The sequence below is a fragment of the Trichosurus vulpecula genome, chromosome 3 (assembly GCF_011100635.1).
Source record: "Trichosurus vulpecula isolate mTriVul1 chromosome 3, mTriVul1.pri, whole genome shotgun sequence".
In the NCBI taxonomy this organism is placed as follows: Eukaryota; Metazoa; Chordata; class Mammalia; order Diprotodontia; family Phalangeridae; genus Trichosurus; species Trichosurus vulpecula.
The window spans coordinates 102,794,810-103,055,122 of NC_050575.1; the positions used below are offsets into that span (position 1 = coordinate 102,794,810).

The following is a 260,313-nucleotide window of genomic DNA, read 5'->3' on the forward strand; positions in this document are numbered from 1 at the left end:
TAGGAGAGCTGGAGAAGTGGGGACTCATTCAGCCAAGGCAGGATGAACCCTCTGCTTCATGTGTCTATAGAAATCAAGACTCCAAGGGAATGTTTTTGTAGTCTGAAGGTTTAATTAGTGGAGGGATAGGAGTTGGTGACCTTTAAATTCTTCATGAGTAATTGTTCTATTCTTTAATAATAATTCTAATGATTGTGTATATGTGTACATACTTACTATGTGGAGTATGCACAGATACTTGAAGCATACAACTATTTCTAGGTTTATTATGCTAGAACAGGGGTAGGGAACCTGCGGCCTTGAGGCCCTTTGACTGATCCAAACTTCACAGAACAAATCCCCTTACTAACACCTCTGTGTTAGAAGGTACTATGTACGTTTGGTGAGTTTGCTGGAATGTGGCATATCTGCTGTGGGTCAAGTTCCTGAGTACATACTTTGTGTACGACTGTTCATATCCACATTCTGTGTGAGATAAGTATATAGGACAAGTCTACTGGGGGGAGTGGTATTGTCATGTGCAGGCAAAAGGGTTCCATGCTAACATGTTAGCTGGATAGATGGTTGGGTTGGGATTAGGGAAGGTTGAATTGAGGTGAGGTGGCGGGGGGAGGAGATATAGGATGAATGTATAACAGGTAAAAGTAGTGAGGTTGGGACTGACAATATGCACTTGTTAAACAGTTGGTTTGGGCTACATGCAGAGAAAAGTGGGACAGAAATAAAGGAAGTTTGGACACTTCAGTTGGATGAATGGTGTGATGCAAAAAGCAAGCATATGTGTATGGTGATGGAATACATATACATATTATGTTGGCTGTATGCGCAAGGTTCCTGTACAGTGGTACAGGATGTATTTACTTTGTGTAAAGAAATAGGGTAATGATATCACTACTTAAAGTAGCCTTTCTAAATATTACTCTGTTGACATAGAGTCTTCTATACAGTAGATGTTTGATGAATGTTTGTTATAGGGAGCTGAATTGCATCCTATCAACCTTTGTGTAGAAAGGAAAGGGATTATCATCTCCATTTTGCAGATTGGGAAATTGACATACAGAGGAATCACATGACTTGAGTGCTTATGGCCACACTAAGTTAGGGGTCTAACCGAACCTCAGGACTATAGGTGCTTTTGTGTCTGGGGTAGGGAATACGCACTGTGGTTTAGGGCCTCTGCACAGAAAAAGGTTCCTACTACGAGTATACAAAGGTGCAGCAGTGGATAAAAAGTAGGTACAGTTGTGTGGATGGATTGATTTGGTGAAATGAGAAAGCAGTATAGTGTAGAGGAAGTTAGGAGACTTGGGCATGAATCCCAGCTCCCATATTCACTTGCTGTGTGACTGTGAATAAGTCATTTAATTACTCTGAGTCTCAGTTTCTTCATCTGTAAAATGGAAATAGTCATATTTACTTATAGAATTGTTACGAGGAAAACACTTTGTAAGAGCTTAAAACACTATTTAAATGTGAACTATTATTATTAACAGAGGAGAGGGATTCTGGAGAATTGGGACTAAGTGGGACAGAATTAGTTAAGTCAGGAGAAGAAGAAAATGGTGTACAAGCCATAAGAAGTGAGGACATTTGGGGCAAGGATAAGGAAACTGAAGACAAAGAGGTAGGAAGAAAATGAACAGGCTTTTTGCCCTGTCAAAAATTATGATGATAGGACAGTAAGGGGAGGCCAATGTCTTAAACAGATATCAAGAATACATCAATGAATTGGCACACTCTAGGGATGGTTTCTCACTGGAAAAGGAAGACCTGCTAGGAGAAATGTCTGAAAATGGTCAGCCACCAATGGGATGCTCATCAAAGAGGAGATTAAAACTTTAGAAGAGAGGGCCCTGGTAAAAATGGAGTCAGTTTATAGGTGCTTTTGTGGCCTAACTGGGTAGGGAGTGATAATGATAGAAATTAGTGCTAAAATCTGAGTGACAATAGGAGGTATGACAGACACGGGAAATGAATGCCACCATATTGGTTCATATTTAGTTTCAAGTATGTAAATTATTTTCTCATTTTCCCAGTCTTCTTGGTAGTGTCTACGATCTGTCTTTAGAAACAGGCAAGGAAAGATGAGAAAACCACATGCTGACAGACAGGACTTCACAAAGGGGCTCCCAGCTTCATTCCTAATTTTTCCAGAAGCTACATCGAATTGAAAACCCAGTACTATACAGGCATGGCTTGGTAAAACCAAGCAGGCAGAGGGCAAACAGGTACTTCAAAATGAGGGAATTTGGAAGGAGAAGTTAGGATGAGGGATAGGGGAGAGGAGAATAAAAGCTCTTGGTTCTGTGGTTCAACAATCCCTCTGGGTACACCCACCCACAATTTAGGCAGTTTCTCTGCCTTGGGAATGTTAACACTTAAAGGCATTTGGAAAAAAAAAGAGAGAGAAACAACATTCCAAAATAGTAGATTCTTTAAAATAAAAAACCCCAAACAAAAAAACCCTAGTTACAAATTAAAATGCTAAAAACCAAACCAAGTCAATATTTACATGTAATATTTTTAACCCCTTTAAAAACCCGCTGTCCGGAGGTTTCCATCAGAGCAATAAATGATCATGTACAACTGCATGCAAGAAATAGAAAAGAGCGTTACACTAAAAATCGGATTTCAAAGCCTCTCTCGTGGAGGAGGAAGGAGTTGTTTACTTGGAGCTGGGCTGGCAGAGGAGAGGGGCCACGGCTTCTCTCTTCCCATGCTCCTTTGGATGGTAAGGCAAATTGGCTGGGGTTGGTAATCCTTTATTCTCAGGTCTCCATCTCTTCATGGAGTTGGTGGGGGTTTCTTGGTGACATGTTTGAGAGCAGTGGAGCCACGCACCCCACTCCCACCAAGGGCTAAGTAGTCCCAAATGGTATCTGGATACCCTGGGGTCCTGTGCCACCTGAGGGGGGTAGTATAGAAGGCATCTGGTGTCTTTCCACCTGCAGTGCTTCACCCCCAAATTAATAGTCAACCCAGCAACAGTGCAATGGAATGGTAAAAACCCCTCACTTGATCCAGGCCTCATCCCATGAAGACTGTCTATTGCATTTTCCTATTCTGTGTGTTAGGATTTGGATTTTGCCCCAAAGGATCCTGATCCCTTTTGATTTTTCAGGATAAGAGTCCTCTCTGAGATGGCAGTATTTCTCCATACCACATGCCCTCCCTGCCACTTAATGTGGAACACTGAACCTTTCCAACATCATTTCCGACCACAGCATGAAGAACAAGTTAAATTAATAGCATCAACATCACCAACATTGAGCCAAAAGGGAATGGAGACTAATGACTTTAGATAACTTACTAGAAAGCACTCAGTAGGGTTGAGCAGGATTACCTGGGGTTCAGAGGAACATTTTCAAGTCTATTTAGATGCTCAGGTGGAATGAAACAAGTTGTGGCTCCAAAATGGAAATCTTGTCAGATCTGAGTTTACTGCTTTCTTAGTTCTTTCTTTGAAGTTTAAGTCAGGTGGAAAATTTCACAACCACTCTGGGTCACAATCAGGAAGAGCAGAGCTCTCCGTGTATGCGTGTGTGCGCTCGCTCACCAGAACTAAGGTGAACAGGGTACATTGGCACCAGATGCTCCCCAGGGAGGGATCACATTGGAGACTGACTCCTTTCAGCTATCCCAGGCAGTCTATCTAACCACTGAGCTGGAGAGAAGTCAATGTTGCGTCCTGCCCTCTGTCAGGTCTTGAAGGATGACAGAAGGGCTTGGCCTGTTGCTGGATGTGAGCAATAGAACACATTTCCAAGCTGGCCTCATAACCAGCAGGGGCAAATGAAAGTAAACAAGGCTGCTCTCCTAATCAAGAGTCTGGTTAGGGTGGCCAGTTAAGGCTGCCAGAAATCCCCTGAAAAGTGGCCCCCCAAATGAGACTCAGTAGCTCCTAGAAGCCTATTTTGCACAGATAGAATGGCACTGAGCCACTTCCCACCATCGTGGGGATTTCCAACCCATTGGTTAAGGAAACTTGGGACTGATCATACAGATAGATACGTGAGCTGTAGGGGAAGATGGCTTGAAAGGAGTGAAATGACTAAGGTGTGTGGGGAGGTAGAAAAAATGGTCATTATGTGACTAGGGGAAGATTCTTAGGAGGCAGTGAATGTGCTACTAGACATTAAGGCTAAGTATGGACAGGCTGGTGAAAATTTAGGGAGATTAGTAGACATTTTAAAATCTATGTGCAAAGCTGCATTAAACACTCTCTGGGTTCAGTCTAGTTTTCCACTGAGTACACTGGCTGGGAATCTCAGGGATCACCAAGCTTGGCTGAGGCTCGAGGACCTATGTTTGGCTCATAAAAAAGTGTGAGGGGAAATTGAAAATTGAAATGGGAAATGTATGGGAAATGGTGGAATCAGCCCAATCATCACATCCCTGTCAATAGGAACTTGGGCAGGGGACACTGGGATGTAAGATCCAGTACAACTGTTGCCTGTGAATAAGAATCTGGGTTCTGAATCCAAAGCAATTAATTAATATCGTTTGGAAATTAAGCATTCTGGGATTCCAGCTGTGCGAAGTGGGCATCTGGATATGGATAAGGAAACCAATGTTCAATTGCTGAACTGCCTTGTATCTCCCTCAACTTCCCTAACATTTCAACATTTCAATGGGAACACCATGTTGCCCTGTGTCCTGAGGAACGGGATACCTCTCAATCCTCAATAAATTACTCTAGGGATCTGGGGATGAATTAAATTATTAAAATAATATAAACTACCTTAAATATTTATAGTCAAGAAAATTCAACAGTATCATGTGTCAGGGCCTCAGGCGGAGGCTCTGGAGTCTTTCTGCCCCATAGTCCAGGAAATAGCAGGTTTGCTAACTCCTCTCTGGCTAGGTCAACTAAACTGTCCACCAAGGTTGTTTAACAAGAATGTCTTTGCTTTTGACTGCTCAACATAAACAGTATTGAGGCTGCTACTGCTCTAGGATGTCTGAGGAAAGAGCAAGGATGCAAGCCAGTGATGTTCAAATGCTTCAAAGACAACTAAAATCTCTGCTAGATTGGTGGTTCCCTGGCTTCTCTTAAGTGTACCCAGATCCTGAGGCCTGCGTTGCCTAACCCTAGCTCCCACAAGTCTGGTATTGGTTTTTCCACATCATTGTTGGACATGAGCTGCCAAAGATGGGGGGGTACAAGACCCTTTACTTCTAAGACATGAGGATCCAGACTCTTCGAGGTGGCTGGCTACCCTATCATACTCCATGGAGAGTCATAGAAATCCAGGGCAGCAAGAGCCAGGGATAAGAAATGTAAGAGAAGAAGGAAGGGCTTATTCCAGGCCTTAGAGTAGAAGCCCAAGTCTAGTTTATCGCTTTGTGGTATTGCCAGAGCCTATCTATTATCTATTACAAAGACTTCATTGGGTTGTCCTGAGGGATGGATCACATCTTCTCAACGCTGGGCGTTTGAACTGCAATGCATGGTAATGGAGATATACAATGTCATCCATTTGGTACAACCAGATTTCTTGTTAAAGCTCCTGGCCTTTTACCCCACATGTAGCCAGGCACTGCCAATGCCTCCTGGCTTGGCTGTTGTCTAAAAGGAAATCTTGATGCTGTGGAAGATTACAGGGGAAAAGCATCCCTCTGAAGAGTTTAAGGTTTAAGACTTAGGCTATTGAAATCTCAAAACCACATCAGGTATAGCTGTAATGTGGCTGCCTGTTTGGGGTGTCTGTTGTCCCCAAAGGATACCTCCTCATTGGGTATCCTAAGAAAAACATTTAAGTTGAGCAAAAAGTTCCTGCTATTCCCTTAGCACCTAAGAAGAGGCCCCCACAGAAGATCCCTGGTAGCACTGCTCTAACACTTAACTCTGATCTCTCCCATTCCCTGTCTTCTCATCTGAAGGTTGGACGTCTCTATGCAGATCAGCAGATGATCTCCCTGCTGTGTAATGCCAAAGGGATCTCTTGCGTTGCTTTCCCTTGAAACCTATTCCATAGGCTTCCAGGCTTTGATGCAACATCTGCTTCTTAAATCCTCCTTTCAAGGTAAGGTGGTATTTAGGAGACAGATGTACAGGCTGCTGGACCCCCTCTGGGCCCTGTTGCCTCTTATCAGCTGATCCAGATCTGCTCAATGGGTCACTGGAGATTTGGCTTCTCACAATGACTGTTGGCTGAGGGGTGGGATGGGACAAGGGGGAGTGCTGCTGTTCTGTCCCTTGGCAGCATGATTATTCGCTGGAAGAAGCTGTCCTGTCTTCCCCTCCCCGGATGGTTTCGGGGGGATGTAGTCTGCATTTAGAGGGAGAGTGCCTGGTGATGGATCGGGAAGGCCGAGCAAAGCAGGAGGTCAGAGATTGGGCACTGCAGTCACACATGGCATCCTGTGGAAGGGGAGGAAGAAAGTTATCTGTAAAGAAGAGATGAGCCTGAGTGTACTGATGACAGGAAGATAGGCAGACTGGCAACTGGCCTCAACCTGTGACCAGGAGCGCTAATAGAATCTAATGGTAGTCTGGAGTCTGACTGTACTAACTTTTAAAATAATATTCAAGGAAAGTTAAATGTAGCTGTTAAGACTTTCAATTGGAATTAAGGAAAATAGCACAAGTGTGTGTTTTACTTAATGTTTGTTGAATAGAGGAGACATGGTATATGAGCAATATCTATAAAATTATAAATAATATGTTACAAGCATGAAAATGGACTTGTTCACCAAATCCAAGATATTAGAATTAGGTCCCTATTAAAATTTGAAGGAGGTAAGTTTAGGAGAGTACAGAGAAAAACTTATGAAACTCATTACTCCAGATATTGGTACAAGCTAAAAATATAAATATATTTTACAAAAAAATTTAGCTAAACTACTCCTGAATGACAAATATGCCAGACCTGAAATAAGCCATTAAGGAAATGAGAATTTTGGCAGGGGGCTAGGGAAGAAAGTTTGTCTCTAATCTTTCAGGTTAACATCGAGGAAGAAAATTGCACATTTCCGCAAAATATCCCTTAGGATCCTGGTTGGAGAAAGCCCATCTTAGGCTGGATGGATCATGGAATTAGACCAGTGTGATAATTTCTGTGTTCCCACATTCTATGAACATCTGTTGTCACTGCATAGCGACAGCTTTTTAAAAAGCCTCCAATTCATCTAGAATGTCAGAAATTGCTGATGCTGTTTATTGCCTTCTCCTGTGTGCGCTAAATCTTGGGGTATATCCTTCCATCCAGAGTGACCTGCTAGGAGCCTTTGGGAAGTGGCACAGTTGCTCCTTGTGCATTTCAGATATTATTAATGTAAAAATCAAATCAGCCCTCACAAAAAGGAATGATGGGGTAAAGGTTATGGATCTGGCTTGTAAGGCAATTAGAAATAGGACTCTTAAGAGACTATATAGAATCTAGAGATGAGTGGAGAATTTGAGGGAGATTGTGAAGGGAAAAATATATATTGAGTTTATGAGATTGACACATTGCCTACTATCTAGCAAGAAGGCACCTGTATGCCACACCAACGTTAGTGGAGTTTTGGATTGGTCTAGCTCTTCTTCGAGATTCTTGAACTTTTTGCCTTCCAGATGAATTTCATTACAATTTTTTCTACCTCTATAAAGTAATCATTTGGTAGTTTAGTATTGCACTAAACAAGTAAATTAATTTAGGGAGTATTGTCATTTTTAATGTAATGCCAGAACATACTCATGAGAAAATATTTCTCTAATTTTTTAGATCTGTATTTAAGGTAAGAATGATTTATAGTTGTATTCCTAGAGTTCCTGTGTGTCTTGGAAGGTAGACTCTCAAGTACATCCTTTTTAGTTATTTAATATTCTACAGCTTTGCTAAAGTCAGTTTCATTTAACTTTCGGGTCACTCTCTAGTATATTCTTTAAGTACACCATCATATCTGCAAAAAGCAATAATTTCTTCCTTTTTTGCCCACGCTCATCTCCTCAATTTCTTTTTCTTATTGCCATGGAGTATATTTCTTGCACGATATCAAATAGTAGCAGTGACAATAAACATTTTTGCTTTACCCTGTTCTTATCAGAAAGGCCACAAGTTTATCCCCATTATATGTACTTGCTGGCTCTTGATTTTTAGATAGATTTTACTATGTTAAGGAAGGTCCATGTATGCTTACTATATTTTCTGGTGTGGGTTTTTTTTTTAAAAATAACAGCAAAGGGTATTATTAGTTTATTTTAAAAAACTTTTTCTGTATTTCTTGATATAATCACGTTTTTGTTTGTTTTGCTTATATATTGTTCTAGTAATTTGGAACTATTGCTAAAAAGTTACTAAATTGTGAATACAAAGTGATAACTGCTCATTGTATATCCCAAAGACATCAAAAAGGGATAGGACCCAAATGTACAAAAATATAGCAGCTCTTTTTGTTGCAGAAAAGAATTGGAAACGAAGAAATGCCCATCAGTTGGGGAATGACTGAAAAAATTATGGTATATGAATGTAATATAATGTATTGTGCTTTAAGAAATGCCAAAAAAAGGACAGTTTGAGAGAAACCTGGGAAAACATATATAAACTCATGCAAAGTGAAGTGAGCAGAGCCAGCAGAACAACTTATAAAAACAATATGGTTTAAAAAAACTTGAAAAGACATAAGAATTTTGATGAAAGCAATGACCAATTATAATTTCAGGGGACAGATGATGATATATGCTACTCACCTGAGCATATATCACCTGACTGAGAGGTGATAGACTCGAGATGCAGAATGAAACTTTTTTTTTGGACATGAACAACATAGGAATTTGTTTTGCTTGCCTAAATATATTTGTTACAAGGCTTTTTTTCTTTTTCCTCCTATATGAGATAGGAGAGAAAATAAATGCTTTCTGACTGATAAGAAGAAAAAAAAGTCCTGTATTTCCACGATAGAGAAGGATCACAGAGTCACAAAATGATAAAACCAGAAGGAAACGTATAGAACCTTATTTCACCAGAATGGATGCTGTGGTCCAGAGAGAGAAAAGAATTTGATCAAGGTTATCCAGCAGGTTGATAGGGTGAGCTCTGTTTATTACTAGTAATTCACGTGGGCACAGACAATATGGCCAGAAAGAACCTATAGAGTATTGCTAAAGAGTACAAAAACTTGAGTAAATGATATTTTCATCACAGATACCCACTAAAAGCAAGGTATTTGGAAGAGAAAAGCATATTTAGGAAGTGACTAGTTAGTTAAGAAATCATGTCAGAAAATAAGGATGTGGATTTCTGGACCACAGCTTAAAATATAGGAATGACAGGTTCCTGTCTAGTCTTGCAGCTAGTAAAAGGCTAATAAAAGTAAAGACTAGATGTTTGCAGATTTACTAGAAAGGGCCTTAAGCTGGAGTGAAAGCAGGAGAGAGAAAATTTTGCCCTTATTTTCACTAAGCTAGATACCATTGAGTGGCTATGATGTAGGAACACTAGCACTGGAGACACTCAGAAGTAGATAGTAAGAGACTACCTAGGTTTCCTTAATAATTTAAAGTCAACAAGTCTGAACAATTAATCAACAAGCATTTGATAATCTGCCTTGCATCAGACACTGGGCTAGGCACTGGGGATACAAATGCAATGAAATGATAAACTGCATCCTCAGTTACATAAAGAATTGGCAGATGATTGTCAAGACACATACAATGATCTTTGAAGGGGAAAGGTAGGGATTTGAGATGGAAAAAATAACAGCTTTTTCAAAATGGAAAAGAAGATAATCTGTGAATTTAAGGCTGATAAGTTTGATTCTGATTACTGGAGAAATTCTAGGACAAGGGTTCCTAATCTAGGGTCCATGAACTTGTTTCTAAAAATATTTTGACAACTGTATTTCAGTATAATTGGTTTCCTTTGTTATTTCATTATTTAAAAATAGTATTCTGAGAAAGGGTCCTTAGGCTTCACGAAACTTCCAATGGGATAAATTATACAAAAATTTTTAAAAAAACAGACATTCAGTAAACATCTATAAAAGGAATGGGTAATCACAAAGAACTAGAGTGGTTTCAGCAAGAATAGGCCTTATCACAATAACTTTATTTTTTTTGGACTAGTAGAGATCAGGGGAATACTATAGTACAGTTAGTAGAATTTGGAAATGATTCAATGGTCAGATGCAAATTTTATTCTAGACTGAAGGGAAATCTCCTATTGGAGTACCTCAGGATATATGTTTAGGTCTATATTATTTTAGTAAACTTTTCGATGAATGACTTGGAAATTTCAATTCACTTCAGTGAACATTTTTGTAGCAAGGAACTGTGCAAAGTACTGGACATACAAAGAAAAAAAATGAAACAGTTCCTCAAGGAGCTTAAATTCTTTTGGGGGACAAAACACATGCACAAATTATGGGGTGTGGGGAAGGTGTAGTTAGAGGACTCAGGAAAGGCCTTAAGTAGGAGGTAGTACCTGAGCCAAACCTTGAAGGAAGGAAGATATTTTAAGAGAGAGAGGTGAGGCTAGAAATGGAGACAGTACAAAAGCATAGGGCAAGATAATGGAATGTTGTGTACATGGAACAGAAAGCAGGACATTTGGTTAGAAAAGTACATCAGTGAGGAGGGAATAAAATGAAATAAGTCTGAGAAGGGATTGTAAAGGACATTTAAATGCCAAACAAGAATATTCCTATTTTATCTTAGAGACAATAGGGGTGACATAGTCAAACTTATACCTTAAGAATGTCAAATTGGCAGCGATGTGAAGAATAGATCAGAGAGGAGAGATGATGGAAAAAAGTGAGGATTCAAAAAGATATTGACAGACTAGAAAATTGGGCCAGATTTGATAGAATGGACATTAATAAAGATAATTGCAAAGTTTGACACTTGGGTTCAAAAAATCAATTCCACTAGTACAAGATACCAGAGATGTGGCAGGAGAGCAGTTTGACTTGAAGAGAGTCTCAAGTGATGTTAAAAGAGGCATAGTATCTAGCATTGTGTAGGTTATGATACTGTTGTATTGTACTCTAGTTATAGCAAATCTAGAGTGTTGCGTTAGTTTCAGGTACCATATTTTAGGGAGCACATTGATAAGCTGGGGAATATCCAAAGCAGGGCAGTCACGAAGGTAAAGGGCATTAAGACCATGTCATATGTGTACCTGTGAATGTTCAGCCTTGAAAAAAAATATGATGAGGGGGCAGGGAATAATAACCATATTAGAAGGATTGTCATGAGGAAAAAGGATTAGAATTGTTCTCTTTGTCCTCCAGAAGATGGAACTAGGAGTGATGGGTAAAAGCTGCGAAGAAACAAATTTAGGCTTGAGGAAAGGAAAAATTTTCTAATAATCAGTTACTCAAAAGTGGAATGGGCTGCCTTGAGAGACAGCAGGATTCCCAAGTCCCCTTTTACTCTCAATCAACATTGTATGAGGCTCCTTACCCACAAAGAGCTTCCCTTTCTGAGTACCTCTTAAATGGGTGTTTAGTGACATTTCCCTCCAGGAATGAGAATAAGAGTATATTGGTCTTTGGGAAGAGATGGGGGTAAAGCACCAAAAGGAAGGAAATGGAAATAGAGGAGTAAGACATACAATCTCAAATTTAAAACAAAGAAGGACTCCTAGGATGGCAACACTCCATCCTACCCTGCCTTAGCTCTCACAGGAAGAGAAAGCACCTATATACCTACCTCAGCCACAGTGAAATTGCCATCTGGATCTCGAGTGGTTCCATCCTTACCCCCCTGGGAGAGTAAAGCTGGCCTGACCTCCTCACAAGTGCTTAGCTTTGGAGTTTTCTTGCTCAAAATCCTGGCAATGCCCTCAGACTGGTGGTAACTTGCTGGGGAAAGAGGCTCTGGCCTTTTGGTGCACTCATCTCCCACTACTTCTTTCCGGTCTGTCCCAGAAGTGGGACTCTGTGAGCGGCCACACACGTTACGAAAGAACTCCTGTACGATACCATACTTGTGAGTCTCCGGTTTGGTGCGGGTCTCCTGGCTCCCTGGCTTCCAGATAGACTCAGTGCTCCCAGAGTGCTCCACTACATTGAACAAACTAGATAGTCCATCATTAATGTTGCTTAAGACTGGGCTGTCTCGGGTCGTGGTAGATCTGGCCCAAGCTGACCCATTTTGCTTACTCTGGTGAAGATTCCACAGACTTCGGTCCTTAGAGCTATCCAGTTTGGAGACGGATCTCCTTTGAAGCTTTGGTGACCCATATTTAGGAGAACAACAAGGTCTTTCAATCCGAGAGTGGACCTTCTCCAGTGAAGAGGATATCTGTTTGCTTCGGACAGATACCAGAGAAGAGCTACGGGGTGACCAACTCTTGCCATGCAGGCTTCCCCGAGGCAGGTCAGTCTGAAGACCAATACTCACTGTCTGGATGGTCTGGGTGCCTACACTTGTCAGCCCTACAGTCTGGCTTGACATACTTTTCACCTTCCTCTCCAGAGAGCCAGAGCGGATGGCCTGGCGGACACAGTTGGTAATTTCTTTCATGTCATCACTCATGTTGCCTGACATCTCAAAGTCATGTAGGGCAGAGGGGAAGTTGGGCACAGGAGCTGCAGAACTGCTGACTGGGCTGCTGTCCAAAAGTTCCCGGTGTTTGGAGAAGTTACACAGCCACCGGCCATATGTACTCTCAGCCAAGCCTTCTGACTCTGCTGATTCTTTGGGCTTGGCCATGGTAAAGAGGAAGCCGGGCTCAATGAGAATTTTTCCTTCTTTATTCTGGACCAGAGGGACCCCTAGCCTACGGGCCACGGGTGGGCTATAGTAAATCCGGATGCCTGTTTTATCAGGAGCAGTGTAGCTCCTCTGCATCTGCTTCTGGGCACAATCCTGGTAGGCCAGGCTGCCTCTCCTGTTGCAGTCTCTAGGGGAGAGCCCCAGCTTCTCCTTGGTCCCCTTTTCGGGGCTGGCCTGCTCATTGTCCACAAAGGCAATTCTGGCAGGGTTCACTGTGGCAGTATCCATCAGGGTATTGGGCAGCAGGGAGGCAGCTGGAGAGGTCTTTTTGCCTCGGGAAGTTTCGTTGACTATGTTGGCTGATTTGCCCGGAAGGTAAGGAGAACAGTCAAGTAAACTTTCAAACTCAGACATGGAAGAAACAGATTTGGTCCTGGTGGGAGAAGAAGATATGATGGATTGGAGACTGTTTTACAGGTGGGAAGAGGAACCTTGAGGACATAGGATCATAAAACCACGATAAGAAGAGGAGCACCCCTAGTACATGATGACATTTGTATAGAGTTTTACATACGTGATCTCATTTAAGCCGCTTAACAACTGTGTGAATTAAGTTCTATAGGTGCTATTATTGTTGTTTTATAGGTGAAGAAACTGAGGCACAGAGTACATGTTCACACAGCTAGTAGGTTATGGAGGTAAGATTTAAATCCAGTTCTTACTGACTTCAAGTCTGGTACTCTATCCACTCTGCCACACTGATTCTTATCCTCTTTAGTGACCTCTACTCATGCCAGGCTCATTTCCTCCTCCATGCCTTTGCTTATGTTCTTGTCCCTGTAGGGACTTCCCTCCCTGCTTCCATCTGTCTATTCAAAGACTATTTGTTTTCAAGGCCTATCTCAAGGTTCAGTCTCCTTGCAGGAAGCTTTTTGCTACCTCTCCAGCTCACATAAAGGTTTCTGTCTCTCCCTACTGTCCATAAAACTATTTATGCCAAGACCTCAAAGAGCCATTTGGGACTGCTTAAGACATATTATGCAGCTCTACAGTCATACAAATATAGAATCAAATTAACAAATGTTTATGAAGAAAAAAACCAGGATAGTTTTAGTACAGAAGGATGAATGTGAGGTCACTAAGCTATATACCATACATTTTGGTATCTGATGATTTTTGACTTGGCACTTATAGCATTCTGTTAGCTGTGAGCAAATGAGACTGTAAATGTCTTAGGCACGGGGACAAACAAGTCATGGTAGGTGGTTATATGGCTGAAGGAATGAGTTCCAAGACCTGCTTGCTGCTTCCTTTGACCCCCAAATGGGATGAAAGAGCATGGCAGGAAATAAAGAGGAACCTAGTTTCTCTTGCTATCAAAGGCCCCTCTCATTTAAAAAATAAATAAAATTTTAAAAAAACACAAAGATTTCTGACTGCCCTAGGTTCCTGGATGACTCTTGGCTAAGGGGACACCATAACATGTATAGCATATGAAGCATTAAAAGGAAGGTGTGGTTTGGTGCTGGGGGTAGGTGGTCAGAGCACAGCAAGCCCCAGGAGCCCAGGCCACCTAACCTTTTTAAGTTGGTTCCATTGGCATCAGCTTCAGAAATGGTCTCTTTGTCATGTATCTTCTCACTGAGGGTCTGGAGGAGGAGAGGAACACTATGGGTTAGTCACCATGGCAGAAGGGAGAAGTGAATTGATAAACACAATATGAATGAACACAGTGCTTTCCTCCATGACCTCAAAGCACTTTCATAACTTTAGAGATGAAGGGACCTCATGTTCACACAGAGGGCATCTAGTTCAATCTCCTCGTTTTACAGATGAGGAAACTGAGGCCCTGTGAGGTTAAATGATTTGTCCAGGTCACACAGGAAACAAACATTAGAAATCTTATTAGAGATCTGAACCTAGGTCCTCTGACTCCATTGCCTCAAAATACCAAAATCTGAGATTGGCTTGGTGCAAAAATGTCTTTCATTTCTATAGCAACTTCATACTTTTCACTTGCTTTCATACATGATAGAACATTTTATCCTTATCACAACACTGGAGGGTGAAGTGTTGGGATTATTATCCCTATTTTGGCATGTGGGGAAATTGTGGCTTAGATTAGAGAGATTAAGTAACTTGCCTAAGGTTAACACATAATTTGACTATCCCCACTTGACAGAAAAGTAAACTGATGCCTAGAACAGGTTAGATATATAAGAACATGCAAAAAGAAGGCATAAGAAATCAGGTCTTCTGGCTTCCAGCTTTTTCCACTTGTCTACCCAGATTTACTGTGGCTAATAAAGGCATTATAACAAAGCCTAAACATTGTTTAAGCTGAAAGACTTCCCCACATTAACAATTAATGGGAGAGGTGTGGAAGTTTATCTCAACTATGGTGGCTGGATATCTTCACATGTAATCATAGAACATTAGAACTGGAAGGACTCCAACTCCCTCATATTCCAGATGAGGCCGCTGAGGCTGAGAGTTGAATGACTTGCCCAAGGGATGTGAACTCAGATCCTGCACCACATCCTTACTGTAAGAATCAATGTGAAACCTCGACTGTCTCCAAGATAGTGGGATGTGCTTGGGCAGCTAAATAAAGTTTGACAGTAGTGGGTTGGCATACCCATTGCTGTGCAGAGCGTGTTCATTATGGAGGGCAGCAAATATCCCGGGAAACAGATTTTCCTCTGTCTCCTCCCTGCTTTTTTATGAGTTGTTGCTCCAGCCAATTCCCTGACAAGTCAGCAGCTTGTCTTCTTTACCCCCTGCTGGTAAGCTAGGAGACCCGGGGTCATCACCTTGGCAAGTTGACTGGCCCAGCTGTTGAGGAAGCTCACTCACCTCTTTCCAGCTGCTGTCATGCTTTTCCATTTCAATGTGTTTCAGAGCCCAGGAATCAGCTCCCTTCTGCAGCTAGGTAGTAGCATGGAATGCAAAATTAGTCCTTTGCCAAAGCTCAAGGACGGTCACCCGCTTGTCCTCAAAATGATACTTGCTCCTCCCTGCCAGAAACTGACCATGAGAGAAGTCCTTCCCATTGACTTAGAGGACAAGGGAGTGTGTGAGTGTGCGTGTGTGTGCGTGTGTGTGTGTGTGAATGATGCTTCCCATTTGTGCGGCACTGTTGGGTTTTACAGTTTCATGATTCTCATTGTCCTGTGAGGAGTGGTAGTATAGGTATTATTTCTATTTGATAATTAAGAAAAGTGTCTTTGCTAAGGGAAGTGATTGCCCTGGGCTTCGGGCTCCAAGTGCTGCACCACCCTCACTTCTCAACAAGGCTGACTTGGAGCCAGAGGATATCGTGGCCTCAGGTATTACAGAGTCTCAGTGTAGGAAAGGTCCTCAGAGACCCCCCTCCTGATTAAGAAGTATCACTGATCTAAGCGTCCTCTAGTAAGCAGTCATCAGACCTTTTCTGGTAAGTTGCTTCATTGAACTTCAGCTTCCTCACCTGTAAAGCGGGGATATTAACAGCAACTTAAGCTACCTCCTCACAGGAATACTGTGAGGATCAAATGAGATAATGTATGGAACGATATTTTGCAAGAAGTGAAGTGAGCAGAACCAGAAGAACGTTGTCCAGAGTAACAGCAATATTGTAAACTAATCGACTGTGAATGACTTAGCTATTCTCAACAATACAATGATCTAAGACAGTTCTGAAGGATTTATGATGAAAAATGCTATCCAGCTCCAGATAAAGACCTGTTGGAGTCTGAACGCAGATCAAAGCATACTATGTTTTACTTTATTTTTTTCATGGTTTTCTTTTTGGTCTGTATTGTCTTTCATAACACGACTAATATAGAAATGTTTTTTAATGCCTATACATGTATAACGTATCAAATTGATTGTCTTCTCAATGGTGGGGGGAGGAAGGACGGAGAAATTTGGGACTCAAAATTTTCAAAAATGAATGTTAAAAATTGTTTTTACATGTAATTGGAAAAAATTTTAAAATATTTTTTACAAAATATAAAGCACTATATAAATGTAAGCTATTATTACTATAAAGTCCTACAACGAGAAGTGGGGGAGGGTTAGACTGTTACTATTACAAAAAACCAATTTCTGTCACACTCAGCATGAAATATTTTTATCACTTTCAAAGCACTTTAATATCTGTTATTTTATTTGATTCCCAAACTAGTCCTATGAAGTAGATATAGTCAGTATTACTATCACTATTAAAAGATGAGGAAATTGAGGAGTGGGTGCAAAAGTCAAGTGATCCGCCTATGGTCACAGAACAAGTGACTGGCAGAGCCAGGGCTAGAACTCAGATCTCCTGACTCTTAAGTCTGGTGATGTGTGGCCTCCTCATGTACCTCTGCTTTATAATAAACATGGGAGGACACCTTATAGCTGATGTGGACTTTAAATAGCTTCTAGGGGAAAATGTCTCTCTCTGTTGAGTTTTAAGGGAAGACTGTGTAGGGTAGAGAGCAAATACTCTATGTACAATTAGGACCCATCAGAAGTCCTAATACCAAATTAAACAAGTCCCTGGCTCTCTCAAAATCCTTTCCAATTGGATCACAAGAAGAGAATCTCCCTAAGCAGAAGGAAGGAAAAGTGTAGAACCAAGCTCACAAGTGCCCTGTTTTCTATGAAGCTTTCCCTCATACATCTTGTATCACCAGACAGAAGGAAAAGGTTTAATATGTCTTCAAACTATAAAAAAATCTCGGCATAACATAGTGGGGGGAAAATCCCAGAGAAGTAGCCATTTCCATTCACTAAGTGGTAGTGTGGTGTTGAGGATAGATCAGTGGTGTTAAGAGTTAGCAAAACCTGGGTTCAAATATTGCCTCAAATAGTTACTGAAAGAAGCTGAGAGCTTAGTGAGGGTGAACCAGTGAAGATGGATACACAGGTAGCAGCAACTTCAAGTGAATAAAATGCACCTAGATTCAGGTCACCCTGAGTCTGGAAATTATTTGGATGCCATGGGTTAGCTGATACTATTTTTTACTTAAAACCTTGGCTTTTGGTTCATAGAAACCCCCACCAAAAAAAAAAAAAACCAAACCAACCCAGACTGGTATGACTTCCCAGCGGAGGAGATTGGACTCAATATGCGGAAAGACACATTTTAATGCATGGTCAATGCAGGAATTTGTTTAGATTGCATATTAAGGCTTTTTCCTTCTTTCAGTGGGGACTAAGAAAAATGCTTTGTTAATTTAAAATAAAATTTTAAAACAAGAAAACTAGGGTGGTTTGCTCTTTCATTCATGCTTGAGTTCATTTTGGTTTATTAGCATTTATAATGACCATGTGCACTTACTTATCTGTAGGTCTGCATGTGTATGTTCTGTGTGTGTCTTTGCATGTGGGGAGCAGTGCATGTGTCAGTGTATGTTACGTGAGGCTCTGTGCATAAGTAGGAATATTTATGAAAGTGTGTGTAGATGGGTACTGAATGTACCACTCCACATTCTAGTGTCAGAATGTATACGTGAGTGCATGTAGGCATACTCTTAGGGACAAGGAAGGCCTCCTTACCTGGCTTATTTTATTCTGTAGCTCCTTCACCTGCTGCTCAGCCTGCTGCTTCTCATCTTTGAACCTATCCAGCAGCTCTATCTTCTGCTGGTCCCAGTTCTTCTCACTGATCTGCAACTGTTTGGTGAGGTCCATGACTGCACTGTAGGACTCAGCCAGGAGGTGCTGGTGTTCCTCCCTTTCTCTTTTCAGGATGGCCTTCCAGTCAGGCAGGGCCCGCTCACCCACTCCTTTCCCAGGTTTTAGGTCCAACTGGCAAAACATAAGGCCTGACAGTTTAGGAAGAAGAACTGCAGCTGACCTAGCTCCCTTCCCAATCCCTGGTCTCCCCATGAATCGAGAAATGTCACACCTCTAAGGGCTCCTAAAGACCACTCAGTCCAATCCCCTCATTTTACAGCAGGCGGGAGGGTGGGGTGGGGAAGGCAACTGAAAATGACTTGACACAATGCCTGTTAATGGCATAGCAAAAATAAAATTTTGAACAGAATAAGGCTGGTTTTTTCACCTAAGAAGTGATAAATCTGAAAAGGGAATTTCTCTGCCTGTAATGGAAACAGATAGGCAATGGCTTTCTCCTGTCTATAGCCATGAACAACTGGGACAGGGTGGAGTAGGAAGGGAGGGAATAAGTCACTATACTTCAAATCTACTTTCATCACTATATTTTATCACACAAAAAGTGGGGAGAGCCTAGACATAAGTTAGTTGAGATACTATTACCTTCAGTCATTTAAATCTTGTCACTTAATCCAATCTATTTGAAGCCGTTCTTTATGCCCACTACCAAATTCTTACATCCTTTCGCCTGAAACATTGGAATAATTTCCTAATTGGACACCCTCTAGGGACCCTCCAGTCTATTCTTCATAGGCAAAAAGAATTTTCCATATAAGCAACTCTGATCACAACATTCCACTACTCAAAATCCTTCAATAGCTCTCCATTGCCTATAAAATAAAGTCCAAATGTTTTTGCCTGGCATTCAAAGCCCTCCAGTATGAGGCTTCCCTGTTTTTTCAGGATTATCTCATTTTATTCCCTTTCCCACTAATCAGACTGAATGGATCATCATACTCTATCGATGATCCTACTTTTTGACCTCTGTACTTTTGCTCACATGGAAAAATTCTCCCATTGGAATCTTACCCATCTTTCAAGACCTAACTCAAATGCTCCTTTTCTATGAAGCTTCCTCTGATTTCTCTCATATCACCAGGTACAGGGAAAGACTTTGATATATCTATAAACTACGAAGGGTCTCAGCATAGCACAGTGGGGGCATAGCAGTTATTTTCTTTCCCTATTTAAGTGGTAGTGTGGTATCAAAAACAGACCACTGGAGTTAGAATTAGGAAAACTCAGATTCCAATCTTGCCTCTCATGTTTGCTACCCGAGTGACCCTGGGCAAGTTACTGAACTCATCTGGGGCTCAGTTTCTTCTTCTTTTTCTGTATAAAGTGAGGTGATTGGACTTGACCTTTAGTGTCTTGTTATCATCAATTTAGCAATGATATTTTGATTTAGAGGCAGTTTGGAGTAGTGGTAGAGTACTGGATTTGGGGTTAGAAGACCTGGGTTCAAACCCTAATTCAGAAACTTAATGCCTCTGAGCCTCACTCCTCATTTATAAATTAAGGATGTTGGACTGGGCCACTAAGTTCTCTTTTAGCTCTAAATCTATCATCCTATGATTCTTTAGCTGTTACATTTTCTTTCCTACCTGTTATAATATTAACTCACAGATAGTGCCCTAATATTTATAAAGCATTTTCCTATATACTTTAAATATTCTTAATTTATAGTTATTTGTGTCAGGGTCATTTCCTCTCTATTAGACTATGAGTTTCATGAGGGCAGAGACTGTTTTATTTAAACTGTTGGACTCCTGGCTCCTTTGGCTTCACAGGCCTTCCTCCCAACTGGTGGTCTGAGCCTGGCTCTACCCAGTTTCAACCTATGAGCCTGAACTCAATCTCTGTTTTCCTGGCCTCTGGTCTTCTTGACATTCAATTGATAATTTGACTGTCTCCCTATGATCCTGACCCTGTTCCTACCTGCTACCCAAGTGTACTCATATAACCTAAAAAATCCTAATCTTGGTATTTCTGACTGCAGCCTAATGATCTGACACCTCCCTCCCTCCCTCTCTTGCTTACCTCTCTGCCTCCTGCTGGTCCCTTCACAGAAGGGTTTAGTTTTGACATTTCTGACCTTGGAACCCTAGCTGCAATGAATGAACCCAGTCGTAGCAGCTCAGCAGGAAGGGTGAAGGAAGTTTCCCTATTCAGGATTCACTCTGTTTGGTAGGTTTGGCTATGACATAGAGGAGAGCTAAATTAGCCGCTAGTAGGGAGAGTTGGTCCATTTTCTCAGGGAAGTAGGTGGAGTTCCAGACTGAGTATAACTCCTTAGGCAGCCCAGGATGGGGCAATTCATTTCCACAGGTATCTACTGTGTTACCATGCGTAGCAGAACACTGCAATAGGTGCTTGGGAAGACAGAAAGTTTAAATAAGACATAGTCTTTCCCTTCATGGGGCTCTAGTAACAGTACTTGAAACATGCACAGATAATAACCAGAGATAATACATGATAAGTGCATAAGTGTCTCTCAGATTAAAGTGAGGAATCACCTAGAGAGAAATGGGAAAGCTTTCTGGATGAAGAGACATGTAAGTTGGGCTTTAAAGGATGAACAAGAATTAGGTAGGAAGAGCCTGGCAGCTAAAGGCCTCACCTGTGCCAGGTGGCACTTGAGCTCAGTCTTCTCCGTTTCCCAGGCCGACTTAGCCTTAGCAAACTGCTGCTGGAGTTCATTCATGCCCCGCCGCTCTTCCCGAAGCTCTCGGCACAGCTCTTTCAAGATAATCTTCATATCTGCAAGAGTCTTCACATATTCATTGGGCTGTAGGGTTATAAGACCAAAGATTTAGAGGCGTGGGGAACCTTAGAGGCCAGCTAGTTCCACCCCCTCATTTTAGAAATGAGAAAACTGAGCTGTAGGGAAGTTCAGTGATTTGCCCAAGGTCACAGAGGTAATAAATAGTAGAGCCAGAGTCTGAACCCACGTCCTCTGATTTTAAATCAAGTACTGTTTGAAATAAGTACTTTCCACCATAACATGGCAGAGGCAGAGCTGGAAATCTGGTACTTTCACCCACCCTTGAGTCTTATGTTAGACATGCTGAACTGGACCAGTGATGTGCCAATCATCCCTTTGCCCAATCCCGGCCTGATAGCAACCTAGAAGCCAGCCGTTTTCTATAATACCAAAGAGAATGTGAGAATCAGTCTCAGGCCTGGAAGAGGCCCCAGAGGGCACCTGGTCAAACCAGTCTATGAGCAGGAATCTCTTCTACAACATTCTTCCAAATTGTTCTCTGCTTGAAGACCCCCATCCTATCATATACCTGGAAGGGGATGTATATGAAACTGCAAAGCTCCACTATGTAGAGCTTTTCTTTTAATTATAGAAATTCTTTTTATAATTCTCTTTAATTACATGATTGTAAATTCATGTAACTTTCACTTTTGTCCTATTTGTCTGATTCCTTCTGACCTGTTCCTTCAGCCTTCTTTTCAACAGGCTTAAGAATACAGTTGCTTCAATACTAGCAGGGCATGGTCACCAGTTCTCTGACTGTCTTGGTCACCCTTATGACTCCTAGCCTTCCATTAATGTATCCAGTATCTTCAGTGTAGTTATTAGAAGCATCATAACAACATCAGGACATTATACCTAAGCTGAAGGACTTCTCCATGTTAGAGTGGATGTTCTAACACTTATTCTTGGAATGTTGAAGCTGCCCCTAAACATTCCATTTTGTCAATGTCCTTCCTATAATGTGACACCTAGAAGTGAAAACAGCACTCCAACTCTGCCGTGATTACAGTGGAACTATCACCTCTGGATACTATTCTTTTCTTCTGGATATTACCCTTTTTGTATGTGGACATTTTGGTTGCTGAATGGGGCAGAAAAAGACCATTTCCATAAGGAACACTGATAAGATCAGATTCAAAAGATATGCAACCTCTCAGTAAAAATGAGGAGGGACAGACTGAGAGACATGCTCTCTGAGCATCAGATATCCCCCTCAAATAAACACTGAATTCAAGTGGGCTAACAAATGGTCAATCAGCAAGTTTGCTTGCTACTGTTTTTAGAATTTTAAAGATTGTAACTAAGAAACTGTAAATCAAATAGACTAGGGGAAGATTATATAAGGACTGTTGGGGTCACAGCTGATAAAAAGAGGAATTTTTGAGTCTTAAAGACTAGACATGGGTTCTGCTTATAAGGAAGCTTTGATTTGAGGTATCAAAATAGGGATAGGGGATGACCAGATGGAGACAGAAGCAGGAAAGAAAACTGAGCATAGGAGTAAGGAAGGACAGAAGACATGGGAGGCAATGAGGGGAGTTACATAGAAAATACAGAACCTGATAGGCTGTGCAGCTATTTTGCTAGTATCCATGTTGATTGGAAGAAAGGGGTTGATTTGCTAAGAATTGAGTGGCTAGAGTATGACAGTATTGGCCAGATAATTTCCCAGGTCACTATTAGCTCTAAAATCTATAAGCCTATGAACCAAGTACACAAGAATTGGCTGAAGGCACTAAGTATGTTTAGCCCAAAGAAGAGAAAGCATGATTACTATCTTAAGGTATTTGGATTGTCATGTGGAAAAAAGAATTAGATACCAAGCTTGGCACCAAAGAGGAGATGAAAAAATATACCTTCTTCCTTTCTTGGGATAAGTGAGGGACTATGGGTGTGAAATATTATGTATATTGTCAGTCATTTGATGTATTGGTTAGTTTTTTGGAGCTGTCTTTTTTTTTTCTCCTCTTTCACTTTCATTTTTTGTTATGAGATTCTCTGGCTAGGGGAGAGGTGAGAGATATTTGAAAAGGAGGATAATGAAAAAACAACATTTTTAAAAGTTAAATTTGTTCTGTTTGGCATAAGGCAGAACTGAGAGCAATGGGAGGAAGCTGAAGAATCATATTTCAACTCAGAAGTCAAATTTTTCTACTGACTATAGTATACCAAAAGTGGAATGGGCTATCTTTCTTAGTGACGACAGCTAGCATTGATATAGTGCTTTAAAGATTACAAAGGACTATAAAAATATTATTTCATTTTATCCCCACAACAACCGTGAGAGGTGGTGGGTACTCCTATTATTTCCATTTTATAGATAAGGAAACTGAGGCAGACAGAAGTTAAGAGATGTGTCCAAGGTTAAACAGCTAGTAAGTGCCTGAGGCTAGATTTGAACTCAAGTCTTCATGACTTTGTCCTGTGCTATATCCACTAGCTGCCTCAAGGTAGTGAGTTCCCTATGACTAGAGGTCTTAAACAGAGGATATAGAAGAGATTTCTCTACAGAACCAGAGGCCTTTTAGAGAATCCAGTTGTAAGGTTTTGTTTTTCTGTGACTCACCTAGGTTCATACAGGCCATTATTGTCAGAGCAAATACTAGAATGCAAATCTCTTAGAATCCCCTTTCTCACAGGCCACATTCAGTATGGCCCCTATGAATAACACTCTAGTTTACCCAAAGTTGATCTTGTTGGTCTTTTGGATGCTTCATTTCACCTACATTTGCCAACAGACAATTGTGTGGTCAGCACAAATACAGAAACAGTTTGGGTTCCTCTTCTGGACCTCTCATGTGATCTTTAATTATTTTTTCCATGGTTCAGTCCTTCTTGAAGACCTCACTTCTCTGGGGGCAAGGTAGTGTGAAACATTGGAATAAGCAACATTGAAAGGCCAGACCATCTTATGTCTTTTCTTTTCTCCCTTAAAGAACTCTCTTTACAGAGCCAAGATGGCAGTTGGAAAGCAGGCACTTGCTTAAGCTCTCCCTAAGGTCACTCCAAACACCTATAAAAATTGCTCTGAACAAATTCTAGAACTGTAGAACCCACGAAATAGCAGAGGGAAGCAGGGCTGCAGCCCAGGACAACCTGGATGGTCATTAGAAAGGGTCTATCACATGGAGCTGGGAGCAGAGCAGAGCCCAGCATGGGCCACTCCAGGACCAGCCAGACCAGGAGCCAGGCGGAACAGGCCGTAGGGCCCTGAATCATTGAGCTGTGACAGTTACGACACTTCTCAACCCACAAACACCAAAGATAGCAGAGAAGGTTAGTGGGAAAAGCTGCTGGGACAGAATGAAAGGAGTTCTCCATTGGCCACCACCCTGGAGGCGGCGGAGGTGATACAGCTCTGAGGCTGCTTCCAGACCTACAGCTGCAGTTGCTTCCTGCCCCAGGCCCACCTGGTGGGAGGAATTAAGCAGCAGATTAGAACAGGAGTGAAAAGCCTGCTTTACCCTGCCTAGATCTGGGCCACAATCCTGATTGGCGGTTCCTGGGGGAGAAGGAGTGCTGGTGTGGCAGAGCTTGCGGTGTAGAAGTAGCTCTAAAAACAGGAGTGCAGCCTCTCAAGCTTGGGACAAAGTACTCTCTACTCTACAAGCAGTCATACCCTGACAAAAAGCTCAAGGGCCAAGTAATTAATTGACTGGGAACATGAACAGGCAGCGAAAACAGTCTCAGATTCAGACTCAGACTTTGGAATCTTACTTTGGTGACAAAGAAGACCAAAACATACAGCCAGAAGAAGTCAACAAAGTCAAAGAGCCTACGTCAAAAGCCTCCAAGAAAAATATGAATTGGTCTCAGGACATAGAAGAGCTCAAAAAGGATTTGGAAAAGCAAGTAAGAGAAGTAGAGGAAAAATTGGAAAAAGAAATGAGAGTGATGCAAGAAAACCATGAAAAACAAGTAAATGACTTGCTAAAGGAGACCCAAAAAATACTGAAGAAAGTAACACCTTAAAAAATAGACTAACTTAAATGGCAAAAGAGCTCCAAAAAGCCAATGAGGAGAAGAATGCCTTGAAAGGCAGAATTAGCCAAATGGAAAAGGAGGTCCAAAAGACCACTGAAGAAAATACTACCTTAAAAATTAGATTGGAGCAAGTGGAAGCTAGTGATTTGATGAGAAATCAAGATATTATAAAACAGAAACAAAGGAATGAAAAAATGGAAGACAATGTGAAATATCTCATTGGAAAAGCCACTGACCTGGAAAACAGATCCAGGAGAGATAATTTAAAAATTACTGGACTACCTGAAAGGCATGATCAAAAAAAGAGCTTAGATATCATCTTTCAAGAAATTATCAAGGAAAACTGCCCTGATATGCTAGAGCCAGAGGGTAAAATAGAAATTGAAGGAATCTACTGATCGCCTCCTGAAGAAGATCCCAAAAAGAAAACTCCTAGGAATATTGTTGCCAAATTCCAAAGCTCCCAGATCAAGGAGAAAATATTGTGAGCAGCCAAAAAGACACAGTTTGAGTATTGTGGAAACACAATCAGGATAACACAAGATCTAGCAGCTTCCACATTAAGGGATCGAAGGGCTTGGAATATGATATTCCAGAGGTCAATGGAGCTAGGATTAAAACCAAGAATCACCTACCCAGCAAAACTGAGTATCATGCTCCAAGGCAAAATATGGATTATCAATAAAATAGAGGACTTTCAAGCTTTCTCAGTGGAAAGACCAGAGCTGAATAGAAAATTTGACTTTCAAACACAAGAATCAAGAAAAGCATGAAAAGGTAAACAAGAAAGAGAAATCATAAGGGACTTACTAAAGTTGAACTGTTTTGTTTATATTCCTAGATGGAAAGATGATGTGTGTAATTCATGTGACCTTAGTATTAAGGTAACTGAAGGGGATAGATAGATAGATAGATGGAGGGCATAGGGTGAGTTGAATATGAAGGGATGATATCTAAAAAAAATCAAATTAAGGGATGAGAAAGGAATATATTGAGAGAGGGAGAAAGGGAGAGATAGAATGGGATAAATTATCTCACGTAAAAGTGGCAAGAAAAAGCAGTTTGTTGGAAGGGAAGAGATGGCAGGTGAGGGGGAATGAGTGAATGTTGCTCTTATCGGATTTGACTTGAGGAGGGAATAACATACACACTCAATTGGGTATCTTACCCCACAGGAAAGAAGAGGGAAGGAGATAAAAAAGGGGGAACAATAGAAGGGAGGGCAGATAGGGGGAAGAGGTAATCAAAAGGAAACACTTTTGAAAAGGGACAGGGTCAAGGGATTTGAATAAAGGGGGACAGGATAGGATGGAGCAAAATATAGTTAGTCTTTCACAACATGAGTATTGTGGAAGGGTTTTGCATCATGATACATGTGTGACCTATGCTGTGAATTGCTTGTCTTCTTAGGGAGGGTGGGTGGGGAGGGAAGAGGGGTGAGAATTTGGAACTCAAAGTTTTGAAAGCAGATGTTCAAAAAAAAAAAAGTTGTTTTTTGCATGCAACTGGGAAATAAGATGTACAGGCAATGGGGCATAGAAATCTATCTTGCCCTACAAGAAAGTAAGGGAAAAGTGGATTGGGGGGAGTGGGGTGACAGAAGGGAGGGCTGACTGGGGAACGGGGCAATCAGAATATATGCCATCTTGGAGTGGGGGGAGGGTAGAAATGGGGAGAAAATTTGTAATTCAAAATCTTGTGGAAATCAATGCTGAAAACAAAGATTATTAAATAAATAATAAAATAGAAAAAAAAAAGAACTCTCTTTACTAAGAAATGGTAGCAGATACTGAGGGTCAGGACCTATCAGGGACACAAGAAATCTATTCATTCATTGTGTGGTGACAAGCATCTGACTAAGAATCAGGACACCAGAGTTCTGGTTCTTGTTTTCTTGTGAACTTTATATGTCATCTTGGACAAGACATAGGCAGCTAGGGTGGAGTCATGTGGATAGCATGTTTGATTCAGAGTAAGGAAGACCAGAATTCAAGTCCTTCCTTAGACACTTTGCTATGTGACCATGGGCAAGTCATTTAACCGCTTGAGGCCTCAGTTTCCTCAACTGTACATAATAATAGCTAACATTTAGCTGGCACTTACTATGTATCAGACACTGCGCAAAGCACTTTACAAATATTATCTCATTTGATCCTTACTTGATCTGTATTTACAGATGAAGAAATTGAGGCACAGAGAGGTTAAATATCTGCCTAGATAGAGCCAGCAAGTGTCTGAGGCAGAATTCAAAGCTAGGTCTTCCTAACTCTAGGTCCAGTGTTCTGTCCACTACACTACTCACTCACCTTGAGTCAGACCTCTTTCTTTAGGAACATCCATGTATGAATTTCATGTGCTCCTGATTCTGTTCTTCCTGTTTGCGTCACTACCATGTGCTCTCCTCCTAGACTCCCATCTCTGAATTTTGGAATGGGGGCTGATAAGGTGACCCTTATTGTTTTCCTCTGAAGCCTGGTTTGGTTTTGATATTATGGCTCCAGACTGCATTTAGACTCTGATTAATGGTAGCTACACAAGAAGGATTTGATTTCCTTCCTCAGGAACTGACAACTCACTGTGTTCTGTGTCCAAATGTCCCCCACACAGGACTTATTGTCAGAATGCTGGGGGCTTAGCTCTTCCTCTTCCATTAGCAGGTAAAGTTCCTTCATGCTGTTCACCTATTAAGGAAACACAACAGGTAAAACTGAAAACTTTTTGAATCTTTTTGGAGAGCAGTATGGCAGGAGGCAACAAAATTTGTAAATATAATCATACTATTTCACTCAATATTTCTAATATGCCTTGAGAATTCTTTCAAGAATCAAAAAAGAGCTATCTGTTCCATGATGCTCATAGTATATAACTGCAAAAAATGGAAAGATCTCAAAATATTCAACATTAGAGGGAATGGTTAAATTGTGAAACATTAATGCAATCAAACACTACAATGCAGTTAAGACCACAGATATGAAGAATACAAAGAAGTCTGGAAAGACTTTTATAAAACAATGCAAAGCAAAAAAAAGCAAAATCAGAACAGAGAATACACTATGACCATGTAAGAGGGGGGAAAATGAAAATAAATAGACAAAGGATCATTATGGAGATGTAGAAAAAGTGACTGAAAAGTTGTTGTGCAAAAAATATGAGAAGACCTTTATAAAATAATGAAAAGTGAAAATGGCCAAACCAGAACAGAAAACATACTATCTATGACCACGCAAAAGGGAAAATGAATGAGAATAAATGGACAAAGAATCCCCATGGAGACGGAAGGAATGACTGAAAAGCTATTATGAGACTTTATGAATTGAAATTAATTTACTTACCCTTTTTTGGTCAACTTTGCCAATTTGATTCAGAGCTGGTTTAATCAGCCATTCTCTATTAGTGGTTTGGAGCATTTTTTTCATGTTGTTATGGATAGCTTGTATTTCTTCCTTTAAAAATTGGCTATTTACATCCTTTGACCATTTATCAAATGTCAAAAATCACTAAAATTGTCCATTATATCTTTTGTGATCCTCTCTGTACCTTGTTTGGACACAATCATCTGAAAGAATTTATTCCTTGCCACTCTAATCTGTTTATGATGTGACCTTTTAAATATAAGTCTTGTATCAGTTTGGAGCACACCTTGGTATGAGGTATTGGTCTAAACCCAATTTCTGGATGATTTTGATTACATAAGATGTAAACGTTTTTTATGTATAAACAAAACCAATACAGTTAAGATTAGGAAACAGTTAACTGGGGAAAATACTCTTTGCAGCAAGTTTCTCTGATAAAGGTCTCATTTCCAAGATATAAGGAACTGATTCAAATTTATATAATTAAGACCATTTGATAAATGGCCAAAGAATATGAAGTCAGTTTTCAGAAATCCAAGCTACTAACATCCACATGAAAAAGATGCTCTAAATCACTAATAATCAAAGAAATTCAAATTAAAACAACTCTGAGATTCCACCTCATACCCATCAAAATGGGAGAGATGACAAAAAAAGGAAGATAACACGTTAGAAGGGCTGTGGAAAAGCAGGAACATTGATGTAATGTTGGTGAAGCTGTCAGTTGATAGTTATTTTGGAAAGCAATTTGGAACTATGCCCCCAAAGTTAATACATTGTGCATGTCTTTTGACCCTGTGATATCACTACTATGCCTATACTCCAAAGAAACCAAAGAAAGCAAAAAAGAAAAAAGACCCATATGTATGAAAATATTTATAGAAGCTCTTTTGTAGTGTCAAAAAACTGGAAATGAAATGAGTTCCCATCAATTAAGGAACAACTAAACAAATGATGGTACATGAATGCTATTATCTCATAAGAAATGGTAAAAAGGATAGTTTCAGTGAAACCTTGGATGACTTGTATGAACTGATGCAGTGAAGTGAACAGAACTAGGAGAACAGTTTACGTAAGTACAATATTTTAAAATACCTAAGAATCTTGATTAATGCAATGACCTGTCAAGACTTTAGAAGATCAATGATGATATCTATACACCTCCTGACAAGTGATGTACTCAAGGTATAAAATAAAACATACTAACATAAGAATTAGCCAGTATAACAATTTGTTTTGCTTGACCCTGCATATGTTACAAGGGTTTTGTTTTTCTTTCTTTTCAATGGGGGACGGGAGTAGCAGGGAGAGAACAATAATTATTCACTGGAAAAATAAAAAAATTAGAAATTAATTTACTTACCTGTAAATAGTTACTAAGCAAGTTTTTTTTGGTTGTAGTGATGTTAATATTAAGTTCATAAAACATTTACTTAATAAAACCCCAAAATGCCACCAGTTGACAGGGACAATATTCTTACCTAGGTCATAAAGACCCCCTCCATAATGAGGCCACCATTCATGTACAGCCTAGGCCTGCTTGAAAAGACCAGCTGCAAGGGCTATAGTCTTATATCATTGTTTCTTTTCTTTAGTTGTATAATAGGGAACGGTGCTTTGTATTTTCATTAATATGCTGGCATTTCATGGTAGTCTATCTAAATAGCATCCTGAATCAATTATCTAGTTAAAAACTAAATGATGCTTTTTTGCAAAAAAAGGTAAACTCCCTTAGTCCCCCAATTCATTAGATCTTATCTGTACAAGTACTCCCTCCATCAGCCAATGGTTGTTCAGTCATTTTTCATTTGTGTCCAACTCTTCATAACCCCATTTGGGGTTTTCTTGGCAGAAATATTGGAATGATTCGCCACCAAGCAGGGCATATCACAATCTACCCCTCTAATTTCTGAACATAAGATTCATCCTCCTAATGTGGCAAAGGCCTTCCTGTGTGTCTTTTCATATTAGGACTGTTGTCTTAGGATCTGTTATCCTTCATTAGGCCCATTAAGCAATGACAGACCCATGTCCTCTTCTGAACACACATATCTTTGATAGTTTATACATTTTATGCCATGTTTCTCAAACAAGTCATTGTTGATAACATATTGCATCTTGCTTACAGCACAGTCATCTAGTAAAGTAACTTAAGTAAATGTCACTGTTCAAAGCACTGAACTTCATTAAGGGATATTTCTTTCCCAGGTTCTTTGGAAAGAAACAATGATATAGACTATAAGCCTCAAGGAACTATATTTCTGTCTTAAGTGATCATTCAAGGGGGTCTTGATTCTATATCAATGGTATCCTCATTAGAGATGGAGTCTTTGAGTAGAAAGATACTGTAAGATACTGTCCTTTTTGCCTGCATTAAGAACTGAGCAGAAAGAAATTCAGAAAGAGATTCAGATAATCAGAGTACTATCACCACATTAAAGTTAATATGTACTTTAAAAAAACATGTAAGAGGTTCATGATTTCATATATAATATGCTTTTTCTGTTCTTTATATAAGGATATGTTCACATATAAGTTCATAATTTTTTGAAAATTAAAAAAAAAAAGGGACTGGGTGAAGGGCTGTTAGGGGTCAGGGCCCTGGGCAAATCAGACCAAAGGAACTTTGCATCACTGTTTAAAGATGTTCACTACATTGTTACATTGCTGGTGGAGTTGTGAACTGATCCAGCCATTTTGGAGAGCAATTTGGAACTATGCCCAAAGGGCTATAAAAATGTTCATGCCCTTTGACCCAGCAATACCACTTCTAGGGTTGTATCCCAAAAAGATCACACAAGCAGGAAAAGGACCTATATGTACAAAAATATTTATAGCAGCTCTTTTTGTGGTAGCTAAGAATTGGAAATCAAAAGGATGCCCATCAATTGGGGAATGGCTGAACCAGCTGTGGTATATGAAGGTGATGGAATACTATCGTGCTATAAGAAATGGGGATGATACGGACTTCATAACAACCTGGAAAAACCTACACGACATAATGCTGAGTGAGCGGAGCAGAGCCAGGAGAACATTGTACACAACCACAGATATATGGATTCTGTGAGGACCAACCCTGACAGACTTCGCTCTTCTCAGCAACACAAGGTACAAAGACAACTCCAAAGGACGCACGATGGAGAATGCTATCTACATCCAGAGAAAGAACTGTGAAGTATGAATGCAGATTGAGGCGCACTTCATGCTAGCCTTTTTTTCCCCCCTTTCTCCCCCCCTTTTTTTTCTTTTTCTCTCTTTTGTTTTTGTTTTTGGGTTGGGGTTTTTTTTTGGTCCTGTTCCTTCTTTCTCATGATTCATTTCATTGATCACAATTCTTCTCCATAAAAAAAATTGACCTACAAATTAGGTCAAAAAACTAGCCATCAATTTTCTGGTAAGCAGGGGTGCCCTCAATGTTAGGGCAAAACACATCCTCATCTCAACCCAATCAAATTATTTGCAAAATTACAAACTGCCCAGACAAAGAAAATAAATAGAAAAGCAATAGCTTTATGTACAGACCCGATCATGTCACTTCTCTGTTCAGAAATCTTTAATTCAATCTCTCCTGCCTGAATAAAGTTCAGGATCCTTTTCCTACCATTCATTGCCCTCTGCAGTCTGGTGCCTGCCCTTATCTCACAACATCCTCCTCTTCCTTCATCTCCCCCGCCCCACTCCCCATCCACATGGCAAAGTGGATGACAACGAAAACACTCTACATTCTCTCACTTGTAAAACTTTGTTTATACCATGATCCTGTGAAGTAAGAACTATAGCTATTACCCCTGTTTTTTTAGGTGAAGAAACTGAGCCTTAGGCTAATTCGCTCATGAGCAGACAGTATCAGATGCAAAATTTGAACCCAGGTTTTCTATTATACCATACTGTTCCTAACTGTATAGATAATGGTGGAGGTGGAGGACAAGGACAGAGGAAGAAAGAGAAAGAATAATAGCTAGCATTTTTATAGTGCCTATTATGTGTCAGACACTATGCTGAGAGAGAGAGAGACAGGAGGAGAAAGAGGGAAAAAAGGGACAAAAAATAGGGGGGAGAGAAAGAGAGACAGCCAGAGAGAGAGAGAGAATAAAAAGAAGAGAGAGAGTGAATATGCATGGATCTCTGCAGCACCCCTCCAACCACTGAGTCCCATGAGCTCCAGGTCCTCCCTACCTCTAGAAAGTCGCCTCCCTCACTGGGTAAGATCTTGCCCTGTCTCCAGCGTTTGAGGAACCACTTAAGCTTCATGAAAAGCAGCAGGAAGTTCTGCTTGAACTGTTGGGATTCTTGTACCAGGAGGTTCTTCTCCTGGCTCCAAAACTTCTGCTCCAGCCTTCTCTGGAGGTTCACACTCTGCAGCTCAAACTCCCTCCGAAGGAGAGTCTTCTGTTGATCTTCCTTCAGCTGCAGAAACAGAAACAGAAAGATGATCAGCCCTGATGGTGCCTTTTTGATCCTCCTAGGCCCTGCCTCATGTCCAGCAGGTACACATGTACATGGGGTGATGTGAGGGACACTTTATGCCCACCAGTCCGTTGTTGCTGGTGCCTGCCTGAAATCTCATCATCAGCAGTTCATTCCCACCGAGCTTGGAGTAGTTATGAGAAAATGAACCTCCCTCCTTTTTTTGGTAGAGGTTGCAGACTATGATTATGTGATATTGTATATGCAGTCAGACTCATTTCAAGTGTTGGTTACTTTTCCCCCTTGCTTTCTTTTTTATTTTTTGTTACAAAGGATAGGTAGGAGGGGAAGGAATCTAATGAAGGTAATGTTAAAAACAAAAGATAGCAATGAAAGTCAAAATTGAAAAGGGACAAATCTTAGAATGGCAGAGCAGGAAAGCACCCTAGAAAGTAGAATTCAAAATGCTAGCAATAAAAGGGACTTTGCAGAACATCTAGTCCCACTTCCTCATTTGACAGAGGAAGAAACTGAGATATAGAGCAGGGAAGTGACTGACTCAAGACAAATTAACTCCAGTTTTCTTCTTGACTTGAGAACTCATGAGTCAGCAGTAATACTAAAAGAAGAAAAAAGCACTAATAAAACACTTTTTAAAATACACAGAAGAAAATTCAGAAGGGACACAGACAGGTAGGGCAATGTATACATACACACATACATACATACATATATATGTGTATATATATATATATAATATAGAGGGAGAGAGAGAGAGAGAATATACAACGTACATACTTTTAAAAAAGGAAGAAGAAAAGGAAAAGAGAGAAGGTATAGTTACATGAAACAAACTGACACACTGACCAAGACTAACATAGATGCCTCATTCTACATTTGGAGTCCACCACGACTCTACAGATAGGAAAATATGTTTCATCAGTCCTCTGGAACTGGCCATTGCATTGATCTGAGTTGTGATATCTTTCAGTGCCACCTCACTTTTTTTCCACAGCATTTCCCCCGGACCTCTTCTTTGTAGCTTTCTTACTCTGTCTTTTATTAGATTTATATATGAATGAAAAAGCATTCATTAAGTGTTTATTATGTGCAAAGCTCTGTGTTCTTTCTTTATATCTGTCTGTCCATCTATCTATCTATCTGTCTACATATTTACATATTTTTCCCCCATTACAATAGAAGCACAGAATGTCAGAACCAGAAGAAGCCTTGGAAATCATTTAGTTCACCTTTCTCATTTTACAGATGAGGAAATTGAGGCCTAGGGAAGTGAAGTGATTTGTTTAAAGTCATAGCTAATAAGTGGAAGAATATAACTCAAATCCAGGATTGTTTTTATTCCAAGTGAAAACACAGGCAGCTAGGTGGCATAGTGGATAGAGCACTGGGCCTGGAGTCAGGAAGATTCTGAGTTCAAATTCGGCTTCAAACACTAGTCTAGCTTCGTGACCCTGGGCAAGTCACTTGACCCTGTTTGCCTCAGTTTCCTCATCCATAAAATGAGCTGGAGAAGGAAAAACAACCCAAAAGCCAAATGGAGTCATAAACTGAAACAAATTAACAACAACAAATATCAGTGTAGTGATAAACTGCACCATAGCCATCTTCTTGAGATTTGGATCTGTGTTATAACTGTCTTTGCAGAAGGCGCTGTCCAGAAAGCTCTGCTCCTTGCTCCCTGGGACACTGAAGCTGTTGTCCTTAGATTGTGGCAAAGGGACTGGGAGCTGGCTAGGGTGGAGCACAAAACAGCACTGGCACTGACCTGAAAGATTTTTTGATTGAAATTCTCTGCATCTTCTTTACGCAGCTGCCTCTCTTGGGAGAGCTGTTCTTGCAGGCCCCGAAGGCTCTCGTGGGCTTCTGAGAGCACCAGCTGTAGTTCTTTGATCTGGGGAGTGATGATGATGATGATGTCATTTTGTATAGCACTTTAAAGTGTACCAAGCACTTTCCCAACAACTCTGCAGAGCAGGTATTGTAAATACTCCAGTCTTTCAGTGGAAGAAACTGGGGCCCAGACATAACCACAATGTTTAACTGGGGTCAAGCCTGAGCCCCTAAATGCTAATGTTCTCTTAGAACCAAAGCATGCTGCTTACTACAACACTCTTGCCACGAGGGATAGACTCAAAAGCCTGTTGAAGTCTTCCTTCCCTGGGAGATCCAGGAAAGTCAAGAAGGAGTAAAGTCAGAAATCCCCTTCTTTTATCCTTAAACATTCCCCAGAAAATTGTCCTGGGAGTAAAGTGGTACCTCTGACCCCTTCTGTACAAAGCTCATGGTCATTCCACCTTTACTCTTTTCCCATTAATCTATGCTTCATAACGCAGCTAGCCCTAAGCCCACTTTCAGTTTTCTCCAGCCTGAAGTAACGTCTCCCTTTGAACCTCCTGCAACATTTGCTGCCCACTTTACTCACTTGGCAACTAATCACGAATGGCTTTGTGTCATCTCTCATATTATGGTTTCATACCTCATAGGCTTGTCTGGTCTCCCCAATTAGATTGTAAACCTCTTGAGAGTCAGGATCTCTGGGTTAAATCTCTTCCGTATTACCACATACACATACACACAATACCTAGTACAGAGCCTGAGCTCAACAAATATTGGTTGACTGAGCAATCAATATTTATTAAGCACCTACTATGCGCCAAGTACTATGCTAAGTGCTGGGGATACAAAAAGACGAAAAAGACCTGCCCCCAAGGAGCTTATAATTGAATGGAGGAGACAACATGCAAACAAATACATACAGAGCAAGCTATGTACAGGATAAATAAGAGATAAGTAACAGAGAGAAGGCAGTGGAATTAAGAGGGGATGGAAACGGCTTCCTGTAGAAGGTGGGATTTCAGTTAGGGCTTAAAGGAAGCCAGGGAAGTCAGTAGTTGGAGTTGAGGAAGTATTGAGGAGAAGAGTGGCATGGTCAGACCTGGGCTTTAGGAAAATCACTTTGGTGGCTGAATGCCAGATGGATTGGAGTGGGGAGAGATTTGAGGCAGGCTGACCCACCAGCAGCTACCCCAACAATCCAGGCATGAAGTGATGAGGGCCTGCATTAGTGTGGTGGCAGTGTCAAAGGAGAGAAGGGGGCTCTTCAGGAGATGTTGCAAAGGTAAAATCAGCAGGCAAATGACTACAAACATGACATTCATGTTGTCCTCTCTTTCAGCCTATTGACCCCCTTAGGTATTCAGGTGCTATCAGTTCCAGTCTTGTTTTCTGTCCACTACACCATGCTGGAGCCCCATTAACATACACAAACTGCCATCCTCAATATATGCCTATATTCTTAGCAGAGTACTGTTAAAATATATGCCTGTTTGGATATGCACCTGGGGAGCCTGAATTGGCCTTGTGGGCCACCCTAGGAAATTATTACAGGCCTGAGGGCAGGACCCACAGGGGGCACAGTGATTCTAGGACAGGTCCTGGGCAGCTTCAAGGCACAAGCCCAAGTGGCAATCAAACCAACCCTGTGGTCATAAGACCACAGACCTAAAGTTGGAAGAGACTTCCAAAGCGATTTAGTCTAATCCCTTCATTTTACTGATAAAGAAATAAAGGCCAGGGAGGTAAATGGACAAAGTAACAAGTAATCAGTGTCAAAGGTAAGGATTTTACCCAACCTTCTCAGAGCAATACCAGACACTTGAAAGCCAGCTTGAGTCCAGAGAGACCCCTTAGGCTAGCTGTGGATTTTCCAGATCTAAACTTGTCTACTATCCAAGGAAACCTCAAGGAGGCCTGCTAAGATTCATGATAAATTTGGGAAAGACAGCATAATTTGTAATATGTTGGGGGAAAATGGCACAACCTAACACTCCTTCCTCACAGAATCCCTTCCTTCAAGATGCAACTCAAGTACCACCTCCATGAAGCCTTTCTTGATCCCCCAACCGCTAGTGACTTCCCTTCCAAACTACCTTTTATTTTAACTACTTTTAATTTATTTTGTATGTAGTTATCTATGTTCTTGTCTCCTTTCAGTAGAGTGATGGCAGGAATTGTTTCATCCTTACACAGTGCTTATACATTTGAAGCACTTGACAAATGCTTGTTGATTGACTGACTTTTGGGGACTGCTCCAGAATCCCCTCTTATGAGGCCTAGCCTGCTTGTCTGGGCATACCCTGCTCTAACCATTCCCAGGACCCCCTGGCCCAGGCGCACCTCAGTAGCATAGGATTCATTGTCTTCAGCTTGGTAAGTCTTGTAGCTCCGGGTGAGTTCGGGTTTGGGGTCCGGGTCGCTGCTAGTGCTGCAGAAGGCCTCCCTGGCCCGGGGCTCCCAGTCTGGCAGGTCTCTAAAGTCAGGCTGCATGCATGGGCAAACCAATGAGAACAAACGAAAAGAGCTGGGAGATCAAAGGGGTGAGGAGAATAACCCAGAAAAACAGAACAATGGGTATCCGAGAACAATAAAAGCTACAAGGTGAGGAAAAGAAGGAGCAGAAGGTTCCCCAATATGGCACAGGAAAGTAAAGGAAACAAGGTTAAAAAAATGAGCAGGAAATAAGGGGACTGAGTTGTACAGGGGGAGGGGAGTAGGAAGAGGAGAAAAGAGAGGATGGAGAAGGGAGGTGGGGGAAATGTACAGACACTAATATGATATCATGCAGAAGCAGGGGAAGGGGAACCAGGGCACAAGGAGGCAGAACTCTCAAAAAATGACCCTGTACTCGATCCCTCAGCCCATCTTTGTCCAGGACATGTTGAAAGGGAAACCCCACTCCCTGTACCTTTGGCTTCCTTGATCTCTTTTGAGCTGCAGGGACTATATTCCATTTTTAACTGATCCAACTGTTTGTTTGGTTTAGCTGAGTTAAAACCTGTCTCTCAGAGAAAGAGATGAGAAAATAGGAAATCTCTGTTCTCCTATTTATAATAACAATAATAATTAAATCTGACATTTACATATCACTTGAATCCTTGTAATGCACTTTACATATATTTTCTCCTTTAGAGCCTATTAACAACCCTGTAAAGTAGGTGCTGTCTGACTATGTATGCTGTTTGGGGGCAGGAAGAAAAACACTTTCCTTCTCTATAGATGTAAGAAGCTTTTTGAACAGGGGCACTTTGGACAAAGGAAAGAGCAGGGGTAGGGAACCTGTGGCCTTGAGGCCACATATGGCCCTCTAGGTCCTTGGGTGCGGCCTTCTGACTTAGTCCAAGTTTTACAGAACAAATCCTTTTATGAAGGGGAGTTGTTCTGTGAAGTTTGGGTTCAGTCAAAGGGCTACACTCGAGGACCTAGAGGGCCACATGTGGCCTTGAGGTCGCAGGTTTCCCACCCCTGGATAGACCAACTGTTAACTTTAAGCTTTCATAAGGCTGGTGTATCTATCTGTGGTCTAAGTGTTGGTGTCTGTGACTGTGTATCTCAGACAATAAATAGGGAAGTTGTGTTTCACTGTGAATCTCACAGTTCTGTGGTTCAGATGTGTGGAGTCAGGAAGCAGGGAGTGTGGGTGGTATATGTTATAATATGGTATGTCCTGTGTGTGTGTGTCTTAGGGAATCTTTAGGGATAAAGACTGTGTCTTGGATCATCAGAACAGCACACAGGAAGGAAACAGCATCAGAAAGGACGTTAAGGGTCATCTAGTCCCTTTGAGAGATGAGAAAACTAAGGCCCAGAGAGAAGTAGCTTGCCAAAGCAGGAAATAGCATTGCTGGCATTCAAACCCAAGTGCTCTAACTCCAATCTAGTGTTCTTTCACTATACTGTATCCGTCTGTCTGTAAATCCCCCGCAATCCTATCGAGTACGTAGCGGTACTCATACATGTTTGCTGATTGAATGAATAAATTCACTCAGTTATTCAATAGGCATTTATTAAGTATCAGTGATGTGCCAGGAACTTTGATGGGCCCTGGGAATTCAGAGACAAAAATAAAACTGCCCATGCCCTCTACTGAGGACAAACATGTACACATTAAGTAAATGCAAAGTAATTGGGGTGAGGGAGGGCAGAAGGGCAGTAGCAACTGGCCTCATGTAGGAGGTGGCTCAGGAGCTGAGTTTCAAAGGAAGCTAGGGATTGAAGAGGCAGATGAGGAGGAAGTGAATTGCAGGTGTGGAGGACAGCCTGTACAAAGGCAAGAAGGAGACAAAATGTTGTGTTTGGGAAACAAGTAGGCCAGTTTGGTTAGAACAGAGAGTTCATGGAGAGGAAAAATAGGTAATAAGCCTGGAAAGGTGGGGCTACAGTCAGATTTAGAGAATTTAAGAGCCAAGCAGAAGAGTTTGTCATATACCTTAGTGGCAACAAGGAGCCACTGGAACTTCTTGAGTAGAATTCTGGTTGACATGGTCAGACCTGAGCTTTAGGAAAATCTATTTGGCAGCTTTATAGAGAATGGATTGGAGATGAAAGAGGCTTGTAACAGGGAGACCAATCAGGAGGCTATTACAATTGCCCAAGCAAGAGATGATGAGAGTCTGGACTAAGGTGGTAGCCCAGCGAGGTGAGAGAAGGAATATGTGCCTGATTCTCAGCCATAGATGATTTGCACCTTTTAATACCTAACAGTATTACCAGTAGTTATTATCATATTACCAGTAATAATTACCATATTAACAGTATAGTCATGAGCTGTTAGGTATTGTCTCAAATCTCCAAACTGGATTGTAAACTCTATGAGGATAGAATGTGAGCTTCTTGAAGGCAAAAATCATTCAATTTTTGTCTCTGTGTCTTCAGCTACCTAGCACATATTAGGTGTTTAATAAATGGTTGTTGATTATCTGTTGAGTGAATGCATGTAATGAGCTAGATGTTCTCTGCTACTTAGAAAAGCTACATGAATTCCTTCATACCACTACAGAAGGGGTTCTTAATCCAGGGTCAGTGAACTTTTTTTTAAAGCTTCACAACTAACTTTATTTTAACATAATTGTTTTTTTTATGATTCTATGCATTTTATTTTATCCATTTAAAAACATTATTCTGAGAAGTCTATAGGCTTCACTAGTTTGCCCAAGGAATCTATGACACAAAAAAGTTCAAGAAACCCTGCCTCAGGGCATTCATGGCATAATGTTCCCATCCTGCCTCCTTCTTTCTTGTCATTGCTTGTCCAATCTTCGAGGCCCAGTTTCTTCCTGAAGTCTACTGCTACACTCTAGCCCCCATTAACCTCTCTCAGATCTGAACTTCAGCAACATTTAGGGACTCATACCTTAACCCTGGACCTTACCTTGTCTTCTACTTCTCTCTGAGTGGCCCTTTGTTATTCCCATCTTGCTAAAAAGTTTACAAGATCCCTGAGGGCACAGGTTTTGTGTTTTATAAATATTCCAACAGTCTGCGGAACACTGCTAGGCAGAGAGTAAGGGCTCCATAAATGCCCATTGAATGATTCACCCTGTAACCAGTTAGCTCAGCAGGTCAAGATGATAGGATTCAGCTCCTTACAGGCCTGAGAGCTTTGTTCTGCTCCTCAAAGTTACCATCTGCACATTGGCCCTTGGCCAGCTCTCTCACAAATCCATGCCATGATCACCAGAAGAATAATCAGGGGCCAGCTCAGTATTATCCAACATGGCTAGTGCTAAGCGTGGTGCTCTTCTCTCTGAAGTGTTTTACAAATGTCTGCTTAATGAAACGGAATGCCAGGGCACTGTTCTGGAACGAGAGGTTTACCTCTTCCCTAAAATGAGTTTTTTCAAATGCTTCGAATGTTCAGTGGTACAGAGTCCTCCTAAGACACCAGACATTGATTTGCCAGAGAAACTTTGGGTCCCCAGCTACAGAGCCTCAGTGAAAAGGTTTCAGAAATCCAGACACTGAGGAGGGTCTGCTGCCCCTGATCACTCTAAGGAAAAGCAAGGCTTCTCCAGCTTCATAAGGGCCTTGACCTAGCCCCTTCATTTCACTTCCTGAAACTTACCTCATTTCAAGCAGGTGTGTCTTTCCTAAACGTGCCGTCCTTTCTGCTTTTCTGCCCTTGGGAATGCTGCCCTGATGCCACCTGGAATGCATTGGCCTCCCCTTACCTGCTATTCATATGCCTTCAAGGCCCAGCTCAAGCCTAACCTTTTTGCTAAAGTCTTCCTTCCACAATTTTGCTGGCTTTCTATAACTCTCTGAACTGCCCTTTAGTATGAAGCAGGTATAGAAACCAATTATATGCTCCCTTGTCCCATTTCCAAATTATAACCAGCATCTTAGTAACTAAACTGTTAGTTCTTCTAGGTGAAGACCTACCACAGGGCAAGACACAAAAGAGGTGCTCAGTGAACTGGACAATAAGATCACACAATTTGCACTTGAAGCGCCCTAAGATTAGCCCAAATCCTGTCATTTTACAAAGGATGTAACTGAGGCCCAGAGAGAGGAATGGACTCGCTCAAGGACACACCAGTGATAAGTCACAGAGCCAGATTTTGAACCCAGGTATTCCCACTCCCAATCCAGTGTTCTTTCCATTATATTCCATGGACACTCATTGATTACTTGAATGCCCACTTCATTCACTTGCAGCTTGGACAATATCCATACTATCAAATCATTGGTGGTACCACAGTATAGTGCATATATTATGTCCCATTTCCCTGTAAAAGGACAGGAGGGTGAAAGAGGGAGGTATAAGTTGGTTTGGGTTTCATTAAAAAGCAGAAAAGGTTAGCATGGCAAAGAAACCTGTAATTGTAGTGAGGAATACACTCCACCTGATGCGAAGAATGACTTTAGTCTTACCTGGAAGTCAGAGCCATGCTCTTTGCCCAGAACTTCCTTGGAGGAGTCCTGGTCCCCTGGGGTTGGCAGAGAGGAGGTTTCTGTAGACTCTTTCAGAGAGTCCCCAATACTATCCACTTTCCTCATGAAGGTGTTCAGCTCCTGTTGCAGTAGTCCAAGCCTCATGAAGATAACATTGATAAGTTTAGAATCACTGGGGCTCTCACTGTTATCCAGGGACTCATTCAACATGAGGTCTGCACAGTCATTGTCCAGGCATAGCTTGAGGCTGGATATGAAGCCATTGGCATCTGAAATTAATACATCGATAGCTTTGCTGACCAGGGCAGCCTGGTCCCTGATGCCAGGCAAAGCCTCAAGGTCTCTGGCTTTAAAGAACTTGGTGAGGTGGGTGTCAGGCAGCTTTGTGACGCCATTGTCCACTGTCCGCTCAGGGTGGCCTAGACTATCGTTCTCTCCCCCGATGGGCACTTCTCTCCAGAGGGTGGTGGGGATGCACTGGGCAGAATCCCCAGCCTCAGCATCTGTCTCAAGCATGGGCCGCATAGTCTGACAGGAGGCCAGGTCGCAACGCTGCAGGTTGGAGAGCAGGACCCGGTTCTCATACTGCAACTTCTTTACTTTCCCGCTGAGCTCACTGATCTGGATCTTGGCGGTGGCCAGCTCCTCCTGAGATGGCTCACTGATCACGGAGCAGCTGTCCTCAGACAAGGTGACGTCCAAGTCGTGTTCTGACTTGTACTTGTTCAGCTCGTTCATAAGAAGCTTGTTCTGGTCTTCCAGCTCAGCAGAAGACCTCCTCAGAAGCTCGGCTTCCTCCTCCACAAACTGAAGATGTCTCCTCAGCTCAGCCAGATTCTCCCCAGACTCCCCACCACAGTTTGTGGAAGAAAAAGCAAACCGTATGTCAGGGCCAATGTAGTCCTTGTCACCCTGACCTTTTGTGTCTTCCATCTCTGCTCTCAGTCCCCGATTTTCAACCTCAAGTTCAACGATCCGGCGGCTCAAGATGTTGGCCTCTTCCTCAACAAGCTTTAGATGTACCTTCAGCTCGGCTTCCCTCGAATGAGGGGAGTCAGCCAGCTCCTCCACAGACAAGGAGCTGTCCAAGTCCCCGTACAGAGACCGGTATTTGACCAGCTCCTCCTTCATGCTGTCATTTTCCTTAGCTAATTTGGTGAGCTTCTTGCACATCAGGGCTGACTCTTCCTTGGCAAAGTGTAACTGACACTTCAGGTCTGCGTTGTCCTCCTAAGAGCCAGAAACAGACATAGAATTAAAAAAGGCCAAGAATGTTATCAGCAGAACTACATTCAGCTTGGTGGCACATCATCTCATGTCCTGAGCTGCCTGAGTTATGGGACCTAGGACAAGTCACTTCCTCTCGGTATCCTCATCTGCAAAATGATGATAATAACATTCTCTGCCTTCCTTTACAGGGTAGTTGGGGCAATTAAAAAAAACCAGACAATTTGTTTACTACTTTTCTAATGCTCCTTTGGGTTTATTTTATCAAATGCACAAGTTATCTCCCATAGCTAGAATGTTCCCTATCCACCTTTGCCTCTTGGAACTCCTCGATCCCTCTGAGGCTTGACTTGTACAACCTCCACCAAGAGCACTTTCCTGATTTCCCCAGGTGTTGGTTCCCCTGACCGCATCACCTTACATTGATCTTGTCCATACTGTGTATTTATTTACCTGTGAAGATGGTGCATCTCCTACTCTCACTCCCAGTAGAATGTAGTCTTGGAGGGCAAGGACCAGATTGTTTTTGTACAGTCAGTTCTGTTGTAATGCATATTTCGAAAATGCCAACTGGTTCCAATGTGATAGATATATTTGGGAACATTTCAAGCATAATTTGAAACGATGGGAATGAAGAAAACTACAGCACTTTACAACAACTCACAAGCTGTAACCCTTTTGAGGCCTGCTTCCATATACAAAGTTCAGGTTTTTATCAAAATAATTGACCATATTGTTGTATATCTTCTGGGGCGGTAGGAGCTGGTCTGAACCCCCCCACCACTCACCCCTGCCACCATGCCCAGAGTTTTGGTCTGTCCAACTTGCTTGTGTAGCCCAAGGCCACAGAAATGGCCATTATTTATTGGAACATTTATGTATTTCATAACCTTTTAACATGTATATAAAATTATGCTATTGGTTTGCTATTGGTTTCCCAACTTCATTTTCCCCACAAATGCTGTGGTTTTTACTGCTGGGTTTTGCATTGCTCAGAGCTTTCTAGGAACATATATGTTGAATTATAGCAGAACTGACTGTATTTGTATCCTGAATACATAGAACTTAGTAAACACTTGATAAATTATTAAATTATTAGCATTACTGAAATTCAAATGACTCCCAGTCTACATCTCTAGTCCTAAATCTCTCCTGAAATCCACTCTGTTATCACTATTTATTATAGATATCTTGACAGATCTTTTACATTTTTTCATTTCTTTGTTGTCCTTCCAGTTTCTTCCTTAAATGCTCTCACGGGATAACCTGATTTAGTTGGGTCTCTCAAGGATGATCTGATTTAACTGAATGATTTAACATGATGAGATCCTCATGCTTTGTATGAGTTGTTTTTTTCCCTCAATCACATTTCACTATTTTATGAGGCAATACTCATACTCATGATCTTCCATAATTCTTCTCTAAGATTTTATAAACAAACTTATACTCTAAATTGATGGCCTTAGCTGCCATAGTTCTATGCCTGGTAAGATGACTGTTGACTGTTTGTTTTTGCCGTTTGCTGACTGAGTAGCTGATAGGCTTTTATGACCTCTTTATGACTTTAATGGGAAGGGGTAAGGAAAAATCTGTAATTTCATTAGTATTTCCAATGAGGAAACTCCCCTATAAAAGTAGATTGCTTCGTATTCTCTAACTTACAGCGTTAGAAAGTTGCCTGGGCCATTGAGAGTTAGGTTAAGTGCTCGGAGTCATACAACCTGCATGTCTCAGATGAGGAACTTAAAACCCAAGTCTTCCTGACTTGGTTGCCATCTCTTTATCTACACAAAATGATCTTATGCCCAAAATCACATGGAGCCCCTGGGCCTTGAACCCATTTATATAACTGAAATGGTCACTATAGAGGTAAGGCTGAAAAAGGAGCAAAATGAGGCAAGAGCATGGAAAATGGGAGAAAAGGGAGAGGTAGAAGGACTAGAGGTCTGAATGAGTAGGAAGAATGAGACAGAAGGAGAGATCAAAAGGCAAGAGGGGGACTTCAGAACTCAAGAGCAAGGAGAGAGCACAGTTTTGGATGTGGGCTAAGATCTATCCTCTCTTCTGGCTGATTAGGGTGTAGCGAAGGTCAAAGTCTTGGGAATCAAGGAGGAAGATGGGAGGCCAGGGTGTTGAAGGCAACATCACACTTTGCATTTCCTGGCACTTACGTAATCCTGGTTCCCTCTGGTAGACGGCTCATCGGTCTCCATTTTGGGGAGCTCCTACTCTCATGTCCCTTGACAAACCAAGCCAGTAACAGGGATCACTTGGCGACATCTGACAGTGCTGGTTTTGACATGATCCTCATTGCTGTAATCTACCGGCCTCCAGATCACACATCCGCTTTTCTCAAGGAGTTTAGTATCTGGCTTAGTCCTCTTTTCCAATCCAACCCCTTGCCTGTATATTTGGGAACTTCAGTATATAAGTACCAGAAAGCAGAAAGTATGAGGAAGGACTTGGTTAAATGGGAGTTCTCTAGTGATAGTGCAGGGGTTCCAGAAGATACGATGGAAGGCAGAAAATGGCAGGACTGGGCTGGATAGTGAATGGGAAGTAGAAGGAGAGGAAGGGGGTGAGTGAATTCTGCACCTTTGCCCCTGTGGCCTCCATTACATGAGGACAGTTTAGAGTGTTTGTCAAACCTTCAAGACCGTATATGTTAGCAAAGACTGTGGGGAAACTCTCTGTAGGCTCTGAAGTGCCAGCCCTGGAAGCGCTTAGGACTCACTTCCTTCAGGAAGCTTTCCCACGAACCTTCACCTCACAATGTTAACTTCTCAGTTTTGCATTCATAAGCCCTCAGCCACAGTGCAAACTGTGGCTATTTCTCTGCATTCTTAGTTATTCCATCTAAGTTTGTCCTCTTATTAAAAGGTAAACTTTTTGAGGTCAAGGCCCAAGTCTTAATCAAACGTGAATTTTTCAGGGACCGAGGGAAAATAGAGTAAGCTAGGCAGTCATTCTATGCCTGGATTCTCTGGGCACCTCTGAACTTCCCTAATTCCAGACACTGCACCACTAATGACTTTGCTCATGGTTGAATTTAATTTAGTGAGCATTTATTTAGCAACTATTCTACATAAGCCCAGGCCCTTGATGCTAAATCTTTGGAACATAGAAAGCTTAGGTTCTAGTACCCACTCTTTCACTACCTTACTAACCTTGGGTAAGGCTTCAGTTTCCTGAAGTTTCCTGGCTTGTAATCTCTCAGATTCGTCTCAATTCATCCTCTCTAGGAGTCAACATCTTTACATAACAAGTCCAAGCATCTTACCTGACAGACACCTCATCCCATCCTTAGCATTAAATCCATAGAATCAGAGATGAAGGTTGAAAGGGTCCTTAGAAGTCATCCAACCCAAACCTTTCTTTGAGGAATCCCCTACAGGGGACAAGGAAACCAAAGTCCAAAGAGGCTAGGTGAGTTGTTCCAGGTCATACAGGTAGTAAGTGACAAGAGCCTGAATTTGAACTCAGGTCCTCTTATTCAACTGCATGGGAATCTGAAGGTGTTAAGGAGTGGTAGGGGGCTCATCTCCCCAGCAGGGAGGATAGTGGAGGGGAAAAGACACTTTCTGACTTGGGGAAAACTTAAGTGGAAAAGGCTATTAAACTTATTTGAGGAGGAGCTAGCTAAGAAGCAAAATTAGCAGAGGGCCATAGAGTAAATATTAGGGAAAGAGAAGATAAGTGAAAGTAATCTCAGAGAAGCATGTTTGAGGTGATGCTTCTAGACCTTAGAAGGTACCAAGATTGTTATAATAGGACAAAATCCAAATGTGAACAGAAGCCTCAAAAGAAAACCTGGTTGGAAGGTGTCAGGCCTGGCCTGCTGTCAGCTCTGGAAGTCAGAAACGAGTGAGTCAAAGCCTCAGTCACATCCCTGACAATTAATTCAGGGCCCCCATGTGCCAGTCACAACATGAAGCAGCCTGATAAAAATGAAAAACCTGTTAATGCCTGAGAGCACAGCCTTACCGCTCCCTTTCACTGGTCAGCTTCCATTAAACATTTTTACTTTATATTTTATTCACGGCACCAGCATCTATTGCATTTAAAAAATAGTAGTGAATTGAGAAATTTGGTATGCCTACAGGAGCTATATCTGCTTATTTATTATATCGAGTCATGCTGCATATTTTGTTAATAGAAAAAACAAAAACAAAAATGGCAAATCATTCATATACACTGGGCTCCTGGGGCTTCCTAAGGATCCTCAACACACAGGATGGGAACCACTAGACTGCATAATGCCCAAGGTCCCTTCCATCTCAAGATCCTATTAGTTACCACACAGACAATTGTGTCTAGCCAGAGAGATCATAGAACAATGGTATTTTATGAGATCATGGGATTAGAGCTAAAAGGGCCACAAGTGATCAAGTGTACCTCCTTCATTTGACTGATAAGAAAAACAAGGCCCACAGGGAAATCAAGTGACTTGAAGAATATAATGCATATACATGTATAATAACAACAACAATCCATTTCTGTAGTGCTTTATCTCCATCTGATAGATAATTAACTGAGGCTCAGAGAGTTTGAATGACTCGTCCATGATCATACAGTTAATAATTATCAGAGCTGAGGTCTCCTTTCACCAAGTCTGGGACTCTTTCCAATACAGCACAGTTTATATATTATTAACACGTATATGATGTGCATGTTAATAATTTACAGTAATTTGTATTATCTAATTTGAACAACACCATTTAATATTTCCATATGCCTTTAGCTTTTCAAAGGGCTTTCGTGTCCCTGATATCATTTAATCCTCACAATAGCCCTGCGAGATAGACAGGACAGGGATTTTTGTTGTTGTTCAGTCATTTCAGTCATCTGACTCTTCGTGACCCCATTTGGGTTTCCTTGGCAAAGATAGTTGAGAGGTTTGCCATTTCCTTCTCTTGCTCATTTGACAGATGAGGAAACTGAGGCAAAGAGCATTAAGTCACTTGCTCAGGGTCACACAGCTAGGAAGTGTCTGAGGCTGGATTTGAACTCAGGTCTTCCTGACTCCAGGCCCAATGCTCTATCCACTGAGCCATTTAGCTCCCCCAGGATAAAGATTATTACCCCCATTTCATCTATGAAGAAACAGGCACCAAGGTGTCAGTCATACAGTTCAGTGTTATACATAGATTCAGTGACAGATCTAGAAACCAGATCTCTTGACAAATCAACAATTACATATATTTATTTATTCATTCAATGAGTTATAGGAGATAACAGTATCCTGTTCATCTTTTTTTTTCTTACATCTCCTCTCCTCTCTGAAAACTTCTTCTATTCAGCTGCCTGTGGCCTAGGACCAGAAATCCCAAGGCTTCCTCCCCTCCCCACCAAACATGACAGTGCTGTCTGTTCACTCTCCTTTTGTTTCCAAATTGAACAGCTGGCCAGGGATTATCCTGTCATTAAGGGACCACCATGAAGGGGAAAGGCCACTGTCTGTATCTAGTTTGTCTCTCTTGTATGGTACTTACCCAGCCAAGCTGACAGCAGAGCTAATCTAAAACCACTCTTAGTTCCCTTAAATAGAGTTCGAGCTCCTTGAGGGCCAAGCCATCCAAATCTTCTACTTCCTTGTGGGTCCCATGATACCTAGCACATAACTTAGCATGTGGCAGAGCTCAAAAAAATACATGTTGGATGGCTCCTAAGAATGTAGGAGCAGGAGCTTTAGAATTGGATGATCCCCAGAGTTTATTTAGAGCAGGACTTCTTTACCTGGGGTCTATGGGGTCCATGGATACATTTCAGAGGGTCTGTGAACTTAGTTGGGAAAAAAATTCCATCTTTATTTTCACTAACCTTTGGCTTCTTTTGTAATCCTATCTATTTATTCCATGCATTTAAGTACAGTATTCTGAGAAAGGGTTCCTAAGCTTTTACCAGACTGTTCAAGACGTTCACCCGTGACACACAAAAAGCCTAAGAATCCCTGGGTTAGAGCAACCTCCTTTTATAGATGAGGGGACTGAAGCAGAGAGGATGATCCACCCAAGGTCATGTGGATAGTAATATGGCCGAGCTAGAAAATGAACCTAGGTCCTCTGCTTCCAAATCCAGTTATCTTTACATAACAGAATTAGAATTATTTTTTACAAATGAAAGCTGCAAAGCTCAAGGTCCTTACTTTACAAAAGAGGCTTAGTTTCTGAGAGGGACTGATCCCAAATCACAGAGCTTTTAATGACAGAGATAGACAACCCAAAACACCTGACTCTTGGTTTAGTACTTATTACTGGACTGTGGGTGAATAAATGAATGCATGAACAAACAAATTAATATTGAACACCCATTGCATCTAGAACACTATGATGATTGTTAAGGGAAAATACCAAAAAAAAAGGAAAGAAAAGGAAAAAAATGCAAACAAAACCCCCCAAATGCAATCCACTGTACTCCTAACAAAAAACCCCACTCTCAAATGAGTTTAGACTAATGGACCCACAACCAACTGTCCAGCATTTCTATGCAGCTGTGTGAATACAAGGGGAATACTGAATGCATTATTAGAAGGGATGCAGACAGGTCTGCCTGCAGCTCAGGTTCAACCCCTTCATTGGTTTCTTCATGATGGTACCCATGAAGAAGGGAAGAAAGGGAATAAGCATTTATGCAGCACCTATGTATGTAGCCAGCCACTGTGCGAAGCTCTTTCACTTTATTATCTCATGACCCTCACAACAACCCTGAGAGATCAATGCTTTTATTATTTACAGTTAAGGAAACTGAGGCAAATAGAAGACAAGTGACTTGCCCAGGGTCACATAACTGGTAAGTATCTGAGGCTGGATTTTATCTCAAGTCTTCCTGACTCCAGGACTAACTTAGCTGCCTCTAACCACACTGAGAGAAGGGGTGAAGTCTATTATTTCTGTGGCATCTCCGCTACCCTTCCACAATGACCCTCATACAGTGGGTATTCAACAAATCTTAAATATATTCCTTTTAAAAGTGAGTCTTAGGGGCAGCTAGGTAGCACAGTAGATATAGAGTACTGGCCCTGGAGTCAGGAGAACCTGGGTTCAAATCTGGCCTCAGACACCATCCAGCTATGTGACCCTGGGCAAGTCACTTAACCCTCCTTGCCTTAAAAAAAAGGGGGAGAGGTCTTAATGGGAAAGAGTCACCTTCCTAGGACTTAGTTTCCTAAGCCTCTTTAGGGAATGGGACAGATAAAAGGAATGCATTGCAGCTAAGGAAAAACTGACACAAAGAAGGAAAAAAGAAAAAGAAGGAAGCTGACAGTGGACAGAATTTCACAATCACACCTCTGCCATCAGATTTTTAAATCATGCTTTCTTGGACTCTAGATAAATACCTGGACTGATGCCTTTTTTTCTGTTTTTCCAAGTGAACGAGTTCCTCTTTTCTTCAAGGAATGCTGGAAGGAGATAAAGAGGGAACATTGATAAAGCTCTCAGATTTCAAAGTAGTATTTATAAAACACCCACAGACAGCCAGTTCTGGGCCAAACATATACAACAATCACCTCCACCCTCCCACAACCCTTGCCTTAAAAATCAGATCATGTCAGAGCTAGAATATTTAATGTCACGGCTGGGAAGAGCCTTAGAACACTGAATGTCGTGGCAGGAAGAGTCCTTAGAGATGAGTTCAGCATCCTCATTTTACAGAGGAGAAGGATCTGCTCAAAGCCATATAACCAGTGACTGGCAGAACCAGGAAGAGAACCTGCGTGTCTATCATACCACACCACCTCTATCCCAGCCAAATTACAGACACACTAATACACCAAAAGGGACTTGTTCTTTGTGAAGGATTCTTGTTTTTGGGTAGGAGGGGAGGCTTGCAGGCTGATCCAAATCTCAGTCTGAAGGTAAAGTGTTGGCAACCCTCCAGAAAGTGGAAGGGCTAGAAAAGTGGAAGTAAGAATTTTTATACTGCTTAGCCAGAGGTGACTGGAAGTTGTAAAGTCTCAATGGAGAGTCTCTTAGTCAAGTCTTTTCTTCTCTCATCTTTCCTCTTCTGTCCCCTCTACTCTTTTTGTTGTAAAATAAATTCTTAGCTTTTTATTCCTTTGTTTTTCATTATAATCATAATATTATTCTGTAGCACTTTAGAGTTTACAAAGCACTTTCCTCATGAAGAATCTTTGGAAGTTGGTAGTGTATCATCACCTTTTACAGGCTGCAGAAACTAGGACTCAGAAAACTCAAATGACCAGTCGATGGAGACATAGCTAGTAAGTAGCTGAGACAATCCATGTCTTTGGACTTCCATCTCAGCACCTTCCCAGGCACATCCAGGACTGTAATATATACATTATTTTTCTTCAAATCTATTTCAAAAACCAGTTACTGGTGTTTGGTGATTAAGGTCTAAAATTCAAAGTTGGAATTGGTGTGGTACAAAATGAAATAGTTTCTATAAAGCACTTTGCAAATTTGAATCCATTATCTCCACCCCTGCTCCCATAGTGTAGGTGGCTTATCCTCTAATCATGTTTAAAAATAAAAACTCTGTCCTCACTCAGCCTCTCCAGATTGACATAGTACCCTATACCTCCTCACATTCAATGAATCCCCCTTTGAGCTTTACTAGGACTCTACCATGTTTGTAGACCATTCCATTAAGCATGGAGAAATCCCATGAATGGAAATAGAAGGTGCTTTCAGACCTTTGAGAGGCAGTCATGAATCTCACCTGAATGGACTTTAGATGTAGGAGGAGGTTTGGAAGGAGAAAAGTTGTTGAAAGAGTAGGGGTTCAAGACCATTTGAATGAAACGGGATCAGTATCAGAGAAACAGTATGGAAGGCACGCTTGGCCAGGAATCAGAAAAGCCCTGGACTCAGACCTTGACCCCAACACTTATTAGCTGTATACCCATGGACAAATCACCTAATTTCTATAAGACTCGGTTTCTTCTTCTGTAAAATGAAGATAATAATAGAATTTATATAAGCAAGATTTACAAAACACGTTACTAGTACTATCTCATTTGATCCTCTCAACAACCCTGGGAGATAGGAGTTATCGTTCTCCCCCATTTTATAGATAAAGTAACTGAGACATAAAGAAATTAAGTGACTTGTCCAAGGTCACACAGCTAGGGTCCAAGGCTTGGATTGAAGTCAGGTCTTTCTGCCTCAAGGCCCAGTGATTTATTTCCATCCTCCAGAAGCCCCAGTAATTCTTCTAGCACTTTTTTCATAGTTTATGGGGGTGACCAAATGAGAAAATGCATGTAAAACACAGGCATACCTCAAAGCAATACGGAAATGTCAGTTATTATTATAAAATCACCCTGTTCCCTCACCCCTTTAGCTGCCCCCTGGGGCGTGGTGGTTCAGCCACAAGAATGGGATGAGGTAATGAAGAGAACCTAGGCCTGGGGAGGCAGGAGGCTTGGGTTTCAGCCCCAATCTGACACTTCCCAGCTGTGTGGCATTAAGCAAGTCGTTTAACCTTGAGAAAGCGTGACTTGAGTACTCTTGGAGTCATCCAGAGCACAGAAAAGTGATTTCCCCAGGTCACACAGCCAACACTGGCTTAACCCCAGGGGACCGTGGCTGAAGACAGCTCTCAACCTGTGACACCATGCTACCTGTCACATGCTACTTTACGACTACTATTTAATCTCTCTGGGTCTTGGTTTCCACCTCTAAAAAAATAAAGGGGCGGGGATAGCTGATCTCTAAAGTCCTTGCAAATCTGAATCCTATGGTTCTGAGGGCCTTGGTTTCCTTACTGAAACGACATCTTCTGTTTGGCATTCAAAGCCCCTCATACTCTGGCCCCTTCCTACCTTTTGCGTACACCTTACCCTCCTTTCCCCTCCCCCACCAATAGTCTGCAATGCAGGGACAATGGCCTACCTGCTGTTCCTTGAACTAAATGCCTCATCTCCTGCCTTCATACATTTTCACTGGCTGTTCTCGATGCCTAGAGTGTTCTCCTTCCTCATCTCCCAGCCTCCTGGCTTCTCTGGCTTCCTTCGAGTCTCAGCTAAAGTCCCATTTTCTGTAAGAAAACTTTTCTAGTCCTTCTTAATCTTAGCACCCTCCCTCTAAGAGTACCCCCAATTTATCATCCCCGTCTATCTAGGTGGTGGTGTGGATAGAGCACTGGCCCTGTAGTCAGGAAGACTCATCTTCCTGAGTTCAAATCTGGCTCAGACACTTACTATGTGGGTGACCTTGGGCAAGTTACTTCACCCTGTTCACCTGTTTCCTCATCTGCAAAATGAGCTTGAGAAGGAAATGGCAAGCCCCTCTAGTATCTCTGCCATGAAACAAGTGAACGACAAAATCTGTGTCTTTTTTGTACTTAGTTATTTGTGCCTTGTCTCTGCTGTTGGACTGTGGGCTCCTTTAGAGCAAGGAATGGGTTTTTTGGTGTTCTTTTTGGGTTTTGTTTGTTCATTTGTTTGTTTTTGCCCAGTGCTCACCACTGTGCCTGGCACACGGAGGTTCATTTTATTGATTGACTGACAATAGAGATATTAACGCTTGAACCATGTAGTCAAAGGGTTGTAGTGAGGGTCACAAATGAGATAATGACAGTATGGAAAATGCTTTGCAAATTCTTGAAATCCTATCTGCATATAATCCATTGTTCTTCTTATTAATAATAAATAGTTTAGGGTAGATTCAAGAAAAGGCTCACTTCAAGCAATGTGACTTAAGTCAGAAGAAACATGAGTTCAAATCTTGCCTCTAATACTTACTAGCTGTGAAACACAGGCAACTTAACCTCTCTGAGCCTCAGTTTCCTCATCTATAAAATGGGGATAATAATGCTTGTAGTACCTAAGGTGAGGCTGCAGTGAGATAATGTATGTAAGATTAAGTTTGTGGTAAAGCTTAGGGAGCTATATAAACATCAGTTATTTTTCTGGAGTACAAAGAGCTTTCTCTTTATGGAGGCTGCATTAATGTTTGCTGTCTGTTTTTAGGGCTGGCTCCAGACCTTATTAAAGGACTGGTCCAGTTTCCTTTGTTTTTGCTTCAGGGAAGGGAACAGGAACTCATGGGAAGAGGTGGGGAGGAGGAAGAGGCCTGCCTCTTTCCAGGCTGGCAGACATTGTGGCAGTGCAATTCCTAATCCATCTGTAATTGCTGCCATCAGATGCTAAATGGTCCTTTGGAGACTGTGGAAGAGTCAGAAATAAAAGCTGTACCAGCCTGGATTTTTGCCTAGCTCCTTACCCTAACCAGAGCTCACAGAAAAGACCAAGGAGGCTGGGCACCCTGAAGGAGATTCTTCACCCACCACCTTTTTCAGAGACTCATTTCCACAAGGTTGGTTTTGTTCTTTGTAAACAGGAGCCCTACAGGGAAGAATGCTGGTTCTTGGTAATTCCTGGGCTCTGTGGCCAGGATAACAGCAGGTAGCCAGCCCTCAAAGGCAAGAACTACTTCCTGATGGCCTGCTGGGAGCAGGCCCTGGGCTAAGCACTCAGGAGATTGTTGAGAAATAATTTCTAAAAAATTGAAACAACCACAATAGTCGCCAATTCTGTGGAACATTCAGGTTTCAAAGTGTTTTTGTCACAAATGTCTTATGAGGGAGAGAATGCAAATATCATCAATCTAGTTTTATAGATAAAGACATCAAGGCTCAGAGAGATTATTACATGAATTACCAAAGGTCACTGTATCTCAGTTAGAAAAGAACACTGAGGCTATCTAGGTCAGCCCACACCTGAACAAGCCCTTCTTGAAACAACACAGCCAGCCTGTACTGCAAGACAGCCAGCCGGAGTGGAAACGGTTACTTCCCAATACAGCCCGTTTGACTTTTGCACAGCCCTAAATGTTACAAAGTTTTTCCTTCAGATGAGGCTAAATCTGTCTCTTTCAGCAGTTTCCACTCATTGTGCCTAGTTTTGCCTTTTTGGGGCCAGGAAACTAAGTTCCACTATTTCAAATGATAGCTCTTCAGACACTTGAAGACTACCATCATATCCTCCCAACATTTTTCTTCATCAGGCTACCCCTTCCTCAAATTCTTCATCATCGTCACCATCATCATCATCATCATCGCTAACATTTATACAGTACTTTAAAAGTGTGCAAAGCACTTTACAAATATCTTATTCTCCCAAAACCTTGGGAGGTAATTGCTATTACTACCTCAGAGGAAACTGAGGCACTCAAGAGTTAAGTGACATGGGCAGCTAGGTGGCTCAGTGAATAGAACACCAGCCCTGGAGTCAGGAGGACCTGAGTTCAAATCTGACCTCAGACACTTGATACACTTATTAGCTATGTGACCTTAGGCAAGTCACTTAACCCCAATTGCCCTGCCTTCACCCCTCAAAAAAAAGAGTTAAGTGACTTGTTTAAGGTCACTCAGCTAGTAAGTATCTCAAGCTGGATTTGAATTCAGATCTTCCTGACTCCAGGCCAAGTGTTCAATCCACTGCACCGTATGGTTGCCCTCCCCAGCTTATGAATATGCTTCTTTCTATATAGCACTAAGAACTGAACATAATATCGCAGACACGGTCTCACTATGGCATACTGCAAAGGGACTATCTGCCTAAGCTACCTTGGTCAGGAAACTATGCCTCTCTCAATGCAGTCTGAGGGCCCTCTGGCTTAGCTTTCTTGGCTATTACATCCCACTTTGGACACACACTGAGCTTTGCAACCCACTAAAACCTCCAGAGTCTTTTCAGCTGTTTTGCTATCAAGCCATAGTTTCTATATCTTGAGAAACAGATTTTTTCAACCCAAATGTAAGGGCTTATAGTTACTCCTACTAAAATTCATTAATTAAAATTCATCTTAGTAGAACTGGCCCAAGGTGTCCAGATCTTTTTGCATCCTGACTCTGCTGAACAGTATGTTAGCTATCCCTCCTACCTTTCTATCTGAATGTTTAATTAGAATGCCATCTCTACCTTTATTTAAGTCATTGATAAAAATGTTAAATAGCACAAATCCCTGGACTGCTTCACTGGAGACTCCCTTCCTAGTTAACATGGAACCATTAATAACTACTAAACTATTCAAGCACTTCTGGATGTCCCTAATTACTATCACTTAGCCCATATTCATCTTTTCTATAAAAATAGGATGACTTTCTCAAATGCTTAGTTAAAATCTAAGTAAATTCCATCTCCAACATTCGTCTCATTTACCACTCCAGTAATACTGTCTAAAAAAGGAACTAGCAGTAGTCTGATGTGACCTGTTCTTGATGAAGTCATGCTGGCTTTCTGTGATTGTTGTTTCCTTTTCTCATTGATCACTGACTAACCCTCTAGTAATACGTTTTAGAGTTTTGTCAGCAATAAAGATCAAGCTCACTATACCTTCTTCCCTTTTTTGGAAAATTCGTATATTTTCCGTCTCCCATTCTCCATGTTTTTTTCAAGATCATTAATCAGCAATTGCAGCTGCCAGTCCTTTCAGTTTTTAGCTTCAGATGGCCAGGTTCTTCTAGGTCAGGTGACTTGAACTCATCAAAGACAGCTTTCCTAGTTCTTATAATCACCTTACTTATTTTGGTTATCAAGTCCCTATTAGACACTGCTTTCTGTCTTTTTTCAGTCTCAAAATAATTCTTTCTTTGACAGAGAAAAGCAAATAAATGCTGGAGGTAGGATTTGAATCCAGGTGTCTCACCTCCAGGTCCAAAAATTGCATGTTTTATTAAAAAACTTAACACTGAGCATCAATATATCCTATTAAGCTTTCTTAGTAACTAATGAATTTAATTAATCCCAATGTATGTTGTTGTTGTTCAGTCGTTTCAGTCATGTTTGACTTTTAGTGACCCCATTTGGAGTTTTCTTGGCAAAAATATTGGAATGGTTTGCCATTTCCTTCTTGGCCTTTTTTTACAGATGAAGAAACTGAGGCAAACAAGATTAAATGACTTACCCAGGTTCACAAAGGTAGTAAATGTCTGAGGCAGGATTTGAACTCAGGTCTTCCTGATTTCAGGCCCAGTGCTCTGTCCACTGCACCACCTAGCTGCCAATTTTAATACATAAAGGAGCCTAATAATTTTTTGAGTCACTTCTAAGTCTCACCAGAATTCTTTGTCCATTCATTCTCAATGACTTTTCTTCTTACATAATCACAGATATACGTACGCTGTTCCTTTGCTGGGAAGCTAGTGGATAGAGTGTAGGGTGTTGAAGCAAGAAGACTTGAGTTCAGATCTAACCACAGACACTCGTTAGCTGTGTGACCTTGGGCAAGTCACTTAACCTCTTTTTACCTCAGTTTTCCCATCTGTAAAACGGAAATGATAATTGCACTGACCTACTTAACCAAAGCTGTGAGGATGAAATAAGGTGGCAATTGTAAAGCGCTTTCTACGGTGCTCAGCACATAGTAAGCGCCTTAATGCTAAGCTACTATTGTTGTTTTTATTGACTTCTGGCTGTTTTGTTTTGCATTGTTTCATAAAGGTCTTTCCAAATTTCTTTGTATTCCTTGTGGCTGTCCCTCTTAAATGTATCCAGGTATTCCATCATTTTTGCTTTTGGTCCAGGCTTGTGATTTTACTAATGTGTGACACTCCTGGTATGGAAGGTCTTCACTCATGTGGAATGGCCATTGTAATTTAAGAATTTTAGGGGGTGGCCTGGGCTACTGAGAAGTTAGTGATTCACCCATTAACTCACAGACAGCATATTTCAGCCTTAGTTTCCTCATCTCTTTAGTGAATAAAATTACTTTTAGAATCAGAAGATCCTTAGTGAGTGGTTAGTTTAATTCTCTCATTTTAGAGTCAGGGAATCAGTCCCTTAAAGTGAAGTGATTTGCCCAAGGTTACACAGCAAGGTTTTGGCATAGTCAGGACTAGAACCTTAGTCAGTGGAGTACCTGACTCATTGGTCTCCTATTTACATCATGCAGGACAACAGATCACACTTTCATTGTCTGTCTCAGGGATGTGAGGAAAGCTCTGCAAAATCTTAAAATGTTATAGATATGATATTAAAATTTTTACTATTACTATGAAAAAAAGCAGGGTTTTATAAGAAAGATGAATCATTTCTCAGACCCTGGTAAGGAAAGACCAAGACAAGTCCATTAGAAGGCATCGAATGCTTTCAATAAATGAAAGGAGTGAGTCCTAATTCTGACCTGAGTTCTAAGGGGCAAGTGTCCATTGGAGGTTGGGTGACTTGTAATCCTATTAGTAGGAATGATAATGGTTTTCCAGTAGAGTTCATGGGAGTGAGGTCACAGTTGGTTTTAAAGACAAGATTTTAAAGACAAAGCTAAAAGAAGTAGGTGAAAGATTATGTTTGTTGGGTTTCTGGAGATTCCAAATTTTAATCAGTGAAACAAACACTAGAGCAGAGGTTCCCAAACTTATTTAGCCTACTGCCCCCTTTTCAAAAAAAAAAAAATTATTCAGCACCCTCCTGGAAATCTACTTTCTTTCTTTAATGGTTTTTTTTTTTTAATTTGCATCATTTTAAAAATAAATAATTTTTTTTTCTGATGCATCTTAAATTTAATAATTTATTGTAAATTTGTGGGGTTTTCTCCTGCAATGAAATTCTGATGACACAATATTGCATCATCTAACCATATAGTATCGTATTGTAAACGAGTCATTACACACACATTCCTGCCGATGCATGCTGGACTTCCTGACCATGTGCAAGATGTTCGCCTACCAACATTTGCTTGTTGCCAACATTTACCTGTCTCAGGACTTGACCACTGATCAGTTATAACTTGCATTTTGTGTGTTTACTTGGAAAATAATGTAATCACTATGACTTTAACTCTGTTACATAACAGATGAAACATGTACGAATAGTTTTTCAAAATTTTCTTTATCTTCTTTCCTTTGCTTTTATGGCCCCCTTATTTTTATTCAATGCCCCCCAATTGCACCTGAGGCTACTCCCACCCCTCACACTCCATGGTCCAGGGGTCAGTATTGTCTACTTCGGGAACGTCTTCAAGGAAACTGAGGGAGACCAGAGGTGCATTTTATGTAAGCCTGATGGTGTTGCATGATTCTAGGGCAGTTAAGTGACTATTAACTCCACCATTAAAGTCTTTACGACCAAAATTTAAAGTAGCCCCTTGACAGAAGACTCAGACAGGTTTTCAGGGCAGGACACTTACTGAAGGTATAAGCATACCCAACTCAAGATGAAGTAGACAGACAAGCATGTCTAGACAGTAATCTAATGTATGGGATATGTGGAACCTGACCTCATGGCCAGGCACTGTGGCATAATGGGAAGAGCTGGATCTGGCATCTGAAGACTTATCTTACTAATAGCTTAAGTGGCTATAAGGAGATGGATTTAAGGCTCATCAGCTAGGTGGGTGGTGGCGCAGTGGATAGAGTGTCAGGAAGACCTGAGTTAAAATCCAGCCTCAGACACTTACAGTTGTATGACTAGGCAAGTCACTTAACCCTGTTTGCCTTGGTTTCCTCATCTGTAAAATGAGCTGGAGAAGGAAATGGCAAACCACTCCAGTATCTTTGCCAAGAAAACCCCACCTGGGGTCATGAAAAGTCAGACATGACTAAAAGGACAGAACAACAAAACAACAACTGAAAGTCTCCCCTCTCCTTACATAAAGATCACACACACTCAGGCTGTCCTGCCCACCCCCACTTCCAGTAAGACTAGAAATTTCTACTACATTTAAAACAGTAAAATTACTAGAGCTAAGGCTTTGTGAAATCCTGCATTAAAATGCTTAGAAGGGCCACTCTATTAGCATCTTACTGTGAATTAGTTTATCCAGTAAATTTTGTAAAGAAAATGCAAAGGCCTACCACCCCCAGGGAGGATGTTCTCCAGTGGTCCCTGGGACCTTATGTGGGGTGTAGGAAGAGAACCCCTAGAGTAGCTCATCTCAGTAGAGGTGGAAACTGGGTGGAGAGGAGCTAAGCAAGGAGAAGGGGAAGGGTTTGAGCATCTGTTCAGGATTCTTCCTTGAGTGGCACTTTACTGCAAGTGGCCAATATCATATTTAGTTTGCAAAAATTTGGAAAGAACCATGAATTTGAATCTAGAGGACCTTGGTTGGAATCCCAGTTCTACTACTTGACTACATGGATGACCTTGGATAACCCATTTACCCTCAATGGGCCTCAGTTTCTCCCCTCTATAAATGGAGCTGTTGAAAGAAGATGACCTCTAAGGTCCTTTCCAGCACTAAATCCTCGTATGAGTACATAAAAGAGAAAGATTTTTTTTGGAAGGACAACGATTGTTCTTTTTTGTTACAACTTACACACATATTTTATTACCTTTAGCAAACTGTAATTAGCTTGAAGGTTATAGTTTTAGAGTGATTTTATTCCTTTTATTTGACTGTTGGTAAGGATTTAATAAAAACTTTATTTAAAATGAAAAAAAGATGTGCTGCCCTCAGCCAACATGATCATTGCACTGCTGCCCCAAACAGGGAGGTATCAGTCACCCCATCCTTCTAGTACACACAGAGAGCTCAGCAAAACCTTCAAAGGGCTCTTTCCTGACTACTTCAAACTTTTTCATTTAGGGCTAGAAAACACTCATACAAACACACAACACACAGCCGGCAAATAGGCCCGGACTTGGTTGGTCCCCTTTTCTCTCCCTTCACCAATCTTCTTCCCTGTCACCTGACCCTGGAGCACAGCCAGCTCTTCCCTCCTGGGGTGAGATGGAAGAACCACTTCAAAACTAATAAAACTGGAGGATTGATTCTGTGTGAGGAGGAGGAGGAAGATATTGGAGAGATCAGGAAAGTTGGGGGTAAGCTTATATTTAGAGTGCAGAGGGCAGGGGAGTTGAAAGTGATAGAGATGCAAGGGAGGGGGGCATAAAACATTTAAAAAACTACACAGAAGAGAAAACGTTCTAGAGGACACAAACTGGTGGGGCATTTTTTTTACACTGTTTTGTTAAATTTAATATACACTTTAAACAAATTGTACTGGCTTAACATACAATGCTCTTTTTTGTTCTTCATTGTGTATTGAAATATTTGTATTTGTTTATAATTAAGTTTACACTAAAGATTTTTTTTAAATAAAAGGTTAGCTGGAGATGCATTTTTTTAAATACTTTTTTTTAATTGATAGATCACAGTCATTTCTGGATATTCCCCACCAACTCCTAACTGAAAAGCTCCTTGTAACAAAAACTGTGAAGCAAAAACAAGACCATGTCTGAGAAGGTATGCAACTGCTCTGTCCTCAACTTCACCAATCCTCGGCTGAGAGGAATGAGATATGTTTTATTATAGACCTCGGTGTTTTCTGCAGGGGCTGAAGAGGACATTTAGATTATTGGGAAAATAGTGTTTACATAGAGAGATGAGGCCTTCTGGGCTCTCTGGCAAAATTCTTACCCTAATTCCATCTCCTCATTTTACTTTTTGCTAAGTTAGACCAGCAAATCTATTAGTCCTGCTAAATCCTGGGATTCCATATAGCTCACTAAGTAATTCTTGAGGTTATAGATATGTGGTCTTTCTTGAAAAATCTTAACAGGCCAGCCTCCTCTCAGCATGTAAAACTGAATCAATATAGACAATGACTGAAAGACCTGTATCAATGAGACAGCATCTTTCCTTATTGCCACATACTCCCAAATAATAAAGAATTCAGCCTTAGAACATTAAAAGTTCCCCAGCCTACCTTCCTCCAACATCAATAGTATTCATTCTTTAAGCATTTATTAAGCATCTACTATGTGCCAGGTATTGTGGTAGGTGTTGGAGTCACAAATAGCCCCTACCCTCAAAGAACTTACATCCTATTGGAGAATATATTCTCTACCATCCAATCAAGCAACATCCTTTCTGGTTTCCAAATGAGAAAGGCCATTGGTATCCGATTACTTGCAGAGGCATGGAGCTTGGTAGGCCTTAAAAAAATTTTTTTCAGTGGTCATAAAAATCAAATCTTGCCCTTCAAAATGGTCAAGGAGAGCTGTACAGACCCCAGCAAAGGGAGGGCTGCTATTAGAGGAACCTCTTCAGGGAGTGATTGTGGTGATAGGCTGGACATAATGATCACCTACAAGAGCTGCTTCTGAAGATGCCAAACGGGTGATGACCAGGTAGTGCAGTGGGGAAAGCACTGGAGGTAAGGACCTGGACCTAATCCTTGCCACTGCCACTTAAGACTTGTGTGGTCATGGAAAAGTCACACTCCCTATCTTTGCCTCAATTTCCTCCTCTGAAAAATGAGGAAGTAGGATTTATTAAATCATCTTTAAGTTTACTTCCAGATGTCACATCCTTTTAGACCAAGGGTTTGGAACCTCTTTTGTGTCATAGATCCTTAAGGCAGGCTGGTGAAGCCTCTGGACCCCTTCTCAGAAAAATGTTTAAATGTACAGGATTACAAAGGGAAAACTATATTGAAATGTAATTATACACTAAATACATATGTGTATATACATATAATGTGTATTGCATATGTGCATACATATACACATGTGCATATAGTCACAGGTCTCCAAGTTAAGAGCCCATTTTAGAGGAATAGAAACAAATGTCCTTTGCTAGTTGATGCCCATGTCTGAACCTTTGAGTATGCCTGTAGTCAGAAGGATAGCAGGGTAATAGGGCAGGTCACATATAAGAGGGCCTCTGATATAGGGTGGAAAATAGCATCTTCTAAGAGCTTTACAGATGTTAAATAAGGATTTCCCATCAAACCACCAGGAGGTGAGGACAGTCATTCAGTACCATTATCCTCCTTTTACAAATGACAGAAGGGAAGGTTAAATGATTTACCCTGGATCAGAGACAGAGCTGGTATTTGAAAATCAATGGCTTTCTGTCTCCTGATCCCTAGGCTGGGTTCTATGGCCATCTCCAAGAAAGAGCGAGGGACCTCCCTCATTTTCTCAGTCGAAGAGACATCTCCATGGTAACCAAATCAGCCAGGGTCCTGGAGCCTCACCTTCTGTTCCACTCTTAGTGACAATATCTCCGTAGCAACCTAATATGATGTCAAAAGGCAGATGATGATAAACCCATATGGGGAATGAGTAGCCTAAGCAAATGAATTGCCAGGGGACCCTTTGTTTCTATAGAAACTGTCTCAAAAAAATAGAAGAGAAAGGCAACATAAATATTGCCATAATAAGTCTGATATACGAATCCATTAAGCCTGAGATTTTAACAGTGGAAATCAAGGATTACCTGTGGGAGAAGGGGCAGGGCTGTCCTTAGAATCCGTGTGTTCAATGGTTGGAAAGGAGTTCAGAGGTCACCTAATCCAACCCTCACCCAAAATATGAATCCTTGTGAATTTGGATAAGTTGGTCATTCATCTGAAGGAAAAATTTCAGTGACTGGGGAACTCACCAAGTCAACCCAGTCTATTTGGGGGCAGCTCTGGTTGTTACAAAGTTGATTAAACTAAAATTCACAACAGGATTTCCTGACAATAGGATTTGCTATGATTTTCTAAAACTTTTCTAGGCTTTCAAATCTAAAGAAGAACCTGCTACGTAGGACTTAAGTAATCACTCCTACTCCTTTAGCCTAGCATTCAAAGCCTTCCAAAATCTGACTCTCCTGTAGCCACCTCAAACTTAACATGTCTTAGATTGATTTCCATATCCCCATGCCCTCCTCCAAACTTCCTTGTATCCCAGCACCCACATTCATAACCAAATGTATTATCAACTCCTCAGTCTCCCACTCCACCTACTTTTTTTTTAACATAATACTACTTTTTTAATACTACTTTTCACATAATTTACAGACTGAATGTTAAACTCAACTACTCGCTGTTGCATATCCGTACCCTTTCCTACCTTCTTGTCTTTGTTCATACAGTATCCCAGGCCTGGAATGATCTTTCTTCATCTCTGCCTTCTGAGATCTTATCCCTGCTTCCATACTTAGCTCCAGAGCTACTTCTTCCATGAAGTTTTCTTTCATATCCTTCTTAGACAAATATGATCTCTCCCTCCTCTGATTTCAAATTCGAATAGTATATAAGGATCCTGCATTGTAACCATTTCTCCCATTCATTCCCTTTGTTATATTTGAATGTAAAGAGCTGCTACTCTCAAAGGTATCAGACTCATGTTTTTCTCAAGGAAGAGAAAGGACAAATAAGGTCACCATGCTGCTGTAGCAAAGTGACTAGCAGAGAAGTGGTATAATGGTAGATGAAATTTTATGAGAATGATCTACACATTCATTGAAGGTATCCTTGAGGAAAATAGGAAAAAGGAGCAGGTAGGCTATAACAATACTTTTTTTAATAGCAGACCACCTCTCCATGATCACACAACTGACTGAAAAGTAAAGAAGAATATAAAATCCCGCCGTCTTTATTGCTTATTGATTTTTTTAAAGCATGAAACTCAGAGGTTTTCATTCAATGATTTGTTCTAAATATCCAATCAAATTCAACAAGCATTTATTAAATGGCTATAAGCAAAGCTCTGTTCTAGGCACTGGGAACAGAAAGACAAAACAAAAACAGGAACTGTCCTTAGGGACTTTACATTCTACTAAAATAAATTTGCTTTATTTGAACTTAAGGAAGGCATCATCTACCTGTCATTCATTACCATTCAGAAATGATCAGTCTCACAATCCACATGGATAAAACTAAATGGATGGAAAATATCTGTTGTTTAGATGACAATATGCAGTTGGATAGGCAGAGTTAGTTAAGTACATCAGTACTTATTTCTTGGACAGGTACTTTGTTTTTTGTTGTTTTTTTTTTTGGAGGGGGGGAAGGCAGGGCAATTGGGGTTAAGTGATTTGCCCAAGGTCACACAGCTAGTAAGTGTGTTAAGTATCAGAGGCCAGATTTGAACTCAGGTCCTCCTGACTCCAGGGCCAGTGCTCTAGCCACTGTGCCACCTAGATGCTCCATGGACAGGTACTCTGGATGGACAATGAGCTGGGCCTAGAATTAAATAGAGAAAGCAGCCTGGATTGCATTTGGGAAATTGTACAGTATTTTAAAATAATCCCAAGCTGCTCCCTACTAACTTGTGTCAGTGTTCTCATAGATACTATATGACTGCAAATCAGGGAGCAATCTCTGAAGAATAAAGACTGCAAATCACTCAAAGGTCCATGGAGAGATAGGAGATAGTGGGTCTCTAATCATGATTTGCATGCAAGAAATGGCATAAAAGTACCAGAAAATATATGATTGGAAAGGAAGGTGGGTCAGTCAGGTATCTGAAATGAGTAATAACCAATGGGTAGCCCAAGTTCTGTATTGGTACCCACGAGGAAGCAGCTTCCAGGGCATTGGGTGTATCCTCTATGAATGATTTGGGATGAGAATAACAAAGGATGAGAAAACTTGGCTGGGTTATGATGTGGACTGTTGGAGGGAGCATCTACATTGATGAGATCATGGAACTCTGGAAATATTGAATGAATGAGCGATTACTTCCTGTTTTCCCACCACTCTAAAGCCACAGCCCTTTCAGTCCAGGATTTTGTCATTAGAGGGATCGCTGAGGGACATGTGATGGGAGATCATGGTCTTCCTTCTTGATGTCATGTCCCAAACATCCTAGTTTTCCTCAGGGACCTATAGTTCTGTGCTCTGTAAATTTATATAAATCCCTACTGAGCCCCTCTAAAACACCCTTCATATGTTAAAAAAACAAAACAAAACAAAACCTTCGTAATGTACATACTCTGTCTCTATCATGTAACCCTTCCTAATGTACATAGTACATGCACATGTAACATGTCTGACCATGTTACAACCCTACACAAAAACTTCCCTATAAAATGTTAGATGAATTTGGATTTTATCCCAGAGACACTAGGCAGCCACTGAAGCTTCTTGAACAGAATTGCAGGGTAAGACCTTGGCTTTGTGATTATATGGATAATCAGGGGGGAGGGGAAGGGCAGCCTTGCCAACTGCCCAGGGGAGCTGTTTTCATCCTCCCAGACTGAAGAGTCCTAGGGTTCTCAGGATAATGACAGAATAAACTAATTATGTGTCTCCCTACCAAGTCAGTTTTTCAGGAAGTGGTCTTAGTACGCAGAACAAAGAATAGCGGAGCTGGTAGGAACCTTAGAATACAGAATGTTACAACTGCAAGGGACCTCAGAACACAGAACACACAATCTCAGGGCTGGAAGGAACCTTAGAATATGGAATGTGAGAGCTGGAAGGGGACTTTAGGACACTGAATGTTAAATGCCTGAGCTAGAAAAGATCTTACTTAGAAAACCGAACACAGACTACTGTCTCAATGAGACTTTAGAGACTATCTGGTACAACTTCCTCTCTTTGCAAGTGAAGTAAGGCACCCGAGACTGAGAGAAGGGAAATAGCTTGACCAAGGTCCCATAGAGAGCTACTGGTAAAACTTGGGCTAAACCAAATTTGCTGATTCCCAGCATTATAGTAGAGTAGAAATGGCACTGAATTTGAAACCAGAGACATTGGTGTGAATTGCACTCTTGCTGCTTATGAACCATCCTATCTTGGTCAAATCCCTTTGTCTCTCTAGGCCACTTCTACATCTTGGAAATGAAGAGGCTGGATTACATGATTTATAAATTTCCTTCTAATTTTAAATCCTGGGACCCTAATTCAAAGTTTGAACATGATTGGAGAAGAGGTGAGATACTGCTACTATAGCTCAAACCTGGATAACACCCATCACTGTCTCTGCATCCAATTCATTGTTCCTTAGTGGGTAAGTGTAAGGACTCTGGCCCATAGCAGTTGTGTTGAGGGTATCTGTTATTACAGGAATGCAGAAAAAGCATCTTCAAAATAGTGCCCATTCCTCTCAACATAACTCTGGCCCTCCAGCATGCCACAACTGCGGGAGAGAAAGGAGGCAGCTCATGTCCTCCTTGTATCCTCCAAAGGGGGGGTTGTGCCAGTCTGGGTGACCTTGCAGCATTGTCAGTCAATGCCAGCTGCCCCCCTGGGCAGCTGGCAGGGCTGTTCTTCCCCTCCCCACTGACTATATCTAGCTGAGATCATCTCAAGGCAGCAGGAGCTTTTGGGCTCTGGGAACCCCAAGTTCAAGTCAGATGCCAGGGACAGAGGCTTGCTCTGCATCAAATTTCTACTTCTCAAGACCCATACAGAAACTGGCAACAACGAACATGAGGGTACAGAAGTGAGACTGAGGATTCTGCTCTGTGAACCATTTCCCTGTCTTCAGTCTACCCTCAGATGGACCCTTAGGGATCAGTGCTCCCACAATAAGGAAGCAGAGGGGATGTCTAAATAGGGCAGCCCTTTGGACTTGTTCCTGTCCCATACTTGGCACTCAGGTCCCTACCACTGCCCTGAAGATTCCAATCCAAAAGCCTGTGCTTCTTGGTGACAGCTACAAAATTCAACAAATCCAACAACCATTTATTAAGCTCCCACTAGATGTCAGGCCCTGTATTCCACGCTGTAGTTATACCAATAAACAGAGACCATTTCTGCCCTGCCTTCCAGGAGATTACAACTCAGCGTGTGAGTGTGTGTGTGTGTGTGTGTGTGTGTGTGTGTGTGTGTGTGTGTGTGTTTGGGGACTGGAAAGTGGGTGGGGGGAGTTCACTGATGATGCAGATAGAAGAGAATGTGATATTTGCACAAAGAAATAAATAGCGCACAAGGTAAGATGTGATGGGAGTCAAGGAAAGATCTGATCTATACAAAAAGTGCTCTAAGCAATTCTGAGGAGGGCAACAGTCACTTCAGCAGGGGGAATCAGGGAAGGCTTCATGGAAGAGGTGTCACCTGAGCTAGGTCTTGTGGACCCTGGGACAGCTGTCTAGAGGAAGTCCTGAAGTTCAAGTAGCTTCCTCCTAGGGAACAACAGGGGACAGACCATATCTAGGCAAGGCTCAAGTAACAGCTTATATCATCGTAAAGCAATAAGGAAAGCTGTTACAACTGACCTGGAGTCAAGACAGACTAGTTTTGAATCCTTGATTTGATACTTACTGGCCGTTTTATCTTGGACAAGTCACTTAAACTTAAGGATCCTCAGTTATCTGATTTGTAAAATGGGAATATCAATGCTTGCACTACATTTTTCACAGGCTTATTGTTAGCAAAATATTTTTCAAATCTTAAAGGTTCTGGAATCACTCAATCAACAAGTGTTTATTAAATGATGACTTCTGAACTCTGCTAAGTGTGGCGAATACAAAGTCTAAAAGCGAAATGGTTCTTGTGCTTAGATTCTCTCAGGAAAAACCTACACACACACACACATACATACATACACACATAGGTAAATAGACATAAAATAAATATAAGGTAATTATTTGATGGGGAGGAGGCCCTAGCTGGTATTTTTATTATTATAAAGTCCCTTCTGTTTCTAGCATTTAATCAAGCTATCAATAAGCATTTATTTATTATGTGTATCAGGTGCTGTTGCTAGGCACTAGAGATACAAGACAAAAGTGAACACAGTCCTGCTCATGTAAAGCTCCTAGGTGGGGTCTCCCTCAGGGAGCTTACAGTCTATACATACAGTCTATATCCTAATGTTCCTTCCAGGTCAGACAGTTTCATGTTCTAAGCCCTAAGATCCCTCCCGGCTTTGATCTCTTTTCATTTTAAATCCCTGGATGGCTCACCCAGAGGAAAAATCTAATCTAAAACCAGAGCTTCCTGGGGGCTGATGTGATTGCAAGGCAATGAGCTCTGGACTCTGATCTGAAGCTTGTTGACCTGATCAGAATCCAATCCTACCCAGTGGAACATGCCCATTGTCCTGGAGTACATGAGCCAATATGCATTTTATAAAGTAACTATCTGTCCATCAGAGAAGAGAGTTGCCAGTTGCTACTGAGTGTCTTCATACTATCCACTAGCCACTCCTCTGTTGCTGAGACCACACCAATCCCCTCACCCTTTAGAGCTGGGTTATCCTGGTTGTGAGAGCACAGCCTGGAACTTGAGTGATCCCAACCCTCTTAGGAAGCTGGGGAGGGGACTCCAGGAACTCAGAACATCAACTCAGATGTCTGAAGTGCCTCAGAATTGTCATGGGAGGAATGAATTACACTTTCTACCACTGCTCAGTTGGCAGGATTCATCATATATTGCTGGGTGATGGGTTTCCACAGCTGTGACCAGGAACTTTATTAGGGGCTGTGCTGGACTTCTCTTAAATTCTGTTCTCACAAGGTCATTCCCCCATCCAAGAATTTCCAATGTTAGGTAATCCATCCCTTCATTGAGGCTAAATATGCCTCTCTGTAACTTCCAAGGAGAGTCAATAAGCATTTATTAAGAGTGTACTGAATCAACTATGTGCTTAAGCTCTGGGGACGTAAAGAAAGGGAAAAATGGTCCCTTCCCTCAAGCAACTCATATTCTCATGGGAGAGTCAACCTGTAAATGACTATATCTAAACATGGTACCCAGAGTGAGTTGGAGTTGGAGGGAAGGCATTGGGTAGGCTGGGAGGGGAGTGGAGGAGGGGGGTTGGGAGGATAGAGAAAGGCTTCAGGAAGAAGGTGGAAATTTACCTGAATCTTGAAGGAAGCTAGGAGAGCTATGAGGTAGAGAAAAGGAGGGAGAACAATTTGTAATGGAGGAACAACTAAAGAAAATACAAAGTCAGGAGATATAGTATATTGTGCAAGGAATAATCTGTTGCTTTTCATTCTATCCTCTGTGGCCAAGCAGAACAAATTTCTTCTCTCTTCTACATGAAAGCTCATCTGTTTGAAGACAGCTATCCTTTCCCATCTTATTTTTGCATTTCCTCAGGTTGAACAAACCATTTTCTTCAACTGTGCCTCTTATGGCATAATATCCAGTCTCTTCTCCATCCTGGTTGCCCTTCTTGGATATTAAATATCTGTCCTAAAATGTGGCCCCACAATTGAACACAGAGGGCATTGAGGTGGCTCAGTGGATAGAGTACCAGGCCTGGAGTCAGGAAGACTCATCTTCTGGGTTCAGTCTGGCCTCAGACACTTACTAGCTATGTGACCCTGGGCAAGTCACTTAACCCTGTTTGCCCTCAGCTTCCTCATCTGTAAAATGAGCTGGAGAAGAAAATGGCAAACTATTCTGTATCTTTGCCAAAAAAACCCCAAATGGGGTCATGAAGAGTCAGACACTACTGAAAAATGAACAACAACTATCAAGATGTGGTCTGATCAGGGCAGAGAACAAGGAGATCATTCCTCATTAAGGATATTGTACCTATAGTAGTATAATCTAAAATTTTATGGGTTTTTTGTTTGTTTTTCAGTTCCCCTGCCACATCAAACTCCCTGGGCTTGTAATCTACAAGAACATCCAGGTCACCTGTTAAAGCCCCCAACCAAATTTCCAAGCTTGGTATTCAAAGACATTCTATTATTTGGTTTTAACCTATTAATTCAATGTTACATTCCACTTCTCTCTAGAACATATCTTCCACCATAGCTAGACAGCTCTACTTCCAAGTCATGCAGCCCATGCTAATCCCTGGCGCCCACCCCCCCAATTTTACTAAATGCTCTTCTCTCTTCCCCTCCAAATCCTATCCATCCTTCAAGGCCCATGTTGACCTCCTCCATGCTGACTTCTCTCAAAGAAAATGTATTAATACTGTCCTCTGAATTTTAGGCACAAGCCTGCCAGGAACAATTTTAACTAATTTATCATTGTTCTGAATTTGAGCAATTCTAGCTTAGTCTAAGAGAGAAAAAGTCCAAACTGATAGTCTCCATATGCCCTCAGACTTGTAACACAAGACATTGTAAAGTAACATTTATAGGAACCTAGAAGTAGGAAAATTTCCAATAAAAATAAAACATAATTATGTAGTTCAAGATTAACTGACTGCATTATCTAAAAGAACAATAGTCACTTAATCTTTGGGGTCACACCTGGAGAATAATTCTCCTAAAATCACTCAGTCCCTCTGACCACTCCCTTCAAGGGCTTCTTCTGCCTCCCTAAAAGCAGAGCGGAGATAACCAATACCAGTAATCCCTTCAGAAATGGAAAAAGAAGGTCCAGCTCTTCCACAGGTCAGTACTACAATCCCTTCAGGGATTCAGGGATTCAAAGATCTTAACTGGATTGGAGCTATTTCACCTACAAAATTTGGTTACCACCCTTAATCCATATTTTATGCAGGGCTTTAGTTTTTAAATACTTTCCTAAAACAAAAGGGTTAGGCGGAAGGAAGGGGGGAAAGGATTTTAATGGAGGGCATTGTTTCCTGAGAAGTTTGATTAAGTACTGATAGTTTCCTTCCTTCAGGTAAGTCTAGGAAAGACTTTACACTAAAGAAATAAATATTTCTTAATAACTTCAATTATAATATGCTTCTACACTTCCCAACCCAAAACTGGGAGTGTCAGAGTGGAAGGAACTTGCAAGATCAATCTTCTCAGTCTTCATCCTAGACTTCTCTGAGGCCTCTGCCACTGTCAATCTCCTTCTCCTTAATTCCTCTCTTTACTCTTCAGGGGTGGGGAACCTAGGGCTTCTAGGCCACATGTAGCCTTCTAGGTCCTTGGGTGCAGCCTTTTGACTGAGTCCAAGTTTTACAGAACAAATCCTTTTATTAAGGGGATTTATTCTGTGAAGTTTGGATTCAGTCAAAGGGCGGCACTTGAGAACCTAGAGGGCCACATGTGGCTTCAAGGCTACAGGTTGTCCACCCCAACTCTAGGGTTTTTGACACTTTTTTCTCCTGGTTCTCCTCCTACCTTGGGGACCAGTGCTCAGTTTCCTTTGCTGGATCTTCATCCAGGCAGCTCCTGACTATCATCCACTGCAATCATCATTTGTGGTAGAGGGAATGTGCACATCATTGAAACCATAGATACTTGAAATATTAAAGCAATAACCATAGTTCATATTATGGAATGCTTTTGTACTCCAAAAGTGCTTCCCATCAATGATTCTAGACTCTCAGGGTTGGAAGGGAGGGCTTAGAAGTGTAGTATAAGCTCCTACATGATGTAAGGACTCCTTCCTCCTGCCTTTTCTTGAAGGCCATCAGTAAGGGTGAACTCCCGGCTAGAACAGGTGGTATTCTCATTTTATAAATGGGTTCTAGTATAGCTTTACAGAAGTAAGTAAGTGAGTGATTTGTCTTAGTTCATATAGGTTGTGATAAAGCCAGACCTCCCAGTTCCTAGCCGAAGTCTCTTCCCACTAGACCCCAAATCCTACTTCAAAATACTTACAGAGATTTCAGGGAATATCAAAACTACAAACTACTAAAGTTCACAGCAAAGGCCTAGTTATGGCAGTTCAGGGATTTGTCAAAACATGCTGAAAAACTGTAAGAATACTAGCCACCACCTTTAGTCAATAAAGCATTTGTATCCAAAGGACCTCAGAGCACAGTAGATTCTAAATATCCCAATGAAGGTAATGACTTCATTTCTAGGAAAACCAAGACACTGAGTCGTTAAGTGATTCACCCCCAAGCAGACATATCCAGTGGTTTTGCTGTCCTACAGCACAAGAATTGAAAGCAGGGATCAGAAGTAGGTAGAGGAGAAGATTCAGGAAGGAAGGGTAAAGCATTCTGGTCATACTAGAGAGAGGAGTGGGGAGATCCTTAGACAGAAGCAGGCAAAGGGATGGATGAGGCCAGAGTCTAATCCACAAGAATTGCAAAAACCCCTGGGTGCATCCTTAACTAACCTATACGTTACTGTTGCATTATTTACTATAGACTGGTGCATTTATAAGGGGCCTTTGTTTATACACAAGCATAAAATAGTTTGAGCCCTGATGTTCTGGTAGCTGCTCAGGCCAGTCCAGAGACTATGCAATCAATCCACAAACATTTACTAAGCATTTACTATGTGCTAGGCAGTGTGGTGGCACTGGAGATACAAAGAAAGGCAAAAACAAGCCCTCAGGGAGCTTACAATCAAATGGGGGAGACAACCTGTAATTAAATAGCACATAGAAGATTCATACAGAATAAGTGGAACACAGCCATTAAGGGGAATTCCCTAGCAGCTCGGGGGACTGGGGAAGGCCTCCTCAAAGAGGTGGCATTTGAGTCCGAGATTCTAAGGAGCATTCTAGGTATGGGGGCAGCCAGCACAAAGCACAGAAATAAGAGGTGGGGTGTCATGTTTGAAAAACAGCAATTAGGCCAGAGAGCATGGAGGGGAGTCAAGTGTAAAAAAGACAGAAAAGGTAAGATGGAGCCAGGTTGTGAAAAGCTTTAAATGCCCAACAAAGAACTTTGTATTTGATCCTGGAGGAGAGCTGGACAGCTCCTGATTGGCCCTCTCCTTTACTGTGGGCATACTAAATCTGCATGAAAGGGACCCAGAAACCTACATCATAGGCTAACATGTTATTCCTTTATCCTTTGTTTCATTATCAATATATTATAACTAGGTAAGTTCCCTGGAAGCTTAAATTATATCTTTCTTCATTAAATCCAAACAGAGCATTACAGTAGGTACAGTAGATATGATAAATATCCTCTGTGCTAAGCATTAGAGATACAAATAAAACTAAAAAAGACAGTCCCTGCCCTCAAGGAGCTTACAATCTAATGGGGGAAGACATGAAAGAAGGAGGTGGGGGAGGTCACCTATTGTTTTTTAAAGTAAGACACCAAGAACATTTCCCTTTATTAACAAGAAAAACATCTCCTGCTTGCTTAAGACAAACTTTCAGTTGTTCAAATGCCCAAACAAGTAGATAGGTATTCACTAGAAATACTTCAGCCAAATCCTGAGCTTTGCATTTACTGATCCATCTCCAAGCCCTTCCCCTTGACCCTCCCTCCTCCAGGTTTCCTTTCCCAGCCTTCCTTTGGACTTGTTCTTTCCATACTGGGGGTCGTCCTTGCCTTGAGACTTGCTCAGGGTCACACAGCTCGTAAGTGCCAGAACAGGAAGTTCCCTGGGGAGTTTCTGTGACTCTGAAGGCCTTGGGCAGAGCTCTTCCAAAGTCAGTGAGCTGTCTCAAAGCTCGCTTTCCCTCTCCTACAGCACTGTCTATACTCTACATTAGGCAAGTTAATACTTGATCTACTGTCTCATTTCCTTCCCGATGACTGTTTCTTCTGTACGTCTTTAACGTCCAACTTCATTTTAAGACCCTTGCAGGCAGGGGCTGTACTAAGCATTTTGTATCTCCCCTTTTTCCTCCTTCCTTCCCCAAGATTGGCATGGTTTGGCACATAGCAAATATTCAACAGAATGGACTGTATTAAATTCAATTTGCTTCTCAGTGTTATTTCCTGGTTTCCCACTCTGTAGGCAGCCACTAGTCAATATCATTTTATTAGAGAAAAAACAGCCCGAAGGGAAACCTACCCCATGGAAGCCTGCCCTTAGAAGACTTGAATGAACTGATGTAGAGCAAAAAAAAAAAAAAAAAAAGCAAAACCAAGAGAATAATAGAAATAACTGTAATAAAACAAGTAAAAAGCAATCCTAAAAAGGAGCCAAATTCAATTAATTGCAATGAATAATCTTGCTTCCAAAGAACAGAGCCTTCTTTCCCACCAACCCTTACTCCTTTCAGGAGAGTGACTTGCTCCAAGTTATAGAGAAGCCGCAAGAGAAAGAACAAAGCTTGGACACCAAAGGACGTGTGTTCAAATCCTGCCCCTAATATTTATCACTTGTGAGACCTGCAGCAAGTCACTTAACTTCCCCTAGGGTTGTGATTTCCTCATGAATAAAATGACAAAGTTTGGAGAAATGGGTCCTGAGATCCCTTCCTGGTCTATATCTCTGAACCATAGCTAGGGGGAGGGGAACAGGTGTGAAATTTTACATATATTATCAAACAGGGTAATTTTTAAATTTGGTTTTGCTTAATTTTTTTTAAATAAAAGGAAAGTTTCAAGGTGGGAGGAAGTTTATAGGGAAATGATGTGATGTTAAAAGGGTTTCAATGAAATAAAAGTCTGCCCTCGCTGCCTGTCCTTTTCAAAGTATTGTGCTAGACTGAGGTCTCTGAAGAGAATTCCATAGTATTACATTGTTCTGAGTACTTTTAACTTCATTCAAGCCTGGTAACAAGAGGCCTCAACTCACCACAGTAAATACATTAACAGGCCACCTTGACCTTGATATCTGACCTTGAAAACCTATGTTAGCTGAAAAGCAACTAATCTGGGGAGTGGTATTTATTGTCTGTGGAGTCATCGGAACCAAGTCCAGGAGGAAAAGCATAGCATCAGACTGTACAAGCCAGAAGGTTGTTTTCCAGGGGGGGAAACTATCTCTGGGAGTCCTCCAGGGAAGGAAACAGGACTCAGCAGATTTTGCTGAGGAAGATGTTGGAGAGGTATTTAATTTAACACACATTTATACAGTGTCTTAAGGCTCCTGGTATGCTTTCCTCATAAACACCTGGTGAGGTAAGCAATTCAAGTTCATATTCTTACCCCCATTTTATAGATGCAGGTCATCACTCAGAGAAGAGAGGAAGCTTACCTAACCTCATACAGAGAATTCCAGAGGACTAATGATGATCATGCTGCCTGTGTCCTGACAGAGGTAATTGACTCAGGGTACCAAAATGAGATATGCATTTTTGGACACAGACAATGTAGAAACTGGCTTTGCTTGACTATGTATATTTCCTCCTAGGGTTTTGTTTTCCTTCCCTTTGTCTCTTTTTCTCCAATAGGGAGGAAGTAAGAGGGAGAGAAAAAAATGCATGTTAATTGGGGAAAAAAGGGAAGAAAACAGAATTTGAAGCCAGGTTTCTAGACTATAAAAGTCCTATGCTCTTACATAGAGCCATAGGTTCAGAGAGTTCAATCTGGAAGGGATCCCCAGGGATGTTCAGTGACTTGACCAAAGTCATGTGGCATAGGCAATATTTGAATCCAGGTCTTCAGTCTCTAATTCCAGTGCTCTTTCCACAGCACCACAATTTAATCCCTACACCATACGGACTTTCTAAATTAAACTGAACAGAGCCTGGAGACTCTAGCTAATATGGAGAGGAAGTGAAAGAGGGCTAAAAAGGCCCTTTTTACTTCCCCGTACTCTTGTGTGCCCCAATTCCTTTCCTGAATCTATCAGCTTTATGTGGACCACCTAGCACTTCTTCCCATCTCCCCCGATCAGGCTCACCTCTCGAGGTTTGTCCATCTCGTGCTGTAGCACTTGCTTGGCCAGCTCTGCCTCGATCAGCCTCTGTCGCAGATCTTCATTCTCCTCCTCCAGTCGGATTCTCTTCTTTTCCACAGCCTCCAGCTCATTATGCAAACGCACAGAGATGTCTTTGGAAACCTGCACACCCAGAGAAGAGACTAGGGTTGAGTGATCTGGGGTGGTTAAAGCCTAGGGCCACCCTCTAGGCCCCAGAGATATAGATGAGGCCTGGCTGCCTCTTTCATATCAATGATCTCATTGTATTTTCTTAGGTCAGAGGCTCACAGATTTTAAAGAAGGAAGGATATTTGAAATCACTTACTGTGACTGCCTCAAATGATCGATGAGGAAATTGAAACTGAAGCCCAGAAACAAGAATTATTTATCTAGGGTCACACAGGTTGTAAGTAGCAGCCCTGTAAAGGAAGCATCTTAAGAATCATTGCGCCCTGTACTCCAAGGAGGTCAATGATCAAAAGAAAGGTCCTGTATACACCAAAATATTAATGGCAGCATTTTGGGGGTAGCAAAGAGCTAGAAACAAAGCAGATGCTCATCAATTGGAGAATGACTAAACAAAATATGATATGTGAATATAATGGACTTTTACTATGCCATAATAAATGATGAATATGAAAAATATTCAGAAGCAGGGGAAGACTTATATGAACTGATACAAAGTGGAGAAAGCAGGATCAGGAAGACAACTCAATACAATGACCTCAGCAATGTTAATGTAAAGAAAAACCACAATTTGTTATCAAATAATCAAAATGAAATTCTGTGTAATCAAATAACCAAGTCCAGCCTTGAAGAAGAAATGAGTACACTCCTCTTCTTTGCAAGGGGAGGAGAGAGTGTTATGAAGGGGGGAATAGAGCACATATTTTCAGACTTGATTGTTATGTTGATTGAACTCTTTTTTTCCTCTTTCTTTTTCCTTTGTTTCAAGGCATAATGCTCTAGGTGGGAAGGGATGCATTGGGAAATGAGGTAGTATAAAGACAAAAGGGAAACAATTTTTAAGTTAAAAAGAAAGATTATACTCCCTTGATAGATGAGGAGACTTTAGTTCAGAGAAGTAAAGAGATCTGATATGCTAAATACACACAAGTAATCAGTGGCAGGGCTGGGACTAATCTTCTTCTGGGCCTGAAGAGTGACTCCTCTTGCAACAGCAAGATCTGTCACACTCCCCCAAGGTCTGCCTCAGTGAGCCCCAAAGAGGATGGAGGACAGGAATGGACTCAGGCTGCATCCATGCTCTACAACAAGGACCTGGAGCTGGTCCTTAATAGACATGAAAGGTGCCGTTCAGCTGGAAAGGAGGGGACAAATCTGACTGTTAAGTTCTTCTGAAGCCAGGAGAGGCTTCATGGTTGAAAATATTTTCATTTTGATATTTTCAATGGAAAACAAAAGCCTTCCTGTAAGCGCAGCCTCCCCTCCCCACCAACTCTGACCAGTTTCATGGTGATAATACTAACAGCTCCTATTTCTATATCACACATAATTCTGCATTAATGATGGTTTACGAAGCACCGTCTCCACATTATCTCATGAAGCAGGCAATGGAAGCGCACCCTTTACAGATAGACCCTGTAAGCGCCTTACCTGGTGTCATACAGCACGGGCAACATCAGGCCTGGAGTCAGGAAGACCCAAGTTTAAATGTGGCCTCAAACGCTATTAGCTGTGTGACACTTAATCTCTGTTTGTCTCTGTTTCCTCATCTGTAAAATAGGGAAAGTAGGAGCACCTACCTCCCAGGGCTGTGATGAAGATCAAGTGAGATAATAATTGTAGTGTTTAGCCCCGTGCCTGGCACATAGTAAGCACTTAATGAATGTTGACTGACTGACTGACTGTGAGCCAGATCTGATTCCAAACCCACCGTATCAAAATCAGAAAAAGCCTGATCTCATACCCTCTGCCAAGTAAGTGAATGTTTGGAAGTGAAACCTACTCAGTCCCTCCCTTGATTTAAAAGAGAGCCCTTTCAGAGACCACCTGAGGTTGAGTCTTTAACGTAAACTTTAAAATCCGATCAAGATCCGGCTGCAGAGCACCAGCAAAGTTCCTGATGAATGGCTTTAGGCTTGGGAGGAAGGGCGCTGGCCCTGCTCCAAACCATCTCCCTTGCTTCCCAATTTGGTTCTCTTTCCTAAGGTTCCTCCCCCTGCCCATAGCTCCCCTGTGCTCCTAAATTCTGCACAAAGAAGAAATCAAACTACATCACACCTCTTAAACCTGTTTCCCTGGGCCCCTCAATGCCAACATTTCCCCTCTGAGATTATCTCCAGTTTATCCCGGAGATATCTGGTTTGTACAAAGCTGTTTGAATGTTGTTTCTCCCATTAGATTCTGAGCTCCCCAAGAGCAGGGGTGGTTTTTGCCTTTCTTTGTATCTTTGGCATTTAGTGCCTGGCACCTAGTAGGCCCATAATATATCCTTTTTCTCTTAACTTAACTGAGACAGCACAGATTCCGTAGAACAACAAAAAGTCTTTGGACTGGAGAGGCAAGAGAGTCAGGTTTTAGTCCTAGCTCATTGTACGACCTTGGGCTAGTCACTTCCCCTTTATAGACCTCCCTTTGCACATTTGTAAAAAGAGGGGGTTGGATTAGATGCTTACAGGAGTCCCTCTAGCAATAAAACTAGATGGTTCCGTGATAGAGGAGGCCTTCTTTTACTCCCCTTCACAAATTCTGTGGACCTGCTAGCCTGGCCTTCTTGTTGTTCCTCATACATGACATTCCATCTCCTGTTTCCATGCTTGGCACAAGCTGTTCCCCACCACTGGAATAAGTTACATCTTCACCCCGCCCCCGGAATCTCCGGCTTCTTTCAAAGCTCAACTCAGGTATCACCTCCTGCAAGAGGCCTTTGCTGGATATCCCACTTGCTAGTTCTCCCCCCCTGAAATTACCTTGTATTTATTTTGTCAACATTTTCTGTTTAGTTATATATGTACCCATTGTTCATCCTACCAGATTGTAAGCTCCATGAGGGTTTTATTTCTTTGTGTCTCTAGTGCCCCCACACAGTGCCCAGTACATAGCAGATGCTTATTGAGTGAGCAATTAATGACTGACTATAAAGCAACAACCCTGACTGCTGTGGATGGCTTGTGAAAGCAACCTCATGATTTTTAGAAGGGTGTGGTCTGGCAATGCAGTGGAAAGAGCCCTGGCCTTGGGGCTCAAGCTGTGTGACACAGTCATTTCACCTCTGAACCTCAGCTTCACCATCAAGAAGATGGAGCTTAAAACACCTCCCCTACCTAACTCCCAGTGTTGTGTGGAAAATGTACTCTGAAAGATCATAAAGACCTACAGAAATGGAAACTATTTTCATGATTAGTCACGCAGAGCCGATGCTTTGAGCTCAGGGCTAATTCTAGATACACAGATAAATATATTCAATTATTGTCACACTTTCTTTTAGAAGTAGCTAGGTGGTACAGTGCATAGAATGCTGGGCCCGTAGTCAAGAAGTCCTGAATTCAAATCCAGCCTCAGATGCTACCAGCTGTGTGACCTTGGGCAAGTCACTTAAACTTGCCTCAGTTTCCTTAATCTTAAAAAGGGGGTCATAATAGCACCTACCTAATAAGGCTGTTGTGAGGATCAAATTAAATAGTAATTATAAAGTGCTTAGCACAGTGCCTCATACGTAAGTAGACATTTAGTAAATGCTTGATGATTCGCATGTAATATTGTGAATTGTAGCTTTCTGTGTATGTGTCTTATACCTCTATTAGACTGTGAGCTCCATGAAGGCAAGAACTGGGTCTGATCTAAAGTTCATCTAAACTTTGTATTTCCCCCAGCACCTATCATAGCATTTTGCATGCAGCGGGCCCTTAACAGATGTGCATTGAGCTAAACCAAACAAAAATGTTTTTATTCATCATGAGCCCTGCTGGGGATGTGGGGTAGCCTTGACTGCTGTGGGTGGGTGGTGAATGGCAGAGGCCTGAGGGCCTGTAAGGATAAGCTGGCAAGATAAGTCAGCCTAAATCTCACTAGTAGCCCCCTTAAAAACCAGTGCAGAGTCACCCTGATAAATCACGTCCCTCTCTATGGAAATTCATACTCTAACGACTCTCCAAGCCAACCCCCAGATTTCCCTTGAAATAAGGACCACATGGACATTTCATCAAAGCTTCATTCCTGGATAGTGATGATTCTCCCACGCCCTATACAGGGATGAGGGCTGCTAGAAGACATGTAGCAAGAATGTGAATGAGATCATGGTTTTCTAAGCCCTGATGGAGGAGGAGGGAAGCAGCTGCCACCAACTAGGGGATTAGCCAATTAAAATCCAAATATGCAGGGCAAGTCTCTGGATTAGAGACTATTCTGACTTCCTGAGCCCCCAACCACTGTTCATGCCCTACACATACCAAAGCTTTCTCCCTGTGTGACCCAAGCCTCAACTCTTCCATATACTTCACTTACCAGATTATCCTCTGGGAAATATGGCTCCTGGGAAACAAAACTAGAGACTTAGTAAGGAGGCATTTTATTTCATATGGAGCCTGAAGAATTGCCTGCAGGACTTTGGGAAAGAATTTCTTAAAAGATCTTCCTATTTCCACTATCTCAACTCCAGTTCAACCATTACACAATGCCTGAAGCATCTTTCTTACTCAGAGATTTGGTCATTTTGCTGCTCTGCTCAAAAATCTTCAATGGCTCCGTATTACCTTGAGTCAAATTCCAATTCCTCCACCATGGTACCACCCAATCTCTCCAGCCTTATTTTTACCACCATCATTCCTCCATTCAGTCTAGAGTCTGGTTAAGCTGGGTAACTCTGACCCATAAGCATACACTGTGCACCCTGCCTTTGCTTACACTGCCCCCTCTCCATGGAAAGTGCTTCCTCTCAATTTCACCTCTTCATTGTGAAATTTAACATACTTGTTTTTTTGAGGGGGGAAGGCAAAGCAGTTGGGGTTAAGTGACTTGCCCAAGGTCACACAGCTAGTAAGTGTCAAAGGTTGGATTTGAACTCAGGTCCTCCTGACTCCAGGGCCAGTGCTCTATTCACTGCGCCACCTAGCTGCCCCTACATTTCTTTCCCCCAAAACAAACCGCACATAAAAGAATGTCATGGTTTCATGTCAGAACTTCTTTTTTTTTTATTCTTTCTATATTGAAATGTTTGTGTTTGGGGATAATGTTAAGTTCATATTTTTAAGTGTTTTTTGTTTTTAAAGAGAAAGGGCTCCCTCTTTCTCTTTCCTTGCAGTATTCCTGCGTATCCTTAAAGTACAACTCAAATACAATCTTTTCCAGAAAGCCTAACCCCTTGACCCTCATAATGCTCTTTTCCTCTGCACAAAGCAAGGGGAGGATGGCAGATACTATGCCTAGGTCTAGAGAGACGTACTTTGGCCCCTCCCTCCTCCATCTCAATAGTCCACATTTAGAGGAAAACAGGCAAGAAGTGCCTGGATGGAGAGAAATGCTCCAATCTAAGATTCAGCTGCCTCTTTAGCAATAAATGCTATTCCCAAGCATAAGTAATGCTGATTGAGTTCACCAACTGGGCAAAATGGGAATGGGAGGAGAGAGGAGAAAAGGCAGGGGGAAGAGAGGAGAGCAGATAGAGAGAGGACAGGATAGGAGAGGAGAAGAGAGCAGAGAATGTAACAAAACATTTTAAAATATTTCCTGTGTGAGGAGTACTGAATACAGACAAGACAGAGGTGTCAAAGGTTGAAAGGAATACCCCTGTGGTACCGATTCTGCCATTATAGGTGCCCACCCTTACAGGAATCTAGTGTGAATAGATATAACCAGATCCTAACATACTAGTAGGTTAGTATGTCTATTATATCTCAAATGTGCCATGTTCTACTTTATCACTAACAGCAAAACCCCTCTCTACCTAGAGAGATCTTCCCCACCTTGAAAACTTGTCCTAACCCCCATCTTCTCCTCAAAGTCTTCCCTGCCCATCCTATTCCTCAGCAATCTCTCTCTCTCTCCTCTGAAGTCCTAAACATCTTTTTTTGTCATTTGCTACATATCTTGTACTGTTAGCTAACTTTTCATGAGTGGAGGTCTAATCTCCCCAAATAGGTTTTAAACCCTCTAAATGCAAAGACTAGGTCTTAAAACTTGCTCAGTATCCCTCACAGCACCTAGCATGGGGAGGCATCCTCTCCTAAAGAACAGGCTCAACACAAAATGGTCAATTAATGGATTGCTTAATAATATCTGAAACTCCTAGCATATCAGGTGTGCTACCTAGGACAGCGCACTCAAAGGCATACAGTAAAGAGGGGGGCATGGAAGGACAGAGATGATTGGGGGGGACACTCTGGAAATACTAAGCAAAACTCAGTCTGGGCTCAATGGAAACTAGGCAAAGGAGCCAATACCCAGCCCAAATGTGATCCCCCAGGCCAGAATCCTCAACGTGCTCTCAAACTCAGAGTAAATGGCATTGTCAGGAGCAAGGGTGAGAGGGGAATGCCCTTCCCAAAACAAGGATGGGCATATTTCCAATGGGCCAAGACACTAGGCAGTGTCCTGGGCTGTAGCCACTGTGGCAACTTTCTTACTTGATCCTCAAGGAGAACAGGTTGTATCACACACCACCTAGAGAACGCATGATTATTCTTTAGCTGGTCACATCCTGCATCCCAGGAGGGATTCTCAGAGTGCCTGAGCTCCAGAAGTCTAATGAACAGGCACCCTGAAGTCTGGGATCTGGCCACTCTCTTGGCCTACTGAATTTCTTTCAACCTTTTAAAGCTCAGCTCAAATGTCATTTCCTCTAGGAATCTTCAGAAGTCTTACTGGCTCTGGATCCAGAAGATCTGGGCTCAAAACTCACTTTTGGCAGGTACATTTACTACCTGTGTAACCTTGGGCAAATAACTTAACCTCTTTGGGTAACAGTTTGCCCACCTATAAAGTGGGCTAGGTGATTCCTTCCAGCCCTAAATCTATGAACTTTCCCATCCCTGATTCCCCAAGAGTAAGGAAGTTCCCCTTCAGATCTACTATAGCAGTCTATACCTCTCAAAGAATTTACTAAATATGTCATGTATTACTATTATATAAATTTGTCTTGGTCCACTAGAATGTAAGGTTCATGAGGGCAGGGACTGTATCTTATCTAAATTTTCTATCCCCTGGTTCCTAATATAAGGAGGCATTTAATAAATGTTTGATGAGTAAATGAATGAAGTGAATGGGTAAGAGCTCTCTTCCTGATGACTCACTTTGACATCCTGCTCCAGGCTATGAATGAGCTCCCCATCCACCTGGCCTGTCTGGGCCACTCGGAGGCTGCGCCTTTCTGCCTTGCGTAGACGGTACTGCAGGATGCGGCAGGTCTTGCTGGCTTGGTCTAGTTGCTGTCGGAGCTCCTGGAGCTGGTAGACATCCTCCTCCATGTAGACATCCCGCATCTCCAGCATCTCAGCCCTCAGCTCCTCGATCTCATCCTAGAGAGAATAAAGGTCAAAGCCTTAGTCCTGAAGTGTTCCCCATGTCCTTGTCACCATTTCTTAACTGGCCTCTCTCCTGTCTCCCTGCCCCCACACAGCTGGGTCTTCTCCACAACCAGAGTTACTGAGCCTTGGTGGTATGTTGTGCCCAGAACTATAATGGAGCGCAGGGTGGAAGGGCCTAAAAAATGGAAAAGCAAGAGGCCAGGACACAAAGAGACTTTCAATCTAATTGGGAAAGAAGTTCAGAAGCACAAAACAGAGGAAGCATGTTGTGGTCTAAATAGCTCTGAACTTGTGTACCAAGCTGTGTTGCCTTGGGCTACTTAATCAATCTCTCTGAGTCCATTTCTTCATCCATAAAAGGATGTAATGATATTTGTACAATTGACTTCATAAGGTTTCAGTGAGGAAAGTGCATTATAAACTCAAGGGACACTAGAAATTACAAATTATTCATAAGAAGAAAGTATATAATCAAAGTTAGCATCACAGGACTTGGAGCTTGAAGGGCCCTTAGAGACCATCTAAGCAAATCCTCCTTATTTTATGGAGAAGGAAACTGAGGTATAGAGAGGGGGAAATAACCTGCCCAAAGTAATACAGATAATGGCAGTCAAGAACTGAACCCAGATCTTTTGAGTTTTCAGGGGTTTTTATAATACCCTATGTCCCTCTTCAATCCTGCAAAGATCCACAATTTCATCTGTCAGGATTCCCTCAGGCAGTCTGGGGAAGTCAAAACCTGCACTCAGAATCATATTCTTAAATGCATAAAGTAAAAATAGATAGGATTACAACGGAAACCAATTCTATAGCAATATAGTTAGAAGAGATTTACAAAAAAACAGAAGTTTGCAGATCTCAGGTTAGGCACCCCTGATCTAGGTAAATTTCATAGCTCTTTCAATGCCATTCACAGCTCATTCCCAAGAACAGCAGCTCAGTTTGCAGACATATGCCAACTGTCCTCCACCGCTTCTGGTTACCCAAGCTTATCTCTCACTCCCTCTCTGACTCTAAAATTCTCTTTGTATCATTCTGGTCAGAATCCTATTTGACACAAACCAGTGTGAGGAGTGAGGAACCAAAGCTGGAAAAGAGAAGAGGAAGTGAGATACTTTATATCATTGCAAGTTGGGGAAGTGAGGAAAAAGAAATAATACATAGTATCCCAGTATAGAGATACATAGTTACTTGCCTAGGACAACCTTGATGGAGAAGATGGATGGGTTGAAACAGTTACCAGGTCTGAGGGCTACTAGATTTGGAGGGTGGGGGAGAAGACCGACTAGACACCTCATATTAAGTATTTGAAGTTATCTTGGAGAAGAGAGATCAGATTCGTTTGGCTTGACCCCAAAAGTAGAACTAAAAGCAACATTGAAAGTTATAGGGAATTAGACTTCAGCATAATAATATTAATAATGACTTCCAGCAGTTATGGCAGTCAGGAAAAGGAATGGACTTCCTCTCAAAAAAGTGAATCTCATCATCCTTGGAGGTGCCTGTTCAAGCAGAAACTGGATGACCACCTGCACTGGAATTGAGGTTAGACTCGACATCCTCCGAACTCCCTTCGACCTTTGAGACCTCTGTGATTGTCTCTACTCCTTAGCAGGAGAGAAAAGAGCTGGGGTCCAGAGAAGAGAAAATACCCAGGAAGTAGGAGTGTGTGTATGTCTGTCTGGCGGTGGGGGGGGGGGGGGGGGGGACCGGCGCAAGTGGCGGGGGGGCGGGGGGGGGCAGGTTGGTGGGGAGCCAAGAGCATCAAAAGCTACAGGCAGGTCAAGAAGGAGGAATGAGAAAAGGTCTTTGGCATTTATGGATTGGCAATTACGAAATCAATAGTAGCCTTGGAGAGAGCTGTTTTGGTTGAGCAGTAGAGTTGGAAGCCAGACTACAAAGGGCCTGAAAAGTGAGTGGGAGGTGAGGAAATGGGTGTAGATTCTTTCTAGGAATTTGGCTGTGAGGAGGGATGTAGGATGATGAAGGAGTAGCAGGGTCAAGTAATGATTTTTTTTTTAGAAGAATGGGGGAGGCCTGGATATGTTTATATAGAGTTAGCTCTTTTTTTTAGCAGCCGCATCACATTGTTGAGAACATTGTCATGAACCCAAACCCCCACATCTTTTTTCACGACTGTTTCTAAGCTAAGTCTCTCCCATTCTGTATTTATATGATTGATTTTTTTTCTGATCTAAAGTGGAGGACTTCCATATTAAGTCACTTCTAGTTCTTGCTTGTTAAATTTCTTATTGGTTCTGATCTAGCCATTCTCCTGAACTTCACTCCCTGGGGCCCCAGCAATGGGTGGGCTCTTGGCTCTGCAGGGAGAAGCTAGCCAGCTGCAGTCAAAATCTAGGTCAGCAGAGCCTGGCACAGCTCACCACGTGAGGGGACTGAATCGACAATATGGGGCTTGTGGCTGTCACAGGCTATGTCTCTGCCAGACAATCCTAGGGTCTGTGCTGGATGGGCTCCCCCCAGTCTCCAGGTGATGGAGCAGACAGACAGAGAAGCTCACACTAAGGAGGAGAGGGGAGCTGGGGAGCCCCATAAAGAGTTCTTAGCATTCAGTGGGGGCTCTCAGGGAGGGGAAGACCAGCCAGCTGAAAGCTGATCTGATCAGTGGCAGCTAATGCTCATCTGAGCCCCTATTTCTGAATTGTAAAGTGACAACCTTTTGGTAAATGACTACAATGTCCTAAGGGTGTCACCACTTCTGGGTTACCTTGATGCCCTTTGCCAAACTGTGGCCAGTGCTGGAGGGAGTGACAGCTACTGTGAAGAAAGGAGTAGGTCTGGCTCTAGGGAATTCTCATAAGGCCTGTTCTTTGGATCCACACTTCCATTTAATGAACCCTGAAATACCTACTAGGTTAAAAAAGGTTCTTCAAATGCTAGGGGTACATAGATAAGACACAGGTCTTCACCTCAAGGAACTTATCATCTAACAGTGAAGATGAAATGAAATACATAATTTTCATACAAAGGAGAATGAGGTAAGCAAAAAGAAGAATGCAAGACAAAGTGTTTATGAAACATCTGAGGAAGAGAACACTTTCAGCTTGGTGAATGGGGAGGGTAGGAAGAATCAGGCAAGGTTTCCTGGAGAAGGTAGCATCTGAGCTGGGCCTTGAGGAAAGGGAGGAACTTCACCAAATTAATCAGTCAAGCATTTATTAAGGGGCAGCTAGGTGCTGAAGTGGTTAGAGTGCCAGGCCTGAAGTCAAGAAGTCTCATCTTCCTGAGTTCAAATCCCACTTCAGACACTTGCTAGCTGTGTGACCCTGGGGAAGTCACTTAACCCTATTTGCCTCAGTTTCCTCATCTGTCAAGCTGGAGAAGGAAATAGCAAACCACTCCAATATCCTTACCAAGAAAACCCCAAATAGAGTCTTGAAAAGTTGGACACAACTGAACAACAATAATGGTGTTAGGTACAGTGCTAGGCACTCAGAACACACATACTTTAAAGGCAAGACAGTTCCTGCCCTCAAGAAGATTACATCCTACTGCATAGAGATGGGGGAAGAGGAGTATATTTTAAAGATAGTGGACAAGGAGAAGAAGCAGGCAGAGGAGGGTGGGGAAGGAGAAGGAGAGTATTTCAATTTGGCTAGAACAGAGAATACGTGAAATATGAGATAAGGCTGGCCAGTAGATTGGAGCTAGGCTATGGAAGGTCTTGAATGACAGAGTCAGTACTATAATTCTGCTACCTTTTATTCTCTACACTCTATGAGCCAGTCCAACTGGCCCTCTTGCTAGTCCTCACACATGACATCCTTTCATTTCCTCTCTCCATGTGTTTCTGCTGGCAGGCTCTCCCTTCCCCCCACCCTTTTCCCCCGGGGCCCCACTCCTGGAATGAACTCCCTCCTCCCCTCTGCCTCTTCTAATTCTCTCATTTCCCTCAGGGACCAGCACAAGCACCATCTTCTACATGAAAGCCTTATCCAATTCTTTTGAGCTCATACTTCCCCCCCCCTGTAAAAAATGACCTTATATTGATTTTTATATACTTATAAGTGTACATGTCATCTTCTTTTTCAGAAGAATATAAGCTTCTTGAGGGCAGGATGATGTTTCATCTTTATCTTTGTATCCTCAGCACCTGGCACATAGTTAAGTGCTGAATAAATCCATGTTGGTTTCAGTTTTGTGAAATTTAGGAAATCACATAAGTTTCTGAGTCTTACTGTTCTCATCTTTAAAATGGGGAATCACGATACTTTCACAACCTAATTCCCTCACAAGTTATGAGGGAAATGCTTTGTCGATCCTCAAGTCCTACTGAAACGTGATCTCTATTTTTATAGTGCATAGTATTAAATTGCAAAACACAGTGCTATGTGAAGCCCAAGAAGGAAGGTAATTACTAATCAGAAGAACCAGGAAGATAACATAAAGGAGACGCCACCAGGGTTACAGAGTACAGCCCCACAAGGGACTTAAAGAACATTTGCTCTCCCTGTGAGGCTAAGCATGTCACCCAACCTCAAGGCCTTAGTTCTCTACTGTCTGGAGGTGTTTGAGTTAAATGATTTCGAAGGGTCCACCCGTCCAACTCTTTACAATCTATGATACTGATCCGAGGCAGCTAGGTGGCACGGTGGATAGAGCAGCTGGCCTCAGGTCAGGAAGACCTAGGTTCAAATCCAGCCTCAAACACTTACTAGCTGTGTGACCCTGGACAAGTCACTTAATCCTGTTTGCCTCAGTTTCTTCATCTCTCAAATGAGCTAGACAAGGAAATGGCAAACCGCTCCAGTATGTCTGCCAAGAAGAGCCCAAATGGGGTCATGCAGAGTTGGAAACAACTGAACAACAACAAGATGATGATTCTTTTCCAAGCTAATGATACCAATGGAATCCAAAACAGCAGAATCTGATAAAACAGGGTGGGGGAGACCTAAGCAGGTAAGCACCCCGGAGAGGTAAAGTGGGGCCTTCCACATCTCATCTCTGCTTGCAGGATGGGATCTCAGGCAGGAAATGAGATAAACAGTCTGGAAACAAATGAGGAGGACCCAAGAGTTCTTGCCTTTTTTTTTTAACAGGAGTTTGATTTAATTCTGCTCAACCCTTCTTAGAAGACATATAAGTATAAAAAGTATGAACTGCTTCAAAGAACCCCTTCTGTCTTCCTCTGCAGCAAGTCCTTCTTTTTTCCCCTTCCTATCTCTTTATGTAAACCCCATAGTCTTTTCTCTGCTTCCTTTCCCCAAAAGTACAAAGAGGGGGCCCAGGCTGCCAAGGGAACTGCTGCCTGGTGAAGAGAGGGGCAGGAGGGTCTGCCCTGCCTGGGGAATGGGGCTCAGCTGTTGACAGGAAGGTAAGTACTGTTCACAGCCTGCCAGACACCTCAGGGGGCACCTAGTGCAATTGGCACCTAATAGGAATCACCTGTTCAGATCATCTCCCTAAAAACTGGCCATTAAACCCTGCGCTCTTGGAAGACAGAGATCGTCTTTTGCCTCTTTTTGTGTCCCTAGTGCTTAGTACAGTGCCTGGCACATAGCAGGCATTTAATAAATGTTTAATGCCTGGCCATCCAGCCTCAGCTTGAATACTTACAGCACAGAAGGGAATCCCCCCTCCCCTAAGGCAACCCATGTCACTCTGGGACAGCTGTTCCTGCTGGGACGTTTCTCCTTACAAGGAGCTAAAAGCTGCTCCTCTGCAGAGTCTCCACAATGAGGTCTAGTTCTGTGGTCTGGCACCAGGCAAAACAAATTGGATGCTGCCGCTTCCACATGAAGCGTCTTCCATTCAAATTCAACCAACATTCATGAAACACCTACTATGTGTGCGGCACTGTACTAGGCAGTGATTCTGTCAAAATCAAAAATAGTACCTGTCAGCAAGGAGCTTATCTTCTACGTTCAGACCCTCAAAGACAGTAATTCAGCTCAATTAGTTGATCTTTACTAAGCACCCACTGTGTGTTAGGTACTAGGGAAGATACAATGTTTTTAAAAAAAGTCGCAGTCTGTGTCTTCACAGAGCATACAGTCTAAAGAGGATAAAGAAAAAAACTCACAGGGATAATTATAATACACAATATTGCATGGTGACTGCATTACAGAGAAGTAAGACAAAGGACAATTTGAAGGGGGACAGAGAAGGGAGAAATGAGGAAAGGCTTCCTGCAGAAGGTGGCATTTCAGTTAGAATGTAAAAGATGGTTATGAATTCAACAAGTGAAGAAGGGGAAGGAGGAAACAGTGTAAGTACTACAGTGGAAATAGTATTGGCTTTGGAATAAGAGCAAATGGCTCTGCCACTTACTACCTCTGTGACCTTGGACAGGTCATTTAACTTCCTAGGGCTTCAATTGCTCATCTACAAAGTGAGAGGGTTGAACTAAATGACAACTAACATCCTTTCTAGCTCTAGATATGTGAGCCTACAAGGTCATCCTAGGGATGGAGAGTAGCATGATCAGAGGCACAGATGAAGGACTATACATAGACCCTTTCCAGTTCAGGGACAGACCAGCTTGGTTAGAGCGTGCCCAAGAGCCTTCTGTTTCTTCCATCACTAATTCAGTTTTGTTCATCTCCCTTGATTCCTCACTGCAAATGTTTTCTACAGCCCTTTGGCAATTCCTCCATTCCACTATGGCAGACAGATTTCCACTACTTAAAATCCCGGGTATCCTGTACAGATGGGACTGGGGGTGGGGAGGGGGAACTGTCCCTCTAGCAGATCTCTTGCTGCCATAGCAAGATAAGATCCTGCCCCAGACCCACCCAGGCTGAAGCACTAAACTCACTCCCATCCCATGGTATAGCCAACATTTCAGAGAAAGGGAAAGCCCCTGGCATGAAGGTATAGCAACAAAGCCAATGAATGGAGTAACCCAGTAAAGGAAATGGGATTCCTCACCATGTTCAACACCTGTGTGAACTGAGGGGCCTGTGGAATAGCTATGGAATTGGAATAGATATCTTCTGAGATACCACCGAACTCTGAGATTCAGGGATTATTTCTCTCAAGCGAGTGGCTTCCCCTCCCTGATTTTTCCAGTATGCACTTGACCAATCAGGGGCGAATGGAGCCAGCAGGCAGTTTCCATGGCAACAACGGTAGGGACAGACATGCCTGAGATCTTGATGTGACTCAGAGCAGTATTAGTTTGTTTTCCCAACAGAGCAGGAGGGTGTGAACGTGGGACTTGATTCTCTGAGCTCCCTTGAGCAGCCTAGCCTGGGTTAGCCTAGCCAAAGAGTTAGCAAGGAAAGGTTAGAGGACCTTCCCATTCACCTCCAGACATATGAAGCACATTACCTCTTCTTTGATGCTCCATCTGGAGTACTCACCTTGCTCCTCTCTCCATATCCCAATCCTATCCTTCCTGCAAAATCCACCTTAGTTTTGTCTCCTCCAAGAAGCCCTTCCCCCACCTGCCATTTTAATATATTCTTCTACTACCTTTGATCTTGGGCAAATCACCTACCTTCTTTCTTCCAACTGGTGAGTCTTTACTTTTTCTGGCCCTGCTCGGACCCACCGTCCACATTCAAGTAGTGCTGTGCCACCCCCTCCTACATCTTGCTCTAGGAACAGTAATCAAATCGACACTGCCATTCTGGAAAAGGGCGAGCCAATTGCTATAACTCCACTCACCATTGCTTCTACTTCCCTGACTAAAACATTCCTCCCTGGCCACCACTCCATTGTCTAGGTTAGCTTCCTCTGTTAGTACGCATAAGTTCCTCGAGGGCAGGGGCTATCTTGCTTTCTCCCTGGTGCTGCTCAGCACAGTGCCTGGAACATACTAAGTACTTATTGCATGTTTTTTCATTCACTCATTCATTCTCTGGGTCTCAACCACTTCACTTGAAAAGATGAGGTTGGATTCTTTGTATTCCCAGCACATAGCAAGATACTTAATAAATGTTTGCCAATTGACTGGCCAATAGTGTATGACCTTCTAGGTGCCTTCCAGCTCTGACTTTATGATCTCCCCTGTGGGTATGATAGTAGCTCTGGATTATGAACAAGACTTAGAATCAGGAGAACTGAGTTCAAATACTACTTCAGAAACATAGCTATGTGAAAATCACATTAGAAAAATCACTTAACTTCAGTCTTCCTCATCTGTAAAATGGATATAATTCTTGCTCTACCTGTATCACAAGGTTGCTGTGAGCTTTACAAACCTTAAAGTGATGTAAGTAATTTGAGATATTATTATCAAACCTCTGGACTTCAGTCTGGGCCACACTGTGTAATTCCTGAACGTGCACATTCTTAAATTGTTTCCTGTGTGTCTTGGTTCCCCAACAAGGTTATAACAATCTCAAGGGAAGGGATTGTATCTTGAGATGCATGTGCAGTGCTTTGGAAGCCTTAAAACACTACATGAATATCAATTAAGTCATAAAAATGTTGGAGGTGGAAGGAATTTTAGGGACCACATAGCTCCGTCTCTTCATTTTACATATGAGGAAACTGAGGCCCAGAGACATTAGTAGCAGCCCAGTACAGGGAGAAGCTTATAGGAAGTTATCAATATAGCACATTCATTAACTTTCATTCATTCATTCAGTGTTCATCAAGCACCTACAGCTCCCTTTGGAGCCTTGACTTGGAGGTCTATGTTCTTTCCATTATACCACATTTCCATTCTTCACGCTGTCTACCAAACTCATTGTGTGGCTGTGAGAAAAGCAAAACTTTATAAACCTCCAAAGTGCTATACAAAAGTGGATGGCCATTTCTTTTTTTTAGCAATAGTATTAATAACCTGTCAAAAATTTACTTACTCTCCTCGTGACAAAACCAGAGAAGAAGCCACTAACTCCCCCAAACATGTTTGGGGAAACCCGATAAACTCCCCCAAAATCGACCAGCAGAAGACACAGCCGGGTCTTCTCAGAAACATGTTTTGTCTTTACCAAGTGAGCTAAACTGAGGCAGGCTCTTCCCAGTCTCGTTTTCAGGCTTTCTATTACCACAGAGGCAAACACTGTCGCAGAGCCCTGGGGCAATCCCCAGACTAAAATAACTCTCAGGATCTGAGAGCGGAAGCCACTAAACAGCCCCCAAATCAGGACTTGCTCCTAGCTGCCAAGTACACAAAAGCTGTTTGTTTCCTAGCAAGAGGAAAGGGAAGTGTGGCTTCCATCCATGGAGGTGTGTGGGCACTTTCACAACTAAGAATCAATAGTTCACTAGAGTGACTCTGGGGGCTCAGAAATCAACAGCCTACCTGAAACAAGGGACTACTGTGAGTGGGGCCCTCTTCAAGCACACCATACCCCCCTCCCTCTCCCTTCTCCTCCTACTCACATTTTCAAGGCCAACCCACCTCCACAGGGAAACATTCCCCAACTACTTCAGCCCTTCTACTTCCTGCTCCATTTACATTCTGGTGTATACTGTCCTATCTTGTAATAAATAATAATAATAATGATAAATGGTGTTTCTTAAGGGCTTTGAGGTTTACCAAGTACATTCCCCACAATGACCCACAGAGACAGGTAGTACAAGTATTGTATTATGAACTCCTTTATAGAGGAAGAAACTGAGGATCAGTGAATGATAGCACCTTATTCTCATGGTCACAAAGCTAAAAAGTGTCAGAGCCAGGATATAAAACCATGTCTCCCTGATTCCAACCCCAGATCCCTACTCCATAAAACTGAGCTGCCTCTCCCCTTTTTATTGCGAATTTTAATACTTCATTATAAGCTCTCTTATTCATTTGCCATCCAGGTCTTATCTCCACTACTACATGGCAAGCTCCCAGAGGACAGACAGGGGCTGTGTCTTGATCTTTTTCTGTGTCTCACCTCGGCCATAGTCACCTAACACAGGGGCCTGTAGAAAAGGCAAAATGGAACCTATTCAGACCTCAGAAAGCATGAGAGCTGGAAGGGCTATTAGAGACCAGATAGTCAGTCAGGTCCTCTTTAGATGGGTTCCAGGACTAACTCTGGCACATTATTAGCTGTGTGACCCTGGGAAAATCTAACTCCTCAGATCTCTATCTAGTTTCCTCAAAATAACACTTAACCTACCACAGGGTTGTTGCAAGCAGGGCATGCTGTAAATAGTAAAGTGCCATGGAATTGCCAGTTATTGTTCCAAATCAGGAAGCTAAGGCTCAGAAAAGGGAAGGGAACAGCCCAAGATGACACATAAGTGAATGGTAGAGCAGGTTTTGGACCAGGCCAAGGTCCCTTCCACTATGGTGCAAGGTCACCCCATAAACACTGACTGCCTGATACTGAAGTGGGCCCCATGCAGGTCTGTAGCAGGCCAGAGCATGCCCCTCTTGTGTGCTCTGTGTATCTGAAAAACAAGCAAGGACAAATTGGCTATTCAGACTGAAGCAACATCATTTCCCATTCCTGGCCCCGTGACTGGGGCTGCAGGCATGGCCAAGGATGGTCCAACCTTTCTACAGGGATCAAGGCAGAAAGCAGAGTTGCCCTGGCGGGAGGGGAGGGGGCGGGGAACGGGACTGCTGTGCCCTCTGCCTGTTCCCCTCCCTACCCCTGCTGGGAACTACCTGATAGGCAGGTGAGGCAGCAGGAATTGGGGGGGGGGGAACCCCTGCATATTTAGGAAAGGGGCCCTGGCCAGCTAGAATCATCCAGTGTAGTGGAACAAGCCTTGAATTTAGAGGGAGAAGAGATATGGGTGGAATCTGGCTTCTGCCGCCGGATCCAGACAGATCTTGGCTAACCTGGCCAAAAATCAGTTTCCTCCCCTGTAAAACAAGGTCATTTCAACAAGATGACCTCAAAGATCCCTTCTAGCTCTAAATCTTATGGTTCTTTGGCACACATACATACAATTAGCTCATGCTTTCCTAGGCAAGTCCCTTTCTTCCCAGTCCCAGAGACTGTAATATGTCTTCTTCTTTCTCTAGGAAGTTTCTCCTAAAATTATTCTTCATGTCCTTTTTCATAGGATTAGAGATCTAGAGCTGAAGGGCCCTCAGAGAGGAACTAGTCCTGACAGATGACTAATTTAAGGTCACATAAAGGTTGTAAATATCAGAGGCAGGATTTCGAACCCAGGTCCTCTGACTCCAAAGCCAGTGCTCTTTCCACTATTACCAAGAGAAAAATGGCTGGCAAAGGAAGCCCATCTGTCCCTTGGCTGCCCCCACTCTTCCCAAGGATGGCCCCAATCCTTGGCACAGCGCTGAAGGTAGGAAGGGCGATGACCCAGCAACAATCTGTGGTCTGCCAGCTCTCTGAATTCCCGCCCCCCAGGGGTCAAAGTCATCTGTAACAGGGTGATATCGTGATCTCCAAGCAAGTCTGCTCAAGGCAGAGAACAGCTCAGTCTGGCTCACTGGCATCCTGGAAAATGTTTCAAAGACACAAGTCACAGAAGGAAAGGAAGAACAGTAAGCAACAGAACAGCAAATACAACATGTTCAACCCTGTCTCCCAGCAGAGGCCAAAGCAGACCCCTTCCAGGGCTGATAAAGGAGAGGTTACCATGGAGGAGACAATCACTCGATGCTCCTGTGGAGAGCGTTTAAGGCCTCTGTAGCCTGGCAGCCCCTCCCTCACCTGTCTGTCCACACATTCTCAAGGCAAACTGGATGGAGGGGCACCGAAATGCCATGGTAAATAGAGCTCAGGCTCTGGAGTCTGGAAAAGCCAAGCTGAATCCAACCTCAGATACTTATTTGGTGTGTGAGTGACCCTGGGCAATGTCTCTCTTTGCCTCAGTTTCCTCATCTGTAAAATGGAAATAATAATAGCACCTACCTCACAGGGTTATTGTGAGAATCAAATGAGTTAGCACATATAAAAGGGTTACAAAACCTTAAAGCCTTAGGCGGGTGCTAATTATTAGGATTCTTTGCACTTTGGCCACTAGAATGTAATCTTGTGAGTGGGAATTGTTCCTTTTTTTGCACTTGTATCCCCAGTGCCTCATGGCACCCAGGTGCTTAATAAATGCTTGTTGGTTGATTTGATTGATTGGTGTCCTATGCCTTTATACAGGATTCCCTGTGCTTGGAATGGCATTGTCTCTGCTGAATTTCTATCCACCTTTTAAATCCTAACTCCAAAGTTACCTTCTCCATGCCATCTTGAATCCTTCTGGCCAGGAGCTGTGCCTAACATAATCAGTTTAGTTCATCATTATCTTTATCATCGTACCTCAAATGTGTATAGCCCTTGAAGGTGGTCTGAAGAAGTGATACAAGAACACTCTCAAGGTCTCTCTTAAGGACTTCGGAATTGATTGTGTGACATGGGAGACACTGGCACAGGACTGCCCAGCATAGTGTGCCCTCATTAGAGAAGGTGCAAATGCTATGAGCAAAGCAGAATTGAAGGAGCTCAAAAGAAACAGGCCATGTGCAAATTTAGAGAATCTACCCCAAATGTTCACATGGACTATTTGTGTCCAACCTGTGGTAGAGCTTTCTGAGCTCATATTGGTCCGATCAGCCACAGTCAGACTCATTGGAACTCAACTCTAGCACAGTGATGTGCTCTTGTACTTACTAGCTATGGGACCCTAAGAAAGTTGTCTCTCTTCTCTGACCTTCAGTATTTTCATCTATAAAATAGGGACAATACCTAGACTACTTATCTCAAGGGGGAGGAAACAGCTTTGTAAACCTTAAAATGCTACAGAAATGTGGATGATGGTGATGATAATGACTAGAAATCAAATTCCTAGTCTATAAAGGCTGGAGAAAAAGCTAAATGGCCAGCCTCTCAGGAATCATTTAGCAAAGGCCAAGTGCTGAACCCAGTATGGGAAGTATTAGGTATACATACCCTTAGTAATGGTTAGAAACTGCAAAGAGGAAAATTTAAATTTAATGTAAGGAAAAATTTCCAAACAATTAGGGCTATTCAAAAGTGGACAGTCCAGCTCAAGAGTTAGTGGGTTTCCTTTCACTGGTAGATCTTCAAGCAAAAGCTAGTGGAAGGGAGGTAGGAGGGTAGACTGGTCAGGGATGTTTACAGGAGACACTTTTCAGATGTGGACCACTACATGATCTGAAGTCCCTTCCAATTCTGAGATTTTATGACTAATTTTTCCTCTAAGAGGTAGGATTTTTGTGGCCTATTATTTTGTTGGGTGGTTAGGGACATCTAAGATGGGAAAGGATGGGGAAACAAAATTGCTACTTGATAGCAAAATAAAAGAACCATATTATGCTCAGCTCAGTTCTCCTTTCTTCATTTACAAGTCAGAGAGCATTCATGTTCAAGTTCTTTGTTATAGAAAATTGCTCTTCCCTTGCTAGGGGCCAGAAGAAGCATCTAAAGTATAGGACTGTGAAATTCACTGTAAGCACATCAGAAATATGCTATACAGAACCCCATTTTTGATGGTTTTGCCTGAAGTGGGATTTTAATGGTATCTGTTTTTCTAAAAACAGGGCATACCTGTAGTTTTCAGAAGCATCCAGGCTTAGGGGTGGGCCAGCCCCAATCTCCATTTGATGCTAATGGGGATGTGGAAGCTGCTTGTCTTGGTTAAAGCACTTTGGTACCATGGCAACCAACACTCACACTAGCAACTGTAGAGAAATGTCGGCTTTTCATTTGTCTGCAGCAAATAACAAATGTCTCAGCTCCTCGCCTGTCTGCAGCTCAACGCTGACACTCCTTAGGGGAACAGAGGAAGGAATAATGGTCAACAGGAACCCTTAAGATTAAAGGTTTAGACCTGGACCTTAAAAATCATCCCAGTCTAAATTCTAAAAGATTCACAATAAAAAATGCTATCCACTTCTAGAGAAAGAACTGACAGGGTCTGAATGCAAATCGAAGCATACTTTTTTTAAACTTTCTTTATTTTTCTTGGGGTTTTTTTGGTCTGTTTTTTCTTTCACAATATGACTCGTATGGAAATATGTTTTGCATGACTGCACAAGTGTAACCTATATCAAATCGCTTGCCTTCTCAATGAGGGGTGAGGAGAGAAGAAGCAAGGGAGAAAATATGGAACTCGAAATTTAAAAAAAAAAAAGAATGTTAAAAATTTTTTACATGTCATAAATATTTAAAGTAGCAAAAAAAAAAATCACCCAGTTTACCTTTCCATTTCATGGAATAGAGTAATTCATTACTTTATTGTCTTATTCATTCAACAAACATTTTCTGACAACTGCTAGATACAAATACTTTTGCTCCATACTATATGGACCTTCACAAGGTGCTGAACCTGAGAACTGGCTATAGGTTCCTGACTCTTGACCTTGTGCTGGAACGTTCATTTTCCTTTCTTGTGCCCCCTAGCTTCCTTCATGATTCAAATTCCCCCTCCTGCAATAGGGCTTTCCCTGTCACCCCTGCTGCTAGTGCCTTCTCTCTGAGATTAACTTTCATCTCTTCTGTCTATATCTTGTATGTACCTAATTATTTATATGTAGTCTCCTCCATCAGAATGTGAGCTCCTTGAGGGCAGGGGCTGGGTTTCTGCCTTTCTTTTTATCCCTAGAACTTAGCACAGTGCCTGGCACATAGTTAAGTAGTTAATACTTAATAAGTAGGTGACTTTGCAGAAATCAATTAACCTCTCTGAGACTCAGTTTTTTCATCTTTAAAATGGGGATAATAAAAACATAGCATATAGGGTTGTTTTGAGGATTGAAAGAGAAAGTGTATATAAAATGCTTTGAAAATATGAAGGTACCATGTAAATGGAAGTTATTATCATTCCTATTTCTGGGTCATAGCGGCTTTTTCAAAGCCACAAGGGCATGCTTTTTCAGCTCACACACCCAAGATGCCAGCTCTCCCATCTGCTTTCCTTGGCCACACCTGGCCCTTGTCCCTGACTAGGCTGCCCAGGGAAAGACTCTAGGATCTTGGAGTGGAGAATGAGCCATTTGGTTTCTGTCCTGGGGGAGTTGTTGGTTGGGTGGGCAAGTAGCCCTTAAAATAACAATGATTACAATGACTCTGGGTTCAGCCAGCACAAAAAGATTGACCTGGAGAGCTCTGGTAGGCTAATAGTTTAAAAATAAAAAATGTAAATTGTGCTTTAAAATAGCTAATGATGCTAATTATCAATAAGAGAAATGCTAATGAAAACAACTCTGAGGTTTTATCTCACACCCAGCAAATTGACAAAGATGGAAATTGTCAATACTGAAGGAGCTAAAGGAAAGTAGGCACACTAATATACTATTGGCGGGGTTATAAATTGGTCCAACCATTCTGGAAAATAATTTGGAATTATGTGAAAGACATGACTAAATTGTTTCCAGGGATGGGGAATCTGTGGCCCTCTAGGTCCTCAAGTACGAAGTTTGAAGTTTGGATTCAGTCAAAGGGCCACACTTGAGGACCTAGAGGGCCACATGTGGCCTCGGGGCCACAGGTTCCCCACCACTGGTTTATGCCTTTTGACTCAGATCTTATTCCCTGATATATACCCAAGGAGGTAAAAAACAGAAAGGTCCTATAAATACCAAAATATTCATAGTGGTACTTTTTGTGGTAGCAGAGAACTGAAGAGAACAAAGAAGGTATATATCAGTTTGGGGGATGGCTGATCAGATTGTGGTACATGAATATAATGGAATATTATCACTCATAAAAACAACATATGAGGACTGGAAGAAACATGGGAAGACTTGTATCAATTGATACAGAATGAAGTGAACAGAGTCAAAAAAATAATATATATGACTACAATAATTGTAAATAAAAAAAGAAAACTAAGTCTTAACTACACTGATGAGGAAATGCACCTCTCCCTTTTATTTCAGAGGTAGGGGACTATGAGTGTATAATGTTGTATACCCTATCAGAAGTGGTCATAGGGTCAGTCAAATTTGCTTAGCTGGCTCAATGAGGAGTTATATCTGAAAATGGCTATGACATAAAACCAAAAAGGGTCAATAAAATGTTAAAAAAAAATTGGTCCTGGAAAACTATAATGAAACATAGCTTCCTCTTCTCAGCAGAGACGTGGGGTTCTATGGGGGTAGAATGGTGAATACGTTATCAGATGTGGTCACTGTGCCAGTCACCTTTGTTTAACTATAATTATATCCACTACAAGGGAAAATTCAGTTACTGGGGTGGAGGGGAGCTTTGGTGGTTGAGTGGGAAGACTAAAAAGAAATATAGATGATATAAAAACAAAAGAATCAATAAAACTTTTAAACGTTTAAGGAATCACTTTCAGAACTATAGAGCCTTGCACAAATGTGAATGGTAGAAGCAAGAACAGTAACAATAATGAAATTATTCTAACAAGACAGTCTGAGTTGGGCTTGGATAAGCGCAGGACCAAGGGACAACTTTAGCTAAATTAATTAATTAGAAAAGCCTTGGGTTTACCCCCAATACCCCGCTACAGGAACACTCTTGGAGCCCTATCCCCTACCTGGAATGACCTGTCCCATATCTTCTTACTTATCTAGACCCTATCTGATCTTCAAGGACCTATCCCCAACCTCCCATCTTCCCCAAATCCAGCCTTCCCTGAAATACACTGTGCAGTGGATAGAGCACTAGGCTTGCAATCAGGAAGACTTATCTTCATGAGTTCAAATCCAACTTCAGACACTTACTAGCTGTGTCACCCTGGGCAAGTTACTTAACCCTGTTTATCTCAGTTTCCTCATCTGTAATATGAACTGGAGAAAGAAACAGCAAATTAAGCCAGTATCTTTGCCAAGAAAACCCCCAATGGGGTCACAGGCAGCTGGACACAACTGAAATGATTGAACAACAACAAAGCCATTTCTTCAGCATTTATTACAGATGGAAGTATCATCAATTTTTAAAAATTCTGTCCTTTACTAAGCACCAGTGATGTTTAAGGCGCTTTTGGGAATGAGATACACAAAGACAAAAAAGGATACAGTCCCTGCCCTCATAGAGCTTATGATTTGGTAAGTCTATAACTAATTATATTTCAAGTTCATTCAAAAACCATTTATTAAGTACCTGCTGTCTACAGGGCACTATGCTGAATCCTGGGGGATATACAAAGTTTAGATAAGGCATCATCCCCGACCTCATGGAGCCTCTAGTTTAGCAATACGGTAGGACACAAATGCTGATAGCTCAAATACACAGTATTCCATGATAAGTACAATATATTGAGGAAAGGGTTAGATTTGGACTTGAAGGGCTTGAGTTAAAATTCCACTTTGCTATTTCCTAGCTGTATGATTTGGAGCGATCACAGCTTCTCTGAACTTCATCAATTGTAAAATAAGGGGATGGAATGTGATGGTCTAAACCAGAGGTATTTAACCTCTGGCTAAGGGGATATTTTCCTTAAACGCTAACTGAAATTTAGCCCTTCCTGCAATTATTTAAAAACATTACTCTAAGACAGCATCCATAAGGGTTCACCAGACAGCTGAAGGGGTTCATGGTGCAAACAAGATTAAGAACCCCCGGAAAAGGGGCCTCTCCCAATAATAAATCTCTTATTTTAAGATTAGACTAGATGGCCTTTGAGGTTCTTTATAACCTCTAACCTATCATTCTAAGTTCATTAGAAAGGTTTCAAATTAATGAGGAAAGATTGTTACCAAGGTTGAGAGTGTTAACCAAAGAGGGAAAGGGTCAGGGAAGACAATGTCAAGTGGCCACTGAAGGGCTTTGAACATGATGGTGATTGTGTGTGTCTGTGTGTGTGTGTGCACACATGTGTGCGCCCGCACTCAAACACACATATAAAATAATCTCTGTAGGATGCATAATGATGTATAATATACATAATAATACCTATTTTATATGACAGTATCTATTATGTGTAATAATATCTATATCTATCTATCAAATCTCAGACGTGTGCCTTTTTGGAAGCATGTGCAGAGTGGACTGGAAGAGGGAGAGAAGAGAGGCTGGGAGGTTAGTTAGGAGGCTGTTACAATAGCCCAGATGACAGGTGAAAGGAAACTAGGGGAGGTGATAATTAGGATAAGAATGTTAGCTTTTGCATGAAAATTGTAGATTCTTGAAACCTCAGGACCTAGTACAGTTTTGTACACAGTAAGTGCTCAATAAATGTTTGTTGATTCTGATGATAATGTTTATCAGGGTTTTTTCCCCCTATGGTGTACAGGGTGACTGCTTAGAATTACTAATAGGGTAGTGGGGTGGGGGAAGGGCAAGGAAGGAACCCACTGTTGATCTCCTAGCTTCTGACACATGAGGGTGAGCTGGCCTCGGAGTCCAGCTAGGGTCCTGCTGGCTATCTCATTTCCACCTCCCTAAGAAAGTAGGAGCTGTGGCCATCTGCCACACCTTCTGCCTTTTCCCCAGGGGTGTCCAAGCCCTGGATGAGATCATAGGGCTGTCCGTATTTGGACACCATCCCTGGTATCAGCCAGAAGGCAATTCTTGTTACCTTAAAGCCCCAGGCTCTGTAAATGGTCTGTTCTGTTTTCCACTGAGGAAAACTCCATAAAATCATGGAATGTCAGAGCTAGAAGGGAGTCCAACCCCTCAATTAATAGAGGAGGAAATGAAGGCCCAGAGAGGGTAAGGGACTTACACAAGACTGGTGAAATAGCTTCTTAACAAATAATTAGCAAGAGAAAAGAGATTTTCTCAATCTTATTTTCCTTTACCTGGGATCCCCTTTTGAGCCCCCCCTTCATAACTTATCCAAATCCTTCAAGTCCCACCTCCTCCACAAAGCCTTCCTGGCTTCTTTTATGCTAGGCATCACTTCCACCCCTGAACTCAGCATCTGATTACAGAATTTCCTGTACTGCTCCCACTCTCTGGTCAGAAGTCTTAATTTCCCAATTAGATTGTGATCTCCTTGGAGGCAAGAGCCTTTGACTTGACTCCCCCACAAGTCTTAACAAAGAAATGTAGAGTTCAAGCTGCAAGGTCATTCAATCCAACCTTCCCATTCTACAGGTAAATAAACTGAGGTCTGGAAGTTGAAATTTCATTCAGAAGAAGGTCACAGAGGTAATATGTGGCAAAGCCAGAATTTGAATCCAGGTGTTTGGCTGTCAAAGTCAGTAATTTTCTCTGTAACTTATCGCTTTCTCTCTGTACTATGCTATTTGTACAGCACTGTCCAGGGGCAGAATGGGAGAGGGGAGGGAGACCTTGGTTTGGTGCCAGAGCTAAGAGCTGGAAATCTCCAGAATACCCTCTTACTTATTATGCAGCTCTACCATCACATTAGGATATGGATTTGCCCAAGAAAGGGTGTGCATATTATGAACGTGTGTGCCTGCTCTCGCGCTCACATTTACACATACATAGCTTCTACAATGCATTGTGCTAAGCCCTGTGTATATAAAGATAAGCACCTGACCTCAGGATGCCTGCGGATCTACTGGGAGGAGGAGAGAAGGATGTTAAATCTAATGCAAGGCAGAGGGTGAGAGGGACAAAGCAGAGATGGAATGTAGAGAGGGTAAACTTAAGGAGGGAAGGTACCCTTTTAGCTAAGGAGGGATTGGGGCGGGGGGGGGGGGGGCAAGATGTTATAGACAAGAACATTTAAGTAAGCTATCAGAACAAATACCCAGGCATGGAATTCAATCTATGTCCCTCTGTACCCCTTTCTTCAATAAACTTCAGTCACTGGTGCCCCCAATAGTGGAAAACTTCCTGGAGTTGGCTGGACTCATGGGATTTTAGAGCTGGTCCAATCTCCTCATATTACAGATGAAGAAACTGAGGGTCAGAGAAGTTAAACGGTTCCATAGGTACAATTCAAACCTAGCTCTCCTGACACCCAATCCAGTGAAACCATGGTAACCTTTTCACACCCTGGCCCTAATCCTCTGTTAGATGTAAGACGCAGCAGCTGACCACACCCGGGCCTTATCCTCATCTATGAAATGGGGATAATATTTGCATCACGTCCCTCATGCAGGTTTGGGTGAGGAAGATGCTTTGTGAACTTCTAAGCGCTGTAGAAATCAGGAATTGTGATTATTTTTGTAAGAACTGCCAATATCAGAAGGTGCCAACCTGGAGTGTGAGAGGATGGGTATTTCCTCACTGAACGAGCCCAATCAATGAAATCATAGATATGGTTTAAAAAAAAGACCCCCAAATGGAATCCTCTTCCTCCTTGGCCCTCCGGATGTTTTGCAGGACAGAGGCTAGCCTGCTCACTGGGTTAGCCTCATTCTCATGCTTCACTCCACAACTCTGGGTTCCACGCCCAAAGCCTTACTTTGGCAGAGTGTTATAAGACCTTATGAATTCATTCTTCCTTCCTTCATTCAACCAACCAGCAAATCTTTAATTGCTTGTCCTACTTTTTGAGTAGAGTCCTGCTCAGGACACAGCAGTTCCTTTCAGGCTAGAAAGGCTCAGAGTCCAGACTGTGAAGCCTGCTGTCCAAGGACCAGCCCAGTGAAGTCCAGAGGGGCTCATCAGAGGAGGAGGAAATGACCTTTTTCCTACCATAGATACTAATGTAGAAGACTATCTACAAAGACACGAAGAAGCTTCAATCTGCACTCGCATAAGGAGTGATAACAATAATAAATTATAACACTATTGCCCTTTATGCTTGCAAAATGCTTTCTTTACCAGTGAAGTAATGGAAAAATTGCCCCCATTATACAGATGAGGAAACTGAGGCTTAGAGGGGTTAAGTGACTTGTCTATGGTCACACAGCTACATGGATGAAACCACGCATCGCTTGAAGTATTCAAATACTGAACTACTGTTAGACTCAGGGGAAAGACAGAGAAAAGCAGCTAGATAAACACATAACATAACAGCCCCTTCCAGAAAAATCTTTCATATCCATTATCTCATTTCATATTCACAACCACCTTGTGAGTCAAGGAATCAGTTCTTTCGTTTTACAGATGAGAAAAACAGTCTCAGAATGAGTACAAGATGTGGCTAGTGTCACACTGAGACTTTGTCTTCAGGTTGGGACTAGAACACTATCTTGTTGCAGGAGTGGCAAACCTGGGACCTTGAGGCCACATGTGGCCCTCTAGGTCCTCAAGTGTGGCCCTAAGAGGACTTGTTCTGTGAGATTTGGATCTAGTCAAGGGGCCACACTTGAGGACCTTGAGGGCTACTTGTGGCCTCGAGGCTGCAGGTTCCCCACCCCTGTATCTAGTCCAATGCTATTTTTGATACCCATTACACAGGTTCCTTTTGGTGGGGAGTTGGGTAGGGGGGTGGGGGTGAATGTGGAGAGGTGGTACAGGGTTGCTTAGAGCCAGATCTAGGTTCCAGCATAACTAGTCATGGCTGGCAGCAGCTACCGGCACCAGATTTCCCAGAGTTCTTGATCTGAGTGGATGACACACCCCAAACCAGTCAGAGATGAGGCTGGCATGGGGGCTTTTTTTGTTGTTGTTAGGTCTCTGGGTCCTTTGAGGAGCTATTTCTGTAGAAAACAAAAATAACAGTATCTGTTTAGCCCAGATAAACAACTGAGCTGAGGGAAGGTGGGAGACACTCTGATAATATCAGTTGAGAGGCCGTGTTGGGACAGGGTGTCAAATAAAAGCCTTCCCACTGTAGGCAATGCCAGGCAGGCTGCCAATTTCCATAAACCTCTCAGAAACCTTTCAAAAGGTTGTATGGGCAGGCTTTTGACTTCTCAAAGGCCACCTCCATCCCTCTCCGTGAGATTTTCCTCTTCTCCGGCTCTGTTCCACTTCTCTTTGCCTTTCTTGGCTTCTCTCCTCTCCCCTGCCCCCCACTACCTTCCTCACCCCCTCTAGCTCCCAGAAGACCCTTCTTAGCAGCCTTTGCTTTACCACCTTCACCACTAACAAACTGTGTGACTTGGGCAGGTCATTTAGCCTCAGTTTCTTTATCTGTAAAACAGAATTCGAGTACTCTGACTCCAAATCCAGGAATCTTTCTATTTATAACATAGGAACCCTCATGTATTAGGGATCCAGGAATGTTTCCCAAATGGTCAGCAGTAAGAAGCAGAGATCTGGGGTTCACTGTGAGTTACCCAGAAAATTCAATTTGCTAAACAAGTTTATTAAGTTTGAACTCTATCGGATTTCTCTGGATCCCTCTGCAGCTCACTATTCAGGGATGGGAGCAGGTTTGGAGAGGAAAGACAGGGTGAGCAGGTCAAGAACAGATAAGCAGGGGCAGGGTTGGCCCATACTATAATAGTGACAGGGGTGGGAAACAGAAAAGAGAGGAAAGATGCATTGGGGCCTTGTTCAGTCTTTATCACCTTCAATTCCAGGCAAACAAGGCTATGTTTATTTAGTCTTTCTGAGGATTTCTGGAAGGGTTTTCCACTACTCCAAACCCCCTTCCCCCTCTCTCTCTCTCTTTACATTTAGGACCCCCTCTCTCTGCTCTGCCAGGCAGGTTATTCCTCCCCAGGCACATCCCAAAGCCTTCAATCCTTCAGTCTAACCAGATCCTGTCCCATCTGTCTAGGAAGACTCTCTTATCTACCTGAATGAAAACACATACAGCCTCTTTATCAGATTTCCAGGAGACAAGTGTGGTCAAATGAAAAAAGCAATACATCTGGAATTAGACAGCTTGATTCCACCTCCTGTGCAATGTTGTTGTTGGAGTTTTTTGAGAGGCAATCAGGGTTAAATGACTTGCCCAGAGGGTCATACAGCTAGTAAGTGTCAAGTTATCTGAGGCTAGATTTGAACTCAGGTCCTCCTAATTCCAGGGCTGGTACTCTATCCACTGCACCATCTAGCTGCCCCGCCTGTACAATGTTAAACCCTTCTGGGCCTCTGTTTTCTCATCTGTAAAATGAGGGAGTTGGATAAGAGGAGCCCTAGCAAATTGGGCTCTAAAATACGAAGCTGGGAGGGAAAGCAAACTCTTGGAGGACAGAATCAGGATTCAAAATGATCCACAGGCTATGACACTGAGCCAAGTCTAATAAATGACATGTAAAAAGGTTAAATGGGTTGAGGGCACCACCAACCTCCCAGTCACCCAGGATGGTAAGTGCTATCCTCCCCTCTTCCCTCTCACTCCCCACATCCAACCTGATGCCAAGCCATGCTGATTTCACCTTGGTAGCACCTACCCAACATGCCCCACTGTCTCCTCTGACACTGTCACCACCCTGTTGTAGGCCATTGCCAATTCACTCCTGGACTATTGCAAAAGCCAACTGGCAAGGTCTGCCTGCCTGGAGTCTTGCTCCCCACTCCAAGCCATCCTCTTCTCAGCTGTCAAATTTATCATCCTATAGAATGATCTTCTTCTAAAACTTCTAGCCACAGACACTTACTAGATGTAACCCTGGGCAAGTCATTTAAACTCAGTTTCCTCAACTGTAAAATGAGATATTTGTAAAGCACTCAACACATAGTAGGTGCTTAATAAATGCTTATTCTCTTCCTCCTTAATCTTAATATCTTCCCTCTGAAACTACCCCAGATTTTTTATCCTGTAAGTATCTTATATGTACACAGTTGTTTGAATGTTGTCTCTTCCATTAGACTGTGAGCTCCTTGAGAGCAGGGACTCTTATTGGTAGTTTGCCTTCCTTTGTATCCTTAGCATTTAGTATAGTGCTTGGCACATAGTAGGCACTTAGTAAATGTTAAGTTGACTAGGTTAAATGTAAAGTTCTACACTAGAGTTTAAAAAACCAACTACCAAAGTACAAAAAGGTGGAGACAGGCCTAAAGAATGGCCAATGTGACAAAGACCTGAGGGAGGTAACAAACTCACCAAGAGTCGACCAGAAAACATGGTAGCCAAAAAAGCTAATGGAACCATAGGCTACCTTGTTAGAGACAGTGTCCGGCTTGTTCTGCTCTGACCGCATCTGGAGTGCATTCAGTTCTAGCCTCCCCATCATTTTTCAGAAGGACACTGATAAGCTGAGTGCGGAGGGCACAGATCAGGATGGTGATAGGACTGGAGACTATGTCCTACTAGGTGAAGGAACTGGAAATGTCTGGTTCCGAGAAAAGCAAAGGTTTGTTCTGCTTATTTTAAAATATAGAAATGAACTGATGCCGCAGAAGGCTGAAGGTTTTAGTTCCATGTAAGAAAACATTTCCTAACAACGAGAGCTGTCCAAAAGTGGGATGGACTGGCTCACGAGGGAGTGAGCTCCCATTACTTGTTGACGTGGATGAGTATCTGTTGGGCATCTGTAAATGGGATTCTAACACTAAACTTTGGGGATTTGCCAGAGCTTTAGGACCTGCTTCACAGGCCTATAAGGGCTTGGAGACAGAAGACCTGAGATCGAGTCCCAACTCCAACTTTCACATAGTTGTGTGACTATGGGCAGGACATTCAACCTCTGAGCCTCAGTTTCCTTACCTGAAAAATAGGGTGGGGGGAAGAGTTTGATAATATTGTTATTACCTCTTTCACAAGGCTGTCCTGAGGTTAAATTAGGTATTATGGGACTCATACATAAGTGTGAAGCCTTTTCATCATTCATCTGTACCTCTTCCCTAAACTGCTAAATCCTGGAAGATTCTGAAAGGGGAGAGATGGAGAATGAAGAGATGAACCCTTTGGGTACTAGAAGCATCAATGACAGCTTTGATTATCATTGATAAACATTTGAGCTCTTCCTGCATCCAGCTGGGGCCCAGAGTTTGGCCATTCAGGGAAGAAGAGAGTAAAGGAAAAGAACAAGGAAGACGGACCAATTCGTCCTTAACGTTCCTCTACGGATCCTCACGTCAGCCTGGCTGGTGGGGGAGGAGGGGGGCTCCTCGATATTCTCTGTTCTACCATTTTGTTAGATACATAACAAAAATGCTGCTGCTGCTGTTCTACAAGCAGCATGGCAGAGTAGAAGGAGTTCTGATCTTGGTGACAAAAAACCTGGCCAGGATCCAGTCCAGGCTCTGCCACTAACCCTCTAGCCTTGGCCAAATGACAACGTCTCTGGCTCTGTTTCCTCATTTGAAAACTGGGGGAGACTAAATTTTCTTTAAAGTTAATGTTTTTGACATTAATGGTTTTGACATTATGTTCTAAGGCCCGTTCCAGCTCTGACATTCTATGTTCTAAGGCTCCTTCAGCTCTGACATTCTATGTTCTAAGGCCCCTTCCAGCTCTGACATTCTATGCTCTAAGGTCCTTGTCAGCTGTGATATTCTATGTTCTGAGGCCCCTTCCAGCTCTGACATTCTATATTCTAAGGTTCCTCATGGCCTTGACACTCTCTGATGAAAGCAATGGGGGATCCTGGCTGGGAGAAACAATACAAACTCTCCTCTGGAATCATATAACAGAGCTTTCTAGTATCTCTAGTACTTCCCCCACAGAAGAGAGAATTAAGCTGCAATTTACCAAACCTAATCAGAAATGAACTGATTTCCTCTGGGAATGCTAATGAGAAAATCGTCAAGATTAAAATAGTCACATAATATGCAGCTACCCTTTCCTTTCTAGAGTCGACCAGTTGCCTAGCCCTGGAGCCAGCTACCCTGCTCTAATGTTAGATCAGCAGCACCGTGTGTCAATCCCATACCCAAAGCTGACCATTTCTCTTGGTAAGGCTCAGAGAGGGACCCCAGTGCCTTCAGCCTTAGAGCTCAGGCTAATTTCCACTTTATACCACACCTTCCCCCAATTGTGTTAGGATGGGTAGGAGCTCTTGATCCCAAGGGCTGGCGAAATTGGGCACTCACTCCCTGCCTCATCCTCCTTCTCTTGGAAAGTTGGGCAAGGTGTCCTGGGGGCAATCACTGCTGGTCCATCTGTCCCATCTGAGCAGCCACTGCTCAAAGAGTGGGCAACAGGATAGGAGCCTGGGCCCCTCTCCAATTCCTCAGGGAGGAGAATGTGATTTAGCTAAGGAGATAATTACAAGAAACAAATGTACTGAGCCTTCTGCAACTCCCACGACATCAGTCAAATGGATGCTTCTGGCCAAAGCCCTCCTGAGCTCCTGGCTTGAGAAGCCACTCCATTGTCTCACCCTGCTCTGGCACCTAGTTCAATGCCTTTTCTCCCTGCCAAGAAGCAGCTTGGTGTAGCGGAAAGAGCACTGGTCTTGGCTGCTGAAGATCAAAGTTGCCCGGCTCTAGCCTTCCTGGTTGCATTATACTCTAGGTTCCCTTCTCTGAGCCCTCTAAAATGGGAGCATAATAGCACACTACATCTATGCCACAGGGTGTTGTGGAGAAAGGGAGTCGTGAGCCTTAAAGAGGTAGAGAAACATTATTATCGCTGTTTTGTTATTCCTATTGTCAAGGCTGCTGCTCCCCAAAATTGGTTTCTCCCTCTTTCCTAACCTTCCTACTCCCTCTCAAAAGAAAATTCCAGAGCACAGCTGCTTCTTGGGTACCACCCTGTCCATACCAAAGAGTCCTCTTCCCATGCCTGGGGTATAATTTGGGCAGATATTACCATCATGGCTCCCAAAACAGTATCACATAAAGGTGAACTGACTTACTTAGAGGTTCACCAGGACCTCATCACAGGATGTCTATCAAGGAAGTTGGAAAATGACCTGGTCCAATCACTCATATTCTTAATAATAATTTATTATGAAATTCACTTGAAACAGTAACCAAACCAATTAAATTGACATTTCCAAGTGTCTCCATCTCCTGCCTTCTTTTATAGAAAAGGAAAATGAGAGGGGAGGCAATTTGTCCAAAGGCACAGAAACTCCTTATGTGTCGTTTAAGGCCCTCTGCCATCTGGCTGCAATCTACCTTTCCAGTTTTCCCATTATTCTCCTTAATACACTCTATTATTTCAGCTAAATCCTACCCTCTCCCCTCTCTGTGTATTTGACATGCCTCCACTCCCCAACTCCATATCTGGAATAGACTCCTCCAATACATTTCAGCCTTTCCAAGTCCCATTTCAAGACCCAGATTATGCATCAGCTCTTCAACAATGACGTCCCCAACCCCAGAAATGTCTCTCTCTAAATTTCTCACACCTCTCTGACTTCTTCCTGACACAATTATTGCATTCTGACTGCATCACAGTTCTTGAGGTACAAGTCTTATCCCTACTACAAGAGTGCATGTTCCTTAAGGGCAAACATTGTGTTGTTCTTCATTTCTCTATCACCAGTACCAAACACAGGCCCTGTACATTGTATATGAATTAATAAATGGCTGCTGAATTTGAAGTTGAGGTTAAAAATTTTGAACCCAGATCTCCCGATTATCAGGTCAGTAGGGGAAAGTTTTAGGGAGCCAGATTTCAGAATGTTATGGAAAAAATCACTAATGATTAGAACTGGGGAAAAAAAGGGACTTACATGTCAATCCTACTGCTAGGTGTATACCCTAGGGAGGTCAGTGATTAGATTGTAAATTCTTTGAGGGTAGGGACTATCTTTTCCTCTTTTGTATGCACAAGGCTTAGCACAGTGCCTACCTAGCACCTAGTGGGCCCTTGATAAATGTTTATTGATTGATAAAAACAAGGGTCACAATATACTAGAATATTCATAGCAGCACTTTTTTGTGTGTGGTAACAACAAATACCCAGTGATTGGAGACTGACTAAAAGAAATGTCAGTACATGAATATAATGGACCACTGTACTAAGAAGCATGGGAAGACTTATATGAACCAATGCCCAATGAAGCAATCAGAAATAGAAATACAATGTTTTACTACAAAGTAAATAGAAAGAAAAGACAAAGCTGAATGCTATGTACTCAAACGAGCCTGGCTGCAGAGGTGGGAGGAGAAAATGCATCTCCCCCCTTTCTCTGCATGGGTGGGGGACTAAAGCTGTGAAACACTCCATGTACAGTAAGATTCATTTGATGAGTCTGGTTGGCTTTTTTACTTCTTTCTTTTTTATTTTTTGTTACCAGGGATGCAAAATAGCAGAGAAGGGTGGGTCATATTCACCAATGCTTGTGAAGTAAAAGCAAAATTCAAATAAGACAAACAACTAGAGCTGTCTAAAAATGGAATGGGCTGTTTCATAGGATAGATAGATACCCTTCACTCAAAGGCAAAGCCAGAAGGGGACCTGTATGGAGCTGTTGTAGAGTGGATTCCCACTGAGTACCAGGTTGGCCTAGAGCCCACTTCCTAGAGTCCTTCTGACTCTGAGATTCTGAGATCCTATTGTTTTGGGAGTCCTTGCTCTTTCCACTAAATTATGCTGCCATTGTCCCCAAATCTCCAGATCCATCTTGAATCTCATCAAGATGGAACCATCCTTGAATGTCCCAAAACCCTGGGCTCTTCTTGTGGAGGAATCTTCAATCCTATCTCATTTTCCCCTGTGTGTAACTCATATCAGACCAAACAGAAGTTGGGGGGAATGAGTGATCTTCTAGAAACAGCACTGGACTTGGAACCAAAGGCCCAGGTTTCAAATCCTAGGTCAGCTAACTCTGATCTGTGTGACCTTGGGTAAATCACATCTCTTCAGTTTCCATAACAGTAAAAGACAAATGGAATGGACTAAGATCTCTGTGGTCCCTTCAAGCTCTAAATCCAGCAATTTACTTTGCTAAAGTGCAGGCTGGTCTAAGGAGAACCCCACCCAAAACAAAGACATTCCCTCCATTTATCATATATATATATCTTATGCTTACTTAGCTGTGTGACCCCAGGCAAGTCATCTTGCCCTATAACATAAGGCAATTTTTACACTGTGAAGGTGGGGATGGGGATAAATTTCAGAAATGTCCAGCTGCGTTGGGTTCCTGGGTTCCAGTCCTGGCTTGGCTATTTAAATCCCTTAATGTCACATTAAGGCAAGTCCCCAACCAGCTCTGGACTCCACAGTTCTCTTAGGCAAAATGAAGGGGTTGGACTAAAAAGTTTCTAAGGTCCCTTACAGCCCCAATACACTATGATCTAAATGATCTAAACGTCAGTTTGAGATCAGTCACCAATTCAAAGAAGGTAAATTGAAAGCCTATGAAATAAGGATCATCCCTGAGGCAGACTGTCAGGATTAGGATCAGAACAACAAAGCTAATAGAACTTTCCCAATTTCTAGTCCTTAATTCAGCTTATGGCACCAGCTGAAATCCCCACACCCCACACTCCTCCCTCTTTCCCCTTCCCCAGGCAGGGACCTTATCTGGACCAGAAAAAAGCTGGCAAGCAAGATTACAGGGCTCAACAGGAAAAGCTAGGAAGATTAGAAGGGAACTACTGGGCAGAGGTTGTATTTAAAGTGTGGGCAGGGCAGTTCAGATCTGCTCCATTTCTGGCAAATTGAGCCCTGTCCTGGGGCAGCTGGCCACGTGCCTGGTCAGCCACTAGAGTAAGGAAATACAGGCTCTTACCCTCAGGGAATGAGAGTGGATCCCCTCCCTTTTCTCTCCCTCCCACCAAGATGCCCTAGTGGCCTCCCACAGATGGGAACCCATAGCTTCACCCCACCAGAAGCTACTCCTACCCTTTCCCACCAGCCACAAGGAAGGAAGAGATTGAAAACAGGAGGGGTTTGTTGATATTTGATCCAGAGACACAAGGACTTCCTGTGTCCTTCTTCTTGTGCACTGTCTTGCCCCCCTCTCTCTCTCCTCTCCTCTCTCCTTCTGTCTCTCCATGTATCCATGCATATCTTTGTACGTTTGTGTGTATGCATGTCTCCATGTGACTCTATATATGTATGTCTCTCTGTAAAGTAATAATCACTCACATGGCTGTTGGGATTGAAGACTTACAAAGTGTTTTCCACACCACAACTCCTCTGGTAGATGCTTAAGAAAATTGAAGCTCAGAAAAGGGAGTTGATTTGCTGTTGGTCCCACAACTAGAAAGAATAGGGGTTCATACCTGCAGTTCTTGAGTACAAATCTAATACTTTCCACTTACTCCATGTCCTCTGGGCTATATAGAACATGTGTCTGCATGTGTACTGGGTCTCTGTGTGTCATTTATGTGCATGTCTCTGCATGCGTGTGGGGGATATCTCTGCAGGCATATCTCTACCCCTGCATGTGGCATGTTGTAGGCGTGTCTAGTTAGATATTGTGTTTGTCTCTAAGCACTTACAGTCTGTGAGGGTCACATTTGTGTGTCTATATGTATCCTGTTTCCATATATCCCTCTACAATATGTCTATGTGTGTGATGCATATGTTCACTCACACCTGTGTGGAGGGCCTGGTGTTGGCAATCAGTTGGGGTAATGGGGGTGGGGGGGCTGCCTTCCATCTGTTAAGGTCTATGTGGCCGCGATCTTTATTCTGGATGGCAGAGGGGCTGGGTGGAGAGGGGAGGTTAAGAGGAAGAAGAGAAGCCTTCCCGCTTTGTTCATCCTCCCCTCTCCACTCAGCTGCTGCCGTATCCCGTATCACGATTTCCATCGTGCCGAAGCAGGAGCTGCCCCTGTAGGCTTCCCCCACCCCACCTCCCCTCCCTCCTCCTGGTGAAGACAACAGCTCTGCTTCGGGGCTCTTAAAGACACAGGCTCCAGCTCTAACAATGGTGCTGTCTCTGAAAGCAACTGGCAGAGAAGCTGGAGAGGAGGGTGGGGGAGGTTTTGTTTTTATTTTTTTTCCAGAGGGAATCAAAGCCAGAGAAACGGCTGGGGGTTTTCTCTGGCAGCTGTGAGCCTGGGCTGACCTCAGTGAGATCACTCTGACCCTCCCCCAACGGCTCCCAGCGGCTGGAAAGGGAAGGAGGGAAGCAGGAATCTTCCTCAGTGACCACACTCTGGGAGGGGCTTGGGCCCTCCAACTTAAGTTCCCTAATTCAAGCCTAGAGTCAAAGAAACACAGCGAGATTGGGGGTGGTGATGGGAATAGGCTCCCCAGGCTAATGAAACACCCCCCCCCCCCAACGTCTTCCTCATACCAGTGATCTAATTCCTATTCACCCTTAGCATCCATCTTTTCCAGGAAGACAGGTACATTCACAAAATCTCAGAGCTGGAAGGGACACTACCCAATCCAAAACCCTCCCAGAGTCAGGAATCCTGTCCATACGATCCCTCACAAGATTCCCCAGACTTGAAAACCTCCAATAATAAGGAGTTGACATGAAAAGAGCTTTAGATTTAAAGTCAGGGAAGTTGGTTCAAATCCAAGCTCTGCTGTTTACAGCGTGCTCCTGGGCAAGTCCCTTCTTAAGCAATAAGTGAGAGAGCCTAGAGTAGATGAACTCTAAGTTCTCTTCTGTACCTAGTTGAAGGGTTTTTTGTGTGTCATGGACCCCTTTAGAAGCCTGGTGGCTTCTGGATTCCTTCTTGGAGTCATGATTTTAAAGGCATAAAATAAAACACAGAGAATTACAAAAAAAAATTCTAGTGAAATACAGTTGTCAGAAATATATATGTATACATATACACACATGTATATGTATACACACACATATATGTTAGAAGTTCATAGACTCTAGGTTAAGGTCCTTGGAGCCTTTGACCTCCAGAGGGAACCTAATACATCATTTGGCAAAGAAGGGCAGTAACATTGGTTATGATAAAATTCTTATAGGTTCATAGAGTTAGAAAAGGAAAAGATCTTATAGGCCAACCCTCTTTTATGGATGAGTAAGCTAAGGGATGTTAGATTTCTAGGTTACACAGTATCAAAGGTAAGATTTGAACCAGGGTTCAAGTCTTTTGACTTCAGAATTAGTCATCTCTCCACTGCACCATTCTACCTCCTATATTGAGCCGGATCTGTATCTCTGGAACATTTTCCTCATAGCTCCTAGTTATGTCCTCTGGGGCCTGGCAGAACATGTCTAATCCCTTTTTCCCATAGAACTGTCCCTCAGAAGCTTGAAAACACATCCCTATCACTGGTAAGACTTTTCGAGGCTAAACATCCATCCTAGGGCCAATAAAAGCTATAGTTCAGAGAAGGAAGGGACTATTGTGGCTGGAGGGGTCATAAGAACTTTCTGGAGGAGGTGGAACCTTGTAAAAGGTACTGAATTGTCCCAAAAAAAGGAAGGTTTTTCGAGTGGGAGAAATATTGCAAAGAAAATCCTAAAGCAAAGGCTCTCAACCTCGAGTCTAAGAACTTGATTTTTTAAAAAAATATCTTGATAACTACTTCAAAAGAATTAGTGTCCTTTGTAATACTGTATATCTTATTTTATACATTTACAAACATTTGAGAAGTCTATAGGTCTTAACAGACTGCCAAAGGGGTACGGGAAATTCCCCATACAGGAAAAATTAAGAACGCTCAAAGGGAGAACTAAGTTCTATCTGGGGCCAAACCTGAATGATTGAAAACACTAAAAATGTCTGCCTCATTTAAAATGCAGTGGAGAGGGGTACAGGGCCCTTCAAGCCAACCGGATCAAAGCTGTGTATCTGGAGTGTGAGTGGACCTAGGGTCAGAGAGAGTGGTTTAGAGGCCACAATAAAACTCATCCTCTACTCCAGCATGCATCCAGGAAAAGGTGCCTGGGGCAATGGATGTTTTCTAAAGGTCAATCAATCCTTCACATTCAGTTTTATGCTAATAGTAACAAGCCCTCTACATTCACTCCCTGGGAGACTTCATTCATTCCCAAGATTTTCAGCTATCAAGGTCTCCCACAGCTTCCAAGGCCATCTCCAGCATCCAGATCCATATCTTACCCCTGGACCCAGATGGCTCCAGAGGAGAAAGTGAGGCTGGTGACTTTGCACAGCCCTCCCTCACTTAAATCTAATTCATTTGCACGTCATGGAATCACTTCCCTGAAGTCATGTGGTCCTCTATGAGAATTTAGGACAACCTCATCTGCACCAGTGAATCCCAAATTCCTATCTTGAGTCCAGATCTGCCTTTTAAACAGACCCACCTCTGGGTCAGTCCTGTTGTGGTGAGGTGGAAAGAGGCCTGAGTCAGTTACAGACCCTGAATTTGAATCCTGGCTCTCCTATTTACTTCCTGAGGTACCTGGGCCAAGTCACTTCACCCCAGGTCCTCATGGTCTTCAGGTTCCCTCATCAGGAAAATAAAGGAGTTAAACAGGGAGCCTGTGGCCTCAAGGCCACATGTGACCTTCTAGGTCCTTGGGTGCAGCCTTTTGACTGAGTCCAAGTTTTACAGAACAAATCCTTTTAGGAAGGGGACCTAGAAGGCCACATGTGGCCTTGAGGCCAAAGGTTCCCCACCTCTGGACTAGACTGTCTCTGAGGTCCTTTCTGGTTCTGGATCTATGATTGCCAGCGCCTTCAGAATATCTTCACTTGGATAAATCCACCAATCCCACCAATAAATCAACTTCAATATACCCAAAGTCAAGTTTATCATCTTTTTCCTTTTCCTTCCTCTGTATTCATTGTTTGTGTCAGCAGCAGCACCGTTTGCCCAGCCTTCTATGTTTGAAACCTTGGACTCATCTTTGGCTCTTTCTTCTTCCTTCTTACCATATCCAATCAGCAACCAAGTCTTGTCAACTCTACTCCACAGCATCTGTAGTAACCTTCCCTTCCTCTCTATTCCCACTGACAGTACCCCTGTACAGGCCCCTTTGACCATATCCCTGTACTACTGCCATAACCCCATAACAGCTCCTCCCTCCACCTGTCCCTCTAAGCCAAACTTCACATATCCTGCAAAAGTAATCTTTCTTACACACAGATTTGGTTCATATGTTCAAAAATCTTCAAAGACACCATTTACCTTTTGAATAAGAATTAAAACATCTTAGTATGTCACTCAAGGCCCTCCACAATCTAGCACCAACCTATCTCATAATTTATTTCTCTGCTTACTCAGTGCTCTTGCTTGCCTAGCTGGGCTGCTTTGTTCCCCAAACCTATCTCGCACTCTTTTGCCTCAGTGTCTCTGTTCACACTGTTCCCTATGTCTGGAATTCCATCCACATGCTTCATCATCATCTGTCTAACCACCTTTTACAACTCAACTCAAATACCACCTCCTCCAGAAAGTTAATTATCTATGTTTGAATCCCTAGGGCAGCTAGGTATGGCAGTGGATAGAGAATTGATCTTGGGATCAGGAAGACTCATCTTCATGAGTTCAAATCTGGCCTTGAACCCAGAACCATCCCCACAATGGAGTCACCAATATTCCACAGTGGATTCCCAAGAAGACTTACTAGCTGTGTGATCCTGGGAAAAGTCACTTAACCCTGTTTGCCTCAGTTTCCTCATCTATAAAATGAGCTGGAGAAGGAAATGGCGAACCACTCCAGTATCTTTGCCAAAAAAACCCAAATGGGGTTGGACATGACTAAAACCGACTCAACAACAATATAGAAATCCCTACTAATTATCTTATATGCCTGGATATGGTCCTGGGAGTAAGATCCCTAGAGAGACCATGGACCCAGACTCCAAATAGATGGAATGTTTATCCCACTAGAAAGAATTTCCAGAAAGACAATGTCCCTGAGTAACCTGTGTAATCTATTGTGTAAGCACACAAGCAAATTCAGGGACTCATAGTTGGTAGCTCATTTATAAAAAGCCTCATTTTAGAATTCCTTGATGTTATGATTTCATTGTCGCTGCTGCTGCAAAACTCAATTATCAGCATTAACTCTGCTGCATTTCATCCAGGGAAGGCAGATTCCATTCATAAACTTTATTCCTGAGGGCAGCCACCATGCAATGGAAAGAGGCCCAGGATGGCAGTCAGGAGAAGTAGCTCTGAGTCCTGGCTGTGTCCACTAACTTACTGTAACCTGGAGTAAGTCATTTTTCCTTTTTGGACTTCAGTTTGGACTTAAGATAAGGAGATTGGGCTAGATCAGAGATTTAGAGCTGCAAAGGACCTTGTAGGTCAGCTAATTCAAACTGCCTTCTCTCCCTGCCCTGCCCTCCTCATCCCCCCAGTCTTACAGACAGGGAAACTGAGGTTAGAATAGTTGGGCAACTTACCCTAAATCACAAAGGCAATAAGCATCAGGGTCAGAATTCGAACCCAGGTCATCTGGCTCCAAATTCAGTGCCTTATCTATTTCAACATGGCACTTACCCAAGATTCTTCCGGTCCACCTAAGCCATAAGTCATTAGCCAGACAGTATGATATAATGGAGAAAGAAGTGAATTTTAAGATCTGTTCAAGTTCTGACTCTGGTACTTATTTGCTTGGTGCCAGAAAGAAGACTGACTAATCTTTCAGAGCCTCAGCTCCTTCCTCTATACAATGGTGATGATAATAATTGCATCTTACAGAGCTGTTTGAGAAAAGTACTTTGCAGACCTTTTGAGTCTTATATCTTAAGACTTATGACTAAGTCACTCCCCCTTTGGGGACTTCAGCTGAAGGCAATGCCAGAAGGATCTAAGATCCTTCTAACAGTCCCTGAACCTGTTATCTGAATTGCAAGTCAGTTAGACCTGAGCAAAAATTTGTAAGAAAAAGAATTCTAAAACTCTTGCTTGGGTCATCAAGGGAAACTAAGGAACCTTCTTTCCAGAGGCAAGGCTTCGAGGTGGCTACAGAGATTAGAAAAATGCCTCAGTCCCTTTCAGCTCTGGGAGGCTGGTTTTATTCACTTCAATCTGAGCAAAATGCCAAGAAAGGCCTGTATGCAGCTGTTGCTCCTAGAACACATTACCCTTCCTCCCCCTCTCCACCCCAGTCTATCCAGGCTATGGCTGGTTTCCAAAGGCAATTTCAGACAGATATTGATTTTCTCCAATCATCCATGTCCTCAGTGATATCCTTCTTGCAACTTAGGGCCATCATTGGAAATATGCTGCAGCCTGTACCCACCACAGATTATCTGCAACTTGGGTTCTTTAGAAGTTTTGATATTCCTAGATTCATAAGGACAAAGAACATTTATGCTGGGAAAAAAATGGGTTTCAGTGCTAGGGAACAGCTGGGAATCGTTGAAAGCACCACTCAGTTTACCAAGTGCAACCCAGCCTACTCTTCCTTCTATTTCATTCTGTGCCCAACTCGTCACCAAACACCAGTGCCTGTCCCAGGAGGTGGGCTGAACATATAGTGAGAGTAAGAAATACCTGAGGGATCACTAGATACCAGTGCCACACTGGTGCCCACAAAATGTAAAATTACCTAGAAGGCCTAGAAACACATTGGATAGGTCCTCTGGGAGACAATATGGACAAAATCAGCAAAGTACAGGAAGGCATGGATGGATTAGAACATGCATAGAAGGAAGAAGCACCCACGTGCCTGAAATCACAAAACCACGAAAGTACCAAAATTCTGATTTTATCGTAGAATGACCATCATGGTTTTAAGAAGTTATGTAATTCATTTCCCTGCCATTAGCAGATCTATTGCTATAACAGTGACAGGCTGGTTCATTCTCTTCTGGCATCCCATCAGAAGCAAGGTATGTGTGAAGATGGTCCCATTTGGGGGGCCAAACCCCAAAGATGGTATTTCCCTGCCATGGCATCTGGGACAGCACCACCTAACCAAGTGTCTGAGACCACTTCAGACACTAGTTGGTACCAGAAGAGAAATTGAAATTTGCAAGAACTCCCCTTTTAAATTTAAGGGGGAAATAAGTGATTCACCAGTGAATCTGGCTTATTCTCACATGTCTCCTTGGTCAGTGTACAAAGAGGGAACAGTGACCTAGGACCATAGAAATGTCAAGAGCTGGAAAGAGCTGTAGAGATCAGTTGTCCAGTTCCTTCATTTTACAGATGAGGAAACTGAGGCATAAAGAGGCTCAACTTGTTCAGGGTCACAACAGAATGTAAACAGCAGAATCCAATTCTTTTGCCGCTAACACCCTGCATAGCAAATCAGGGGTGAAGTGAAAGACAAAAAAAAAAAAACAAACCCAGGGTCCTGACTCAGAGATCCAGTGAATAGCCTCCCAGGGAAGAGACCTTTTCAAGTATCTATCTTCTCCCTAAGGCTATGCAGCCGTTAGTCTGAACGGAAGTTAGACAGGGAGATGTTCCAAAATATCAGGCTTTCAAAACTAGACACGCCCAAAGATCCCAAGGACAGGATTGGTCTGCCGTCCTGGAGCCTTGTGCAAAAACCGGCTCTGAATCTAAGCATCAGGGTCAGGTCCTTTCCTTCCAACCTGTCCTGTTCTATCCAGCTCCTGGCCACCACCCTGGGACAGGTTGTGACTGTACTCCTGGGTATAGTTCCTTGCCCCCCCCCACCTCCCTGCCTCCCTCTAATATGCATATACAGGGCTAAGAGCCCAGCTTTCATAAACATAGGAGAAATACCCACTGTTGTCATGCCAACCCCATCCTGAAAAGGAAAGCCACTAGAGAACCTTTTCTGCCAACAGTTGTAGAAGGGACAGGCAGTTCTGGGATCACTCAGCTCAGCTGATGTGACCCTCACCCCTCACACACCCTCTTCCCCCACCTGCCAAAAGTTACTCAACTGGAGTCAAATGATGAACTTGAGCCTCCTCCAAAGGTCTCAGCATCAGCCAAAGGCCACACAAGACTGAGAGGTCCCTCCCTCCTCAGCACTTTCTCTGTCTTCCTTCCCTGTGCACTCTGCAGAAGCAGCCATCCCTCACCCTCAGAACTGGGGTATCCCCAATAGGACAAAATCCACAAGATGGGCTCCCCTTGCCATGATATCTGGAACAGTGTCATCCACTCCAAAGCTGAACAAAGCTGCAGATGCCAGCTAGAATTTGAAGAGAAATTCAAATTCTGAAGAGCTCCCTTTCTGAATTAAAGGGGGAGATGTGTAATTCATTTTGGAGGCTAAACATAGAGGGTTCTACAAGAGCTCAGGGCTCAAGAGGCCAGGTCACGTTCCGATAACCCCCATACTGAGGACTCCAACGTTCCAAGCTGAAGCCCCCCACTAATCCCCAATATCTGCATATTAGAGGTTTCCAGTGAGGTCCCCAATACTCCATTTGGGGGTCCTAATACCTCCACTTTGGGACCCCCCCTCTCCAGGGGGACCCAGAACATCCCCACACTGGAGTCACCAATATTCCACAGTGGATTCTCAGGAAGACTTTAACTTAAGCCCCGCATTAAGCATTCCGGGTCAGGCCTTAGGACCTCCCCTTCTGCGCCCCCCACTACCTTGAGGTAGTCGTTCTCCGAGCGCAGCTCCTCCAGCTCCCTCACGAAGCCGTCGGGCCCGCAGTCAAGCAGCTCCTCGGTGAGATCGGAGAAGGCCAGCGACGTACTGAGCGGCAGGCGGCTGCTGCCCAACGAGGCTGCGGACTGCTCATCCGGGACAGGCGAGGCGCCCGGGGAGGCCAGCCGGGACCGCTGAGGGCTGCGCGGCGCCGGGTGCCCCTGGACGCGGACCCCGGACCCAGCTCCGGCCCCGGTGCCTGCCGATCGCTCCCGCCCGCTGCCACTGCCACTGCCGCTGCCGCCGCCGGACTCGGTATCGCTGCTCAGAGCTAGCTCCAAGGACAGCAGTTTGTTCTCCTCGGATGTGCAGTCCGACACCTCGGAGCTGCTGTCCGTGAGGCTCAGGGCCGTCGGCGGCGGTGGCTGTGGCAGCAGCGGCGGCAGCGAGGTCCGCCCCGGAGGCTCGTCGCGGGGACGCCCCTTTGCCTTGGCCCCGGCTCGGCCTGGCGCGCCCTTTCCCGAGCCCCGAGCCCCGGTCTGCGGGCCGCTGCGGCCTTTCTTCTCCGGCCGGGGCTGGCCGGGCCCCGCCTTCCCGGACAGAGAGGCAGGAGAGCCCGGGTTGCTGCCGCTGCTCCGCCGGCTCTTGGCTAGCGACCAGCCGGGAACGTCCTTCGGTCTAGCAGGAGACGGGGCACGATTGATCTTCTTTTTCTCCGGGGGTGCAGGGGAAGGTGGAGGCAGGGGGGGCGGTGGGGGCGGCGGGGGCGGCGAGCCCCTACCGGGCTCGGGGTCCGCTGCCTCCATCCTCCTTCGCCTCCTGCTCACCGAGCCGGGGCGCGGCGGCAGCTACCCTCTTTCATCCCCGCCCCCCCACCCTCCCCACCCGGGCAGCCCCCGAGGGCTGAAGGCGCTTAGTCTACCTCCCCACCCGGAGAAGGACCCGGACTCCCGCTGCGCTGAGATCGGGGCTTCCGAGGCGCTCAGAGATCCCGGTTCTAGCAGCGATTGAGACTCGCGCTGCGCCCTAGGGCGGCTCCAGCTCCAGCGCTCAGGCTGCGGCTCTAGGCGGGTCTCCTGGCCACGCTGTGGTGGGACCTCTTCATCCTCCCCCCTTCTCCTTCTCCTTCTCCTATTGCTATTCCTCTCCCTTCTTCTCCTCTCCGCCCCTCCGCTCCTCCCCTGCCGCCGCGCAGCCCCGTCAAGTCTCTCCGCCCCGCCAGCTCGGTGACGCGCAGGGTCCGCGAACAATAGGCGGAGGGGGGCGGGCGCGGGTCCGGGGGACTGGAATGAATGTTCGAGGCAACAGCGACCCCTTCTCCATCCAGGCTGCAATTCGCAACTCGCCTGTTGGAGTGGCATGGCATGGCCTGGGACGGCCTGGTCTGCCCCAGCCTCCCGTGCCCATCTGGCCCTGCCTCTGGGGGAAGAATGGTGTCCTAGATGTGTGTCTTGCGCCGTACAGCTGTGCTACAATCCTGCCAGGACACTGCATGGTCACTTCCCACTCTCTGCACCTTCCCTCTCGCTACCATTCTCTCCCCCCACCCCCACCTCCACCTCCGCCCCCGCCCCGCCCCCAGCTGCCAGGACTCAGCCTTGGGTCGGCCTTGTTCGAGTACATGGTCTCTCGTTTCCATAACAGGGATGCCTTTAGGACTGCGTTCGGTAGCGCTGCTCAAACACAGCCATGGCCACGGTACTACACAGGACACAGGATGAAAAGACTTGGAGAAGCATGACTTTTTTTTTTAAAAGCTCAAAGGGACATTAACGGTTTTCTAGACTAACGCCCTTATTTTATGATTGAAGAAATTCACGCCCAGAGAAGGAAGTCGAATTACCCAAGGTGACATGAGCAGTAAGGGCTAGACAGAGGCTGGAACGGTACCATCCTTCTATGGTACCACACGGAGGTCCTCAGATGTATTAACATATCCTCTCTTCCCTCTTGCAAAAAGTTGGGAAAAGGAGGAAACCATGCACTTGTGGACAAGTTAGCATAAAATCATAGTGTATTAGGAGGGCGAAGTGTCCTTAAAAATCATTATCTTGTCTAACTCATTTTACACATATGGAAACTGAATGGGATTCAAAGGTTGAGTGACTTAAGGAGGCCACACAGAGAGTTACTGATAGTACCAGATCTAGAACCCATATCTCATGGCTCCTAATCCTAGGCAACTTCCTTTTCCTCATTCTGCTCCCCTTCAGTTGGCCTCCGTAACTTTGAAGAAAATCATTGAAGAATGCTGACTCAGCTCCCCTCAAACTATTCTTAGAGAAAAGCTTGTAGATTCATGTTCTCTGCTTACCTAGTTTCTGTTCCTTCCTTGCATAGGTTACTTTGAAAAACTTAGACCTGGGGCAACAACATTATTTAACCATCTTTTACATTGGTTACTGTAAGTCTCTCCCTCCTCCAGTGTCATCCACTTCCTCCATAAAGGCTTCTTTAGTTATTCTTTACCCACATTCTGATTATGTTTTATATTTTTCTCTAAAAAGTTCCTTATTTATGTCTTGTCCCCCAATAATCGTATAATCTCCTCCATGAATGAGACATGCTTCCACTTACCTGCCTAAAAGCACAGTGCACAGGTTAAGACCCCAGAATGTGCATAATAAGTACTTCCTGGCTTCCAGCTAGTTTTTCCTTTCTTCAGTCTTCATTCTCTGAAATCTCTTCCCTGCCCTTGTTCCTTCCTGCAAACACCGGAGTTTGATGAAGGAGGGAAAGCCTAAGGCTGGGAGTGAGAAGACCAGTGTTTTATTCTTTGACTCAAAATGGGATCTAAGGGAAGGACATTTCCCTTCCTTGAACCTCAGTTTCTCCCTCTGGGAGAATGGGCTAGCTATCTGATCTTGGGCAAATCATTTAACCTCTCTTTGCCTCAGTTACCTCAACTATAGAATGAAGATAATAATAGAACCTACCTCTCAAGAGCTGTTGTGAGGATCAAATGAGTTAATGTATGCAAAGTGCTTGGAAAGTTTAAAGGGCTGTGTAAATCCCATTATTATTATTAATCCATCAGACTCTCAATTAATTAACAAGCATTTATTAATCACCAACTTGCATTGTGTTAGGCACTGCAGATACAAAGTCACAAATGAAATAATCCCTGCCCTTGAGCTTATATTGTATAAGGAGAAACAAGGATGCATACACCTAAGCATGCACAATAGATACACGAGAAATCCAAGATCATTGGAGGGGAGATGCCATCAGCTGGGAAGATCAGGAAAGGTCCCAAGTAGGAGACTAAAGACAGAAAAAAAGGCTCCCTACATTACAAAATATTCATAACAGCATTTCTTTGGTAGTAGCAAAAGAACTGGGGAAAAATTGGATGTCTGTTGATTAGAGAATATATGGCTGAAAAAGAACCAAATTTAAAGAATTTAGAGAAACATGGGAACATTTATATAAATTCAATGTGGCATTCAGTTAGCAAAACCAGAAGAAGATAAAATGTAATAGATAAGAAAAGTGAAATAGAGCTAAATAAAGGTTGAATACCCTAATTTTAATGACTAGTCAGTTCTGGAGATGAGGACGCAGATCTCCCCTCTCCTTCTGGTATGCTTGTGGAGCCTCTGGCATTCATTGCTGGAGTCCCCTCTCCATCACTGGTTCAGAGCTGGAGGTCTAGGGCCATGCTCTCCTGAGTGGTGAGAGCTCACTATCCCTGGCCAGTCCTATACTAAACACTCTGTACTATATACTCCAGTCATCTTCCTGCCATTTAACTCAGGAATGTCCCATTCTTTCCACCTCTTGCTCTGGGAACAGTAATTAACACTAATATTCCTGGAAAGGGTATGTCAATCACATGTCCAATGACTCCATCCCTGTGACATTCTAGACCAAAAAACACTCCATCCATGACCGCTATTCCCTTATAATTGTTGTCTTCTCCTCAATTAGATATGAGCTCCTGGAGAGTAGGAACTGTCTTGCTTTGTGGGTTTGTATTCCCAGCACTTAGCACACAACCTGTCACATAGTAAGCACTTAATACTTTTTTCATTCTTTCCTTTATCCATTCACTAGAGGGCTCATGGTGGGAGGTAAGGAAGAGGGAAATATAATATCTAGGAGTGACTTTTTTTTTTAAAGGCAACATTAAACTTTAAAAATTCAATGATGGCGTTAGGGTTAGTCTTTTCTGTTACTATCCTGTTTGGCTCCCATCCTTTGGGGGAAGAGGGGTGTGCAGTAGTCTTAGGAGTTGTAGCTTCCTTTCAGAGAGGGCTGAGAAGCCCTCATCCCGGGAGATGATGCCCCCAGAAAGCTGAGAATGTAGTAGGCAGGAACAAAAATAGTTCACCTCCCAGTGTTTAGTCAACTCCTGTATTCCTGTCAAGCTCTGCTTTCCCCAGGAGTAACACACACCCTCCCCCTTACTACTTCACTTCTCTCCCCAGCACGTATGCATGCAGAACTCTGAGGGATGTCAGAACTCAAATCAACTCAACAAACAGTTAGGATATGCCTACCACGTACAAAGTCCTGTGCTAGTTGTTGGGAGATGCAAAAATCAATCAATGAACAAGCATTTATTAAGGCTTATTATGTGCAGAGTACTCTGCTCCATGCTGGGGATGCAAAGAAGAAGCAAAAAATAGTCTCTGATCAGTAGGAGCTTATATTCCAATGGGGGACAAGACATATGTGTACACAGACATATTTAAGATACATGCAGAGTAGATGGAAAGTAACCTTAGAGTGAAAAATACTGACAGCCATGATGGGGACTGGAAATAACTTCCTACAGAAGGTGACTTTTGGACCCAGATGTTAGGATAGATTAAAGGCAAAGGGGAGGGGATGGCAGAGGATGAGATGGATAGATAGTGTCATGGAAGTAACAAACATGAGCTTGAACAGACTCCAGGAGATAGAAGAGGCCTGGCAAGTTGTGTTCCTTGGGTCACGAAAAAAGTCAAACATGACTGGATGAATGAATGACCACAATTATATTTTGCAAACCATGCAGTTATTTTCCAACAGTTACTATACAGACAGTTGGGGAGGGGTAGCGAATGAATCAGAGCAACTTAACAACAACCCCTCAACAAACATGGAATAAATGCCTGCTGTTTCTAGAACAGTTTGTTAAATTCTGGGGAACATAGTAATTTAAATAAAAGTTTCTGTCCTGAAGGAACATTCACTTTGTCTACTTGTCTTTCCTCTTTTCACTATGTCCCTATACTTCTCAAAACACAGTGTAGGTAAAGCACTTTGCAGACCTTACAATTCTACTTAACTGTTAGCTGTTATTATTATCAATAAAAATAATTTGTTCATAAGTAAAGAAAAAAAGTAAGGTGACTTGAGCTTGAAGGAAGCTTTTGAGCTTGAAGGAAGCTGCAGGGATTCTTAGAAGCAACAGGGAGGAAGATGAGCATTCCAAGGCTAGGTACAAACCAATGCAAGAGCAAGGAGATGTGAGGGACATTGTGTGTGGAGAGCCACAAGTGGGCAGGTATAGCTGGAGTCTGGAAAGATGGGAAGGGGCCAGGTTATGAAGAGCTAACCATAGTACCTGCGGTCAGGAAGCTGAAGGAACTGGAGTTGCTTTCTTCGTCTTAGTTTCCCCATCTGTAAAAATGAAGATAACTATATTTGCACTCCCTTCCTCATAGGGCTGTTTGGGGGAAAGTGTTTTGCAAACCACAAAGGGTTATGTCCCTATGAATTATTATTGTTATTATTAGGAGAGGTGACTCCTGCACAAATAAGCTAAGGCATGGGGTGAAGTGGTTTAGTAGAAAGATCACTGGGTTTTAAGTAGGAGGAGCTGGGTTTAAATTCCAGATTTGCCCCTGCCTGTGTGATGTCAACAACATCTCTCTAGGCTTCTGTTTTCTCATCTGTAAAATGAAGGAATTGGAGTAGATGGTAAGCTGTAAAACCTGATCTAACAATCAAAGCACTGGAGAGGTACAAAGTGCTATTCAGGATCTGCTGAAGGAAAGTCTGTGTCCATTTTGGGTAGGCTCATGGAAGCCTTGATGGAAAAGATCATATTTGAACTAGGTCTTGGGTCTTGAAGCATTTGCACTCGGTCAGGGGAGATTTCATTAGACCAGGGGTGGGGCACTTGCATTAGACTGTAAATGCCTTGAGGGCAGGGACTGTCTTTTCCCTTTCTTTGTCTTAGTCAGTGCTTAGTACTGTGTCTGGCACATATTTTGTTGTTGTTCAGTCCCTGTGACTCCATTTGGCAAAGATACTTCCTATCTTTCCAGAATCCAGCTATACCTGCCCACTTGTTCTCCAGACACAATGCTCCTCACATCTCCTTGCTTTTGCATTGGTTTGCACCTGGGCTTGGAATGCATATCTTCCTCCCTGCAGCTTCCTCCAAGATGGAGCTTAAAAGTCGCCTTCTGCATTTGGGGTTTTCTTGGCAAAGATACTGGACAGGTTTGCCTTTTCCTTCTCCAGCTCATTTTACAGATGAGGAAACTGAGGCAAACAGGGTCAAGTTACTTGCCCAGGGTCACACAGCTAGGAAGTGTGTGAGGCTAGACTTGAACTCAGGAAGATGAGTCTTTCTCATTCTAAGCCCAGTACTCTATCCACTGTGCCACCTAGCTGCCCATACTTGTGTTTGGAGGCAATCTGGGTTAAGTGGCTTGCCCAGGGTCACACAGCTAGTAAGTGTCTGAGCCAAATTTGAACACAGGTCCTCCTGACTCCAATGGCCAATGCTATGTCCACTGCTCCACCTAGCTGCCCCACCCATAGGTGTTTAATAAATGCTTAATAACTAATGAGCATTTCTTCATTTTAAAGGAACAAATGTTTTATTTTCTCCAAAGCATTCTGCTCCTTGCCTGAATGACCTGACTCATTTTTCCTGACTTCCTTGCTCTGTGAATTGAAGTGGCCTTTACAGACAAGGGACCACGTGAGCCAAAGATTTGGAGAGGTGGTGCTTACCAGTAAGGGACAGGACAGGGAGAAAAAAAAAACCAACAAAAGAATGTAAACCTCCACTTTGAGCAGGAACGACCTCAGGGTAGCTCCAGCAGATGGCAGCAGCAGTTCAGTGAAGAAGTACTGAATGAGAGAAAGAGAGAGAGAGGAGGAGAGAGGAGAGACACACATCCAGAAACAGTAGCTACAGAGGGGAACATCTGTGACATGAAACAGCAGTGAGGCACAGAGAGTTACACGGAAATGTGGGGGAGAGCACATTTCTTTATGCAGCTAGGGAACGCCATAGAGCACAGAGTGCCAGGGTTGGAGTCAGCAGGACTCTTCCTGAGATCAAATCTGGCCTCAAACACTACTAGCTGTGTGACCCTGGGCAAGTCACTTGCAACACCACAAAATTCAATAGGAGAATAGTAAGATCCTTCCATAATTACCTTAATTCTTCTCCTTTCCAGCCTCATGTTATACTCTGACCTCACCTGGGAGCAACCTGTGATAAAGATTCAGAGACAGACAGGTCTTCAGAGATGACCTAATCTAAGCCGCTTCATTTTACAAATGAGGAGATCGAGACCCACGAGGTTTAAGTGATTTGCCCGAGATCATAATAATGAGATCATTTAAGTAAGGCGATTTGCAAACCTTAAAGCAGTCTATAAACACCTATTATTATTATCATACAATACTTTGAAGTTTACAAAGTATGTTTCTCACAGCAGCTATGAAATATTATGCCCATTTTCCATATAAGGTACTAAAACTCAGAAAAGCTATGACTTTTAAAGGGTTTTTTTTTTGCAATTAATAGGAATTTGTCTTCTTCCCACCTCTCTCCCAGCCCAAATTTAAAAAAGAAAAAAGATAAAGCCTCTGTAACAAATATGCAGAGTCTAGCAAAACAAGTGTCTATTTTGACCATGCCCCAAAATGTATTTCTCATTTTGTATCTTGAGTCCATCATGTAAGGAACCCTGTTAGGAACTAGGAAGCATGTTTCATTATCAGTCTTCTGGAATGACGAATGGTTTGTTGTATTGATCAGGCTTCTTAAATATTAGTTGTTTTTCTTCATAATGTTGTTATTGCATAAATTGCTATCCAGGATCTGCTCATTTCACTCTGTAACACTTTATACAAGTTTTCCCCAGTTTCTCTGAAATGGTCTCTTTCATCTTTTCTTATAATGAATAATGTTCTATCACTTTTATATGCCATAATTTGATCAGCCATTCTCTAATTGATTGGTTACCCCTTTAGTTTCTAGTTCTTTGCTTGGTTCTCACAGGTTCCTTTTCCTCCTTCTTTGAACTCTTTGGGGTATAGGCTTAGTAGCAGTGTAACTGGACCAAAAGGTATTAGTGATTTGGAACACTTTTTTCCCCCAGATAGCTGTTGATAGCTTAGATTTCTTTCTTTGAAAACTGTCTATTCACATGAAAAAAGCAACATTCACATGAAAAAATTCTCAAAGTCATTAGAAAAATGCAAATTAAAAACTTTGAGGTACCACCTCATACCCATCAGATTGGCTATTATGAAAGAAAAGGAATATGACAAATGTGGGAAAATAGGCCCGCTAATACATTGTTGGTGAAGCTATGAACTAGTCCAACAAATCTGGAAAGCAATTTGGAACCACCCCCCAAAACCTATTAAACTGTACATACCTTTTGACTCAATAATACTGACACTAGGTTTATGCCGCAAAGTGATTGAAGAAAGAGGGAAAGGACTGATATGTACAAAAATATTTATAGCAGCTCTTTTTGTGGTGGCAAAGAATTGGAAATTGAGGGGATGCCCATCAATTGGGGAATGGCTGAACAAGTTATGATATATGAATGTAATGGAATACTATTCTGTTGTAAGAAATGATGAAGAGGATGGTTTCAGAAAAACCTGGGAAGACTCATATGAATTGATACAAAGTGAAGTGAGCAGAACCAGGAAAACATTGTACACGGTAACAGAAACATTTCAATGATGATTAACTGTGAAAGACTTAGCTATCCTAGTCAGTGTAATGATCCAAGACAATTCTAAAGGATTCTCAAAGAAAAATGTTACACTCAAGGAGAGAATTGATGAACTCTGAGTGTTGATCAAAGCATACTTTTTTCAATGTATTTTTCTTGCTTTTTCTTAACAACATGACTAATATGGAAATATGTTTTACATGACTTTACATATATAATTGATATATTGCTTACCTTCTCAATGGGTGGGAAAGGGGCTAGAAGGAAGAAGAAAATTGAGACTTCAAAATTTTTAAAAATGAATGTTAAAATAAATAATTTAAATAAAATAAAAACAATTTTTTTTTCGAAATAGGTACCCATTTTGTTTCTGATGTTTTGCTACATAAAGAGTGCCATTATGAAAAATTCGCTTGTATATATGTTTGATGTGTATGTACATATTGCTAGGGAATTCCTCAAGCCAGAAGTCTTCAGATCCCTCAAAGAATAATTCCTCCCACCTTGATCCATTTGACTGGAGGTTAATAAATCAAGAAGCAAGGCTAGATGATAAACTGTTTAATTAACTTTTACTGAAAGGAAGTTGCCAGGTGGAGAGCAAAGTGCCCCAGGCAAAAACAACCTATCATGTGAGGATGCTCAACCACTTTCCTTATTTGGGAGGTTGAATAACAGGGACAAGAAGTCATATGATTTGGGTCTTAGGAGTTACAAAGATCAAGTTTGTTCCAGTGGGACAATGCATTTCTTTGAGCTTAGTCTTATGAAAATATCCTGGCAGGGGCAGGAGATCTGTAAAATAGTGGAGGCCTCCTTTAAGATCGAAATCCATAAAACTCATTCATCCTGTCCTTGACAGCCTAAGGATCTCTATTCATACAACCCTGTAGTCCTGTTTCTTTGACCTTAAGGAGGATGCTTTTTCTGGGGAGAAGATATTTTTCCCCAAACTCACAATCTGACTCCACCACTACACACACACACACACACACACACATACATGCACATACATACACACAAATATATGTGTGATTAGGTGTGTGTCTGTGTCTGTGTGCATACATGTGTGAATAGATGTTTGTATGTGTGTGTGTGTGTGTGTGTGTGTGTATTTCTATCATTGATCTCTTTTGAGTATATGCTTAGTAGCTGGATTGCTGGTTCAAAGAATAGGAACAGTTTAGTGTTATTTCTTTTTTTAAACATTAATTTATTTATTTTTTTTGTTTTTGACAGTCATTTCCACAAGATTTAAATTTTCTCTTCCTCCCTCTCCTCTCCCTCCCCAAGATGGCATGCAATCTAATATGGGCTCTACACATATATTCCTATTAAACACATTTTCACATTAGTCATGTTGCATAGAAGAGTTATAACAAATGGGAGAAACCATGAGAAAGAAAACAAAAAAAAGAGAAAAGAGTCTGCTTCACTCTGCATTCTGACTCCATCGTTCTTTCTCTGGATGTGGATGCTTTTTCCATCATGAGTCTTTTGGAAAAGTTTTAGGTCCTTGAATTGCTGAGAAAGGCTAAGTCTATCAAAATCAGTCCTCAAACGCTGTGGTTGTTACTGTGTACAACGTTCTCCTGGTTCTGCTCACTTCACTCAGCATCAGTTCATATAAGTCTTTCCAGGTTTTTCTGACATCTGCCTATTCATCATTTCTTATAGCACAATAATATTCCATTACATTCATATACCACAACTTGTTCAACCATTCCCCAATTGATGGGCATCCTCTTGATTTCCAGTTCTTGGCCACCACAAAAAGAGCTGCTATAAATATTTTTGTACATGTGGGTCCTTTTCCCATTTTAATGATCTCTTTGGGATACAGCCCTAGAAGCAGTATTGCTGGGTCAAAGAGTATGCACATTTTCATAGCCCTTTGGGCATAGTTCCAAATTGCTCTCCAGAATGGTTGGATCAGCTCACAACTCCACCAACAATGCATTAGCGTTCCAATTTTCCCACATCTTCTTCAACATTTATTGTTTTCCTGTTTTGTCATGTTAGCCAATCTGATAGTTGTGATGTGGTACCTCAGAGTTGTTTGGATTTGCATCTCTCTAATCAATAGTGATTTAGAGAATTTTTCATATGACTACAGATAGCTTCAATTTCTTTCTCTGAAAATTGCCTATTCATATCCTTTGACCATTTATCAATTGCGGAATGACTTATAGTCTTGTCAATTTGACTCAGTTCTCTATTTATTTTAGAAATGAGGCTTTTATCAGAGACACTGGTTGTAAAAATTCTTTCTCAGTTTTCTGCTTCTCTCCTAATCTTGGTTGTTAGTGTTATTTCTTACATAAATAGAAATTGTTTTCCAGAATGGTTGGACTGAGTCACCATTCCATTAGCAGCGTCTAAGTGTTTCTGTTTTCCTCGCTCTATCACTGACTGATAGGAAGTGAAGCCTTTGAGCTGTTTTAATTTTCATTTTTCTATTATAAATGCTTTGGAATACTTTTCCCCATGTGACTATTGATTATTTGTATTTCTCTTTCTAAAAACTGTTCATATCTTTTGACTACTTATCTCTTGAGAAATGGCTCCTGTTCTTATACACAAAGTCTCAAAAGTCTTGTGCAATTTTAAGCTTAACAGCTTAATAGTTTTGGGCTATTAATAGTACTATAGTAATATAGCATTATATGCTATTAATGGCTTAATAATCTTAAAATATTAAGCTCAATAGCCGAAAACTGCACTAAGACATTTGGGACACTCTATAGATACTGCACTTTTATCAGAGCAATTTTCCCTCTAATTGATAGCTTCTCTTCTTATTCTAGTTACATTGATTTTAAAAAGCCTTTTAATTTTCTGTCACTGCAATTGTCTACTTAATCTTTTTTTGATCGCTTCTATTCCTTGCTTTGTTAAGAATTCTTCCTCTAACTAGAGTTCTGAAAGAAACTCCTTTCCAATGACTGGTACATTTTAGGTGCTTAATAAATGATTATTAGTTGATTAATTCTCCCCTGATTTGCAATAATGTAACCATATGTATTTAGGGCACACATCCCTTTGGAGTTTTACTTGGGTATATGGGGTAAGATGCCAGTCTAAAATTAATTTCTTCAAAATTGTCCTCTAGTTTTCCCACACAGTTTTTGTAGTACAGGCAGTCTTTTCCCCAGCGTTCTGTGGTTTATGAAACGTTGGGCAAACTAGTTCAATTGGTTGTGGATCTTGCACATCTAGTTTGCTCCAAGGAGCTACTTTTGAGCCAGTAAAAAATTTTTAAAAAAATTTTTTGGAGGTGGGAAGGTAGGGCAATTGGGTTGAAGTGACTTGTCCAAGGTCACACAGCTAGTAAATGTGTCAAATGTCTGACTTGAACTCAGGTCCTCCTGACTCCAGGATTGGTGCTCTACTCACTGCGCCACCTACCTGCCCCATTGCCAAGAGCTTTACACTCATTATCATTTGATCCTCATAACCCTGAAAAGGGCAGAGGAAGTATCACAGGTATTATTTGCCCCATTTTACAGAAGGATTGTAAAACTAAGAATAAATTACTAGACTTGCCCATGGCCACATCTTAGTAAGGGTCAGAGGCAGATTTGGAACCTAAGTGTTCCTAACCATTCTATTCACTATGTCATGCTACCCCTTAACCTCTCACTCATATCTTTTCCACTACACATGGGTGAGCTGGAACCAGCTGAACAAGCTCATGGGAGCCAATGATTAAATATTTAATGTAAACATTCACACTCTGGAAATCAGAAAATGCTACAAATCAGTTCTTGATTTATTATCCTGCTGATTGAACTCTAGAAAGCAACAAGAAAATGTTAAAAATACAGATTAAACTTAAAAGTATGTCCTTCATACAATTTTTTTTTCCAGAAAGTCGGTTGTTAAATATTTACTAAGCACTACAAGAACTGTGATCTAACATTTCTATAGCCTGGGTGATTTCTTTTACTACAAGAGTTGGAAGGTCACGTATCATATGAGTTAATGGTAGAGCTGGGGCTACAACCCAGGTTTCCTAATTTCTAGTCCAGTCTACACCATAGTGCTCTGTCTTAAGGAGACTTCCTAAATCACCTGGAGTCCTTGACCTGCAGTATTCCCAGCTAGGAGGAGTGCTGACTAAGTGGATGGAGTTGTGAGCTCCAGAGAAAAGCAACTACTTTTTACAAAGCAGCTTACACTGCTTGGAAACACAGGGTATCAGAGCTGAAAGGGAATTTAAAGACCATCTACCAGGGGTGGGGAACCTGTGTCCTCAAGGCCACATGTGGCCCTCTAGGTCCTCAAGTTCATCCCTTTGACTAAATCCAAACTTCACAAAACAAGTTCCCTTAATAAAAGGATTTGTTCTGTAAAACTTGGACTGTACCTAAGGACCTGGAAGGTCACATGTGGCCTTGAGGATTCAGGTTCTCCACCCCTGAAGACCAATCCTGTAATTTAGCAGAAGAAACTGAAGTCCAGGGAGAAATGATGTCCAATGCCACCCAGGCTACTTTGTTTTTAAAATAAAATTTAATTAATGACTTTAAGATGACACATTACCTGCTTTTCCCACTGTATCACCCCCATCCCATCCCCTCCCAAAGAGCTATCCTTTATATTAAAGAAGAAAAAAAAAGAAGAAAAATCAGTAGAACTAAAGGACAGACCCCCAAAGTCTAATTTTACATTCAGAGTTTTTCACCCATGGTCCCCCACCTCTGCAAGAAGCAGGATGAGGCGTCCAGCATCTTTGAAGTTATCTGGTCAGGCTGTCAATAAGTCAATAAGCATTCATTAAACACTTACTGTATCCCAGGCACTGGGCTAAGGGCTAGGGATACAAAGAAAGACAAAAAAGTCCTGCCTCAAGGAACTTACATTTTAATAGGTAACATAACATGTACATTAATTTTGTGTACGACTCTTCATAACCCCATTTGGGGTTTTCTTGGCAAAGATATTGGAGCGGTTTGCCATTTCCTTCTCCAGCTCATTTTACAGATGAGGAAACTGAGGCAAACAGGGGTAAGTGACTTGCCCAGGGTCACACAGCTACTAAGTGTCTAGGCCAGATTTGAACTCAGGAAGAGGAGCCTTCCTGACTCCAGGTCCTGCGCTCTGTGCATCATGGTGCCACCTAGCTATAAGATACATATAGAGAAGATGGAAAGTAGCTGGGTTCCGAGGAGGGAAGGCCTGAGAAAGATGACATTAGAGCTGAATCCTGAAGGAAGCCTGGGATTATGAGGCAGAGGTGAGGAGAGAGAGTCTAGCCTTCTTGATGAGATTATTCTTTTCCTCTGTACTCTCCTGAAATTTCTAGGAAGTTAGTGGCACATCCAGGACTGAACCCCAAGATCTGATCCCCAGTCCAATGCACTTTCTGCTGAACCCTGATGCTTCAGAAGGATGGCAGAGAGAATGCCAGCAGTGGAAGGGAGCTCGTAGGCCATTTAATCTAGACAGGGGTGGGGAACCTGTGGCTACATGTGGCCCTCCAGATCCTCATGTGCGGCCCCTTGGCCCTTGATTTGAACAAATCAAGATTTGTTCGGTGAAGTTTGGATTCAGTCAAAGGGCTGCAGTTGAGGACCTAGAGGACTAAGTGTGGCCTTGAGGCCACAGGTTTCCCGCCCCACCCCTCCCCTGGTCTAGGACCTCCACCTTACACATCAATGAAACCAAGGCCCAGAGAAAGAAAAGGATTTATTCAAGGTCAGAGAAAGTGAGTGGTTGAACCTGAGACTCCAGCTCTTCTGACATCCAGTCCAGGCCACCTTACATTCCATGGGAACAGCCTAGGCCACTGATTTGACAACTTCAAGAAGTTTCTAGAAGATGTTTTCTAGAAATGGGAATTAATGGGATAGCATGGGGTGAGGGAGGGGAGAAGAGTTAGGGGCAGGTGTGTGATTCGTGGGTTGTTTACAGACCAAACACCCATTGCAACAGCCATGTTATAACTGGTAACACAGCCTGTCACCCGACTGCTATTCCCATAACAGGGAGCCAGCTAAGAATCCCAGGCTTCCTGAGGGGGAACCGAGCCCTGCCTCTCTCCCTGCCTTGTCTCTAGGCTTACTGCCTTCGTGGAACCAGCCTTCTGGAGGCCTGGTCACTCACTGGACAGAAGGTGAAGGGCTCCTCCTCCTTTCCCTGTGCCCCCAAAAAGGACCCGAAGGAGCAGGTCCTCTGATTCCCTTTGGCTCCTGGCTCCCAGGAAAGAAGTTTATTGGTCCTTCCCCTGGATCTGCCAGCCCAGCACTAGCTAGCCTCTCCTGGTTTGCTCTGCATGCACTTGGATTCATGTAGAGCATTGGGGAAGAGGTCCTTCGAGGCAGAGCATACCTTGTATTAGCATGACTCACCCCTCCTGGGGGAATAAGGGAGCTGGCTAGTTAATCATAACAATCCCTCCCTCATATCTAGTCAATATTCTATACTTTTCAAAGCATTTTCAGACCCCTTATCTCCTTTGATCCACATAACAACCTTGTGGGAGAGGGTCAGTCAGCCAACAAGCATTTATTAAGATCTTACCATGTACCAGGAATGGTGCCAAGTTCTGGGAATACAAATATGACCAAAAAGAAAGAGGGCAGGGAATGGTTCCCTGCTTATTTTTTTAAACAGAAGTTCAGAGAGAGGATGTGCTTTTTCTGAGCACGTGCAAGGTCAGAAGCAGAGCCCAGGTTAGGATTCTTTCCCCCTCACCCTGTTGTTGGAAGCTTGAGGAAGGGACCTGCTGAAGAAGCTGTCTAATCCTCTGGCCTCTGCCCATGTTCTCACCTTATGCCAATCCTTCTCCGATTTCAGGCCCCAGGTACCTTCAGGCTCTCCTCAAAGTACCCTTTGTCATGTCAGTAATCCATGGCAGCTTATAATGATAATATATATTTATACTTTATATATTGCTTTAAAGTTTGCCAACCACTTTGCATCTGTCTAATCTATTTCATATATGTAAAATCTGATTTGAACCTCACAACAACCCTGTAAGGCAGGTGTTATTTTACCTCCCTTTTATTGATAAGGAAACTAAGGCACAAGCAGGATAAGTGACTTCCCCAGCACTCAATCTTCTGTGATACCAGCTACCTCAAAGAGGTGACCCTTTCCAGGTGTGATAATTAATATTTATATAACATTTTAAGGTTTACAAAATATGTTTCCCACAACAACCCCGTGAGGTAGGTGTTACGAGTTTTATTGTTTCATTTTAAAGATGAGGAAAATAAGGCTTTTGACCGCATTTACACAGCTAGTAAATGCAAAACTAGGCGACAAATTTGTATCCCCTCAAACTCAAAAATCCAACACTGTCCACTATACCAGGGCGATTAACATTTTCTTAGTTTTTAATCTTATTTGTATCGATGTCTTTTTGTTTTTAAATCAGTCTAATTTTCCAATATATCCTTCTCTTCTCCCTTATTCAGCAAACTATCCCTCGTATAAGTATTGTTTCATCCCCAGATAGATCAAAACCTTGGAGATATATGCCTGTAGGTCAAACAAAAATTCCCCATCCTTTAGACTGGTGAGAAGAAAAAAAGAAGGAAAAGGAAGAGGAGGAGGAGGAGAAGGAGAAGGAGAACGAGGAGGAAGGGTAAGGGGAGAAGAGGAAGAGGAGAAAGAGAAGAAAAGGGAGGAAGAGGAAAGGAGGAGTGGGGGAAGGAGAGGAGAGAAGAAAAAGAAGAGAGAGAGAGACAGAAAAACAGATGGAAGTAAGAGAGTGGAGAGAGAGGTGTGTGAAAGAGAGAAGGAGAAGGAGATGAGGAAGAAGGAGAAGAAGAAGAAGAAGAAGAAGAAGAAGAAGAAGAAGAAGAAGAAGAAGAAGAAGAAGAAGAAGAAGAAGAAGAAGAAGAAGAAGAAGAAGAAGAAGAAGAAGAAGAAGAAGAAGAAGAAGAAGAAGAAGAAGAAGAAGAAGAAGAAAGGAGGAGAAGGAAGAGAAAGAAGGAGGAGGAGAAGGAGAAGAAGTAAGAAGGAGAAGAGGAAGAGGAAGAAGAGGATGAAGAAGAAGGAAGAAAAAGGAGAAGAAGAAGGCTCCTGGAGGAATATTACTATAGAAGAGCGTTAGACATGCGAGGGCAGACCCTGCTACGGCTGAATTCAATTTAGTCCATGCCTAGGGCATAACGATTTTTTATTTCTTTCTCTCTGAAGGTACAGAGAGGTTTACCTTATTTTTTTTTTGTTTACCTGGTTGTTTTGCAATGTTTACTTCAATATTGTCTTTCAAACTGACAAATGAGCTATTTTGTCACAGCTAATGAGGATATGAGGTAGCATTTGAACTCAGATTTTACCTGACTCCAGGTCCTGCACTGTAGCCACTACACCACCTGGCTGTCTCAAAGAGGTAACCCTCTCCAGATGCAATAATCATAATTTATATTTATATATGTGAGTTAAGGGAGTGAGTGGCTGGTAGTCCTGCCTGTCTGCTTACCAGCACGGTATAGCAACCACCCTGATAGACTGGTCACAAATAAGGGAAAAAAGCAGCTCCGAAAAACTAACCGCCAAATAAGATTTTCTGATGATATATGTCCTATTCCAAAGCCATAGTCCCTCACCTCTGCCAAGAAAGGAGCGAGGTATATTTTCTTAACTTTTCTTTAGGGCCAGTTTTTAGCCTATTAGCAGGAATCAAGGCGTTCAGTCAAAAAGAAGAAGGATGGCCCAAAGGTGGAATCTCAGACCCCAGGTGGATTTTACTTTCCTAGGGCAAAAGAGAGACTAGAGTCCAGTAGAATATAAGTTATTCTTGAGGACAGGGCTTGTTTCATTCCTGTCTTCGTGTTCCAGAGCAGTTCCTGGCTGGTTTCTAGTATAATTCCTGGCACATAATAATGGCTTATAAGTGCTTACTGAATGGATGGATTGATGGGCTTCTCTAAGACTCCTCTGGTTGCCCTTACCCTGGATAAGGAGGGTGGGGTGGGGGGAGTGTGTGTGTGTGTGTGTGTGTGTGTGTGTGTGTGTGTGTGTGTATTTATAGAGTTCAAGTTTATTGTGTAAGGTGATAACTGCTTGAGCCTTTCCAGCTGGAACCAGAAGCTGCACCGGGGGCTGGCCCTTCGGAAGGGCAGGCTAAGATTCTAAGCTAATTCATATAAGAGCCCTGGAAGCACACCAGGCTCTAAGGGCATACAGTAGCTGAGCCAGAACCCAGGGAAGAGAAGGAAGCCTGGCCATTCAAGTGAGGGAGCCAGTGTAGAAAAGCAAGGTTCCAGCCTGCCCACCCTGGAGGAGAACTGGCCTAATAAAGAAAACCTTTCCAGGGCCAAGACTTCTGGAGGCTGGAAGAAGAGGTTCAGAGGGCTTTGTGGGTGAGTGTCTTCTTGATATAGTCATATTCTAAATCTATGGGAACTTGGTCTTGAGTCTGCTGTTATGTACAGGCTGATTTTTCATAGGATCTCGGGGTCCCTTGACCCAATTCCATTCCTAGGATGTCTATGTGTCTTTCAGCTCTAAATCCAGTGAGCCTAGGATCCCAGAGAGGGGCGAGTCTTCCATTCCCCAGGGATCCATCAGCCCAACTGTGCAGACAAGGTCACAGAAGGGCAATGATGGTGGCAGAAGTTAGCCATCATTTGGATATAAGCTATTATTTTGATTAATAATGGTAATCTATAACATAATGAGAAACAATAATCAATGATATAAATACTTAGAATATTATATTTGTTACATGAAGTACCTTTTTATAGAATAATATATTATAGTGATATATTATAATATAATATACTGCTATAGAGAGACTACTTTATTAATTATAGTTGTTGTTATTATAAATAGCAATAATAACAAGGCGTCATGTCGTAGAAAACCAGCCCTGAAGTCCAAGACCTGCTTTCAAGTTCTGCTGCTTCTGAGATATATGTGTATGTATATATATATATATATATATATATGTATATATACATACACACACACATGTGTGTGTACTGGTTGGTTGTGTGACCCTGGGTGAGTCACCTAACTTCTTGGTGATCTTGCTGTGATTGTTCAGTCTTTGCAGTCATGTCCAACTCTTTGTGACCCCATTTGGGGTTTTACTTGGCAAAGATACTGGAGTGGTTTGCCATTTCCTTCTCCAGCTCATTTTACAGATGAGGAAACTGAGGTAAACAGGCTTAAGCGACTTGCCCAGGGTCACACAGCTAGTAAGCGTCTGGGACTGGATTTGAACTCGGGAAGGGAAGAGCAGTCTTCCTGACTCCAGGCTTAGCACTTTATCCACTGTGCCACTTAGCTGCCCCTCTTGTGCTCTAGGCAGCTCTAGAGCTATAAGTTGTGGAAAAAGTGTCAACCCACAATCCACAGTAGGAACTTTCTCATTCTGAAGTTCCCTGTTTCAGAGAAATCACAGTCCAATCTCTATCCATAATGACAACTATAATACACATAATCATAATAGCAATAACAATAAAGGCTTTAAAGTATACTTACTTCAGGCAAGTTGACGTAGAGTGCCAAGAGGTTATACAAGTGAAGGCCTCCTGAACGAATTCAGAGGGAGGGTTAGGACTGGGGATGTAGATTTGGGAGTCATCTACACTAAGGGAAAGACACGCAATTTCTGCCAGCTATAAAGGAAGTCCCTACACTCAGATGTTAGAAGAGGCTGAGGACACTGGTATCAAGGCTAAAGTTAGCAGTGTGGTGATGGGATGAGAAGGGATGAGCTTATCCTGGGACGGGCTTCTTGTTCAGTGGTGTTGAAACCAGGTCGGGCCGCAGAATGAGCCAGAGATTCCATTTCTGCCCTCCATAAAGGAAGGCTTTGGGAGGAGTTGGGTCCTCTACCCTCCAGACCACCAATTAGCTGAAAAGCAAGGGGAGAGCAGGAAAGGGGGCATGATGGAGGAGTCTGGAGAATGGGGAGCAATGCTGATGTGGGGGAGGGGGTGGCCACAAGAGGTCACCCATTGGAGGAGGAGGCAAGAGCAAAGGTATAGTCCGTGGTGAGAGGGTTGTTGGGAACAAGGTGAAGTCTCTAGAGTCAGGAGCAGATCAGAAGGGAGTGGTGAAGGAAAGGTGGTAGTGGAGAAGTGGACGCAGAAAATACAGACTACTCTTTGTAGGAATTTAGCAGGGAAGGGAAGGATGGGTAGATGATGATAGGCTGAGGGTATGACATGGTCAGGGGAAGGCTTTTTTTTTTTTAAGTAGGGACAATTTTGCCATGTTTTTTTAAATAAGTTAATTTATTTATTTTTAGTTTTTATCACTCACTTCCATAAATTTTAAATTTTCTCCCCCTCCCTACCCAAGACAGCATGCAATCCGGTATAAGCTTTACATACACATTCCTATTAAATATATTTTCACATTAGTCATGTTGTACAGAAGAAATAGAAGGAATGGGAGTAACCATGAGAGAGAAAAACATAAAACAAGACAAAACAAAACAAGAAAATAGTCTGCTTCAATCTGCATTCAGACTTTATATTTCTTTTTCTGGATGTGGATGAAACTCCGCCATGTTTAAAGGGGCAGATAGATGGGGTGACATTGAAGATGAGAGGGAAGGAAAGGGGACAATTGGGAGGGGATTTAAGGGTTTACAGGGAAAAACTGCCAGGGCTGAAAGCCAGCAAAATTGAGCTCTAGTGCCAGCTTTGCGCTTATCTAGCTGTGAGTCTCTCCTTTTCTCTCCGTAAAATAAAGGGACTAGACTGAGTTCTTGCTAAGGTTCAGATGTCAGTGCCTAGGAAGACAGAGCCCTGTGGGCAGGCTTCCTGGGGGATGAGGCCTGAGGTCTGTGCCCAACCCTGCCAGGATAGCCCCAGTGGGGCAGGGGTTGGCGACAGCAGGGTGAGGTCAGGGAAGTTGCAAAGGGCACCTGGGCAAAACTGAAGAGTTCACCATTCACCAACCAGGTGCTCCCTTTCCTTTCTCCCTCAGCTCCTCTCTGCCCCGCCCTAAGAGTGCCCATGACACAGCCACAGTCAGCCTGGCCCCGGGCAGCAGGATGAGAGGGCTCCGATGGAGGTACACCCAGCTGGTAGGTCATGCTCCCCCTCTCCCCGCTCTCCCCAAGACCCACTCCCCTCCCCCCTCCCCCCTCCCCCCAGCATTAAAGAGTCAGAAGGGTATGGAGCTGCTCAGAGACTGGACTGGGATTTGGGCAGTTCACCTGAGTACTTGAAGCTCTTTCTGTTCCTTCTCACAAGGCCCAGCCTCTCCTGGCTCTCATAACCCCTCAGCTCTCAGCACCCCTACTTTAACCTTAACCCTGCCATTGTCTGGTATGGACCCAGAGAGTTTGTAGTGGATGAGGTGAGATCTGTCGGTGTGATAATCCCTGTCCTATTCGGGAGGGCAGGGTATGGATCAAGGCACTGAGCTGTACCTGGGAAGTGTGGCTGTCCCTTTTCGGGATAGTATCAGTCTACGAGATGGTATTCTTGCCGAAGCTCTCTACTGTGCCCAGCCCCTGCCCTACGCTGACAATGCCTGTGAGGTATGTGGGCCCATTGTGGCTTGAACCTGGCTTGGGGGAGGGGAAGAAAATATCACCTGTTGCCAGAAGCCAGGTTAAGCAAGAGGAGCCTGGGAGGAGCTGTGAAGAGCTTCAGGGTAGGGATCAGGCTAGCAGGAGAGGCCCTGACTGATCCTCACTCCCAAGGGTGGGCCTACTTCTCCTGTGCAGTGCCTAGAACTCAACACACACACACACACACACACACACACACACACACACACACTCACACACACACACACCACACAGACTCACTCACATACATACTCACCTGCAAGCACACACACACATGCACTCACACATGCACACACATGCATATACACATTCACGCATACACACATTCACACACACACACACACACACTCACACACTCACACATATATAACACAGGATTGGAGCAGGAAGAAACTTTATAGACCATCTAATCCAAGGGTTCTCAATCTTTTTGGTGTCTGGGCTCCTTTAGCAATCTAGCAAAACCTACTGCAGCCTTCTCAGAATCATATTTCTTTTTTTTTTAATCTTTTTTTAAAATTTAATTTATTTAATATATTTAGTTTTCAGTATTGATTTTCACAAGAGTTTGAATTACAAATTTTCTTCCCATTTCTACCCTCCCACCCACTCCAAGATGGCATATTCTGGTTGCCCTGTTCCCTAGTCAGCCCTCCCATCTGTCACCCTACTCCCCTCCCATCCCCCTTTCCCTTCTTCTCTTGTAGGGCAAGATAAATTTCTATGCCCCATTGCCTGTGTATCTTATTTTCTAGTTGCATGCAAAAACTTTTTTGTTGTTGTTGTTTTTGAACGTCTGTTTTTAAAACTTTGAGTTCCAAATTCTCTCCCCTCTTCCCTCCCCATCCACCCTCCCTAAGAAAGCAAGCAATTCAACATAGGCCACATGCGTATCATTATGTAAAACCCTTCCACAATACTCATGTTGTGAAAGATTAACTATGTTTTGCTCCTTCCTAACCTATCCACCTTTATTGAATTTTCTCCCTTGGCTCTGTCCCTTTTCGAAAATGTTTTGTTTTTGATTACCTCCTCCCCGTCTGCCCTCTATCGTCCCCCCATTTTTATCTTCTTCCTCCTTCTTTCCTGTGGCATAAGATGCCCAATTTAGTGTGTATGGTATTTCCTCCTCAGGTTAAATCTGATGAGAGCAAGATTTATTCATTCCCCGTCACCTGCCCCCTGTTCCCTTCCTACAGAACCACTTTTTCTTGCCACTTTTATGCGAGATAATTTACCCCATTCTATCTCTCCCTTTCTCCCTCTCTCAATATATTCCTCTCTTATCCCTTAAATTGATTTTATTTTTTTAGATATCATCCCTTCATATTCAATTCACCCTGTGCCCTCTGTGTGTGTGTATATATATACATACACATATATATATACCTACATATATACGTACATAGACACACACATATGTATATATATATGTATACACATATATAAATATGCATATTCCTTTCAGCTACTATGATATTGAGGTCTCCTGAATCATACACATAATCTTTCTGTGTAGTAATGTAAACAAAACAGTTCAACTTTAGTAAGTCCCTTGTGATTTCTCTTTCTTGTTTACCTTTTCATGCTTCTCTTTACTGAGTTTGAAAGTCAAATTTTCTATTCAGCTCTGGTCTTTTCACTGAGAAAGCTTGAAAGTCCTCTATTTTATTGAAAATCCATATTTTGCCTTGGAGCATGATACTCAGTTTTGCTGGGTAGGTGATTCTTGGTTTTAATCCTAGCTCCATCGACCTCTGGAATATCGTATTCTAAGCCCTTCGGTCCCTTAATGTGGAAGCTGCTAGATCCTGTATTATCCTGATTGTTTTTCCACAATACTCAAACTATTTCTTTCTGGCTGCTTGCAGTATTTTCTCCTTGATCTTGGAGCTCTGGAATTTGGCAACAATATTCCTAGGAGTTTTCTTTTTGGGATCTTCTTCAGGAGGCAATCTGTGGATTCTTTCAATTTCTATTTTACCCTCTGGCTCTAGAATATCAGGGCAGTTCTCCTTGATAATTTCTTGAAAGATGATATCTAGGCCCTTTTTTTTGATCATGGCTTTCAGGTAGTCCAGTAATTTTTAAATTATCTCTCCTGGATCTATTTTCCAGGTCAGTGGTTTTTCCAATGAGATATTTCACATTGTCTTCCATTTCTTCATTCCTTTGGTTGTTTTAGAATATCTTGATTTCTCATCAAATCACTAGCTTCCACTTGCTCCAATTTCATTTTTAAGGTAGTATTTTCTTCAGTGGTCTTTTGGACCTCCTTTTCCATTTGGCTAATTCTGCCTTTCAAGGCATTCTTCTCCTCATCGGCTTTTTGGAGCTCTTTTGCCATTTAAGTTAGTCTATTTTTTTAAGGTGTTATTTTTGTTGCAGGGGGGAAGGCAGGGCAATTGGGGTCAAGTGACTTGCCCAAGGTCACACAGCTAGTAAGTGTGTCAAGTGTTTGAGGTCAGATTTGAACTGAGGTCCTCCTGACTCCAGGGTCAGCACTCTACTCACTGAGCCACCTAGCTGCCCCTATCTACAACAATTTTAATGTGATCTAAAACATGTCTGTGATTTCTCTTGGTGACAAAGTCACAGGTACCGAATATTCCTGTGGTTTGTGGCCTACATTCACAATGGAAGAAAATGCTAAATTGTTAGTGAAAATAAAGATGTAATTTTTCCCTCATCTAAGTTCATGGACTCCCTGAAATCTATCCATGGACCCCTAGGTAAAGAACCCCGGGTCTAGTCCAACTTCCTCATTTGACAGATGAAGAAACTGAGACCCAGAGAGGAAAAAAGAAATTAAATAGGAAGTGACCAAGCCTGTATTTGAAACCAATTCTCTGATTTGAGATTGTATCTTTATATCTGGACACCTGTGTACACAGACACAGACACAGACACACAGACACACAGACACACACAAGTTATAAGGCCTTTGTTCTTGACACCTGGATAGGAGAGACTGTGGGTAGGAGTAAGGGCAGGGATCCTGGATGTTCTGGCATCTGCTGTAAACTGACCTTTCCCCTGGGACAGGACAAACTCAGAAGGGCCAGGACCAGAGAAACCTTGATTAGAGGACCCCTAAATGCCCAGAGGTCCCTGTCTCCTTGTGTCAGGACACCAGCCCCAGCTGGGCCCAACTCCATGGGAAATGTCCCCATTTTCATCCCTAGGGAGTCAGGGAAATTTATGTCCTTGGGACCTAAGAGTTGCTTTCCTCTCCCCAGAAGGAGAAGCTGAGATGGAAGGAAGCTGCTCCTGAGAAGAGAGCCCTTCCTGGGTGCATGGTGGACCTGCAGTCATCAAAGGCTTCACAAGATGGTGCCATGGGCACCAGAACTGGGAGGCCATGGTCAAGACTGGAAAGGGACAAGGGAAGGGGAGTAAATGCTTGGATGGAAATCTAGACAGAGGTAGTATGCAGTGTGGATTGGATTTCAGACCTGTCTGGATTAGAGACCCAGTTTTGCCACAAACTCCCTATGTGTTTTTAGGGAAATCATTTCCCCGCTATACAATAAGGTTCAGATGAGATGGTCTCCAAAGCCTCTTCCAGATTTGATGTTTCTATGACTTAATGCATATCTTAGAGAGAAACAAGGGGGTCCACATCTAAGAATGCTGCCTTCTCCACTGCTGAGGCCCCTATGGGCCATGACTGAATGCACTGCTCTCCTGTCCACGCTGTCTGTATCTTCCACAGCCCAGCCAGCCGGATGACCTACTGCCAGGAGAGGCTGAGGCCGAGGCCGAGGCTGGGGCCCGGACTGTGCCAACTGCCCAGGGACCAGGCATTGAGGAGGCTTGGGTCCCCACCCTGGCTGAGAGCAAAGTCCTTCACGAAGAGGAATTCAGGCAGGTACGACTACTGATCGGAATTTATGGACTTTGGATTTGAGCCTGAGAGGGCTCCTGTATGTAGGCTTTCTTCCTGGACAATAGCAGGGAGATGCTAGCAGTAGGGAGATCTAGGTCCTTGTCCTGGCTCTGTTATTTGACTTGCTGTGGAAGTAGGATCAGCTATTTCTCTGCCATGAACCTCAGTATTCCCCTTCTATAAAATGGTGATAATATATAGGCCCCATCTGCGTCACTAGTGGTTTTAAGGCTCAAGGGTGCTATGCCTTTCCATGGCTCTGTCCCGAGGCAGAGACTGTTCCTGGCCTGAGTCTTCCTGGTCTCCCAATCCTTCCCTAACCTTGTCTGAGGACATGCTCCTACCTCTGTCTCCAGCTCATCCCACATTTTCCCCTTCGGTTCACCGGCCACTCCTGGACTCTGGTTTACTGCACTGAACGAGATGGTTTCAGCTTGAAGAGCCTGTATCGGAGGATGGAGGGCCAGAGCTCCCCTGTGCTACTAGTCCTCAGGGACAGGGATGGCCAGGTAAGTAGGGCCACGCCCAATGGTGGGGAAGAGCTGGTACAAGGCAAAGGCTTCAGTACTGAAGAAGGTCATGGTGGTGTCTCCCTGCCCCAACATGACCCTAGGAGTTTCTCTTCTCTGGAGAGTGTCTCTTCAGAAGCATACTCACCTGCATTCCCCAAGGAAAGGACACACAAATGTTGAGGGAGGAAAAGAAACCCAGGGATGCAGGGATCTCAAACCAAAGTTCCCAGGGCAAGGCCACCTGGAATGAATTCACAGACCCAAGCATTCTTTAAGTCAAGGAGGCAAAGATTTATTATGCTTTACGGCGGGCAAGAGTTCTTAGGGAACCTGCAACCATAAAGAGGTGCAGAGGGAATTTATATAGAAGCTTTTAGAGGATGAAAGGGGGGGGGGAACATGTCAGGTGTTTTGGGGTGAGATTAGGGAGTGGTTAAGGTGTGGTTAAGGAGTGGTTGGTTCTTAAAGGAACATGCACATTTAGTATCTACTGCCCAGGCACATTACCCAGAGTTCTCCAGGAAATAGCCCACAGCTGGGTTACTAAGGGTGTGGTTTTTACTGTGAAATGTCATTGAGTTCACTATCAGTTGGGGGCTAAAGGGAATCTCTATATAGTTTCTCATCTAGTGTCTTGTTAGACAAAATACTATGTCTGGGATACATGTTAGAAAGGTCAGTAAATAGTAAATATGGTTATGACTCAGTGTACAATCAATTATCAGCATCTGGAATCAATCTATAATTGGGCATAGCTGCATATTGAGGAAGAAGCAGAGATAAGTTAGTTGGGGCACGCTGCCGTTTAGCTAGAGAGAGACTGCCTGGGAGAGAATATGTTTTGAGAACTAGTTGTGTTTTGCTAAGGCATGTTGCCCTTGAACTGGAGAGAGACTGCTAGGGCCAATGCTTTGAAGCTAGGGAGAGATGTGATGTTAGAATTAGGGTCCAAGCACAAGCACCCCATCACAAAGAGCAGAGGAATGAGGATGTTCTCCCCAGATGGTCCCCAGGACAGGGTCCCCTCACCATATGCCCAAAGTACAGGCCCTATGGCTGAAGGTTCACATAGTTGGGGCAGTCATGAGCTGAGTCAGACATTGGGGACCCCTAAGAAACAAATTCTCACCCCTGAACTTCTCCCCCCTCAACTACCACAAAATCTAGATGTCTGAATTCTAGTCCCTCAATAGTTTTATGACCTAGCCTTCCTAGGACTCTCTCTCTCTGTGTCTCTCTCTGTCTCTCCTTTCTGTCTCTCTATCTCTGTCTCTCTTCTCTCTCTCTTCCTCTCTGTCTCTGTTTCTCTCTCTCTCTCTCCAAACACACAGACATACACACACACACACCCCACTAGGGGTTAGGGGGCAGCAGGATCAGGGGGAGGTGTCCTATAATTAATCCTTCCCAGAACCATCAGCTTTGATTCCCATCCCTACTCAGAACACCCACCTAGAAATTTTTGTGCCTGGGGCAAGTACACAAATAGTACCTAGGACAAGTGGCATTAGATAGGCCCTCAATTTGGAAATTGTCCTATCAAGGCCATTCAGAGATGCTGGGGAATCTGAGGTTGCTTCTGGGAAAGGTTTGGGATGCAGAGCAGTTTAGAGTAGGGGAGAAGCTCACCCTAGCCTACCACACAAGGCCTTCCCATTTTAACTAATTGTTCTTGCTAACTAGGTGCCAACCTCTGTTCTTCCATGCAGTTTCATAGCCTTCAAATTTGTCATCCTTGGGCAAAGCCCAAGTTGCCCTATCCTAGTTATGGCCTTGTTTCTTCTTATCAGTCCATGAATAAGCATTTCTCTCTCTCTCTTTTTTTCGGGGTATGTTTTTAATGAAATTTTTTTTTTTTGCGCACATCTCAAGAACCTACTATGTGCTTAGCTCCAGGCTCACTCAGCTCCCCTGGTAGAAGGGAGAAAAGAGGGAACAATCCTGGTCCTTGGAGGGCTCACAGTCTGGGTGGGGAGGCCGAACTTGTCCACAGGAAACAATGAGTGGGCTAAATGGCAGGTTGTAAATGTTCATGATGGGCTGGGGCAGTTGGTGAAGGCTCCTTAGAGGAGAGACTACCCATCCTAGGCATTGAAGGATGAGGACAATTTTAATAGGAGGAAGGGGAAGAGGGAAGAAGGGCATCCCAGGCTGGAAACCTGCATAGGCATAGGGATGCTCTGTTTATGGGGTAATTGGCACTAGTTATAAGTCCAGGACATAGACCTTCACCGAGAACCAGGCTCGACTGGGGGCAGGGGTGGTGGTGGTCTGTTCCTTGGTGAAACTACAGGGAGCCTGAGACCTTCCTAAGGATACTCCCTCCCGTCCCCACAAGGACTGTGCCATATGCCAACCATGCTCTTGCTTCCCATTCCAGATATTTGGTGCCTTCTCCTCAACGGCCATCCGGGTCAGCAACTGTTTTTACGGCACTGGAGAAACCTTCCTCTTCTCCTTCTCCCCACAGCTGAAGGTGCGGTCCCCAGGCTGAAGCCAGGTCTGAGTGAATTTCCTCGGGCAGCACGCAGCTCTGTCCCCACTGGGCATCAATTTTTCTTTTTTTGAGGCAATCAGGGCTAAGTGAATTGCCCAGTGTTACACAGCTACCTAATGTCTGAGGCTGGATTTGAACTCAGGTCCTCCTGACTCCAGGGCCAGGGTTTTCTAAGTTAATCCTTTACTATCCCTCTCTATAACTTTCCTGCTTTGGTCCTAGTACTGTCCAAGCAGGATGAGTCTGATCATTCTTCCAGATAATGGTCCCTAAGATATTTGAACAGGGAGTTAGATGGTGCCATAGTGCACAGAGTGCTAGGCCTGAAGTCTTCCAGCACTGAAATCTGCCCCGAGACACTAACTGTGTGACTCTGGACAAGTGACCTAACCTTGTTTGCCTCAGTGTCCTCCTCTATAAAATGAGCCGGAGAAGGAAATGGCAAACAGTCCAGTATCTCTGCCAAGAAAAACACGGAGAGTCACACACAACTGAAAGCTGATTGAACAAAGGTATCTGAACATAGCAGTCCTGAGAAGCAGTTTGTTCTACAGCGCTGGGTTTTAGTCTTGGCTTTGCCATTAACTCCATACATTTGTGAGTCCTAGGAAGTCGTTTATTTTATCCCTATCTCCTGTGCCATTCCCCACCCCTACCCTACTCCCAACTCTCCTAGCTAAGGTAAAAATGAGCCCCAGGCTCAAGCCATCAAGAAATCTAGAATCACCCTCTGAGATCTACCTTCCCTAGTAAAAGTTCTCTCTCACCGGCACGAAACCAAGATTATTGCAGTAACCTCCTATAGATCTTCATGCCTCTTCCTACAAATACCACGTCGAGTCGTGGGATCATAGGTTTAGAGGTGAAAAGCACTTTAGTGGAATCCAGTTCTGTTGTTTTAAAGATGATGAAACTGAGGCAGATAGGTAGTGAAGTATGTAGGGTGCTGGACCTTGGAGTCAGGAAGACCTGAGCTCAGATCCTGCTTCACACACTAGCCATGTGACCCTGGGCAAGTCACTTTACTTTTGTCTGCCTCAGTTTCTTCATCTGTAAAATGGAGATAATACTTCCTACCTCCCGAGGTTGTTGTAAAGATAAAAAGATGATATTTGGCTTTGCACACCTTAAAAGGCCTTATAAATGCTGGCTATGATTAAGCTTATGGTTATTATCAAAATAACCTTGCTAAGGTCTGATGACAGGATACTCCTTGCTTAAAAAAACAAAAAAACAAAATAAACCTTCTGTGGTTTCCCATTGAGTCTAGGATGAAATACAATTTCCTTAGCTTGTCGTTTAAGGCTTTTCACAATTTGGCTCCCACCTAGCTTTCCAGCTTATTTCAAGCCACACCCTTTGGTGAACTCTAAGTTACTGTAAAACTAGCTATTGTTTGTCAGTTAGTCATTTTCTAGTCATATTTGACTCAACCCCCTTTGGGGGTTTTCTTGGTAAAGACACTGGAGTAGTTCGCCATTTCCTTCTCCAGTTCATTTTACAGATGAAGAAACTGAGGCAAATAGGGTTTAAGTGACTTTGCACAGGGTCACACAGCTAAGAACTGTCTGAGACCGGCTTTGTACCCAGGAAGATGAGTCTTCCTAACTCCAGAAGCGGCGCTCTATCCATTCAATGTGCCACTCAGCTGCCCCTATTCATAGTCTGGCCCTTAAAAAAAAAATAAAGGCCCTCTTGCACACCTTCGCTCTCTTTTAATCTGGCAAAAATGTTGTCGGATAGGCAGAACAGGGATCATCGCTGCCATTTTTAAGATGAGAAAACTGAGTCTCAGAGGAGGAAGTGAGCAATTCAACATCACCCAGCTAGTAAATGACAGACCGGGGATTTAAGCCCAGGCTTCGTGATCCTCAAACTTTTCCCAGAACACTCTCCTCTCCTCTCTCCACATTACCTTCTCTTAGCTGGGACCAGGGAATGGGAAAAAATTAAGAGTTCCGAATCCAGGGAAATTTTGGGGATGGGCAAAAGCTTTCCAACTCTGCCATCAAGTGGCCACCAGCGGTATTGCTAGATGCTCAGGCCCGCATCACTAAAAACGTTTTTCTTCTTGTGGCAGGTATTCAAATGGACCGGAAGTAATACTTTCTTTGTGAAAGGAGACCAGGATTTGCTGGTAATGGGAAGTAGCAGGTACGCCTTCGCTAAGACTTCCTGGGGTTCTGGGGGATGGTGTTCTCATTCCCTGCCTCTTTTAAGGGGCACAAGGGCTGGGACTCTCCCTCCCCAAAGCCTCTTTCCTCACCAAATCTATAGATCCTGGCCACAAAGCGTTGCTCAAAAGCAGCATATGCAGAGTTGGTGATAAAACCATTCTTACCAGGTGCTAATAACAGAACACTTTAATGTATTTGGTCCTCCCATCTTCCCTGGTAGAGCAAACATTAGCACCACATGGCAGGCATCAAGGCTGACCCTAGTGACCTCCTTTCGGAAGAGGGTAATGCTCGCCAAAGGAGCAGAGACCTCACTCTAGAGAGAGGCAAGACCACCTTGACCTACAGACCCAACAGACAAGATGTAAAGGGTGACAGGATAGCCCTCCTACGATCTCTTTATCACTGACAGCTGAAGACTCAACCACAGCAGAGTCATTTCTTTGTAGAGTTAATTAAGCACTGCCTTTTAAAATACTGCAAATAAGAGGTGGGGGTCCGAGTATGGAGCACTATAGATAACGCCAGACTTTTTTGACTTGTTGGTCAGTTTTGCTGAACTGTTTTTCCCCTTTTATTTTTTATTTATTTTCTAAAATATGGGATGGCTCTCTAGGAGGGAGAGGGAGGACGAACATTTGGGAAATGGAGGTGATGTAAAAACAATCAATAAAATTTATTTAAAAAAATTGAACACTGCAAATACGTCCTGTAGGGCAGCTGTTCAGCTCCTAAATTGTACGTAACTCAGCTATATCTGATGGGCATATGACTTCTGGAGTGGCAGCTGGTTGGCAGAGAGAAAAGGTACAAATAAGGGAGGTTTAGAGCCCTAAAAACAGATTTTCAACCAGATCAAAGCTTTGGTGGGGAATGGCCCTAATTGTCAATCTTTAGTCTCTAACCCAAATGTGGTTAGACACCTGATGCCCAGGTTTCTTTTTGTCTCCAGTGGCCAGTTTGGGCTGTGGTTGGATGGGGACCTGAACCATGGGGGCAGCCGCCCCTGTGCCACCTTCAACAATGAAGTCCTGGCCAGTCGGGAAGAATTCTTCATACAGGATCTAGAGGCCTGGGCCTTGAGCTGATTGATGTGCACAGACTGGCAAAGCCTGCTCTGACCTTCTCACTGGGGCCTCGCTCACTACTGCCCTCCCCAGGGCAACAGTATAGCATAAGGGGGCAGTTTTAGTTGCTGGCCTGAGTTTCTTGGTTAGCTATGTAAACATCTGCAGTCCCCTACCTATCAAAAGGCTTGTATAACTAGGGCAAGAATATGGGGGATAAATACTATCTTAGATGTATCTTCCAGTTGCAAATGACTGTTTGCTTTGCATAAACTTGGATCCCGGGCTCTTTAGAACTTCCTGATAACCTGCCATCAAATGGGGTCCAAATCCTATAAGCAAAGAGTAATTAAGTTCCTGATGAGGACTGCTACACAGTGAGGGGCCCAGGGAACTGGGAGTACCTCGCTTTCCTTTCCTGTCAATACTGCCTTATCCCTTAATTTTTTCCCTGGGATATTTACTATGGACACAGTAAGCAGTGTATTTCATAGCTGGTGCCCTCCTGTGCCCCAAACCAAGCAGCATTCAAATACAGGAGTTGACTCTCAGAGGTGGCTTAGGTGGGCAGACATCACACTTGGGTTCAATCATCCACCACATACTCCCTTGTCCAAATTCTTCCAGCTCACCAGGGCTAGCCTAGCAAGGGCTACAAACTACCCAAATCCATGTCAGGCTGATACCAGGGCCCCGGAATGAACACTTTGTTGGGGAAAGTCCCCTACAGCATACCAGAGGCAAGAAAAGCAATATCACAAGTGTTTTCACATGCCTGACCAGGTTCTATTCCCAGGCATAAGGAGTCCTACGGGAGATGGGAGGAAGACTAGAGACTCAACAAGGCCACCTAAGAGGGGTTCATCTGGAATCTCCTTTGCTCCTGCTCTTGCTTAGGAGAAGTTGCTGTCCTTTGGGGACAAGAAACAAGGACACCTCTCTCCTGGTCACTACCTGCTTTCCCATCCCCCCATCGTTAAGACTGATTCCCTTCATTGAAGGCAGCTACTCTTTCTGAAGTTGCGGCACAGAAATCAAGCAACAGAGACCTAGCTAAATGCCCTCTTCTCTCATAGGCCAAGGAGGCTGGTGAATGAAATATTGTGGTCAAGATGAAGCATGTTTCTCTAGTTCGACAGAACAATCTCAGTTTAAGACATGGGTCAAGTCTCTGATGGAGATGACAAGTAGCCTGGAAAGAAGTCCTGAGACAGCAGAATGTTTGGTTGGAGATACATTCACAAAACTTTATTGCAGCATTTTTCCACACCTGTCACAGTAATCAATTTTTTAAAATGCAATGTTCTTAATAAGAAAATATTCTGTAATTCCAGCAGCGGAGACAATGAAGTCTGTATGTACATAAACATCCAAGGCGTTTCCTAAGTAAAATTTGAACCTGATAGCCAAAGAAGGGAGGCAAACGTTATAAAATAAAGTACGTCTGTCTGAATAGGACAAAAATGCAAACAACAGACTTTGATCTTCTGCCCTTACCTCCCCAATGTGTGCGCATTAATAATACAGTAGTAGGCTATAAAGTTCCAGAGTCGGTATGATTCGACAATAGTGTTTTGCAGAAATAAGACAATCTTTGCCATTACATTCCTGCCCTCGATTCTGGATACATAATCTTAATAAAAAGCACTTATATAGCACAGTAATTCTGAGAACTTCAATTTTCTTTTTTGCCAACTCCCCCTCTCCCCATCCCATATCCTCTTGTCACTGAACAAAGTGATTTATCTAAGGTCACATAAGAAATCCGTATTGTATAATATAAAAAGAAGAATTGGAGAAAGGGTAACAGGAGCTGCACTTTCTTATTCAGCTAACCAAATCAACCTCACATCATCTATTCTGAGGGAAGATAATGTGTAGATAATCCTTAAGTCATGTCCACTTGCCTTTTTGGGTGGGTGGGAGGCAATCAGGTTTAAGTGACTTGTCCAGTGTCACACTACTAGTTCGAGGCCACATTTGAACTCAGGTCCTCCTGACTCCATGGCTGGTGCTCTATCCACCCTGCTACCTAGCTGCCCCATGCCCACTTGCTTTTGAAATATAATCCTATATCCACTTGGTGACTGGCCCTAATGCCCTTCCTTCGATCCCAGAATTGAGAGTCTCACCAGACTGAGAAAAGAAGGCTGCCCACCTGAGCCTCGGGAGATAATCCAAATTGAAGATGAAGGCCAGTGGAAGCATTTTTTAAGTGTTTATTGTGCATAATGCCCCAGGTTAGGTAGTGGGGGAGGTATAATGATAAAAAGACATGGTTTCTCCTCCCAAGGACTTTATAATCTAGCTACTACAGAACAACACAGAACATGATGAGGTAACATGAGAGGTATATAAAGTGCCACAAAGAATCAAAAAAGGCAGAGATTGTTTTTAGATGGGGGATCATGGAAGCTTTCATGAAGGAGGTTTTGGTCTTGAAGGGCGCTGAAGATTTTACCTCCCAAAGAACAGTCTAGAAATGTCTGGGGACATGGCGTGCACTCCCTTTTTCCCTGCCAGCAAGGCCTAGACAAGACAAGGCCTTGGACTAAGGAGACAGTACTACTATGCACACATGCATGGCAAAGGATGAGCAGGGGCCCAGGATTCTTTAGTTATCCATTCTTACTCTGGGCACGCTGGGGTTCTACACTGGCCTGGGCCTGAAAGCCACCAAGGAAGTCACAAGGACGGAAGCAAGGTCTGGTCTTTTTGCCTGACCAACATCTTGATGTGGTTGACTTAGGTGAAGCAGTGGAAACTTATTCCCCGTCAGAGCAGTGCCTTGGAAAAGCGGTTTTTTTTAATAGCAAAGCCTCCTTACAGTCTTGTTTGTTCAGAAACAAGAGCGAACGAAATCTGCCGAGAGAGGGGGAAGTCATTTAGTTGGGGGTGGAGGTGCTATTTTAGCGGCATTGGCGCCCCGTGTTAGAGCCCTGATATGGTCTGGACAGGGACTGACCACATAGGGATCTACAAAGGCCACTTCACTCTGTCCACTGAGATCAGTTTGATTTGGAATAATGTGCCTTGAACCCTTGTGCTTTTTCTCTAGAAATAGCTTCTCTTCCAAGTGCCAACTCCAAAAATGCCTTCCCTCAGGTCTACAGGAGACTAGCAGGCATGTACTTACAAGGGAGGGCCAGGCTGGGCCACATGCCTCCAAGAGATATGCTGTTTTAATCAGAGATGGGCAGCACAGCTTCAGTTTCCCATCCCACAACAAGGAGGCAACACACCAAGCCTATCAAGTCTGTCTCCCACGAATTTTTAAGACAGTTTCCTCTCCCATAGGAACTGAATGTATAAAAGTGGTGCTTTTTTTTAAAACATAAAGAATTAAGAGTTGTAGATACCAAGCCAATTTTGAATTAGTAATAAAAAGGTTTATGCTTTTCCTGAAGTCTGCAGATTATATACCTACCTGATATACAATCCTCCTGTTCCCTCAAATAAAAATTGCTCTATTGCAACTAAAAACTTAAAATTGCCATGGAATTTGTTATAAATGCTGTTTCTAATAAAATTCCTCTATTTGTAGCTCTCAGCTCCCCAAGTTAGCTTGGAGAAAAAGCTTGTGATTTATTTACATTCTGGTCAGTTTCTGACTGAGATATGTGCAGAACAGTTTTGTTTGAAGAAGCCAAGAAATAGATGACAGATGTGTTTAAACTTTCTTGCAGCATTGTGACTTGGGCAGATCCCTTTATAGGAAGCAGATATGTGGACAGAGTGAGTGGACATCCCCATTCTATTAATCAGTTCTGAAAAAGCTTGGTTCTGGCTTTGGAACCCTCTCTATTACAATCTGGACTTTGGCTTCCATATTGAGAATTCCAACTTGCTTTCATAGGTGTTAGTGTTGGGGCCACAACATCACCATCCTATTTTTCAAAAAAAAAAAAAATGACAAATAAGGAAAAGATAGTTATACCGTTTGATCTTAGAAGTGAGGACAGGTACAATTTTATTAGACTCAGAAAAAGGCAGAGTGAAAATAGAATTTGGAACTCAACTAACCCAATCCCCTCCAATTTACAGGTTACAAGATTCTTCACAGTGGAGAATCTTGGCCTCATTAGTATGGTGCTTAATCTAGACTGTTACGTGACGAAGACTTCTACTCTATCCCTAAATAAATGATCCCTCAAAACAAAACATTGCTGAGACTTCCAGGAAGAAAATAGGGAGAACAAGCGCCACTACTTCCTTGCTCAAGGACCAGCCCCAAGACCAGATATGTTTACTGAAAAGAGGTCTCTTCTAGTTACCTTGAGATATGAGCCCTTGTTTGTGTCACATGAGAAAAGCAACTTTGGCGTGTTTTATGACAACTAAGCACCGCCATCCACCTTTTAAGACATCTCCATGTCTATGATGCATCACGCCCTCCCATGCTGAGAATTAGTTATTCTGTGATTGGGCATGTCCAAAATAGCTCAACTGTCTCCCACTCAAACCACCATGTCCCCATTCTCCTTCCCCAACTTCCCCATTTCTAATAACAGTAGAAAGTCACCTCAGCATGCAACCTTGGAGTCTTTCTTTGTCATAGCTGGTCAGATACTAAGACCCATCAATTCTTCCTTAAAAATATCCTTCATATAGATCCTTTCCTCCGCAATACAGGTATCATTGCTCTAATCTACAGAGTCCTCACAATATGTCAAGATTACTTTAATATCTTTCTTACTGGTCCCTAATTCCAAATCTTCCTTGGAGAAGTCTTCACCACTCAATGGGCTCTTACTGCTTATAAAACAAAATCCAAACTCCTTAGCTTGGCTTTCAGAGTTCTCTATAATCTGGCCCTTCCCTACTTATTAGGATTACATGCTATTACTTCAATCAAATTGATTTTTACACAAACATGTTACATTCATTGCAGACTTAAGTCTTTGTCCATGTTGTTCCTTCAAGGTGCCCAAATACTATCCATGTATTAAGACTTAGCACAAGCACCACTATTTTCTTTTGTTTTAACTTAAATTTTTAAAAAAAATCCTATTAATCATCACAGCAAACATAAAAATTAAGAAACTAGCAATATGGGGGGCAGATTCAAGATGGTGAAGACAGGGACTTGCCTGAGCTCTCCCAATTCCCCTCTAAACAATTTCAAAATAATGCCTTAAGATGAATTCTGGAGTACCAGAAACAACAAAAGAACAGGGTGAAAACAATTTTCTAGCCCAAGACAACTTGGAAGATTGACAGGTAAGGTCTGTCTCACTAAGGTGAGAGTGGAGCACAGTCCAGCACAGGCCATACGCTAGCAAGCCAGCACCAGGCCTTGAGGATGAGTGAATTGGCAGGGGCACCTGAATCAGTTGCAGCAGCTTCTGGAGCTCTCAGCTCAAAGACTGTAAGGGGGTCAAGACAAATGGCCAGAAAGAGATTACAGGGAACCTTTTGCTGGCACTGGGTGCAGGACTCTGCTCCATTGCCGTACATAGTTCTGGGTCACAGCCCCTGGAAGAGGAAGATGAGTATTAACATACTACAACATGCCGTCACAGAGGAGCAGGGACCCTGGTGATAATTCTGTGGTTAAGAACAGTGCTTGTGGTTGCTCACAGACCACAGCACACTCCAGGACAGCAGTGACCAAACCTTTTCTTAAATCATACCACTTTGGAAGAACTGAAAACTTACAGATCCCCAGAACTAGCTCTGAAACTAGCAGCAAGAAAAACCTGAAGCTTACGACAATGCCTCCTCCACCCCAGGAACAAAGCCCAATTTTCACATAAAGTTAGAACTCAAGAAATAGACTAGGAAAATGAGCAAAAAACAAAAAAAGAATTTGACCATGAAAAGCTATTATGGTGATAGGGAAGATCAAAATACTCAGAAGAAGACAACAAAATTAAAAGAGCTACGAAGAAAAATGTGAATTGGTCAAAGGCCCAAAAGAGAATTCCTGGGAGGGCTCCAGAAGGAGCTTAAAAACCAAATAAGAAAGTTATAGGAAAAACTGGGAAAAGAAATGATAGTGATACAAGAAAATCATGAAAAAAGAGTCAATAGCTTGGTGAAAGAGGTACCAAAAATACTGAAGAAAGTAACAACTTAAAATAGTCCAAATGGTAAAAGATAAACAAAAATTTACTAAGAGAAGAACTCCTAAAAAAAGCAGAACTGGCCAAATAGAAAAGGAGATACAAAAGCTCACTGAAGAAAATAATTTTTTAAAAATTATAATTGGGCAAGTAGAAGCTAATGACTCCATAAAATATCAAGAAACAATCACAACAAAATCAAAAGAATGAAAAAACAGAAGAAAATGTGAAATAGTTCATTGAAAAAACAACTGACCTGGAAAACAGAATGAGAAGAGATAACTAAAAACTGCCCTGATATCCTGGAATCAGAGGGTAAAATAGAAATGGAAAGAATCTACTGATCGTCTCCTCAAAGAGATACAAAAAGTGAAACTTCCAGGAATATCAGAGCCAAATTCTGGAGCCAATATTATAGCCAAATTCTGGTCAGAGAAAATATTGCAAGCAGCCAGAAAGAAACAATTTAAATATGTGGAGCCACAGTCAGGTGATAACACAAGACTTAGCAGCTTCTATATTAAAGAATTAAAGGGCTTGGAATATGATATTCCAGAGGGCAAAGGAGCTAGGATGATAACCAAGATTCACCTACCCAGCAAAACTGAGTAAAATCCTTCAGGGGAAAAAAAGGAGACATTTGATGAAACAGTGGTTTTTCAAGCACTGCTGATTTAAAGACAAGATCTGAGTAGAAAATTTGGTTTTCAAACACAAGACTGAAGAGAAACATAAAAAGGTAAACAGGAAAGAGACGTCATAAGGAATTCAATAAGGTTAAACTGTTTACATTCCTACATGGGAAGATGATACTTGTAATGCCTAAGAACTCTCTCATTATTAGGGCAGTTAGAAGCAGTATACATAGACAGAGGACACATGGATGTGAGTTGATTATGATAGGATGTTATATAAAAAAAAAATAAATTAAGAGGTGAGAAAGAGGGAATCCACTAAGAGAAGGGGAAAGGGAGAGGTAGAATGGGGTAAATTATCTCACAAAAAGGCTTTTAAAAAAGTGGAAAGGAAGATGGGCAGGGGGTAGAGGTGGTGAACAAGACTTGAACCTTACTCTTGTTGGAACTGTATCAAAAGAAGGAATAACATACACATTCAGCTGGGTACAGAAATCTCTCTTAACCTACAGGGACACTGGAGAGGAGAGGGATATGAGGGGATGGCAGGTGAGTGATAGAAGGGAGGACAGAACGGAGGAGGCAGTAGACAGAAGCTAAATAATTTTGAGAAGGGACAGAGAGAAAGGAGAGAGAAAGATAAGGAGGGGAAAATAGGATGGAGGGAAATACACAGTAATCATAACTGTGGAAAAATTCTTACAGCAAGTTTCTCTGATAAAGGCCTCATTTCTCAAATATATAATTGAATCAAATTTATAAGAACACAAGTCATTCTCCAAATGCTGAATGGTCAAAAGATATGAACAGGTAGTTTTCAGATGAAGAAGTCAAAATCATCATGTGAAAAAATATTCTGAATCACTGTAGATTAGAGAAATGTAAATTAAAATAACTGCGGTACCAGCTCACACCTATCAGATTGGCTAATATGACAGAAAAGGAAGATGACAAATGTTGGAGGGGATGTGGGAAAACTGGAACACAAGTTGTGAAGTGATCCAACCATTCTGGAGAGCAATATGGAACTATGCCCAAATGGCTACAAAACTGTGCATACCCTTTGACCCAGCAAAGCCACTGCTACTTCTGTATCCCAAAGAGATTAAGACCAAAGAAAAAGGAAAAAGATCTATATGTAAAAAAATATTTATAGCAGCTCTTTTAGTGGGGGCAAAGAATTGGAAATTGAAGGGATGCCCATCAATTGGGGAATGGCTGAACAAGTTGTGATATATGAATGTAATGGAATACTACTGTGCTATAAGAAATAATGAGCAGGCAGATTTCAGAAAAACCTGGAAAAATTTACATGAACTGATGCAAAGTGAAGTGAGCAGAACCAGAAGAGTGTACACAGTAACAGCAATATTATATGATGATCAACTGTGAATAACCATCAGCAATACAATGATCTAAGATAATTTCTCATGATGAAAAATACTATTCACTTCCAGAGAAAGAGCTGATGGACTCTGAATGCAAATTGAAGTAAATGTTAAAAAAAGTTCTTTCTTTTTTTTGGTTGGGGAAGGGTCTGGTTTCTTTCACAACATGGCTAATACAGAAATAAGTTTTGCATGACTACACATGTATAAGCTATATCAAATCCCTTGCTCTCTCAATGAGGGGACCGGGGAGGGAGAGAATTTGGAACTCAAAATGTTAAAAAATGAATGTTAAAAAATTTTTTTACATGTAATTGGGAAAAGAAATAATTTTTTTTAAAAAAAGAAAAATAGTAATATGTATATGTTTGAGACATTATTTTTTCAGTCCCCAGAAGAACTGCTTAGTTATTTATAGAATTGCACATTGAATCAAACACCCCTTGCTGTAACTCTTGGGTTGCCAAGGGTCTGTAGCCTGCAGGTATGCCTTAGAGCACACTTACATGCCTACTTAAAAAAAACCCCCAATGATACTTTATTAATTTTAACATTTATTTCCATATTAAATTTCACTCTTTTCTAGATGGCCTGCATCACTCATTTTGTGACTCATGGTCATTAGTGCAATATGATGGAAAGATCAATGAGCAAGGAATCAAGAGACTCATATTGATGTGGCTTTGAGCAAGATACTTTTCTTCTCTGAAGTCAGTTTCTTCATCCTTTAACTGACCTGGTATCAAGAGTCCAAGTTTCAAATCACACCCTAGCAACTTTCTATGTGATCAGAGGCAAGTCACTTAATATTTCAGATTCCTCATCTGTTGTACAATGGAGATAAGAATACTTGCACTAAATTATGAGGTCATTTTGAGGAAAGTATCTTGTAAACCTTCAGAAGTGCCACACGAGTTAGCATTCTAGCACTTTTAAAAAATAGTATTTCATGTCTGTATGTGGAATTTCACTTCTACATTTCTGAGTTGGGTATTGACAAGGTTGTTAATGGAGGAGAAGGGAAAGCTTCATACAGGCAGTGAAGGTGAGTGGACTTTAAAGGCTACTTAAGAATTCAGTAGGTGAAAGGAGAAGTAGGCATAAAGCTCTGTGTGAATAGGAAAACACCAAGCATATTCGGTGAGAAGAGAGTAGTCCAATTTGGCGAAAGCCCATGTCGTAGGAAGATGACTGACAAGAAGTAAGAGGAGAAAAAGCAGGCCAGTGCTAGAGTACAGAGCGTCTTGAATGACAAGTAAAGGAACCTGAATTTTAATCAGCAGGCAGTGAGGAGCAGATGACTTCTGAACAGAAAAATGGAATTAAAATGAAATTTTTTTTTGTACAAACAAAACCAATGAAAAAAGGAACCAATAAGAAGGAAACCACTTATCTGGGAAAAAAATCTTTGGAACCAATTTTCTCTGAAAAAGGCCTTATTTCCAAGATGACTGACTCAAAGATACAGAATGAAATGTACATTTTTGGATGTGGCCAACATGGGAAATTTGTTTTGCTTACCTAAGGTCATCTGTTACAAGGGTTTTGGGTTTTTTTCTGTCCACCCCCCACACACACACATTGTGGTTGAATGAAGGAGACAAGGAGGGAGAGAAAATTAAGGCTTGTTAACTGAAAAGTTTTTTCTTAAAAACTAACAGCAAAAGAAAAATGTTAGTTGGATCAATATATAACAATTCTTCTGAAAGCATAAAGCATAGATGGGGGGGGGGTGGGATCAAATAATGGAAATGTAAAAACCTGCTAGGAAGCTACTTCAGCAAACTAGATGTATAGTAATAAAGGCCAGCACTACGGTAGTAGCAATGGAAATAGAGAAGAGGGGCCAGATTTGAAAGAAGTTGCAGAGATAGATTTACCAGAACTTAACTGACTACATATGAGAGGTTGCAGAAAGGGAAGACTCAAAGAGAACACCAAGGTTTCAGACATTTGAACAAGGTGAAGAACGTTGCTACTGACGAATAAAGATAGTAAGCTTGATTTTGAACTTGTGGAGGTTCAGACACTGGGAAACAGGTAGATACAGGTATAAGATTAAAGAGAACAGATTTGGGAATTATCTGAATAGAGTTAGGAGCCGAAGCAACAGAAGTAAAAGAAGGTGTTAGATGAAAAGAGGAATAAGGGCAGAACCGTGAAGAAATACCTACCCTAAAGGCTCAGAAAGAAAAAGAGGAACCAGAAAAGGTGACAGAAGAGAGTTGAGAGAGGCAGGAGAACCAGAGTATTGCATTTCTGAAGTGAGGCATAGAGAAGAGAAAATATCTAGTAGAAGGGCTGGCCAGTCAGTCAGCAAGCACTTATTTAGTACCTACTATGTGCCAGGAATTGGTAACTGCTTAGGCACCAGGTGGGGGGAGGGCTGAGTGAGAATAAAGGGTCAAGCATGGTGACCCCTAGGATGCAACCCTAGGTAACTAGGATTATGATATAATTGACAAAAATGGGGAGATTAGAAAGAGGGGAGAATTTAGGGGAAAAGATGAGTTTTGTTCTTAACATACTGACCTTGAGATGTCTATGGGACACATCCAGATGAACATGTCCAGCAGGAAGTTGCAGATTCTGTACCAAAGCTCACAGGAGGGATAAGGGCCAAATACGGGAAATATCTAGACAGAGATGTTAACTGAATCCATGTGAGCTAATGAGATTGAGAGGGTCCAGAATAAAAGACCCAAGACACAGCCTTGGGGTGTACACACACACACACACACACAATTTGTAGGACATGATGAACTTGCAAAAAAGATTGAGAAATGGCCAAACAAACAGGAAATGATTCACAATACAACAGCAAAACAAAACCTCAGGGAAGAGAGAGTACTTAGAAAGTCAGCAGTTTCAAACACTAAGACGTCAAGAAGGTTAAGGACTGAGAAAACGTTCCTGCTTTTTTTTTGGGAAAGCAGTTTTAGTGGAGTGGCTGGAACAGAAGCCAGAATGCCGTGGGGTTAAGAAGTGAGTGGGAAGTCGAGGCCAGGAGTACAGACGGCTTTTTCTAGGAATTTGGCTGTGAAAAGGATGAAGCATGGGTTGGGCTGGAGGGGTTGTAATTTTAGTGTTTTAAATTATAGAGGTTTAAACAAGTGTCTTTACTTTTATTACAAACATGACACTTTGGCATGTCTGCAGGCAGGAGATGAGAAACTCAACAATGTCAAATGTGACAGAGTGGTTAAGGGGGATGAGGACTGAAAAAAGGCCACTAGATTTGATGATTAGGATCCTTCAAGAAGTCAGTTTAAGTAGACTGGTGGGGCAGAAGCCAAATCAAAGAAGGTGGAAGAGAAGGTAAGGAAAGATATATCTAGGAAAGACAACTTTTATTCCAAAAGATTATCAATGAAGAGGTTTAGAGACAGGATTTTGGGTGGATGGTAGCTCATCACGTCTCCATTAACACCCTCACTAAAGTCATACCCGTGTTTCTACATTTAAAAAAGAAAAAATAAAAATTTCATACATTTAAAATGATAATCAAATAAATTAGACTTAAATAACAGCTTTGTCAGATTCCAAAGGTATGAGAAGAAGGTCAGAGCAATGACCCTTCTATCTCGGGACTTGTAGAAGGAAGTTACTTAAGAAAGAGTAATAAACAACTTACCTGTGGTTTGGTGAAGTTTTTGTTCATGCACCACTGAACAAAATATTTACTGGCAGCATCTAAACTTTGCTTATCTGTTTTCTTACAGTATACTCGGATAAGCTGTTCAGCAAATTTTTCTGGTAGAAGCTGTGAAACCTTTTCAAAAGAAATATTCCATCATTTCTTTCTTGAAAGAATAACAAAACAGGTAAGACACTAAATCTCCCTGCCAACTATGTCCCCACTTTGACACTGTTGTTGTTCAGCCAATCAATTGTACCTGACTCTTTTGTGACCCCATGGACCATATCCTGCCAACACTGTCCATGAGGTTTTCTTGGCAAAGACACTGGAGTGGTTTGCCATTTCCTATTGCAGTAGATTAAGGCAAACGGAAGTTAAGCGACTTGCCCAGGGTCACACAGTTAGTAAGTATTTGAGGCAGGATTTAAACTCAGGTCTTCCTGACTCTAGGCCCAGCCCTCTAGCCACTGAGCCACCTAGCTGCCTCATATACTATCACTAATGGTATTTTAAAAAAACCCACTCCATTATTTCCTTTTCGAAATATTATGTCCCACAATTCATAATAAAATACATCTCTATGAAGAGATAAAAAAAAATCAAACTATTCTGAATTGCATTAAAAATGTCACTGACAGACACACAGACCTGCCAGATGTCACACCAGCAGGCTTCTTTTTACTTAATTTCGGTGTTTACCTGATCCTTTGTAATCATGACTGCTTTACTTCGGTCACTCTTGCAATAGAAACGAACATTATCAATAGGATTTTTTTCTTTCATCCCATAATCCATGTCAATAACCTTGACAGAAGAAAAAAGTAAAAGTTACCCAACAGCAGTAGGAATATTACTATATCACTAATGGAGCTTAGTGAGGCAAGCCAAGGAATACCGCCCATCATCATGACAAAAACCAACAGAACAACAGAGTGTAAATATAAATATATAAACGTAACAGAAATATTCGGCTAAAAATGACCCAAAGGGATTTTTTTTAAGCCTGATAAAAGCTTCCTAGAAGCATAGTGGATACTATCACTTGGCGGAGTAAGTATAAGTGTCTGTCATTCTATCATTTCCTTTGGCTATGAGATGAGAAATACAGAGATAGTCCTTGCTTTTCATTTCAACGAAGTCCTGCAAATTGTGTGTTAAAACAAGTTGGATTTCCCTTTAAGGAATGACGTTATAATTGAGTTTGTTCTTCTGACAAAGGGTATTTTGTCAAATACTGTCCTAGAGATGATCAACAATCTGTCATAAAAGTAAAAACAATTCTTATAAACCCGTGTAAGTGACTAAGCTAAATGACAACCCATCCAGCCCAATGCACGCTCCAGATATGCTGCCTGGTACGGGCAGCGAAGCGCACAGCCCTTTCATTCCAAGCAGAACAAAACGATTATAGAATGGAAGGTCAGAATAGGTAAAAATGTCACACTTCTAAGCTACCCGAAATGGTAACAGACTAAATGACAGGCGGCCAACTGTAAGCAGCTCACAGCTACTCTCTTAGACAGTCTTGAGAAATGTTTGTTAATGTATCACAGTGCCAGCAACTTACATCAACTATGAAATCTTCAGCCTTTAATTCAGCTTTCAGGGCTATACCCCGCGGTACGGAAGCAGCAACATCTTTTGGGAGTTGATCATACTCTTCCTGGGAAAGAAATTATTTTGAATGTATTAGTCAAAAGACAGCTTAACCTGTGACAGATAGTTTATACTGCTCACAAGCACATTCACAGGTCTTTTGTCATGTAACTCTTCCCCCTGTCGCCCATACGCTTTACCCAATGTCTGGAATGTACTCCCTCCTCTCTCCAACACATTAAAATCCCTCTCTTATGAGAACAGAGGGACTAAAATAGCTATACCTTAGACGAAGAAATTTCTACTGCTTGGCATATACTCCAAGACAGTTATTGCCAAAAAGAAAGACCTCAATGAACAAAAATATTTAGACCAGTATTTTTTCATAGTGGCAAAGAAATGGAGACAAAGTAGATGCCCATCGACGGGGAGATAATTAAACAAATGGTGATGCATGAATGTAATGTAGTAATGCTCTCCTATAAGAAACAGTGAAAACAGTGAGTAAGGAGAAGTATGAAAAGATTTTAAATAGCATTCTTGGATACAGCCAATGTGGAAGTTGACTATGTATATTTCCTATACTTTTCTAATGGTTGGGGGGGGGTAGGGAAAATGGGAAGATGAAGGGGTACAGGGATAGGGTAGGAGAAAAAAAGCAAAAGAGGGTACTGAGGTATCTTTTTTTAAATGGAGAGAAAAGAACAAGGCAAGAAAGAGAAGCAGCCAGGCAGGACAGCTTTGAAAGCTAAAGGTTGATCTTATTATATAATCTGTGCCTAATAGAGCTTTGTAATTTCAATACAGTTCTATTTTTCTGTTCTATTACATATATGCATGTCCCAATCTATCTGGTATTTGTTAAAGTTCAGAACAAAAATAAATAAAAGGGTTTTTTTGTTTGTTTTAAAGAAAAGACTTATATGAATGGATGCAAAACAAAATACACAAAACCAGGATAATATAGTCAATGACTACAATATAAACAGAAAGAACAACACAAAACTGAAAGGTATGAAATTCGGACTAGGCCCCAAAAGAGAGATATGATATGACACCTCCCCTTTGCAGAGGTGGGAGCCGATCACAAGTTGGGTACCCAACAGGTAATGCTAGACTTTTCCACCTGCCAGTTAGTTTGGTTGAACCTTTCTTTCTCTGGAAGGGGATGGGGAAAGGGACACAGTAGAAAATGTAGATGACATGAAAAAATATATAGAAAAATCTCTCCCTTTAAGTTCTAGTTCAGATGCTACTTCCTCCATAAGGCCATCTATAATCAATCCCTCCTGCTCACTCCTTATTCCTAGACCAAACTGGGCAAGATCTTTCCTTCCTTAAATGTTTTAGAGCATTATGAATGTCTCCTTTGCCCCTAAGGTTTCTTCTCCCCTTTCCTCGTTTTCTCAGACTTATTAGGACACCTGTCCTACGAACTCCTAGAGGATGTAATATCATTAAAAAAAATCTTTGCAACCCCAATGCCAAACAGCACCTTAAATGTAGTAGGCATGTAATGTTTATGGAAATGAATTAGGCATTGGTATCTCAGGATGTCCTAAGACACCATAAGATAAATGGGGTAGTTCTTCCTCTTGGCAGAGGCAGAAAGATACAACTGTCACATACACAGTCAGATAAAATCACTATACTAGTTGTTTTTAATTACTTTTCCTTGTTACAAGAGAGAGTTCAACTTGGGAAAGGAGGGGGGCATATTCAGAAATAATTGTGATGTTAAAAAAAAGTCATCAATACATTTTAAAAAATAGATAATTGAGGGAATTGTGGGAATTGAGTGAACTTCAGCAACTCCATCTTGTGACTCAATTCTGGATCTGGTTCAATTCCCTTTCTATCCAATTATGGGTCTAGTCCAATTTCTGTCTTGCGAGAAAATTGTATTCAATTATGAGAATTGTGGGAAAAAAACTTCATTGCATTGAACCTGGCCCAGCATGGGTGGCAAGCTGGACCACCTCTAGCTGTTGCTTAGGGACCTTTAACTAAGAACCTAGGTTAATTTAACCAGAAATCCAATCAGAACTGAAGACTGATACGGGGAGTTTTTTCACAATTACGCATCTTAAGCAACCCCTCTGTTTTATCTGAAAACCAGACCTGTATTGGTCAACCAGTTGTTGTTTCCATGTTCCTTTGACTGTATACAAACATCTCTTTTTCTGATTTCAGGGAATTGCACCTGTTCATTCTCCTTCTCCCAATCTGGAATCTCCCTAATCTTTCCTTCAATTATTAATTAGATCACCTGTTTTCTTTCCGTTAAGTAGTCTTATTTGTTTTTAATACATAAGAATCTATCTCACTATCTGTTATTCAGGGTCTCTGAACTGACCAGGGAGTCCACTGACCCATTCAGTATGCCTGTTTTTCTAGTAAATTGTACAACTCAGAATTTTTCCCTCAGTTATTGTTAATTATCTGTCACATGGTAGGTAAATGAGGCGTGGGGGGGGGGAGGAGGATGTTTCTTATTAAATGTAGGAATAAAAGAAACCTGGTGAAATGTGGACCCAATGCCTATGCAGTGAAATATTAGTTACTGCATGAAGAAAAATATGACAATAGATTAAAGTCTTATAAAACTTTTAAAACTGAGTGTGGGCTTCTGGTAGCACAGCCCCCATGTTTCAGGATTTTTAGACACTGACTGGTGGTACAGGACCTCTTGTGAACTTCTGAAAGTTTTGTCCCTCATTCTTCCATCAGCCATGACATTTAATTCAACTCAGATCTACTCAGCTGCTCCCCATGCAGAGAGAACACTCTACTTAAGGTCTGTGATCAGATGGTTGGGGCAGCCAAATAAAAATCAAGATGGCAGTGAAGTCTAAGGAGCTCAGCTTCAGACCAAGCTTGAGGGGAGCTGGGCTAAGATCTCACCAACAGCTTAAAACAGAGGAAAAACAGTATAAACCAAACTGACAGATAGCGGGCTATTTTCAGACTGTTTCATGACCTAGCTCATGATGCAAAGTTCAGAAGGGGAAAATGGCATTATGAATTCAGATTCTTCAATATATTCTTAGAAGGACCTAAAATGCCACAGAATAGACACAGAGGGGCATGCAAATTAACCAGCAAAGAAAAAATTTTGTTACAAAATTTCAGAGAAAAATGCACTTGGTGACACTGGTGAATTCTGGCACCTACACAGGGATTGGGCTGACCTCTACTGGCATAAACCTAACAACAAAACAAATTTTGGGAAAATTTGTCTCCAACTATTATGGTAGGCAGAGTCACTTCTGTCTAATTGAAAGAGAACTCTTTGAGGTCATCCGCTGGGAGAATGAGATGTGGACATCTAAACTGGAAAATGTAGAAACAGTGCAAGAATAGAAACAGACTGAGAAGGTTATCTGATTTAATATAGTTAAGATTTTCTTTGATCATGTATTATCTGATACTAGAGACTGGGATGACGATAGTTACATTAAGAGGACCACTATTAATCATCTACAAATCAGAAACCCACACTGACAAATTTAAAATCAAGGTTTGTGTGGGCAGTTTGAAGGGTGTTAAAGCACCCCACTAACGGTGAGAGTTACCACTTTCTCCACTTACCATTCTAATCTTCTTTCCCCCTGTAGGCTGAGTCTCGCCCACAAACTTGTATAGTTTACGACATTCGACTTTGTGTAAAATCTCTCGCGCCTCAGCCAATCTGGGATCACTAGAGTGCAAAATCTCCAGAAAAATGTTATCTGCCAAAATCAAAATGACAATTCACATCCTCCTATCCCAAACTCAATGTATTAATAATGTATTAATAACGATAATGTATTAATAACGATAGTCTGGGAGTTCCGGTTCCTTGATTCATGCTCTAGTATCGGCACCAAAGTCCACAGTGTTAATAACACGCTTCTCCTCAGCTTTATGTGATGACAGCAGCGCTTTTCATTTTACAAAGTGTCTTCCTCATAAAGCCTAAGGCCTAAAGTGTTATCATGCCCATTTTATTAACGAGGAACCTCAGGTTCGAAGAGCCTGAACGACTCGAAATGTTGGTCAGGGCAAGGACTTGAATCCTAGGTATTCTGTTGCCTAAGTCCATCAGTCTTTCTACTCCCCCATTTTCTTATCTCTGATACAACATTTCTCACCTTTTAGAGCTACCGCCAAACCAAGGTTTTCTGGGCTGGGAAGAAGATATCGTTCTCACTTATTTTTCTAGTGTTCCTTTATGACTCATCACAAGGTTAGAAGAAAGCAAGGTTCTGATAATGATCTTGTGTTAGGGGGTTTCTACAGGTGCTTAGGGTCCATTTTTTTTTTTAAGAAAGAACAACGGTTAACTTCAGCTTTCTAATGAAGCATTTTACATTTCTGGTCAGATCCAAGTTGAGGATCATGCTTCCTCTAATTAACAGAAAGCTTAAGAGAGACTCTCATCAGAACACTGGGAAAGTCCACCTCCTTTTCCATGACTTCAACTGCAGCTGGGGTCTTTTTAGACATTGAAAGCACTTGAGGAGTTGAAGTCAACGTGGCCTCAATGCTTCTTCCTTTTCACCACCATGGCTTTGGTGTATTCTGTGTTCCTGGCATCCCTAATTGGATCTTGGAACACAGTTTCCTATAGAAACAATGTTATAAATGCTGGGTATGTGGTTAGACCTCCACTAAAGTTGTCTTCCAATGGCATGGAAGTGACCCTATGTTTTGGGAAGCTTTTGCTGTGAGCATAATCTCTGGCAGGTCCTACATTATTCAATTCAATAAACATTTATTAAGTACCTCCTATGTGCCAAGCACTGGAATACATAAAGAGGCAAAAGACAGTCCCTGCCTTCAAGAAGTTTACAATGAAAGGGAGAAGACAAGCAAACAAATATACATAAAGCAAGCTAATCACAAGGAAAATTTGGGAAATAAGTAGGAGGGAGAGCACTGGAATTAAGATGGGTTGGGGAAGGCGTCCTACAGAGGGTGGGAATGTCAGGGAGGTCAGTATAGAAGGAGGGTTCCAGGCATGGACTGCCCAGAGTCAAGAGATGGAGTCCCTTGTTCATGGAATGGGAAGCCAATGTCACTGAACTGAAGAGTACATGTTTGGGAGTAAGGTGTAAAAAGACCAGAAAGGTAGGAAGGGGCTAGCTCAATTAAGGGCTTTGAATGCCAAATAGAGTACTTTAGATTTGCTTCTGGAGGCAATAGGGAGCCACTGGAATTTATTGAGTTGGGGTGGGGGGTTAAGGGAAGACAGAATGATTATGATCAGACTTTTATTTTAGGAAAATCACTTTAGTGATTCAACGGAGGACGGACTGAGGTGGGGAAAGACTTGAAGCATGTGATAACCCATGTGCGAGGCAATGAAAGCCTGCACCAGAGTGGTGGCAGCGTCAGAGGAGAGAAGGGGTGTGTACTCGAGATGTTGCAAAGGTCTAAGGATACAAAGGCTTCAGATATGGACCCAGGGGTGGACTCTGCTGCATAAACCAGCTGAGCTAAGCTCAGATATAGGCATCAATGGAAGCTTGGCTACCAAGTGATAAAATTTTTTTAGCAGCCAAAATAACTTAAAAACAGCCTACTGGAAGCACAGAAGAACACAGCACTTAAAGCTTTATAAAACACTTTATATTTTATCTCACTTGACCTTAATAACAACCCTGGGAGGTTGGTGCTGCTATCATCCCCGTTTTACAGATAAGAAAAGTGAGGCAGACTTAAGTGACTTGCCCAGGGTCACACAGCTACTAAGTGTCTGAGAGAGGAGGTTAACTCTGTTCTTCCTGACTCAGAAGTCCAGCCTTCTATCTACTGGGACAACTGCCACAGATATTAAGTTACACATCTTCCAAAGTACTGACATAAGGTCTATAGCACTTATCGACCAAACACATTACGGATTTGATGAGCTTTAGCGCTGGCCTGGGAACCTAATTACCATTTATAATGTTGTTTCTATAGCAAATCACTTTTTGAATTGGAAAAAAAAACCAACAGTCTTTTCAAGTAGAATCAATTTCTAAGTTGAGGACTGATTGCCTATATTGGATCTGGGTTGAACTAAATACATTCTAGATCTCACCTGTAAGTTTAGAGTAGGCTTCCATATCATCAATTGCTGTAGAAAGCTTGTACTTTTTCCCCTCAGCACCTTCTATTTGTATGTAGGGATCTGCTTTAAGGAAGGCTTCCGTAATCCTGTTGAGAATTAATTTATACAATGTATGAAAGTGCCCTCCCCCTTTCACTTCTGGGTGGGGGACTATGGGTGTGGAACCTTATGCAGATGCTGTCATGTTATCACAACAGCTCATTTGTAAGCTGGTTTTACTGAACTTTCTATTCAATCTCTGTTACAAGGAAAAGTGGGGGGGGGGGGGAGATAAAGCTGGAAATGAATGTGACATGAAAGCAATAAGCATCAATAAAAAGAACTCTTGTTCCAACTGAATGCAGACTCAAGCATTCTGTTTTTTACTTTTTTTTGTTTGTTTTTTGTTTTCTTTCACAACATGACTAATATGGAAATATGTTTTGCATGAATGCACATGTATAACCTATATCAAACTGCTTGCCTTCTCAATGAAGCGGGAGTAGAGAAAAGAAAGGAGAGAATTTGGTACTCAAAATTTAAAAAAAATGTTAAGAATTGCTTTCACATGTAATTGGGAAAAAAATTTTAAAAAAGAACTCATTTCAGTTCTTAAGTAACTTATTCCTATTTCTAGGGGCCTTTGTGCTTGAAGGCTGCTTTCTTAAAGAACTTTCCAAGGAAAAAGGGGTCTCTGTCCCATTAAGCAACCAATTACCATCCTGCCAGACCCATGTATGCAGGCCCAGGAAGCCTCCAGAAAACATCACAAAGCATCAAGGCCAAACAGGCAGGACAATTTGTTCAGTCACGACACAGGATGGGGAAAATGTAAAAATAGAGATTAATGTGACCAAATTAACCATTAAAACCAAAGTCAAGCGATCTGAGTGTTATGAGCCATAAGATCCATTAATACCAATAGTCAAAATGTACTAAATGTCTAACGTCAGATCAAACTCAGCCACCAAACACTAGTTATCAGGGTGTTAACATGGAGAAGAAGAAGAGAGGTCAGTGGGCCAGAGGGAGGATGTAAAACTTGAAATTGATCAATTTTACAATTGGTTATCTTGGCAATTTTTATCATTAATTTTGGGAGGTCAACTATACTGGCTGCATCTCCTATTATGTTGCAGAAGGATCAACAACTTCCCTGCTGACAGAAGCCAGGCGATGGCCGCTATTCCTTCTCTGAGTTAAGTATCGGTTAGCTCTACCTCACTTTGATCTATTCCAGTATTCTGATAAACAATTATGTTTATTATGTTGTTTAAAAAAACTATTCAGTTATGCAAAACTAAACCACACATCGAAAGTCTGGCCTGATGGGCAACATTCCACACACCACAGGCTCACACCTTTGCAGAGATGGGATGGAGGTACCTTCCTATAGCTTCCCTCTGGAGCCATAATGATCATTATAATTTCATAGCTCTCAGTTTCAATTTTTTTCTTTCCATTTTCATTGTTGTAGTCATCGTGTTTATTGTTTTCTTGGTGCTACTCATTTCACTTTGCATCAGTTTGTCTTCCTTCCATGCCTCTCTGTATTCAAATTCATTTTTTTTATAGCACCATAACAGTCTGTATTTCTACACACCTCAATTTGTCCAGCATGATCCAATCAGTGGGCATCTCTGTTTCCTATTCTTTACAACTACAAAAAAATCCCGTTATAAATATTTGGGGGGCACGTAAGGGCTTGCTTTCTGTCACTGACCCCCTTGGAGTATATGCCTAACAATGAGACCTCTGGGTTATGGGATCACTTGAATTATTTTCTTAGCATAATTCCTCATTACTTTCCAGAATGGATAAACCAGTTCACAGCTCCAGCAACGCTGCATGAATGTGCCTGTTTTAACACAACCCCTCCAACAACGGTTCTTCTCATCCTGTTCCATCTTTTTCCATTGGCTGCATGTGAGGTGAAACCCTAGAGGTGCTTTATTTGTGTTTCTCTTAATTTGAGGGATTTAGAACGCTGTTTTATATTGCTGTTAATAGGTGGTAACTCCTCTTTTGGGAAGTGTTTGTTTCTATTATATGACCACTTACTCATCTATTGGGGAATGGCTCTTGGTCTCACATATTTGTCAGCTGTCTACAGACCATCTTGGGCACTAAGTTCTCGTCACAGACACTTCACACAAACACGGCTCCCCTAGCTGACTTCCCTCTTGTTCTAGTTGCTTCAGTTCTGATAATCAAAGGTTACCATTTTTATTTTGTCATTCCCCTCTACCTAGCTTGGTTACGAATTTACCCCCTCGACGTAGCTGTGAAAGGCAATGGATCTGATGCTAATTTCTTTATGGTGTAACAATAATAATTAATAATAATGATAGTAATAACAATAATTTTAGCTACCATTTATCCAGCGCTCACCATGTGCCAGGCACTGTGCTAAGGGCTTTACAATTATCATCTCATTTCATCCTCACAATAAGCCTGGAAAGCAGGTGCGATTATTATTCCCATTTTACAGATAAGGAAATGTGGGCAAACAGAAGTTAAGTGACTTGCCCAGGGTCACACAGCTAGTAAGGTGTGTCAAGCGTCTGAGGCCGGATTTGAACTCAGGTCCTCCTGACTCCAGGGCTGGTGCTATACTCGCTGTGCCACCTAGCTGCCCCAAGAAATAGGAATCTGTGTCTTCTTTATCTTAGGAGACACCTAGGTGGCACAGTAGATAGAGCTCTGGGCTTAGAGTCAGGAAGACCTGGGTTCAAATTTGGCCTGAGTTGCTTACTAGCTACGTGACCCTGGGCAAGTCACTTAACTTTTGTCTGCCTTAATCCACTGGAGAAGGAAATGGTAAACCACTCCAGTATCTTTGCCAAGAAACCCCACGAAGAGTATGGTCCACAAGGTCACGAAGAGTCGAACACAGGTCAACAATAACTGCTTTATGTGGTCTGTTCCAGTGATCTATTTTCTAATTTTTTAAAAACTAGAACTAAATAGCTTTGATATGATTTCAAAGGGCTTTCTATTTCCCCTTGATTCCTTCCCCCCCCACCCCGGTTTCCTTTGCTCTTTTAGATATTCTATATTTTTGGTTCTTCCAAGTCATTTTCTCATTAGTTGGGCTGGCTCTCTCTATAAACTATCTAAAATACGTCTTGCTTTTCATTTCATCTGAATATTGTCAAAACCTCAAATAGGTCTCAAACAGAACCTGTGCAACATTCAATTCACTTTGATAAATACACAATGGGAAATTTTGTAGGGAAGTAGTGAGCAAATTCCTTACATCGTTTCGATGATGTTGACCACTTTGTGCTGGTAAGCTCTTCGGTGTAGGCAGTTGCGTGTATGGAACATGTCATACAGATTTCCAACTTCCTGGAGAATTGCGAAATAAATGCTAATTTATACAGTGTACAAGCAGGAAAAATAGAAAAGAGACAAAGACAGGCACAAATAACATGTGTAAGCTTAACAAGGATATCCCAGGATCACAGAATTTGGAGCAAGAAGGGTCCTTAGAGGCGATCTAGTTCAGCACCTTCATTTTAAAAACATGCTCTCGGAGGTAATGACCGAACCAAAGTCACAAGGTGTATGCGGCAGAGATCAAATCTGGACCTGGATCTTTTGACCCTCTCCACTACACAGTGAATGAGGTGTATGCCAGCCAAGTGCCACTAATAGAGGGATGGTAGATCTGTGATTCATTGGCTTGCTCCTAACTTTTTAATACTTATCCACCAAGATGACCTAAATACTCTGTTAATAACATATTTAAATATTTGTTCCAAGGTTTTATTACAGCACAATCCCACATATGAGAAACACATTCACACACATATACATATAGATATATGTCTATATACACATACAACACACGTGTGTACGTGTGTGTGTGTGTTGTGTGTGTGTGTGTATCTCACAAAGGCAAATTAAACAGTTATGTATGTGACTTCTCTTCACAGAGCACGCCAAATAAATGCAGGGTGGTGAAAATAATCATTAACAAAAGCTGCGAATACTTTCCAATGTTTTACTAATTTTTAAAAGAGCCTTTAGCAGTGCTAAACAAAAGAGCAAATGACTAAAAGTGCTTACAAAAAGCTGTGCTACTCCCCCAACCCTCAATTTGTAAACAGGAACAACCGAATCCCCTTCTTTCTTGACTGCTTCTCTCTCAAACACTTTACCTTGTCTCTGGTGCAAATATGCTTCTTCTTATCTACTTCACATACACGGGCAAACTTAATAAAGCGCTTATAGTCAAAATTATTTTGAATTCCAAGATGGTGGCAATCCCTAAAAAGATTCCAAAGAAATGGAACTGAAAAAAGTCAGTAGGAAATGTGCACCTTAAACAATAACAATGAAGTTACTCGTCAAAGTACGACAACTCTTGTGAAATGTTCAACGTGTACCTGGCAAAATAATCCCATTTATCCACATCAATGCCATTGCGTTTATTAGCCACTATTTCATAAAGAAAGTTTTTCTCTTCAGGTCGCCCTTTATACGGCCACTGGAAGAAAACCCAGGGAAGAGCAGATTTAGTCTTAATCATGGATTTATGTTACACTTACAGATATGGCGGCAAAGCAATCTTACAAAAGAGACAATTATTTACATAACAGCCTTTTCTGTTTATGGTGCCAGATTTTAAAATGCATGAAAGGGCTTTTACACACACGTTCCTTCTTTCCCCAGCCTCACCTCTTACTCATCCTGTGAATAGTGAGCATCAATAGGCATGACTGTAAGTGAAGATGGCCATTATTACCCACAGGAACCATGGTGGTCAGTACTCTGTGCTAAAGGCTATGGAGGCAACCATGTCAACTTCCTAAGAATGATCAGGAGCTATGTTCTATTTCTAGGGAAGGTATCAGAATTTCTCAATACCTGTCAAACCTAAGGATTTCTTTCTAGTGAGTCATATAGTATCATTAGAAATGGGGTTCTTAACCTTTCAGATGTCATGGCTCCCTTCAGAAGTCTTGAGAAATTATGGATTCCTTTTCAGAATAGCAGTTTAAAATACATAAAATAAAACACATAGGATAATAAAGGAAACAAATTTTATTGAAATATAATTGTCAAAATAATACAAAAAAAGTTCATGTCTCCCTTTGGGGTCCATAGACCCCAGGTTAAGAAACTCCATAAGCACTAAGGTACTAAGAATTTAGAAACAATCTAAGGATTATGAAACTTTCCACAGGTAGAAAACTGAGATTGTCGGGGAAGGGAGGACAGAAAACACAGATGCTATTTTTAACAGTATTTTTGATGAAAGGTAGGGACTTTAGAAGAAAAGAAAAGACATAAGAGAAAAGCCAACTAAGCCTATTCAATGAGACTTTCCTGTTCATGGCTTAAGACCCAGGATGAAGTATATATAGGAACCAGTAAGAATATATTTAGTAAAGAAACTTACTAATATGATGAAGGCAACTTTAAACTGACAGCGTAAGGGAGTGAGCTCGCCCAAATATAAGCCCTAACCAGACACCATTATTCTGTATTTTAAATACAGAAGGCATGAGACCACTTCTTATCAGGGACGTAGTGATCCCAAGTTAACTTGCCCTCTTTTCTCACGAGGGAATCCCCAGTTCACTATTTTTCTCTCCTTCCCAGCTCCTGCCGTTATGCTGGGAGACTTTGGCATCCATGTTGATTGTCCTCCCTCAGACATTCTACCTACCTCCCAGTGCTTCAACCTCCTCATACTCCATGCCCAACTCTTCCATTCAGCCCAGTCACATTGAGAGATGTCATCTCACCCTCACCCACAAGTGAATAAAAAAGCCCTGACATTTCTCTATCTGCTTGTAATTTCCTATCATTCTATGCCTTGACCCCCAAAACTGTTCCTTTTACTCACCATGACCTTCAATGCTTTCACCCCTCACTATTTTCTCAGACCACTGTCCTGGCTCTGACGTAATTTTCCTTCCTTCCCAATCTCAAACCTATGGTTAACGAGCTGTACTCCACATTGTCCTCTATTCTCAAATGCTTTGCCACCACATCTTATTGTCACTCATGCACTGCCAGACCCCAACCCTAGCTCACTCCCACTCTCTCCTTCCGTCCTTCTCAAGTGTTGTTGTTGAATAGAGTCAAGCCACTAAAAACTGTTGTTAGAGAACACCAACTCTTTGCTCACTGATTCTATACACCATCCCCCCAGAAGTCAGTCCAACCTTCCCTACCTTCCTGCTTTTTAATTTTCTTAGTGAAGATCTTGACTCATACTTTACTGAAAAGTCAGTAAAGCATACATTCTCTTTGACCCTTCAACACCACTAAGGGGTAAAGTCAATGCTTGAGGGAAATGGAATCATGACAACTGAAAATACAGAGGAAAAACTACACAACTTTGCTTTTGCTTCTATTGTTCTTACTGAAGGGTATGATCTTGAAAGCTGGAACAAAAGTGGTTAACAGGAAGCTGAAGTCCCAAGCTGGTAAGATAGCACCCAGCTGCCCTCAATCAAGAGATAAGTGAGACAGTATGGTTAAGACGCTTCACCACTAAGACTGAAGCACTCCATAAATACCAACTGTTTTCATTAAATGTCACCTCATTGAATTAATATATGATCACTTGGACCAGGAGAACTGCATCCAAGAGTCATATAAAAATTTTAGGATGTGACAGCTGACCCTGTCAATGACATTAAACAACTATGCAAACTGGAGAGGAGCTTCAGGAGGGGCGGTGGGTAAATGATGCAATTTTGAAAAAGAGGAAAGCGGGTTCTTCAAATTCTAATCTGATGAGTCTGACATTAATTTCTAGAAACAAGATTATTAAAGGGAAGTGATGAGAAACATGAACTATAAAAGAGGCTCATTAAAAAACTGTGTTGAATGGCCTGAATAACTTCATTTTTTTTGGACTGGATTACTAGACAGGCAGATCAAGGTAATATTATAGACACAGAGTACTTGGATTTTGGGAAAATACTTGACAAAGGGGGGCAGCTAGGTGGTGCGGTGAATACAGCACGGGCCCTGGAGTCAGGAGGGCCTGAGTTCAAATCCTGCCTCAGATGCTTGACACACTTACTAGCTGTGTGACCTTGGGCAAGTCACTTAACCCCAATTGCCCTGCCTTCCCCCTCAAAAAAAAAAAAAAAGAAAATACTCGACAAAATCTCTAAAAATACCCTTGTGGGCAAGGTGGACAGATGTGGACTAGATGACAGGACAGTAAGATGAGAACAGTTAGTCCAATGAATACCACAGGACCCAAGATGATGGATGGATGTTATTCTGGAGGGATGTTTCTAGAGGCATATCACAGGACTGTCCTCAGCTGTGTCCTAATCAGTATTTTTACCAATGACTTGAAGACAAAAGGTACATCTACCACAAAAAGCCCCCTCCCCATTTTCTTAAGCCTTTCACCCAACCCACAGGCCATCTAGTAAAATGAAATTCAATACGTCTAAGTGCAAAGTCCTATACTGCATAAGTATGGAGGGAGGGACAGGTATAGCTAGATAACAGTTTACTGAAGAAAAAAAAAAGCCTGAAGATTTAGTGAATGAGTCAATGGTATAGTATAAAGAGGCTGCATTAAAAGAAGCGTCCAGGACAAGGGAGGTGATGCTCCCTTTATGCTCTGCCCTAGTCAGAACTCATTCAGAATACTGTGTTCAGTTCTGTGAACTATATTTTAGGAAAAAAATTGGTAAGCTAAAACCCATCCAAGGAAGGTGACCATCAGGATGTTAAAGGGACTTGAAACCATGCTATGTTAGGATATATTAGGAAAGAATAGGAAATGTTTGATCTGGACAAGTTTCTTTGCTTTTGATTTTATTCTGCTGTATCTGGGGGGGATGGGCAAAGAGACATGATGATCATCTTTAAATTATTATCTTGTAGAAGAGAGTTACACTCATTCTGCTTGACACAAAGGGCAGAACTAGGACAAATGGGCAGAAGTTTCAGGGCAGATTCAAGTTCCACAGAAGAAAAAGTTTCTGAGTAATTGAAAGATCTACACAAGCAGAATGTATTGCTTTCTGAGTTAAAGTCACTATTAAGTCTTCAATGGAAGGTTTGTATGACACTCGGAGGCAGTGTCACACATTACACAGTGACTTAATGCCTTAGGTTGGTTTTGGACTAGAAAAATCTCAAAGGTTCATCCATTCCTAAAATTCTAAGATTTGCCAGTTTTGAGGACAAACAAAAGAACATGGTCTCTGAAGATAGACCAATCCTCAACAGCAGCTCCAAAACTCCCAAGCAACAACAGCATCACGGGATTCTGCCTGGGGAACAAAGCCACTTTGAAAGGGAAAGCTCTCATTTGGACACAGAAAATTCTAGGACACATTTTAAAAATCACTCTCATTAACTCCTACAGGAAATTTCAAGAAAAAAAGCTTGTTTCCAAGGACTCTGAAGGATCTCCAAATGTTTCCATCTCTTAGCCTCTTACAGTTTCATACCTTTTTCTGTATGAGCATCATCATCGAAATCTAAGATCAAAAGCTAGAAGGAACCCTGTGCAGAACTGAGCTGGGGCTCTGAAGAATAAACACTCCTTTTATGGCCCCAGAGTCTAATTTATTATGGATGTAATTAAGTGTTCCTTCGAAACAGCCCAAAGTAAGAATTTTTACTTTAAAGAAAGAAGATAATTTACAGGTAGAATTTTCAAATTAACTATATAGCTGTCCTTGAGTAACCAACTTGGTATTCAATTACATTTTGGAGTGCTTCTAAACTATAAACTCAGCACTTAAAAACTGGTAAAAGTAACAGATAAGAAAAGAGTCACTCATTTGAGACGCATTAGGCAATTCAAACTAAACAGCTAACTCACCGAACAATTCTCTACTGTCGAATCAAGAGGTCCTGCAATTTGTTCTTTGATAAAACAGATATCTTCTTCTGGGATAAGTCCGTACTTCTTCATTACAGTTTCAATTCCATTGGCATTAACCAGATGCTCAAACATCTTGACTGAAGCTGTTTCATGCTGAAAAAATAAGAACAGAAGGAACTTGCCTATCTGATCTGTAACTGCCTAAGTCACAGTCTTTTGTCTCTGAACTTAACCTAGAAATTCAGCTAGCCTGTAAGGAGTTAAGTTTGGAAATCCAGTTGTCTCGTTAATCACTTTTCTATTCTTGCCTCAAGGAATTCTGCTGTCTTTGGGGGTCGTGGGTGGACACCAGGGAGTCTGGTCGAGTATTTTCACAGCACCAAGCTATCCTTCAAGGATGTCCTGTTTGTTATCCAAAGAAGTCCAGTCCACTATCTTTGCCCGCAGGTGGACTAAAAGAATGAACCTTTCTTAGTCACAGGAGGGAAGGAGGGGCTTGCTGCTAGCCCCTCATTCCTACCTTCCTGTCAATCACATTACTCCTCATGCCTCAGCTACGTAACCAATCGTGTTGTCCTTGACCCCATCATGTCACTCGCTCTATAACCAATCATGTTTTTTCCTCCTCTACCCTCTTCTATTCTTTGTTCTAATCTTATAAAAAGAAGCTGAGTCTCCGTCACAGGGTCTTTGGCTAAACGATGACCGCCACTGACCCATTCTACTGGTCGACGTTGTTGTCCGGTTGTTTTTCAGTCACAGCCGACTCTCCGTGACCCCATTTCGGGCTTTCCTGGCAGAGATTACTACAGTGGTTCGCTCATTTTACAGATGAGGAACTAAGGCAAAGAGGGTTAAGTGGCTCACTCCGGGTCACACCGCTACTAAGTGTCTGAGGCAAGATTTAACCTCAGGTCTTCCTGACTCCAAGTCTGACACTTTATCTAGCTCCCACCCCATTGGCACAGAGCACTCCTGTTCATAAATGTTATCTTGCTTAGAGAAAATGTGCCTCAGTCAACCTCTGTTGAATGTCACTTGTGACAGATCCCTTATGATCATGAACAAAACTAGTTTGGGTTTCAAGGGACTATGACATTGCAGGGTTTACCGTGCCCCGTATCAGTGGGCATATCATGTTATTAGCATGTTCTTAAATGCAACCTTATAAGAACATTTTTTTAAAGCCATTAGTTTATCAAACCAGTCCACAAAATTCTCCACAGGCCACGTTCAGATTTGGCGACAGAGGTAACACGTTTGCCCAGAAGTGAATGTTAGCAGCAGAGCCCAGGCAACAGGTCTTAAGGCATCAGGCCTTCCAGACAGGACTCGGCTTTCTAGACCCACCATGAATCAATGACTCAAAGAGCCCAGCCTTGTCCTCTCCTGTCCTGTGTCCAGCAGAAGATTATCAAATCCACTTCTTAGCTGGACCGGGGACACAGTTACCCATGTTACTGTGGAGGGTGTGGCATTCTGTAACTCAGAATCTAAAGCTATCTAGAAGAAAACCTTTCCCCACGACTACTTTCTCCTCCTTCATCCCCCTCTACCCCTAACCCTGCAAAGTCCCTGAGTCCCTAAACAGCCCTGCCTGTACTTCCCAGTCTGCCTCCTAGAATTTCTGTTCTACCATTAATAAAGGGCCCTTCAAATTAGACCTCCTCCTCTTGCTCCAAATCCCTGAAATCATGGAAACCAGGGTCTCCTCAAAACCAAAACCAAACAAACCATGATAGATATCCCTGGCGAGTCCCTCCAAGTGCCAAAGCGCTTTCTCTCATGCTTACTACCTATGTAATTTTGGACAAATTACAGCCTTCCTGGGCTTCAATTTCCTCATCTGTAAAATGACAGGGTGAGACTCAACGGCCTCTGGAGGTTGCTTTCAGCTCTAAAATCGTGATTACACGATTGTACAAACCCAATGGGCTAAGAGGAAGAGTAAGTGTAAGCACGCTCACTGCGTCTCACTTTATTTAAACTTCTACTCACTCTTTCCCCTCCCCCAACGCTCAGTAATCGCTCCTCCTTTTCAAGTAATACCACCTCTCTAGAATGATTGCCCTCGCCAGACCCTGGTGGCAATAATCTACCAGAAGCCGAGACTCTCCCTCACTTTCTCAAGGAGTTTAGTACCCAGCTCAGTCTTCTGTGGGAGAGGTTGTCTGTACCCTTCTATTTGGAAAATTCAACAGACATACTTATGCCCCCACAAACACCCAGACAAGCCAGTTCGCCATCTCCTTCATACCCACCCACTGTGTTTCAGGGACTGTTCAAAGCACCAGGGATAGAAATACAAAAGGGAATTCCTGTCATAAAGGAGCTTACATTTTTCCTGGGAGACACATGTTCACAGGTGAGTAAATACTAAAGCTCTACCAAATGAGGAAAGCAAAGAAGGCCTCTTGTAGGAGGTGGTGCTAGAGCTCAGCCATGAAAACAGTCAGTTCTAAGCATAGAGGTGAAGAGGGTTCAGGAGACAGTCTGTATCAGGGGTGGGAAACCTGTGGCCTCAAAGCCACATGTGGCCCTCTAGGTCCTCAAGTGTGGCTCTCTGATTGAATCTAAACTTCACAGAACAAATACCCTTAATAAAAGGATTTATTCTGTAAAACTTGGACTCCCCATCCCCCCCCCCCCAACCCCAGCTCTGGATTACTCCTAGCACCTTGTCTTGTCTGTTCTTATATTTGTTACCGATAGTGTTGTGTAGAAAATAACAGCGAGAGGAGCCCTGGGTTCAAGGTAAATTTAAGGGTGGATTTATTGGCCAAGGCCACGACTACCTGGAGTACACATTCAAATCAGGCAGTCCCGAACTGAGGGACTTAGAGGCTTATAAAGGCAAAAACCACAATGACACAGTTAGGGAGGGTCGCTAGCAGAAGCAATGACGTACAGAAGCAAAGACCAGCCATTGGTTGAGCTTATCAATTCAGAGCTAATTTGGGAATATGGGTTAGATTCAGGGGCGAGACTGTCCTGTGACTCAGGGTGATCCGCTTCCTAGAATGGGTGGCCCTCGGGGCACTACCAGTTCCCTACAACTGGGTGGAGGGTACGAGGTGGAATTCCCCAGAAAGTAACCCCTACTTGATCTGTGATGGGGGGGGACCTAGCTTGGTCAGCAGAATAGCTGCACCATAACCCAGGGTATGGGGCTACTTGGTAAGGGGGGGCGGTTTCCTTAAAATAAACATGCCTTACCCTAGCACATAATGCTTACCTTGCACATAATGCTGAAGCAGAGAGAATATACAGAATGCTGAACCATGAGGAAGGGGGAGGAGGGTCAGGGGACTAGCCTTGGGCAACACCCAGACTAAGCCTTAAGCTGTTTCAAGCCATTTCAGGGGTGTAGGGCAGAGACAAAGACAAGAATATAAAGGGGATTAATGGTGGGCTTCAGTTTGGGTGTAAGAATAGCTGCAGGAGGAAGTTCTAGAGACAAAGTGGAATGAGTCCACTCTAACTTTGTTATCTAATCTCAATTCACTTCATTACTCCAAAGCAATCCTGGTAATCTTCCCTAATTCCAGCAGCATCTATACCAAACTTCCTTTTCTCTCAAGCTATTCTTTTAGAGAAAACTCTTATTTTCACCTGAAACCCCCTCAAAATCTTCTCTCACTCTCTTCTCCCAGCTCCAGCCTAAGAAGAAAAAATAGCCCTTCTCTTTGTCAGTACCAAATCCTTTTACTTGTCTTTAATCCCTTTCCCTCCCATGTCTTCCAGGAGTTTGGCCCTTCTGTCATATTTTCTCTCTGCCTCACGCACACACGCACACCCCTTTAATCTCTCCCTGCTGCTCACAAACAAGTCCAAACACCCTCTACCACCTTAAACAAACCAACCAACCCCAAAACCTTCTCTTGATGAAGCTGCCCCTCAAGCTATTATTCTACTTATTTTTTTCTTTCATGGCCCAACTCCTATAAAAACCATCTACATGTAGTTCCTGCCTCCATTTTCTCATCTCAAACTTCCTTCTCACTCCCTTGCAATCTAGTTTTGCCTTCACTACTCGCCTGAAACTGCTCTCTTCAAAGCTACCAACGAAGTCTTAATTGTACGATTAGTACTGCATTAATGAAAAAAATCATCCTTATTAATAGGCCTTCTCCAACGCTTGCTGGCTAGCATGGAGACAGCCCTGGATTCTCAAAGCCTATGTGAATTAAACCAAACCACTAGGACATTTTAGCAAATTGAAAGAGCTTTAAGTATAGACCTAAGCAATGGAATGTGTCATGTGAAGGCCAGCCTAGCTAAGTGTGCTGAGCCTTCTTACCACATGCTATCACCTACTAATGCATGAAGAAGTTAACATTTGCAGAGATGGGAGGCATAGTCATATCTTAAACCAAAATCATCACAGTTCTTTTGAAATAATGAATACTGTTAAATACTGTCACAAAATACATGAACTTCCATAGCTTTACTAATATAATAGCTATGATTAATATAGCACTTTAAAGATTTGCAAAGTGCTTTACAAATACTATCTGATTTTATTCTCACCACAAATAAGTAGGTAGGTGCTATTATTATCCCAATTTTTCACAGATGAGGAATCTGAGGTAGACAAAGGTTATGTGACTTGCCCAGGGTCACAAAGCTACTAAGTCTCTGAGACTGTATTTGAACTCAGGTCTTCCTGATCCAGGGCTCTATCCATTGTGTCACCTAGCTATAAATCAACAAAATTTGGCAGTGCTGGCATACTGAATACAGAGCGGGCCGCAGAGCCAGGAAGACCAGAATTCCTGTCTTGCCTCTGACATACAAAAGGTATGTGGCTCTAAGCAAATCACTCAATTTCTCTGTGCCCCTGCTAACTCTCTAGGGACTCAAAGATGCAGAACAGTTCTGTTGATCTGTGCTGGTAGTGGGAGTTTACACACCAGAAGTTCTCTATACTGAAAAATCACTCTGGGCCAAAAAAAAAAAATCCAGTGTGGATAGGTGGGTATTTAACAGCATCTTACATGTAGTAGGTACTCAATAAACAGTTGTTGAATGAAGAAATTTATTATGGAAAAGCCATTATTTTAAATTCCACAATGTTTCTTATGTTTTAAACTTCCTAGTCTGTTACTGAAATGCTCACTTTGGAAAATAGTAAACTAATAGGGTTTTAGGAAATCTTTGCTTTAGTCAAATACAATCTTACAAATAAGACAATGTCTTGGTGAAGGAAAAATGGTTTGCCTAAAAGGGCACTAGAACTGGAAGGTGAAGTTCAATCAAAATTGAATGTAAAAAGTAAATATTTTAATTTTTTTTTTTGGAGTGGGAAGGCAGGTCAGTTGGGCTTAAGTGACTTGCCCAAGGTCACACAGCTAGTAAGTGTGCCAAGTGTCTGCGGCCAAATTTGAACTCAGGTCCTCCTGACTCCAGGGCCGGTGCTCTACTCACTGCACCACCTAGCTGCCCCTAAAAAGTAAATAAATCACACAAAGTTAGTAATAAAGGGAGGTCTCAGAAGCATTAGGATTATTTATGGGCATCAGATATATTTTGCAGGAAATATTATTTCACCAATTTATTAAATATGCAGTAAGTCTTTACCACTACACCATCAGTTTCATTTAATTTAGAGTCACATTTGACAAAAACAAAACAAAAAACCCACAACTACCCAAAACTTGATCACCCACTTTATTCATCACATTTTACTCTAAATATCTTTGCAAAAATAAAATCACTGTTTCAAAGAGAAGAAGGAAGGGAAGTTTGAGATCACATGGTCCAAACACTTCATTTTGTTCTTGAGGGAACTGAAGCCCAGAAGTGTCAAGGAACTTGCCTGAGGTTACACAGCTAATCAGTGGGAAAGCTATGTCTAGGGTCTTTTCCTCAAAATCCACCTTTAAAGGAGAAAGATTTAGAGCTTCTCAGCAATACAATGATCCAAGACAACTCTGAAGGATTTAGGATGAAAAATGCTATCCATCCCCAGAGAAAAAACTGATGGTGTTTGAATACAGACTGAAGCTTACTTTTATTTACTTTATTTTTCTTGAGGTTTTTTTTTTGGTCTGTTTTCTTTCACAATATGACTATTATGGACATGTTTTGCATGACTATACACGTATAACCTATATTGAATTGCTTGCCTTCTCAATGCGGATGGGGTGAGGAGGAAGAGAATTTGGAACTCAGTTTTAAAAATGAATGTTAAAAATTCTTTTCACATGTAAGTGGGGAAAAATAAAATACTAAATATATAAAAGAAATAAACAAAAGGAGAAAGATTTGCTAACCCCTCATGTGCAAAAGGATGTTCATAGGTTTGCAGGCAATGCTAAAAGCAGTTCTAAAATTCTGTGAGCCGGAAGGGCCCTCAGAGGTCAGACTGCGATCCTTCCCCACCGGAGCTCTAACATTCCACCTATTGTTTTTCACAGGATCACTGACTTACAAGCTCATCTCATCCAATCCTCTTGTTGGACTCCACCCCCAAGGAGATTGAGGAAAGTGAGACCATAGAGAAGTTAGCTGACTTGCTTAGGGTCACAAAGCTAAGAAATGGCAGAGCCAGGACTGGACCCCAGGTCCTGACTCCACATCTGGTGCTCCTTCTACTCTAACAGCTAGAATTGATCTATCTTCTCATGAACTGACAGAACCACTTTTATAATTCTCTTCTACATTTACTACATTCTCACTTGAGAAAGGCAATGTGGTAGAGGAGAAAGGGTACTGAACTTGGAGCCAGAACACCTGGATTCAAGTTCTGACTTGGATATTAACTAGTGGTGTGGCCTTGGAAAAGCTATCTTTTTTTCAGTTTCAGCTTCTTCATCTGTAGAATGGAGAGAATACTTGAACCATGTTCCCATCTATCTCGCAGGGCTGTCCAGAGGAAAGCACTCTGCAAACCAGAATGTGCTAGATAAACGTGAATTATCACTAATTTGTGTTACATTCAATTGTGCATGTTTCATCTCTCTTACTAGATTTTAATTCTATAACCAAAGGATCTTAGAGCTGGACAAGGCCTCAGAGAACACCTAACCTAGCCCAAAGCCAAAACAGCCTCTCCTCCAAGACTGACAAGTTCACCTTTGGCTAGAACCTCTCCAGTGGGTGAGGGAGCACCTTACCTTCTTAGAAGCCCCATTTAATTATCAGACAACTCTAATTGTTAAGTCATATTCCCTTATACCAAATTAAAATCTACTTCCCTATAACTTCTTCCCATCGCTTTTAGTTGCTCTGCCTTTTGGGGCCAAGCATAATAAATCTAATCTCTTTTTAAAATGACATTTAGTTTTACTTTATTCTTTAAAAATAATTTTATTTGTAGATTTCTTTTTATCTTGCCAAATCTTAAAATGAGCTGCTCCAAAGTTCCATGTCCTAAAACATTTGGGGTTTAACTATAAAGTATTCCATTACAAAAAGTCAATTTAATACCCTTTGACCCAGAAGTTCCATTTGCTGGGTATATACCCCAAGAAGGTCACTGACAAGAAGAAAGGTCCCAAATACAGCTAAATATTAATAGCAGCACTTTTAACGATAGCAAAAAGCTAGAAACAAAGTAGATGTCCAACAAACTGGGAAACTGCTAAACAAGCTATATAGTACACAAACGTCATGGGATATTTCTGAGTTATAAGAAATTAAAAATATGATGACTACACAAAAGCACGGGAAGACACAGGAACTGATGAAAAGTGAAGTAAACAGCACCAGGAAAACAACATACAAAATGATGACAACAATGAAAATACCAAAAAAAACCCCCTCAAAACTGAATGCTGCAAAATTATGAGTTAACTTGGCCCCAAAAAAGAGATGAGAGAAAATACCATCTCCCGCTTCTTTTCAGAGGTAGGAGAGTCGGTGTGGGACACTACCTATAACATCAGATTTCTTTGCTGTTGTGGTTAGTTTTTCTCAACTATTTTTCCCCTTCTTTCATTACAAGAGAGAAGAGCTCAGAAGAGTTTTGTTCTCTAGGAAAAAGAGGGGGTGGATACATTGGGAAATATAGGTGAAGTTAAAAAGACTATTTAAAAGACTCCAGGGTAAATTCTTGCATGAAGAAAAAGCTGGATCTCCTAATTAATGAGTTTCTAGCCCAGACCCCCCATTGCATGAGGTCCCTAGGCTATGCTCACTTCAGTCATGGGTCCATTCCTCACTCTCTGAACCGTTCAACTCCTCTATGCTCTGTATACCCTGGAGATGTGCTGCCCAGGAAGCCTGCTGCGACCCTCTCTCCATGTCTTCCAGGTCCTCTTTATTGTTGTTTTCTCTCATTAGAACATAAGCTCTCTGACGGTAGGAATTGTCTTTTTTGCTTGTATTTGTATCCCCAGAACTTTGTGCAAGGCCTGGCACAGAGTAAGTGCTTAATAAATACTTCATCTGTTTACTCTATATGAAAACATGACCATATCACATACCGTCCAATTCAACTCTGGGCGAGCAAGGGGAATAAACCTTCCATCAAACATGTGTGAAAATGGTCCATGACCTTAAAAAAGAGAATAAGAAACACTGGTTCACACTACTGGAAAGCATAAATTAATTTTCCCCATTCTTCTTCATTCAAACTTAAAATGATTTCAATCTTTCAAAAGATCTACGGCCTCAACAATATACATCATATCTCCTCCAGGCTTGAGAAGACAAGTCTTCTCAAGTTGCTGTGACCAAAATACTTCATCACTTAAGGGCCAACTTTTTAAAAATTTATTTATTTTTCAATTACATGTAAAAACAAATTTTAACATTTGGTTTTTAAAATTGAGTTCCAAATTCTTTTCCTTCCTTTCCATCACCTATCTTGAGAAGGCAAGTAATTTAATATAGATTATATATGTGTAGTCACAGAAAACATTTCCATATTAGCCATATTACAAAAGAAAACAAAGAATAAAGTTTAAAAAAGTAAGCTTTGATTTGCATTCAGATTCCATCAGTTCTTTCTCTGAAGGCAGATAGTATTTTTCATTGTAAGTTCTTTGGAATTGTCTTAGAGCAGGGCTGTCCAACCTTAGGTTTTTATTGAAACCATAGACAATATATTTTGATTTGTCATTTTAGTGAGAGCTCTGCAGTAGCTCGGCTTTGTTTACTAAAGCATTCGTGTAAATTTCTATGCTTGTAGGAGGCTGCATTTTGGACAGTCCTGGTCTTAGATCATTGTGTTGACTAGGGTAACTAAGTCTTTCACAGTGATCACGGTACAATATTGCTGTTAATTGGTACCACGTTCTCCTAGTTCTGCTCACTTCACTCTGCATCATGTAAGTCTTACCAGGCTTTTCTGAAAACATCCTCTCCTCATTTCTTACAGCACAATAGCATTCCATCACAATCACATATAACAACTTGTTCAGCCATTCCCCAATTGATGGGTATCCCCTCAATTTTCAGTTCTTTGCCACTATAGATATTTTTGTATATATTGGATCTTTTCCTTTTTCTTTGATCTCTTAGGGATACAGACCACCCTCGTAGTCTGTATTGCTGGGTCAAAGGGTATGCACAGTTTTATGGCTTTCTGGGCAGAGTTGCAAATCATTCTCCAGAATGGTTGGACCAGTTCACAACTCCACCACCAGTGACACATCAGTTTATCTATTTGCCCCCACATCCCCTCCAGCATTTGTCATTTTCCTTTTCTGTCATATTAGCCAATCTGAGAAGTGGAACCTCAGAGTTGTTTTAATTTGCATTTCTCCAATTATTAGTGATTTAGAGCATTTTTTCCAATGATTAGAGCATTGGTTTGATTTCTTCTTCTGAAAACTGCCTGTTTATATCTTTTGACCATTTATCAACTAGGGGAATGATTTGTAATGTTATAAATTTGACTCAGCTCTCTATATATCTGAGAAATGAGGAAGGGCCAACTTTCCAGTGGTAATCTGTTCCAAATTTACCTAGTCTGCTCAATGGGCTAGGGACATAGTCTGTGGACTGTGAGAGACATTTCCTTCCTCTCATCTAAGAAACATACAGGAAAGAGAGTAAGCTATGCTCACCAAAGAACTAGATTTCCTCACAAGTCAAATATCTACGGTCCCTCCAGCTCTAGTGATTACCTAGCCTCACAAATAGCTGCGAGAATATTTTAGGTTGCCAACAGGATTATTAATATTACAAATAGGAAGTGCAACAAGTCCTTATATATAGTCTTAAGGGCTATTGTCAGCCTTACAACCACATGGATTAGTGGAAGTAAGAAATGCCACCTCCCCCTGCCCCAACCTGAGAATCTTCCTGTTTAAAAAATCTCAGGTATTCTGAACATAAGAAAGATGGATTCAGGAAGGTTAGGAGGTAAGGAATAAAAATATCCACTGGGACGTACTGATCAGAAGGTTTTCATAATCCAACTGACCCTTTAACATCAGCATACTATAGCGGAAATGCTCAACCTAGGCAACAGGACTTGACAATGGGAGCTATGCCATGTACTCTAGAATTACAGAGGGAAACCATGACACATTCTATATGCTTATAGTCACCGAAGTATTATAAAGAGAACTTAGGATTGCTATTGTATTCTAGATTCCTCAGCTGTTTTTTCAAAATGAAAGAACAATAATATATCCCCAAATAGTTATAAAAATCACATCAACTCATTCAGCTTCTTGCATGTGTTTACCTAGATCATGACACAGCCCAGCAATCTGAACACAAAGCATATCCCGCTCGGTTATGTGTAGTTCAGGCTGTTTTTCTTGCAGCGCACGGACCAAACAGCCTGCTAGATACCCGACACTGTGAAGCAAGAAGAAAATAAAATCTCATTTTGGGAACTATTCTGTTCCTTCAATCAAGAATTTACCTTATCTACATATAATTCTATGTAACTTTTGACCTGTTAGAGGCCATGCCTCTCCCTACATACGATTGTGACAGTTAAGGATCTTAAGTAATCAGAAGAAGGAAATTCCTTGTTTCAAATTACTCCTCCCTTCAGGTCCCAAAGAACAGTAATCTAACCTGTTGTATTTATTTATATTTCTGTAGAGCAGAAGTTTTTATTCTGAGTCCTTGAACTGTTTGATAGTTATAGTGCACTACAATTGGTTATTTTATGTATTTAAAAATATTCTTTTGAAGAGTCTACAGGCTTCACTACACTGCTGAAGGGCTCTATAACATACACAAAAAAGGTTAAGAATCTTCTGATTCAGAATAACCTTAAAATTCTAGTCGCCCTCAATTATCTGAACAAGTGGAAAGGAGCATCTATAAGGGTAATCCAAAAAGGGTCACTTTTATGTATAAATTTTTTATATTCACAATTCAATATGGGTTATACGGGATTCTCTAATAATTCACATGACATCAATAATAAAGTTATATTGGAAAGAACTGTCTCAAAAGAAAAATTGGAAACTATCTACACTTCCTGCCACCCAGGTGTATCTCCTCCATGCTGTGGAGAAAAAGACAAATTCTAACATGGTTACCACTCTAATCTTGTCTTTCAAATGGATATTTTTCCTAAAACATTATTCAGTAGTTTGGTTTCAGAGGCTTAATCTATACAAGAATAAGATGATAGTAGGAAAATCAAAGGGCTTAATATTTATAAACTATAATGTCAATAAGAAGGTAAAAAGATAGAAGGTTCTTGAAATACCCTGAAGATAAATTTTTAATTGTTTCACTAGCCCAACCACCACCCTCAGGTGGTATACAAGTAGAAAACAAATCACATCATAACAATGTTTACCAATGCTAGAAGGAACTCAGTTAAATACAACAATTAAACTACTAAAACAGATACTCATGGTGGACCTTAACCATACGTTCTTTGTAATGGAAACACTTAAAGAACCACTCATTTCTAATACCTGTGTTTAGGTGCGTATTTTGTCCTTACCCTAGAGAATGCTCAAATCGGTTGTGCGAACCACCTGGAAAAACATAGTAAGAGCCTCCCAGCTGTTTAATATATCGAAGACGTTGAAACTGAGGTGTGTCAATGATTCGGATAAGAAGAGGGTGAAGATCTATGTGGCCATGGATAGGATCGTTAAATATCTGGAAAATGATGATCATTACTGTATCTGAAGCTATCAGTAGAACATGGAAACAATTAATGCATAGGTTAAAGATAACAACGCATTCTTTTAATCCCCCCGTAACTGTACCGAGTCAAACCAGAAGACCAAAGCTATTTAGGTATTTAAGATACTATGTAAGCCAATGACTTCCTTCAAGTAATTTAATTATGTAGTTCCGGGCTACAGTAAGTCCATTTGTTACAAATCAAATTTTAACACAAAGCGCATTTGCTTCATCTTTTGACCACCTTAGTTGACTTAGTTGACCAATTAAAACTGAACTTCTCATTTGGATCATCTGTACCCTTCAGCAAAGTTATCACATTGAGTCAAAAAGTTACAAAATCAGTGTTGAACATCAGTACCAAAAACCCAAGTACATTCAAAAGAAAATAGGACATTCCAGTTGAAGTTGCGCAGTTGATTTAAAAATATGAAATGATGGAAAATGCTCTCCACATCCAGAGAAAGAGCTATGGAGTCTGAATGCAGATCGAAGCAGACTATTTTCTATCTTTTTTAAAAAAATTTTTTTCTTTCTTGTGGTTTTTCCCTTTTGTTCTGATTCTTCTTTCACAACACAACTAATGTGCAAATATGTTTAATATAATTGCACATGTATAATCTATATCAGATTGCTTGCTGTCTTGGAGAAGGGGAAGAGAGGAAGAAAAAAAATGTAGAACTCAAAATTTCATAAAAGTGAATGTTGAAAACTATCTTTGTATGTAATTGGAAAAAAACAAAATACTTATTAGGTGGGAAAAGGCATTTAGTTTCAAGGGGAAGAACAAGACATCAAAAGAACCACTGTTAATAAATATTTCTAATGAAAAAAAACCAATATGAAAGGTGCTAAAAGCTGCTATTGGTCTTAATGATAATTGAGGCAGACGGGCAGAAGAGATCTGAAATTTTCTTAAGTCACCTACAAATGTAGATGGGGTTGTGACGTTATTTGTTGTCATATACTATTAGAATGTAAACTCCCTGAAGGTAGGGTCCATCTGGCTTGGTATGATGCTTTAAACAAAGTCCACTTTATGTGGCTCTCTGACTTTCTAAATGTATAAGCTCAGGTCAGAGTCTGTGATTTCAATGTAACAGAATAAGAAGTGACACTGAGGGGGGTTATGTAACATGCTCAGTCACACAACTAGTACCTGTCAGAGGTGAGACTGAAAGCCAGGTCACAAGACTCTGAGGACAGAATCGTGTTGCCTCTCTGAGATAAGAACAGGAGAACTGAAAGCATACAGGGTCCCAATGATTTCAAATTAAAAAGTCTGAGCCAAGTGAGTATGCCTAAATGGTGACTGTGAAATGGGTGAGCAACGTGTGGGGAGTGGTTGAAGATACTACAATACGCTAAAGAAATGTTATACCCGTGGTTGCCTGAGTAACAAATCAGAATTCTAATCACAACTTCAGCATTAGGGATGGACTCTAGAACTTGCCTCAAATACCTATGCTTGAGGGCCAGCACCAACCAAACTGACTGTACACAAGCCTAACTTCCTGATGATATAACTGACTGACAATAATAATATAGAATGGTATCCTTGCATTAACTTCCTTAGTTATTCCATAAAAGCTAAGACTGAATTCACAGCAGCTCACTGACTTTCACCACTTCTTCAAACATTGACAATGACAAACGCGTAGCTATGAATACATGGGAACAAGCGTTACACTTGAGAGTCAAAGTGGCCCAACCAGTAGAACAACCTTAGCCCAAGGCCTGGTCTAGTTTCTTCCATGGTTCAAACTCAGGACAAACTAAGGCACCAGTCCCCTCCTCTCAACCCTACCTTTCATGCCCTATTCTGCTATGGTTGTGGGAGACCCCCAAAATGCCAATCTCTCTGGCACTACCAGAAAACAGCTAGATTTTTAAGAAATCAGTGATCTCTCTAAAGACAACCAAACAGATTCTGATTTGGAAGAGGTGACACACACGATGACAGAGTGCACTGTTGTCGACCCTGATGTGGCCAGTAACAAATTCACTGACAAGAGCGTATGGATCAAGGGGGCTTGACTTTTCACTCTGTATTGGGAAAACCAAAAGAACAGAATGTAGAGTGGAGTTTGAAATGCCGGGGGCCCAAGAGAAGTATCAATCATTGTTGCATGAAGTTCGACAGCTACTTACCAAGATGGAGAAGACAAAGGCAACAGTTAAAAACAGTCAGCTGCTGAGAAGCTGACTCCTGAGGTTCTGGCTAAACAGCCAGCTGTCCTGAGGCAGTGGCTAGTTAACTCCCGTCTAACCTGATCCCAGCAGCAACCTCACTGACCCTAATAGGAGTCCTGGCCAACTGTTCACCAGTTCAGCTAGAATTGGCAAAGAGTAGCATGAGGGTTGATGTGCATGAGAATGCAACTCTCCTCCCCTACCCTTCCGATGAAGTGGCCAGGCACATCTGAGCTATATTATCGTCCTGAGCAGGACAAGTTTCTCCAAGCTGCCAAAACTGCAAAGCTTAAGAAACAGCTGTCAAAGCTAGAGGGAATGGTACCAAGTGACCCTTGGCATCCTTTAATCTGTGGGTCTGCAGGGATCCTGTCTAATGGAGACTGTCACCTATGGCAGAAAAAGGTGAGTCCCCTGGCCAGGCTGCTGTGGAGACCAAATTGAAGTCTGACTACAGAGTGCCCTGAGAAAAGTGAATATGACTGCCAAACACAAAGCAGCTCTTGAGGATGCAGACCCACAAAGCAAGGAACACCCATCATATAAGACAACTTGGTGTTCAGTCTCATTGCTTCTATACTTCCTGAGCTGGGGCACAGACCGGATGCCAATAAGCAGCCACCTGGGCCAGCCCTGATGAATCTGGATGATCACCCAACAGAGGACTGACGGCGAGTCCCCCAAGGGCAACTGTCCTACTGGCAGTAAAGTACGCAGCAGAACCTGGTTAGAGTAGAGGGAACCTGTCAGCTGAGGCTGTGACGAAGGCACTAGAGAAGGGAGCAGAAAGGCAGGGGGGAGGCCCTGACCCCTGTGTAGCCCAGATTTATCAGCTTGAGTGTGTGGCTTCGCCATCCACCTTTAATGATCCAAAGCGCATCCAGAAGGGCGGTCTCTCCTGCAGGTGGAGTTTGTGTACCCCCTTCCACACATTAAACAGTTGGGGGAACGTGGGGAAGTGTCTCCTTTAAGCCTCTGGAGATGGGGAAATGAAAACAACCACTTTCCTGGTCCATGTCTAATATAGCTTTCCTATGGAGGGGTGGGGGTAGGGGCACAGCTCTTTTGTGGCTTATTGTACAATCATTTCATTAAATACTGTCATGCTGTTAAAAAGAGTCTAGGCCTCGGGGGTGGGGAACCTGTGGCCCTCTGGGTCCTCTATTGGCCTTTACAGAGCAAATTCCCTTGTTTGGATTCTGTCCAAGGGCTGCACTTGAGGACCTAGAGGCTAGAGGTTCCCTCCACTGGACTAGAAGACCCAGCTCTTCCTGACCTCAGGGCTTAGCACCTTCTCCACTGTACCCACCTGGCTACCCATGATTGCACATGAAACTCCAAATCTGTGGTACAGTTTTTCCTTTAAAAAATGTAATAAATGCCACATTCAACATTTAGAACATATCTGCTGAAAAGTACTGTTCATTCACAAAACTGAGATATAGCAAGGCAGTCCCAATACTTTAGTCTCTCTCTTTTAAAAGAACAAAACAAAACCCCAAACTCCATTTCTCTCTTCACTGGAGAAGGATTAGGAAGCTTCAATAAATACTGGTGTGTCAGAATCTTGAAAAGCTAGTTTTCTTCTTTCTAAACATTGGAAGTTTAAATGGGTTGGAAAATGGAAAAAAAAATTATATTTTTTTCTGTAGCAAATTAACAGCACATCCTAGTGTAAAAAATTTACTAACAACCCAAACTTTATTTTTAAAAAAATTACCTGTGATCTAGGCTATGTTGAACAATAATCTTATTCAGTAACATATTTTACATTCTTGATAATGAATCAAACATGAAATGGGTAAAGGAAAACTGAGGTCCTCCAAAGAGAGAATAATATTAAGATCTACCACTAAAAACTAACTCCCCCTTACCTTCATTGCATCATCATGGTTTTGATTCAGTTTACGGATACAATCCAGCATCTTCTGTCTGTCTTCTAAAGACCTGGGAGAGACATCGAACACCAAAATACACAAGTCACAATTTGCTTAATAAAGTTTGTGATACTGCTTAGGTGTGATTTTTAAAAATCAAGTCAATTACCTACAGATCATTAAGAATCATTAATAATTTAAAAATCACTTCAATAAATCTCCCAAGCAAATAAGGTTTCTAAGCATACTCACAGGACAGCCCGCTGGTTGGTTTTTTCAGCCATCTGAAAGCTAGACTGACAAAATGCTATATTTCTTTTGCAAAGGCAAAATGCGTTTTGTTGTTGTTGGTCAGTTGTTACAGTTGTGTCTGACTCTTCACGACCCCATTTGGGGTTTTCTTGGCAAAGATACTGGAGTGGTTTGATTTTTCCTTCTCCGGATCACTTAACAGATGAAGAGGCTGAGGCAAACAGCGTTAAGTGACTTGCCCAGGGTCACACAGCTAGCAACTGTTGGAGGCCAGATTTGACCTCAGGAATATGAGTCTTCCAGACCCTAGGCCCAGTGCCCTACCCACTGCATCACCTAGCTGCCCCCAATGCACTTAGTCCACGGTAAATACCAGCTGCCTATGGTGATATGAATCTTTCCTAACAGAACTCAGCATTAAAAACTATGGCTGAGTCAGTCCTGGAATTTACACCCTCTCTAGTTGACTGGTGTTCTTTGGTCCTAGGATTACTCACTCTGCTGAAGCAGTTTCATTTTTGATACAATGAACAATTAATATAGTCATCTCACTGTACATGGATGATTCAAAATCCTTCCAAGCCTGGTCTATTTATCAGAGGCCTGGCCCCTCCTAGCATCTCAGGGCATTTCAACAATAATCCACTGAGAACCAACACTTGTCACAAGAAAGTACTTGTTGTCTTTTGGACTGGTTCTGCGGGAGGAACTTCTCCCACCCGGGCAGATCAGGATCTGCTCCAATACTTAATCTTGACAGAGTCTGGGCAGGGTGGGGGAAAGGCGGTGCTCTGGAAAGGACAGGATGGATGGGATGACTGAGAAGTTAATACACTCGCCCACAGATCACTCATTAAGAGTCAGATATGTTGTCATTCAATCATTTCAGGCTCTTTGTGACCCTATTTGGGGTTTTATTGGCAAACATACTGGAGCAGTTTGCCATTTCCTTCAGATCATTTTACAGACGAGGCAACGGAGGCAAACAGGGTTAAGAGACTCGACTAGGGTCACACAGCAACTAAGTGTCTGAGTCCAGACTGGAACTCGGGAAGATGAGTCTTCCTGATTCCAGGCCCAGCACGCTATCCACTTCTTTTTTTCACGACTCCCACCAAGGATCAAATCCATGGCGTTGGCGTTATCAGCCCCACCAACTGCGCTAACCAGCCGCTGCCCAGCATCAGGAGCAGGACGCAAACCTAGGTTTTCCTGCCAGCTTTCTATTCACTGTACCAAGGTGGCTTTTTGTTGTTGTTACTATTTTTAAAAAAAATTCTGGTGGTGATTGGGGGAAGAGAAGAGCTTATTCTAGGCCGCTTTATGTCTCTGATGATAACACCGCCACCTCACATTTATACCACATTTTAAGGTTACAAAGTACTCTCTTTCCATACAACAACCCTGTAAAGGTAACTAGCACAATCGCCACCACCTAACCGTGCAGGAGCGGATGCTGGGGTGAAGAACGATAAAGTGATTTGCATCGGGGTCACATAGATAGTGTCAGAGCCTGAATTCGAATCTAGGTCTCTAACTTTCTCTTTCCCCTATGCCACATTTTCTCCCCCTGTATCTGCCCTGACCATTTTAGCAAATGAAACAGAAACTATTTACGAGGAGCTATTGATAAGGTAATAATGACTGATCATCTGTCTTTTGGCAAAACTTTTAATTTGACAGTTCTTTCCAACATCCCAAAGAAGCACTTTTCCATTAGACTCTAGTGTGATATTAACACCGGAAAAAAAAACAAAAAACCTTTATTTTTACAGAAAAGTAAACTGAGGCCCGGATGGTGCTCTCCCACATACTCTTCTGTCTAGTGATACTGGGCTCCTTTTGTTCCTCAAACAAGACCCTCCATTTCTCTGACTCTGGGCATTTCTGTGGGCTGTGTCCTATACCTGGAATTCTCTCCCCTCATCTCCATTTCAGGACTTCCTTCAAATCCCACTTTTTAACAAGGAGTTTTTCCCAATCCCCCTTAAGGCTAGTACCTTCCTTCCTTTGAGTCTCTCTAATTCATCCTGTACACAGCACGCTTGTGGATAGCTGTTTACACGCTGGCTCCCTCATTAGCTCCTTGACAGGAATGACTGTCTTTTACCTTTCTCTTTGTATCACTACATTCAGCTCAATGCCTGGCACATGGTAGGAACTTAATCAATGTTTATTTTTTTTTTTGAGGGGAGAGGCAAGGCAATTGGGCTTAAGTGACTTTCCCAAGGTCGCACAGCTAGTAAGTGTCAAGTGTCTGAGGCTGGATTTGAACTCAGGTCCTCCTGACTCGAGAGCCAGGACTCTATTCACTGTGCCACCTAGCTGCCCAATAAATGAATGTTTTTTTGACTGTTTACTACCTGACTGAAAGTTCATCTATTTCCTACTCCCAGACTATGGGTTCTGTCCTAGGCCCCCTTCTCTACCACTATCGGGGTGATGTCATTAGCTCCCATGGGTTCAATAATCATCCAGATGGGTCCCACCCAGCTACAGGCCATCTCCTGAGCCCCAGTTCTTCAGCACCACGTCCAATTACCTAGCGGACATTTCCAGCTGGATGCCTCTCTCATAGGCATCACAGATTCAACATGTCCAAAGCAACTCACTGGCATTCCCCCTCAGGGATACCCCGATTCTGAACTGTTCATGGCATGCCAATCTATCTGGTCACCTAGGCTTGAAACTCTGAAGTCATTCCTGACTCCTCACTCTCCCTCACCCCACAAATCCAATCAGCTGCCAGGTCTCATAGATACTACCACTACATCATTCACAATTCTATTCCATTCTTTCCATTCACATAGCTAACACCTCAACTGAAGCTCTTATCACCTCTCACCAGAACTACTATCACAGCCTTCTAAATGGTCTCCACTCTTCATCTCTCTCCTCTCCAATCCATTCTCCAAACATCTGCCAAAGTGCTAGATGGTCCTAAAACTTAGGTCTGATCATGTTATTACTCAAACTCCAGTAGCTCCCTATTACCTCTAAATTCAAAAACAGATTCCTTTATTTGGCCTATAAAACCCTTCAAGAATGGGCGCCAAACTATCTTTCCAGCCTTATCATATATCACTTTTTTTCCACACACCCTTTGCTCCAGCTAAATTGGACTCTTACCTCTTCCTCACACACAAAACTCCCATCTCCCCCATCCCTGTGTTTTGGAATAAGTTGCCCTCATACCTAGAACAAACTCCCTTGAACAAACTTGCCCCCACTTCTTAGTATCCCTATCAGAGTTTGGCTCAAATACTACCTCTTAAATGAGGCCTCTTCTGATCCTCCCAGGAGGTACTAGTGACTCTCCTCCAAATTCACCCTATTATTTATTTTGCATACACTTAGATGTTGTCTCTCTGTGAGCACATGGACTACATCATTTTTTTCCCTTTCTATCTCCAGTGGCTGGCACACGCTAAATGCTTTTTGACTGCCTGGTTGCTCAGCGTTATGCTGCTAGTAACAGAAGATCTCTTGATTGTCAGTACGGTAACTTTTCCACAGCACCATAAAGTGGAGTAAATTTGAAATACTGGGTCCCTAACAAGATTTTATACCCCAAGATTACCAGCCCTGGAGGAGGCTAACTCCAAACCCTGAAGAAACTACTTAAGAAGCACCTTTGAATAGAACACCAATGACATCTTAGGCAACAGTCTTAAAGACTGTTTGATCCTGGGATAAAATTACACAAACTTTAAAAGGTACAACTGAACCTTGCTAATGACATTTGGTTTTCTTTTTTTTTCCACAATGAAATCACCAGGAAATTACCGGCTTTTTAAAACATGAAGATTTAAAATGAACTGCTAACTATGTGCCAGGGAGTTTCCAAGTATTTAAAATATGTTTGTAGTCTTAGGTCTTCTTGCAAATATTCTTCCTTACCACCTCTGTACATCATCTGTTGCTCTCTCAAATAACTCAGAGTGAGAAGCTGGCCACTAACAAACATTTATTCCATAGCAAAATTCATCAACTAAGAAAGACCAAATCTAAAATATATTGAATGCCACTTTCCCACTGACAAATTTCTTCCATATAAAAAAGGAGGTTTCTGTGAAAACAACATTACTACGATCTAAAAATTAATGTCTAAAAATTAATCAAATTTAAGAACTCAAATAATAATCCAAAAAAGAAGAAAATATTAAAAGAGAATTGTCTTAACTGTGGTTTTTGATATGCTTCAATGTGAGCAATAGTCTTACCTTATTCCAAGTTCTTCAAGAAGTGATTCATTAAGGTGGGGCAGCTGAGAGCCTCTGATTTTGTTTTCTATGAAAAAATTTTTAAAGATAACTATTTTAATATAGCTTATCTTTATGTATCTATTAAGTGTACTTCAAATGTAATTTTCTGAAAATAAATTCACTACTATATGATTTGTGTAAAATGCTTGCAAGAAAGTGTATCTACAAAACCCATCTGTGATTAGAAATACAAAGTAATTTAAAGAATGCTGTGTTTTTGTTTTTGCCAATAAAATGTAAGGATATATCACATTTATCTGTTGGTACTTTACAGACTAATGTATTGTTTTTTTAAAGGCAGGAAGAGAAAATCACAAAAGAATCCTGACTTTTGGACTCTTGACTTTATACTTTGGTGATCTGATCAAGTCTTTGACTGAATCTTGTCTGCCTCCCTTTAAAAAAATTAATAAAGTTTTGTTTTATTGCTTTTTTATACTGGTTATTTCCCTTTAACATTCCCTGGCCTTCTCTTGTAACAGATCGAATATTTTAAGCAATGACAACCAACAAAATAACACTATACAATACCTCCAACTATTACTGAATCCCATAGCTACAGTCGTCTACCTTTTTTTGGCTAATGATTTTACTTACTAATTTGAATGGCCACTTTCTTTATTAAGTTTGACCTAAAAATTAGGTCTCTATATTTAAATTCTTATAGATGTTTTAAAATTTTACTTTATCTTTGTCACTCAAGTGCTCTGCTCAATGAGCAATTTAAAAACACTAGACATAGCTGGAAACCTTATTCAGATACTTCAAAGAAAAGTAGGCACTGTGCCTTTTTTTCTCTCATTTATAGTCAAACAATTTCTGCACTATTGACAATGGGAAAATGTAGGGAATTGGTTTAATTTAAAGAAATTACAATAATGAATCTGATCTGTTTTATGACTCCTACTTCTGTTCTCATTCCCTTCTCTATTTTTCCCTTTCTCCTTTTCCCCACTGTCCTCAGTGAACTTGAATTAAGTGAACTATGAATGCTAAAATAAATATTTCAAACATGAGCTTTAAGTCAAAATCATTACAGCCCTTTCAAAAATCACTTCATGCTTCTCAAAATATTGCTTACTGGAGAGAAAACGTCTACCCTTTGTAGTAGGCCGAAGGAGACAGACACTTCAGGAAAAGCCATCCAGGAGGATTTTAGACATAAACTGTAGAAATCCATTCCCTCCCCCGCACTGGAATACATTTTGATCTTATTTCATTTCCAGGAACTAAAAAGTAGTTACTTGAAAACTTTTAAATATTGGGAAAGAATTGGCCATTTTTTTAACTTGACATTTTTAACATTTAAGAAAACTATTCTAAGTATGTTCAGTCATAATCAGAAGTAACGAGTAGATATTCTGTTAAGCAGTTCACAAATTTCTCTGTGTTTATGTTACGTGTGTTTAAGTCCTCCACCTTTTTGAGAGAGAAATATGTATTATCATTTTTCCCCAAAATATCGTTCGTCACAATTTGTAAGACTGCTTTTTACAGCTATGGTTTATACTATTGTGGTCATTGTAGCTTGCCACGCCCTGAAGGCAACAGGCCAATTCAAAGGCGGCCAGACAGGTTAAAACCATAGAGTAGGAAAGAAGTAATTAAGATCTAAACCAAAGTTGTAAGTAACAATGGAGTGAGTGGGGAAGAGAGAGGATGGGGGAAAAGAGATATTGAGATACTGCAGTGGTAAAGACATGATTTAGGACTAACTAAAGCAACACCAAGACCAACAGGGGCGTTAGAAGGCTGGTCGGTCAGATTCTGGAGGGAAGATGATGTTTTAGAGTTTGAAATGGCACGGGAATATCCAGGTAAAGTTGATGAGGAAATACGGGGAAGAGCAAGCCTGGTGCTCAGGGCAATGAAGGGTAAGACACAGTACAAAGATTTGAGAGTCATTCACATTACTAAACAAAGCCACTAGAATGGATGTGGTAGTCAAGAGAGTAGAGAGAGAAGATACCGAGCTTTACCTTCTTGAAGTGCAAATTCATTCATTCATTAGATATTTTATAATAACTCACAAGACTAAAATAGTTTTCCTGAGTGGGGTGACAGGGCTTTCTTCTTTCCTCCCCTCCCCCCCGCACTGGGTGCCCTCAAAACTCATCACACACCTCTCTGCATATTCCATTATCTGTGTTGCTATCTTACCCTCCTACTAGCAATAGGATCTCTGAGGCAGGGGATGCATCTTACCTAAACTTGTACCTCCTCTAGCACAGTGGCCAGAACAAGTAATATTAGCTATCACGTATATACCACGAATATAGCAATTTATGTACTTCAAGTCAACAAATATTTAATGAGCGACTTTGTGCCAACCACAGGGGATACTATGAATGGCAATTAACAGCCCCTATTCTCAAGGTGCTCACAGTCCAATGGGGGAGACAATACAGAAAGGACTAGGTACAAAAATGACATGCAGGATTAACTAGAGATAACTTCCTAGCACTAAAGGGGATCAGTAAATGCTTCCTGTAGTTTACAAGTATCATCTCATTGCTGTAAGATGCTCATTTCCAGGAAACTCACCCAAGTCAATGGGAGTAAACAAACACACCAAAGAGTTGTTTTGCACAATACTGGCACTGGATCCTGGTACCAACAAAGGGGAAATCCACCACCACTAGTGGAAACAACCACTCAGCTTATTTTCTCCTCAACTAAGCCACTATAAACTCTCTTAGGAATAGCAGAGGTTAGTCATTCAAATATTTGTTAAGAGACTATTGTTTGCAGATGGTTCACGGAGGGGTAAAAAGTTTAAGTAAGCTTTCCCAGAAAAAAAAAAGACTGGCGGGCAAAGACTCAATACAGAATTTCTTTGGCATACCTACACACATAGCCCAGGACAACTGCTGGGCACTGAGCACTAAATAATCAAACATGTCTCTAACAGAATATACATAAAGAACATCTACGTTAAATTCTACTAAGCAATGGATTACATACTCTGTTACTCATTTTCATTAGTAGTATGTAAAGAACATATTGGGATATACTATCATGGACACCGTCTGCCCTGGAAACTTATGAATTTAAATTTAGTCTATAGGCTGACATTCCAGAAAGCTGGTATCTCACTCACTGCAAGCACCACTTTTTTTAAAGGAGCGGGGGAGGAGGGGTTTGGGAAAAGTAAAATGAAAGAACCAACCCCTGGGGAAGGAATTAGGAAAGAATAGTACTTTAAGAACCAACCCCAAAGTGCCACAGCTGTAACTGCTCCCACAGAAGGTAAGTTGATAAGAGAATGAGGAAGTGAAGATTTGGGTTAATTTGGTTTTCCCCTTCCCCTCCTCCCTAGCCCCCCAGTTATTTTTAGGACCCCACCGCAGGAAGGGCTCTTAGCCATGCAAAGATTAGAGTTGCAAATCATAACCAGCCAACACCACCTTTCACTTCTGGTAGCTGTAAAACAGGTGTTCCGTTTTCGTACTCAAACTTCAAAAACCTGAGCAGACACAAGGAACTTATGCAAAAGTGGTTAAACGAGACACTGAATTTGGCCTGCATATTTCAGTCAACATTGTTACAACAAGGGCCTGAGCCTGGCTCTGGGTTAGAGCAAAGCTAAAGATAGAAAGAAACAGGATATCTCAAAAGAAAAAAAAAAGTCTACGTGAATGGAAACTGGGGAGGAAGGAGAAACAAACACCTATTAAAGTACAAACTCCTATGAAGTGGCACAGCCGTAGACTGCTGGGAAACCGCAACCACAAAGATACCAGCTAGGTGCTCTGCAGAACAAAAGATTGGGAGTGGAACCCACTGTTTTTTCCTTCCAAGCCATTTCCTCAGCATGATGAGTCTCTGCAAGTAATAGGCTCGGCCAGAGTCAGAGTTGGATGCTCAGGCTGTAAATAAGCCCCGCCGGCCACAACATTCGTCACCATTCACTATTTGCCACTAAGGCAAATGACTCGATTCCCACCTTTCATAAGCTTGGGAGGGCACAGCTTTGTGCAAGCTTGGCACTGACAATTCGTCACAATCCCAAGAGAGAAAGGCCCAAACTCTTAACTCCAGGACTAACGATTAATTAGGTCACGCCAAGTTGACGCCATCCTCAGAGGTTCACCTGTGCTCGGAACACGCTGCTCAGCCAATCTACCTTGGTGAGCCCAGCACCACCGCCACCTCTTATTACTGCATCCTCGGTTTGGTTCAACAAACTAATACTTTACTATGGACAGAGGATCCCCACCCCGCCATCCCCGTCCTTTTCGGATGTTCCTTAGTCTATTTACCAACTTCAGAGGGCTTCCCAACTCCAAATTCCCCTCCCCCTCCAATCTCCCACCCTAAAGCAACGTAGGTCCCCCCTCCTCCGAGGGGGGGCTTCCGCCCACTCAGTTCTGGCATTGTGGGCATTGGTCAGGGGAGAGGCCAAAAAGGAGGTCCCACAGAGTAGGATGGGGGAGCTGGTTAAGGGCCTCGCTACGGAGTCAAATGAAGGGACGGTTATCTAGTGGATGATGGGACAGGATGAAGAGAAGGGTCAGTGGGGTGCTGATGGAGTCAAGTAGTGGGGAGGCACAGACCAAGTCATAGGCGCCTGGAGGGAGTCGGAGGGGGACAGTCACTGTGGAGTGGGAGTGCTCCTGGGGGGTCGTGGGAGTCACTGTGGAAGCAGTCTCCGGGGAAGATGGGGTGTGGGGGAGGGAATCGCTGACCAGGTCATTAGGGAGTGGCCGTGGAGGTCCCTGGAGGGATCATGCCGGGTGGAGCAGAGAAGTAAGTCGAGGCGGGTGGGATGGGGGGAGACTCTGCAGAGCAGGTGGTTAGGAGGGTTGGCTGACCAAGCCACCCGGGAGTCCCAGGGAGTTGGTCACGGATGGGGCAGTCGCGGGGGGTGGGGTAGCTGATGAGGTTACGGGGAAGGGAGTATCCCTGGAGGGGCGGTGGGGAGCAAGAGGGTGCAGGGGCTGCGGGGTGGGGGAAGGGTGTCTGGCTGGACAGAGGGCATGGGGGGCCCCCGAGCTGCAGGGGTGGCTGGAGAGCTGCAGGGCGGAGCGGATGGACCCTCCCCGGGTGGGGCGAAGCCCCGGCGCACCCCCATCCTCGCCCGCTACCTCGGAAGCGGCTGAGCAGCGCCGGGTTGCTGAAGCCGTGGTGGCTGAGGTAGGTGCACAGCCGCTCGGGACTCCAGCTCTGGGGATCCTCATCGTCCTCGGGCTCCGCGCCCTCGTGCTCCCGAGGGGGACTAGGGGTCCCGCAGCGGGCACGTTTTGAGGGCATCTCGAGCTTCCTCATGGCCTTTTCCCGACACCCGCTGAGCTCCAGGAGCCGGCTGCGGAGCTGGCCGCGCAGGCGCACTGCGGCTTCGGCGAAGGAAGGCCACGCCCCTCGCCTCCCTGGAAGGCCAGAGGATGAGAGCGCCTCACCCGCCCGGAGGGCCGTTACGCAATGACTGGAACGGCCTCTGATCTCCCTGTTGCAGAGACAGACCCCGGAAAAGTGCGTTGTAACATCTGTAGTCGAAGAACCTCAGAAACATACGGGGAGTCCGGGCCAAACCATATATAAACAAAAATCTCCTTTACAACACTACCTGTATGTTAATTATATCAAAACCTTGCATTTGCCGTATTGCAACTTCTACCACAAGACTAACGACTCTTCTGCATGACTGTCCAAATATTTGAGTGAATAAATATAAACATTTACTATGTGCCAAACTCTCAGCTAAGCCCAGGGGATACTAATAAGTGGTGTGTCTGTGTGTGTGTGTGTGTGTGTGTGTGTGTAATATAAAATCCAGACAGTCCCTTCAAGGAGCTTACATTTGAATGGGGAGGTGAGTGCACATAGAGGGGAGTGATGGCCAGGGAAGGGAATTTTGGCTTGGGAAATCATAGGGAAGGTGAGTAGATCTATAGGAAAGCGAAGTGACATTCCCTTTTCCAGAAGCAATAACAGTGTTGATTTGATTAGGGTTCCCAGAGCTAGAGGTAGGCACGGAGCAGGCTGGGGTGGCTGCAGGGCAGTTAGCAGGAAAACGAGTGGGTTAGAGGGCTGGGAGGCGTGTGAAGCTTGGTCTCCTCCGGGAACAGCTGGATATAAAGTGGACCAGGTGACTGCTCACTCTCTTTGAACATAGTTATTGTCTTCCCTAAATCTTCTCTCCTTCAACCAATGCACAAATGGCACGGCCATCCTTGTGTGTGGCTGAAGTAAAGGTGTAGTTCATGGAAGTTGAGGAAATTGATGAATTGAGAAGCAAGGGTATTTGAAGGGACATTAACATGTAAATTGAACTCCCCTAGTATAATAAGGTTAGGGGTGCTAGAACAGAGAGGCAGACTGTGAGTCCTGGACTGAACTTCAGAAAGCAGAGAGAAGGACCTGGAGGCTGGGAAAGAAATAAGAAACTTTGCTTATTGATGAATGAGACTGCACTTTTTCCTAGGAACTCATACAATTATAATCTAAGTGCCATCCTGGGTTTAGGTCAGGTTTAAGGTTTAGAAGGTGAACTCAGGGTTGCTTAAAGAGTCTATTCCTCTAGTCAATTTCACCTCCTACAGGAAGCTGCATTAGTACACACTTAGAGTACTGTCTTAAGGTGAAGACCCAGACCCAGACCCAATAGGGAAAGACCTCAAGGTTGCTGGCTACTCTCCCCAGACCTGAACAATCCATGTGACTCATAATTCCAATGAATAGTGACTGTTGAGGGTTGGGGGAGCCGAGGTCCAGGAACCCCAAGCTTGGAGTTCCCAGACAGGGTCGTTGAGGGGGAGTGCCCCTCAAGAACCCAAGTGCTGGAGAAGGTCGGGGCCGTCTGGAATGAATTCACAATCTCAAGCATTCTTTAAATCAAGGAGGCGGAGATTTGTTATGCTCCACAGCAGGCAAAAGTTCTTAGGGAAACTGCAACCTTACAAGGGTGCAGGGAAAGTTTACAAATGAGATTTGGGGGTAAAACCTGTTAAATAGGTGTTTTGAGGTAGGATTAGGGAGTGGTTAAGGGGTGATCAGTTCTTAAAGGAACATGCACTTTTTGTATCTACTGCTCAGGTATCTTACCCAGAGTTCACTGGGAAATAGCCCAAGGCAGGGCAACCTGGAGGTGTGGTTTTGACCATGAATTGTCACTAAGTCAACTAGCAGTCACAGCTAACTGGGAATATCCAGGTGGCTTCCATCAAATGTTTTATTAGACAAGATGAATGTAAGGGAGTATACATTTGACTATGTCTAGGATACATATCAGTAAGGTCAGTAAATAGTAGATACCGTTATGTCCCAGTGCACAGCCAATTAGCATATACACAGGGAGTAGGACCAACAAATTCTATATGTGCAGCTGGCCGCAGTATCAGGAGGAGAGAGAAGTGTTTTGCTAAGGCATCCCTTGAACTGCAGAGGAACTGCTAGGACCGATGCTTTGAAGCTAGGGAGAGATGTGATTTTAGAACTGGATGTGATTTTGGAATTGGGGTCCAGGCACAGGCACCCAAGCAAAGGCTAAGGAGAAATGTTACAATTAGGGTCCAAGCACAGGCACCAAGCACCCCATCAGTGACATTTGGGTTTGTTTCTTCTTATTGTGGCTCTCTGTCCTGTTGCTTTCCTTTTCCAGATTCTACAATTCAGTGTTTTGTTGCTTCCTGATTGGAACAAAGATGTTTTTCACTGCTACTGCCTCCAAAGCTGCCCTCTGAATTCTGTTGTTGCTCCCAGCCTCCAGCACCATTTTGCCGTGGTCAGTATACCTCAGGGCTAGTTAATCTATTTCAAGCTCTTTTTAGTTAGTAAACTACATCTGGCTTTGACAGAAACAGGCTACTTAATTGGACAACTGTTGAGAACCTGTTCAAACATAAATTCCCTCTTACTCATTCTAGGTAGAAATCCATTCCCCTTTACCCTACAAGTCTTAAACTGGTTCCCCCCTCCCCAACTACTATAAAGTAAGCACCATTCTTGAAGTCAGAGTGCTGGATCTATGGGAAAACACCCCCTTTTATTCATCTTTTTGATGCTCACCTTTCTCAAGGACACATATACACTTTTTTGAAACTGGTCCAAAATACCCCCGCCACACACACACACACACACACACACACACACACACACACACACAAACACTATGTAAATCTCAAGAAAGCTCTAGAGACACCTGAGGGAAAGGGAAAATGTTGGAGGCCACCAGAAGCTTAGCCTGAGGGCCCATTCTGTACCTGCCAACCTCCTTGCGCTATTGCTAGAATAGCCCTTTGTTACACCAGTAGAAAAGGAGGATTATTGTTACTGTTAGGTAAGTTGGAAAGATCTGTGGAAGGGGTCAGAATGAATGAATAAATAAAAAGCATTTTTATTAGTCACAGGGAATACAATGGGAAAATATAGTGAATTAAAAACAAAGATGTTTTGGTGATTTACATGAGGGCTCTCTTTTGCTGAGCTTTGGGAATAGGAATACAAAAGAGAAATAGTCCTTGCTATCTTGGAGCTTACATTCTAATTGGAGGAGACTACTCACCTGAGAGTGATGGCCTGGGAAGAGTATTTTGGTTTGGGTTCCTAAGGAACTATATGAGAGTTGGTTGAGTGTCCCTTCTCAAAAGCAGGGTTGGTACTGATTTGATTACTCTTAGGACTAGAACTAGAAGACCCTTGCTCTAGTAATAGCCACCAACTTGTTCGACCTTGGGGATTTACTTCCCTTCTCTGGCCATGCCCCATTTTCTTTCTTTGTCAAAGGACAATTCCAGCTTTGGTTTTGGTTTCTCATTTCTTCTCCCATCCTACCAGCTAAGAGTATGCATGGGTGTATGTGCATTTCTTTGAAGTTTAGAGATGGATAAATGAACTAGGGAATACTTTAGGTTTTGATGTGGATAAAAATGGTACCCTACAGGGTTAAAGAGGATATTAAGAATTGCTTTTCCAGTACTTTGTAAGGCTCCTCTTGGGGGTGGGGGCTCATCCTGTAACTCAAGAGCATCCTAAAGTCCTTTTCCCCTTATCTTGAAATACCATAAAACTTCCCCTTATCCTAGACCGTAAAATTCCTTGTCTCCCTCACTCTGTGTCATAAAATTTCCCCTGTCTTCCTTATCCTGTCCTTATCTTTAACCATCATAAAACCCTTGTGTGGGATGAAAGACCCTCACCAATTAAAAAGTTAATTTATAATAAGGAGCTATCTCAGGGTGGGAACAGAAATAAATTTTATTCAATTCTCCAGAACAGGGTGTCCTCTGCCAGAACAGATCTAGCAAGGGAGGCAGAGTACAAGAGGCAAAGCAACTATAATTATACCTAAGGCAAGAGAATTCCCGCCCACCTCTGACCCTTCTCACCATTGGCTGGGAGGCAGGCTTACAATCCAAGTACAAAAAACTAGACAAAGAACTGGGAAATCAAGGCACAGAAACTCCAATTCCCATTACCTTAGTTAATGATTACAACTGAGGTGACATCTATAAATCTGAAGAAGGAGAATAGGATAAGGGGAGGGGGAGACCCTCTCCATTCCTCTACAGTACTTTTACAGTAAAGGAAAGCAGGTCACAGTGACCCTATTCTTACTGAGCAAATCCTTAAACCAGAACCAGAAGAAAGAACAAAAAGTTTCAGGGTAAACTTTCCCAGAGGCTGAGCCATCAGACTCTCACAGCCTCAGCAGAATTTTCCACTTGCCTATTTCCCTGTTTCTTGATTTTTAAACATTTCTTAATACAGATATAGATATATATTTATACATCTCTTCCCTGTGAAGTTTTCACATTTTATTTACCCCACACACCCTAAAACTACATTGTCATTCTGAACATCTTTATATAGCTTAGCTCCCCCAAATACCAGTACTTTTTACTCAGCTTTGTTGCTATGGTAAAGGTGCATGCGCTTTTCACATTAATTAAGCTCTCAATTGCTAAAAGAGACAGTCTAAATGAATTCTTTCACACCTGAATCCCACTCTCTCGAATCCGACCTCAATAGTTTCATTTACGAGTACTTTCTTGAGGAATTCATTACACCATACCCTGCCCTCTACAAAGGTCAGGTTATTATAGAATCTTCTAGATAGTGAAACTCCTAATGCCGAGTCCACCTAACAGTGAGATTTCAGTCTTGCTCCTTCTCCCCTAAATAATCTCTCCTATTCACTGGCTGACACCTAAAATTCTTTCCACAGACAGCATTTCGTGGAGAAACCAAGCCTCAAAGGCAAACTAGTTTGAAAGGGTGAAAATGGGAAATTGGGGTCTGAAAGCCACATTAAGGACCAAATGATTTGGTTGAGCCTTTTTTGAAAACAGGTAGGCCCCAAAGTGTTCAAGGAATGATTATTCATCTATTTATTTCTTCCTTCCACATTTATGAAGCCCACCATGTGTAAGACCTACACACATTAATTTGACAGGTTTTTGCCTTCTGGTGCCCAAATGTTATAAATATACTCACATTGTCTAGGAATAAACAATACTCATCTGGAAGCCAGGAACATTTTAATTATATTTTACATTTATTCATTCTGAATAAATGGGTACATCCCCTGAACAAAGCACAAGGGAGTACAAGGACTCAGATGGAAGCCAGTCCTTTTATTGATTCCCAATTTGAATCTCCTGCCAGGCTCTTCATTGGCCAGATCCAATCCCTTAACTGCCTATGTCATGTCCTTCTCAAATGGCTCATTTAAGCATGCATACAAACCTCTAACTTCTTACCCGACCAGAAGACTGATCTCTGGTAGATCACAGCTCTGATTAGAACTAGTTCTAATCAGTCACCTGACTTACATTCTGCTAAAGCTGGGGGAAAGAGGAGAGAGGAATACTTTCAATTCTGTGGAAACAAAAATGTTTCCACCATTTCTCACACCAGATAAGGTTTTTGGTTTTTTAAGTTAGACCCTTGATTTCATTCATTGAGGGAGCCCCTTGTGAGGATATGTTCCCTTTTGCAAAATATATTAGTTGGGCATTAAAGTGTTGAAGTACTGCCTGGACCATTGATATGTTAATTGATTTGCCCAGGGTCACTCAACCACTCTGTGTCACTGGTTGAACCTGAATCCAGGTTTTGAATCCACTTACACCATGATACCTCTTTTCTAAATAATTACAGGGCAGAATGGAATGTGTTAAGTAGGTGATGATATAGGTGAGAACAAGCTCTGAGAGTTTATAAGCAGGAATAACAACCAGGGGCAGGGAGAGGGGAACAGCTATGTAGCTGAGGCTACATAGAGTGGGTAGTATTTGAACTGAGTGTTGAAAGACTAGTAGGGAGGGGGCAGAGCCAAGATGGTAGAGAAAATGCAACAACTCTCCTGCACTCTCTCCAAAATGCTTCCAAACACCTTTAAATAATACCATAAAACAGTTCCTGGAGCAGCAGAACTCACAAAAGGACAGGGTAAAGTAATTTTCCAGCCAAAGACAACTTGGAAGGTCAACAGGAAAGGTCTATAGCACCTGGGTGAGAGTGGAGCATAGTCCAGCTCAGGCCATGCCAGCATAGCCCTAACCCCATCACACCAGGAACAGGCCCTGGGAGCCACTGAATCAGCAGCAGCAATGGCTGCTTCTTGAGCTCTCAGCCCACAGATAAGGGGGTTGAACAACTGGTCAGAAGGATATTACAGGGGTCCCTTTGCTGGCACTGAGGCAGAACTCTATTGCTTTGCCTATACTCTGATCTGGGTCACAGTACTGGTTGGCAGTCTCAGGGCAAGGAGGGGCACTAGCACACCAGAGCTTGTGGCCACAGTGGAGCAGGGAGCCTCTTCATAGTTACAGGGCAGAAAAGAGTGCTTATGGTTACTCACAGACCAGAGCACAGGATAGGAGAGTAGTGAACACCTCTCCTTTGATCATACCACCTTAGAAGAACTGAAAACTTACAGGTCCCTAGAAGTACCTCTGAAAACAGCTGCACAAAACCCCTGAAGCTTGGGACAGTGCCCCTTCTGCCCTGGAAGCAGAGCCCTACTTTAACAAAGAGTTGAAAGTCAAGTAATAGGCTGGGAAAATGAGCAAATAACAGAAAAAAATCCTGACCATAGAAAGTTACTGTGGTAACAAAGAAGATCAAAACACACACTCAAGAGAAGATAAAGTCAAAGCCTCCAAGAAAAATATGAATTGGTCTCAGGCCATGAAAGAGCTGAAAAGGGATTTTGAAAATCAAGAGAGGTAGAGGAAAAATTGGGACAAGAAATGAGAATGATGTGAGAAAATCATGAAAAATGAGTCAATAGCTTGATAAAAGAGCACAAAAGAAAATACTGAAGAAAATAACACCTTAAAAAACAGACTAGGCCAAATGGTAAAAGAGGTACAAAAAGCCAATGAGAAGAAGAATGCCTTAGAAAACAGAACTGGCCAAATGGAAAAAGAGGCACAAAAATTCACTGAAGAAAAGAACTCCTTAAAAAGTAGAATTGGCCAAATGCAAAAGGAAGTACAAAAGCTTGTTGAAGAAAATAATTCCTTAAAAATTAGAATTGAGCAAATGGAAGCTAATGACTTTATGAGAAATTAAGAAACAATAAAACAGAACCAAAAGAATGAAAAAATTGAAGACAATGTGAACTATCTCATTGAAAAAACAATTGACCTAGAAAGTAGATCCAGGAGAGATCATTTAAAAATTATTGGACTACCTGAAAGTCATGATAAAAAAAGAGCCTAGACATCATCTTTCAAAAAATTATCAAGGAAAACTGTCCTAGATTCTAGAATCAGAGGATAAAATAGAAATTGAAAGAATCCACCCATCACCTCTTGAAAAAGATTCCAAAATGAAAATTCCTAGGAATATTATGGCCAAATTCCAGAGTTCCCAGGTCAAGGAGAAAATATTGCAAACAGCCAGAAAGAAACAATTCAAATATCATGGAGCCACAGTCAGGATAACACAAGATTTAGCAGCTTCTACATTAAAGGATCGAAGGGCTTGAAATATGATATTCTGGAAGACAAAGGAGCTAGGGTTACAACCAAGAATCACCTGCCCAGCAACTCTGAGTGTAATCCTCCAGGAGAAAAATGGATATGCAATGAAATAGAAGACTTTCAAACATTCTTGATGACCAGAGCTGAATAGAAAATTTGACTTTCAAATACAAGACTCAAGAGAAGCATAAAAAGAACTGCTTCAGTGATCATATGCTGCATCTATCTAAGATTTATGGAGTGATGGGCCAACTCTATGGAATGGCCATCAAGCTGCATATTATATTCTGAATTATGGACATTCATTTTCCTTGCATAGAGAGAATTAGACTGGAATCTTTTGTGTGATTGTGGATCTCATTTAGAAGTCTCTGCAGTGCTCTACGCTAGAAAGAAAATACAATATCCATTACAAATAAGAGCACCTGGAGGATCACACAATCTATAGGGAATGTTTCCATTTGTACTCTGACTTAGATGTCTTTTCTGACAGTGGTGAAAGACTTTGGTGAGAATATATATCCCTGTACTATGCCTCATTTATTATTAATTATCACAGTGCTATCTAACAAAGTTATCCATGTTGTTTTATCTTGCAAGAAATCTTGTATGATATTAGTACAAGCTATTAAAGTTTAAAACTATACCAAGATTTGGCAGACATCCTGTACATATGGGAGACACATTCTGAGAAGAGAGTTGAAAGTGCTTTTAGAAATAATCAACAAATAATATTCTAAGTGAGGTCTTGTATTCTCTATACATTTCAGGTAGTTGTGTAAGAGTGGAGATCTTGGATACTGTAGGATATCATTAGAATGTCCTCCATACACATGTAGATTATTCCCTAAAATATTTTTTAATTGAAAAGCAGGCATATAGTTAAATGTTATTGTTATTTTACAAATTACCCCCCATCCCCTGAGAAAATAAAACCAATGATTTTATCTAAATGTTTGGGAACCACCCTATTTCTACTTCTTCATGTAGTAGAAGGACAGTGAGGACAATGATGTTACAGTCCAAATGTACAAGGGTTTCTTGTGCACATTTTGACAGATTGTTTCCATTTTTCGTGTCTGTTGTCCTTCTAGTTTCATTGCTCTTGGTATGATCTGTTTAATAGAGTGTCTTGCCAAGTAAACAAATTTTCCCTATCCTCGTTTTCACTATTTGTGATGTGATGGCATGTACAAATTTCCACCATCATCTTCCATAGATTTCACAGAAAAGTTTCCATTCTAAACTGGTGTTTTCCTTGGCTGCCATATTTCTTCACCTGGCAATGTTAGCAAGTATTTATTGTATGTGGTTATTTCTAGAATACAGCTGTTTCCTTTTGTGATGATTGACATCAGTAAAACCTTCTTAGGAAATGGTTAAAAAAAAAGACTAGTAGGATTTTAGCTGGTGGAAGCAAAAGCCAAATATGACCTTCTAGGAACAGGAAACAAAAGTCAGAAGGCTGATTCATCAGATTGGGAGCTGTGCCACCTGCAATTGGAAGGAAGGAAGAAGGGCTTTTGCCCATTTCATTGTTTTGCTCTGGGGCTTCAGGGCCTCTTACATTTACTTTCTTCCTCTTTTAAAAAATTATTTATCCTGTGGGAGGGCAAAAAAGGAAATACATTGGGAAAATGTAGGTGATTTAAAAACAAAAAATGTTTTGGTGATTTATGTGAGTTTTCTCTTTTTTAACACTGACTTCAGATATATGCCTAGTAATGAGTCAAGGGGCAGCTAGGTGGCACAGTGCTGGGCCTGGAGTCAGAAAAATTTATCTTCCTGAGTTCAAATCTGGCCTTAGACACTTACTAGCTGTGTGACCCTGAGCAAGCCACTTAACTCTGTTTGCCTTAGTTTCCTCATCTGTAAATGAACTGTAGAAGGAAATGGCAAACTGCTCTAGTACCTTTGATAAGAAAAACCCAAGTGGGGTCACCAAGAGTAAGACATGACTGAAAACCACTGAATTGGTCAAAGGGTCATTTCAGTCATTCAAAAATTTTTTTTATTGATATCTTTGGTTCTTTTACAATTCCAAAATTTTTCCCAATATCCCTTCCCCTGTCTCCTCCCTGAGAGCCATTATATATAACAATTTTTTAAAAAGCAACAAAATTTAACTATACTTCAAAAAAGTCTGAAATACATGCAAAGTGCCACAATGGTGTACCTGTGGACTTCCTACTTCTGTAAAAGAGTTGAGTGGAGGTGCGTTGTCATCTCTTTTTTGGACCATATTTATTCTTCATAATTTTGCAAGATTCTTTAAAAAATATTTTGTGGTTGTTCTTTCCATTTACATTGTTGTAGTTACTGTATATATTGTTTTCTTGGCTCTTCTTACTTCACTCTTCATCGATTCATGTAGATCTTTCCATGTTTCTCTGCATTTATCATTATTTGTTGTCTCATAAAACACAGTAAGCACTTCCCTTCTTATTCTAGATCAAGTTAAGTCCATAATCATTTATTAAGTGCCAGACTCATGCTCAGCACTGGGGATACAAAGAAAAAAAAAGAAATCATCTCAGAGGAAGATATTAAAATTAAGGATGGCCAGGAAAGGCATCTTTTTGAAGGTGGAATTTTAGCTGTGATTTGAAGGAAACCAGATGCATTAATTTTGTTTGTACAGCCCCTTTTCAGCTTTACGTAGTAAAAATCATCCATTTTATCTTTTGAAATTACTTCCATTTCCTGTTTGGTTAAAAATAAATCACCTACTGATAGCTGTGAAAGATATGATCTACATCTTATTATATTATATTATATTATATTATATATATTTTTAATATATATCCATTTAAAATTTTTTATAGAGTATGGTATAAGGTGTTGGTACAAGCTAACTTCTGCCAGTTTTCATAGCAGTTTTATTAGTATTGTTCCTAAGTAATTTGTATTTTCTGGTTTATCTAATACCAGGTTACTGAGTTCCACTGTTTCTGATTCTCCCCTGTCTAGTCTATTCCATTGATCTACAGCTCTGTTTTTTTTTTTTTAAGGAATACAAAATCATTTTGATGACTGCTGATTTATAATATAGTTTAAGGTCTGCTATTGCCCCTTCATCTCTGCCCTTTTCTTTATTTCCTTTGATATTTAAATTAATTAATTTGTGAAATTATGAAATAGAGGCAAGCATACCAGATTCTTTCGATCCTAGACAGGAAAGACCACAGTGGCATCAGGGAAACTGGGTGACACTCACACTTTAAAAACTACAGTGAGTATAGGGGCAAACAGCACAGAAAGTATAGAGACAAGTAGTGAATGGTGAAGGGACAGGGGATGGGATGGTGAAGGAGGGCAGGCAGCATGAGGAAGATGAAGATAGGGAGAAGAGAAAAGTATCACTCATATAACCATGGATTAGAGCTGGGAGTGCTCAGGAGCATGGATCTCATGGAGATGGAAGTGTTAGGAAGCGGGCAGTATAAGGAGTTTGAGGTCTCATTTTTATAGGGTTTTTTGGGGGAACAGACTAACTCCTATCCATGCCACCTTGGGGTTAGTTCATTAACAAAGACAAATTATTTCAAAGTTGTCAGTAAAACTTTGAAGTTAATATGTCCACATCATCTCAAGATTATCAGTACCATTTGGTGATCTGCTGGTCTTTACTGTGGACATGGGGAATTGTGGAATTTGTCTAGGATTTACATGTCATATGACCAAAAGGCCCTGATGGCAAAGGCTAGATGACTTCCCCTGATTTAGCACATATAGCCAAGATAAGAATTTTGGCTAATGCTGTATATGATACAATTTGTAAATTACGCTCTTTTCATCTTTGGGACAGTTTGTACATAACTCCCAGGTTCCCCTGTACAGTCTTACTTTCTGCTATTGCCACTTTATATGGGCTATTAATGAACTTATTATACTGATGGGGCAGGGGGTGTCAAGGAGACCAGAACAAAATACAGTTTTAGCACAATATTCTGGATCTTTTGTTTCTCCAAATGAATTTTATCACTATTGAGTTCTGTAAAGTATTCTTTTGATAGTTTGATTGGTATAGCGTTAAAACTGTAAATTAAATTTGGTAGCATTATCATTTTTATTATGTTGAGATGACCCAGCCATGAGCATTAACTATTCCTTTAGGTCTTTCAAGTTGTTCTTTGTTCCATTGAAGAGCAGTTTGTAATTAAATATATGTAAGTATTATGTGTGCTTTGATCTTATTTTATGCATTTTGCAGTTATTTTGAATAGCATTTACTTTTTTACTATTTGCTCTTGGATTTTGTTTTTATATAGACATGATTTTACTTTTTCTGGGTTTATGTTATGGCTTATAATCTTGCTGATGTTATTAATCATCTAAATTAGTATCTTTGCTGATTCCTTATGATTTCCAAACTAAACCACCATGTCATCAGCAAATAGGGATAGTTTTTTCTCCTCTTTACTTATCACTTTGTCTTTAGTGTCCCAGTTTCCCACACACCCTCCAACATTTATTATTTTCCTTTTCTGTCACATTAGCCAATCTGAAAGGCATAAGGTGGAACCTTAGAGTTGTTTTAATTTGTATTTCTCTAATATAGTGATTTAGAGCATTTTTTATATGACACAGCTTTCATTTCTTCATGTGAAAACTTCCTGTTCATATCCTTTGATCATTTATCAATTGGGGAATGACTTGTAATCTTATAAATTTGACACAGTTCTCTATATATTTGGGAAATGAGGCCTTTATCAGAGACACTTGCTATAAAAATTGTTTCCCAGCTTTCTGCTTTCTTTCCAATTTTGGTTACGTTGGTTTTCTTTGTGTAAAACCTTTTAAATTTAATATAATCAAAGTTGTCCATTTTATATCTAGTAATGCTCTCTGTCTCTTGTTTGGTCATAAATTCCTTGCTTCTCCAAAGATCTGACAGGTAAACTCTCTCTTGCTTTCTTAATTTGCTTGTGGCATCACCCTTTATATTTAAATCATGTACCCATTTTACCTTATTTGGTATAAGGTGTAAGATATTGGATTGTAACTAATTTTTGCCATACTTTTTCCAGTTTTCCTAGCAGTTTTTGTTAAATAGTCAGTTCTTGTCCTAAAAGCTGGGGTCTTTGGGTTTATCAAACACTAGATTACTATGGTCATTTACTTCTGAGTCTTGAGTAGCTATTCTATTCAACTGATCTACCACTCTATTTCTTAGCCAGTACCAGATAGTTTTGATAATTTATCGCTTTATAATATAGTTTGAGATCTAGTATGGCTAAGCCACCTTCCTTTGATGTGTGTTTATTTAGTGGTCCTGGTGACTTTAGACAGCCCTCCCTCATTAAATCCAATTTACTTGCATGTCATGGAATCACCTCCCTGATGTCATGGTCCTCTTTGAGAACAAGGGACAAACTGATGGGGTACAGGCTGTGGAAACCCCACTGAACTCTCTTTGAATCTTCCCACTTGATCTGGTGTCATCGTAGCTGTGTGGGAATCAAACTTGTAAAGCCCCTCAGTGGCCTTGGGAAAATGGGCCTTGGGCTCATTGGAACTACTCCCTTACAAAACAGCACCTGCAGCTGGCTGACCTTGCAAAAACATACTTTGAATTGTACCAAAGCCCCACTTCCTTGTTCTTTGTCTCTGGGCAACACTAATTCTCTATTACCCTGCCTTTTGTTGTGGAAGAAGGTTCCTTAGGAAACACTGTGAGCTCTGAAGCCCAGCCAATGGGAGGGGGAGATGGAGGTTAGGAAGGAGAAATGTTGCCTTAGGGATAAAAGGCAGGGGCGCAGCTCCCAAGTTGAACTCTCCCTGTCCAGCGCTGCTCTGAGCGAGGAGGGACTGTACTCTTTCTCATGAGAAAGTAATAAACCCCTTTCTGCTTCCAAGGTATCCAAGTCTTTGTCTTGATTAATTTGAGTATTGGTCCTTTTGTTCCACACACAGCCTACACACAATCTCCTTCTATTCTCCGTTACCTCTGGATCACTTCTGGATCACCTCCAGCTACTTCTCACCCTTGATCCTATCTAGACTCCATTCCCATCAAGATCCCCCCTAGACCCCTCCTCCAGTCACCCTGTAGTAGTAGCCACTTGGCCACTCCTAGATCCCTACCACAGTCTTTCTGTATAGAAGATCCATCTTGTTTCAATGAAAGTGCTCAAATTCAATGTGGCCCGCTTGCATTAGCCATTCAAATGCTGAGATTCCTTAAGAGTCTGGCCAATGCTGAGATTCCTTAAGAGTCTGGCCAATATGGTGGATCTTTAACAAACCTTATTTTTCTTTGGCTGAAAGAAGGCTTAGGTCGAATTCATTTGGGCAGGACCTGCCTGTCACTATTTCAGGGTCCCAGCACCCCTAAATCCAAACAAAACAACAACAGTTTAGTAGTCCTTTTTAGAAGATACCATAAGTTTTAGCTCTAGTTTTTCCTGCAGTTCGTTCAATTCTATATTTTCCCTTTTGTTTGCCTTTCTGATAGAATGGTCCAAAACTGTGAGACCTTAGAGTTTCCTGCCACTATTATATTACTGTTTTTCTTAAGTCTTCTTGTAATTAAGTCAATTTTTCCTTTATGTATTTAGGTGCTAAAGGATTGGGAACAGAAATTTAATATTGATATTGGCTTGTCTTTGGTTCTTTTTAGCACAATATAGTTTCCTTGTTTATATCTTTTTACATACAAACCAGAAAAAGAGGCAAAGTACAAGAGGCAAAGCACCAATAATTATACCTAACACAAGAGAATTCCTGCCCACCTCTGACCCTTCTCACCATTGGCTGGGAGGTGGGCTTACAATTGTGAATTTTTGTGAATGTTTGCTTTTTGCTTTGTCTAATAATTATGGTTACAACTCCTACTTTTTTGGATTCATTTCATGCACAGTAAATTTTGCTCCGGCCTCTGATCTTTATTCTGTGGATGTCTTTGCTTTTTAGGTGTGTTTCTATGGCTCTATGACTTTGTTGTCTTCTTTAGGCTGTAAGTTTTGGTCTTCTTTGTCACCAAAGAAAGAATCCAAAGTCTGAGACTGAATCTGGGTGTGCTTTCGCTGTCTGGCCATATTCCCAACCAACTAACTTGACCCTTGAGTTTTTCAGTGGGGTATGACTGCTTGTAGACTAAAGAGTTCTATGTTCCACGTTTGGGGGGGGAGGTGCCAGCTCTGTCAGACCTGCACTACTCCTTCCCCAAGAACCCCCAGCCCGGGCTGGGCTTAGATCTTCAGCAGGCTGTTGCACTCCTGCTCTGATCCACCACTTAATTCCTCCCACCAGGTGGGCCTGGGGCCAGAAGCAGCAGCAACTGTATCTGCCCCACCTCCGCTGCCCCCGGGGCTGAAAGCCGAACGCGAACTCCTTCCACTCCCGCAGCTTTTCCCACTAACCTTTTCCGCAGTCTTTGGTGTTTGTGGGTCGAGGGGTCTGGTAACTGCTGCAGCTCACATATTCAGGGCGCTAGGGTCCCCATCCTCCTGACTCCAAGTTTGGTTGTTCCACGGCGCTCAGGCTGGGCTCTGCTCCACTCCGTTCCCAGCTCCCAGCTCCGTGTGGAATAGACCTCACCCAGAGACCATCCAGGCTGTCCTGGGCTGGAGCCCTGCTTCCCTCTGCTGTTCTGTGGGTTCTGCCGTTCTAGAATTGGTTCAGAGCCATTTTTTATAGGTTTTTGGAGGGACTCGGTACAGAGCTCACTCTAGTCCCTGCTTACCAGCTGCCATCTTGGCTCCGCCCCCCTGCTCCTCATTTTTTATAGCACAATAGTATTCCATTACATTCATATACCACAATTTGTTTAGCCCTTCCCCAATTGATAGGCTTCTCCTTGATTTCCAGTTCTTTGCCACCACAAAAAGAACTACTATAAATATTTTTATACATACGGGTCCTTTCCCCCTTGTATGATCTCTTTGGGATATAGCCCTAGAAGTGGTATCACTATAGCCCTTTAGGCATAGTTCCAAATTGCTCTCCAGAATGGTTGGATCAGTTCACAACTCCATCAACAATGCAGTAGTGTTCCAATTTCCCACATCTTCTCCAACATTTATCATTTTCTTGTTTTGACATGTTAGCCAATCTGAGAGGAGAGATATGGTACCTAAGAGGTATTTTGATTCACATTTCTCTGGTCAATAGAGATTTAGAGCATTTTTTCATATTACTATAGATATCTTTAATTTCTTTCTCTGAAAACTGCCTGTTCATATCCTTTGACCATTTATCAATTGAGGAATGAATTGTATTCTTATAAATTTGACTTGGTTCCCTGTATATTTTAGAGATGAAGCCTTTGTCAGAGACACTGGTTATAAAAATTCTTTCCCAATTTTCTGCTTCCTTCCTAATCTTGGTTGCATAGGCTTTGTTTGTACAAAAACTTTTCAATTTAATGTAATCAAAATTATCCATTTTGCATTTTGTAATGCTCTCTATCCCTTGTTTAGTCATAAATTCTTCCCTTCTCCATAAGTCTGACAGGTAAACTATTCTCTTCTCTCCCACATTGCTTATAGTTTCAGCCTTTATATCTAAATCATGAACCCATTTTGACTTTATTTTGGTATATGGAATAAGATATTGATCTATGCTCAATTTCTACCACAGTTTTTGTGAAATAGTGAGTTCTTATCCCAGAAGCTGGACTCTTTGGGTTTATCAGAGTAGATTACTATGTTCATTAACTACTGTGTCTTGTGTACCTAACCTATTCCACTGATCCACCACTCTATTTCTTAGCCAGTACCAAGTAGTTTTGATGATTGTTGCTTTATAATACAGTTTAATATCTGGTATGGCTAGGCCTCCTTCCCTAGCATTTCTTTTCATTAATTCCCTTGACATTTTGGACATTTTGTTCTTCCAGATGAATTTTGTTATTATTTTATCTAGTTCTATGAAATAATTTTTTGGTAGTTTGATTGGTATGGCACTGAATAAGTAAATTAATTTGGGTAAAATTGTCATTTTTATTATATTAGCTTAGCCTAACCACAAGCAACTGATGTTTTTCCATTTATTTAGATCTGACTTTATTTATGTGAGAAATGTTTTGTAATTGTGTCATATAGTTCCTGGGTTTGTCTTGGCAGGTAGACTCCCAAATACTTTATAGTATCTATAGTAACTTTAAATGGCATTTCTCTTTCTATCTCTTGCTTTTGGGTTTTTTATTATTATACAGGAATGCCCCGGATTTATGTGGGTTTATTTTATATTCTGCAACTTTGCCAAAGTTATTTATTATTTCAAGTAGTTTTTTACTTGATTCTCTAGGATTCTTTAAGTATATCATCATATCATCTGCGAAGAGAGATAACTTAGTTTCTTCTTTGCCTGTCCTAATTCCTTCAATTTCTTTTTCTTCTCTTATTGCTAAAGCTAACATTTCTAGTACCAAATTGCATAATAGGGGTGATAAAGGACATCCTTGTTTCACCCCCAATCTTATTGGAAATGCATCTAGCTTATCCTCATTACATATTATGCTTGCTAATGGTTTTAGGTAGATGCTTCTTATCGTTTTAAGGAACACTCCATTTATTCCTATACTTTCTAGTGTTTTTAATAGGAATGAGTGTTGTATTTTATCAAAACCTTTTTCTGCATCTATTGAGATAATCATATGGTTTCTGCTAGTTTTGTTGTTGATATGACCATTTATAGTGATAGTTTTCCTAATATTGAGCCAGCCTTGCATTCCTGAAATAAATCCTAATCTGGTCATAGTGTATTCTCGTAATAAATTGCTGTAATCTTTTTGCTAATATTTTGTTTAAAATTTTCGCATCTATATTCATTAGGGAAATTAGCCTATAATTTTCTTTCTCTGTTTTGGCCCTTCCTGGCTTAGGAATTAGTACCATATTTGTGTCATAAAAAGAATTTGGTAGGACTCCTTCACTTATTTTCCCAAATAGTCTATAAAATATTGGAATTAATTGTTCTTTAAATGTTTGATAGAATTCACATGTAAATCCATCTGGCCCTGGAGACTTTTTCCTAGAGAGTTCATTGATGGCTTGTTCAATTTCTTTTCCTGAGACGGGGTCATTTAAGTACCTTACTTCTTCTTCTGTTAACCTGAGCAGTTTATACTTTTGTAAATACTGATCCATTTCCCTAAGATTATCAAATTCATGGGCATACAGTTAGGCAAAATAATTCCTAACTATTGTTTTAATTTCTTCTTCATTGGAGGTAAATTCACCCTTTTCATTTTTGATGCTGGTAATTTGGTTTTCTTCTTTCTTTTTTAAATCAAACTGACCAAAGGTTTATCAATTTTATTGTTTTTTCATAAAACCAGTTCTTAGTTTTATTTATTAGTTCAATAGTTTTCTGGATTTCAATTTTATTAATTTCTCTTTTGGTTTTCAGTACTTCTGATTTGGTTGGTATTTAATTGGGGATTTTCAATTTGTTCTTTTTCAAGCTTTTTCAGTTGCATGCCCAATTCATTGGTCTCCTTCTTTATTTTATTCGTGTAAGCATTCAGAGATATAAAACTTCCCCTAAGAACTGCTTTTGCTGCATCTCATAAGTTTTCATATGTTGTCTCATTATTGTCATTCTCTTGAATGAGATTACTGATTGTTTCTATGATTTGTTGTTTGACCCACTCATTCTTTTTTTTCACTGTTTTTTTATTTATTTAATGCATTTAGTTTTCAGCATTGATTTTCACAAGACTTTGAATTACAAATTTTCTCCCCATTTCTACCCTCCCCCCACTCCAAGATGGCATATATTCTGGTTGCCCTGTTCCCCAGTCAGCCCTCCCCTCTATCACCCCCCTCCCCTCTCATCCCCTTTTCCCTTCCTTTCTTGTAGGGCAAGATAAATTTCTATGTCCCATTGCCTGTGTATCTTATTTTCTAGTTGCATGCAAAAACTTTTTTTTTTGTTTTTGAACATCTGTTTTTAAAACTTTGAGTTCCAAATTCTCTCCCCTCTTCCCTTCCCACCCACCCTCCCTAAGAAGTCAAGCAATTCAACATAGGCCACATGTGTATCATTATGTATAACCCTTCCACAATACTCATGTTGTGAAAGACTATATTTTGCTCCTTCCCAACCCATCCCCCCTTATTGAACTTTCTCCCTTGACCCTGTCCCCTTTCAAAAGTGTTTGTTTTTGATTACCTCCACCCCCATCTGCCCTCCCCTCCATCATCCCCCCCCCTTTTTTTATCTTCTTCCCTCTTCTTTCCTGTGGGGTAAGATACCCAATTGAGTATGTATGGTATTCCGTCCTCAGGCCAAATCTGATGAGAGCAAGATTCACTCATTCCCCGCTCACCTGCCCTCTCCCCTCCTCCCACAGAACTGCTTCCTCTTGCCACCTTTATGCGAGATAATCCACCCCATTCTGTCTCTCTCTATCTCCCTCTCTCAATATATTCCTCTCTCATCCCTTAATTTGATTTTATTTCTTTTAGATATCTTCCCTTCATCTTCAACTCACCCTGTGCCCTCTCTTTCTCTCTCTCTCTCTCTCTCTCTCTCTCTCTCTCTCTCTCTCTATGTATATATATATATATATATATATATATATACACACACACACACACATACACATATACATGCATACATATTCACTTATATATATATATATATATATATATACATAAATATATATATATATATGCATATTCCCTTCAGCTACCCTAATACTGAGGTCTCATGAATCATACACGTCATCTTTCCATGTGGGAATGTAAACAAAACAGTTCAACTTTAGCAAGTCCCTTGCAATTTCTTTTTCTTGTTCTTTTTCTTGATTGTATTTTCATGCTTCTCTTGATTCTTGTGTTTGAAAGTCAAATTTTCTATTCAGCTCTGGTCTTTTCACTGGGAAAGCTTGAAAGTCCTCTATTTTATTGAAAGTCCATATTTTGCCTTGGAGCACGATACTCAGTTTTGCTGGGTAGATGATTCTTGGTTTTAATCCTAGCTCCATTGACCTCTGGAATATCGTATTCCAAGCCCTTCGATCTCTTAATGTAGAAGCTGCCAGATCTTGGATTATTCTGATTATGTTTCCACAATACTCAAATTGTTTCTTTCTGGCTGCTTGCAGTATTTTCTCCTTGATCTGGGAGCTCTGGAATTTGGCGACAATATTCCTAGGAGATTTCTTTTTGGGATCTATTTGAGGAGGCAATCGATGGATTCTTTCAATTTCTATTTTACCCTCTGGCTCTAGAATATCGGGGCAGTTTTCCTTGATAATTTCTTGAAAGATGATATCTAGGTTCTTTTTTTGATCATGGCTTTCAGGTAGTCCAATAATTTTTAAATTCTCTCTCCTGGATCTATTTTCCAGGTCAGTGGTTTTTCCAATGAGATATTTCACATTGTCTTCCATTTTTTCATTCCTTTGGATCTGTTTTATAATATCTTGATTTCTCATAAAGTCACTAGCTTCCACTTGCTCCAATCTAATTTTTAAGGTAGTATTTTCTTCCGTGGTCTTTTGGACCTCCTTTTCCATTTGGCTAATTCTGCCTTTCAAGGCATTCTTCTCCTCATCGGCTTTTTGGAGCTCTTTTGCCATTTGAGTTAGTCTATTTTTAAGGTGTTGTTTTCTTCAGTATATTTTTCAGTATTTTTTTGGGTCTCCTTTAGCAAGTCATTGACTTGTTTTTCATGGTTTTCTCGCATCCTTCTCATTTCTCTTCCCAATTTGTCCTCTACTTCTCTAACTTGCTTTTCCAAATCCTTTTTGAACTCTTCCGTGGCCTGAGACCAGTTCATGTTTTTCTTGGAGGCTTTTGTTGTAGGCTCTTTGACTTTGTTAACTTCTTCTGTCTGTATGTTTTGGTCTTCTTTGTCACCAAAGAAAGAATCCAAAGTCTGAGACTGAATCTGAGTGCGGTTTTGCTGCCTAGCCATATTCCCAGCCAACTAACTTGACCCTTGAGTTTTTCAGTTGGGTGTGACTGCTTGTAGAGTCTAGAGAACTATGTTCCATGCCTGTGGGGTGTGCCAGCTCTGCCACACCAGCACTGCTCCTTCCCCAAGAACGCCCAACCCGGACTGGACTTAGATCTTCAGCAGGCTCTTCACTCCTGCTCTGATCCGCCACTTAGTTCCTCCCACCAGGTGAGCCTGGGGCCAGAAGCAACTGCAGCTGAACTTCTGTAGCTGCCCCACCTCCACTGCCCTGGGGGCGGTGGCTGAACCCTGAACTCTTTCCACTTCTGCAGCTTTTCCAACTAACCTTCTCTGTTGTCTTTGGTGTTTGTGGGTTGAGAAGTCTGGTAACTGCTGCAGCTCACTGATTCAGGGCGCTAGGGCACACTCCTCCAGGCTCCTGGTCTGGTTGGTCCATGCCGCTCACACTGGGCTCTGCTCCACTCTGCTCCGCTCCCAGCTCCCAGCTCCATGCGGGATAGACCTCACCCAGAGACCATCCAGGCTGTCCTGGGCTGGAGCCCTGCTTCCCTCTGCTGTTTTGTGGGTTCTGCAGTTCTAGAATTGGTTCAGAGCCATTTTTTTATAGGTTTTTGGAGGGACTCAGCAGGGAGGTCACGCTAGTCCCTGCTTTCCAGCCGCCATCTTGGCTCTGCCCCCCCTGACCCTCTCATTCTTTAGGATTAGATTATTTAGTTTCCAATTAGTTTTAGTCTATCTTTCCATGGCCCTTTATTACAAATAATTTTTTATTGCATCATGATCTGAAAAGGATGCATTCACTATTTCTGCCTTTCTGCACTGTGTTGTGAGATTTTTATGTCCTAGTACATGGTTAATTTTTGTATATGTGCCATGTACCACTGAGAAATAGGTATATTCCTTTCTATCCCTATTCAGTTTTCTGCAGAGGTCTATCATATCTACCTTTTCTAAAATTCTATTCACCTCTTTAACTTCTTTCTTATTTTGAAGTTAGATTTATCAAATTCAGAGAGGGAGAGTTTGAGGTCCCCCACTAGTATAGTTTTGCTGTCTATTTCTACGTGTAATTTCCTTAATTTCTCCTCTAAGAATCTGGATGCTATACCACTTGGTTCATATATGTTAAGTAATGATATTACTTCATTGTCTATGGTGCCTTTTAGCAGGATTTAGTTTCCTTGCTTATCTCTTTTAGTAGATATACTTTTGCTTTTGCTCTGTCTGAGATTAGGATTGCTACCCCTGCTTTTTTTTACTTCATCTGAAGCATGATATATTCTACTCCAGCTTTTTACCTTTACCCTGTGTGTATCCTCCTGTTTCAAATGTGTTTCTTGTAAACAACATATTGTAGGATTATGGTTTTTAATCTGTTCTGCTATCTGCCTCTGTTTTATGGGAGAGTTCATCCCATTCACATTCCAAGTTATGATTACTATCTGTGTCTTTTTTTCCATCCTATTTCCTCCCCTGTTTATGTTCTTATTTCTCCATTCTCCCTTCCCCTCCTCAAAAGAGCTTTGCTTTTGACCACCAGCTCCCTCCATATTCCCCCCCTTTTGGCCCTCCCATCTTACCCATTTCCTCTTACTACTTCTTCCCTCCCTTCTAACCCACTCCCTTCTTTCCCCTTTCCTCTCCTACTGCCTGTAGGACAAGTTTGGTTTCTGTATTTATCGGAGTATGTTATTCCCTCCTTGAACCAAATCCAATGAGAGCAAAGCTCAAACATTATTCTTCTCCCCCCCTTCTTTCCCTCTACTATAATATGTTTTCGTGCCTCTTCATGTGATATAATTTACCCTTTTCTACCTCCTCCTTACCTCTCCTCCCAGAACAATCCCTTTGCACCCCTTAATTATGTTTTTTATCATCACGTCATAAACTGAGCTTTCTTACCCCTGACATCTTTAATACTTTCAGTCATTTTTCCTTGTATTCCCTTTTTGCTTAGTTTCTGATCCCTTCCTCTTAAAATTATCCCAGTTTCCTCTCATGCTACCACTTTGCTTTTACCAGCCTCAATCTCTCTGCCCTAAATGACTTCTGGGGGGACAGTACTTGCCACAGCTGGATGTTAGTCTGCTTTGCTTTAGACCTGGTAAAACCCCTCACACCCTGGGGCTCTGTTCCACTTCCCTCTGTTTCTTAGTTTCTGGGTGAGCTCCCTCAGGCAAGCAAGCTTCACACATTCCTGTAATTTCAGTTTTCCTGCCCAGAGTAGGGTTGAGGCAGAATTGAATTATGTAATAAACCTGTGAGTTAGGTTGTGCAGCCCACATGAGGGCAAGGGTATGAGCATGTTAAGGATTAGAGGTTATCTTTTTCTGCTGTTAATTCTTTGAGTTCTTGGTGTATTAGACCATGGAGACAGCTACAATGCTTTACCTCTTGTGTAGAATTCTTATTTTGGATTTGGAGTATTTTTTTATATTATTAATAGTTTTCAGTTCTTCTTTTGAAAACTCTTCAACATCTCTATTTGGGAATGGCTTTTGGTCCTACAGGTTTTATGTATCTTGGATATCAGACTCTTAGATGTATTTGAAATGAAAATTTTTTTTCACCTTGTTGACTGCTTCCCTTATCCAACTTACAGTCAATTTTGTTCATGCAAAAATTTTGCAATTTCCATAATCAACATTATCTATTTTTTCTTTTGTGAAAGGAATCTCTATTCCTTGTTTGCTTAAACTTTTACCCCCTAACCATAGCTGTGAAAGGTACCTGATCCTATTCTCTTGTAATTTATTAATATGCAGGCCATGTAGGCTTTTTGAGTTTATTGTGGTTTATGGAGTAAAATGTACAAACAAACCTAATTTCTTTCAGACTGCTTTCAAATTTTTTCATCAATTCTTGTCAAGCAGGGAATTTGTTCGTAAGTAATTTACGGTCTAGAAGTTATTGAACAGTGGGTTATTAAATTCAATTATTTCTTATTCTTCTTTTCTCATCTGCTCTATTGATCTACTTTTCTATTTTTTAAACTAGTACCAAATACTTTTGATGATAATGTAAAGCAGCAGTACTGTTTGCCCCACCTTTGGTTCCCTTGATGTTCTAGGTTTTTTTGTTCCTCCAAATAAATTTCATTATTTAGTCCAGTTCTGTAAAGTATCACCTCGATAGTCTAGTATAACACTAAATTGGTAATTTAATTTTGCTAGTATTGTCATTTTTATTATATTGCCAGGATTCAACCATGAGCACTGCATATCCCTCCAGTTTAAAAAAAATGCTATTTATTTCTTCAAGGTACATTTTGCAATTGTATCTATTCAGGTATTAAATGTACTTTGGCAGATAGACTTCTAGATAGTTTATACATTTTGTAGTCATTCTGAATGAGACTTCCTTTTCTATATAAAGTAATGCTTGTAAAGTGTTATTCATTGGTTATTTCAATGTGATAATAATACTATAGATTTAATTATGCCTATTTTACTCAGAAGAAAACAGGTCCAGAGAAATAAAGCAACTTGCCCAGAGTCATATAGCTAGTAAGCTTCAGAGGCATAATTTGAACCTAGTTCTTCCTGATTCCCACTCCAACAATATCCACTTAAGCTACTGATATAATAGCCTATAAGCTCCTGACCCTGGTAGATTTCAGCCATGAAATGCCAGCCTGTCTTACAGTTGTTCTGCTTAAAATTTTTTAGCAAAGGGCCAGGTAGCTAGAGGAAGTCTGACCACATCACCTCCCTACTCAGTAAATTCCCGGGTCTCCTTATTATCTCTTGAATAAAATATGAATTCCTCCTTTTGGCATTTAAATCTCTTCTTAATCTGGCCCCTTCCTAGCTTTCCAATCTTTCTATACATTACTCCCCTTCTTGAACTTGGCCTACTCACTGTTCTGAGTGCAGAAGGCTCTATCTGCTGTCTTCCTGTCTTTATCCTATCTGTCACCCTCGGCTTGAATGTATTCCTTCCTCACCTTCACCTCCACCCCCTGGAATACCCAGTTTCCTTCAGCTTCTACAAGAAGCCTTTCCCAATTCCTCCAGCTGCTAGTGCACGCCTTCCAAAATACCTTGTGTTCATTTTGTATATGTTATGGGGGGAAAGAGAAAGGGGCAGGAATTGGTCAAGATATTTCTGGTAATCACATCTCTCCTGTCAGATTGGCTAAAATAACAAAACAGGAAAATGATAAATGCTGGAAAGGATGTGGGGAAATTGGAACATTATTACATTGCTGGTGGAGTTGTGAGCTGATCCAGCCATTTTGGAGAGTAATTTGGAACTATGCCCAAAGGGCTATAAATACCCTTTGACCCAGCAATACCACTTCTAGGGTTGTATCCCAAAGAAATCACACAAGCAAGAAAAGGACCCATATGTACAAGGATATTTATAGCGGCTCTTTTTGTGGTAGCCAAGAATTGGAAATCAAAGGGATGCCCATCAATTGGGGAATGGCTGAACAAGCTGTGGTATATGAAGGTAATGGAATACTATTGTGCCATAATAAATGGGGATGATACGGACTTCGTAACAACCTGGAAAAACCTACACGACATAATGCTGAGTGAGCGGAGCAGAGCCAGGAGAACATTGTACACAACCACAGATATATGGATTCCGTGAGGACCAACCCTGACATACTTCGCTCTTCTCAGCAACCTAAGGTGCAAGGACAACTCCAGGGGACTCACGATGGAGAATGCTATCTTCATCCAGAGAAAGAACTGTGAAGTTTGAATACAGATTGAGGCACACTACATGCTCGCCTTTTTTGCTTCTCTTTTGTTTTTGTTTTAGGGTTTTTTTTGGGGGGGGGGTTTGGTTCTGTCTCTTCTTTCTCATGATTCGTTCCATTGGTCATAATTCTTCTCCACAACTTGACTGGTGTATAAATTAATTCAATGTGAAGTTATACATGGTAGTTATATGAGATTCCAGGCCGTCTTGGGGAGGGAGGGGAGAAAATCTGGAACTCAAAATTATGTAGAACCGTGTGTGGTAAACTTAAAATAAATAAATAAATTAAAAAAAGATATTTCTGGTAATTTCATATCTCACACAGCCCCCCAACTCAGTTAGTATAATTTAGGGATATGCTGGAGCCAGTTCATCTTGGCAACTTCTTTTAATCAGGGCTTGACATATTTTCTTGACATATTTTCACTTTCTTAAGGTAAGTGATGAAGAATGTATTAATAATATAAATTAAATTTAAAAGTATGTGCTGCATTCATTTTATTTTCCCAGAGACCTAATTATGAAACAATTTAGCAGTACAACTCTGGTATAATCTCAGAAAGGGGTAGATAAAAGTAGTAAGGAGGTGCTGATATGTAAATGAAGTGTTATTTTACCCAGTTCCCATTTACTGCAGTAAGAATATGGGAGTAATTGTGAGCAGGGTCCTTCAGCCACTCTTGCCCCCTCCCCCACTACTTACTCATTGCCTAGATCAGGGGTGGGGAACCTGGGGCCTCAAGACCACATGTGGGCCTCTAGGCAGGTCCTCAAGTATGGCCCTTTGACTGAATTTGATGGGGTGCTTGGGTGCCTGTGCTTGGACCCCAATTTCAGAATCACTTTTTCCCTAGCCTCAAAACACTATCCCTAGCAGCTTCTCCCCAGCCCAAGGACACTATGCCTAGCAAATACTCATGAGTGGGCCTCAGCCAAATACTTATCTCTCTTTCTCTCTCTCTCTCTCTCTCTCTCTCTCTCTCTCTCTCTCTCTCTCTCTGGTATAGTAACAAGTTGCACCTGTAAGAATTCCACTGGATTGTCTATACCAACTCCCCACCCCTGGCCCTAGATGGATTTCCTAGTATAAACATGAAACTTTCTGTTCTGGGAAGTTACAATAAATGAATCTATAAATCTCTTCTTCTTTCTTTTTCTCAAACCACCTCAGTGTTAAATCTATCCCACTCTCCAAAAACACTCCCCTCAGTCACCTCCTCTGAGCAGTGTTGCATCAATTTTCTTAGCAGTTTGACTAGCTAAGGCCAGTTTGTTGTTGTTGTTGAGTTGTGATGCTATTTGGGATTTCTTGGCAAAGAGTGGTTTGCCATTTCCTTCTGCAGCTCATTTTACAGATAAGGAAACTGAGGCAAACAGAGTAAAGTGACTTGCCCAGGGTCATACAGCTATCAAGTGTATGAGTCAGGTAGGCCAACATGAATAAGAGAGAGAGGTTTTATTACACTCAGGAACATGACACACACCACCAATAGCTGATGAAAGTGTCATTCACAATTTGGCTAACTGTATTTATTATTAAATACTATTAAATAACCTGTGAGTAGTCTGAGCCTCCTCTCATCTCCTCTCCCCTCTTCTTCTCTCCTCTTCTCTCCCCTCCCTTCTATTCCCCTCCCCTTCCCTCCCCTTCCTTCTCTCCGTGTTCTGCCCCAAAGGAAGGTAAATTTTGATGGTCGAAAGCTACCTAGTTAACTTGGGATTTACTGGCTAGATTTCTTTCTCAAAGACCAAGCCTTAAACCCAATTCACTCTGGATCTCTTGGTTTGGACAACAATAAGTCCTTGCCCAAGTACCACTTAATGGTTACTTTTTGGGCCCTCCTGGCTCAGAGTGAATGTAAATATTAACTGTTTCTCTTTTGGCCAGCAACCCTGAGGGTCTTCCCCTTCCAGTTTGATTTTTTTACTTTTTTATTTTTTTAGAATAAAGGGGCTATCCCTTGACTCACTTCTAAAAGAGGCCTATTCACTGAATGGGCATTGCCTCACTCAAAGTGGAAACCTGAAAGGACCTTAGCTTAAAAGGGCCATGGTCCCCCACTACATCCCCGGCCATCTCCAGTTGTCCTGATCTATATCTGGCCCCTGGATCCGGATGACTTTGGAGGAGAAAGTGAGGCTGGTGACTTTGCACAGCCCTCCCTCACTCAAATTAAAGTCAATTACAAGTCATGTCATTATCTCCCTGATGTCATGGTCCTCTTTGAGAATGAAGGACAAACCACAATATTATTTATACATTACAGGAGAGAAAGAAAAAACATGGCTGCTTGTCATGTTATAGTTATAAAAAGAAAAAAAGTGTGTGCTTATTAAGGAGAACGCATATCATTAACTACAGGAGATAAAGAATGGGTGTATCCTTGTTGGTATAGCCAATTATAGTAAATTAAAACTATGATGGCTAGATTGGGAAGAAAGGCATTCCAGGGATTATTGGTCTTCCTTTAAAAAAAAAGCAATTAAATCTTTTTATGGCAATTAGTCTAGCAAAGAAAACACTGAAGGGAACCAGCTGTTGTGGTTGGTCATGCAGGTCCTGAAGGGGTTATACACAGCAAAATGGCAGCTACAGAACAAGGTGCAGTCAGTTATGCTGTCCCAGAAATTCGCTGTCAACAATAGCTTCCCATGCCCAGTCAGCCACACAGCTCTTAGAATTCTGATGCCGGAACTATTTCTACCCAGCTTACCCTTTTCTAGTCTTTCAGAATTTGAGCTTCTCCACTGCAATATGAGTCCCTTAAGGATCATATGTTTGCCTTTCTCTGTATCCCCAGTGCCTATCATAGTGCTTGGCACACAGTAAGCACTTAATAAATGCTTGTTGATTGACTCTTCCCCAGGAGCTAGGTTCCTCCTTGACTGAGAGGCAGGGTTGGCATCCCTTTTGGGGCAGCCAGGGGATATTGCCAGTCTTCATCGAGCCAATACCAAGCTTCCCTTGTAATTCAATCAAGGTTCATACTTCACAAAGGAGGAAGACAACTAAACACATTTTTTGTACATAACATATTAACACCTTATTACCTCTGTTATCTGCCCCTTGCTTTCTGAAATTATATCTAAGGGGATGTAATAACAATGTGGCTAGCAGCTGTTGTGGGGGTGAAAGACCCAACAAGACCAACAACAAGAGCACACAGAAGGGCTTCTAGCACAAGTTCTTTGATCTGCTTTCTAAGGAAAGCAACTTCAAGGGGTTAACAATTTCATTTTAATTAAATATCATTCATTTAGTTCAGGGGGAAAAGCCAGCATCCTGAACTTCAGAGAAAATACAAACAGAAATTACAAGCATACATTATAAACAGATCAACACACAGATTTCTGTCTGACCAAATCACAATAGTTACCAGAGAAGCACCAACATCTGGGTTTTTCAAAGCCAGGGGGCTCCTAAACAGCAGCTACCCAGAATCTTGTCACCAACACTCTTTCAATGAGTGTACCCCCAAAAGTCAAATGCTAACCTTCCAGTATACACACACACACACACACACACACACACACACACACACACACACGCACTATTCAGGACCCTGAGGGCTTCTCACCATCCAGGGTGTGGGAAAGTTCCTCAGTCTCTAGCACCATGTCATATACAAATCAATGACTCCTGATTGCTTTAGTGCTAAGAAACACTCCAAAACAGAAAGGGGTCCACTTTACCTATCTCATTCAAACAAAGACTCATTAAAGGCACTTGGTTGCTTTAGCACTCAAAAAGAGAAAACAGTAAAAAAAAAGTCCCACCTTGATTACCATTACAGGGGAGAGGGGAATGGAGACAAGTCATCAATTGGTCAGGAAGCCTGCCCTTTCCTGGCTTCATTTGTATATGTTCACATATATATGAATGGGATGGATAATTATGAAGACTTCACAGGGTATGTCTAATGGAGTAGGAAAGGTTTTGGGATTTGGCCTTGTGACACTGGAAGGTCAGGGCCTGGAGCTGTGGGCATGCCCTTCTCCCTCTTTCTCAGATGTTAGAAGATAATGAACTTCCTGTGAGCTATTTGTTCTCTGCTCCAGGAAAGTCTCTCCTCCCCGCCCCACCCCATTTCTTCTCCTAGACTTTCAGACGCCACCTGGCAGTTGGGTTCCAATAGGGAAAACTTGAATGGACCAGATCAACCTTGGTCCTCTGTCTAGTTTTTGCGCCTAGACTGTAAGCCCACCTCCTAGCCAATGGTGAGAAGGGATAGAGGTGGGTGGGAATCTTTTCATTAAGAGTATAAATTAAGGCAGGTTCCCTTTAACCTTGCTTCCTCCATTATGGAGTTGTGCCCAAATCTTGCAAGCTTTGTAAAATAAATTTACTTTGTTTCTCCTAAAGATGTCTCTCCTATTATTTGAAAATTATGTCCCACACAATACATATGTCCCCCACTCAGGCAAAAACTGTTTTGCTTTGTTTCTGTGTCCCAGAATTTAACATAGCACCTGACACATAATAAGTCTTTAGTAAATGCTTGTTGGCTAATTTGGGTAACTGAAAGAATTCCTGTGCTTAGAGTTGGGGAGGTGTGGGGGTTGTTGAACCTCTGAGTCTGGCACTTTCATGGTATTTATAGGATCGTAGAATTAGAGCTGAAAGATGGCTTTTAAGGCCATCTAATCCAACCCTCTCATTTTACAGGTGAAGAAATGGAGGCCCATAGAGGTAAAGGGACTTGCATAGGCAGTAAGTGACAGAAGCAGGATTCATTTTTTTGTCCTCATGGTCATTGTTTTCTGTTTAGCCTGTTTAAAGTTTAAGAGTTCCGTTCTTAGGTTAGACTTGCCATACTGTCCTAAGCTATAGATTCTCCTTTTGATTCTTTCCTATCATTTCCGTTAATATTTCATTTTTATTTTGGTTCATTTTTTCCACATATTCTTTTAGTGGATAGGGTGGTTTTTTATGGCTTCTTATGGCTATGCTATTTTTTTTCCTCTAAGGTTTCATATAGACTTTTAAAGTTACTTTTTTTCTTCTTGATTTGCTTTGAGTTTCTCTCATTTCAATGTATTTCTCCACTGAGTTCAGTATTTTCTTCTGTTTACTCATATCTTCAGACTGTTTCTGGATCAGGGCTTTGTGTTTTCATCAGACTTTCCTCCCTTCCACGCTCTTGGTTGGTGTAGGTAGACCCTGCTTAGTCCTAGATGCACTAGTTAATACTAGGCTCTGACTTCTGTACAAATTACTGGGTTTTAGCTCAATGACCTCGTGACTCAACTTAGATTTAGCCTTGGATCCTTCCCTGTCTCCTCTCCATTATAATTCTGAACCCAGATTTTGTTCTGTACCTTGCTATGAGCTTGATATGTCCTATCCAGATGTTGATGATGGTGCTCATAACAGTTCTCCTGGAAAACCCTCTGAACTTTGCTTTCCAGGGGCTAGCTATCCCTGGCCTTTCCTCTTGCTGTGGCTTAGATGGGGGCTTCCTGGATGCTAGGTTAGGGTTGCCGGTGTGCTAAACTGCCCGTATGGTTCTGTATGTGACTGTGTTTCTGGGAGACTGTCTGGGCAGTGAGCTACCTGAGCCCTGGCCTCACCTTGTCTTCTGACCTTCAGCTCCCTGATTCTGTCGGTTTTTCTGTGCAGGCCTGAACAGAGGCACTTATAGCTGTTCCCTTTCCTCTTCTTTGTTATCATTCCTTCTAGTGCATCTGTAGAGCTTTTATGGGTGTTTGTAGGGATCTTGGCTCCTCTAGGTCCTAACACACAGCCACCTTCCCCCAATGCCCCAAGAAGCTGGATTCAAACCTAGGTCTTCTGTCTCCAAAGCTAGCCTTCTTTCTTTTGATTCTATTATTGCCTCCACAACAGCTAAAGCTGTTGTAAGTCACATTACCTACCAGAGGCTCAGTTTCCCCACATGTATCCACCTCACAGGGTTATTGTAGGAAAACTGCTTGGTTAAGTGGGTCTAGTGGATCGAGGGCACTGGACTTAGCTTCAGGAAGACCTGAATTCACATCCTGACACTTACTACCTATGTGGTCCTGGACAAGTCACTGAAGCTCTCTAAGTTTTAGTTTCCTCATCTGTAAAACGGGGATGATAATAATAGGACCTACCTTAATAAAGTTGTTCTAATGATCAAATGAGATAATAATAGCAAAGCATTTAGCATAATGCCAGGCACATAGTAGGTGCTACATAAACATTAGCTATTATTATTATTTCTAGAGTGCTTTGAAAACTTTAAGGCACTATATAAATGCTGGCTATTATTAAATGCTACCTGTAAAGCTGGGAGAACTGTTATTATCATAAGGCTTTGAATGTTAGAGCTCAGCAGCAGGTGCAGCTGAATAAAGTGGGGCCGATTTTCAGGAAACCCTTCTCTGGAAGCATCCATGTCCTGGAGGATGGGGAGAAGCCTGATTAATTCTACTGTTGGGGAGGGGGCGGTGCTTGAAAGTTAAAGACCATTTTAAAGCTGGTACACACTGGCTGTTAGAATGGAATGAGCTCTCCTATTATTAGGATTATTATTGCTCCTAGAAAAATACGTGGGCAGGTACAGCTTCAGCCTCTCTTATCCTAAACAGGACCACAATTACTAGCTTTTAGTCAGTTCCTCCTCGAAGTACAAGAGAAGAGAAAAGAAACAGGTCTTTCATAGCCTTGATGATAATTTTTTTTAAAAGTATGTTCTATCGATGCCTTTGTCTTTACAGCACAGTTATTTCCCCCCACGCTATAACCTACAGATTGAGCCCTCATTTGTGACGAAGAAAAAAAATTAGGCAAAACCAGACACTTCAGTATAAATTGTCTGTCTTGGCACTTCCCCTCTGCCCTGAGGAAGTGGTACATTTCATTTCCTCTTCTCTAGGAATCTCCTTGATTTTTCCATTTATTAGAATTTAACTTCCTTTTTAGTGAGCTTTGGGTTTACATTGCCGTGATTGACAGATTGCGGTCACTGACGGAAACAATAAGAATTAGAGCTGAACTCTCACCTGAACTCATTCTCCTTCCCTACCCCCACCCCCAAGCCCTCCTTCCTTCTAAACATCCCCATTGCTGTCAAGGGTACCACCCAGTCACTCTGGCTTGAAACCTAGAAGTCAGCTCGATTCCTCACTCACTCTCTTTCTCACTCCCCTTCACATCCAATCTGTTGCCAAAGCCTGTGCATTTCCTCTTCCTAACATCTCTCTCTCATATATATGTATATCTATATATATCTATATACACACACACACATACACAGATACATACATATACACACATATATATGTATACATAGTTTCCATATGTATGTGTATGTATATGTGTGCATATGTATATACACATATTCACATACATATATACACATGCATATGTATGTATGCATACATGTACATATATATGTGTATGTGTATGTATATGTGTATATATAGGTGTGTGTGTGTGTGTATGTATACATATACATATATATACCCTCTTTTCTCCTCTGATACTGCCACCATCCTCTACTGAAGTGATCTTCCTAAAGTACAGGTCTAACCATGTCATTCCCCTCCTCAGTAAACTTCAGTGGCTCCCTATCACCTCTAGGATCAAATATAAAATCCTGTATTTGACAAAGCCCTGATTAATCTGCCTCTCCCCATACCTTTCCTGTCTTCTTATACCATACATAGCCCCCCACGTTTGGGCAATCCAGGGACACAGGCCTCACTTCTGTTCCTTTCACAAAACACTCCATCTCCAGGTATTTTCACTGGTGTAGTATCTGGCCTCATAGCTCAGGTTAAGGCAGAAACCTGGGTTAGAGAATTTCTAGAAAATTGATACTCAGGAAACTGATACAATCCTCATTAGCCCTGTTCTACCAGCTCCTCCCTTCAAAAAGAGAAACCAGAAACAAACACAAAAAGAAAGGGAAGAAAATATACTTCAGTCTGTATTCTGAATCCATTCACACTCTATTTATATGTGAATAGCATGTTTCATCAGGAGTCCTTTGGAATTGTGGTTGGTCACTGTGTTGATCAGAGTTACTGAGTGTTTCACAGTGATTATCTTTACAATATTGCTGTTATATAAATTATTCTGTGGTTTTGTTCACTTCACCTTGCATCAGTTCATGCAAGTCTTCCCAGGTTTTTCTGAAACCATCCTCTTGATCATTTCTTATATAGCACAATAATATTCTATCACATTTATATACCATAATTTGTTCAACTCTTTGCCACTACAAAAAGAGCTGTTTTGTGTACGTATGTATAAATATACACACACACACATATATGCTTATACATACATACATATATATATACAGAGAGAGACAGAGAGACAGAGACAGAGAGAGAGAGTACACATAGGTCCTTGTTCTTTTTAGGATATAGACCTAGTAACGGCATCAAAGGGTATTCAAAGCTCAATAGTTTTCTGAACATAGTTCCAAATTGCTTTCCATAGCCCTACCAAACTTTAGGACCAGTTCACAGTTCCAATAGTGCATTAGTACGCCTGTTTTCCCACAGCATTTTCAGCATTTGCCAAAGTGACTATTGCTTCATTCTACCATCTCTTCAAGCAATTTTTCCTATATTTCTTCTCCCTTTCATAATCAGACTCCTAGAAAAAATTATTTACATTCCCTGCCTCTATCTTCTCACCTCTCTTCTCAGTCTCTTACAATCTGACTTCTTTTCCTGCTGCTTCTGGAACTGTTCTTTCCAAGGTCATGAGTGATCTCTTCATTGTGAAATCCATTGACCTTTTTTCGATCCTCATCCTTTTCAACCTCTTTGTGATGTTTGACACCGCCAGTCACCTTGTTCTGGATTTTCCCTCCTTCCCTGGGTTTTATTGACATTGTTCTATTGAAATTTTCCTCCTACTGTTTTGACTGTTCCTTCACAATTTTCTTTGCATGATTACCATCTACGTACCCCCTCCTATGCATGAATGCACCCCAAGGCTCAGCCCTGGACCCTCTTTTTTTTTCTAAATTCTCTCTTTTGGTGTTCTCATTGTGTGAGGTAAATAAAATGTGAAGACTTCATGGGGAAGAGATGTATAAATACATATCTATATCTATACTAAGAAATGTTTAAAAATCAAGAAATAGGGAAATAGGGAAGTGGAAAAATTCTGAGGCCATGAGAGTCTGACGGCTCAGCCTCTGGGAAAGTTTACCCTGAAACTTTTTGTTCTTTCTTATGGTTCTGGTTTAAAGATTTGCTCAGTAAGAATAGGGTCACTGTGACCTGCTTTCCTTTACTGTAAAAGTACTGTAAGAGAATGGAGAGGGTCTCCCCCTCCCCTTATCCTATTCTCCTTCTTTAGATTTATAGATGTCACCTCAGTTGTAATCATTAACTAAGGGAATGGGAATTGGAGTTTCTGTGCCTCGATTTCCCGGTTCTATGTCTAGCTTTTGTGCTCAGATTGTAAGCCCACCTCCCAGCCAGTGGTGAGAAGGGTCAGAGGTGGGTGGGAATTCTAGTGTGTTAGGTATCATTATTGGTGCTTTGCCTCTTGTACTTTGCCTCCTTTGCTGGTTCTGCTTTGTGCTAGCAGAGGACGCCCTATTCTTGAGAATGGAATAAAATTTATTTCTGTTTCCACCCTGAGATGGCTCCTTATTATAAATTAAATTTTAATTGGTGAGAGTCTTTCATCCCACACATCATTAAGTCCAATGGATTTATCCTCTCCATGAAGATGATTCCCAAATCTACATATCCTCCCACTCTTCTGAGTGAGCTCTCTTTCTTCTGTGGCCAGATGAGTGGTCTTTTTAAAAGCCAAATCCATACAGGTAGATCCCCATTTCCCATTATAGAGTATCTCTCAACTCCCATGGGAATGTTCTTCAGTGGGACCTCTTCCTGCCATTGAAACAAAAACTTCCCCATTCTGTTTGTTTCAATCCTTCCTTTTGCCTCTTCACTCTGTCTCCCGTAGGGTCTCTTTTTCCTGAGGGACAACAGGAATTATTTTCTCTTCATTGTTAACCTTTGACTTGTTTAGGACACATCACATGTTCCTCTCTATTTTCTCCCTCCCTTTCTGCAGTTCCATAAAAAAACAAACCAAACCAAACCAAAAACCATAGATTCTCCTGTAGGTAAGGTGTGAGGTTTAGTCCATGGTGTTCCAATCTTGCTTCCCTACTATCTTTTCTATTTGACTTCAGCTTTCACCCTTGTCTCCTTTGTATTTTTAGAAAGAAATATCATCATGGTCTCTCTGTTGTTTCTTTGTTGTTGTTGTCCTTGGTTGCTGTACTTATTTACCTTTCTGGTATTTTGGTCAGCCAGTAAGCATTTATTAAGCACCTACTATGGGCCAGGCCCAATGCCAAGTGCTGGGGATACAAAAAGAGGCAAAAGACAGTTCTTGCCCTCAAGAAGCTCAGAATATACCGGGCAAGAAAACAAGCAAACATATATGTACAAACAAGTTATATATAGATGAACAGAAAATAGAAAGAAGGCACTAGAATTAAGAGGGTTTGGGAAAGGCTTCTGTAGAAAGTAAGATTTTTGTTGGAACTTGAAGGAATACAGGGAAGCCAGGAGGCAGATCTGAGAAGGGTAAGCATTCCAGGCATGGAGGACTGCCAGAAAAAAATGCCTGCAGTCAAGTCATAGAGCTTGTCATTTGTAGAATAGAAAGGAGGCCAGTGTCACTTAATATGTACCAGGTACTGTGCTAAGTGCTTTATAATTATGGTTTCATTTGATCCTCACAACTCAGCAAGATAGGTACCATTATTATCCATACTTTACAATTGAAGAAACTGAGATAAATATGGTTAAGTGACTTGCCCAGAGTCACACAGCTAGTAAGTATCTGAGGCTACATTTGACCTCAGATCTTCCTGACTCCACATCCTGAACTCTATCCACTGAGCTACCTAGCTGCCTCTCTGATTCTATATTCCTCCCAAGTTGGTCTCACTGCTTCCAGTCTCCCTCCTTTATAATCACTCCTCACTACAATCACCAAACTGTTATGCCTAAAACCCAGATCTGTTACCTCTAGGATAAAATATCAAATTCTCAGCCTGGCATTTAAAGTCCTCGGCATTACAGCTTCCATCATTTTCTTTCATGTTAATTCTCTTCGTGAATTCTCCATTTTCAGTCAAACTGGCCTGTTAATGGTTGTTTGCCAACAATGGTTCATCTCCTGTTTCTAGGGCTTTGTGCGTTGGTTCCCCATACCCAGAAGGCACTTCCTCCTCGCCCGAGCTGGTAGGTAGTAAGCCCAATAGGTGGGATTTGAACCCAGTTGCTCCAGTTCAAAGCAACGCTCTTATGATTTATCTGTTCTCCAGGACCAACATCGTTGATTATAATCATCAAACTCTGTCTTCCTTTTTGCATTCTTTTCACTTACATTATTGTTTTCAGATTCGTGTATTTTACCCTGCATCAGTTCATACAGCTTTCCCCATTTCTCAAGGTATAGTAATATTCTGTTATATTCATACACCACAGTTTGTTCAGTCATTCCCCAACTGACAGACAGTGATGGGCACTGATATTTCTAGCTATTTGTTACCACAAAAATGAATGAATGAATGAAAAAACATTTACTAAGTGCTTGTCATGTGCCAAGTGTTCTGTAACTATGTTGGTCTTATATTCTGCCCTTTAGCTTTGTCGGATGCTCTTACTTGAGCTTTCAGAGATAGTGGGAGGACGAAGAAAGAGGGAGAGTTGAGGAAGATAGAGACGAACAGAGGCTGTTTGGTACAGAAAAAGAGAGGGAGTGTGTGTGTGTGTGTTTTAATTTTCTGACACTGAATAACTCTTCTCTGCACCATGTCGTCAGGCCTGGTACTGGAGAGACAGTGGCGTTTTTGTTTGAGGGAGAGAAGAAGGGTATCAAAGTAGAACTGACTGATGAATTTAAAAGGATCAGCAGGAGATGGCTTCTCTTACTCCCGGATGATGGGACAGCAAGGGGCAGCCTTGTTAACCGGTATGTGGGGTCTTAGAAGCTTGGTTTTCTACATCAGTTAACTTAATCGTAAAATAGGAATCATAGTGGTGCCTGTCTCGTAGGATTGTTGCAAGGGTCCAATGAGACGATATTTGGAAAATGCTCTGGATTGGCGGGGAGCAGAGGAAACTAGTCCTTTGAATAATCAGGATGAGGTCACCAGCAAAATCCGGAGAAAGCTTAGAGTGGCTTATTGCAAAGGAGTACTGACCTTGTTGCTGGCAACGGTTTAGTTTTTGGTAATTGTGATTTGTATGTTTCAGATGCCATCAGAGCAACAGCGATGCTCCCTGCACTTTTAGGACAGTCGGGTTATTGTCAGGGTGAGATGGGTTGTTTTAGACAGTGTAAGGAAAGAACTATTGGGTTCTCTGAGCACTTGAAAGTGGGGAGAAGTGACAGGGAATTCCCTGAACAAAAGACATTGTAGTTCAGTCATTTCAGTCATGCTTGACTCTTCATGACCCCATATGGGGTTTTCTTGGCAGAGATACTGAAGTGGTTCGCCATTTCCTTCTCCAGCTCATTTTACAGATAGGAAACTGGGGCAAACAGGGTTAAATGACTTGCCCAGGATCACGCAGCTAGTGAGTGTCTGAGGCCAGATTTTAACTAAGGAAGATGAGCCTTCCTGACTCCAGGCCTGGCACTCTATCCACTGAACCACCTAGGTGCCTCTGAACAAAAAAGACAACCTTTAACCAATTGAAAGACCAATAATAGCCCCGGAGAACAACGAAACACCCTGCCCTTCAGTTAGCAAAGGGGAGTAACGTGGGCAGAATGCTATATTATTAGACTTGGTCACTATGTCAGATGTTTTAGCATAATTGCTTATCTTTGTTACATGGTAGGCTTCAATTTGAGGGTGGGGTAGCTGTCTTATTTCCAAAAGTGACTGTACTGTAAAAACCAAAGGCATTAATAAAAGGTGGTCATCCCCTTCTTGCTGGGAATCCTGGAGAAGACGACATGGCAGAATGTGGTAGGAACCTTCTCGGAGCCCATTAGGGAAAGCTAGAGGAAGACTTCTTGTAGATCCATATCTATCAACTGGGACTCCTTGGGCTAACCACACTGCAGTCTGGAGCTCTGTGGAGAAAGATGCTAGACTCAAATCCAGTCCATAGAGTGTTTCTTTAAAAAAAAAAAGTTTGATTGTCTATGTAATTTTGGCAAAGCAAGCTTTTTCCAACCCTCAGTCCATAGAGGTTGGATTAAATGTCCTCTGAGGTTCAAGTCAAGAATTCTGTGGTCTTAGTCAACACAGGTTGCGTGTGACATTAGACAAATCTCTTTCCCTCTTGGCCTCAGTTTCCTCTTCTGTTAAATGAAGGATTTGGATGAATCTTTTCCAGATCTAAAATCTGATCTGTATTCATCCTTTCCTGTGATGTTGCTAGGCTGTTGCTGGCTCCCTGCTCTGGCATAAAAAGAGATCCTAACAACGGGCTCTCATGGCACCTTGGGGGACTAGTAGGCTCGGGACACCAAGAGCAGTGTTACACAGCCCAGACAAGGTTGTAAGACTTTAGGATTTGGCTCTGCATTGACACTAAAACTTCCTGACCTCTGTGTAACAGAACTCTAGACTCACTCTCCTACAGTGAAGCTGGCTGTATCTCCCCCTTAGTGTTCTAGAGTATCCAGTATTCTAGAGTATCTAGAGTCTGAGGGTATCTCTTCTCTAATGCTATCAGCTCAAGTTCCCATTCTGGTGTATTCTCTCCTATTGTTAACTGCCAGGGATTAGTACCTAGCTTCACTTAACCAATTAATATTGATTAGCTTTTCCAAAGGGATGTATACAGGAAGGACACAAGTTAGAAACATTGCCCCCCCTCCCCAATACTTGGGGATACATACTTCCTTATACCATTTAAGTCCCAGGGGATAGTGAACTCAGACTTGATGCAGTTTCTACATAGCATTGGTCTTCCAAGGTCATATCCAAATGCAGCTAGGTTGATAGATGGATGAGTTAGGATCTTTACTGCTCCTCAGCTGGGTCAAACTTCCCTCCTGACTGTTTAGCTTCTAGTAAATGTAGGCATGAACTCTAGCTCCCGGATTTCTGATGACTCACTCTCCCTACCTTTCAAATTTCAGAAGGTCATAGCTATCTCCAATTGCCTTCACCTAAAAGCAAGAAGTAATACAGTAGAGAAATAAGCAACATCAGGGCCATGTGCTCTCTGTTTCATGGTGGTTCTAGGTAAGAGCTGGCCCGAGACCCTTCCCTCATCCAGAGGCCCACAGCAGTTCCTCCTCTGCTCAAACACCAGCTGGATTGGAAAGAGCCAGACCCAGACTCTGGAGGCTTAGTGCCTTTTGAATGCACCCCAGTTCCGGCTCGATAGCCAATCAAAAAGGAGTTTCTTCTCCATATGTTCAGCTGACTGGAATCAGTTATAGAATGTCTACATGTGCTCCAAATTGGGGAGCAAGCCCCCTCCATTACACACCCTCTGGCCTTTCTAGGAGCAGTCTCCCCAGGTTCTTCCAGCTGGGGATTGAATTAACCAAGCATGCCCACCAGCACCCAGATAATATGATTTTCAATCTGAAAGAATCCTTTGCCATCAAATCTAATCCCTTAATTTTACTGTAAGGAAACAGGCCCAGCAAAGGGAAGGGGCTTACCAAGGTCATGCAGACTGTGAATAGCAGTCAGTATCTGAACTCAGTCCCCTGACTCCAAATCCAGTGTTTTTCTTATGGTTTCATAATACCTTTGGGCTCTTTTATGGGACTGATCTATTCTCTCTTCTAAGCTGATTTATTGCCTTAAGATGTAATCTGCTTCTTCTCTGGTTTACCTTTTTTTCTTCTCCCTTGAACTCAGGAATGGGCCAGCTTGGTTCCTCTAATGATTACAAAAAATTATTGTCTGGCAATAGCCACTGTCTGAGGCCTGGTAAATCTGGCCTCAGACAACTTACTAGCTGTGTGACCCTGGGCAAGTCACTTGACCTCTGTTTGCTAATCCACTGGAGAAGGAAATGGCAAACCACTCCAGCAACTTTGCCAAGAAAACCCCATGTGGAGTCACAAAGAATCAGACATGACTGAGAAACAACAATAGGAAATACGGCTTCCAACTCCTAATCTATTTACATCACGATGCTGCCTCCTACCTGCCAATTACAGTCGGTAGGAAGCAATGATGTCCACAGGGTCCTAGGTTCTTTTTCCTCTTCCTTCTCTTTTTGCTTCTTCTTTTCTTATATAGCACCTACTAGGTGCCAGGCACTTTACAAATACTGTCTCATTACATCCTTACCACAGCCTTAGGAGATGGGTGCTATTACTTCCCTCATTTTACAGCTGTTAAATGACTTGCCCAGGGTCACACAGCTAGTAAGTATCTGGGGCTAGATTTGAACCCAGGTCTTTCTGACTCCAGGACCAGAGCTCTATTTCCTGAACCACCAGCTATGGCAAACAAAAGCTTTTAAGTCTGTGATGTCTGTGAATGAATGCTGCCTGTGGAAAAACTTCTATTATATCCATCAGCTCTAATAATACTAACTCCTAATTATAGTACTTAGTACCTGAGCGACTCTGAGCAAGTTATTTTACTAATCTGGGCTGTAGTTTCCTCATTTATAAAGTGAAGGGGTAGTAGTAGTTGATATAAAATCCTTCTCAACTCTATATCCTATTATGAAATTGTCATTATAATATGACACTGCTCCCCCACTCCCTCCACCCCGAGTTCTTAGATTGTTTGGTTTGAGTATCAGCATCCTTAAGCTATAGAAAGCCAGCCTGGCACTGTATTAATGAATTTACCACCAGGTGGCACACTACTCAAGCCGACTTCTTGGTGAGTCTTTTCAGTTGCATCTGACTTTTTGTGACCGCATTTGAGGTTTTCTTGGCAATGATACTGGAGTGGTTTGCCATTTCCTTCTCCAGTTCATTTTACAGATGAGGAAACTGTGGTCTTTTAGTTACTTTTTTTTCCTCCAACTTTCTCTTTATTTATTTGTTAATTTTTAATGTCGCCTTTTGTTTTTCTCCATCACATTAATTGCTGAATATGCCCTTTCTCTCTCTCTTACCTGTAGAGCCTTGCCGTTTCACAAAAGTTCAAAAAGAAAAAGCAGTTCCTCAAAAAGAATTTGCATATTGACTGCAGCCCTGTAGAATAGGCATCATTCATACTCATGGTTCTCCATCTCTCCAATAAAAACAGGGAGGTTCATTTTATTCTCTTCCTTATAATTACACAGGGTTCAATTTCATTTTATGGTTGTTTCTGTTTACATTTTTGTGGTCCTTGTACATATTATTTTTTTCTGTTTGTGCCCTTTTCATTCTGCATCAGTTCACACATATAGTCATGTTTCTCTGAATTCTTAGTGTTTGTCCTTTCCTATGGTGCAGTAATGTCTCATTATTTTGCATACCATAAATTGTTTAATCATTCTCCGATCAGTGGGCACCTAGTTTGTCTCCCATCACACAAAAAGCACAACTATTAATATTTGAGGCTTAATATTTTTTCAGCATTTATCATAGGACTCAGCATGTTGCAGGGCCTTGATAAATGCTAGTTAACTGACCTCTTGTATATGGGATCTTTGGTGCCCTTGGAGTATGTGCCTGGGAGCAAGATTAATGGATTTGGAAATTTTAGTCACCTTTTAGTATAATTCCAGATTGCTTTCCAGAATGGCTAGAACAGTTCCCAAAATCAACCAATAGTTATTGTGGTTCCTGCCTTTCCTGTTACTTTTTCTTGAGGTACTCAGGTAGCTTCCCTCTCTGACAAATTAGACCAGTGAAAGGGTTCTTAACCTTTTGTGTGTGTCATGGACCTATTTGGCATTCTGGTGAAACTTATGAATCTTCTCAGAACATTTGGGGTTTTGAAAATCAAAATCAGTTGAAGTTAGTGAGAAGAAACATGTAATTTGTTTTCTCTATCCAAGTTCATGGAACCTTGAAATCTATCCATGGACCCCAGCCCATTCTCGTGGATGAAATGGAATATTGCTCAAAATATTGAACTATGTATGTTTTCTGTATCTAGCTCATGAGTCCCCAGTCCATTTGGGTTCCATTTTCTTAATTAACTGCCTGCTGTTTTCATTGATTCAGAGACCTAGTGTGTTATGGTCATATAGTTTATAACAGAAGTGTCAAATTCAGGGCCTGTGGGCCCTATGGAGCATACTGAACTCCTGAGTAGGGCCTGAACCAGATTAAAATATAATTGGGAAATATTTAACAAAATAAATAAAAATATGTTACAACATAGATAATGTTCATTTGTGTTTTTCTAAGTCAGTATACAGCACACAGGGATACATTTCTAGTTGAGTTTGGTGTCACTGACTTATAGTGCATAAAATAAAATGGAAAAAAAAACCCTAGTCCAAATGCTCCTGTTAGAGACATTTGCTTTTAACCATCTCCAAATGTTCTCCCTTGCCCTCCAAGACCTTAGGGTACAACTATTGGGAATCCCACCCAAACTCTCTGATGGTTCATGGAAGAGCTGAATGGAAGAAGGGCTTTCCATTCACTCATCAGACTCAAAAACTGGTAGGAAAATGTGCTTCTCTAACTCACCAGTCCAACAGAATTCACAGGAGCCACGAGTCTCAGTAACTCTGGATCTTTTCCCTTTGGGGCTGGCTCCCAATTGCCTTGCTTGCCGTGTTTTGGTTTCTGGCCAGTTCTGGTCATAGTACACTTCTACGTTTGTTCCCTGGTCACCAGCTGCTCCTTCTCTCATGAAATCCTAAATCACAAGGGCAGCAGAAGGAAGACCTTAAATAAAGAGTATGCTGCAGAATACAGATAGCATCTCCTTCTTCTATTCCATGGCTTTCTGCCCCAAGGTACAATCCAGATACGACAGTTTACAATTTCTTCTCTTTGTCTTAGAGAATCAGGCAGTTTTACTTTTCAGTGATATGTCTCACAAATTCTGCTCCATCTGTCTCCTTCTGTGAAAGACATCTCAAGGTCTCCACAAAAAATGAAAAGAGAGATTTAGAAACAGCAGCTACAATAATAAAAATAGCTCATATATAGAAAGTGTTCTATTAATAAGAAAAACAAAGGCTAGCCTTCCTATAGTGCTCTAAGATTTGACAAATGCTTTCTACATGACCTCTTCTAGGAGGAAGGTAAAACAAGCAATCATCTTCATTTTACAGAAGTCCAGTGATCTTTGGTGATTTGCCCAAGGTTACACATTAAGTGCTGGAACTAATATAAATATTTTTCTCACATAACATTAGCAGTGATTCCCTTGATCAGCCCCATTATCCCTCCAGGCCAGGTTTTTGTCTTTCAGGGAACTCTAGGTAATCTTTTGCAGGAGATCCGGGTACAGCCTGTCCCCAGCTTATTCATGGGTTATGTTTTGAAAGTTAATTTGTAAATCAGTTGTTTGGCACTTTTCTAAGGAAATTATATTTTAAATGGTAGGTAGATTCCAGGACAACCCACAAAAGCCTGCTTAACCTCTGATACAGGTGAACTTCTCCACTAAGGTTCTACTCAGATGCCTAATGTAGCATGAAGGTGACCCTGGGTTCTCAAAGGTTAAACCAGCAGCACACAAGCTTGGAGAGGGCTTACTGAGATGGAAAAGCTTTTGATATGAATTTGTCAATAGTCTGGCAGAATACCAGCCTACCCAGACTCACCAAAAGGTTACTTACTGGGTAAATCTTTTTGGGCCAGGGCAGCCCATGAAGATCATCTAAGTCTTAGAATTAAAAAAAAAAAACTTTCTTTGAGGGGGGAAAGCAGGGCAATTGGGGTGAGTGACTTGCCCAAGGTCACACAGCTAGTAAGTATGTCAAATGTCTGAGGCCAGATTTGAACTCAGGTCCTCCTGTCTCCAGGGCCAGTACTCTACTCACTGAGCCACCTACCTGCTCTGATCATTTAAGTCTTAATGAGATTGCCCTTTCCGTCATTTCAGGGATTTCCCCTTCCCCCAATATGAAAACCTAAATCTTTTAAAGTATTAAAATAAGTAGGTGGACTACTAGAACTACCATATTTCCCCATTATGGGGTGCATCCTTTTTCAAAAAATTTGGGGTCTAAAAACTAGGTACATCTTATACAGTGGTTGTAGATTTTTTTACTTGCATTTCACACTTTTTCTCACTTGTTGTCTTTGCACTCATTGTTTCGCATGTGTTACCGGTATATTAGGTTACGTTTTGCCACGTTCTGCCCAGAAATGGCTCAGAAAAGATTTTCGTACAGTGCTAAATTCAAGTTAAAAGTGATCCAGTCTGCAAAAGTGAATGGAAATCGTGCTGCTGAACATAAGTTTGGTCCTCCTTCAACTGAGAAAACAATCTGAGACTGGCTAAGGGAAGAAGAAACCCTCCTGAAAACGCTATGGCAGAAGAAGGCCATGAGAGGCAAGTCAGCAAAATGGCCTGATTTAGAGAGGGAATTGAAGATATGGATTGAAGAGCAAAGGGCAATTGGAATTCCTGTGTCCACAAAGATGGGTCAGCATGAGGCAAGAAGAATTGCTGATGAAAAAGAAGTTACTGATGTCAAAGGAGGACACAATGGGTGCTTCAGGTTCATGAAACGGAATGGACTAAGCATGCGTACGTGCACCAGACTTGCCCAAAAGATGCCTGAAAGCTATGAGCAGATGAATAAAACTTGAATAAAAATTACTTTATATAATACATTTTTTTTTCAAATTGCGGACCCCAAAATTAAGGTGTGTCTTATACGTGGGGAAATACGGTCGTACTACTAGTCTGAAAATACTAGTCCTGGGAATTACAAGCCAACAGATCTTGGGCTAGAAGGGACCTCAGACATCATCTAGTCCTATGAGAGACCGTGAAAAATACAGGAGGGTGGCCTTTCTTGTTCACCTCCCTAAGTAAAAAGGTTATATGCTCTAAAATTACTTAGCTTCCCTCTCCTGTAGTGAAAATTACTATTTCCTCAATCCATCCCTTTGATTAAACACAAAAGAAAGGCAGTCTGATTGAACTAATTCATGCTAAGTTATGAATGACTGATAGAAATTTTTTAGAAAATTAAAAAAACAGAGAATACTTCCATTTACAAAACATATCACATACAAGAGAATTCTATATAAAGCCATGAATTTTCATTTCACATTATTTGCTTTAAAAAAAAGTATATACTTTCAAAATTTGTGCTTCCTTATGAACTTCTTTTCTGTTCTCTTCTGTGTATTTAAAAAAAAAACAGCTTTCAATGGCCCATTTTTTTACATCATTATTGCTAATCCCAGACTTCTCTGACCCATCTCTCACTTAATTAAGAGAAAAAAAGAGGGGCAGGTAACACTTGTAATAAATAAATATAGCTAAGTAATATGAATCCACACAGTGACCACGTGCAAAAATTTATGTCTCTACACTTTGTCAACTCTCTGTCAGACGTAAGTAACTTGCTTTGTCACAGATCCTCTGGAGATATGATTGGTCACTCGATGAAGAGGATGGTTTCAAAGACCTGGGAAGACTTGTATGAATTGATACAAGTAAAACAGAACTAAGGGAGCAATTTATACAGTAACAGCACTATTGTAAAGATAGTCAACTTCGAAAGACAGTTACTTTGACGAACTCATGACCAACCATAATTCCAAAGGATTGGTGATGAAACAATGTTCTCCACCTCCAGATAAAGGACTCAAAATGCTGACTGAAACATATTTTCTTCTATTTCTTTCTTTCCCTTGCTTTTATTGGGCAGAGAGGCAGAACATGGCTAATGCAAAAAAAATTTATTTTGCATGGTTTTATATATTTATAATAGATTTTATTTTTCTTGCCTTTTCAATGAATAGGGGAGGGCTGGGGGGAAGGAGAGAATTTGGAACTGAAAATAAAATCGAGGATCTGCTCCTGTTCCAGAGTTGTAAAATTGCCCTGGCCTTATATATATGTGTGCCTTGTAGCTATTTGAACTCTTAAATTTGTGTCAATTTGTCCCAGCCTGGCCTTTGGGTATATTTTTGGGAGAATGTGCCATAGCCTGGTGTCTTATTTCCATGCTATGTGAGTAAACGCCTTTGCAAAAAAATTGAGTCTGATTGTCAAGGGGAAGCATACGAGCTAGTGTTTCGGGGGATAGTCCCTCACAGAATTACCCTAAGAACCAACCAAGCTACCAGTGGCAAGGTGAATTGGATGAGTGAACCCTGAGGGGGCATTAACCCTATATTATCTTTCCTTGACCTGTTTTCCAGGTCAGTTAGTTTTGGTATCAGATAGCTTACAGTTTCTTCTATTTAAAAAAAAAGCTTTTGATTTTGGTCTAACGTTTCTTGTTGTTTCACAAAGACATTAATTTCTGTTTGGGCTATTGTAATTTTCAAGGGGTCTATTTCTTGAGTAAGATTTACTCTTTCTTTTCTAAGCTATGTATTCACCTTCTAATTCTTTCCTCAAGAGCTTTTTTTAAAAATTGTGTATTTCTTGCTTCATTTCTTCTGTTTTCATGTAATCCTTGTAGAAAATCCATCCCCCTGCCCTTGAGTCTCTGTTTGTAGTTATTATGGGGATAGATTTAAAATGATTTTTATAGCAGTCACAATGGCTTTTGATAGTGGTTGAAAGGATTTTTGATAGTGGCTGCACCAGCAAGGAAATGGAGGAGATTTAAAGCTTCCATGCCAATCAGCAGTGGGATCAGGACCATGAATGACCTCTACATTTTCAGCCTTGACAAAAAAGGAAGCACAGTCAAGACGAGAACCAAAAAGTTCATTTGACATCCATTGGATCAATGTCAAAGTCAGAAAAACTGGCATAGACCATGAGGCACTGACAAGACAATGCAAAAAGGACTCAAGGGTCAGATCTTGTCATCCTATAAGGAGACAAAACAGTACCCGGTGCATTCGGGAAACTCTTGGTCCACAAAGTCCAAGAGCTAGAAGTGCTTGTGAAGCAATTGCTCACAACATAAGGTCATTGCAGGGAGAGCAGCTGAGCAGACCACCAAGATCATCAATCCAACTATGCCCAAAGGGCTATAAAACCGTGCATACCCCTGGATCCAGCAATACCACTACTAGGTCTGTACCCCAAAGAGATCATAAAAATGGGAAAAGGACCCACATGTCCAAAAATATTTATAGCAGCTCTTTTTGTGGTGGCCAAGAAACAGAAATTGAAGGGATGCCCACCAGTTGGGGAATGGCCAAACAAGTTATGGTATATGAATGTAATGGAATACTGTTGTGCTATAAGAAATGATGAGCAGGCAGACCTCAGAAAAACCTGGAAAAACTTGCATGAGCTAATGCTGAGTGAAGTGAGCAGAACCAGGGAACATTGCATGTGGCAACAGCAATATTGTGCGATAATCAACTATAATAGACTTAGCTCTCTTCAGCAGTACAATGATCCAAAACAATTCCAAAAGATTCATGATGGAAAATGCCATCCACATCCAGAGAAAGAACTATGGCATCTGAATGCAGATCAAAGCAGACTGTCTTCACTTTTGTTGTTTTTTTCTTTCTTGTGATTTTTCCCTTTTGTTCTGATTCTTCTTTCCCAACGTGGCTAATGTGGAAATGTGTTGAATGTGATTATACGTGTATAACCTATATCAGACTGCCTGCCATCTGGAGGAAGGAGAAGGGAGGAAGGAAGGGAGAAAAATTTGGAATTCAAAATCTTATAAAAATGAATGTTGAAAACTATCTTTACATATAACTGGGAAAAAATATTATTAAGTGGGGGAAAAAGATCGTCCATTCAAGTGCTTGACTGAGAAGTAAAGCAAATGATTAAATTGCTGTCGTTTGGGTTAAATCAGACTTCAGACTACTAACACAGTGACAAAGGTAGGGCAGGGGTGGGAGGGGTGGTAGTAGAGAATTGTGTACAGAGGGCAAGATGTTCAAGTCAGATTTCCTGAAACTGAGATATCTTGCAGCCTCTGAAGCAAGGGAAATGATTAATCAGTTGAGGAGGAAAGTCATGTAATCCCTCACTTTATGGTTAATGGAGGATAGTTCTAATATGGAGTCTTTATGCTAAGCTTGACTTTATGTAAATGTTTGTGTTTTTGTGTTTTTAAAAGAGGATATTTGTTAATTTACATAGATCACTTAATTTTATCACCTACATGACCAACTACCTACTACGTGTGAAGAATCATTCTGTGCACTTGGGATAGAAAAGGTTTCTACAGATAACAACTGCTCCAAATCTTTTCTTCTTTCCATGTACCAAAATGACCTGGGTTCCCATTTCACTAAGAAAACCGAGGCCAACCAGCATGAGCTAGTCTCTATTTCTCATAACTTCTCAATGTCATTACCTACTTGTTTTGTCTGAAAAGAAGAGATATAGCCAATTCTTATCAAAGTTAATCTTCTACCTGAACTCTTGACTTTCAGGTTTCCTTAATCCCAAAAAACCCTTTCCTTGATTCTTCATTCTTATTCACTTGCTGTCCCAGCTTTCTTTTCCTCTTCCCTGTTGAATTCTGTTAAAAAAAATGTTGCGGTAAGTAGGAAAGCCAAGAGCAGGTATTGAGTATCATCAGGAAAATCTAGAGAGGAGTTTGCAGAAGAGGGGGAAAAAGTTGTTTACACCTAAATTCCTAATGTCTCTACTTTTTCATTACCTGCTTTTTCCTCATTCCCTTACAGTCTGGCTTCTGTCCTTACCACTCTACTGAACTGCTCTCAGAGGTCACTGGTCACCTCCTAATCACCAAATCACAACGGCCCATGTCCAGAGCCTATAATACAGACAGTATCTGCATACCTTTGCTGCCTCTAGGGAACGGCTGCTTCTCCTTTGACCTCTGTCAGCCCTGCCTTGTCCCAAGTAACAGACGTTTTCAGTCCTCTTCCTCTTTAAGCTCTACAGGTTTTGACACTACTGATGGCCCCCACCTTCCACCCTTCCCACTTTTTTTTTCAGATAATCTCTCCTCCTTTGAGTTGAGACACAACACAGAGTCTCTGGCATTTTCTTCTGGTATTTTTCCACCTTGCCAACATTCTTTCTATTTTAAAGTATATTTTTATTGATATCTTTTGTTTTCACATCACCAATTTTCCATAATGTATTCCTCACCTTTCCCTTTCCCAGAGTGCCATCCCATATAACAAAGAATAAAAACAGGGGAAAAAACACCACAGTTCAGCAAAACTATACAACATATGGAAAAAGACTGATATATGTGGTATTCCATATCCATAGTCTCCCACTTCTACAAAGAGAGGGAGATGCTTTTAAATATATGTATATGCACATATGTGTGTATATATAAATATATTGCATTGTATACATGGTGTGTGCATATATGTGTGTATGTATATATGTATGTGTATGTGTGTGTATATATACATAAATGTACATAAATGTAGATATATATACATATATATTAGAAGTATTCAGTTTCAGTTAGCTGATCTTTTTCTAACCCATTCACTGGCTCATTATCCTCTTCTTTATCCTTTAATATGATTGTTCCCCAAGGGTCTGTCCTTGAATCTCTTCTCTCTCTCTGAATTCTTTCTTGGCAATATCATTCATTTCTACGGTGGCTTCAATTGCCATCTCTAAGTAGATGACTGGCCCTGACCTCTCTTCTGAGATGGAGACTCAAATCTTCTCCACCTGTCTACAGGACATCTTTACCTGGATGTCCCATCAGCAGGCTCACACTTAACATATCTAAAACTGATCTCATTATGTTCCTCCCTAGGCCTGTTCCTCCTTCTGACTTCACTCTTTCTATCTGTGGCAACACAGTTCAACTGGTTTCCCATATTTGAAACTATGGATTTATCTGAACTCTTCCCTCTCCTCTCCTCTCATACCAATTGGTTTCCAAGTCCTAACAGTAACAAATATTAAGTGCCTACCACAGAGAAGGTGCTGGGAATAGAAAGACTAAAAAAAAGTTTCTACTCTCAAGGGACTTATATTCTTCTAAGGGGATGCAACATGAACACTCAAAAAGTACTTTATAGTAGAGGGAGTAAAAAAGGTAAAGGAGAGGTCAGATAAAGTCCTAGCTAGCATGGTGTCATGGACAAGGTGCTCTATTCGGAGTCAGGAAAAACTGGGTTAAATCCCATCTCAGCCACTTATTGGCTATGTGACTCTGGGCAAATCACTTAACCTCAATATGCCTCAGTTTCGGCATCTGTAAAATGAAAGTATTGGACTTGATGGCCTCTAGGTCCCTCCTAGATCTAAATCAATGATCCAGGGAGGAAGGAGAGAGCACCAATAGCTGGAAGAATCAGGGAAAACTTCACAGGGGAAATGGTGCCTAAGCTGAGGCTTGAAAGAAAACATGGATTCTGAGAGTCCATTTTAGGCAGAAGAGATGTTTTTTTTTTTAAAAAAAATGATATTTTGTGTTTTCCCAGGTACATGTAAAGACAATTTTTAATATTCATTTAAAAATTTTTTTGAGTTCCAGTTTTTCTCTCTCCCTCTTTTTCCTCCCTCTCCCAAGACAGTAAGCAATATGCTATGGATTATACATGTTCAATCACACAAAACATATTAAGTATATTGTGAAAGAAGACACAGACTAAAAGGGAAAAAACCCCACAAAAATACAGAAAGTGAAAAATGGTATGCTTCAATCTGCATTCAGACTCCATCAGTTCTTTCTCTGGAGGCAGAGAGCATTTTTCATCATGAGTCCTTTGGAATTGTCTTGCATCATTGTATTGCTGAGAATAGCTAAGCCATTCTCAGGTGATCATCATACAGTATTGTTGTTACTGTGTACAATGTTCTCCTGGTTCTACTTACTTCACTTTGCATCAGTACATTTATATGAGTCTTTCCAGGTTTTTCTGAAACCAGCCTACTCATTTTTTATGGCACAATAATATTCCATTACATTCATATATTACAACTTATTCATTTTCCCAATTGGTGGGCATCCTCTCAATTTCCAATTCTTTGCCACCACAAAAAGAGCTGCTATAAATATTTTTATACAAATAGGCCCTTCCTCTTCCCCCCTTTTGTTATCTTTTTACTTTTTATTTCTTCTTTTTTTTAGTTTTTTTAATTTTTTAAAATTTATTTATTTATTTTTAGTTTTCAACATTCACTTTTATAAGATTTTGAATTCTAAATTCTCTCCCTCCCCTCCTACCTCCCCAAAATAACATGCAATCTGATATAGGCTATACATGTACTATCATAATAAACATATTTCCACATTAGTCATGTTGTGAAAAAAGAATCAGAACAAAAGGGAAAAACCATGAGAAAGAAACAACAAAAAAAGAGAAAATAGTCTACTTCCATCTGCATTCAGGCTCTATAGCTCTTTCTCTGGATGTGGATGGCATTTTCCATCATGAGTCTTTTGGAAAGGACTTAGATCATCGCATTGCTCAGAAGAGCTAAGTTTATCAAGGCTGGTCATCGCACAAGGTTGGTTACTGTGTATAATGTACTCCTGGTTCTGCTCAGTTCACTTAGCATCAATTCATGCAAGTCTTTCCAGGTTTTTCTGAAGTCTGCTTGCTCATCATTTCTTATGAAACAATAGTACTCCATTACATTCATATTCTACAACTTGTTCAGCCAATCCCCAATTGATGGACATTCCCTCAATTTCCAATTCTTGGCCACCACAAAAAGAGCTGCTATAAATATTTTTGTACATGTGGGTCATTTCCTCTTTTTATGATTTTTTTTTTTGGATACAGATGGAGTAGTGATATTGCTGGATCAAGGGGTACGCACAGTTTTATAGACCTTTGGGCATAGTTTCCATATTGCAGGAGAAATGGTTTATGCAAATATATGGAGGCAAAAGAAGATGGTGTATCAAGTTCAGGGGAACAACTAGTAGTACAGTTTGTCTAGGAAATAGAATTCATGAAGGGGAATATTGTGATATAAGGATGGAGAGGTAGATTAGAGTCAGACTGTAGGGGACCTGGCAACTGGCTAAGGAATATTTCATTCTACAGACAATAAGATTTCCCTAAATCCACCTGAAGTTTTTAAGCAGGGGAATGACCATGGCTAAACCTGTGCCTTAGAAGGATGATTTTGGTGGAGATTTGGAAGGGATTAGTAGCAGAGAGACCAATGAGAAGACTGTGATAATCATCCAAGTGAAAGGTGATGAAGATCCTAACTATGATGGTGGTTGTGTGAGTGGAGAAAATGGGATGGACTTAAGAGCCATTGTGAAGGTATAATTTGTAACATTTGGCAATGATTGGATGTAGGAGTTGGAAGAAAGGGAAGAGTCAAGGATGATGCTGACATGAACCTGGGTGACTAGGAAGACAGTGCTGCCCTCAGCAGAGACAGGGAAGAGAGAAGGAAGGAAGGGTCTGGTGGGGGGTGGGGTGGCCATTGAGATAATGAGTTTCATTTTAGATGGGTTACATTTGGGGTACCAATGAGATATCCAAGTGGAAAGGTCTAGCACACAGTTGGAAATGATGAATAGGAGCTTAGAGGAAAGATGAGGGTTAGATATGTAGATTTGGGTATTGCCTGCATAAAGGTTATGGAAGCTTATGAGGAAATCAGGGGAGAGAGTACCTTCCGCCTTTGTTTCTGACTCTCTGGATTTCATAATTATATCTCTACTGTTGTTTCATTCTTGAAGTTTCCTCAGTGCCTGGGGCCTCCTTGCCCCATAACATCCTATTACCTCTACTCAACCTGGAGTAACTGTCTGCAAGGGCTCAGGCCGGCCTGCCTTCATTGCCCTTTCCTATTCCTAACTTGCTTGACTTCAAAATCATGACCCCCTTCCAACTTTTCAGCTCTCTTTTGTGTATTGTCTCTTCCCCCTCCTCCGCCCCCTCCCCAAGAATGAAAGCTCCTTGGGGCCAGGGATTTTCTTTCTTTTTGCTTATACAGTCAACCCTCATTATTCATGGATTGTGTATTTGTGAATTCCTCTAGTCACTAAAATTTATTTGTAACTCTGAAATCAATACTAGAAGTACTTTTCTGGTCATTCTTGGACATGTGCTGAGTGGCAAAAATTTGAGTCACCGTATGCACAAGTTCCCCGGTGAGGTTGAGAAAAGCAATGCTCTGTCTCCTTGCGTTGGCTCTCATCCAGTAAACACACGTCTATTTAGTGCCACATTTTTTGCATTTTTGTGCTTTTTTTTTGGTGATTTAGCAGTTTAGAATGGCCCCTAGGCATAGTACTGAAGTGTTCTCTGGTATTGCCTAAGCAAGAGAAAGAATGTGTATTAGATAATGCGTGAGTTATAGTGTCATTTGCCATCAGTCTAATGTTAATGAATCAACAATATTGTACATTCAGAAAAAGGAAGAGGAAA

The 260,313-nt window shown here is 41.8% G+C and overlaps 4 protein-coding genes across 8 annotated transcripts; 1 reads left to right on the forward strand and 3 right to left on the reverse strand.

Annotated features, from left to right (window-relative positions):
• Positions 1–2,442: 2,442 nt before the first annotated feature.
• On the reverse strand, positions 2,443–121,251 carry SOGA1 (suppressor of glucose, autophagy associated 1). The gene is made up of 15 exons (XM_036751810.1): positions 121,062–121,251; positions 83,040–83,264; positions 75,772–75,930; positions 50,115–50,177; positions 41,531–42,781; positions 36,998–37,141; positions 34,587–34,712; positions 32,570–32,800; positions 27,617–27,721; positions 20,910–21,077; positions 18,170–18,421; positions 15,500–15,571; positions 14,222–14,292; positions 11,636–13,076; positions 2,443–6,364 (listed from the first exon to the last, which is right to left on the reverse strand). Exons 2-15 carry the CDS (start codon positions 83,235–83,237, stop codon positions 6,212–6,214), a joined length of 4,434 nt encoding a protein of 1,477 aa, XP_036607705.1. The 5' UTR covers positions 83,238–83,264; positions 121,062–121,251; the 3' UTR covers positions 2,443–6,211.
• LOC118842148 (protein cappuccino-like) lies at positions 120,993–121,865 on the reverse strand. The gene has a single exon (XM_036749771.1). The coding sequence runs from the start codon at positions 121,863–121,865 to the stop codon at positions 120,993–120,995; it is 873 nt and encodes a 290-aa protein (XP_036605666.1).
• A 4,707-nt stretch (positions 121,866–126,572) lies between these two features.
• SAMHD1 (SAM and HD domain containing deoxynucleoside triphosphate triphosphohydrolase 1) lies at positions 126,573–206,827 on the reverse strand. 5 transcript variants are annotated; one of them, XR_005009883.1, is made up of 18 exons: positions 206,589–206,792; positions 201,460–201,526; positions 196,982–197,054; positions 192,727–192,887; positions 191,497–191,612; positions 189,284–189,354; positions 180,852–181,007; positions 176,422–176,522; positions 176,194–176,302; positions 175,287–175,378; positions 172,019–172,134; positions 169,543–169,682; positions 165,923–166,018; positions 165,055–165,159; positions 164,350–164,487; positions 128,448–128,503; positions 128,068–128,136; positions 126,573–126,669 (listed from the first exon to the last, which is right to left on the reverse strand). XR_005009883.1 is itself a non-coding variant. In XM_036750222.1 (17 exons), exons 1-17 carry the CDS (start codon positions 206,767–206,769, stop codon positions 128,476–128,478), a joined length of 1,773 nt encoding a protein of 590 aa, XP_036606117.1. In that variant the 5' UTR covers positions 206,770–206,792; the 3' UTR covers positions 128,448–128,475. The 5 variants fall into 5 exon arrangements, 4 of the variants coding, with proteins under 4 accessions (XP_036606117.1, XP_036606116.1, XP_036606119.1 ...); XM_036750222.1 differs by lacking the exons at positions 126,573–126,669; positions 128,068–128,136 and adding an exon at positions 130,224–130,246; XM_036750221.1 differs by lacking the exons at positions 126,573–126,669; positions 128,068–128,136; positions 128,448–128,503 and adding an exon at positions 153,847–156,514 and having other exon boundaries at positions 206,589–206,827.
• TLDC2 (TBC/LysM-associated domain containing 2) lies at positions 140,883–152,648 on the forward strand. The gene is made up of 7 exons (XM_036750225.1): positions 140,883–140,938; positions 141,894–141,993; positions 146,201–146,356; positions 146,731–146,883; positions 149,267–149,362; positions 151,464–151,537; positions 152,513–152,648. The coding sequence occupies exons 2-7, from the start codon at positions 141,961–141,963 to the stop codon at positions 152,646–152,648; spliced, it is 648 nt and encodes a 215-aa protein (XP_036606120.1). The 5' UTR covers positions 140,883–140,938; positions 141,894–141,960.
• Positions 206,828–260,313: the final 53,486 nt, after the last annotated feature.

What these genes read in the sequence shown, in the direction of transcription:
- TLDC2 (XM_036750225.1), top strand. Translation starts at nt 141,961, where the DNA reads ATGAGAGGGCTCCGATGGAGGTACACCCAGCTG. An exon ending in GATGGAGGTACACCCAGCTG is followed by an intron (nt 141,994 to 146,200) that starts GTAGGTCATGCT and finishes TATCTTCCACAG; the next exon opens with CCCAGCCAGCCGGATGACCT. An exon ending in TCAGGGACAGGGATGGCCAG is followed by an intron (nt 146,884 to 149,266) that starts GTAAGTAGGGCC and finishes TTCCCATTCCAG; the next exon opens with ATATTTGGTGCCTTCTCCTC.
- LOC118842148 (XM_036749771.1), bottom strand. Translation starts at nt 121,865, where the DNA reads ATGGAGGCAGCGGACCCCGAGCCCGGTAGGGGCTCGCCGCCCCCGCCG.
- SOGA1 (XM_036751810.1), bottom strand. Translation starts at nt 83,237, where the DNA reads ATGCTGGAGATGCGGGATGTCTACATGGAGGAGGATGTCTACCAGCTC. An exon ending in AGATGGACAAACCTCGAGAG is followed by an intron (nt 50,178 to 75,771) that starts GTGAGCCTGATC and finishes ATCTCCTTCCAG; the next exon opens with CATTCCTTGAAGAAAAGAGG. An exon ending in AAAAAAAGGCATCAGTCCAG is followed by an intron (nt 42,782 to 50,114) that starts GTATTTATCTAG and finishes TCTGGCTCTTAG; the next exon opens with GAGGACAACGCAGACCTGAA.
- SAMHD1 (XM_036750221.1), bottom strand. Translation starts at nt 206,769, where the DNA reads ATGAGGAAGCTCGAGATGCCCTCAAAACGTGCCCGCTGCGGGACCCCT. An exon ending in GCTGCTCAGCCGCTTCCGAG is followed by an intron (nt 201,527 to 206,588) that starts GTAGCGGGCGAG and finishes ATTTTTTCATAG; the next exon opens with AAAACAAAATCAGAGGCTCT. An exon ending in GCCCAGAGTTGAATTGGACG is followed by an intron (nt 181,008 to 189,283) that starts GTATGTGATATG and finishes TTATTTTTTCAG; the next exon opens with CATGAAACAGCTTCAGTCAA.